This window comes from Lontra canadensis, unplaced genomic scaffold, assembly GCF_010015895.1.
Source record: "Lontra canadensis isolate GAN:19392208 unplaced genomic scaffold, GSC_riverotter_1.0 scaffold71, whole genome shotgun sequence".
Classification (NCBI taxonomy): Eukaryota; Metazoa; Chordata; class Mammalia; order Carnivora; family Mustelidae; genus Lontra; species Lontra canadensis.
In genome coordinates this window covers 10944718-11219317 of record NW_022631065.1, presented here as the reverse complement: position 1 = coordinate 11219317, position 274600 = coordinate 10944718, and the positions used below count along the sequence as shown (strand labels likewise).

The window sequence follows — 274600 nt, the reverse complement described above, 5'->3', positions numbered from 1 at the left end:
CTAAAAGTCTCTTTTCCCACTCATGGATTTGTTTCATCAGTAAAATCCCAGGAGGGGAGAATCCTCTTAAGAGATGAATAATTGATCACCTCTAGACAGAACGCGCCTTAAATACAGCCCGTGTGCTGAGCGGTGGTGGGGCCATCAGTTAGTTGGGGGAGGGGAGTAGGAAGGATTTGGCTGCTGCCCTCTAGGACTGGGGGAGAGGGCGGAATTGGGCGGTCCAGCTCCTTGAACAGCTGCTGGAGGGCAGAGGAGTGGAGCTGCTGGTGCAGGCTGTTGGGAAAGCGCTGGGTGGGGTCTGTTGGCCAGCTGGATGGGGAGCAGCCACTACTATCTTGGAATCCCAGAGGAATTTATTCTTGGAGATTCCGCCATAGAGGATGCAGCCAAGACCAGCCCTGCCCCCCAGCCACTGGCCTTTGGTGGAGGTGGACGGCAGACTTCTCCACCCTGGCTGGAAACACCTTCCCAGACACGCTTCTTCCAACATGGTGCGTAAGTGCTACCCACCCACGGAGCAGCCCCCCTGGACCCCGTGTCTCTTCTGGCTTCCCCTTCCCTAGAGGCCCTAGGATGTTGTGGCCGGCATGGACTCTGATCTCTCAAGATAGCAGTCTTTAACCTCCTTCCTTCTGTTTCCCTTTGATAGGGGATTGCTGATTTGGTTTCAGGAGGCTGATACTCTGAGAGCCAGGAAGGACTTGGAAAATCCAGTGTCTTTTCGGCCCCGCTCCCTGTGTTATAGGAAAAACGAGATATTTGGCATTTGGTGGCGGAGTTCCACACTTGTCTGGAGCCCCTCAGGTGGGGAGGGTGGGCTGCTGTTGTTGGATACCTGCAGATGTTGGCGGACCAGCTGTGGGGGATTGGGAGTGGAAGAACGGAGTTGGTTGTAGGAGAAGAGATGGGTGGGCCCTTGGGAGTCCTGAGCGGGCAGGGTGCAGGGACCAATCCCAGGAGAGGTTCGTGGACCCTCAGAGGAGGATCTGGAGTCCCCTCAGGGTGCAATCCTGGGATCGGTGTGATGTATGCACACGTCCACTCTTCATAGAGCAAGGTGTGGCATTAAGTCTCTGCTTGGATCTGAGAAGGGCATCTACTCTGCCTGTCTTCCGGGAACAAGCCCCTGTTGCCCCTCATTGAGGGGAGAGCACCCTCAGCTTGGACAAGGCACAGCCTGGGATGGGTGGCACTGTGAGGCAGGGAATGGACTGGGTAAGGTTGGGTATGTGCATCCCAGTGAGGCCAGGGTGTGGTTCTGTACCTGGAAAGTGGCCGTAAATAGGGACCCACTTTGGCTGGGCCTTCCCGTGGCGGGCGGGTTAGGGGCAGGCCGTTCCCTGGTCCGATGTCAGATTCCCCAGTCACTCGTGGTGAAGGTGTTCCCGGTGCCGGCTGCCTTGCAGACCTCTGCCGGCTGTGCTCTGTGGTGGGGCTGTAGTGGGGAAGCAGCCTCCAGGTCTGCGCAGGATTTCACGGGCCCTCCTCTCCAGGTATGGGGCTGAAGGGGCAGGTCCCAGCCTGGTGTTGGGAGGAAGAAGCAGCATGTCCTTTGGGACATATACTGAGTACTGTGAGGGGGTGGTGGAAGCTCCAGTGTGGGTGCTTACTGTTCAGTTGGTCAGATTCACAGGAAGAGAGAGAGATCCCCCACCAGATGGAGGCTGTGTGCGGGGACCGTAGGATCTGGCTCAGACCCCGAGGTCAGCAAGTCTGGGGAGGGAGGGCTCAATCGGGAGGTGATTGATTCTGTTTCCTGGCTCAGCCCCTGCACCAAGTCGTCTGCTCCCGTAAGCATGGCCCAGTCTCACCTCTTTGCTCTTGTAGGCCCTTATCACTGATGGGGACCTGAGTGTCCCAACTGGTCTTTAGGCCACCAGCCTTGCAGTCTGCAGTCTGAATTCTACAGGGTCACCTGATTGCCCCTCCTAAAAGGTACATCTGCTCTGTTTTGTTCACACTATGAGCCACACACCTGTCCTCCCCGTGCTCAGCAGTTATTTTTCCCTGCCCCCCACCCCCACCCCAGGATTATGTGTGCCTTTGCATCTGCTCCTCCCTCCATCTGGAATTCCTCCACCCCTCCACCCCTCCCAAATACCTGCCCAGCTTTCCAGCTTCATCCCCAAGGTTACTTTGAAGTGAGATCTTTTTTTTTTTTTTAAAGTAAACTATGACCAACGCTGGGCCCCCCAAATTGAGATCCTTCTTCTTTTTTTTTTAAATTTTTAAAAAAATTTTTAAAAGATTTTATTATATTTATTTAACAGAGAGAGAGATCACAAGTAGGCAGAGAGGCAGGCAGAGAGAGAGGGGGAGAAGCAGGCTCCTTGCTGAGCAGAGAGCCCGTGCGGGGCTCGATCCCAGGACCCTGAGATCATGACCTGAGCCAAAGGCAGAGGCTTAATCCACTGAGCCCCCCCCAGCAGCCCCAGGTGAGATCATTCTTGATACACATGTGCACTTGGCCTGTGCCCTCCGTGTAGACGGCTTTCACAGCACTGACAAGCTTTATGGTGTTTGTTTATAGTCTCTCTTTTCACTCATTAATGTCTTGGTGTTCCTGAAATTGTCTGCTCTTTATGCCATCCCAAAATTTAGTGGCATAAAGCAGTCATTTTATTATGCTCTTGGAGCCTTTGGATTCAGAAGTCAGGAAGGACATGCAGGGGAAGCTTGTCTCTGGTCCTTGACGTTTAGGGCCTTGGCTGGGGAGGTCAAAACCTGGAGGTAACTCGACCCCTGGGCTTGAATCCTTGAAGGGCCCCTTCACACACACGTTTAGCAGGTGATGCCAGCTGTTGGCTGGGACTTCTGCTGGGAATGTCCACTCAGACACCTGCATGTGCCTTTTGTATGTGGTCCGGGCTCCCTCACCCGATGGTGGCTGAGCCCCAAGAGTGTGTGTCCCCAGAGAATCAGGCAGAAGCTGTGTTCTCTTTCGCAGTCCAGCTGTGAAAGCCATGTAGGGTCACTTCCACCGCTGCCTCGAGCCCAGCCAAATTCATGAGGAGGGAGCATATAGATTCCCACCTCTCCATAGGAGAAGTACATTTGGGATGGAGGGATATAATGGCCATTTTGGGAAATATAATGGGCTACGCGCCCCAAGCACTTTGTGCATACAAATGACATTCTCAAATTCTGGAGGGTGAGCAAAGGTGGAGTGGGAGGAGGAGTTATGAAGTGGTGCTGGGAGCCTTGAGGGAAGGTGAGGCATCATCAACAGAGATGATCAGTGGGCTGGGGCTGAGGGGGGCACATGGAGTCGCTTAAAGGAGCCAGTGGCAGATTGATAGAAAGCATGCATACACAGCAAGGCTCAAATTAGGGAACAGACATGGAGGGGGAGGAGATAGAACAGAGAGGTGTTCTTGTTTAAGAATTGTTTGGGGTCTGGTGATGAGGCACATTGGAAGAACACAGGTGATGCTGGGGTCAGGAACATTGGCGAGTATAAGAACACTGTCCAGAATAGGAAATTGTTGCAGGTGGGGAGGGGAGTTACACTCTGTTTGAGACAAGCTGCCTCTCAGTGGGCTTGTAACATGTCCCCGGGGTTGGAGCTAGCTGGAGGTCAGCTGAGAGGTCCAGACAAAAAGCAAACATTGGGGAAGATCTTTGGAGTGGGAGGGAGACATCATGGAGGGTTTTAGAGCTGGGGCATTTCTGAACTGAGAATTTGAAAGGGCCTTTCTCAACTAGCCTCCATCGTCTGGCATTGCCACTAATCACCAGATAACCCACCTTGTTCCCTTCTCAGTCTCCATTGATAAGAACTTGCTGCCTCCTCCTTGTTAGGGGGATGCGGGCCAACGCGTCAGCGTCTCTAAGTGTTCACAGTCTTCCCTAAATTGAGCTTACGTTCAACTCTCTAAAGCTTTACTGATTTTCTAATTCCATCCCTCAAGAGTCACTCGAAACGAGTCTAATTCTGTGCCTGACTGACAGACTTCAGATGTGTAAAGACTTTTACGAGTTTTGTCTTCAGAACCTAAAGGGACCCGTACCTCTATACTTTTGCACTGTCTAGCTTGCTCTGTGTCCCCTCACGGACTGTCTGGGCAGAGTGGGGCCATCGCTGCCTGTGCTATGGGTCCTCTTCAATCAGGTCATGCCTGCGTGTGTGTCCAGCTATGGCTTGGGACTCCTTAGTGGGCTGTGAAATCGCCTTACAAGGTTGCAGCCTACAAGAAATGGAGGGAGGGATTTGTGTATCTAGTAAGGGGACATAGTATTTTGCAGCCTTGTCATACGTTTAAGCATGTAATGGATCATGTTACAGGATGTATTTGTTACCGCGGATTGTAGTAAAGAAATTGGGGGAAAACCCTGGGTTATAGGACCCTTTGAAGCTGCCACATCCTCCTGTTGCGTGTATCAGGAGAGAGGAAAGACTAGCTGAGGACAGAGCCCCGTGGCAGACCACTAGAGACCTCCCCGCTACCCTCCACCCAAGTTGCTACCCCATTTGAGTTTGAGCATGGTCATTCCGCCTGTGGCGAGCCCGCCCGTCCGGCCTGTCGTTCTCTACCGCTGGCCCTTGAGGGGATCACAGCAGGCCTTAGTAGACTTAAACGTCTATAGCCCAAGTCGCAAATGCAAATGTGTGCAAAGGCTTGGCAAGTAACACGAATGAAGTGATAACTAATACAGGCAATTCAAGTAATCTCTGACCCCTGGCCTTGGTGTCAAGAAAGAAGCATGGAACTGCAAGGCCAGGGATGGCCAGAGCAGAAGCCGTGGCTTGTCTGCTAGGTGGAAATGCAGACCTTCAAGACGATCTGGGTTTCATGTCAAATTTGACATTTTAATATTGACAAGATAAACAAGAATCTAACGCTGTGTAGGCCAAACAAACCAGGTCTGTGGCTGATTTGGCCAACAGCCCTTGAGTTTGTGATCTGTCAGATAGGATGTCTCCCTGTCTTCTGGTCCAGTGACCCTACGACACAAAACAGTAAGGTTCATTGGGTGTTGATGGGTTGATGATGTATGTTGAACCTGGCTCCTTGTGGTTCCTCCAGTTACCCTCTCAGGAACTTTCCTGGGGCTGGTCTTGCTCGAGTCTGGAATGATGCTTGCTCTCTTCTTGCCGGTGGCCCCTTCTCCTGACGGTGTCTTTCCTCCAGGATCCCCAGCCCGTGCCGAGGAATGTGTTAGTGGAATCCCCTGGCTGAGAAGCTGGAATGTAGCATTTCTTAAAAAATCCCTCCACCTGTCCTGGCTTCCCTTCCCTCATTTTTGTGTTCACTCTTCCCTTCCTTCTCTTTTTGGTCGAAAGAGCATTTTCTTTCCCAGGGAAGTCAGAGGCCCAAGCGCCAGCCTAGCCCTTCCTTGTTCTTGTTCACAAACCAAAAATAACTTTATAAATCCTTTTAGTTGTCTTGACCATTTTGGGGAAGCCTCAGTCCCTCAGCATCAGTCTTCCTGACACTGTTTTTGTAAGTCCATGCTACTCCCTCAAGTTTCTTTGGGGTTATGCGTGCTCCTGCTGTCTTTTACACATAAGCAGGTAAAATTTGGCCACTTCAGACTTCATTGCCCTTGTCATCATGGTAGTTTTAGGTTTCTGAGAAGGAAGGAAGGGACGACTAGGTGATCAGCCACATTCCTAGAGGGAAGGTCTCGTTCCTAGTTCCAGGTTGGGAGAGACGGTCAGGGAAAGGTGGCATTTGTGTCTGGGGGCATGGGAGCCCTTTTACCCCAGGAGAGAGTGTGAGTAGCAGCTGCGGGCAGCAGGCACAGAAGCGGCTAAGATGCGGACCTTGTTTTGAAGGAGCTCGAATCGGGTCGGGGAAGCAGCTGCTGGAATGATAGCAGGGGCCAGAGAAAAGTGCTGCTAAGGCCTGTACGGGGTGCCACAGGAGACCAGGGGGCGGGAGCCACAGGGCGGTCTGCTGGCCAGGTCAGGGAGGAGGTTCCTCTGAGCTGGTGCTTCAAGGATAAGCCAAGGTGGCCCCATAGAGGCTGCGAAGGGCATTCCAGGCAGTGAGCCCTGCATGTGCAAAACTTGGAAAAGCATAAGGGTCCTTTTGGGCCAGAGTTGGGCAGTGATGAGGATGAGGTGGGAACCCGAGGCTGGGGTCTCTGCTCCCCTCCCACGGGGCTGATCCCAAAGCCCACCTTCCCACTGCTGCTTTGGAGCCCATGTGTGATGGCCACCTTCCCCAGTCTGGGGACTAGTAGCAGCGTAAACATCTGTTTAATCCGCTTGATGTTAGACTTACAGAAAAGTTGCAAGAAGAGTACCTGGGACTCCCACATAGTAAAATTATTTACATTTTGCTTTATCATTTTCTCTATGTGTGTATATTTCTTATATGCATATCACATTTTTGTGAACCACTTGAGATTAAGTTAGAGATACTATGTTCCTTTGTCCTGAATACTTCAGTGTGTGTGTGTGTGTGTGTGTGTGTGTGTGTTTGTGTGTGTGTATGTCCCCTAAGGACAAAGACATTCTTTTACATAATCAGAGTAAAATGATTCGAGCCAAGAAGACTGAGACAGACGCAGTGTGATCTTATCCACGTCCATACTCCAGTTGCATCAGATGTCCTGCGGTGTGCCTTCTAGCTCTTTTCCCCAGTCTGTGATCTAACTCATGACCATGCCTTTCTCTGTCTTGTCTCTTCAGTAAGCTAAAGATGTTTGCGGAGATGTTTGTCTTTCTTGTCTTTGAAATTTTTGAAGACAACAATCCAGGTGCTTTCTCTCATGCCTTCCAGTTTGGGTTTATCTGATGTTTCCTCATAATGGGAGGGGGGTTATATGTTTTGGCTGGAGTTCTGTGTGAGTGACGTTGTGTCCTTCTCAGTGTATCACATCAAGACTCTCGGGATGTGGGTTTGTCGCAGTACTGGTGATGATGAGAACTCTGATCGTTTGGTTAAGGTGGCGTCTGCCAGATTTCTCTTTACAGTTGTAACTTGGTGGTTTTTGTGGAGCTATCTTGAGATCACGTCTATATCCTGAGCCCCATCAAGCTTTCACCTGCTAGTTACAGCACTCACTGATGACTTTCCCAATCTATTGGCCCTGCTTTCTACTGTGGGGAAGAGCTTTCCTTTCTAGAGGGACGAATTCTGCAGACTGAATTTCACATCTTTGTATTAGCTTTTAACTTGCTGGGCTGGACCCCTGGCTCCTCCTTTTTTATGCCCTCCCCCGTCTGTGTGTTTCATTGGACATCAAGTGCATAGTGGTGGTTCTTGGGCTTGGGAAGAGGCCTGGATCTTGGGCCGACCGGCAGCTCGCTTGTCACTGGCGTGACTGGCTCATCAGGGGGCTGAACGCACTTGGTGTCCAATCAGTGTTTCCCTCCGGCCGGCCTGGGGCTGGAAGTGGGAATGTCATCTTGTCACCAGCTCTCGGAGCTCAGCCAGGGCTTATGTGCAGACATGAACAGGCAAAGAAAAAAACTGTGGGTTCCTTCCCACTGAAAATCTCTGGCTGACCCCTGGTTCAGGCTGCATTTGTTCCTCAGGGCTGCTCGCCCCCTCCCTGTACACACATACACCACACATTTATGGCCTGTGGCTTCTTGGGGTGTTTGGTTAGCTTTCTCCTAACAAACACCGAAGTCGGCATGGCCCCGGGGTCATTTTGGCCCCTGAAAGTTAGAGGTCTTTTTGTGAGTCCTGAATAAATGCTTGGTGTCTGGGGAGCCTCGTCTATACCATCGATCTTAGGCTCTAAAAGGAGCAGAATTCTGGATTAGGACCTCTTAAAGGTCTGCCTTCCATTTCTGTTGGTGCGGCTGGCTGGGCAAGGAGACATGAAGACAAAGATGAGTTCAGGTTCAAGCTGTGTCAGGGGCAGAGTTTGCAAGAAACGTGGGGTTTAGGTATGCCTCTGAGTGGTGTGAAGCAGAACAGTGCTTTTCTAATATTATGGCTCATCTTTTTCCCTTTTTTCTCTCTTTCTTTCTTCAGACAGGCTCAGAGCTCAGCCCAGTTGATGGACCTGTTCCAGGTCAGATGGACTCAGGGCCAGTGTACCATGGGGACTCACGGCAGCTAAGCGCCTCAGGGGCGCCGGTCAATGGTGCTAGAGAACCCGCCGGACCCAGTCTGCTAGGGGCTGGGGGTCCTTGGCGAGTAGACCAGAAGCCCGACTGGGACGCTGCCCCGGGCCCAGCTCACACTGCTCGCCTGGAAGATGCCCACGATCTGGTGGCCTTTTCGGCTGTGGCCGAAGCAGTGTCCTCTTATGGGGCCCTTAGCACCCGGCTCTACGAAACCTTCAACCGTGAGATGAGTCGCGAGGCTGGGAACAACAGCAGGGGAGCCCGGCCGGGGCCCGAGGGCTGCTCTGCTGGCAGCGAAGACCTGGACACGCTGCAGGCGGCCCTGGCCCTCGCGCGGCACGGCATGAAGCCGCCCAGCTGCAACTGCGATGGCCCGGAGTGCCCGGACTACCTCGAGTGGCTGGAGGGCAAGATCAAATCTGTGGTCGTGGACGGCGCGGAGGGGCGGCCCGGGCTCCCAGGGACTCTGCCTTCTGCTGAGGCTGGCCTCCCAGTGCCAAGCCCCAGGCCAGTGCTCAGCTCCGAGGTCCCCCACATACCTCCCCCCGAGGGCCTTCCCCTGTCCCAGAGTGCCCTGAGCATCGCCAAGGAGAAGAACATCAGCCTGCAGACGGCCATCGCCATCGAGGCCCTCACCCAGCTCTCCTCTGCCCTCCCTCAGCCTTCCCACTCCACCTCCCAGGCTTCCTGCCCCCTCCCTGAGGCCTTGTCCCCTCCTGCCCCTTTCCGGTCCCCCCAGTCCTACCTCCGGGCCCCCTCGTGGCCTGTGGTCCCTGCTGAAGAGCATGCACCCTTTTCTCCTGACAGCCCCGCCTTCCCTCCAGCAACTCCTAGACCCGAGTTTCCGGAAGCCTGGGGCACCGACACCCCACCAGCAGCTCCGAGGAGCTCTTGGCCCCTGCCCCGCCCAAGCCCTGACCCCATGGCCGAACTGGAGCAGCTGCTGGGCAGCGCCAGTGATTACATCCAGTCAGTATTCAAGCGGCCCGAGGCCCTACCCTCCAAGCCCAAGGTCAAGGTGGAGGCGCCCTCTTCCTCCCCGGCCCCGTCCCCATCCCCCATGCTCCAGAGGGAGGCTCCTGCACCCTCCACAGAGCCTGACACCCACCAGAAGGCCCAGACCGCCCTGCAGCAGCACCTTCACCATAAGCGCAGTCTCTTCCTGGACCAGGCCCATGATGCCCCCTTCCCCCCGCCCGCCGAGCCTCCTGCTCCAGGCTGGTGGGCCCCAGCAAGCTCACCTGCCCCACGGCCTCTGGACAGGCCACCCAAGGAGAAGAAGAAGAAGCCGCTGGCACCGGCTGGAGGTCCCCCAGGAACCGAGAAGGCAGCCCCCGGGATCAAGCCCAGTGTCCGGAAGCCCATTCAGATCAAGAAGTCCAGGCCGCGGGAAGCGCAGCCTCTCTTCCTGCCACTGCGGCAAATCGTCCTGGAAGGGCTGAGGCCCCCGGCCTCTGAGGATGTGCAGGCACAGCCACCGGCCCCTGTCCCCACTTCCCAGGGCTCTGCTGCCCCCCCGCCCCCAGAACCTTCTCTTGCGCTATTTGCACCTAGTCCCTCTGGGGACAGCCTGCTGCCCCCTACTCAGGAAATGAGATCCCCTAGCCCCATGGCGACCCTGCAGCCGGGCTCCACCGGCCCTCTTCCCCCTGCTGATGACAAGCTGGAAGAGCTCATCCGGCAGTTTGAAGCTGAATTTGGGGATAGCTTTGGGCTTCCTGGCCCCCCATCTGTGCCCATTCAGGATGCCGAGAACCAGTCAACATGTCTCCCAGCCCCTGAGAGCCCTTTTTCTACCCGCTCCCCCAAGCAAATCAAGATTGAGTCTTCGGGGGCTGTGACTGTGCTCTCAACCACCTGCTTCCATTCGGAGGAGGGAGGCCAGGAGGCCACACCCACCAAGGCCGAGAACCCCCTCACACCCACCCTCAGTGGCTTCCTGGAGTCACCTCTTAAGTACCTGGACACGCCCACCAAGAGTCTGCTGGACACACCTGCAAAGAGAGCCCAGGCCGAGTTCCCCACCTGTGACTGTGTTGGTAAGTCCGTTGGGTGTCAGGGACAGGAGAGGCTTGGTGGGCTTGGGTGTCTAGGCTCCTTCTGTCACGTGCCAAACATTTGCTGTGTGCTGACCACCCCCCTGCCACTGGGGCCTGGGGACACTGAAAAGAGTGCACAGACTAGTGGAAGTGACCGCGAAGGAAGCGGCCGGCGATGCTGTGTGGTAGGTAGCATGTTAGCGGAGGCAAGTGTGGGTGCTTTGTGCACAGAGGGAGGCAAAGGCATCCTGGAGGCCTTCCTGTGCAAGATGGTACTTGTGTTGAGGCCTGAGCTGGGTGGCTGTGAGAGGGTGAGGCTTATTTGACTGCTCTGGGTCTGGCAGGAGCAAGAGGGGTGGAGCACATGTGGGTCTGAACCAGAGGTGGCCTGGGTGGCAGCGAGGGACCAAATCTGACAGGGGCCCAGCAAGCTAAGGTGAGGAGTTTGACCTGATCTCATAGGTATAAGCGAGCTTCTGAGGGTTGTAAAGCAAGGAATGATCTGTCACTTTGTGCTTCCAAAAGACTCTTCTGAAACCTGTAAGAATGCTGTCATGAACCAGGCAAGGAGGAAAGCGGGCCTGACAGAGAGAGTAGGCAGGCAGAGGGCCTCTCGTGGGGGAGGGCATGTGCAGTATGGATGGCCTGGGGGTTCTACCTGGGTGGTGCTGGTCCTTGAGAGCAGGCCAAGAGCCTGGACCTCTGAATCGTGGGTTTGGACGCAGTTGGCATCCAGGCTGTGGCTGAGGCTGTGGTCCGGGTAAAAGCGCTGAGGAGCCCTGCCCTCCCGTAAGTAATCAGGGCCAAGGCTGTGACGACTGCTCCCCGGGGGCTTCTGTCTTGGGCAGGCATGGATGCACTGGGAAGCCCCAGGTCTCTTCTAGGGCTATGGCTCTCTGCTGTGTATGGTGCGTTCCCTAGAAGATGTGTTTTCACGTGTTGCCGGAAAAGCACATCGATGCTAGTGAGGAGCGTGTTGAAATGCTTGCGATTTTAGGATATACAAACCAGGTCTGTATTCTCTGCTTGTCAAAATAAATTAATATCGGGCAATGGTGTGATTTGTTGGGGTGCTGTGTCCTTGTCAGTAAGGAGGAGCTGGGCTGTCCAGCCCACTCCAGCTACCCCAGACTCCTGTACTCCTGACAAGGACTCACTTGGGGGAAAAAGGAGACGTTGGCCCCAGGGTTTCTGTCTGGGGGTGAACAAAAGTGCAGGGTCCTGCCAGATGCTCCCAGATGTGTTCTGGGATTGTGGTTCCCTTAGAGGGCTAACCCTGTTCATTCCTGGATCTTCATAATGAGATGACTTTGAGGGCCTGCTTATTTCTCAGCGTTTTGGAGAAGCTTGTTCTGATCATAGGAATTGGGCCCTTCCCTTTGCCCTCTTCTCTCTCCGCATTGGTGTGTATCTGCCCGCTCTGCCTCGTGTTTAGTTCGTTGTTAGAAATTCCTCCCCCTGCTGTGTAAGACATAACCTTACATTGTGCGTAGGCCATAGCTGGTCCTTGCTAAATATTTCAGGTATTGAATTCAATTATTTGGATATGATGTTTGATCAAACTAGTTTTTAAAATTTGAATTCTAATTCCATCACTTCCTCGTGCCTAAAATGAAAATGATGATAACATCCCCTTGCCAGGGCTGTTGGAAGGATTAGATGAGCTAATATGTACACAGCACTTAGATGGTGTCTGGCGTGGAGCAGGCCCTCCGGGTGTTAGCCGTCACGGGGTGTATCAAGTGCAGTAAGGCAAGAGAAAGATGTGAAAACATATGTATTAAAAAGGAAGCCCGGTGTTGGCTATTACTTTATTCATCAGTCATTTTATTGATTACTAACTCTGTATTAACTACTGTAAAGGATCAAAGTTAGGAGACATGGTTCGTCTCTGAAGGATTCTGTCAGGTGCTCGAGGCAACCGCTGAAACCACAAGATACTCAGTCGCCCCTTCAGCAGGCGTCTGCCAGGTGCCCATGCGGTCTTACGGGTGTGGCTGGATGGTAGGAGTGCTCTGAACCCGCAGGCCTGGTTGTCATTACTGAGGGTGATGTTTTCTTGTTCTGAAATGGGATTTGAAACAGGCAGTGAACCCAGACGGGGAGAGACGAGAGGGCAGCCACTGCAGCCCCAGGAACGTGTGAGCCCCAGCTTCGGGGCAGCAGGAGCCGGCGGACGGCATGGAGGGCCAGCGGCACGGGGGTGCTCCCAGACCCTTGGCGGTCTGCGTCCTCCTACAGAGGACGGGTGTCTGCTCGAAGCTAGTGAGCAGAGGATTGGCAGGAGAAGGTCGGCGTCCCACAAACCTGGCAGCAGCGATGCTGGCCGCCGTAGACCCTCCGCTGGGGAAGGGCAGGTCAGTGGGCAGCACCTGCCATGGCCAGTCCTTTAGTGTTCCAGTTTGTGTTTCTCTGTATGCAATCCTGAGCAGAGAGCTCGAACCAAGCCTAGCTCGTGTTGTTAAATGTTAGCTTATGGGGACATGCTTGGTGGGACCCAGTAGACCCAAGCAGTACATAAATGATCATCCCACCTATGTTAAAAAAGGAAAGGAAGGAAGGAAAGGGAGAGGAAAGGAAAGAAAGAGGCGGGGAGAGGAAGGAGGGAAGGAGGGAGGGAGGGAAGGAAAGGCAGTAAGGAGGGAAAGAAGGGAGGGAAGGAAAACACTGGAAAGAAATACATCAAAAGTGGCTGTCTCTGTGGTCGGTGGGTGACTTTTATGTTTTCTGAGCTTTCTGTAATGAAATATGTATTTTACAATCAAGAATTGTTTTGAAAGTGTATCCTGGAAATAGCCTGGAAGACAGATCAGTGAAGGGTGTTGACCTTGCAGTAGAAGACTGGTTGGGGAGCTATTGAGAAGAAGAATTGTAATAGTAGTAATAATAATATTTATGAAACACCTGCTCTGTTCCAGGCACTGTGCCAAGGACTCTACAGTTACCTCGTTTAATCCTCATAACACCTGTATGAGGGGCGTACTGTCGGTAGTGCCATCGTAATGAGGAAGGAAGCGAACTTAGATTCAGTAGTTTACCCAGGTCCCATGACTAGCACATGGTAGAGGCGAGATTCAAATCTAGGCAGTGGGACTCTTAACCAGCACACCATACTGTGATTGAAATTTAGTTGAGGGGCACCTGGGTGGCTCAGTGGGTTAAAGCCTCTGCCTTTGGCTCGGGTCATGGTCCCAGGGTCCTGGGATCGAGCCCCGTATCGGGCTCTCTGCTCAGCAGGGAGCCTGCTTCCTCTTCTCTCTGCCTGCCTCTCTGCCTACTTGTGATTTCTGTCAAATAAATAAGTAAATAAAATCTTTAAAAAAAAATTTAGTTGAGAAAGGAGTCCTATTATGTAAAATGGTGGGATTAAGAATGAAGAGGGCGAGAAAGATGGGATTCACTTGGAGCCAGCTTCTTGAGGTGCTGGAGTTCGTGTTAGGGAGAGCCATCCTGTTTTCCAGAAGTATCTAGAGATCCCGCTTTTGGACAGTTGCTTCCATCAGTCAGTATGACAGAATTTGTCTCTGTGAACTCGGGCTCAGGACAAGGGTTAGGAGTAAAGGCTGCTCACTCTGGCATTAATGTCAGATGGGAACTGTCTCATGTTCCAGAAACTCATCCTCTCAACAGTGGTAGGTAGAGAGGTGCGGATTGCAGGTCAGTTTGAGGAAGAATTTTCCATAGAAGTGACAGTGAGATTCGGAGATGCCATCATGCATTAATAATGAACAACTTTATAAAGGCATAAAAAGATTTTATAGCACAGCAAAAGAAACTTAATATTCAATATGGTGACTTCTGCCAAATTGGTGATTTTGGCCAACATGGGCTTCACTGACGAACCAAAAACCCATACACGAAGAGCACTGTTTTCACCTTGTATAAAGACTATGAGTTTCTGAAGGAATGGGTAGCATTCATTTGGACTTATTCTCCAAATCTTGAAATACTAGAATTAGAGGCATCTCTTGAAGCTTCAAAGAAATAAATTTAGAAGATGTGAAAGGAAGTGTCCTTCTCCTAAAGGTAGAATGGTATCCAGGTTTGGAAAAACTTACAAGTTGAAGTTTTATTTTAGATTATTGGAGGAAGAGAGTATTGATGTATTTCTAATACTTTGCGGCACACAATAGAGATCCCCTTAACCATCCTGTAATACCATTGTCAGAGGCGGGACGGTGAGCAGCAATGACTAGGAAGAGATAAAATACTACTCCTAGATGGGGAGGTTCACAAGATGAGCCAGCTTAGGGCAGAGAATGAGTTCAGGTGGCTTTTTAGTGGGAAGGCATCCTTGGAAGTCATCTGCTCATCCTTTTTCAGTTGAGGAAATAAGTTTGATTTCTTGTCCCCCTGTCTCTGAGGAGCATCCCACAGACAGCTTTAGACATTAGACCATAGGAAAAGCAGATTGGGAGACAGATCTTAGGAGGCACCTTCATAGGAATGACATTTTCATTCAGTTGATCATCTACCTTTAAGAAATAGCCAGAGGCCAATACAAAAAAAGAAGTCCTTTTGCCTGGAGCATGGTGAAATTCTGGGTGAGAGGGAGCTGTTGTCCAGCAGATATGGCTGGTAACAGTGCCATGGGATCTGCAGTCAAATGCTCTACCACTGAGCTATACCCCAGTGCCATGGGATCTGAATGGGGGACACAGAGACTTACTTCTCTTTACAATCAGGGAAAGTCTATTTCATATAGTTTTTAGGAGAAGGTACCCCCCCCCCCCCCGCCTCTCATTCAGTTTGAGATGAAGAGGAACTTCATGTGTTCTAAATATTTTTTTGGACAATAGACTATTTGGATCCCAGCATAAAGATGGGGAATCTGACTCTGGGAGGGTATCAGAAAGAAGTTCCTGGAGGAGGTGATGTTTGAGGTGAGACGTTTAATGGATTAATACGAAGAAGGAAGAGTGTTCCAGGCAAAGGAACATGAAGATTGTGGAGATGAAAAACCTCACAAAGCCGGAGCTGTAGTGGTGAGAAAACATGGGGAAATGCAAGTAATTCTGGTATGACTGGTGTATTGGACGAAAGGTTGGGAGTGGCCGGACAGGAGAGCTCAGGGGATCCAGAGATGATACTGAAGGCAGAGAAACCAGTTTGCAAGCTGAGGTGTGGTTTAGGAGAGAAATAATGGGTGCCTGAACTCAGAGAATGACATTGAGTGGGAGGGAGGAGAGAAGTGGATGGATAAGAGAAAGATTAGGAAAAAGATTAACTGCTGGCTGTAGGAGTAAAGGAAGAAGCAGCATGTCAGATGGCTCCTGGGGCTCCAGGTTGGGTGACTGGGGTGGACAGCAGTGCCATTTACCTAGATTCAGAATCCTTGGAAGGAATCAGGTTTGGACATCCAGCCTTTGAGATATCTGTGGGACCTGAAGGTTATGCATCGAGGTGGGTCTGTGCGTTAGAGGTTCTAGAACAAAGTGATGGTAGTTGATGTTTCAATTATGATCATGCCACCAGGCTGAACATGTAGATCGAAAAGAGGCCCAGGAAGGGAGCACACTAGCATGTAGAGGGCCTCAAACAAGAGACTGTGAAGGAGGGTGTAGAAGAGACGTGGGAAGACATTGAGGTTGGGGAAGGCTAAAGAATCAGCAGACAGCTGGGAGGTTGGGAGGGCTGAGAGCCCAGTTCTGGAGAAGCGTCAGGATTCAATGCTGGGTTCTTCTTTGTCTCACACAATTTGTTATTACACATGCGGTTGTCTTGTCGATTGAATCCCAGGTTCCTTAGGAACGGGGACTGAATGTTGCATTTCTAGAATGTTTAGACTGGTGCTAAGCATTCTGGTAGGTGTGCTTCCTATTTTTTGGTTAACTGGTCAACCTTATTCTGCCTCCCCATTTAAACTCTGCAGAGATGTCAGATGAGTTTAGGCACGATCTCCTTCCCTTTAACCTTTGTCATCAGTGAGTGTGCCCCTGTTATAAAAGTATTTGTGTCCACTACCAGCAGGCCTGGCACTCTGCCCATGGACTCACAGGCAGCTGACCTGTGATTTTAGTTTTTAAAAAACTCATCTAGCACACCTAATCCTGGGTAGGGCCCAACCATCTACCTACCCACTGTGTGGCTTTATGCCTGCCAGGAGGCAATGAGCTAGCAGCTGGTGATTGACTGTCATGGAAATAGAGTCTAAATAGTTAATATAAGCCTGAGCTGTTCAGCTTGAAGTCCACTGAAATGGGACTAGGAAACTGAGCATTTTTATATAGGATTGTTTGGAAAAAGAAGACCGGTACATAAAACCCTAGTGTGATCTTGACTCCTATGCATTAATTATACCAGTTATCAGTTGTCTCTATCAATGTCATAAAGAGGAAAAGTGCCTCAGCCTGTGCTCCCATGTCTTTCCGTGGCTGTCATCTTTCCCACTGGGAAAGTTTGGGTGCCTTAGTCTCTGTGTAGACCGGGTGGAGGTGGGGGGAAGATGGGAGGTTCACTTAGAAATTAAGGATCCTTCTTGCTGTTAGGCAGTCATGAGTAGTTTCTTGTGTTTGGTATCTCTTGCTGATAGCAGAAAGGATACATTTCATTCTCTCCCTCGCCTAGTGCAGAAGTAGAGCAGAGCATATTTTTCTGTCTTAATGAGCATAAAATTAAGTGCACAGGGTGAGGAAAAACATCTAGAGCCACATAACCAGCACTTTTCTCAAAAATTGGATTTTTCTCTCCTGAGCTCTCCCCCAGAGCTTCCTACTATGTATTTTGGGGGGGTGAAAAATCACTTCTTTCTGCTCCAGCGGCTTGAAGTGAGACATAAACCAGATTTTTCTTCAAGGAGAGTTGAGCAATTCCCTTGCTCTTTCCCTCTGTAGAGGAGGAAGACACACCCCACTGGGAACTAGCAGGAGAATCGGTGACTTAACAGCAAGATAGCCAAAGAACCCTTTCTAGAAGCCTGGTGAAAGGAACAACAACCAAAACAGAAGTGAAAATTCATCCACTGAAGTTTGGAAGTAGCCCCAATCTTAAACCATGAATTCTAGAGGCTGTCTACTAGCTTAAGAGAAGTTGTATTAAAACAAAGGATGATGCAGGGTATACAGTTCGCAGTGTGGGGAGAAACAGTAGTGGACTCTTGGACACTGAAGCTTGGAGAGATGGGCTGGGGACCACTCTTCTGGAAAGCATGCTCTCTGGAAAGTGGGGAATGCAGACAGGCCCCCTTCCCCTCCCTATTCCAGCTTCTGGGGGTGAGGTATAGGGTGAGTTCAGTTGGGTGGAGGGCCTGGAAACCCTATCCTAGGAGCCTGCTTTGTAGCTGAGGGCCAACAGCACCGAACAAAGGCCATTGTGCACAGAGAAGTATTTGCTGAACCACCGAGCAAAAATCCTGCAATCTGTGGGGCTTTATTTTAACTTGATGTTAACTTATCACAGTAACCCACTCACTCCCAAATGAGGAAATAAACCAGTATCATAGCATTAGGACAAAGCATAACCCAACCCCCAACATACAAACATACATCTGTCCTTATTCAGAGGTGTTGGCCCCAACAGACAGAGTGCTCAAAGATGAAATTTCCTACTTGTAACAACACTCCACAGCCAGCCCCAGTTCCTCCCATCCCCCCTCAGGCTGCTGAGCTTTTGAACTAATAGTCGAAACCTCTCCCCCATCCAGTTCTTGAGCTTAATTTCTAAGGGAAGGATTTGAACATGGTGCAGGTAAATCGAGAGGAGTCAGGACCTTCCACCCATCCTCCATGGGGCAGGTGAATAGCCCAGTGGTTTTCAACGATGGACTCTTTTGCGCTTCTTCTCCCCAGGAGACTTTTGGCAATGTGTGAGGACAGTTTTGGTTGTAACAACCGGTATGGTACAACTGGCATCTAGTGGGTGGAGGGCAGAGATGCTGCTAAGTATTCCCCAGTGATTGATACACAGAACATGACGACACAGGGCTGTCCAGTCCAAAATGTAGTACCAAAGGGGAGAAACCCTGGAGATAAACTTTGCTGTGGAAAGATTAATTAATAAGCAAACAAACAGTCCCACATGCAATCCATTCAGATTCTGTGGGGGAAAGTAGAGGGATTGATATATAACATTTAGAATGAAAGTTTACGTTAGAGAAAACAAAAATTTGAAGAACTGATATATGCCATCAAGGAAGTTGAACCAAAAAAGTTCCCTTTGAAACAGGAAGTGAAAGATGAGGGGCTAGAATGAAATTACAGAGAAGCTGCACGAGGTACAGATTAAATTCCAGAAGCAGGCCATTGCACACAGCCCACACAGCTGCACCAGAAGCTGGAAAAAGCGGAATCAGAGTTACAGGAAGAGCCAGTCAGTGAGGAAGAGGGACTTGGAGGTCATGGCAAAACAGGAAAAGAAAACAGAAAGGGTCCTAGCCAGAGTGGGGAGATAAGGGGACCCAAAGGCCAGAGGAGGGGTCCTGTGTGCCGACTCCCTGTCAGGAATGCTGGCAACATTCACCGGGGAAGAGCCTGGAACAAACTGAGCAAAGGCAAGAGTCAAAGGATAGAAAACTTTTCTGAAGCGAAAGAAAATGACTAAAAATGGACAAATCATGATCCTGACCAACTTACTGAATTTCAAGGATGAACAATCACCTACAGATAAATTAACTGAAAAATTAAGTCACACATACTCTTTTTTTTTTAAGCTTAAAAAAATGCTTTTTAAAAAACACTGTTTTAATCGAAAGACATAAAGGAAGGTATAGAAACCTTAAGTGTATACACTCAGTAAGTTTTACAAAAGGCATGTACTTATGTAACCATAACTAGATCAAGAAACAGCTTTTCCAGCCCCTCAGGAGCCCCATGCCCAGTCCCCTACACCTGATTCACTAAAGCACACTGTAGCCTGCAGACCACTGCGGACCTGGCTCTCATCTCTGAGCCGAAGGCAATTTTTATGTTTTTAAATGGTGCCCCCCAAAAAATCAGAAGAAGAATAAGGTTTCATGACTCATGGAAATTAGATGAGGTCCAAATTCCAATGTCCATAAGCTTTAATGGAACATAGCCATGCTCGTTTGTTTATGTGTTATCTGTGGCTGCTTTTTCACTACATCAGCAAAGATGAGTACTCGCCACAGACAGCAATGCCCTGTGAAGCCTGACATGCCATCTGGCCCTTCACATAGGTTTGCCAACCCCTCTCTTGATGTAACTACTTTTCTAACTTGTAACCACACTGATCAGTTTGCCTGTTCCTGAATTGCATATGTATCCTATCATAAATCTATATGTATTCCTTCACATTCTGACTTTTTTCTGTTTGTGTTGTGTTTGTGTATTTGTGAGGTTCATCTATGTGTGTGTAGTGGTTCCTGTTGTTCCTTCATTCTCGTCGCTACATAGTGTTCTGTTTTGTGAATATACCACAGTGTATCCGTTTGACCGTTGATGATCATTTGGATCGTTTCCAATTTGAAGGTTATTATGAATCATGCTGATATAAGATATCTTCTATAGGTCTTTTGGAACATGGAGGTATACACTTACATATTTCCATTGGTTATATACCCAAGACTGAAATTGTCTGTGTTCAGCTTAGGTTGCTACTATTCGTTTTCCAAAGTGCTTGTGACCCTTTAAACTCCTGCCAGCCATGCTCCACATCCTCACCAGCAAATGGTATCAGCGGTCTTCCTGCCGTTGTGACAGGTGTATCCCATCATGGCTTTAATTTGCATTTCCCTCATGACTGATGAGGTTGAGCACCTTTTCATACCTGTTCATACTTTTCTACAGAGTGCCCATGCAAGCCATTTGCCCATTTCTCTGTTGTGTTTCTGTCTTTTTCTTATTGATTGGCACGGGTTCTTTATTTATGGTGGATCCGATTTTTGTTGTTGGAGATGTGTATTGCTGTTCTTGGAATATTAAAAGTTTGACCTAGGAATTCTATACCCACTTATGTTGCCCTTCACATGTAAAAATTTCATTAAAATACTTCCAAATATACAAGAACTCAAATTTTCTAGAGATGAATCAGATAAGTAATGGATCAGGGAATTTATATATATGATGAGACACTAAATATACTCAAATGTGAAGTCGGCATTTAAAGAACTGTGATCATTGTTTTTCTAAAACAGGGGTAATTTATTTACTTATATTTGGAATTGTTTTATATCAAATATCTCTTTGATAACAGAGAGGAAAAACTATGTTCATAAGGATACCCACAAAAAGCAGGAGACAAAGTGAAGGAGGAGGTGGGAGAAATTATAAGGATGCTAATAACTTCTTTCTCAGCAAAAGTACAATGAACATTACTAAAGACATACTACAGATTTTTCTCAATTACCAGGGTCAAGGGTAGGGAGTAAAAGAAAATATAAAACCTAGAACAAATACAGGAAAGAAAAAAACAAGGACACAGCATGGAAAACATAATATAAACTGACAGAAGAGCAAACATATATTATGACAGTAAATGTAAATAGGGTAAACTCGTGTGTTGAATTTAAGATGAATAGCATTAAACAGCACCAAAAAAGGTTAATAAACCTTATTTTCCTATGAAAAAAACAGAGGCATATATTGCTTACTGATTGAGAATGTGTACTGCATTCTTTAGAACATTATCCCAACCTTGCAAATTATTGTCACTTGTCTGGCACCATAATCAAGTACAAGCCCATTGCTATAGAAAAGATACACACACACACACACACACACGTGAATGTGTATATATGCATGTATATATGTATATAAATACGTATGTGTGTATATGTGTATATATAATGAGACTATATTCTCTTGCCTATATAAATATATATAATGAAATATACAGCCTTGTGGATGTATAAACATATACCTGTGAATAATTACATTTGCAAATATATACTAGTTTTATAACTAAGCATACTTGGTTTTAAGTTTAATTTTTTTCCACAGAATATCTTCTCCCTGATACATATAATCAACATATAATCAAGAAAGGAGATCTATCTTTACGTTTTGTTTTTTTTTTTTTAAAGATTTTATTTATTTATTTGACAGACAGTGATCACAAGTAGGCAGAGAGGCAGGCAAAGAGAGAGAAAGGAGGAAGCAGGCTCCCTGCTGAGCAGAGAGCTCGATGTGGGGCTTGATCCCAGGACCCTGGGATCATGACCTGAGCCGAAGGCAGAGGCTTTAACCCACTGAGCCATCCAGGCACCCCAATCTATCTTTATGTTTAAATATATCTATCTTACATGTTTTTATAGATGTAGGTCAGGAAAAGGGATACAGTTAAAGGGAACAGTGCTTCCGAAGGACTCCCTGGGCTGCCTTGTAAACTGACAGATGGGAAAGAATGACTTTGCTTTTGCTTGGCACTCGGAGCTGTGTCTGCCTTTGCATTTTCGAGGCCTTCCCCGAGAAACCTGACCATCCAGTGTGGAGGCTGGCTTGGTTTCGGATCTGTATCTTTTTTCCCAGCGGCTGGAGTGGCCAAGATTTGGTTTGCATCTTCTCCTTGAAAATCTCCTTTCTCTGCCTTTAAGCCAGTAAGTTTTGAGCTTTTCTGACTGGGGGGCAGAAGGTAGTCACTAAAAGCTACATTATGTTCTAGTTCCAGTGGAAGATTCTGCAGTCAATCCATTATTTTGACTTTTCTCCAGACAATAGGAGCTGGAATAGAGCCCAGAAGTTCTGGCATCTTCTTATATTCTGTTTTCTATATACCATGTAGTCTCCTAGCGCCTATAAAGAGCTTCAGGCCACTACTTCCAACACCCACATTCTTATATTTCCTTTCCCCAGCCTTCTCTGGTCTCCCCTCCCTCCTGCCCCCATTCCATATGCTTCCTTCTGCAATCCTCTCTGTGTTATGTTCAGAATAGTGTATATTTGGAGCAAGTCATTTTTAATCCTTTAGTTGAAAACATTCATTCATTCATGAAACATTTAGGCACCGATAGGTTGAGAACAGTGCTAGGTGACTAACTCTCATCTCATCATCGATTCTGTAATGCAGGAATGTTATTTTAACTGCTCTTAAGGCTCATAAGGGTTGTGTCACTTGGCCACAGTCACACAATTTGTTTGGCAGAGCCTGCACAGCTGGCTCTGAGTTTGTCTCATGCGCCAAAGACTGCACGGAGCCCTCTGTGCGGTGTGCACAGGAAGGCATGAGGATTACAGGTCGGGAGGGTAACCGGTCGCATCGCAGGTCCCCAGGTCTCTGCAGAATCCACGTTCTTTCTGCTGTGCCATACTAATGACAGACACGGGTGGTGATACGTGCCTTGATGTTTCTGTTGTCTGCAAGGTGCTCTGGGAATCCAGAGGTGAAGTGGACCCTGACAGGTGCCCTGGCGTTTCAGAGAAGAGGTGGCATTTGAACTAGACCTTAAAAGAGGAGCTTTTCCAAAGACAGAAATAAGGGAGGGCACTGTTGTCAGTGAGGAAACCCTCTTGAAGACACGGAGGGATCGCACAGTTGGGTGGCAGGAGCTGTGCTGGTCGCTGCCGAACGTGGGGTGGGACGTGTGCACAGATGGCTCCATGGGGCCCTTGTGGACTGTGCTCTGGAATTTGGGTTCTTTCTCTTGTCTAACATGGGGTCATTCGGGGGAAGCAGTGTGATCAGATTTTTTTGTTGGGGGGTGTATAAACTGGCGGAATTGGGAAGGATAACCTAGGAGGGCTGAGATCAGTTAGACCATACCCGTAATTCAGACAAAAGCCTGACCCAGGACATTAGTGGGGGATGAAGAGCTCCAGGAGCAGAAGCCATAAGAGGCAGACACGCCTGGCCAGTTCATCGGCTGGACACACCGTTGCCATCTTTTTTTTGGGATCAAACCATTTTATTGAGGGGCTTCAGGGAAATGTCAAAGGGCTGGGAGTTCAGTGAGATCAACATCCTCAGCCTGGCCGGGACCTGCCCAGCTTCACAGTGGCCTGAAAGTTCTGTAGACCTTTTCTTGTTTGTTTTTTTATTTTACTTTATTTTATTTTAAGAGAAAGGGGAGGGGTGCAGAGGGAGAGGGGGAGAGGGAATCTTAAGCAGGCTCTACACCCCACGTGGAGTCTGACACGGGGTTCAGTCTCACGACTCTGAGATCGTGACCTGAGCCAGAATCAAGTGCCAGATGCTTAACCAACTGAGCCACCCAGGTGCCCCTTCTTGTTTGTTTTTAAAGCCAGAAACACAACTAAACTCACTTTCACAAACTTGCTCTTACACTTATTTTTAGTGTGGGTGGCGACCCACACACCGTTTGGCTTGCACGTAGTGTGTATGTGTGATGTGTGAGTGTGCACACTGACTGTAGTGTGTTATACACGCAGTATTGAAATTTTCTTCTTTCCTCCCCGTTTAAAATATCTTGGAGGTCGTGTTTTGTCCGTAAATCTGGAGCTGCCTCATTCCTTTTGATATTGCTTAGCATTTCACTATACGGACATGCCCCAGTGTCTTTGGAATACATAATGCATCGTGATGGACATTGAGGTTTCTGTTATTTTGCCATTACAAATGAGGTAGTGAGTATTCGTGTATACAAGTACTATTGTGCACATATCTGAATTTCCAGAAATGAGTTCTTAGAAGATTTGAAATTCTTTGTGAAATTGCGGAGTCAGATGGACTTGTGTGCATTTGTGATTTTAACATATTGCTAAATTACTTTGCATACTGCCTGTTTTCCTGTACTCTCACCAACACAGGACCCTGATGGCAACTCCTCGGGAAGGTAAACCTGGTACCTTCTTGTGTTTTACAGATGTTTGAGCCATTTGCATTTCCCTTTTATCCTTTTTAAATTTTTCTCTTGAATTATTGACCTTATTTAGCTATAGAAGTTCTTGATATTTTAAGGAAGTTACCCTTTTGTCTGGTATGAATTCTAGATATTTGTCCCCAGTGTGTTATTTGTCTTTTAGCTAGTTATTTGACTTTTGGTAGTTATTACTATAAACTTTTTTTTAGTTAAATTTATCGGGATTTGTATATATGTGCCGGGGGGCTTTAGAATTTCGTGTTACACTTAGAGAAGATTTCCCTTTTCTATGAATATTTTTGAAACTCTCCCATTGTTTTTCTTTCAGAACTTGCATAGTTTCAATTTTTTTTTTTATTTAAATCTTCCAGCTCTTTGGAATATATTTGAGGGTAAGGTATTGAGTATGGATCAGACTTTTCCCCCATTGTCTCAACACTGTGCATTGAAAAATGAATCTCCCCATTGATTTGAAATGCCATTAGGTATCTTCTTATTCGTGGATATTATCTACCCAGACAGACCATAAACTTTTAAAAGGCAACAATTAGATATCATCCTATCTTGAATCCCCCATAAAGCTGAGCATAACGTCCTGCATAAAAGAGGTATGACAGTGTTTTTATATACAAAGAATTGTGACTTACATGTATAGGAAAGTACGCAAAACATTCACATACAACTCAGTGAGAATTTATAAAGTGAATGCCTGGGTAGCCACAACCTAGGTCAAAAATAGGCCATTTCCTCCTCCTCAGAAGTCCCCGGCACCCCTGTCCCATTCACATTCCTCTTCCATCCTCCAGAGGCAACCACTATCTTGACTTGTGACAAGGATTTTCTTGTTTTACTTTATAATAAGATTGGACCATATAAAATCACCATTGTTTGTAGGTAAAAAGCCGTTGAATGTCTGCCATTTCATATTTCAGCCTAGTAATTTTACCACCTCTGCATGTGTCTTTAAACAGTATAGTTTAGTGGAGCCTACTTTTGAATATTATTTAAGTGTAATCTTACTGTATTTGTTCTCTGCCATGCTTCTTTCCATTACTGTGACCTTGTGGTGCTCAACCATGTTGTCGAAGGTTGTCGGTTCTCACTGCTAGAGAGAGCCCATCGTACGATGTACCACACTCTATTTATCCATCCCACTGTGGCGGGATTATAGGTTTCCAGTTTTGACTATTGAAAACAAGGTTGCTATGAAAATCTTTGTACATGTGTTTTGATGCATGTAACTAAGATTTCTTCTAGGACAGAATCCACGAAGCAGGGCCCGCTCCCTAGTTTTGTTTTTTTTTTTTCAAGCCTTTAATGATTTTATATGTATAGAAGAGTTGCAGAGTTGGAACAGAGAGTTTGTGTATACCTTTTATCCATCTACCCCTAATGTAAGCATCTTACATAGTTATGGTGCACTTAAAGATCAGACATTAATGTTGTTACAATATTATGAACTACAGACTTTGGATTTTGTCATTGTTTCCACTAACATCCTTTTTCTGTTCTAGGACCAGTGTGGGATACCACATTGCACTTAGTTGTCCCATTTCTTTAGACATAAAACAAACTTACCAACTACAGTATAGTATTTGTGTAAAGTTCTTTCTGTTTTTAGCCACATATAGTAGCCAAAAGCTCCTTACTATGACATAGTCATTTGGGTCTCCTTTCTTTCATTGAAAAAAATCCATTTAAAATTCATCCAGGCTCCGTGCCTCAATAATTTGTTCCTTTTGTGAATGAATGAATGTAGCAAATGTCCTACAACATAAAATTTAACCGTTGGCAAGTAAGCACTTCCGTGGTGTTTAGTACATGTACAGGGCACAACCACCACGTCTGTCCAGTTCCAGAACATGTCCATCACCCCAGCACAAAGCCCCGTACTCGTCCCGCAGTTGCTGTGCGCTCTGTCCCTCCTCCCAGCCTCCAGCCGCCGTCAGTCTGCGTTCTGCTTCCGCAGCCTCACCATTCTGGCTATTTCCCGTGGGCAGGGCTGTGCAGCGTGCAATGGTTTGGGTCCAGCTTCTTTCACATGTCCTGTTTTTCAGGTTCATCTGCCTTGTAGCGCATGTCAGTACTTCCCTCTTTTTTTTTTTTTTTTTTTTGGTTTAAATTGTGATAAAATATATATAACAGAAGACTTGCCATTTTCACCATTTTCAAATGTACGGTTTAGTGGCATTAACTACTCTCACAACACCATACGGCCAGTCCCCGCGGTTCCCAAAACCTTTTCATCCCCCCACGCAGAAAGGCAGTGCTCAGTAAGTCCCCTTTCTCTGCCCCTGACGGGCCTGGTACCTTCTAGTCTAATCTCTCTCTCTAGGAATTTGCCTGTTCTGGGCATCTCTAAGTGGAGTCACATAGTAGCTGTCTTCTTGCGTCTGGCTTCTCTCACCCAGCATCAAGTTTTCCAGGTTTATCCATGTTGTAGCAGGTTTCGGAAGCTCGTTCCTTTTTAGGTTTGGATGATACTCCATTGGGTGGCGACCCCACATTTTGTCCAACTGTGGATGGACATTTGTATTGTTTTCACCTTTTGGCTCTCATAAATTAGCCTACAAGTATCCAAGTGAGTCGTTATTTTTTATTCCTGTGTGTGTAGCCCTAGGAGTAGAGTGGTTTGCCGTCCCTGGTGTAGAACGCGGACAGCACGGCAGACTGAATTCTGAAGTGGTTCTACCACAGTCTTGACAATCTTGACTTGATTTTACCAGATTCTTCAGCTTTTGCCAGTCTGCCCAGTGTGCCGTGGTGTTACACTGTGATCTTAATGTTGCATATCCTGATTCCTAAAGGAGTTAGTTGAACACATTTTCACATGTTTATAAACCATTTGAATTTCTTGTTTTGTAATGTGCCCGTTAACGTTCCTATTGGTGGTTTGCCTTTCTGAATTGATGTTATGAACCGATGCCTCCAAATAATGTTTACTCTGTGTCTCTGCAGAACAAATAGTGGAGAAAGATGAAGGTCCGTATTATACTCACCTGGGATCTGGCCCCACGGTAGCCTCTATCCGGGAGCTCATGGAGGAGCGGTGAGTGACGCCCAGGTGTCCAAGCAGAGGTGGGCAGTTAAGAGAGCGTGGCATTGAGGCGCCTCTCATTGTCATTGCCTCATACCGGACGACGAACAGGAAGGAGGTCACGATACCCAGACTGGAAGGTTGACTACGGGGCTCTCCCCATAGGTCTGCCCTCTCTCTTCCCCTCCCCGGCTCTTCTCTCTCTCTCTTGAACTACTTTTTATTGAAGAAATTTGGTGAAATGACCCTGTCCCGTAGTGTTTCTCGAGGTCTGAATTTTGCTGCTGGCTTTTTTGAAGTATCTTTCACTGTGTCCTTCTGCCCTCGCTATGGCCTGTAAATTCACAGCTGGAGCTAAAGATGTCATGGGAATCAGATCATTTTTTCTTTCTTTTTTTCAAAACAACTTCATATGTGGTTTTTTGTGCCTCCACTAGGAGAAATAGAATGCTTCCTCGTTGGCCAGTGGGTGTCTATTCAGGTTATACCCTGAGTTGTTGCGACGCTGTCCCGGGAGTTTGATAGCTTTCTCCATTCCTCATGTGGTATTATGCTCGGGGCTTGCATTCTGCACTTACCCAAGAAGTCCCGGTCCCTTTTACTGGGGGAAAAGTACTTAGAAAACAAACTCTGGTACTAGATGTGCCCATTGCTTCTAGGCCATTTCAGTAGAAAGAGCTAAGAGATACGTGTCGAGTTTTTATTTTTCATTATTGATTACTGACCAGATACATCGCAGTTTACATTAACATTTAGAATGCAAACTCAGGACTATAGGGTTTTTCCTTAACAACCTGTTTTGTTTTTTTTAAGCAATTTGTGTAGATAGAGACTTTAAAATCTAAGTACTTGCCCAAAGCAGATATGAAATGCCATGAGTTCCAGTGTACAGAAGGGTAAAATAGCTTGATGATTGAGAACATGTGGATACTGGAACTAGATGTCACAATCTAATCCTGGCCCTGCCCTTCTTGCTGAGTCCTTGCGTAAGTTGTTCCACTCTGTGACTCAGGTTTTGTATCTGCAAAATGGAGCTGATAGAAGTACACATACACTGTAGGAGAGTTACAAAGAGAAGCTGAATTCATGTCTGGAGAGCACTTCGTGCTTATAGGGAATGACCATGCACAAGGGGTTCTGTTTCATACATATATATACTGGTAGAAATTTTTTTTATTTAATTTTATTTATTTATTTGATAGAGCGAGAGGGAGAGATCACAAGTAGGCAGAGAGGCAGGCAGAGAGAGGAGGAAGCAGGCTCACTGCTGAGCAGAGAGCCCGATGCGGGGCTCGATCCTAGGACCCTGAGATCATGACCTGAGCCGAAGGCAGAGGCTTAACCCACTGAGCCACCCAGGCGCCCCTATACTGGTAGAAATTTTATAACAAGCATTAGCATTTTAATAGTAAAGGCAAAGATTATGTAGACAAACATGTTTGTGTGTACATATACAGACAGATGTGTGGAAGGCTGAGTGGCTCAGCGTTCCCACAGATTTGGGAACCATATTTCGTCTGATCGGGGAGCCAGATGAATCCTGTCATTAATGTAGCAGGGAACATGATTTTGACCTGGAAAGCTGTACTGGCATCCCTGAGTAAATAAGTGGTAAGATGGATGGAGGACTGTGATCTCTTGTAATGACTCCTAATCATCCTGCACCATCTGCAAACATTTAGATTCAAAGTAGCCCATCAGAAAAGCATTTGATCAAAGACCCAATCTGCACATTCGAGCCTGATTGCAAGGGTACCTCTGAGTCCATGAGAACAGAACATTTAAGACAGGGTATGCATTACATATGCACACCCACGTGTGCTGACACGCGTATGCGTCACAGTGCCAAGGCTGGGGCAGCCAGCAAGTTGGCCCGTGATGATTTTTTTTTTTTTTCCCAAGGAAATCTTGATACTGTGGTTTGCAGGTTGAGGGCTACAGGGGATTCCAATGTGCACATTGATCTGGGACAGTTTTTGTTTGTGTTTGTTTCTTGGTAACAATTTTACAAAATTTCTAGACAGCTCGCTAAATAACTTTTAGTTATGGAAGAGTATGTTTTGAAACGAGGAATAGGAGATAGTGATAAAGTTGAGATTTGTCCTTTTTTTTTTTTTCCCCTCTCATTGCTTTAAAAATAACAGCAAACTGTAGATTCTTCAGAAACTGATCCAAGGGAGGAATTCCTGTCAAGACCAGGAATACTTGTGTTTTTCCTCAGCAGCTGGTTTATTTTTATCTTAAGGACCTTGTAAATTATGTAACAGATTGCGTTTCCATCTTCGTTAGCTGCTGGTAAGCTTAGAGCCAGATTTGTGTACCCCTATTAGGAGGAATGTAATTTCTCATCTTTGGCCCATGGGAACCTAGTCAGGTTCACTCCTGAGTGACATGACCCAAAGGAGTCTTCATGATTTTGCTGGATTTCTCATACAATGAAATTTTCTAGGCCCATCTCTCAGAAATACACACAAGACCCTACTGCTTGCATTTTTGCACACCAACATTACATCCGTCTTTTCCCCCTTTATTCTGATTTCATCACCTGTTATCTTATAGACCTTTTTTAAAAAAAAGTTTTCTTGTGGAAGAAGGAGAGGAATGAATGATTAGTGAATATCACCAGGCTGGGGGTCTAGTCTGTGAATGGTCCAGGCTGTCTCTTTCCCTAGACCTCTCCCCGCCAACCCTCTCTCTGCAGGACCACTCTACTGCCAGAAGTTGGCCAAAGTCAGGAAGGGGAAGTGAACTGAAATCAAGGAGACGTTGGTGCTTTTAGCTTCTCTGTAAAGATTTGGAAAAAGGAGGGGGAGGTCAAAAGTAAATCCTAAAATGTTCTCCCAACTTATTTTTGGGTTCCACCTGTGGGAACCCAGGTCCCCACTGACATAGGTAATTGTAGTCAGTTGTTCAAACCCGTGTCCGAGAAGGTTGTGCTGCAGAGTCCCTTGTCCTCCAACTGGGAAGGGGATTCTGTGCAGCCTAGGAGTTCATTCAGTGTTTATTCGAAAAACAGAGAACCAGCACTGTGCTGGCAAAAAAGCCTCTGAGTTGAGGGGGAACTGTTCTCATTACTGGGTGATAAAGGGAACCTCAAAGAAGTCCAACTTTAGGTCAGTGGTTCTCAAACTTGAGCAGGCTTCAGAGTTTCCCAGAAGACTGGTGAAAGCACAGATCCCTGGCCCCACCCCAGAGTTCCTGACCCTGCAGGTCTGGGATGGGACCCGAGAGTCTGCATTCCTCCCTAGTTCCCAGGTGGTGCTGGTCTCGCCACCACACTTTGAGAATTACTTGCTAAGATGATCGAGTTATCCCTCAGAGTAAGGTTTCAACCTGTCCTTTCAGACTTTGCTTAGGGTCTAGGAGTTCGTCTGTCTATGGGGATGAACATCATCTAGATGTTCTAGAATATCATCTTAATGATAGGCCAGCGAGTGAGACATTTAAGAAAAAAAAAAAAAAAGACCCAAATCCAGAGTTGATTGGTTGTCTTTACGCACAGAGAGAGAAGGTCTAGCTGATCAGACAGTGCTTGGCTCTTTTATTTGCTCTTGAATATCCAGGTCAGTGCAGGAAGTGTTTCTCACATGGGTGGGATGGCGGGGAAGGTACTGGTCAGAAAGCTCACGTCAGTGTCCTCAGCTCACCCTTCTGTGGGGAACATGATATCCTGTCTGTTTTGGTGAGAGCAGTGTAGACACCTTGCGCTATTCTTTCCACAGGGACCCCAGGACACATCAAGTATCCAGGTTTTGCACTTGGGGACCACTTCCTGATAAATGTTTGTGAAAGTTTTCCAGGAACTGAACAAAAGTGGCACTATCTGGTCTTTTCTTCTGGAACCAGGCCACACCATGTCAACTCCCCAGGGTCCTGTCCCCAAACACATTCTATAAGGGACTCACATAGCCATAGAATTTTCATGTGCTAATTCTCAGAAATGCTTTTCACCTCTTCAGTATTCTCTGTTTCACTCAAGATCTCTGGGAACTCAAAGAAACTATATATCAGTATTTTAAAAAATAATTTTTCTTTCCCAATTACAAAAATAAAACCTGTCTGTAAAAGTCTTGCTTTAAAAAAGCTAAGAATGAATAAAGCTCTCCAGCAATTATCCAGAAGAAACTTTAAAAAGAAAGTTTCATGCTTACCCTTCAGTTTTTTCTAAGCGTTTATAGCTACACATATATAGATAAATTTTACACCAAAGGGGATCAGTCATAACATACCCACTGTTTGCAGCTGCCTCCCCCTTTGTTAATTTCCTTCATGTTAGTGCATACAATTATGTCGAATCCTTTTTGATGGCTGCATGGTTTTCCATTATATGGAAATGTATTATATTGATTATATTGTATTTAGCCAGTCCTATGCTGGATATTTAAGTTGTTTCTAATTTCTCAGTTGTCGATGAAACAATGAATATCTTGTTTCTAAGTCTTAGTGTGTCTGTGCAGTGAGCTCAGAGGCCTAGAGATTCCTGGAAGCAGAGCAGACATGAGAAAGAATGCAGGTCTCCTGCACTATCCAGAAGTGGAGCGTCCCTTTGAAAATTTTCCTAAACCGAAAATGGCAGTAAAGTGAAGCAGCAGTTACATTTAACTTACAGGGAGAAACGTTTGAGCATTCCTGGACCCTCCCCCCCTCCAATTACCTCTTTTAGGCTTCTCTCATACCTTAAGATATATCTGGCTAACGGATGCACAAAATAAATAAAGACAAAGCCCAGATGCTCACGGACACAGTTCAGAGCTCTGGCAGCTGGATGTGGAGATGCTGAGTGGAATTCCTGGGGAAGATGTTTAGTGGGGCCACTCTTGCCCCGTTATTCCGGGCGCGCACTGCCTCCACAATGGCTCATTGCGAAATAGACGCTGAACACGATGTTCGCTTTCTGCCTTTGTTCATAAAAGCAGAAATTCTCTTTGGATTAGTTTCAGTTACCAAAAAACAGGGGCTGAGGTCGGTGTTTCGTAAGAGCACCGTGGTATAACACGTTGAGAAGTGAGGGAGTGTGTATGAGAGCATAGGTAAATGGGGGCAGGTGTGAAATGTTATCATTTCTGTCAATTAAACTGTGTGTTAAAGATAATAGGCCGTGGCCGACTCGGATTCATTACAAAAATACAAGGATAGTTTGATTTAGACAGTCCGTTAAAGTAGCACACCGCGTTAATTGACCAAAGGAAAAAAAAGAACCATTCAGGCATCAATGTCCTTTGATGCAAAAAGTGCTTTTGATAAAAGTAATAATTCCTGATCAAAAATCCTTCGAACAGGAGACCCCTAGGAAGTGGCAGCCAAGTAAGGGAGTGTCTGTCTCTTCCCTGGGTCCACTGGCTTCACGCGCAGGGATGGAGTCAGCAGCATTTTAGTCGAGGGAGGGAACAAGCAAAGGTGCCCCCTAGCATCTGGGGAGCCCTGACTGGGGCAGAAAGGCAGGAGCCTGAAATGGGGTGTGAGGAGTGGACAGGAGGAAGGGACCACTGACCCTGCTTGCAGATGCTAGGACTTGGTTCCAGAAACTAAAAAGCTATTAAAAACAAGACAGTTCAGTCAGGTGGCTACTTGCGTTGTTAAGAATTAATAGTTCGTGAGCTCCTACCTCCTGCCAGGAACTTCGAAGCACTTGAAACCATGTAGCCCCTGGCAACAATGTCCTTTGTTCTCTTTCCAAGTCTAAGAAGTGGGAGCCCTTTTTATGTCCATTTTGCAGGTTAGGAGACTGAGGCCTCGAGAAATTCAGTCACATGGCTGCAGTCCTGTAGGTGGAAAGTGGGGGGGCCGGCACTGCAGCTCCCATTGCCCACAGCACTGTGGTCGTGTGGCCTTGGGCAGGGCAGCCAGCTCTGCGGCCATAGATTCCTCCCCTCTGCGTGAGATGGCCTTGGGCCCCCTTGCACGTGCATGTGCGTGTGCAGGCCAGGGCAAGTGCATGTGCGGAATGTGTGTGCTGTCCACAGCGGGGCATGGACCAGTTGGTGCTTGGTAGGGTGCCTTCCCCTGGCCTCAGCTGTCGGTCCTCCTCATGCTCAGGTGTCAGCTGGAGATTGTGGAAGGAAAACAAGAAGGCTTTCCCCATTTACCTCGTTCTGTCCGTTGAATTTATACATAACAAACTCTCAGGGTGACTCAGCTACCAAGGCTGGATACAAAGGGCCATGTTTAGCCACTGGCTTGAGCACCCTTCCCCAAGGCTTGGAGGTAATAACCAGGGATGTTGTGCTTGACGATCCCCTCGACCCTGGGCGAGATGGACCAGAGGCCCTGGAAGCCGTAAGTGGCCACTATGTCTCCAGAGGCTCTCGGCACAGAACAAACACTTAAACTCTTCTCCTTCTCTGTTGACCTCATGGTAACGAAACCCACGCCGAAGCACACTGAGGCTTGCCTTCTTACCATAAGCTGCTCTCCTCTGGGGCTCCACTGTACTGATGGCGGCTTCTGTCTCCGTCTCCAGGTACGGAGAGAAGGGGAAAGCCATCCGGATCGAGAAGGTCATCTACACTGGGAAGGAGGGGAAGAGCTCGCGAGGCTGTCCCATCGCCAAGTGGGTGAGTGTCAAGCCCCGCCCCCACGCCCCTAGCCAGGGCTGTGCCTAACTTCCCTCCCACAGGCCAGGCCAGGGGTGTGTAGAGCCTATAGATGCTTCCCGTCCAGCAGAGTCAGAGTCGGCAGCTGTGCTCGGTTAAGGTCACTTTCCCCCAGGCTGCGCTCTCTGCTCTTATTTCAACGCCAGCCCCTGGCATCCTGGGCTGGCCTCAGAAATGCTCTAGTCATTACGTTCAGTTCAAACTCTCCCCATGGTTCGGAGACGTGGTTGAAGGGAGGCACAGAGACGGCGCCTCCCTCAAGGCGGGCCCCCCTGTGGACCATGTGACCCCCGGGCCCCACGCGTGGCAGAAGAGCTTGGCCTCCGGGGGTGGGGGGTGGGGGGCGGCGCGTGCATCTGTGTGACTTCTGAGCCACTCTTGCCTTCAAGGCAGCCTAAGTGTCCGCAGGGGGCAATGGTGGTGACTGAGACCCCCGTGCCCACACACAGTTTTCTGACCTCGTCCTTCCAGTCCTGCAGGAGCCCTTTAGCGTCTCTACAGAGTCTGTGCTCCAGAGCAGCCATGGGGTTGTTAGGTAGCCGTGAACTTGGCTCTGTGCCGGGTGCTCGGTGGAGGGATGCGCCCGGAACAAGAGAGCTCTGGGCCTGTGCCCAAGCGGCTTCTGATGTAGAGACACGGGAAATAAAATCAGAGACCCGAAACATCAAGGTCTGACTTTGAGACAGTGCTATGAAGTCCAGAGTGCAGGGACGTGCATGGTGGGGGGAGCGTGAGGCTCAGTTTCTTGGAGGAGGGGGTGTGCATGGGGCCAAGACTGTGGGGCCGTGAGTGCAAGGCCATATAAATGGCCTGAGGGGAGAGCAAAAGCATTTCTGGCAAGGAGAGTCATGGGAGCAAAGGCAAAAGGCTGCATGAACGCACAGCTCCCTTGGAGTGAGGGAAGGCGGTCCATCTGTCCATCTGTGCACATGGTCTGTCCGCCATGCCTTCGTATGTTGGTCTGTTTTTAATGGACATGAAAGGTGTCTGAACCTGAACTACCACATATCTGTTTTTAGCAATTTTCAGCCAATGTTGCTGAATTATATACAATAAAAGAATCTGGGGGTGGGGTTGCCTGGGGGCCTCAGTAGGTGAAGTGTCTGCCTTCGGCTCAGGTCATGATCCCAGGGTCCCTTCTCAGCGGGGAGACTGCTTCTCCCTCTGACCCTCCCCCACTCGTGCACATGTGCGTGCTCGCTCTCTCGTTCTCTCTCTCAGATAAGTAAGAACTTCTAAAAGAAAAAAAAAAAAAAGAACCTGGAACTACATAGAGCTTTCACAAGTATGAAGCAGCACAGTGTCCGGTCCTCCAGAAAGTTGGGCGTTACAGTGGCGGGTAGATGGTGTGTGTCTGTGGCTGATCAGGGGGTGGTGTTATCCCCCTGAGAAGCCATCAGTGACCTGGCATCTGCCCCTTATTCCTGCTCATTCAGGTAGTCCTTGAGGAATTGCAGAGTCTTGGATGGGAAACTGAAGGTCCTCACCCAGGTAGAGACTTTTCCATCTTTGGAACAGTCGGGAAGGAAAGAGCTGGCTCTGTGGGTGGTGGTGGTGAAGAGAATATGCATTTCCAGTTCCCAGTACCCCCGAGGAGCAGCTCCTGTGGGTCTCTGCCAGGCCTGAGGAAGGAGGTGCCTGGGTGAAGAGTGAGCTCGGTCCCTGGGGCAGTGAGCGGGAAGCAGAATGAGAGCGTGGGAGGACCTTGATCCTCACACATTGATCCTGCAGGGTCTATGGACAGATGCCCAGAGCAGAGCACGCAGGACACCTGATGTTTTGTCCAAGGATGAAATAGCTCGGGGGTGTCTCCAAATCCCGGTGGGGGATGCTGGCTTTGAAAGAAAAGGCAAGATAGAAGGGAATGCATGGTGACAGTGGTCCCAGAGATGGGGAAATTCCAGTATCTGGTGAGGGAACATAAAATGAGAGAGGAAAGAATTTTTTTAATAGGAAGAGCAAATAGTGGCAGGTCAAAGATGATGACAGTGGTAAGAAAGGGGTGGTACTGAGTCGTGTGGTGGTCTTGTGTAGCCATCTCCCTCGGTGCGATGGGCTTCTCTGGTTTGCCTACACAGCCACCAAATACCCGACCTGTTTTGGTGGTAGAGCTCGTCTACAGAGTTCTACCTCCCTGGAAGTTGGAGAAGGGACAGGTGCCCCCTCACGGGGAGGGGACTCATCTGTGCCGAGAAGGGCAGATTGTCTTTGGCAGCAGCGTAGCTTCAGGAGCCCAGGCGGTGGTCTATGGCTACATACAGAGCAGTGCCTGGCTGCCCGTGGTGGACAACACCTCCCGTGGTTCTCCCTGCCCACAGCTTCCTCCGGTCTCCCATCTAGAGCCCGGGCTTCCCTTTCCAAACAGCTGCATGTCTTTGTTCACCGCCCAATCCCCCAGCCAGTACGTTCATCTAAAAGTAGTATGCCTGACACATTCGGGACTTGACTGGCCAGGATCTCAGGGACAGAGCTGAGGCTCGTCATGGGTACCCAGTAAATGTGTGTTGGGGGAAGGATCTAAGAAAGCAGTGGGATGGCCCAGGGAGCCCACTGGTAACCGCCAGTTGTAAGGTGACCCATACAGAATATGGAAGTCGCCAAGCGTGGGAGTAGGGGAGTGACCCAGGTCGCATTCCTAGGGCTCAGTATAAACAGAAACACACCGGAAGCAAATGCCACTGACAGCAGAAGTGGGCTTTCGGTAGAAGAACCGCGGAGCTGCTCCATGGGCCAGTCTGTACCAATGACCGGGGACAGAAGGCCGATATTTGAAGGCCCATAGAGGGCACGGTGGAACGGGCCTCCTGGGGAACCCTGGGGGTTGAAACTGAGTACCAGGAGTGGGAGCTGTGGGAAGACAGATTTAGGCTTCTGCTGGGTGCAGTGCTCAGGGAAATCCTGCCCAGAATCTGAGTGGGCTGTCTGTGGTTCTGTGGTGGCTTATGAGCCATTGGTGTTGCCGAGCTCAGGTGTTGGTATCCTCCTGCCCTTCTGTGGGCCTTTCAAGCGTGCGCTTCGTGCATTCAGTCCTGCTGGCTTCCTTCCTAGTGTGCGTAGGGAGCTCCACTCTACTCAGTTTTCTTATGGTTTTTTTGAGTGTAGCCATAGGCCTGTGAGGGTATGGCCACAGAGAGCTGTCTGCTTGTGCTAGTCATGTTTATGTGCTTGCCACTTGGGAAACCAAAAGGATATGGCCTCAATCTCAGCTCAGACAGGTAAGGTGTTTCCCTGTGCGCTCGGAACACACTGTCACACATGGGTGCCATGAGCCAGTGCCCTGCCCTGCGCACTGAGCAAGAGGTGGATGGTGGTGCCTTAGGAACCCTGGTGATAGGACTGCTGTCTTTTTTTTTTTTTTTAATAATATGCAATTTTTAAAAAAGATTTTTATTTATTTGTCAGAGAGAGAGTATGTGCGTGCACACACACACAAGCAGGGAGAATGGCATGCAGAAGGAGAGGCAGGCTGTCCGTTGAGCAGGGAGCCTGGTGCAGGACTTGATCCCAGGACCCCGGGATCATGACCCAAGCCAAGGCAGATCTTACCCGACTGAGCCACCCTGGCGGCCCAGGGACTGCTGTCTTATCAGTCCCTGGGATGTGCGCAGCTGCTCACAACACACCTGGACAGTCACACAGCGAGTTCTCTCACGGCAGACTTAGTGGCATGTTCATAGGTTCCTTTTCCCAGAAAAACAGTTTAAAAAATAATGATGTAACTGATGCTCCTCTGGGAGGGCTCAAAGCAGGAACTCATGGGCCAGGGATGTGTTTTGTTTAGCCTGCAAGGTGCCCCTTAAAATTTAGAAGGAAATTCTGATCCCTGCTGCAGCCGGCATGAGCCTTGAGGCTGTTACATGGAGTGGAATAAGCCAGTCACCAGAGGACAAGTCCCGGACGACTGCACGGGTATGAGTTTCTGCACATAGTCGCCCTCCTTGGAGGGTCAGCAGATCGAGTGCTTGTTGCCACGGGCTGGGGAAGGAGGCGAGGGGAGAGAGTGTTACGAGGCTACAGAGTTTCTGTTTGGGGTGAGGGAGTTCTGGCGACAGGTGCCCATCAACGGCAGCGTACGGAGGCCACCGAACCACACACGGAAGTGGTCAGTTTTATGTCCTGGGTGTCTTACTATGATTTAAAACATTGGAATAAATGCTCACATTGTTATTTATTTGTTTTTTAAGATTTTATTTATTTGACAGAGAGACAGAGATCACAAGGAGGCAGAGAGGCAGGCAGGGAGAGGGAGAAGCAGGCTCCCCGCTGAGCAGAGAGCCTGATGGGGGCTTGACCCGAGCCGAAGGCTTTAACCCACTGAGCCACCCAGGTGCCCCCAAATGCTCACATTTTTAAAGCAGAGATCTCGTATAAAAGTCTGGATCTCTGTTGTCTTATTAAAATTGGAAGAGTTGGGTGTCCTAGGCTGAGATTCTCCTCAGGCACTGGGCAATGGAGAGAAGGCCGGGCTTATTCCTTTTGAAGGGCACGTGCTGCTTTTTCAAGTAGCCGTGGTCTGTCTGCACTGCTCCCCCGTTGTCCGTCTGACTCACTCTCCTTATTTATCCTGTCTGGCTGCCTCTTCAGACGTCTCCTGCTCTGACACACTCATGACCAAGTGTATGTCCAGCACAGGGATCTCCTGACCGCAGACCCATCTCCTGGGGCCTCTGAGGACTGGCTGCTCTCAGCCCGGTCATGTTCCTAGTTAACTCGCCAAGAAGCAGCCCACAACCCACCCACTGTCCCCTGCCACAAAAGTGAAAATGCATTTAAAACTTTCTCCTGTCCGTCAGCCCCTTGAGTCAGAGGGGCCCAAAGTCCCCTTTCTCCTCAGCGTGTCTAAATGCGTTCCTTTTCCCATGTCATCCTCCATGGCCCTGCTTCAGCACATGATCCACTTCTGCTTGTGTTAGGTCTGTTAGTGGCCTCCCTGTACCTCTCCCCCGCCCCTATCACCTGCTCCCCTTCTAGAGCAGGAAGCTCCTCAGGAGAGCCCCCTGTGTTGACTTCTCTATGGAATGCCACCTCGAGTCCTTGTTCCCTCGAAGCCCTTCCCAGTCTACCCTCCTCACAGGCCCTCACTGGCTCCTGGAATTAGCTGGGGTTCTTAGGAGAGGTCAGCCACCTCATGCCTTGGCTCCCGGGCCCTTTGCCATGGGAGCCAGGTGGGAGTTCTGGCAGTTGGGGTGGGGGGGAGCCTGCCTGAGGAGCCATGGGGTGCAGAGCCCTAGGCCCTTGCTCATCATGTTAAGAGCCTTATTGAGACACAGTACACATAACATACAATTTGTCCATTCAGAGTATACAGGTCATTGGTTTGGGGGACATTACTAATCTTTAAAAATTATGTTAAATTATACATAACGTAAAATTGACCCTTTTAACCATTTTTAAGTGTACAGTGGTACCAGCTACATTCACTTTTTTTAAAAAAAGATTTTATTTATTTGACAGAGATCACAAGTAGGCAGAGAGGCTGGCAGAGGTGGGGGGGGGGGAAACAGGCTCCCTGCTGAGCAGAGAGCCTGATGTGGGGCTTGATCCCAGGACCCTGATATCATGACCTGAGCCAAAGGCAGAGGCTTAACCCACTGAGCCAACCAGGCACCCCTACATTCACATTCTCTCTCTCTTTTTTTTTTTTTAGATCTTATTTATTTGACAGACAGAGATTACAAGTAGGCAGAGAAGCAGGCAGAGAGAGGGGGAAGCAGGCTCCCCACCGAGCAGAGAGCCCGATGCGGGGCTCGATCCTAGGACCCTGAGATCTTGACCTGAGCCGAAGGCAGAGGCTTTAACCCACTGAGCCACCCAGGCGCCCCTACATTCACATTCTTATGCAACCATCACCACACTCTGTATTTCCAAAACTTAGAATATAGAAACCCTATACCTGTTAACTAAGTCCCCATTCTCTGCTCCCCGAGCCCCCAACAGCTGCCATTCTACTTGCTGTCCCTGTGAATCCGACTGTTCCAGGTACCCTTTGTAAGTGGAATCCTGTACGGTATTTGTTCTTCAGCATCTGGCTTATTTTACTTAACACAGTGCTCTTCAGGCCCATCCCTGTCACCGTGTGTGTCTGATGTTCTTTCCTTGTTGACGACTGTTTCACGTGCGCAGAGGCCGCATTTTGTTTATCCGTGTCTGTTGATGGACATCTGGGTTTCTTCCGCTATCTGGCTGCTGTGACTGGTGCTGCTCTGAACAGGAGCCTGGAAACGCTTGTCCCAGTCCCCTCTCTCGGTCCTCTTGGGTAAATTCCTAGGAGAGGCCCTGCCTGGTCATGTGGTAATGACATGTTACGCATTTCGAGAAACTGCCCCAAACTTTCCCATAGTGCCAAAGCCCTTGTTTTGTAACTAAAATCATACAGATAGGCAACATTTTCTCTGCAAATATTTTAGGACAACATAAAAAGAAATCTCTGAATATATCTTGGCTCACAATTTTATCTCCATATTTTTAGTTCTAAGCCTATGCAACTCATCAATAACTTATTGTAGAAATTATTTTTAATTTTGCTCTTAAGAAAATGTTTGTGTTTATTATTCCCTAATGGTAGCGGTCTCTCAGCCTGCGTGGTTGCTGTCAACACTGCCCTAAAGACCCACCGCCCTGGTCTGGTGGGCAGAGGTCAGGGGGTATCATGTCCCAGGCAGAGGAGCGAGGGGGCCAGTTTCTGACAGTGAACAGTGAGCACCTGCCCACAATCCCTGCAGGTGATCCGTAGGCACACGCTGGAGGAGAAGTTGCTGTGCCTGGTGCGGCACCGGGCAGGTCACCACTGCCAGAATGCTGTGATTGTCATCCTTATCCTGGCCTGGGAGGGCATCCCCCGCAGCCTCGGAGACACCCTCTACCAGGAGCTCACCGACACCCTCCGGAAGTATGGGAACCCCACCAGCCGGAGATGTGGCCTCAATGATGAGTACGTGGGGAGCAGGGCAGGGAGGTGGTCCCTACATGCAGGGGTAGGGGCGGCTGGGCCAGGTGGCCATTGGCAGGGTGCTGGACAGCAGATGCAGGGGACTCTGTCCGCCCGCCCCGGGCCCTGCCTGCCCTGCAGTCAGGGCTGTGATGAAAGCAGCTCCCACACGATCCCAGCCTGGGTTCTTCTGGTGCCAGTGGCAAAGGGTCTCTTCCCTGGGCTCAGCTTTGCTGCTGAACCTCACACGGACTTTGGGACTCTAATGCTGGAACAACCATGAAAAAGTGTGTGAGCGACCCCCCGCCAAGTGTAAGGCATCAGTAGTCATCACGAAACCTGCCCTCCTAGAGTCTTTTCCCATTTTTAAAATTAAGGTATTTTTGCTTTAAAAAAGTAGAGTAAAAATTCATCCTTTTAGTATACAGTTTGAAGAGGTTTTTTTTTTTTTTAAGTTTTTATTTAAATTGCAGTTAATTAACCGACAATGTAATAGGGACTAATGTTTACAGCACCGTAGCCAACAGTGCCACCATCCAGATAATGGAACAGTTCTGTCATTGCCCCCAATTCCCCTGTGCCCCTTTACAAGAAAGTCCTTTCTTCTGCCCTTGGCAACCAATGGCCTCTCGTGCTTCTTGTCCCCATAGGTTTGCCTTTGCAAGAATGTTCTATAAATGGAACCAGACCGAGCATAGCCTTTTGGGTGTGGCTTCTTGCCCCGAGCTTCATCTGTGCTCGTGTCAGCTCGTTGCCTTTTACTGCAGAGTAGTATGCCACTGCTGGCGATGGCACCTTCATTTATCTGTTCCCCAGTTGAGGGGCATCTGGGTTGTTTCCAAATTAGTTGTTGAGTGACCATGTCAGTGTTAATTTGTTTAAAGGCCTGTCAGCACCCAGGCCTGAAGGACGTGGGAGTGTTCAAACCCCATAGTTGTGTTACGACTCTGTTTGTGTTGAACGCGTCGAAAGCTGTCATGATATTAGAGTTAAGGCAAAGGATAAACCTTATTGGGGTTTTGACTGGATTCTTCCTACTTACCTCAAACAATCCACGAGCTTCTCCCAACAGCAGGAGGTTCAGGGGTAGGAGAAGAACGGGCTGCTCAGAGCGGACCGTCGACCCCAGGACACTTGGGAGAGGAGTCAGGTGGGGAAGGATGTGGTCCCAGTCACTGGGAGGCCACGAATGCTAGACCTCCCCCTGGGCAGGGAGGAAGGTTTCCGAACAAAGCCTGTGTCCGGGTGCCTAACGTGGGACGTCTCTTGCAGCCGGACCTGCGCTTGCCAAGGCAAAGACCCCAGCACCTGTGGCGCCTCCTTCTCCTTCGGCTGTTCCTGGAGCATGTACTTCAACGGCTGCAAATATGCTCGCAGCAAGACGCCGCGCAAGTTCCGCCTCGCAGGGGACAACCCCAAGGAGGTGAGGGAGGGGACCCTCCTGCCAGCCCCCCTCTACCTGCTGGCCTTCATGCCCTGGGGGGAAGGTGGGTCAGCAGGTGGGACTCAGACAGGGGCAGAATGCAACTTGCTTTGTTTTTTTGAACTGACCTTATCTTGCCCTGAGGTAAGGGATGTCGGGTGTGGTGTGAGGGCAGGGGGAGTGAGAGATTAGACTTAACCGACAACTGGGTACCCCAGACTCTTCCAGCTTTAAAACCATCTCTTTATGGCAGATGTTCAAATTCTACATCTGAATGGGACCCGCTTCCTGGGTCATTTCTTCTCTTCGTTCTTGCCAAGATGTCTTTCAGAGGGTAGGATGATTAGCAGGAAGGGAAGCCTCAAGGCCATGGGCCATTTTCTGGGGCCAGTGTTGGATTTCCCAGAGTGACCTTCATCCTGCTTGGCAGCCAGGGACCTCTCTGCGGTTGTTCACCTGTCTGGGCCTTTGCTGTCTCTTCCTGAGAGCCTGGCCTGGCCCTTAGGCACTGGCCTGGTGTCCACACGGTAGCTGGTGTCCACACAGTCCACCTGGTGTCCTCTCGGTAGCTGCCTTGTCAGGTCAGGCTGCCCTCTGCCCTACCCCTTCCCCTCTGTTGCCCTGCTTGTGAAGGCCATTCCAGGAGGTGGGCTCCCCTGAGTTCCAAGTGCAGAGAAGATGCAGACCTGTCTGGGCTCCCTGTCCTTTCCCTTTCAGCCTCCCCGCTCTCTCCTGCCTGAACACCTGTGAGGTAGGGTACTGGACCCTTCAGTGGGGGTCAAGGCAACATCTTGATCCCTGGATCTAACTTCCATATATCCCTAAGCTCCTTGTACCAGAGGGTTTCCCCCCTTTCCCATGGGGATTCCCCTTGGGTGTGTGTATTGTTTTTTTAGGATTTTATTTGTCAGGGAGAGAGCAAGCACAAGCAGGGAGAGAGGCAGGCAGAAGGAAAAGCAGGCTTCCTGTTGAGCAAGGAACCTAATGTGGGACTTGACCCCAGAACCCTGGGATCATGACCTGAGCCGCAGGCAGACGCGTAACCGACTGAGCCACCCAGGCTCCCCAGGCGTGTGTTTTTCTACTATACGTGTAATAAACTTCTATGCTCAGAGTTCTCAGCCCTGCTTTTCAGAAACAAAAGGAAGCATTTTCAAAGCGGAACTTTTTTCCCTCAAAGCCTGGCTTTTTTTTTTTTTTAAAGATTTCATTTATTCATTTGAGAGAGAGAGAGTGGGAGTGTAAGAAAGAACGAGAACAGGGGAGGAATAGAGGGAGAAGCAGACTCCCCACTGAGCTCGGAGCCGGATGCCACCAGGCTCAATCCTACAACCCCCGGATCATGACCCAAGAGTTGGACGCCCATCCGACTGAGCCACCCTGGCACCCCCGAAGCCCGGCTTTTAGACTGTTGCACAAGCTCGTCTACCAGTCTGGTATGACACTAGACTTTTATTTCTGGCGGCATCCGCCCTCCCCTGGAAGCAGTGAATGCAGTTGTTTCAATGAAGAGAGGAGCCTGGGGGGCCATGGGAAGTAAGAATTACCAGGAGAGGAAATGCACTGCCTTCATTTTTCTCTCTCACTCGCCCTGTTCTGTCAGCTAGCATTCCCCTGGGCTTCCGTCCTGCTGTGCTCAGGCTGGCGCCTCCCAGGTGTGCGTCTCAGCCAGGCTCATGGCACCCCAGGGTCTGGGCGCTACTGCTCCTCACTTCGTAGAGGAAGCACATGGCTTGCCCAAGGCCCTGTGGCAGTAATGGTGAAGTTGGGCATGGATTTTCCCGGAGCTCCTGAGCCTCACCCCTGCACTGTGCTGGCCCTGGGCCCACTGTGCGGGTGGCAGTGTCTGGACCGCAGCCAGAGGCTGGCGGTGGCTGGCTGCTCGGGCCACCCGGCTGGACAGACGTTGAGCCATGGGTCCCGCGCTCACATTTCCACTTCTCTAAACTTGGTTCTTTCTCTCTTCCATCGTCTTCCTCTGCATGCCTGTGCTCAAGGCCTTCTAGGAGGCCCCTGGCCCCACCCCCGCTGGCTCTGCTTGGCCCCCTTGGAGGGCCAGGCGGGGGACACCTGAAGCCTTGACCAAATGCAGCGGGGATGCTGCTGCCCTGTGTGGGGCGGCACTGGTCTGTGGAATGCCCGTGAGGAGGGAAACGTTCTCTGTAAAAACAGCTCGGGAGCTGCGTGGAACCGCTGAGCATTTGGAAATGTGACTAGTAAAACAGGGGGACTGGATTCTTCACTTTAATTAAAATTCACATTTATTTCGGTAGCCGCGCCTGGCTGGCGACAAAGGCACATGATGGCACAGGTCTGCAGGGCAGGGCTCTGAAGGGTGTGCCGCGGGCTCTAGGCCTGGCTGGCTGGGGGGCTCCCCCGCACAGACCTTGAGCACCCCTCTCGCCTTCACCTCCCTGCCTGTAACACCAGAAGAGAAAGCCACGTTTGTTGCTCCTGCTTTTACGTGCCTGCCCCACCACACCTCTGGCCCGGGATGCTCAGAACTCAAAACCAATAGCCTGTTTCATGGGTTGTGAGCTGCCCTGAGCAAGAGCCTGGAAGAGCAGTAGCTGGGCAGTCTGGAGGCTGGACCTTCAGGCCGAGACTTTTCCTGAGCTTCCATGTCTCCAGCTTTAAAACGGACATGGCACTGTGCCCCTTCCTGAGGGAACTCTGTCAAGACCCCTGATGGCACCTAACTTCTACCTTCCCAGCAGCCTAGTGGTGGTCCAGAATGGAGGTCAATTTCCAGCGTACAGAGCTTGTCAGGTGGGGCTGCTGTGGGTGTGTGTGACGGCTCTTCTTCCCACAGGAGGAAGTACTCCGGAAGAGCTTCCAGGACCTGGCCACTGAAGTCGCTCCCCTGTACAAGAGGCTGGCCCCCCAGGCCTATCAGAACCAGGTATGGGGTCCTGGGCCTTTCTCTGCCCACGTGTCATCCACATCTCTGTCCTCCTCCCATGGTGTGTTCCATATGGAAAAGCTCGGCTAGAGAGGACAGCGACCGTGGAGGTCTTGAATAAGATCCTTTCTTTACATGAGCTAACGGCATCCCAGACCATCTCTCCTCTATCCCTTGCTTTCATGCCTCTTCGTCTATTCATCTCTCACCTCCTCTGGTCTAGCTTCTCCCAGGGAGGCTCAAGTTTCTCTGTCCTCTTGCCCCTGCATCTCCCAGATGATGGGAGTGGGACTTGAGGTAACTCAGAAGGAAGTCATTTCTACAGGGTCTTCAGCCAGAAAGCCTACCTTCTGCAGCCCATGCGCAAGGCAGCTGCGGTGCTTAACCTCCCTCCCTCCAAGACCTAGCCTCCCTGGTGCAGAATCCAGGCCACTGACCTCAGGTCACACAAGCAGTTCTCCTTGGCTGTCCACATAGGTGACCAATGAGGAAATAGCGATTGACTGCCGTCTGGGGCTGAAGGAAGGGCGGCCCTTCTCGGGGGTCACAGCCTGCATGGACTTCTGTGCCCACGCCCACAAGGACCAGCATAACCTCTACAATGGGTGCACTGTGGTAAGGAACCCTGGGCCCCCTGCGGGATGATTCTGGGAGGGGGACTGGTTTGTGCAGACCTGTGAGCTCAGAGTAGGGAGGAACCTGGAGACAAGAGTCTCAGATCTGCAGGAGGTGTGCCCTGCCAGATTGCTCGTGCTCACTTCTCTGAGAAACGCATGGACCAGAATGCTTGGACCAGGCCGGCCTTGGCTCTGTGTCTCATGTGGGTGCTGCAGGGTGCAGGCTCTTGGACACCTGTAGGCCTTCCGTTATCTACAGATGGCTCCAGGTCTCCCTGAACACTTGGATTTAAGTCCAAACAATCTCTTGATGTACCCATTGAGCAAATGTTTATTGAGCTCCAGGTGCTGGTCTAGATGTTGGGGAATAAAATGGACTAAGCTCTGCCCAAGTATGTGATACAGTTCATGTCTGGTACTGATGAAGATGGAGTAGAGGAAGGGGAAAGAGCAGATGCTGTTTGAAATGCTGTGGGCAGAGAGGACTTTCTGAGAAGGGGCGGCTGAGCTGAGACGTGAATGAAGAGGGAGAGTGAGGGAATGAGTGTCTGGGGGTGGAGTGCTCCAGGCAGGAGGACCAGCACAGGCAAAGGCTCGGAGGCAGGATGGGATCAAGACACAGGGAGCCCGGAAGGCAGGCAGAGCTGCGGGCTATGCTCAAAGTGTGATGGGAAGCCCTGGAGGGCTCATCAGCCAAGAACGGTAGGATCTCATTTATGAAGTTAGAAGCTTCCTCCTGCAACTGGCAAATATAAGTATGTGGAGGTGGTGGATGGGGGGAGCCGGAGGAGGAGGCCAGTTAGAAGGCTGGGACAATGTCTAGGCTAGAGGTGACAGGGCTGGGGCAGGAGGTAGGGTGGGGAGGAGGGTAATGGGATGATTCTGGGTGATTTTGAAGGTCCAGTCAAGAGAGTGTTGCTGATGGACAGATGCAGGATAGGAGAGGGAAGGACAAGAGAACTACCCAAGACTTTTTGCTTGAGCACCAGGACATGTGTTGGGGTGACACACTGAGCTATAGACTAGCAGGAGAAGCCAGTTTGGAGGGAAACTCTCCTGAGAGGCCTGCTGTCTGCCCACATGGACGTGCTGAATATGCAGGGGAGGGGGCGTCTGGAGAGCACGTAGCTCACACTTACAGCCATAAGACCAGGTGCGGTCACCAGGGGAATGAGTACAGTTGGAGAAGAGGGGAGGTTTGGGCTTGAGTGGACAATTGGGCTTGAGTGGGAATGATTACAGTTAGAGAAGAGGGGAGGTTTGGGCTTGAGTGGACAATTTGGGCTTGAGTGGGATGATGCCAGCTTTCTGCTTTGCTTTTTACTGGGTCCTGGCAGGCAGGGCTCCCCGGGGAACTGTAGCAGAGGCAGAGGCCCTGGCAGGTCATCTGAAGGGGGGCTCCCAGAGTTTGGGTGTGACTTGGGTCTGACACCAGGATTGATGGCACAGCCCTGAGATCGTATTTCTTTGCCTTGTCCTTCCTTATGTCCAAGGTTCAAAGCAAGGTGGGGCAGGCATCTGTCTATACTGTACAGGGAGGGTTTCCACCTGAGACAGAGAGAAAGGGAGGGACCTGCAGGATTTAGGAGAGGGTCAGGGGAGGAGGAGGAGGAGACACTGGGAGATTGGAGCACGGTGAAGTTATTTCAATCACAGAGCTTGTAGAGTTTGGAGTAAAAAAAAAAAAAAAGCAAACTTTTTTTCAAAAAGAGCAGTATTTTTTCTGATTAAAAAACTATTCATTGTTTAAGAAGGTATAAAGTGAAAATTGCCTGAAATCTCATGGACATGACCAATGTGAGCATTCGGGTGACCATCCTTTCAGGCACCTGAACGTGTGTGCGCGTGCATGCGGACAGCTCTACACGTTTTATACAGACGTGATCACATGATACGTATGTGCTGCTCCATGACCTGCTCTTCTCAACTCAGGAGTACATGATGGACAACTTCTGTGTCACTGGGTGTAGATCTGCTTCAGCCTGTGCTCGGGCTGGATGGATGGCTTTGCCATCGTTTATTTGACCGTGCACCTCTGGATGGACAGTGAGTGCTTCCACATGCCCCCTCCAGAAAGCAGAGGGGGGCTCTAGGCTTACCGAATCTTGGTGCAGTGCTGGGATAACCTCGAGGTCCTGGGGCCAGGACATTTCTAGGCTGAGAGGGGTACTTACTGGCAACACAGACCTTTTTCAGCTTCTTTTTTTTTTTTTTTTTTTAAGATTTTATTTATTTATTTATTTGACAGATAGAGATCACAAGTAGGCAGAGAGGCAGGCAGAGAGAGAGGAGGAAGCAGGCTCCCTGCCAAGCAGAGAGCCCGATGTGGGGCTCGATCCCAGGACCCCGGGACCATGACCTGAGCCGAAGGCAGAGGCTTTAACCCACTGAGCCACCCAGACGCCCCCCTTTCTCAGTTTCTTGAGTTTTTGCCTGCCTGAGTGGCAAATGTATCTCATGGTACTTTGTGTTTGTTTTAGGACTAGAAAGGTTGAGCATCTTCTAGATTTCTCAACCATTTAAATTTTATCTTTGTGACTATCCTTTATGTCCTTTAAAAAAAAAAAAAAAAAAAGGATAGCCTTAGCTGTTGACGTGGATAAGGTGTGTATGTTAGGGAGAGAAATACTGCTCCTGTCATCACTTCTCCTTTGCCTTTACTTTTGCTCTTTTATTAAACTGGGTTTCAGGGAATGATTGGAAGCAGGGTGGTGGTCAGTCCAACCCAGAAGGTACGCGGGGGTCTGGTCAGAGCAGATTAAGTCACATGGGCCCCATGTATGCGGGGAAGAAACCTACATGGTAGAGCATGACAGCAGAGGAGAAGTTGTAGATGGGAGGAAGAACTACAGCTAATTTCGCAAAAATGCACTGTTTCTGTTCAGTAATAAAACCCTATGAGCAAAATTGATAGGCCAATCCAAACTGGAAAACAGTATAACAGTGACAAAGAGCAGGATAATCTTCATATGCAAAGATTACATAAATGATTAAAATGAATAGTCTAATATAAAAATGGGCAAAAGGCATAAAACTCATGAGAAAAAGAAGACAGTGGTATTAAAATACACCCAAGGTTTGTTTGACTCGAGTATGACCTGAAGACACAGATGTGAGCATCAGGAGGGCAGAAGTTCATCCTCAGCATTCAGAAGTACCTGCTGGGCTCTGGATTGGTTGGTTTGTGTATCAGCGTGCACCCAAAGGAGGTGATTTGCTATCTCTAGGCATTAGCTAGTCTTGGGGGAAGGAAAGCCCTTCCAGGATCAAGGCCCCAAATGGCAAAACATCAAGAACCCAGAAAATAAAATATAGTCAACACAACAGTAAAGTAAACTTGAGAGAGAAAAAAAAATCAAACCTTGTTAGTAATCAGAGAAATGCAGACCAGCAATGAGACACATTTCCATAATGAACAAAATGTTTTTCAGAAGTGAATGGCAAAATTATAAGCAAAAGTGTAGGAAGACGGAAACTCCCCTTCTTCCAGTATGAGGGGAGCACTGAGGAGACTCATTGCATAGGGCAGTTTGGCAACATGTGGCCCTTGACTTCACAGAGTTTATTCCAAGGAATTATGTATTTTAGGAGATTTAGCTAAAAGTGTAAAAGTATTGTTTATGGTAGGGAAAAGATGGAAACAAGTTTTAATAGTGATGAAGGTTCATATGAACACATTGATAACAGAATAATATGATGCAAGTTCTGAAATCACATTGGGGGAGAATAACGCATAAGGAAATCTTCATACTGGGTTTAAGAAGTTACTATAAGGTTGTATGCATAATGCGATTCAATTTCATTACCAAAGAGTGAGTGTGGATTTGTGTGTATGCAAATATGATCAACATGTTTATAGTGATTATTTCTGGATGGTGGGATTATGGAGATAATTATTTCCTTTTTGCTGGCCTAAATTTTCTACAAGCAGTACAGGTAGTTTTTATTACAAAGTATTTTAAAGAGCCAAAGGACGCTGCGTGTTCGGGGCACAGAGGAGAACGGGGTGAGGTCTGAGGCTCAGCGAGGTGACGAGGCGTCGGGACAAGTGTCTCACTGGAGGCAGAGCTCGGCTGCCCGTCCTGACTGGCCCTTTCCCAGCTGCGGGACCTTGGCCCAGTCGTCTCCTCCCCTCTCCCTCGCCCGAGGGTCACAGGAGACAAAGTGATTGGGTGCCCTTTGAAAGCTGTAGGGCAGATTCTAATGCTGGTGATACTGTTAATCTGAGAACCAGCAGAACGTGCTTTTAGACACTCTTTCTAGAGTGGATGGCCGGTGTCGGGACGGTGCGGGGAAGGGGGAGGTCTTGCATGCCAACGCTCAGCCCCTTCCTCCCTGCATGCGCTCGGCACCCCCAACCCCACACACCCTCACTTCCTCTCTCTGCTTGGCCAGGTCTGCACTCTGACCAAGGAAGACAATCGCTGCGTGGGCAAGATCCCCGAGGATGAGCAGCTGCACGTGCTCCCACTGTACAAGATGGCCAACACGGACGAGTTCGGCAGTGAGGAGAACCAGAACGCCAAGGTGGGCAGCGGGGCCATCCAGGTGCTCACCGCCTTCCCCCGCGAGGTCCGGCGCCTGCCTGAGCCTGCCAAGTCGTGCCGCCAGCGGCAGCTGGAAGCCAGGAAGGCGGCGGCCGAGAAGAAGAAAATGCAGAAGGAGAAGCTGAGTACTCCCGAGAAGATCAAACAGGAGGCCCTCGAGCTGGCCGGTGTCACCACTGACCCAGGTGTGTGGGGAGAGGGTGCCCGCCAGAGGTGGCACCGTTGGGGTGGGGGTAGATGGATGGGGGGTGGCCCTGGACAGCTCCCTCCCTGCCCCTCTTCCTGCCTGGCGAGGGAACTCCAAACCAGAGTCCCAGGGCCTCTCTCGGCCGTCTGGACCCCGCGGTGTCTTAACTTTCAGTCAGCGCAGTATCCGTGGCAGCCCCAGGACACCGGAGTGGGGCAGGGGTTCCCATCTTCCAGAGGAGCTGGGTTTCTCCAGCTTGCCGTAGTGTCTGCAGAGTGTGCCGGGGCCCCAGGGGCATGGTCCGCAGTGGGGTGTGGGGCCACCCTCACGTCCGCGGATCCTGGTCCTGCCAGAGGCCAGCACGGGGGTGGCTGGAGCTTCTGTGCAGACCAGCAGGGCTCACCAGGGAAGCAGGGAGGAGGAGTGCTGCAGGGCGCCTGTGGGCTCTGGCAGCCGGTTTCCCTGGGGCTCTCGTGGGGCTGGGAACCCCTCAGGGGAAGAGGGAGCTTCCATCCCCAGTCCTCAGGCCGCGGGCCCATTGTGGGCTGTGGTTCTCTCTGCTCCTTCTTTGTCTTGCCTCCTGTCTTCCCCAGGCCTGGGCCTGAAGGGCGGACTTCCCCAGCAAGGCCTGAAGCCCTCCCTCAAAGTGGAGCCCCAGACCCACTTCAGCTCCTTCAAGTACAGCAGCAATGCGGTGGTGGAGAGCTACTCGGTGCTGGGCAGCTGCCGGCCCTCCGACCCTTACAGCGTGAACAGCGTCTACTCCTACCACTCCTACTATGCACAGCCTGGCCTGACCTCCGTCAATGGCTTTCACTCCAAGTACGCTCTTCCGTCGTTCAGCTACTATGGCTTCCCATCCAGCAACCCCGTCTTCCCCTCACAGTTCCTGGGTCCTGGCACCTGGGGACACGGTGGCAGCAGCAGCAGCTTTGAGAAGAAGCCAGACCTCCACGCTCTGCACAACAGCCTGAGCCCGGCCTACGGTGGTGCTGAGTTTGCCGAGCTGCCTGGCCAGGCTGTTCCCACGGACGCCCACCACCCCACTCCTCACCACCAGCAGCCTGCTTACCCAGGCCCCAAGGAGTATCTGCTTCCCAAGGCTCCCCAGATCCACCCAGCATCCAGGGACCCCTCTCCCTTTGCACAGAGCTCCAACTGCTACAGCAGATCCATCAAGCAAGAGCCAGTGGACCCCCTGGTCCAGGCTGAGTCTATCCCCAGAGACCCTAGTAAGATGGGCAAAACACCTTTGCCCGAGGCTTCTCAGAATGGGGGGCCCAATCACCTCTGGGGACAGTACTCAGGAGGCCCAAGCATGTCCCCCAAGAGGACTAACAGTGTGGGCGGCAGTTGGGGTGTGTTCCATCCTGGGGAGAGCCCTGCCATCATCCCCGACAAGCTCAGTTCTTATGGGACCGGCTGCCTGACCCCTTCTCACTTCCCGGATGGCCAGTGGGGGCTGTTCCCTGGGGAGGGGCAGCAGCCAGCACCCCAACCCGGAGGACGGCTTCGAGGCAAACCGTGGAGCCCCTGCAAGTTTGGGAACAACACCTCGGCCTTGGCCGGTCCCAGCCTGACTGAGAAGCCTTGGGGCGTTGGGGCCGGGGATTTCAACTCTGCCCTGAAAAGTGGTCCTGGGTTCCAAGACAAGTTGTGGAGCCCCCTGAAAGGAGAGGAGGGAAGGATTCCAACCCCGGGGGCAAGCCAGCTAGACAAAGCCTGGCCGTCCTTCGGCGTGCCCCTGGGCTCCAGTGAGAAACTGTTCGGGGCCCTGAAGTCAGAGGAAAAGCTGTGGGATCCCTTCAGCCTGGAGGAGGGGACAGCCGAGGACCCCCCCAACAAGGCGGTGGTGAAGGAGGAGAAGAGTGGGGGCGCGGAGGAGGAAGAAGAGCTCTGGTCCGACAGTGAACACAATTTCCTAGACGAGAACATCGGCGGTGTGGCCGTGGCCCCCGCTCACGGCTCGATTCTCATCGAGTGTGCCCGGCGGGAGCTGCACGCCACCACGCCCCTCAAGAAACCCAACCGCTGCCACCCCACCCGCATCTCGCTGGTCTTCTACCAGCACAAGAACCTCAACCAGCCCAACCACGGGCTGGCCCTCTGGGAGGCCAAGATGAAGCAGCTGGCGGAGAGGGCCCGGGCGCGACAGGAGGAGGCCGCCCGGCTGGGTCTGGGCCAGCAGGAGGCCAAGCTCTACGGAAAGAAGCGCAAATGGGGGGGCGCCATGGTGGCCGAGCCCCAGCATAAGGAGAAAAAGGGGCTTGTCCCCACACGGCAGGCGCTGGCCGTGCCCACAGACTCTGCAGTCACCGTGTCCTCCTACGCCTACACGAAGGTCACTGGCCCCTACAGCCGCTGGATCTAGGTGCCCAGTGCCAGGGAGCCAGTGTACCTCAGCGTCGGGCCCGGCCCGAGCTGCCTCTGTGGTGCTTTTGCCCTCACACCTGGGGGCGGGTTGGGGGTGCAGAAGTCTTTTTATCTATATATACATATATAGATACGCATATATATGTATTTATGGTCCAAACCTCAGAACTGACCCGCCCCTCCCTTCCCCAACTTCCCCAGCACTTTGAAGAAGAAACTACGGCTGTCGGGTGATTTTTTTCGTGATCTTACTATTTATATCTCCATGTTGGTTTTTTTCTCCCCCCCCCCCCGTTGAGGGGGGGCTTTTATTTCCTCTTGTTTTTAAAACTCTATCCTTGTATATCACAATAATGGAAAGAAAGTTTATAGTGTCCTTTCACAAAGGAGTAGTTTTAAATTCCATTTAAAATGTGTATTTATTGGATTTTTTAAAAAGCGACAATAGTAATGGTAAAGGAGCGGCGGGAAAGGCCAAGAGCGCACATTCCTGCCCAGTCTTGCTGGGCCCTGCGAGCCTCTCCCTCTTGGGAGCTGGCAAGGTTCTCTCAGCCATCTGCCCCTCACGAGCCAAGTGCAGACTGTAGCCGCCCGGTCCATCCCTCCTGACCGCTACGCCTTCCCTTCAGGGGAGGGAGCCCTCAGGACAGCTTCCGTCCTCTCCAGCAGGATGGGAGAACCTGTAAAGAAATATCTGGGGTCCCTTTTCCAGTCACCGGCTTGGAGTCGGGGACCAGGAGGCAGGTGCACCCCCAGGCCAGGCACCGGAGATGCCGGCGTCGATTTCCCCCGGAAACCAGGTTGGAAGTAGACAGCTTTGAGCTTGCTAGTCTCCACACTGAATCCTCTGTCCATTGTCGATCAAGTCCCATGATGTCACCGTTCCCCAGGCAGCACCTCCTTGCAGGAGCTGGAGTTGAGAGGCTCTTTGGAGCCTTTTCCCCCGGGTTGACAAGCCAATGAATGCTGGGCTGAAGGAATTTGTCGTAGTGGCAGGTTTTTTTTTTGTTTAAAAAAAAAAAAATGCCCCAAAGCCTATGCTGATACTGAAAAAGGGCTACTGTATCTCTAAACGCAAGAAGCTGAACCCAAGCTGTGAAAAGCCGGCGTCGTCCCACGGCGCGGCGCTGTGCAGAGCCTGGTGCTGTAGGACCGAGCTGGGACTCCGGGGCGGGTGCCGTCCTGCGGGAGCCTGGCCCCGCTGCGTGACAGCAGTTAGCGCATCTCTCTGTTCCTGGATCTCCACATCAGACAATGGTGCAGGCCTCCCCACCCGGGCCCACCCTCTCCATGCTCTCCTGGGCGGGGTTGGGCTTACCCTCAGCAATTTTAAAATGCAGGAGTCCAACGTTTTCAGCAGGTAGCTATGATTTTCCTCCCTAATTGGTGCCATTTCTCGATTTGATCATCTTCTCCTTTCCTTCCTTCCCCACCCCCCTCCTCAACGGGCCCCTTCTCAAATTCTGGTGCATTCGTTTGGTTCTTTGAAATGAGAATGTGGTGCTTCATTTTTGCAACTTTGTCAGAGAGGTTGGGCGTGGCTGGTGGAAGCAACTTCCGTGGACAGCAAGTCAGACTCCCTGGCATGTGTGTTTTTCCTGTGGTGTGAGCGACGTTTCCATCAGGCTGCCCGTGTGGATGTGCGTGGTGAGTGGAAGGCTTCAGCAGGACACACGGAGGGGACCGTGGCCACACGGTGAATGACAACCAAGCCCTGAGATACAGGTCAGATATTTATTGAGCAGTTTTATTCAGACGTGGGTCTTTGTAAAACGAGTTTAACAATCAGATGACGATGCTGAAGGCAAGTTCCTGAGCTTCCAGGTGCCTTGTGTAAGAGCTGAGAACCGACCCGCTGGGTGTTTGCTGTAACTGGTCAGACGCACGGGCAGGGAGTCGCTGTCAGATGTCCTGAGCATTTATGTGGTCTGGTTTTAACTGTACATAGTGAAAGATTTTTTTAAGCACTTTTGCCTAGATTTAAACAGCAACTTGAAAAAAAAAAAAAGTATGTTTTAACATGTAATTGTGGGAGAAATTGTAAATAGTAGCTGAATATTTAATGTGCTTTGTCTATCCTTCACTTTTACCATATTCTGTAAAGTTGCATTTATTTTACAGGACAAAAATGAAATATTATTGCTTTTGAAATAAATACCCAAGAGCTTATCAGGATTTAGAATTATTCAGAACTCAGATTTATAGGAAAATCTCTGACCTTCAGTTTGACAAGCTAAAGGAAGCAGAGTCTTTAATAAGCATGCTAATTTTCTAGTTTTGAGGAAAAGTTGGGTCCTTTAAATGCTATTTTGCTTATCGCATCAGTACTTTTATGCAGGTCTCATTTGACTCCGTGCTTAGGTAGATGCGGGGGTGCCTTGAAAACTTCATTTTAAATGATCTTAAGCAAGAAATACAATATTTTACGAACCATTTGGAGAATGTGACCGTCTGTATGACCCGGGAAAACCCCAGGTTGGCTGTTGGTTTGGAAGGTCCCGAGTGTAACCCAGGTGATTCGGATACTTGGCATGTGTGAATCTTCCTGATGTCTGTTAAATATTCTCTTCCCCTTGTCACCCTTTGGTAGCAAAGCCATTAGATGAAAGGAGAAACCGATACAGGCTCAAAGCATGTGATGTCTGTCCCCGCAGCCCCAACAGCCTTTGGTCCGTAACTTTCTAGACTAGCACCAAGGCTGCTGAGAGCTGAGTCAAGAGGCGGTCTCCATTGGATGTTCCCGTTCCCCTGACAATGGTGTTTCACAGATTAGGTGGTGCTGTTGCCATGCTCGAGTCCATGCTGATTTTTACACACTACATGTATAACCTACCTCAAATCTCAGTCATTAAAATTAGCATGCTTTAGACGTATATTTAAAAAGTAACTATGCACAGCTCCTTATTCCCCCCCCTTGCTGCTGAAGGTTTCTTAAAGAGAAAAATCAAATTTTTATTTTTTACTGGCACTATCATTTTTTAAGTCCTAAAGATGATTAACAGACATTTTTATCATGAGAAGAAAAATAAAGCCATTGCAACTAAAGAACCTAACAGCATGACCAAGTTGTAGAGTAATATTATAGCAATGAGAAGTGATGGAGTCCTAGAGTCCTCTCCCCAGTGTGCCCTGTCCACAGACGCCAGCCACATGCAGTGCGGATATCTGGGTCCCCCTGTGTTTGGTTTCCCCTGCCTTCTGCATGCAAGGGAAGTGCTTGCAAAGTTCTGTGCTAAGAGATTTTTAAAATAATAAATCGCTTTGCGGCAGGTTCTCACAAAATAACTGGTGCTAGCTCAAGAACCCATTATCAGAAATCTAGACTAAAGTTGTTGCGTGGATTTTGAGGTTTCATTGTTTCTTTTGTCGTCGTTTGGGTTTTTGTTTTGTTTTGTTGGTTTTGGGGAGTTTTGTTTTGGAGGTTTTTTTGTTTTTGTTTTTTTTTGCTAGGGCCTAAGTTTCCCACACGCTGGCTTTGTGGGTACTGCTTGCCCTCTCGCCAGGGTGACCGCGGTGTGTATGGAAAGAGATCATACCCTGCCCCTCTTGGTCCTTCCACCGGCCTCTTGTGGAAACGGTAGTTTATAGAGCAAGGGGTTTTTTAAGTGCTAAAGCCAAGAAAGGAGCAGAGCTCAAGGGCTTTGTACCAAACAGCCCTAGATGTGTGAAGACGGTTGATGAGTAGATGGTAACCTGATTTCACGGAGAGAAATCCAGCTAGACTTTGTGAAGTTGAACCACCGCCAGATCTCAAAACCAAGGCGATGCTGGCGGAAAATTTAATATCCCTGACGTGCCTCAACCAATCTCTTTCCTTTTGTTACGGAAGTGTGTTTTATGGACTAGGAAGCATTTTTATGAATTGAAATAGTCTAAATAAAATGGTGCTATGGTGTTTTAATGTGACTGTCCCTGATCCTGTCCTGCTGAGGTGCTATCAAGGTTCTGAAACCACAACCAACCAAAAACAAGGTGGGCTCCAGTCTCTCTTGGCTTCCCCCCCCCCCTTTTGGTGCTGTCTCCTAGACCTCTGTTTACCGTGCTAAAACCTGCTCTGAGCAGTTTTTGTTTTGTTTTATTCTTCTTCCCTTGGTGGCCGAACACAGAAAGGCAAGTTCTGAAGGCAGCCGGCTCCCTAACAGTGACGGGAGTGGGCCTGCCTGGCTTGGCAGGGGCTCTGGTGACATGTGTGTCCCCTCATGCCTGATAAGAAAGGAAGGGTGAAGAGCTTCTTTTGAGGAAGGGGAGTCTGGTACTCCTGCCCCTTCTACCATGGCAGGCATTCTCGTAGCCAAGGACACACACTTTCCCCTGCAGCCCAGGGTGCCAAGTAGGCACCGCTGAGGGTCTCAAAGGCCCTCGCCTACCAAGGCATTCCACAGGGACCTCCTTCCTCCCCTGGCACTGGCCAGGGCCCCGGTGCGCGGCAGGCTCGTTCCTCTGCTCCCCGCAACCCTGGCCCCAGCGTTGCTCCTGCCTGTCCCTCGTGTTCCAACTAAAGGAAGGAGCTTTCTTTGCTCACTTGATGCCACTGAGGCTGCTTTTTAGTTGGTGCTACTCTCCATTTCCTCTTGGGTCCACAAAAGTTGATGTTGGAGAAACGTAACAGGAAGCTCCATTTTGTGTCATCCACTGTCACAGTAATTTTTTTAAATACCTCAAAAACAGGACATTGTGACAACTTCAGTAAAGTAGATTCCGCGAGGGTCTGACACCTGCAGGTTGTCCATCCGCTGACTGACTTGACCTTGAAGCATCTGGGGTCATTTTACTTTTCACTCTTCGGCAGTTAATCATGGCAGAACATCAAAAGGAATGAGTGTGGTTGACTTTCTTTCATTTTCTTGGTCAGTTTTGCTTTCGGATACAATGTGAATCCCCCGTGCCCATCTCACTGAGCTTTGGCAGGCGTTGTTGCTGTCATTTGACATGACTTCCTCGAAACCTACTTTATCAGCCAGCTGCATCTGCTGGAGTACGCAGCCACCTTGGACATACCCTGGACCAAAATTTTTTGAGGTGCGTATCCCAGCATAGGTTATATACGGCCCCACCCCATGTGTGCGTAGAGAGTCTCCGCGTGCGACCTTGTCTTGGCGCTCCCGGCCCTTCCTCCCACAGAGCAGAGCAATAGGCTTCTCCCCTGAGCAGAGGCTGCAGCACAGAAATGCAAAGTCTAAAGTTGCTTTTGGCCTAAGGATCAGTGCGTGATTTGGCCGACTTCGTTTGCTTCTCTTCTGATATCAGGGATGCTTTTTGTAGTGGTGTCATTTGCGCTCTTCTCATTTTGACTACCTGTCATTCAGGGAAAATTCATCACTATTCACATGGGGATTGAAAAAATACTATTTGGCTCATTTGAACATCCAAAATTTTCTTGATTCCAGTACCCTTTTTGTTTTTGTTTTTTTTCTTTTGAGGGGAAAAAGGAGGAGAAAAACAGGAGTGATGTCATTTCTTTTTCGCATATTCTAAAAAGAAATAAGAGCAGGTCATATTGTGGCATATTAATGCATTAGACTTAATCTAGAACCCCTATAGCTTTTTGATGTGTTTTATTTCTTCTCTCTTTGAATTCCCGTTTGGTTACTTGGCTTCCAATGGAGGTGAACTTAACAACCATACTTGAATATTCCGTCTTGACTTTGTAACTGTGGCTACTTGAAATGAAGTTTATCTGGGGTTGATGGATGAATGGTAGATTTTTGCAATGTCTCAAGGCAATAGGATGTGTATTAAACTGTAGATATTCTTAGTACAGTAAATTTATGCTGATAATTTTATTTTGTATAATTTTTACCTTTTTGTTAATATTTTTTCCTCCCACTTTATTGGTTTGCCTCCTGAGCTACCCCTCCTTACCCTCCCTTCTCCCCCAGTGTTTCAGTAAATTTAATTTAGGGTGCCTAGAAATTGCAAGTATGTATCCTTTTTTGATTTGTATTTTATTATAATTTACACAAACAACTGGGTTTGTGAACTGTATTACTCCTGGTATCTTTAAAATATTGTGGGTGTTTTAATAAATTTTATATTTATTTTTTGCACTCAAATTCAGAGTGGGTTCTTTTTTCCCCCCTGTCCATCCCCACTCCCTTGAGCCAGGCCCAGACTGGTATTTAAGACTCACTCTAACCCTGCCCTCCCACCGTGTGTTGTAAGTGCACCCCTGAAGCCCTCACTAATAGCAACAGTAGAGCCTGGCCTGGTCTCCTCCTGCCACCTGCATAATGTTCAAAGGCCATCAGCTTGTGATGTAATTGAGACATATGTGGGAACAAAACAGAGATGGCCTTTTTCTCATCTATGTTTCTGTTTTTGGGTTTTTTTTTTTTCCTTTTATCTTTTTATCCCCTTTTTTCATTCTAGTTGGAGACTCTCTCCCCCTCCCCCCAGTTAAGATTGTTTACCTCTGATGTAATATTTGCTAAAAAACAGCTGATTCCAGCTTCATTCTGATGACCTGAACACTGGTCTAGTAGGAAGGGCCAAATATGGAGCCCTAGATTTTGCTGTCCTTGGGGAAAGGAGCATTCCCATAAGGCCCCCTTTTAATTCAGATTGCCAGGCCTGCTGCAGCAAACATGGTTGTAAGAAGGAAGTTGAAAGCAATACAGACCTACTCAAGAAGCAAGAAAAATCTCAAACCTTACAACTAAAGAAGCTAGAAAAAGAACAAACAAAACCCAAAACCAGCAGGAGGAAGGAAATAATAAGATTAGAGCAGAAAGAAATTATGCAGAAACCAAAGGAACAGATCAATGAAACTAGGAGATGATTCTTTGAAATGACTGATAAAATTGATAAAGCTCTAGCCAGACTCATTTAAGAAAAGACTCAAAATTACTAATGAAAGAGGAGAAATAATAACCAACATCACCCAAGTACAATTGTAACAGAATATTATGAAAACTTACATGCCAAGAATTTGGACAACATAGAAGAAATGGGTAAATTCCTAGAATCATATAACCTACCAAAACTAAAGAAGAAATAGAAGATTTGAACAGAGCAATTACCAAAAATGAAACTGAATCAGTAGTCAAAAAACTCCCAACAAACAAAAGTCCACGACCTGATAGCTTCATAGAATTCTACCAAACATTTAAAGAAGAGTTAATACCTATTCCTTCTCAAACTATTCTCAGAAAACAAAAGACAGGGGCTCCTGGATGGCTCAGTGGGTTGGGGCCTCTGCCTTCGGCTTGGGTCATGGTCTCAGGATCCTGGGATCGAGCCCCGCATCGGGCGCTCTGCTCGGCGGGGAGCCTGCTTCCCTCTCTCTCTCTGCCTGCCTCTCTGCCTACTTGTGATCTCTGTCAAATAAATAAATGGAATCTTTAAAAAAGAAAGAAAGAAAGGAAGAAAACAAAAGACAAAAGAAAACTTCCAAATTCATTCCATGAGGCCAGCAATACCCTGATACCAACACCAGATAAAGATATTACCCAAAAAAAAAAAAAAAAGAAAGAAAAAAAAAAGCATACAAGCCAATATCTCATGAATACAGGTGTAAAAATCATCACCAAGTACTAGGCAATCAAATCCAAAAATACATTTGCAAAATCATACACCACAATCAGGTGGGATTTACCCCAGAATACAAGGTTTGTTCAGTATTTACAAAACTATCAACAGGATACATCATATCATTTAAAGATAGGACAAAGCGCCTGGGTGGCTCAGTGGGTTAAGCCTCTGCCTTCTGCTCAGGTCATGATCTCAGGGTCCTGGGATCGAGTCCTGCATTGGACTCTGCTCAGCAGGGAGTCTGCTTCTCCCTCCCACTCTCCCTTTGTGCTCTCTCTCAAACAAAATCTTTTTAAAAAAGGATAAAAACCATATAATCAGTTCAGTTGATCCTGAAAAAGCATTTAACAAAGTACAACACCCATTCATGATAAAAACCCTCTGCAAAGTAGGTCTAGAAGGAAAATGCCTCAACATAATAAAGGCCATATATGAAAACCCACAGCAGACATCATACACAATGGTGAAAAACTGAGAGCTTCTCCCCCTAAAGTCAGAAACGCCAAGGATGTCCACCCTCACCATTTTTATTCAGCATGGTACTGGAAGTCCCAGCCCCAAGCAATGAACATAAAGAAATAAAACAGACAACATAAAGAAATAAAAGACATCCAGACTGGTAAGAAAGAAAGAAAACTTTCACTGTTCACAGATGACATGATGCTTTATAGAGCAAACCCTAAAGACGCCACCAAAAAGCTATAGAACTGATAAATGAATTCAGTAAAGTCACAGGATACAAAATCCATGTACAGAAATCTGTTACATTCCTATATACTAATAATGAAGCAGCAAAGAGAAATTAAGAAAAACAATCCCACTTTTAATTGCACCAAAACCAATAGAATACCCAGGAATAAACTTAGCCAAAGAGATAAAAGATTCGTACTCTGAAAACTATAAAACTCTGATGAAAGAAATACAAGACAATGCAAAAAGTAGATATTCCACGCTCATGAATTGGGAGAACAAGTAATGTTAAAATGTCTGTATTATCCAAATCAATTTTCATATTTAATGCAAACCCTATCAAAATACTAACAGCATTTTTAAGAGATCTAGAACAAATGATCCTAAAATTTGTATGGAACCACAAAAAACACTGAATAGCCAGTCTTGAAAAATGGAACAGGAGGAATCACAATCCCAGATTTCAAGTTACACTACATTACAAAGTAGCAGTAATCAAAGCAGTACGGTACTGGCACATATGGATCTATGTGACAGGATAGAAAACCCGGAAATAAACCCACAATTATTGGTTAATTGATCTTTGACAAAGGAGAAATGAATATGTCATGGGAAGAACTCTCTCCAACAAACGGTGTTGTGAAAACTGGACCACTTTCTTACACCATATTCAAAAATAAACTGGATTAAGGACCTAAATGCAAGACCTGAAACAAAAACAAAAAATTCGTAGGAAGCACGGGTGCTAATTCCTGTGACATTGAGCATAGCAACATTTTTCTAGATAGGTTTCCTGAGACAAGGGAAATAAAAGCAAACATAGACTATTGAAACTACTTCAAAATAAAGAGCTTCTGGACAACGAAAGAGACAGTTGACAAAACAAAAAGACAAACTACTGAATAGGAGAATGTATCTGCTAACAACATATCCCATGAAGTAACGGTCAGTATCCAAAATATATAAAGAACTGACACAACTCAACACCAAGAAAACAAATACTCCAATTAAGAATGGGCAGAAATCATGAACAGACATTTCTCCAAAGAAGGCATCCAGATGGCCAACAGACACATGAAAGGATGCTCAACATCACTCGTCATCAGGGAAATGCAAATCAAAACCACAGTGAGCTATCACCTCACACCTGTCAGAATGGGTAAAATAAAAAACTTAAGAAACAACAAGTGTTAACAAAAATGTGGAGAAAAAGGAAACTTTGTGCAACACTGTTGGTGGGGATGCAAACAGGTACAGCCACTGTAGAAAACAGTATGGAGGTTCCTCAAAAAATTAAAAATAGAATTACCATATAATCCAGTAATCATACTACTAAATCCAGTATTTACCCAAAAAAGAGGAGAACACTAATCTGAAAGGATACATGCACCCCAGAGTTTATTGTATTTTTTTTTTTACAATACCCAAATTATGGAAGCAACTGAAATTTCCACTGAGAAATGAATTGGTAAAGAAGAAGTAATGTGTACACACACACACACACACACACACACACACAGTGGAATATTACTGGGCCTTAAAAATAATGAAATCTTGCCGTTTGCAACAATATAGGTGGATACAGAGGATATAATGTTAAGCGAAATAAATCAGTCAGGAAAGGCAAATACCATATGATTTCACTCATATGTGGAACTTGAGCAACACAACAAATGAATGAATTTTAAAAAGGAAACAACAACAAAACAGCCAGAGTCTTAACTATAGAGAACAAACTGGTGGTTGCCAGAGGGCAGGTGGGTAGGTGGATGGGTGAGATAAGTGAAGGGATAGAGAGTACACTTAGCATGAAGAGCACGGAGTAGGGTATAGAATTGTTGAATCACTGTACTGTACACTTGAAACTAATGTAACACTCTATGTTAATTATACTGGAAATAAAAAAGTAAGAAAATAAAGTGCTGTCTTCTGTGCACCAGTCATCTCTGGTAGTCATCTAAAAGTGGAGCCCTCTATCACCACCTTAGGGAAGATCAGAATAAGTCTTCCCACATTCCAGTCAGAGCATACGCTATCCTCCACAGGGCCTGCAACACACAGCCCAGAGGGAGGTCATTGTGCAGGAATAAACAAGATGGAGGGCCAAAGATGGAGTCAGTGTTGTCCACGTTCCCACAGTTGCCTAGTACTTCATTGTGTGGATGATTATTATTATCATTATTAAATTCTAAGATCCCAAGATTTTGCAATTATAAATGGACCAATCTAAGACTGCTTCCGTAAGTCCCACCTACTGAATTTCTTTCTGCTCTAAGCAGCAGCCACAGAACTACATCCTTAAGTCCTTGAACCTCCTTGTGACATAGCTCTAGATCCTATCCTGCCTGCCCCTACCATGCCCTGTCTGTATAGACAGTGCATTGTTCTTTATATGGGAATCCCTAGAAATAAACACTTTGTTCCAGATGTGGTCCAGCTGTCCTAAGCCAAGCTGAGACACCAAAGAGTCCCATGATCTGGACATGCCATCCTTATAAATGCACACCAAGGTTTATTTACTTTTCAAGCAGTTGAGTCATGCTGAGGGCTGTGTGGCTCAGTAAAAAGCACATGGATGGTCCTCTAATGTCCCAGTTGTGTGATGGGGAGATGAAATGGCTCATCACCTATGTCATTTTCTTTGTCTGTAAAGTAGGCTAATGATACCAGATAAGATTGATATGAGCACCAAAAAATACTATAGAAGTAAAGGTACCAGACATGCAAGACATGTCAAGTAATAGAATCTGTCATTATTACTCTTAGCATATTCAAAGCCTTAGGTCACTAAAGAGTCCAAGACATAGTGACCTCTTATGTGAACTCCTGACAAGTCAAGTCCACCAACCTCCAGCCTTCCTAATCCATCCTGTGTTTTTAATTCTACACACAGCCCCTGAAGTTTGGCTGTCTTAAACAGACTGCTTAACTCATTCTTCCTGTGGGTATTGAATCCTAGCTTTGTCGACACATGCTGCCCAGCTACACAAAGTTGCTCAACAACCTTATCACAGGCTCATCTGCTGATGCTCTTGTCGGCTTCTTAACCTCAGGGGGCTGTTAGTCATCTTTATGTCTCCCATTTTACTCAAAATAATTGGCACTCACCATCCTATCAGAGGGAATCAATCCTTCAATATCCCCAGGCATGGTGGTTCTGCCAAAAATACATTCAACCCATATAACCCTTGCACATTCCCTCCAGAGCCATGAGGTCCCCAAAGAAGATGTGATCAAAGCTTCTTCAGAATCTAGATTCTTCCAACCTCATCCCCAGTCACCCCTCCAGAAGCTTTGGCAGAAGCCTACTCTTCTTATCCCCTGAGAAGCCCAATCCCAGGCCGCACAAGCTTTCCCAGTTTCCCAGTCCTATACTCCGAACATTTTCTCTTATTCTTTCTTCACACACACTGATCCCTTCTTCTCAAGGCTGATCCCCCACCCCGGAGTTTTCTCTCCAGATCCACCCTTTGTTTCTCCTTTACCACCTGCCGCAGCAGTTATTCCGCTTTCTACTGCTCCTCTCCCTTATGTGCTCTCAAGTCTCTAGCTTGATCCTGCTCTGCCCATGTTCACCACCTTTCTCACTTCTTTCTATCGCCACCACATTTCTGCAGGTGTAGACAACATCTCAGCTTCAACTTCCACACCAACCACTCACTCCAGAAAGAGCAGTCTTTTAGGGCAACACTTTTGTCCTCACTCATTTCTTTCGACTCTGTGAATGCCCTCAAAATTCTCAGCTCCTTAGCTGTACCATCAGGGACATTCCCAAGACCTTGAAGCCCTCTGGTCCTCTCCTTAGGTGACTCTTTGTGCCCTCATGTCCTTTAAACACATACGACACACACCCCCCACTGCTGGGAAGGTGGCAGAGTAGGACCCTAAGTTCACCTCTCCCAGGAATACAACTAGGTAACACTTACATCAGTGTAACCCAGAAAATGATCTAGAAGAACAAATTCCACAACTAAATGTAGATAGGAGGCCACCTGGAAGAGGGTAGGAAGGGCAGAGACACACTGAGAAGTTAAAACAGATCATGGGACTGTCCGCAGGAGGGGGGACCCACAGGCACAGAGAGGGGGAGAAAAACAGATGGGTGTACTGGGGAGCACACATGGGGAAGACAAATCCCTGTAACATTTGGCTTTGAAAACCAGAAGGGCCAAATTTCATGACTTCTTACAAGAAGGACTTAAAACTTGAGATTTTAAAAATTAGCAGGCTCAGCTCTGGAAAAACCTAGAGCACAAGAGGGAACTGAGTCCCCACCCTTAAGGAGTCAACAAAACAAACAGCTCTTGGAGATGGCAGCACAGAAGTAGTAGCTGGAAAAATGCCTAGGGCATATGGGAGAGAGAGTTACTTTAATCTGGGAACATTAAAGGGGCAGGGATTGCAACGGAGACTCCTCCAGGAACGAAGGAGCTAGCAGACACCATTTCCTCCCTTTGCCGGCCAGCATAAGCACACAGACACCTGTGGGATCCAGCACAATGCCAGCACTACCTTTCTAACACCCTGATCTCTCCCTCCACACCCCCTCTCCTTGCGCTTCAGCAGATCTGCCCCCTTCAGCCAGGCCTGACTCAGTCTCAGCCCTGAAGGCTCCCTCTCCCTGGGGACAGTTATGCAAACCTTGCAAACACTGTGCCGTCTGCCTCCAGGTACGTTATGGATCCACTCCCTCCAATACACGCTTGGCCAGAGCCCAACCAAAGAGGTACCACAAGTCCGGCAGTGTGCTGCAGCCCCAACAAGAAACAGCACCCCTCCAAAGTGACTCCTGCCCCAAGGAGAGGAAAAGATAAACACACACACCAGTCAGACTGGGGGCCCAGGATTAGGCTGGGGGCCAACATCTGGTCTGACTACAGGTTCCACCCACCACAAAAGCTTCTCGGGGCACAACACAGGGGAAGCACACCGCAGTTCAGTGCGACTGCATCTCTGGCAAATGCCTGGCCTGACTCAGCTAAAGCCCAAGACAGCCCCAGACTCGCCCACAAACAACACGGGGACTAAACCCTGACCACAACAGACACAGAGAGCCATTGCAGATGACTGGACTGAAGGCAAAGGCAGCTCAGCCACACATCCAGGGCACGTGCAACACAGATAAGAGACACCCCTGAAGCGCCAGGTTCAGGTGAACAGGGGGCATTGACCTGCATGGCACTACAGGACCTCTTCTTTATAAGACCACTACTTTCAAAAGCAGGAGATGTAGCTGACTTCCCTAACTCAGAGAAACAGACATAAAAAGTTAGATGAAATGAGGAGACAGAAGAGTATGTCCCTAGTGAAAGACCAGGACAAATTCACAGCAAGGGACTTAAGCAAAATGGAGATAAGTAATATACCTGATAGAGAATTTAAAGTAATGGCCATAAAGATATTCCTTGGACTTGAGAAAAGAGTAGAAGACATTAGTGGGACCCTTAACAAAGAGATAAGAAAGAACCAATCAGAGATCAAGAACACAATAAATAGGATTAAAAATACTCTAGAAATAAAATAAATACTAGACTAAAGAAAGCAGAAGAACGAATTAAGGACCTGAAGGACAGAGTAATAGAAGGTGATCAAGCTGAACAGGTGAGAGAAAAAATTGTGCAAAATGAGAACACATTTAGGGAACTCAGTGTCACTATCAAGTGTAATAACCTTCGCATTATAGAGATTCTAGAAGGAGAAGCAAGAAAAGGGGGCAGAAAATATATTTGAAGAAATGGTTGAAAACTTCTCAAATCTGGGGAAGGAAACAGAGATCCAGATTCTGGAGGCACAGAGATCCCACAACAAAATCAACCCAAGGATGTCCACACCAAGGCACATAGCCATTAAAATGGCAAAAAATACTGGTGAAGAGAGACTTTTTAAAGCAGCAAGAGAAAAGAAAATATTTATGTAAAAGGGAAACTCCGTATGCTATTAGCTGATTTTTCAGCGGAAACTTCGAAGGCCAGAGAATAGCGGCACAAAGTGCTGAAAGGAAAAAATCTGCAGTCATGAACACTCTATCCAGAAAGACTATCACTGAGGATAGAAGGAGAGATAGAGGCTTTCCCAGACTTTCCCGAGACAAAAGTTAAAGGAATCCACAACCACTAAACTAGCCCTACAAGAAATGTTAAGGGTACACTTTGAATGGAAAGGAAGATCATAAGAGTAAGGAAAGTAGGAAGCACAAGAGTAGTAAAAATAAGTCTATCTGTAAAAATCAGTAAGGGACTCACATAATAAAAGGATATAAAATATGACACCATATAACTAAATTGTGGGGAAGGAGAGGAATAAAGAATGCTTGTGAATTTAAGTGATCATCAACTTACTACAGACTGCTATGTGTAGATGATGTTATGTACAAACCTAATGATAACCACAAACCAAAAACCAGTAATCAATATGCAAGAAATAAAGAGAAAGGAATCAAAGTATGTCATGAAGAAAAACCAGCTAATCATGAGAGAGGAGAAAAGGGAAGAAAGGAATAGAAGAACTACAAAAACAACCATAAAACAAGCAACAAAATGACAATAAATATCAATAATTGCTTTGAATGTAAATGGACTAAACACTCCAATTAAAAGACATAAAACCATGAGAGACTGTGGACTCTGAGAAACACACTGTTTTGGAAGGGAGAGGGGTGGTGGGATGGGCGAGCCTGGTGGTGGGTTTTAAGGAGGGCACGTATTGCATGGAGCACTGTGTGTGGTGCATAAAAAATGAATCTTGGAATACTGAAAAAATAAATAAAATTAAATACAAACAACAAAAGACATAGCATGACAGAATGGATAAAAAATAAGACCCATCTATATGCTGTCTATCAGAGACTCATTTCAGACCTAAAGACAACTGCAAATTGAAAGTGAAGGGATGAGGAGACATTTATCATGCAATGGGTATCAAAAGAAAGCCAGGGAGGCAATACTTATATCAGACAGACTTTATATTCTTTTATTTTTTAAAAGATTTTATGTTTTTATTTGTCAGAAAGAGAGTGCACACAAGCAGGGAGAGCATCAGGCAGAGGGAGAAGCAGGGTTCCCACAGAGCAAGGAGCCCAAAGTGGGACTCAGTCCCAGGACCGCAGGATCATGACCTGAGCTGAAGGCAGACACCTAACCAACTAAGCCACCCAGGCATCCCATCAGACAAACTTTAAAACAAAAATTACAATAAGAGACAAAGAAATACACTATATAATCATAAAGTAGACAATCTAATAAGCGGCTATAACAATTGTAAATATTTATGCACTCAACATGGGAACATTCAAATACAAAAAGCAGTTAATAATAAACATAAAGGAAGTAGGTGATAGTAATACAAAAATAGTAGGGAATTTTTTTTTTTAAGATTTTATTTATTTATTTATTTGTCATAGAGCACAAGCAGTCAGAGTGGCAGGCAGAGGCAGAGAGAGAAGCAGGTTCCCTGCTGGACAAGGAGCACAATGCGGGACTCGATCCCAGGACCCTGGGATCATGACCTGAGCCGAAGGCAGTGGCCCAACTGACTGAGCCACCCAGGAGTCCCAGTAGGGGAATTTAACTCCCCACTTACATCAATGGACAAATCATCCAAATAGAAAATCAGCAAGGAAACATTACCTTTAATGACACATTGGACCAGGTGGATTTAATAGACATATTCAGAATATTCCATCCTAAGACAGCAGAATACACATTCTTTTCAAATTTGAAAAGAATGTTCTGGAGAAGAACATTCTCCAGAATAGGTCACATATTTGGCCATAAACAAGTCTCAACAAACTGAAAAAGATCAAAGTCATATCATGAAACTTTTCTGACCACAACGCTATGAAACTAGAAGTCAACCACAAGAAAAAATCTGGAAAGAGCGCAACTACATGGAGGTTAAATATTGTGCTATTAAACAATGAATGAGTCAATCAAGAAAGCAAAGAAGAAATTTTAAAAATACATGGAGACAAATGGAAATGAAAAGAAAATGATTCAACAAAAGCTGTTCTAAGAGGGAAGTTTACTGTAATACAGGCCTACCTCAAGAAGCAAGAAAAATGGAGGGGGGTAGGGGGAGAAGGAGAAAAGTCTCAAATAAACAACCTAATCTTGCACCTAAAGGAGTTAGAAAAAGAACAAACAAAACCCAAACCCAGCAAAAAAAAGAGATAAGATTAGAACAGAAAAATTATATAAAACTTTAAAAAAAAACTCTTGATAGAGCAGAGGAAACCAGAAGCTGGTTCTTTGAAAGGATAAACAAAATTAATAAACCTCTAGCTAGACTCATATGAGAGAGAGAATGAGAGAGAGATTGGACCTAAATTAAAAAAAAAATCACTAGTGAAAGAGGAGAAATAACAGGCCAACCTCACAGAAATACAAAGAATTGTAACAGACTATTATGAAAAGCTATAGGACAACAATTTGGACAACTCAGAAGAAATGGACAAATTCCTAGAAACATATAACCTACCAAAAATGAATCAGGAAGAAATAGAAAATTTGAGCAGACTGGTTACCAGCAATGACATTGAATCAGTAATCCAAAGACTCCCAACAAACAAAAGCCCAGGGCCAGATGGCTTTATAGGTGAATTCTACCAAACATTTAAAGAAGAGTTAATACCTATCCTCCTGAAACTATTCTGAAAAATAGAAGGAAAACTTCCAAAATCATTCTGAGGCCAAGATCACCCTAAAACCAGATTACAAAACCAGATAAAGATACTACAAAACAAAAACAGAAACAAAACTACAGGCCAGTATCTCTCATGAATATAGATGCAAATATCCTCAAAATATTAGCAAACTGAATCCAACAATACATAAAAAAATCATTCACTGTGACCAAGTAGGATTTATTCCCAGGATCCAAGGGTGATTCAATATTTGCAAAACAATCATCATGATATATCAAAGAGAGAAGGGATAAAAACTATTTGATCACTTCAATTGATGCTAGAAAAACATGTGACAAAGTACAACACCCATTCATGATAAAAACCCTCTGCAAAGTAGGTCTAGAGGGAAAATGCCTCAACATAATAAAGGCCATATATGAAAAACCCACAGCAAACATCATACTCAATGGTGAAAAACTGAGAGCCTCTCCCCCTAAGGTCAGAAACAAGACAAGGATGTCCACCCTCACCATTTTTATTCAGCATGGTACTGGAAGTCCTAGCCCCAAGCAATGAACATAAAGAAATAAAACAGACAACATAAAGAAATAAAAGACATCCAGATTGGAAAGGAAGAAGTAAAACTTTCACTGTTTACAGAGGACATGATGCTTTATAGAGCAAACCCTAAAGACGCCACCAAAAAATACAGAACTCATAAATGAATTCAATAAAGTCACAGGATACAGAATCTGTGTACAGAAATCTGTTGCATTCCTATACACTAATAATGAAGCAGCAGAAAGAGAAATTAAGAGAACAATCCCACTTAAAACTACACCAAAACCAATAAAATATCCAGGAATAAACTTAACCAAAAAGATAAAATATTTGTACTCTGAAAACTATAAAATTCCGATGAAAGAAATTCAAGACAATACAAATAAATGGAAAGATATTCCATGCTCATGGACTGGGAGAATATTGTTAAAATGTCTATACTATCCAGAGCAATTTTCAGATTTAATGCAATCCTTATCAAAATACCAACAGCATTTTTAACAGATCTAGAACAAATGATCCTAAAATTCATATGGAACCACAATAGACTCTGAATAACCAAAGCAAGCTTGAAAAAGAAAAACAAAATGGGAGTAATCGCAATCCCAGATTTCAAGTTATATTACAAAGTGGCAGTAATCAAAACAGTATGGTACTAATAAAAAGAGAAACATAAATCAATGAAACAGAATAGAAAACCTTGAAATAAACTCATAGTTATATGGTCAATTAACTGTTGATAAAGAAGAGATGAATGTGTAATGGGAAAAAGACAGTCTCCAACAAATGGTGTTGTGAAAACTGGACAGCTACACCCAAAAGAATGAAACTGGACCACTTTCTTACACCATATTAAAAAATAAACTGGATTAAGGACCTAAATGCAAGACCTGAAACAAACAAAAAATTCCTAAAGGAGAACACAGGTGGTAATTTCTCTGACATTGGCCATAGCAATATTTTTCTAGATAGGTTTCCTGAGACAAGGAAAATAAAAGCAAAAACAGACTATGGGAACTACTTCAAAATAAAGAGCTTCTGGACAACAGAAGAAACGGTCGACAAAATAAAAAGACAAACTACTGAATAGGAGAATGTATTTGCAAACAACATACCCCATGAGGGGTTAGTATTCAAAATATATAAAGAACTGACACAACTCAAAACCAAGAAAACAAATACTCCAATTAAGAATGGGCAGAAGAGGGGTGCCTGGGTGGCTCAGTGGGTTAAAGCCTCTGCCTTCGGCTCAGGTCATGATCTCAGGGTCCTGGGATCAAGCCCCGCATTGGGCTCTCTGCTCAGCGGGGAGCCTGCTTCCTCCTCTCTCTGTGCCTGCCTCTCTGCCTACTTGTGATCTCTGTCTGTCAAATAAATAAATAAAATCTTAAAAAAAAAAAAAAGAATGGGCAGAAGACATGAACAGACATTTCTCCAAAGAAGACATCCAGTTGGCCAACAGACACATGAAAGGATGCTCAACATCACTCAGCATCAGGGAAATGCAAATCAAAACCACAGTGAGCTATCATCTCACACCTGTCAATGGATAAAATAAAAAACACAAGAAACAACAAGTGTTAACAAAAATGTGGAGAAAAAGGAACCCTTGTGCAACACTGTTGGTGGGGATGCAAACAGGTACAGCCACTGTAGAAAATAGTACGGAAGTTCCTCAAAAACTTAAAAATAGAATTACCTTATAATCCAGTAATCATAGGACTGGGTATTTACCCAAAAAGGAGGAGAACACTAATCTGAAAGGATACATACACCCCAACGTTTACTGCAGCATTTTTTACAATAGCCACATTACAGAAGTAGATTGTCTATCAGTATAAGAATGGATAAAGAAGATGTGAGCTTTATATCTGATATACAATATATGTGATGTAGATCTCAGATCTTTACACACACACACACACACACACACACACAGAATATTATTCAGCCATAAAAAAAATGAAATCTTGTCATTTGCAACAATAGGGATAGATCTATAGAGTATTAGACTACACAAATTAAGTCAGAAAAAGACAATATAATTTATCATTTCATTCATATGTGGAATTTAAGAAACAAACAAAGGAATAAAAAAGAGACACCCCCCCCCCCAAAAAAAGACTCTTAACCACAGAGAACAAAGAGATGTTTACGGGGGCGGGGGCGGGCAGGGTGGGGAGGAATGGCTAAAACAGGTGGAGGGGATTAAGAGTACACTTATCTTGATGAGCCCTGAGTGATGCATAGAATTGCTGCATCACTACACTGTACACTTGAAACTCATTTAACACTGTATGTTCATTGGAATTTAAAAAGCCAGGGGCATCTCGATGCCTCAGTTGGTTGCATGTCCCACTCTTGGTTTTGGCTCAGTGTATGGTCTTAGAGTCATGAGATGGAGCCCTGTGTTGGGATCTGTGAGCAGGGGGATGCCTGCCTGAGATTCTCTTTCTCTGCCCTTCCCCACTACTAATGCCCTCTCTCTAAAAATAAAGTAATCTTGGGGCCCCTGGGTGGCTCTGCCGGTTAAGCATCTGCCTTTGGCTCAGGTCATGATCTCAGGGTCCTGGGATAGAGCCCCGCATGGAGCTCCCTCCTCAGCTGGGGGTCTGCTTGTCCCTCAGCCTCTCCCCCACCTCGTGATCTCACTCACTCTTTCTCCCTCTCAAATAAATAGTATCTTATTAAAAAAATAAAAATAAATAAGTCCTTAAAAAAATAAAGCAAAATAAACTAAAAATGAGATAAATACAGATGTTCCCAAGAGGGGCAGTCTTAGTCTTCCCTATGGCCTATAGGTTTTCCTTCCAAGGCCTCATATAGCCACCTGGCCTCAGCCAATTACCCAATATGATGATTTCCAAAATCATGTCTAGGTCTGACCTCCCTCATGAGTTCAGGCTGCTGGATAGCTGTTTTGCAGGGCCAAAGCCTTAACACACCAGAAACTGACCTCTTAACTCCCTGCCATATTTTCCTTTGGCTGTTGATGGCCCCATCGTTCTCCTGGTCATATCCTGACCCTTACCAAGTCTGGATTTTACCTCTTCCGTATCCTCAATCCTGTTCCTCCTTGCCAATATTATTAGGAGCTCACACCTTGCAGTTGCACAGGGTGTGTACTGCACAAGTCTGGGCAGGGTGGGGAATGGGCACCCTTCATATGGACTGCCACGTGGGACTTGATCATTGGCATAGAGTCCTCCCACCATGGGCAGGGGGCTGCTGGAAGAGGACCACAGCAGGCACTTCTAAAGCTGGTGGCCCAGAGCAGCGGCCTCTCTCATAACTTGGTCTAAAACTGAGAACTTTCAGATGATTAAGTGACTCACGCAACACCATCCAGCTAGGAACCCAGACTCAAACCCAGGGTCTGACACAAAAGCCTGTGCCCATCCACCTATATACCCCCTGCTTCTTCTGCACCTTAGGAGCTGCATACTCAAAGGATACCCATTGTTCTCACTGGCAGGAACCTACTCCTAAGCAGAGCTTAAGGCATGGCGGGCAGCCCAGGGGTCTGGGAACACAAGAGGCACAGGCTGCAACAAGGGCGTTCTGCAGGAAGACATGCTCTGGCACTTTTTCAACAAGTGTCAGTGGTTGAAAGCCTGCTGTCCAGCCTCTATTTGATCTCTTTGCCCATCCCACCAAAATCAATCTTCCCCAGATAATCCTCATAAAAAGCAAATCTGATGACATGATTTCCCTGTAACATCTTCACTGCTCCCCATTTGGTATAGCTCTCAGCATGAGGTGCACGAGGTTCCTGGCTTTGTCACGGAGCCCTGCGGGACCCCGCCGAGCTTGCTCCTGCCGTACCGAGGGCCAGACGGGGTCTTCTTGTCATCGGATTATCGCCTCGGTGCCTCCCCTTCCCGGTGGCTTCTCAAATACCAAGGAGCTTTCAGGCTAACGGCACTGCAAGTAATACCACCGAGAATTCATTCCCTAATTTAGAACCTATTTAAAATATTTACAAACTGAGGGTTTTGGAGAGGAGGGGAGTGGGGGGTTGGGTGAGCTTGGTGGTGGGTATTAAGGAGGGCATGTATTGCATGGAGCACTGGGTGTGTTGCATAAACAATGAATTTTGGAATGCTGAAAAGAAATAAAATAAAATGAAAGAAAATTTTAAAAATAAAATATCAGAGCTCCTGGGTGGCTCAGTGGGTTGAGCCACTGCCTTCTGCTCAGGTCATGATCCCAGGGTCCTGGGATCGAGCCCCACATCAGGCTCTCCGCTCCGCAGGGAGCTTGCTTCCCTTTCTCTCTCTGCCTGCCTCTCTGCCTACTTGTGATCTCTGTCAAATAAATAAATAAATAAATCTTTAAAAAAAAATAAAAAATAACATATTTACATCAACTATAAAACTACTCCAAATAATTTGTCAATAAGAAAAGATCAACAAGATTTTACTCAGAGAAGTCTGAATCAATAGGAAGACAAGTTATGTGAAACCAAAAAACCAAAAATAAACAAAAAAACAAAAAAACCTTTTACGGCACAAAGAACAAACATTAGGAATTCGATGACAACACGGAGTCCCTTGCAAGCAAGACACAAGGTTAGACAGTGACTGAAATCTGTTTTCAAAAAGATTAAAAGGAATGTCTTACCTACTCAACAAAATTAACATTACTAGAGAACAGACCAACCAGTGTCTGAGCCGAAAGCATAACCGAGGCTCAGAGAACAGAATAAGCAAAGCAGACAAGCAAACAGCTACTGAATGAGAAGGAATATACCGGACGAGCCCCGAGGCCATAAGAGACCACGAGAACAGGGGTGCCTGGATGGCTCAGTGGTTTAAGCCTCTGCTTTCGGCTCAGGTCATGGTCCCAGGGTCCTGGGATCGAGCCCTGCATGGGGGGGGGGGTCTCTGCTCAGCAGGGAGCCTGCTTCCCTTCCTCTTTCTGCCTACCTCTCAGCCTGCTTGTGATCTCTGTCAAATAAATAAATAAAATCTTAAAAAAAAAAATGTCTCCATTAAAAAAAAAAAAAGAAAGACCATGAGAACAGAGTTGCTGAAGGGCCTCCTGAGAATACAGAGTACCCCTAAAGGACGCAGGCTAAATGGTCTGAATTAGTAATCCAAGGTCAGTGGGAACAGCAATATTCTGAATGAGGTCAGATGAGAACGGGCACCACCAAGGCCCCACAGGCTGCGGCTCATGCCACTGACAAGTGAGAGTCCTGGAAATTAGCTTCCTCCTGATCACCTGATGATGCATTTCTGCAAAGACGTTTTGACTCTTCAGCACGTTTGCATTGGGAACCCGGGGCAAAGCCGCTGCCCCACGTCCCAGATGCCCTCACTCCACGGCTGGCACGGAGCACCTTGCCCTTGCAGCTGCCAGGCTGGGTGCTGGGCACATGGGGCCAGGCCCACACGACCATGCAGTTTCATATATATTTTAATATTAATGTGTACTGTATTTTTAACATCTAGTTACCACTGGTTGACAGCTCGTGTACCCTCGCTGCTCTTCTCTTTCAGGAGTTTCCCAGCTGTCCTTCCATGTTTATCTTTCTATCTGAACTTTGGAATGAACGTGCCTACTGCCAGGAAAAAAAATACTTTTTGACATATATATATATATATATATACACACACATATATAATAATATCATTATTATAAATATATTATTTGACTCATATTAAATTTATAAGTTACTTAGAACTGACTTTTTATGTGGTTGGGTCCTTCTATTTAAGAACAAGGTTGGGGGACGCCTGGGTGGCTCAGTTGGTTGGACGACTGCCTTCCGCTCAGGTCATGATCCCGAAGTCCCGGGATCGAGTCCCACATCGGGCTCCCAGCTCCATGGGGAGTCTGCTTCTCCCTCTGACCTTCTCCTCGCTCATGCTCTCTCTCACTGTCTCTCTCTCTCAAGTAAATAAATAAAATCTTAAAAAAAAAAAAAAAGGAACAAGGTTGGGGTGCCTGGGTTGCTCAGTGGGTTAAAGCCTCTGCCTTCGGCTCAGGTCATGGTCCCAGGGTCCTGGGATCGAGCCCCACATCGGGCTCTCTGCTCTGCGGAGAGCCTGCTTCCATCTCTCTGTCTGCCTCTCTGCCTACTTGTGATCTCTCTCTCTCTCTGTGTCAAATAAATAAATAAAATCTTAAAAAAAACAAAAACAAAGAACAAGGTTGCATTTTCCACTTGTCCAAGTCCACTTCCTGGTTACTTACAAAGGAACGTACACAGGGTACAGGGCAGGTGTGTAGGTGAGGAGGGATGGGGGGCAGGAGGTTGGAGGAGATCCAGGAGGCAGCGGCTGCATGACATGTGACAAGGGGATGGGATGGTGGGTGGCCAGGGAGGGACCCTTAAAGGAACTATGCCCCCTGGGAAGCACCCCTTTGCACCCCTGCACCTGGCCTGGGGCACGGAAGGACCAGTTTGACTCAGAAAACCACACAGTGGGGAGTTGCTATTCTTGAGAAACACATTGACTCAGTTATGCAGAGCCACTCGGGACCTTTTGAAGAAATACCAACCTAAACAGAAGTTGAAGGAGGAAGAGTACAGACACACATCCTGGAAAGCTTTCCCTTCCAACCTGTGAGCTGAAGCAGTGATCACGGTGGGCAGCCTGCATTGACCCATGAGTACTTGACGTCACAGTGACTGTAGAGCTATGACCTCCTCCTGCGCAGGAGTGGAAATCATGCTTTCATGACGCATGGACGACAGATGCTCACCGGAAGCAACTTAAATCAAGTCAAAGATGATTTGGGCAAGATTGCAAAAAGACTGGCAGAGCTCAGCAGTGTTTTGAGAAAATGATGCTGACAGGAATGTTTTAAAAGTGAATGGTGAAAAGGCACACCACCAAGCTCAAAAGCATTGCCAGGGACAGAGGACAGCAAACAGAATCAATTCCCTCAAGAAATGCCACCATGAGCTGCGCGAATATTGTCCTCATTGTTCCAACATCTTGCAGAAAATACAAAGGGTGGAGGCCAGGAGGGGAGTGAGAACAAGAGAGTCAATGAAGATGTGCAGACATTAATCACCAGGAGATAGCAGTCAATGAGAAGTTCTCGGAGAGAACAGGAAAGGCAGCTGGATCGGTGATGGGGAAAATGCCACAGCTGGTCACAGAAAGCGTCAGGTCAGAGTTGGAGCCTCGCAGAGATGTCCAAGGAGGACACTCAGCCAAAGAGGTGTACTGGGTCTGAGAACAGTCTTTCTAATTCCGGAGAAGGCAAACCAGAGGTCAAATCCATGAGCAAACCCAGAAAGCAGTTATGGCTGTTCATAAGAATAAGTCTCCCGAACAGAAAAAGGAACTCACCGCTCTAGTGAATTCACGATCTTCAAACCCCAAATTCCCTGCTTCAGAAGCCTAAAGTGCAGGGGCTACGACGCTAGAGGATTTTAGTAATCTCCCACCTCAACAAAGAAGGAAGAAACCATACTAGAAAGTCAACGAATCAAATAAGGAAATCCAGATGGAGAGGGATCAAAGAGACGGCATCACAAAGACGAAGGAGGGCTCTCCAAAGAATTCTCAAATAGGAGACCCAGCCAGTTTGGGTCCCAGGTTAACAGAAGTTGCCCCAAAATATAGAAAAACTGTGACAAAGTCTGGTTGGCTGAGGTAGAAAGCAGGCTCCCAGCATCAAGCATGTGGACCTGACAACAGAGGAAAATGTACAAAACCCCAAGCCCCAAATAATGGTGCTCAAGCTGCAGTGAGGGGAGGAGGGAGGGCACAGAGGAGCCTAGTTGGGAGAGTGAGGTGCGGGCTCTGGGTAGAGATTTTAACAGTGAGTTTGATGACCAGGAACCCCTTCCCACCACAGGAACGGGTAAAGCTCTGTGCATCTGTGAAGGGCAGAAGGAAGGAGGCATTGCGGCCGCTGGAACAGGACCACCAATGGCACAGAGAAAATGGGAGGGGAGTTCGCCTGGGAGAAATGAAGTGAGCAGGGTTACTACGGTCCTGCTTTCTTTGTCAGAGTCTGTTTGGACAAAAATGCCAAAGGTGCCCAGATGTGGATTTCATCTCTCTTTTAAAACTTAAGAAAAAAAAAAAAGGGGGACTGGGAATGTTTCTTCCCACCCCTGTGATTGTCATAGGCAGTTCTCCAAAACACAGGATGGATGGACGGATAGCCCAACAGTGTGTTTTTACAGACTCCCATGTAGGCTTTTAGGCATCATACCCCTGAGTTTACCTCAGGCACTTTTTTTGCCTAGCTAGACAACGATCTTATTGCTGGAATACATAGACACATTGATGCCACCTGGGCAGAGGCTGTGGAGGACTTGAATTTGGGGGGAGGTGGGGCAGGGAGTAGGAGGGGGAACTTGTTCCGTCTCAATATTGGGTCATCCAGTGATGATGGCTCTTGATCAGAGTACAGTCCGAATTCAGCATCCTTATCCTTTCTGTTCCTCTCAACATGCTTGCAAATAGCAACAGCTTTCTTAGTCACATGGTAAGAGATCCTTAGGGGCACCAGGAGCAAGTTCTTTGGCCTTAAGAATTCTCAGGATCATACTACCCGTCACAAAAAGAACTTGTGCAATACCGTGAGATCCTCTCCAGATCACACTGATTTCCCGGCAGCGTGCGCGCGACCCCTGACAGCAGCGCTCACCCAGTGGGAAAGAGCCCAGCTACTCTGGACTCTAATCTAGTCTCTCCTGCTAAGAGGAAGCTTTACACTGAAAGCTGCCATTGCTGCTATCCAAAATCTGATAAATCCTTTTTTCTTTCGCCAGCATCCATATACAACAAAAAAGTTGGATTCTACCTTCTAACCGTCATTTTGTAACCACAAAGGAGAGCATCATGGGGGAGCAGAAGACTTCAGCTCTCCTATTTATATACAGTGCCTACTATAAATCAGACGACAGGAGAATGTTACATTTTGTAACTCAATAAATTGACCTAAGCTAGTGTGTTAAATTTCCCCATCATTTACTTAGGGGAAGTCATGAACAAAATAAAATCTCCCCCTTTTAGAGTCAAGAAGTAAATGAGAAAATACTTACACTGGTAATAAACCTTTGTATTTTTCCTTGGTTCATCATGACTATGCTAGCATGTCTCTATGCTAACACACAACCAGTTGAAATCCAGAAAAGTCTGGACAGCTAAACTGTTGATTTTTACATATGACATCAGTTGACCTCTCTCCACAGAACACAATCAGATGTTCTCATGCCATATAGACATGTTTATATGTCCACAGTGCTTATCTACTTCTCACCCCGCTCGGTTCTGTTTCATCAAGTTTTGTGGCAAAAGGAACTGTATCTGGCTCATGCTTCCCTAGGCTGACCTAAAACTAGAATACGGTATGGCAGTCACTATTGTCACACAGGGACGCTCAGCTTAGTGTTTCTCAAAGGGCAGATTTTAAAAATCATTGGCATCCTTAAAACTTCACTTTCAAATTGACTGGGATTTTTCTTTTTTTTTAGATTTTATTTATTTATTTGACAGAGATCACAAGTAAGCAGAGAGGCAGGCAGAGAGAGTGAGAGGGAATTAGGCTCCCTGCTGAGCAGAAAGCCTGATATGGGGCTTAATCCTAGGACCCTGAGATCATGACCTGAGCCGAAGGCAGAAGCTTTAACCCACTGAGCCACCCAGGTGCCCCTGGGATTTTCTTTTTTTAAAATTTTATGTATTTATTTGACACACAGGGAGAGATTGCACTAGCGAGGGGAGTGGCAGGCAGAGGGAGAAGGAGATGCAGACTCCCACTGAGCAGGGAGCCCAATGCAGGACTTGATCCCAGGACCCCGGGATCATGACCTGAGCTGAGGCAGATGCTTAACTGACTGAGCCACCCAGGTGCCCCTTGACTGGGATTTTTAAAAAGCAATAAATGTAAAGGCTCACTTTAGAAAATAATATGATTACTTTTAGCCAGAATAAAATAAAATTATCTCACGAACTTTAAAAACCTGCCCACGTAGGATTTGCATTCTTAAATTGGCACTGAAGCAGGAGGATGGAGAGTGAAACTAGTCACATGCAGAGATAGCTACTAAGCCCAGGGTTTCATCATGCTCAGTAATGAGATCTACCCAGAGATCACAGAGAACCAGCTATTAAGTTAAATGGGTCAGAAGAAAGGTGTCAGGTTGAGATGTTCTTCTTTTTATTTCTTTGAGAAATATTTATTCATGTCCTTCCTCCTTTTACACAAGAAAACTAGCTTCTTGTTTCTATATTATGGGCTCATTTCATAAGCTCGAATCAGAGGATCATAAAGTGGCAGGAAGGGAGCTATGCTTGCTGCTCTGACTGGCTCCTGTTTCAAGGTCCCAGCAGTGAGTTAGCTTACATTTTATAAGGGCCACCAAAGTGAAATGTTGTGGCCTTAACTTAATGGCAGCCTGACTTACAACTATATGATTTTCTAAATTTTGTAATTAACAGCTCTGTTGCATTAAGCCTTTACTGACATGATATTGATTAACACTGCTCATCTTGACCCAGACCTCCTCAGGCAGATCCAGGTCTCTTTTCAGGCATTGTAGCAAGAAAATCAGCTGATCTTCAAACCATGAGGATTTGGTTTAATAAGCTGGAAATGCTTCTCACTGCAGCACGACTAGATTCCTAGCTTCAGACATTTAGCCAAACAAAGGAGAGAACGAAGATGTAAAAAATTGGACCTTCCCATACGAGATGAGGAACTCATTTCCAAACTGTGAGCTACCAGAGAAGGCAAAATGAACACTGAAAAAGCCTAAAACAGGGCAAGTCAACATGAGCCTCTAAAAAGCCTGTCTTTTTGAAAAACATCCTGTTCTTTGAACTTTTTTTTCTTTAAAATTGTGCAAATTTGATTCAGAAAATAGCTCCATTGGTTTGAACAGGGAGGGGCAGGTGGCTGTGTGCATAAATGTGTGAGTGTTAGTTTACGCTGTAAGCCTCAGCTCCCAGGACAGAGGAAGATGTGGGGCAGGGCTGGAGCAGTTTAAGGTATTTTGTATTTTCAGTTCCACTAGTCGATGCCTGAGGTATTAGAAAAAGTACAATTTCCAAGGCATCAGAACTTTCTACGTCCACACAAAGTATTCTTTTTCTTCCAACAGTTCTCTGTTAAATAAAAGAAGGACAATCTCAGCTTGTTTAGAAAGTTTTTTTCCTTTGTCTCACAGGTTACTAATTACACGCTTACAGGTTAATGATGTGTGTGGAGAAGCCTGTCCTACCTAACCTTGTTTACAAATCTAGCAAAACTCACCCAAGACAATGCCCCCCTTTAAACCCATCCTGCCTGGGTGAAGCTGCTACTTTCGGATGCCTCTAACTCAGGGCACTCATTTTATTTTTAATAACGCCAGTGCACTTTTTTTGGTGTGGTGTCTAAGATGTGACTATTTTGTGTTCGCTGAAATGTCTAGGATAGAGTAACTGTCAATTGGCCAACTGGATGGGGACTTCTTTTGTAGTTTTGTCTGTGTTATAAACAGTGCTTTCTGTAGCAAAAACTGGTAATAGATATGCAAACAATTAAGAGAAAGGAATCCAAGTATCACTAAAGAAAGCCAGCAAACTGTAAGAGAGCAAGAGAAGAAAGGAACAGAGAAGAACTACAAAAACAACCATAAAGCAAGCAACAAAATGGCAATACATCCCTATCAATAATTAGTCTGAATGTAAATGGAATAAACAATCAAAAGACAAAAAGTGACAGAATGGATAAAAAAGCAAGACCCATCTGTAGGCTGCCTACCAGAGACTCATTTCAGACCTGAAGACACGTGTAAACTCAAAGTGAAGTGATGGAAAAGCATTTATCATGCAAATGGAAATGAAAAGAAAACCTGGATAGAAATACTTATTTGGACAAAATGGACTGTACAACAAAGACTGTAACAAGGAACAATGAAGGACATTACATAATCCTAACCCAACAAGAAGATATAGCAATCATAAATATTTATGTACCCAACATGGGATCACTCAATACATAAAGCAGTTAAAAACAAATATAAAGGAAGTATTGATATTGATATTAATACTTTAATAGTAGGGGATTTTAACACCCCACTACATCAATGGACAGATTGGTCCAAACAGAAAATCAACAAGGAAATATTGTCTTTGAATGACACAATGGACCAGATGGCTCTAATAGATATTCAAAACATTCTATCCTAAAACAGTGGATTATGCATTCTTTTCTTTTTTTTTTTTAAAGATTTATTTATTTATTTGAGAGAGAGACAGTGGGAGAGAGCATGAGCGAGGAGAAGGTCAGAGGGAGAAGCAGACTCCCCATGGAGCTGGGAGCCCAATGCGGGACTCGATCCCGGGACTCCGGGATCATGACCTGAGCTGAAGGCAGTCGTCCAACCAACTGAGCCACCCAGGCGTCCTTTACGCATTCTTTTCAAGTGCACATAGAACATTCTCCAGAACAGATCACATGTTAGGACACAAAACAAATCTCAACAAATTCAAAAAGACTGAAGTTACACTATCTTTTCTGACCACAATGCTATGAAACTAGAAGTCAACCACAAGAAAAAATATGTAAAGAGCACAAATACACAAAGGTTAAATAATGTACCACTAAATAATGAATGGGTTAACCAAGAGATCAGAGACGAAATTAAAAGAATACATGGAGGGGCGCCTGGGTGGCTCAGTGGTTAAGCTTCTGCCTTTGGCTTGGGTCATGATCTCAGGGTTCTGGGATCGAGTCCCGCATTGGGCTTTCTGCTCAGCGGGGATCCTGCTTCCCCCCCCTCTCTGCCTGCCTCTCTGCCTACTTGTGATGTCTCTTTGTGTGTCAGATAAATAAATAAAATCTTTAAAAAATAAAAAATAAATTAAAAAATTTAAAAAAGAATACATGGAGGTGATGATGAAAACACAATGGTCCAAAACCTTTGGAATGCAGCAAAAGCTGTTCTAAGAGGAAAATTAATAGCAATACATTCCTACCTCAAGAAGCAAGTAAAAGCTCAAATAAACAACCTAAACTTATACCTACAGGAGCTAGAAAAAGAAGAATAAACAAAACCCAAAACCAGTAGAAGGAAGGAAATAATAAAGATTGGGACAGAAATAAACAAAATTGAAACTAAAAAACAACAGAACAGATCAATGAAACCAGGAACTGGTTCTTTGAAAAGATCAACAAAATTGATAAACCTTTAACCAGTCTTGTTGAGAGAGAGAAAGAGAGAGGGAAAGAGAAAGAGAGAGAGAGAGGGGACTCAAACAAAATCAGAGGGAAAGAGGAGAAGTAACAATCAACACAATAGAAATACAAAGAATTATAAAGAATATCATGAAAAATTATATGACAACAAACTGGACAATCTAAAAGAAATGGATAAATTCCTAGAAACATAAATCTTCCAAAACTGAACCAGGAAGAAATAGAAAAACTTAACAGATCAATTACTCATACAAAATTGGATTGGTAATCAAAGAACCACCAAAAAATAAAAGTCAAGGACCAGATGGCTTGGCCATCTGGTAAATTCTACCAAACATTTTTAAAAGACTTTTATTTTTAAGTAATCTCTACACCCAATGTGTGGCTCAAACTTACACCTATGACATCAAGGGTTGCACTCTACCAACTGAGTCAGCCAGGCACCTCCTCTACTGAACATTTAAAGAAGAGTTAATACCTATATTTCTCAAACTATTTCAAAAAAACAAAGGGAAAGAAAGCTTCCAGATTCATACTCTGAGGCCAGAATTACCTTGATACCAAAACCAGAGAAGACACTACAAAAGAAAGATTGACAGGCCAATATCTCTGGTGAACAGACACAAAAATCCTTGACAAAATATTAGCAAATTGAATCTAACAATACATTTTTAAAAAATTGTTTACCACAATCAATGGGATTTACTCTTGGGATGCAAAGGTGGATCAATATATACAAATCGATCAACATGAGGGGCGCCTAGGTGGCTCAGTGGGTTAAGCCTCTGCCTTTGGCTCAGGTCATGGTCTCAGGGTCCTAGGATCAAGGCCCGCATCGTGCTCTCTGCTCAGCAGGTAGCCTGCTTCCCCCTCTCTCTGCCTGCCTCTCTGCCTACTTGTGATCTCTCTCTGTCAGAAAAGTAAATAAAATCTTTTTTAAAAAAATCAACATGATACATCACATCAACAAGAGAAAGGATAAAAGCCATATGATCCTTTCAATTGATGCAGAAAAAGCATTTGACAGTGTACAACACCCATTCATGATTAAAAAAAAAAAAAAAAAAAAAACCTCTACAGGGGCGCCTGGGTGGCTCAGTCAGTTAAGTGTCTGCCTTCAGCTCAGGTCATGATCCCAGGATCCTGGTATAGAGTTCCATGTTGAGCATGCCTGCTTCTCCCTCTCCCTCTGCCACTCCCCCTGCTTGTGCTCTTTCTTGATCTCTAACTCTCTCGCTTGCTCTCTCTCAAATAAATACAATATAAAACAAACAAACAAACAAACAAACAAAACCCCACCCTCTGCAGAGTAGGTTTAGAGGGAACATACCTCAACATAATAAAAGCCATATATGAAAACTCACAGCTAATATCATACTCAATGGTGAAAAACTGAGAGCTTTTCTCCTAAGACCAGGAATAAGACAAGGATGTCCCCTCCCACCACTTTCATTCAACATAGTACTGGAAGTCCTAGCCACAGCAATCAGACAAGAGAAAGGAATAAAAGCACCCAGTTTGGCAAGGAAGAAGTCAAACTTTCACTATTTGTAGATGACATGATTCCAAATACAGATAACCTGAAAGACTTCACCAAAAAACCACTAGAAATGAAAAATGAATTCAGTAAGGTTGCAGGATACAAAATAAATTTATAGAAATCTGATGCATCTCCAAACAGTACAATGAAGTAGGAGAAAGAGAATTTTTAAAAAAAAAATCCCATTTACAAACCAAATATAGTAAAATACCTAGGAATAAACTCAACCAAGGAGGAAAAAGACCTATACTTTGAAAACTGTAAAACATTAATGAAAGAAATTGAAGAGGATGCAAAGAAATGGAAAGACATTCCATGTTCATCAATTGGGAGAATAAATATTGTTAAAATGAAAATACTAGCCAAAGCAATCTATAGATTTAATGCAATCCCTATCAAAATACCTACAGCATCTTCCACAGAACTAGAATTTGTATGGAAGCACAAAAGACCCCAAGTAGCCAAAGCAATTCTGAAAAAGAGCACAACTGGAGGACTCGCAATCCAGATTTTAAGATATGCTACAAAAGTATAAAGATCAAAACAATACGGTACTGGTACAAAAACAAGACACACTAAATTAAAAAACAGAATTATCATATGATGCAATAATTCCACTTACTGGGTATTTACCCAAAGAAGAGGTAAATACTAATTTGAAAAGATATAAGCACCCCTATGTTTATTGCAACATTATTTACAGTAGCCAAATTATGGAAGCAATCCAGGTGTTCATGGATAGATGAATGGCTAAAGAAGGTGTGTATACATGCACACATGCATACACACACACACACACACACACACACAGGAATATTACTCAACCACGAAAAAGAATGAAATCTTGCCATTTGCAACAATGTTGATGACGCTAGGGAATATATTCCTAAGTGAAATAAGTTAGAGAAAGACAAATACTATATTATTTCATTCCTATGTGAAATTTAAGAAATAAAACTCATTAACAAAGCAGGAAAAAGACAAATCAAAAAACAGACCCTTAACTATAGAGAACTAATGGTTACAAGGGGTGGGATGGGGAGGGAGGATCACAAAATGGGTGACAGGTATTAAAGAGTACACTTATGATGAGCACTGAGTAATGTAGAGAATTACTGAATCACTACATTATACACCTGAACCAATATAATGCTAAGTTATTTATACTGGAATTTTTTTTAAATGATCAAATGAAATCAGGGATGTGAGAATATTATGCAAAAAGTGCTTTAAGCTTAAAAAACTAGGCTCAACTCCAAACATTTTCCCTAGAAGAGGAAGCACACTGCAAATCTGAAATCCCTAACACCCAGGTGTTTACTAATATGGCTGTAGTTCCAGGGTGCCCTCAAAGAAAATGTTTCCTGTGACCGTATGTGGTTGAGGAATATGTTGTTGGCATCTAAGGCACAGTTCTTTTTTTTTTTTTTTTTTACGATTTTATTTATTTATTTGACAGAGAGAGAGAGAGAGATATCACAAGCAGGCAGAGAGGCAGGCAGAGAGAAAGGGGGGGCAGGCCCCCTGCCGAGCAGAGAGCCCGATGTGCGTCTGGATCCCAGGACCCCGAGATTATGACCTGAGCCGAAGGCAGAGGCTTAACCCACTGAGGCACCCAGGCGCCCCTAAGGCACAGTTCTTGAATATAAAATAAGCTCAGACTTTTTTTTTTTTTAATTTTATTTAAGTAACTCTACACCCAACATGGGGCTTGAACTCACGACCCAGGGACCAAGAGTCATATGTTCCTCCAACTGAACCAGCCAGGTTCCCCAAGCAGGAGCTTGTCTTTAATGACAAAAAAATAAAAATAATAATAAATAAATTGCTTTCTGTTCAAACACAGCCATTGTTTCCCCCACAGAATATATTGGTATGCACTGCTATTTAAAAACTTAAAGGTCGTTGAATGCAAGGAAATTCTGAGAAACTGTCCGGGCCAAGAAGAGACAAAGGCGACGCGACAACGACATGTAATGTGGAGTTGCGGAGGGGACACAGGGTCCAAGATATTAAGGAAAAGCTACGGAAATCCGAATAAACTATTAATTTGTAATACTGTATCAGTATCGGTTCATTAATGGTAACGAATGTGCCGCACTAACCTGGGCTGTTAGGAGGAGGGGAAACGCTACGGGATGCACAGGCTCTCTGTACTGTCTTCCCCATTTTTCTGTAAATCTAAAATAGTTCTAAACGCGGTTATGTAACTGTCCTAAAAACCGTTTACTTAAAAAAAGCTAACATTATTACTTGAACTTGAGTTGTTCTCACTTTTTATTCTTTCATCCAATTGTTCAGCCGGCTGCTCCGCTCTCGGAGGACCTCTGTGTTTTCTCCACCGCCGGGGAGGCGGCCGCTGGCCGCGGCCGGGGACCCGCACCGACGCCGGGGTTCTGAACCAACGTGTTTGAATGAAGGTCAACGTGACTGAAGAAACTGGCATCTTTTATCTGCCTCCTTAATCAGCATTGTATTTTTCTCAAACAAAACAAAATTCAAGTGTTCTTTGACATGCACAGTGTCAAGGTATCTTAACCACGACCTAAGAAAGGAGCAGTTTCCGGAGAGGCGGCGTCTAACCACGGCCTCCCCCGTCCCCGGCGCTGGCGGAGCAAACGCGAGGAGCGATGTCAGGAGTCGGGCTCGCTCGCCAAGGGGAGAACTGTAAGACGCCGAGCGCGCGACCCAAGGCTCTCTAGGTGGCAAGTAAGAAACAACTCTGCTGACTCAAGCCTAGGGTTTCTGACACGCACGGGGCCGCATGTGGGGACGTCCTACCTTGTGGCCTGGAGGGAGCGCAGGGTAGCGACACCCGCGCGCGGTGCTGCTCCGGAAAACTCGGGAAATTCCCAGCTGGCAGCCGCTCCTTTAAACTCCACCGGCCGGATTCCGCCCGGGGCAGGTGGGGGCCCAGGGCCCGCCCCCAGCTCAGGTGGTATGGGTGCTCTCCCACAGTTAACCCCGTGGAGATACTGGGTGGGGGCCTTCTTCCCGCCCCCGCCCCCGCCAGGTGAGTAGGGGTGGAGGGGACCTGGCGCACTGACGCAGGCGCAGCAGCTTCCTGGGAGCAAAGCCGGGACAGAGGTAGGGGTCCGTCCTGACTCGGCGTGCGGGGCGGTTCGCGTCTGCCTTTCACTGCCTGGTCTCTGCCTGGTGGACCTCGGAACGCCCCAGGTGTATTTTTAGACACCCCAGGTGGTTCTCATTTGCAGCAGGATTGAGAATCACTGCCTTTATTCCCCAGAGTGGGCTTCCGCTCAGCTCAGATTTGCCAGTGTCCCGCCTGGCCTCTCCCAGGCCATCTTTCTAACTTCGATTTCTCCTGGATGGATTCTCTCCGTATTTCCCGATTTGAGTGCCCTTGTTTTCCTCCAGCTTTCCACCAGCCATGCGCTGTCCTTGGTCCTTGGGTCATTCACTCTTTACAGTTTGAATTCCCAAGAAAGAGAATTTTTTTCGCTCTTTGCCACTGCCAGGATATGCATGGGGGTTCGTGGCCGTAGGGTTTTGTGGCCACAGGTCCCCTTGCAGGCTGGTTCCCTGGCTGCTCGTTGGGTGGTCTACTCAGGGGAGAGAGGGTCACTACATGAACCCCTGGGACCAAACGGGCCTGGGGGGTGGGGGATGCACAGGCCAGTGTCCCTTAGATTGATTTCTCTAGGCAGTAAGCGCTTACCTCAAGGTGCTTTGGATTTTCCACTGGAAAACTGTTTTCAAAAAGACACTTGACTCAGAAGTTGCACTATCTCCACTCCGCAATTTTCACGAGTAGCACTTAATCAGAAAGCTAAGAGTTGGCTGTGTCAGATGCAGTGTTATACTCTGGCCACACAGATTAAACAATTTCTTCTTATTTAATCAACTAAAAAGAAACTCTGATTCCTCCAACTTTCCTTTTAATCTTGGAGGGAGATCAGCTGCAGAGGGGGGAGGGGAGTCACTTGAAAAAGTTCATGTTGCCAGATTTGGGAACAGACATGTGGTCATGGTAGGGCTGACATATTTCTCCGGGCCTGAAGGGTCGCCTGGGGCGGGGAGTTGGGGTCAAGCCAAGGAGGAGTCAGAGTGTCCCTGGTGTCCCTGGACCCCCAGCAGGCCTGCAAGGCCTCATCACCTTTCCCTCTGGTCAAGAATACCTGTTGTTTGTCCCCAGCCTTTTTGGGGAACAGAACCGCCCACTTTTTGAGGCAATTGCTCTTCCCTCTTCTCTGACGCTGAGTCAGAAGAGAGGCTGCCGGGTCACGTGACTACTGTGTGACTCCTGATTCCAGGTGGGCCCGTCCAAGGCCTTCCCTGGCATTCTTTGGACTGAAACTTGGAAGGAAAGTCTGCCCTTCTCGTGGCTTGGACATTAAGTATAAAAATAAAGAGCTCTGGGCAGGACAGTGAGTCCTACCCTGGGAGTAGATGGTGAAGGCCAATCCACGACAAATAGATCTATAATAAAGCTGATCTGCAGAGAGAAGCAGACAGGAGCTGCAGAGACCCAGGGGTGTCGTGGGCTCCTGATGGTTAGCCGTCCCCCGTCTTTTCTGCAGTTTGGCCCTTCCACCTCCCCTCAGTATGTTAGATGTCCCAGTGTCCTGCCCTTACTACACATGTGGACCAGTGTACACAGCTATCTACTGCTCTGGAACATACCGTGAAACTCAGTGACTTTAAACAACAAATATTTATTACCTCCCCGTCTCTGTTGGGCAAGAATTGGGAGTAGCTTAGCAGACTGGTTCTGGCAAGCTGCAGTCAAGATGTCAGCTGGGGCAATAGTTGTCTGAAGGCTTCACAGTGACTGTGACTTGGGAGGACCCACTTCCAAGATGGCTTACCCAAATTGCTCTTGTTTGGGCAGGTTTGGTTCCCCGCTGGCTATTGGCAGGCCCGTGCTGTTGGCTGTTGGTACGAGGCCTCGGTTCCCCACATGGACCTCTCCACGGGCTGCTTGAGTGCCCTCACAACATGGCAGCTACCATCCCCCCAGAGTGAGCAACCTGAGACAGAGCAAGGAGGAGGCCTCAGTGCCTTTTATGATGTGGTCTCTGACGCGGACCTTTGTCCTTTCTACTGGATTCTGTTCTTTAGAAGCAGATGACTATGTCCAGCCCACTCTCGGGACAAGTAGGCTCTACAAGAATAACCAACATGTGTCTAATTCTGTGATCTCTCTGTCCTTGCTGACTGCTACCTTCTTCTGGCCCCTGGGACTCCATTCTTCAGTGTTTCCTCACTACACCACCTAAAAGCTGTCCTTTGGGGCACTCTCTCGGTGGTGTCTCTAATCCTCTGTTCTGTTTTATCCTGGCTTCTCTGCTCTTACACAACTCGGTGAATCTGTTCCATGTGAAAGGCAGCTCCGCCTTGGCAGGCCACCAAACCCACCCCCATGCTATGGAGATGGAGAGTATTTTTAAACCCCAAAATGGGGGCATGGTGTATGAACAGCACATTTAAAATTTGTGCTGCTCTGAAACTCAGGCCCAAGGTTGTTTTAACCGCATACTTTCATGACTTAGGGAGGTACTAGGGATCTCCAGAAATGATGGTGACCACTGGTTTCCTTGGAGAGCAGCTCCATGAAAGACAAAGGAGACATCTAAGGAAGGAGCAGATGGTCAACCTGTCATCACCACGATGACTGGGGTACTGAGGACTGAGAGTGGCTGTGGACACGGACTCAGAAAGCAGTCCAAGAGGGAAGTGGATGTTGGGGGGCAAGAGCCCCACTGTGAGGGGCAGGTGAACCCCTCAGGGCTCCTCGGTTGCAAGCAACAGACACTGACCAGACTGACGTGAACAATAAAGAATTTAGTGAAAGCACATGGAACAATCACAAAATTTCTGGGAAGATTGGTGAACCAGCTTCTGAAATTGGGCAGCAACAGGAAGGCTCTGTCACCAGAGCCCCCAGATCATGCCGCAGACCCACACACCGCGACCGCCACCATGGACTGCAGAGACAGCAGCCTGTGACACTGACTCCATCATTGTCAGTAGCCAGAACGCTGGACCCGCAAGCCATGGAGGCTCCCTCGTGTCTCGCTTGCTCCACATTCAAAGTCCAGATCCGTCTGATGGGCGAGTCTAGACCACCAACCTGCGCCCATAGGCAAGGGAGCTGGGAAAGCAGACCTTTCTTGCTTCTGCTGTGGGAGATAGGGTGCACCTCCCTCCAAGATGCGGAGGGTGGGGGATCTTCAAACAGGAGAAAGACCTTGATCCTGACATCCCAGACTCCTCAGGGTCCACTTCAGGGAGTGGAAATTGAAGGTCTAAGATCATTCTTGTAAGAAGTTTGGGGAGGAAAAGACAGGCATTCAACCAAGGGAATAGCAAAACCCAAGGATATTTTTTTTGTTCTTCTTTTTTTCTTTTCTTTTGGGCAAGATTAAGGGACCTTAATAGCAGTTTCCTAGAGGAGAAGAACGAAGAAAATGCCTTGACACGACAAAAGGAGCTGGCACTCCTGTCCATGGGTATGGCAGCAGGACACGACTGTCCGAGGACGAGAGACCTCTGGACAAAGGATAATGCCTCTGAAATAGACGAGCAAGACGCATCACCAATGACTCTTCAGAGGTTTCAGTTGTCTGTTGCCTTTAATTAAACTCTAAATAGAGAACATATTCTTCTATGATTATAAAACAGAAATGTCTATGAACAAAATAGATAACTTTTTGGCAAATGCCTAGGAAAGGATGGTGTCAGCCAAGTTCATCCAAGGCATTGAGCAGCAGCATCTATGCGGCCAGGGCACGGTCAGTGTTTGGGGACGGAGGTAAATATCCGCAATCCGTGCATCCCTTTGATTTCTTCTTTCAGCGCCTAAGCAAGGAGGAGAGCATCACTGTTTTGCACTTGACACTGAGCAGTCTTTATGAGTATCTGTATACAGCTGTCTCCATGGGAGGCCCTGCCCGTGCTTTGTCTAGGCAGTTTTGCCTTTTTTTTTTTTTTTTAGAAAATAGTTTATTTTTTTAAATTAATGTCTAAGGAGGCTCAAAAATATAAAGTTATAGAAAGGCATGCAGTAAGGGAGCGCCTGGGTGGCTCAGTGGATTAAGCCGCTGCCTTCGGCTCAGGTCATGATCTCAGGGTCCTGGGATGGAGCCCTGCATCGGTCTCTCTGCTCAGCGGGGAGCCTGCTTCCCCCTTTCTCTCTGCCTGCCTCTCTGCCTGCTTGTGATCTCTCTGTCAAATAAATAAATAAAATCTTAAAAAAAAAAAAAAAAAGGCATGCAGTGAGGTTTCCCCTGACACCTGCCCTCCACCACCCTCCATTCCCACTTCTGTCCCCAAATGAGAGAAGTGGTGTCAGTTTCTTGTGTGTCTTTGCAACAATTGCAAAATGCATGTTTAAGCTAATATGAATACATATCCACCCCACTACCTTTTAATAACACACATGGTAGCATGTCAGACACGTTGGTCTACACTTCCCCTTCTCCACTAGCCACTGGAGGTCTTAACTGTGTACTGCTGGTGGGCCTACCAATTTGCCAGGGATACAGGTAGCCATGTGCCTCTGGCCCAACCTGATTGGTCCAGGGGTGACACATGACCCAAACTGGGCCAATCAGAACCTCTGCTGGGATTTTTCCGTGTGGAGCCTTGTCTGTTGGGTCACTATCCTTGAACAACTCTGGGGGCCGTGTTCTCCAGCAAACAGAGAAAGCCCATCTCCAGTAGGAGAAAATGAGGCCAACACTCAGAAGCCAAAAGCTCAGAGACGGGGAGAGAGAGAACATGAAAAAGAACAAGCAAAAGAACTTGCTTAAGACCCTGAATCTAGATATGCCACAGAATTAGGTAATTTAATTACATGGGCCAGCTAATTCCCTTTGTTTGCTTTTGCTACCTTACAACAACAACAAAAATTCCTAACACATGTAAATAGGTTTATAGGGCAAAGGATCCTTAGAGACAGACACTCCAGTCCTATCCCTTTCTTTGATTAAAAAAAAGAAACAGAATCTACCCCCCATTTATACTCAGCAAGAGAGGAACAGAATTAGGATGAGAAGCTGATGTTCTGGCCACTCCTCATTCCTCTGGGGCTCCTGTCCAGCCCTGATGCCAGGAACTGCCATGTGCTGGGCACCAGAGAACTGCTCGACCCTCTCCCTATTCACCTGCAACCCCCTCAACTCTGCAGACAACAGAAATGCCCTGGGAAAGAAGCCTCATGTCATGGGGCAGGGGGGGGAGAAGGCAGGGAAAGGAACACATCTCCCTGGGCCACAAGCTCTCTGCTTTCTGCAGGCACAGAATGCCCCCTAAAGGCCGTCCCCATGCCTGTGTTTGGGTTGTCGCCAGGGCCACAATCCTTAAAGCCTCCTTGGCTAGGTGTGGGCCAGCCACCCTTTACAAGGAAGGCCTTGATCCCCTCATGCCCTGTGTACTTAGCCCTCCCAGTGCCTTCTTCCAGCTCTCCTGCAGGCTTCCAAGGTCACCCAGGTCACAGTATCTCCCAGCTACAGAGGGCCTTAAAGGTCACGTGGGTCACTTCACAGTTGAGGTCCTGGTAGGGAAGTGACTTAGCCACAGGCCCACAATTTATAAGATGCCGTTTGGGTAAACATTTCTCAGCGCCTGCTATTGTGCTGGGGTCACAGGTGCAAAAGGCATGGGAAAAGGATGAAAAAGATAAAGGGAAATAATACAAGGGCACAGAAAATGGACATGGCGGACAGTGACAGGTGCTGCCGGACCCTGAGGCCACGAGCGCTGCTGTGGATGTTCATGGGAGGGGGTCAGCCTGCCTTGGCTGTTCGTCGAGCGGGGCAGCTGGGAGTGGGATAGGCAGAGAGGCCACGCACCAAGCCCAGGAGGGAAGGCTGGGAACCTGTCACAATTCATGGGGAGGAGGCCTGGCTGTGAGTCAGGAGCAGGCAGCGAGAGATGGAGGCAGGCCACAGAGAGGAGAGTGAGTCTGGACTCCCTGGGCTATCAGGGCACTGCTGCAGGGCGCTGGGACGGGCGGGAGGCACGGGCGGAGGCACCCTCCGGTAGCAGGTGAAGAGGCAACATACAGCAAAGAGGCCAGAGCAGGGAAGAGGACTGGTACTGCCTGAATGCCTTCCATATACATCACGAGGCTGGGCCCGTGTGGCCAACACCTCCTGTGATCTTTGCACACTGAGGCTCGGGTCCTGCTGTGAAGCAGACAGCCAGGAAGGAGCCAGCTTCCTCCAACACAAAAGGGAACTCAGTGCTCACTTCTCTCCCTGTGGCTGTTTCCCAGCATGGGAATAGGATGGATGGCAACCCTGGGGCCTGGCCCAAAGTCAAAACCAGTGACTATTCCAGAAGAGAAGGCTGATGAACCCCAGGAGCTGAAAGAGGCCAGGCTATGCGTCGGCAGGGTCCCCGAGGAGCGGCACGTTCCTGCTGAGGGTGGAGCAGGTGTGATTCGTGACAGCGGGGATGCCCTCTCCCTGGGGAATCAGGCAGCGACTGTCTGACAGTAGTGAATTCCAGTAACAGATGGACCAGGTGGCCTTTTCAGGGCCTTTGGGGCCTGAAAGTCTCGTTCTATTAGGGTGACTAAGCAAGATCAATAAGGAAAGCTTCACCCCAGCCCAGGGCCACCAGGACCCCACCCGACAGCCTGGGCATCCAGAGGGACCAACCATCATCCTCCCAAAGCTGCTGACTTGGCACCCACGGAGCAGAAGCCAGGCTGTGGAATCTGCTCCCCTCTCCTTCACTCCATTGCTAGGCTGGCCTCCTCCTCCATGACAGCCCTTGGGAACCGTGATTCCCAACACCTCAAAGAGGCGGGCAGCGAACTCCGGGTCCAGCTCAGGCCCGCTGCAGGCCAAATGACTTGCTCTTAAAGACGTTGCCTTCTGTTGCTCCCACGGACTCCCCCATGGCCAACACCTGCAAATGCAAACCTTGGAAAAGGCCCGGGAGTGCGCAAATCCCTTGAGGCATGTGTACCAGAGCCCTAGCAGCTTGCTGTGGCTAATGAGGGCCCCCGCCCAGGGTCAGGCTCCGGCTCAGTGGGCACATGGCTGTGGATCCACATGGCCTGCCCGCGGGGCTTGCAATGGCGGCCGGCAGTGCTTGGGGGTGCCAAGGGTGGCTGCTGGGGTGCCCGGGGTGATGAGCGCACTAGGGCCAGCAGGGGCGTTCTCTGAAACGGGAGCGCGTGCAGCCACCAAACATTTCCGTTGTCTATAAGCCAATAACCACACCAGGCCAGCTCTCCTTACTGTCTGCAAACGCTCCACAAAGACCGGTTGAGCTCCTTTAGGGGCCAGCGGCCAGGTGAGGGGACACAGAGTGGACAGAACAGACCTAGGGCTGGCGCATGTGAGCTCGGCTTCCTAGGGCCCTGCCAGTCAGCACGCAGGGCTCTTCCGCTCCGAGGGTGCCAGGGGAAGTCTGAGTGCTGCAGGCGTCCAGAGGAAGCCCTGAGCCCACAATGATGAGGGGACATTGCCCCCAACCCAGAGAATGGCTGCCTTCCGCCCAGACATGGCGCAGGCTCCACGCAATGCTGTGGACAAGGATGACAATGGTGACGGCCGCTGACGTTTACCAAGGGCTACGAGCTGTCAGCGTTTGCAGTGCCACACGTGTGCTCTACCACTAATCTGCAAAACAGCCTTTTGAGGAAAGTACTGTTTCTCTCCTTGGTGACAGATTAGGAAACCAAGGCACAGGGAGGTTTAGTAAGTTGCTCAAGGTCACAAAGCTAGAAAGCAGCACAGCCCACATGTGTAGTGCAGGCAGACAGAGTCCAGAACCAGCATCTGTAACCTCTTGCAACGGCAGCCCCAGCCCAGGGGATGGGCTCAAATTCACAGCGCCCCTAGCGGCCCAGGCTCGCCAGGCAGCCAGGGGAGTTCTGGGGACAAAACCCAAAGTCCTACTGGTTGGTGATGATTTGGGCCCGTCAGGGCCTCCCTGTCTTGCCTCCGCTCCCACACCTGAGAGCACATGGGACTAGAAGCACTTGAGGGGAGCAGAGTAGCCCTCCCACCCCAGATGCCCCAGCAGGTCCGCAGCACACCATATGGCCGTAGGTGCCCATGTGCACGTGAAAGACTGGGCTCCATGAGGAAGTCAAAGATGGATCCAAAAGTGAACAGCCCACAGAGGGATGATGGGGCCAAGGGACAGTCAGCAGGGACATAAGTGTCTAGGATGAGAGGCAGAGAACGCTGGAGGAGGGTGCGGGGACGTCCATTCCCTGCCAGGCAGGCGGCGGGGGCAGCATTTTGAGCTGGGTGCCGGAGAGCAAGGGTGCCCAGGCAGGAGGGCTGATCTGGGCAAAGGTCCAGAGCCAGAGACAGAACAACGGGTAGGGGCCAAGGGAGGCTTCATTCGGAGAAGGGTGGGGAAAGGCCTGGAATAGCAGTCTGGGACATCTGAACTAGAGACACAAGGGGCCACGGAGGGATTCTCATGACCAGAGCTATGCTGGGCAAAAATGAAACTAGCTAGCTCCCAATGTGCAACACCTTCCAGAATAATGTCAGACACACCTGCTGCGGGGGGTGACTTTGCAGATACAGGCCAGGGGCCCAGCCTGGCATAAATTCCAAGTAAAATAAGCACAGATCATTGAATAAATTGGACCTTAGTCTGGTTAAATCTGATGTTCCAGACCCCCAATATCCTGTCCCTGGGTATGGGGCAGGTGGAGCAATTCTCAATCATGCCATGCCTCAATTTACACATCTGTAAAGGAGTCCAAAGGGATGCTAAAAAAAAAATCTTCAAATCTACAAAAACATCTGTTTTTTAGTACCTGTATGTTTACAAATATATACGGTAAACATTGGTAGCATTATACAAAGAAATAAAGAAGGAAATGCAAAATAACTATTGGGTGGCTTGTTTTCAATTCTGAATAAAATTCCTATTTGCCCACAGTCTGATTCCAGATAAGTTCCATATTATATTTTTCTCAGGTCTTGAATGCTGCCTGCATGAGCCTTATTCTTTCCTTGGGCTGACAGTTAAAATATCATCCCCGCTCGTCAGGCTCTTTCAGGACACTGGGGACCAATGGCAACAGAGCCGTGTTGCTTCTACTGACCTGATTTACCATCTGGTGCTGCTGGACAGTTCTCTTCTCCTTAAATTCTTCTGACTCGATCCGGATTTCATACATCGCCCCACAGCCTCCTGAAATAAACATGACTCAAAGTGTTTCAATTATTAGCTTACAGCAGCCACTGTCCCATATGTCCTCAAAGTACCGTACGATCCAAAGAAGGTCTGAATATTCTTATTCAGCACAAAGTTGCTAACATGGTGAGAAAAACCTCACGGCTGACGACTGGACCACATGCTCCCCGCGGGGCCGCCTCGGTCCAAAATGTGCTCTTCCTTTTGCAAGCCAGATGCACTCACCCAGGATTATGCCTGTGGGGCACGGAAGGGACAGCACAGAGCATGGAAGGCCTAGGAAATGTCAGTTTGCCTTGTGTTTTTGTTGACAGGCCAAGAAACCCCATGGAAGAGGGATGGGAGAGGCCGAATTTCCTTGTTCAGCCTTCCAAAGGAGCGGCAATCAGTTGTTTTTTGTTTTTTTTTTTTTAAGATTTTTAAGTTTATTTATTTGACAGACAGAGATCACAAGTAGGCAGAGAGGCAGGCAGAGAGGAGGAGGAAGCAGGCTCCCTGCCGAGCAGAGAGCCCGATTCGGGGCTCGATCCCAGGACCACCAGGATCATGACTCAAGCCGAAGGCAGAGGCTTTAACCCACTGAGCCACCTAGGCGCCCCGGCAATCGGTCTTTTTTAAAAATGCAAAAACACACTAAAGTTTGTTTTGAAAAAACCTATATAATACTAATGCAAAGAAAAGACAAGAATGGAAGCAGGAGAAAGGGACACAGCAGGACAGTGGAGGTCACAGACATGGTGGCCATGGAGCTGCGTGGGTCTCTCTCTCTTTTTAAAGATTTACTTATTTGACAGAGAGAGAGAGCACAAGCAGGGGGAGCAGCAGAGGGAGAGGGAGAAGCAGGCTCCCTGCTGAGCTGGGAGCCCGACGTGGGGCTCGATCCCAGGATCCTGAGGTCAGGACCTGAGCCAAAGGCAGATGCTTCACCAACTGCACCACCCAGGTGCCCCTGCACGGGGCTCTCTTTAGGCCCTCCTGGTCTGTGATCAGCCTCAAGGGTCTAATTCTGGGCTTCCATAGGGCAGGAGTAGCTTTCTGATAGAGCTGTCAAGGCAGACCCTGTGGTGGACACATCCACCTGCACCCACATGGCTGGGGAGCTCATGCCGATGACCGATGAAGTGTGCTGTTCTAGCATGAACCAATGTGGGCAAGAGACAACACGTCCCCGGTGCTCGGAGCACCCAGCCAGTTTGTGAGAAGTGCAAGTTACTCAGCAGGCTTTATGCATACCAGGAATACGAGCTTTGCTTAACCAAGCTTCCTGGCCTTGATTCCCTTTCCACACTCCATCCAGGGTGAGGCAGACCCAGACCAAAGGTCAAGTTCCAGCTCTGCCTGACCCAGGCCTGGGGCAGGTATAGGACTAGGAAGGTCAAGGCCTCAGAGCTGGGACATCACATTGGGGGCCCTCTTGACCTCCCCTAACAACGGTTCTTTGGATTGATGAATTTGTCTGTAGTTTCCCATAAAAACTACTTTCTAAACTTTCTCCCAATGCTTGCAGAGGTTAGGTTCTCAGAGAAGCAGTGAGCCCTCATGGCAATGCGCGATGCCAAAGATATATGTGGGCATGCACCTGCACGCCCAGCTAACTGTCCCTGCTGAGCTGTTCCACATGTGTGACTGGGCAAAGGTCCTGTCCTCCTGGCCTCTGGGTGCAGAACTCACCTCCCCAGCCTGTGCCTAACATGCAGCCAGTCTGAATTTCTGAGGCGCGTGGGGCTGGCAACTGGACTGAGGACAGAGTCTGCCTGTGTCCCCTGTGTCCTGGTGCTGGTTCCAGTTCTGCCACCTCCTCCCTGGGAGGGCCTGGGCAGGTTCTCTGGCCTTTCTGGGCTCGGCTCCTCATGAGGAAAGTAAGGAAGTTATTTTCAAAAGGATAAAATCCTTCTGAGGTCTGCTCCAGCTCACCTTCCAGAAAAATGTGGAGAAAGTAAAGTAATGTTCATCTTCAAATCAAATTAAAGACTGTGGACCTGAGCCCCAGAGTCACTGAGAGGGACCTCATCCGACCCAGGCCAGGCTAACAGCCACAAGTCCTCCCAGCCGGGCCTTATCCCCACACACAGTTTCCCTCTGACGCTTTCACGTCCCCACCTCCACACCATCAGCTGGGAGAGGCTGAATTCCATCTGTCCAAAAGTCACACGTATTGAGAAGCCGCTGATGGTGAATGTGCTCTGCCCAGCCCCCTTCCCCCTACAGAGGGCAAAATCCCCGTGGAAAAGAAGACAGAAAAACCTCACCTGAAATGTCAGTGACTTTGATAGCTGTAGCTCCAGGAAACTTTTCTTTGAGTATTTGGGTCACTTTGAGCTCCCCCTCAGTTTGCGAGGCAAACATCCGCTGGGCACAGTGAAGAGGAAGCTGCCAGAGAACAGAGAAGAGTCATCGCCCAGCAAGACGATGGCACCCCCCAGGCCAGGCCAGACCATGGTGCAGGCCTCCCACCACTGCCCTGCCAGCCAGGCCCCCCAGCAGCGTGGCCATGGGCTCCATCCCAGGCACTGTGTGGCATCACATGCCCACTGACGCTCCCTAAGACCCAAAATAAGCTTTTTGGGGAGTTAGTGGAGGTAGGGAGTGGAACTGTAAATTATACTTTGACTCCAGGCACAAGGCAACTCAACAGATCTTTGAATCCCTCATAACACTGTGAGAGAGACACCATCATGATGTCAGTTTTGGAGGCGAAGAAACGGGGGGACTAAAGCAAGGGCTAAGGTTAGGTTCACTGGTGAGATGGGGAGCCAGAGCCTGGGCAACCCGCCTCAGATGTGCCTCCCAGGCCAGCATGCCACCGACCACACACTGCTGAAACCAGACGCCACCTGTGCCTTAGGCCTGATTCACATTTCACACCCTCCAGCGGGATGTGGCCTTGTGACCTACTGCTCAGTAAGCCAGCTACACGCTCTGTGACATGCACCAATTCTTACTGGGGAGAAGTAGCAGAATTCTACTAAATTACCTGAAGGAGAAATATTAGATTATTTACCATTGGTAACAACACTCCCCTTGCTCCCAGTGGGTACCATAAGGAGCCAGTGCTTCTGAGGGGGACGTCTCCAACCTTATGGGATGAAGAACAAAAAACCAGATCTGCAGCCCTTTGGGCTAAGCACATGCTGAAAGGGAGACTGACAAGAGAGCTTGGCAGGCCTTGAATGTCCAGCTAATTTTGGAGTTTATTAGGCCTCTTGGTGCCAAAGTCACCTGCACAAAACAGTGCCTTTTGAAGCTAGCCCAGATGAGAGGTATTATTACAAACGGAGCAGACTGGGCTGGGGACTGGAGGGGGATGGCGGGTGGGACACAGGAGTGCTGTTCATCTGTGCTGGTGCTGAACGTACCATCCCTTCAGCCTTTAGTCCTACCTGTCCTCAGGCCATTCCTGAAGGCCTAGAGCAGGGTCCTGTGGTAGAGACTCTCAAAGCACCTCCTTCTTCTTTTTTAAGTAGGCTCCACACCCACTGTGGAGCCCAACGCAGGGCTTGAACTCACCACCCTGAGTTCAAGAAATGAGCTGATACCAAGAGTTGGACCCCTGGCCAAGCCACCTGTGCCCCCGAAGCACCTTCTTTAAAATGATCTGTGCACTGGCTCTTTCACCAGCTGGTTTCAAAGGCCAAGACTGAGTCTACCCTGTTACTGCAGCCTTCCAAAGCTGGGCCGGGACAGGCCCTCCAGGAGACTTGGGTGATGGATGGCTGAACGAATGAACAAATGAACAAGCAGAATGAGCACAGCACGCAGGGCATGACTGCTCGCACCTGCAAAGAAGCTGCCGCTCCAGCAGGCAGCTGCAATGCAGGTCAGAAAAATGGTCTGGAGTGAGGTCGAGGGACAGAAACTTGATGTTGTGGGCCTAAGACTGGGCTGGAGGAGGGGGTAAGATGGAGCCTCTTCTGAGGACAGAGCACTGGACGGGCAAGGGCAGAGGGTAACCCGGTGGCAGGCGGAAGCAGTAATCGCTAAGGGCTGAGGGTACTTAACATTGCTGATTCCTTGGGAGGTCTTTCCTCCATTTTAGCTGATCTGCAGGCAGCGGCCTTTACACGAGCAATCTACTGACAAAATCCCTAGAACCCCGACTGTCCGCGCGGAGAGTCACCAGCTCTTCATACTTGGCGGAGGCAGGTTCAAGAGCGGCAGGAGAGAAGGAAGAACGGGAGAGCAAAGTGGATGAAGCGAGGAAAGTATAATCAGGGAGGAGAGAAAATTCGGAGAGCGTGTGACGAATGCCCTCTGCTGGGCTTTTACTCAGAGCGTGTGTTGGAGAGGGTTAAGGTCCCAGAGGCTGGAAGGACTTGCCCAAAGCCCAGACCGTCGCACTCTCCGGCAGGCACGCGGGTCTCCGGCTCGGTACGTCCACACCGCTCTCTCCGCGCCCAGATCACAACTGTTTCCGTGTCTGTTCCCCTCGTCCCCGCCTCCACCGGCTCGGCAGCTCCACCAGCGCGCGCCGGGGCCTGACACTTCTCGGAGCCCCGCCGCCCGGGCCCACGGAAGGACCCAACCCACGAGGAATGAATGAGAGAAGGGAAGGGAAGGGCCCCAGGCCCGGCGCCGCGCTCTCGGCGAGCCCGTCCTCCAGCCTCGACCGGCGCTGCGGGCCCTCCGCAGCTCCCGCCCGGGAACCACAGCCCGGCCCCGCCCGCGCTCACCCCGCGTATCCCGCGGAGCAGCGGCGCCACCACAGCCGGGCTCCACGCCGCCATGCCCGGCCGACGCGGCCCGGCGCCCGAGGTCGCCGCGTCCCCTGAGAGGCGCAGAGCCCGGGGCCAGAAGCCGCCGCCGCCGCGGGCAAGGCCGCCCCCTGCCGCCCGGAGGTCGCGAGCCGCCCGGCTCCAGCTCCCGCCCGGTCCTCGCCCCGGGGGCGCCTCCTCGGAACTTGCGGCTCCGCCAGCTCGCGAGTCTGCCCGACCCGGTCCGCACCGAGCTCCGCCAGCCTCCAGGGGTCGTTCCACCATCGGGCTCTTCTTGCCCAGCCAGGGGACGCCCGGGGTTCTCGGCCCTCGGATCTGAGTTGCCCACATGCCAATGCCCCTCTCGCCCTAGGAAGGACATCTCCCTTCCCATCCCCACCGCCGGCAACCTGGCTTCCAAACTGGGGAGTGTGGGTTTCTCCCTCCAGAACAGGGGGGCCGTGGAGGGACTTAAAGCAGGGGAGTCGTTTTCAGATTTGCGTTTTAGAAAGATCGTTCGGGCTCCCGCGAAGAGGAGGGACTGTAGGAGGCCTGACACGAGATGAGGACAGAAGTTCTGGGGCTGCCGCGATGGTCCGGGTGAGATGTGAGGTCTCAGCGACAGCTGGGACAGCAGGGATGGAGGAGTGGATCTGGATACTTGGGAGGGGAAGGGAACGGAGTGACTGGACTGGGCGGCGAGGCTGAGGAAGGTGTCTGGTGTGGACAGTGCGATGGGTGGAGGAGGGCGAGGTGTGTCGTGAAAGGGGCCAACAAGCTCGGTTTGGGTTTTGCCTGAGTTTAAGGTGCCTGCAGAGAAGTAGACTGGAGCCGCAGACCGTGGAGTCCTGAGAGTGTAGTGGAAGCTGCTGGCTCGAGGACAGGTACGATTATCCAGCCAGGCTGCCCCACCTCTGGACTGATTCACACAGACCTCAAGGCCTCATGCCCTTTCTCTCTCAGGCAGTATATTTTGGCAGTCTGGTAAACCCTGCAGACTTCCCCAGTTCTTGCTATTGCATTCCGGCCTGTGCAGTCACCATGTTCAGTACGTGGGACAGGCCTACAGTTGCCCTTATAGTGATCACCTAGGTATATGCTTATTCGTTCCAGTACTGAGTGACTTCTCCTTTGGGTCTCATAATTTCTCCTTTGGATTACTCTAGTAACCTCTCTCACTTTTTTTTGCTTCATTCCTTAAACATCATGGCCGGTGGGATTAGGGATAATTTGCTAACTTTTTATTTTTCTTCTCAGGAGTAATTAAAACTACCAAAAATATTTTACCCATTGTGTAGTAGTGAACCACCGTTCGCTCCTCACACCACCAAGGTTCAGAGGAGGTTGACCTCTCCTACCCTGAGAGTGGTCATATGACCCAGGTCATGGCCCGTCAGGCACCGATTGGTTTGGGTTGGTCAATGATCTGAGCCGGCCCAGTGAGAGTTGCTCTAGAGACTCGTCTGGCACTAAGGAAGAGAAATGGTCCTTTGCCACCAGCTGCCATCTTTGTAATCATGTGCTCAGCACCCGTTTAGAAATGAAGTAGATCCAGAAGTTGTTGGGAGACAGATGCTGGACACTGTAGGGTGCCAGAAATAAGCACTAAAGTCATTTTAGTTGGTTAGTGGGTTTGTTACTTGTAAGACACCCACGTTAAACTCACTGATTTGTGTTGGACGAATTCCTCTTTTGGTGAAAATCGGTACTTTTGCTTATTTTCAACCTTTCTCTTCTTCCTAATTTCATGATGGCTTACATTATTATTGTTATTTTGGACGAACACTCTGCCCTAGTATCCTCCCCCTCCCATCTTCACACTGCTGTCAGAGCCATCTGAAGTGAAAACCTGTCCATTATTTGCTTATTGAAAATCCTTCTAACCCTTCATCACCTACTGGCAAAAACCCAAGTTCTTTCATATGATTTAACCCCTACCTACCTGTCCAGCTGACATCCATCCTTCAGTAATACTGGACGGCTGATGCCTCCTTGTGCCATCTATGTTACAAGCTTGCTTATGTGGTTACCCATCTTCTAAGCCAACTCAAGCCTTGTCTTCTCCAGGCAGCCACCTCTGATTGCCCCACAGTAAACTTAGGGGCCCACAACTTGTGCAGAACTTTGATTGCACAAATGGCAATCAGAGAACTCTACCAATTTACGTGGGTGTGTTTTTCCCAGAGATCCCTGACCTCCACCCAGGCTCTAGATTTAGTTGTCAGCTGCCCAGCCTGGAATAGAACAAAAAGTGCACACACTAGGATTACTGCATAGAGCTGAAAAGTGGTTTAGCCATTCTAGCTCCAGAGTGTGAATTTGAACCTTTTTAGGAAAGGATTTACAGAACAATCTCAGCAATTCTGGGCTTCCAAATTAGTTTCAACTTAATATTTCAAATGTAACTTTTTATGATAGAAGCAAATAAAAGGCCAGTTTTGTTATGATTGAAAAGAATAGTAGCTTTAGTCCCAGGAAATGGATCTATCCCTTATGCATTTTCCTTTTTTTGCTCTGAACTTGAGATTCTCTTATCTTCGCTTATATTGGTCCGTGGTCACTCATATTTACATCTGAGCTAACTGCAAAAAAACTCCATCAGGAGAATCTCTTTGGATACTTTTTTTTTTTTTAACACCTCATAGGTATAAATTGCAGTCATTTTGTTTTATAGAACCTCCTGGCACTCGTCAGCACACAGAATTTTCCACATGCATCCCAGAGGAAAACACTGGTCTCACTATGAACTAGCTATTTGAAGTCAGAGCATCTGTGCCACCTTCTGAAAAACATTGGAAAATTCTTAACATATCTGTTACTGCCCCCTTCACAGGTGGCCGTTAAGGATTAAATATGACAACCCGCTGAAGGACTCCCCTGAACAGGCAGGTCCCCTAAAGAAGTGGTATTCAAAGCACTCATCAAAGAACCTGACCAGAATCTGAATCAATAACTGACTTCCTTCACTTAGCAAATACGCTACAAAGAAATGTCAGTTGAACTGAACAGTGTGCCCAGAAACTGACATTCTAGTGCCAACTCCCTTATCTTTTCACAGGGCGAGAACAAAAAGTTCAGGGAAGGAGCCAGTCCAAGTTTTTCAAATATCCAGCATGAATCTTGCTATGAACCCTAAACCTCCATGTAAAATCCAGCAAGTTGCCCAGCCTCTGTAGCAGCCAGGACAGAGGTATGTGACCTAGGATCTACCAAATCTGAGGCGCCCATGTTTTTGTTGTATTTTTCGTTATTTTTGTCACCCGTGTGTGTGTGTGTGTGTGTGTGTGTGTATGTATTTTTTTATTAGGAAGACACAGGAAAGGAAGAGTTTCAGGTAAAATTCTTTATTTCGGTCTGGGCTGATGCATCTGGCTTTTGGGAGGTGCTGACCCAGAGACTGACATCTAGTGGCCAACAATAATGGTGCAGGCCGTAGTGTCCATTCCAAGCCCTTCAGCAATGAGTTATTGGCTAGAGGGCCGGAGACAGGGTTCAGACTGTTCTGGCTGTGTAGATTTGAAGCCTGACTCTGGCCCTCCCAAAGATTATTTGGGTTATCCTACTACTCATTTATAAAGTTTAAAAGAGCTTTCAAACTTAGACATTAGACATCGTTACATTTTTGTGAGCGATTTTAATCCTATTATTGAAATGTAACAACAACAAAAAAATCCAAAACTGAGAGTGTATTTATATCTTATTCAAAATAGGAGTATTAACTCATATTATTTAGCTATATTAACTTCTAAATTTTAACTCTAATCAAAAGCTCAAAACAATTCTATCATTGTTATTTTGCTTTAAAATAAGGTACCTATAATTCAGACCTCCAAAAATAACTTTCTCCTACAGGAACAAAAACTGGCTGTTTGGGGTGGGCGGTGTTTTATAGATATGATGAGCACTCAGTTCAAGGTCAGAAAATCATGAGTCCATTCTCTCCTCTTCCCTTTTCTCAGTCCACAACCAGGAATATGCAAAAAGAGATCAGGTTGGTTAATGTAGGAGACTACGAATTTTTTTGTTTGGGGTGGGTTTTAGCCACTATAATCATAGGCCTAGTTTCTTTCTTGGGGGTGGGGCCCTGGAATATTTATTTCAGGACTTCCCTTTCCTCTAAAAGTTAAGGAGACATTTTAGCTACTAAATGATAACCAAAGACAACCTTCTACAGAAGCAAAAACTTTAAGTTTCACATTTAAATAAAAGTAAGTGTGAGGGGCACCTAGGTGGCTCAGCCGGTTTTGTGTGTGATTTGATTTGGGCTCTGGTCGTGGTCTCAGGGTCATGAGATCCAGCCAGTGTGGAGTCCACTTGCCTCTCTCCCTCCCCCGCTGTCCGTCCCCCCTCACTCAGGGGAATATGCATGTACACTCTCCCTCTCAAATAAATAAAATCTTTAAAAAAGATCTTAATAAATAAAATAAATAAATCTTTAAATAAAATCTTTAAATAAAAATAAATCTTTAAAAGAAAGTGTTGAGGCACATACTTTAATCAGTCATTTCTTTTAATATATTTTATTCTGACGAAGTTACAAAAGTAGATACAAAATACTTTCTTTAAAAGTACAATTAACTGACTTAGAAAAATAGATAAAGCCCCTAAAGGTTTAAAAATACAACATAAATTTTCATGTAAAGAACATTTAAAAATATTTTAGATGGTAACCAAGACTAACTTATGCAAACTACTGTTGATGTAGATCAAACATAGAATGTTCTATTAAAAAACCTATAGCACACTGGTAATCCATTTGGATTTACAGAATACTTATCTGGAACAGAATTTGAGAATGAGAGAAACCCAAGTGAATTTCAACGCAGTTGCTTCAGTAAAGTCACCGCTATCACATGCAGTGTCATCCCCCCAAGCCTTGTATAGTCGGAAATATCAAAATCTAATGCAGAACACACAGGAAGACTGAGGGACCACTACTTTCCCTCTTTGCCAGAATTCTACAATAGTAAAAATCAAATCCACTTACTGAACTGACCTCAGGAAGAAAGTCCATCCCTATCGAAGGGGCTGTGTCTGGGGTCTCGGCCAGCATCTGTCAGGCCGGAGTTCTCAGACAGGAGGCAGCCTCCCGTACCAGGCAGGCACCACCAGCACCGGGACTGCTGCTGCTCAGAAACACATTTCTAAGAGTGGGACTTTCTGGGGCTGATCTGTTTATTGCTGGTGAGGTAATGATGTTATGTCTAGAAGCTCCACTTCCAGCATAACCTCACTTCTCCGAGAGAAAGCCAACGGTATCATCAGAAAACTTCAGAAGTGTTTGGAGAAGTTAAAATCACCACTGGTTGGCTCCTCTTGGCTCTGCGCTACTAGGGAAGCCTGCCTTTTGTTACCAAAGTCACAATGACTGCAGGTTTGCACTTCGCAAGCAGGCAGCAGCTTACAGAAGCCAGGGCTCTACAAGTCCAAGAGGAGAGGAAACTGGCTAGCAGGTAGCCCTTGACAAATCATTTTATTCACAGTCTGGAGAATAATGGAGACATTTGGCTATCACAACAAAAAACCCGCACATCACTGTCTACAAGTATTTTTTAAAGGCCTGGAAATTAAGCACCATAGGACTACCCACATAAGTTAGCGAGCACTCTCTACCCCATGACTGTACTCAGGGGTGAGGAGCAGCAGTCGGACCCTGGGCACAGGAAGGTAATTCACAAGGGAGAAGAGTCCAGGACAGACTGATTTGTTCTGACTTTTCTCAAAGGCTGGCCCGCTAGCCCAGTCAGGAGGGCCTCACCCTCCTGGCTTCCTCCAGTTCTCCTGCTCTCTACCCCCTGGCTTTAGATGTGAACAAGTAGTGGTAACTTAATGGGTAGGTGCACTGTTGGTAAAGCCCGGTTAGCCTGGGAACCTGGTAATATGTTTATTATTTTAAAAAAAGGACATTCTGAGTCTCCAATTACCAACAAATTTTTTATTTATGTCTAGCATGTGACCATCTTTGGTTTGTTTTGGGATGGAGTCATGAAGAGAGAGAGGATTTCTATCACTGAAAATAAATGGAGAAAAGTGAGAACTGCTTTAGGAATCATGTGAAATATGAGAAATGATGGAAACTACAAACCTAGTTGAGAAACAGAATTTCATTCCACGAAAACGTAATTAAAGCCAAAGTCGAGAGGCAGTTAACATTCTGGGTGGCATCTAGAAACCTGCTTTCTTGTTTATAAATGATCAACACAAACACACAGAACTCCACACAGGGAACTTTGGATAAGCTTAAAACATGAATTGTGGAATGTTTCAGAGGGCTTCTCTCTCTCTCTTTTTTTAAAATAAGGGATTATCCCACTTTTTAATTCCTGAAGTGATGTATGGTTTCAGCCTAAATAAAATAGGTGAAAGGTTTTGTTTCCTTTAAAATTCTGTATATCTGGATATGAAATTCAGTTATGATAAAAATGGAGTTCCTAAGCTATTTTTTTCCTTATACTTCAGTGGAATAATAAAAATAAATAACAAAAAAAACCTAACCAAACTAACCTTTTATCAAAGCCATCAAGGGAGTTAGTGAGCACTCTGCAAAAATCCGAGCTTTGAACTCACACCGAATGCTGACCAACTTCAAGCTATGCCAGGCGGGCAAGTCCTCAATAGACTTGTGCCCAGTACATTCTTGACAGGCGGATGGAGTTTACTAAATCCTAGAAACCTAATGAAAATTAGACCTTTATTTCACTAAAAGGGAAGATTTTTTTCATCCCAATAGAAATAGAAGAATTTCAAGTTTGATCCAAAAACAATTAAAACAGGATTAAACCCCTGTTGGGGCTCAAGCCATCCTTTGCTAACAGAATGAAGTAAAGATCTTTTACTTATTCCTCCCATTTTGTTTACACACACACACACACACACACACACTAGGTAGCACACCAAACTTTAAGCTGTGTTATAAAATGTGTACACCACCAAGGTTTTTTATTATGGGCTTCCTTAAGTTTTATCCTTGTTGGGGGAAAGGCTGGACATTTCTACACTACTCTTAACGAAGTCTCAAGTCACAACAAAAACACATAGCAGTAATTCTTGTTTTTGTTTTAAAGGACATTCAAAAGAAAATAACCAAGTACTCTGAGTACTTCCACTCTCCTCTCCAGGATCTCAGGGGCTCTGAAAAAAACAACATGAATGAAAATAGTGGTTCTGAGACCTGAACTGGTCATAATTTTTTGGAGTTTTCTTTCTTAGCCTAAAGCTACCTATTAAAATTAATCTGAATGAAGCATTTCAAAATAAAAATGTACAAGACTATCCTTACATGCCTTAAGAAAATTATTTCTGATATACAAACTCCTAAAACTTTAGATAGGTTTATGTGAATAAAATCCCAAATAGAGTAAAAAATAACATCATTTTAGAAATAACTCTGGTTACTCCCATACTACATAAGTCATATGAGGATTTAAACTGCAATCATGGATTCTGAAAAAATAAACGTATAATATATAGTCTTACCTATAAAAACACCAGCATACGGACTTCAAACTAAAAGGTTACCCAAAGTAACACACAAATGTTCTAAATTTTAAGGAAACTTAAAAATACCTCTTCTATTTGTAAATAAAAACAGGATAAAATGGATCTGATTGCGTTATTAGGTAATTTGTTCTGGAAACTTGTTAATAAAGTACTGGTGGAAATTCCCAATTGCTATTATGCTATAACCTGAAGCACTCATTTTCTTCAGTAAAAGAAAAGAAAATGAACAGACTACATGTTATCATCACATATTACAAGCAAGTCCAACTCTGACAGTAATAGGAGTGTTCAAACAGTGCCTCAGAGTCTGCTGCCTCTTGAATTTCTCACTGAAGGACTGGGCCAATCTACCTGAGGGGCAATTTTGTCAGTAGACATGAACACATGTGTCTTTTTATCCTGTTTTCTTAAAAGTCTGTATCACTAGTCTATAACAGATAGCAATGAGATAGCTCTAGCAAATGAAGCAAGAGGGTAACTGTGTTCTAGAAGAAACATTTTATCTGTCTTTCGATCCAAGCTTCTCAATTAATTCCTGAAGAGGTGCCAACTCACGCCTATCAATCAGATTAAACTCCTAAAAAGAGAAGAAAAGTAAAATTAAAAAATAAGCCTAAAATTAAAACTCCATAAATGTCATTCCCAGCCCTGGTTTTCTGAAATACAAAAAAATGATGAAATGTTCTCTGTGAACATTTTAAAGATTTTATTTATTTACCCGACAGACAGAGATCACAAGTAGGCAGAGAGGCAGACAGAGGGAGAGGAAGCAGGCTCCCCGCTGAGCAGAGAGCCCAACACGGGGCTCGATCCCAGAACCCTGGGATCACGACCCGAGCCGAAGGCAGAGGCCGTAGCCCAATGAGCCACCCAGGCGCCCCTCTGTGAACATTTTAAAATGGGATCATTTTACTCATTTTTTTAAAATATAGGGGATTTACCAAAGAAACAACTGTAGGTATTAGCATGATCCTCACTGTGTAAAACATTAAAATCAAAACTGTCTATGTTTGCCTTTCCATGGAAATGATCTTAAAGCTATACAGTGAACTTCTGATCATGGCCACCTACTGGGCCATGGCCCTTTGTCTTTCATAGATCTATACTAACCCTCCATCTACGTATCAAGTATTTATATCAAAAATACTATACTATAGCTACACTACCTCTCTACACTGTATCTGTATGTACCCCGTATCTGTATCTATACACCTATTTTAGCACCTACACTCTATCGAGATCCACGCCACGCAACAATCTCAGAAGGAAGACCGAGAAGAGCACAGTACATTCTCCTTTGTGCGGCACATGTAACTGAAATACACAATATATACTATAAGACTGTTGGCTTTTCTACCAAAAAACAGTTATCTAGACAGACCTATGTACATTTTGCATAGAGAATTATCTATCTCTAAAGTTGCCAAAGGAGTCCCAATTCTTTAATATCTTTTTCAAACAATGTGAATTATTTTGATTTTTAAAAAGTTCCAGTTCTGGGGTGCCTGGGTGGCTCAGTGGGTTAAGCCTCTGCCTTTGGCTCAGGTTATGGTCTCAGGGTCCTGGGATTGAGCCCTGAATTGGGTTCTCTGCTCAGCGAAGCCTGCTTCCCCCTCCCCCTCCACCTGCCTCTCTGCCTACTGGTGATTGCTCGTGCGTGCTCTTTGTTAAATAAATAAATAAAATCTTGGGGGGGGGGTTCCAGTTCCAAGTTAGGGCCCATTAGGTAATAGGCTACATCTTTGAAGGGGGTGGTCCTTTTTGAAGTTTCTAGTTGCTGTCTTCATAAGATTTGGCCTGAAATGGGACTTCTGGGAGCTTAAACCAAGAGAACAACTAATAAGTTTTTCTCAAAGTTTCTCTCCCAGGCACAGACATCTCATGAAACAATCCAACTGCAGATGTTTTTCCAGAGCATCCCTTCTACTCAGCAGTGGTGATGGAACAGGAGGGTGTGGACAAGCTGTCCTGGAGTTTCAGTGCTCCCTGTCCTATCCTAACCAGAGACCCGGCTGCGGCAGTCAGAGGCAGAAAGCCCAAAACAGGGGTGATGCTTTCTATATTGCCACTATGCTCACCAACGAAATAAATAGCATGGAAAAGAGAAAAGAGAGGAATCGGCTTATACTTCACTCTCTGTCTGTAAAATAGCTCTCTCAATTATTCTTTATTAAAATTAACAAATGAGTCCAAGTCAAAGGACAAAGAAGTCAACATGGTTCAACTTACCTGAACAAAGAAGATAAAGTGCTTAAAGGAGGTGTTGAGGTGGGCCTCTTCCTGCAGCTGCATCACAGAGTCAAAGTGCTGGTGATAAATGTGGGCATAAACCCGGAACAGACGCTTCAGAATGGTCTTTGCCACAGACATAAAGTTTTTGGGAAATGGGACACCTGTAATCAAATACACACATATATCCATTGTCTTTTATCCAACTGAACAGTTTAGAAGCTGCCATAAGCAACTCCAACACACAAACACACACATTCACAAATATAAGCCCGTTTTCCACATACATACTTTTTAAAAAAAAAGACAAAGGAAAAAAAAACCCAAACATAAATATATGAGGTATCCTCACACAGCATTTTCTGACTGCCTTAGAAGAACAGGCACAGGCACCAAGTTTGTAAGGAGCTAACATGAATATAACTTCAGCTGTTTAATACTGGAGACTTTCTTCCTAAGATTAAATGCAACAAGTATTTTGATATAAATAAAACACTTTCTATTTTTGTAATTCGTAACTCTAAATAATTTTTTTACAACACGCACTCAACCAGGAATGAAAACTAAGATTATAATCTACTGTCTATAAATAAAAAGTATTTTATCTGCATTACTCTGAAAAACCAGTTTTCTGGTTTTAGGAGTCCCCAACTTGTTATCTTTTCTCTAAAGTGCTATTTTCATTTTCCTGTAATACAAGATAGGGACAAACTTCCTGGAAAAGGGAGGCAGAGCACCTCACTATTTTGCAAAGAAAATAAACACTTCCTTAGAAAAGAATGGGGAGAGGGTTTGGTAACCTCTGGTCACGTTCCTGAGAATTTCGGTTGACAAGATCAAAGTCTTAGGAAATAGAGACAGTAGCAAGACAATACAAGTGGCACCGAATATAGTATATAAACACATTAAGAAGGCATCAGCTTCCAAAATAACCTAGATTAGACAGCCTTAAAGGTTATTCCACAATACTACTCAAGAAACATTTCCTTTTCTTCAATCTTTCAGAAAAAAAAAAAAATGATTAAAACACTTTCTCCTTGCCTGCATTTTAATTTATTTCTTAACCAGTCCTTAAAAGCCTAAAATTTAGTCTATTTTGCTCTTGCAAGCAAATTTTTTCTGACCCCCCATCCCTCTTGGCTAACAACTGGCATGTGTTTTTAAAACTTTAAGTTAAATTCTACACCCAACGTGTGGCTCGAACGCAAGACTTCCAGAGATCAAGAGTTGCATGCCCTACTGAATGAGTCAGCCAGGTGTCCCTAACAACCTGCATTTTCTAACTTTATTCTGGAGCTTGCGGGCATGTTTTTCTGGACTGGTGTCTTGTACTCATATACTGAAAAGCTGGATTTTTAAATCAAATTCCTTCTTTTAGAATTTACAAATATAAGCCTCTAGCTAATGAAAGTGAGTTAACAGTTCTATCTAGTAAGAATAAATAACTGGCAGAAGTAAGATGTAAATAATAGCCTAGTTGAGGGGGAAAAGGCTTCTGAAACATTAGGATGGATTAGTAATGAATGGAAAGCTGAGAAAAGGGAACAAAGTTTTAAGTATTCTTTATTTTCCATAATTGGAAGACTTTAATCATTAAAGAAATAGAAGTAATTTGTCTTAAACCAAGCACTTTCCAAGCTGAGCTGAACAGAAACATCCAAGCACAGTCAATACACAATAAAGAATCTGTGAGAAAGGAAACGGTTTAGTAATAAAAAACCTGACCAATAGCAAACAGACAGGGTGTTAGCATGATACAAGCTTTTCTTCCAAAAGAGCCACTGATTAGACCACAAAAAGGAATCTGCTATGGTCTGAATACTTGTTACCCCTCAAAATTCCTATGTTGAAATCCTAACGTGGGGACGTGGGGCTCTGGGAGGTGATTTGGTCACAAGGGCAGAGCCCTCCTGCATGGGATCAATGCCCTTAAAAAAGAGGCCCCAGAGAACTTCTGCTGGCTCCTTCCACCATGTGAAGACTGAGAAGTCGGAAGTCTGCAACCCAAAAGTGGGCTCTCACAGGGACCCAACTACGCTGGCACCTTGATCTTGGACTTCCAGCCCTAAAAGCTTAGAAATAAATTTCTGTTGTCATAAACCATCCAATCTCTGGTAGTTTTGTAATTAGCAGCCCGAACAGACAAGACAGAATCCAACATGATGTTCGTAAGACACTCTTAAACTGAAAATGAGAAGACTGATCTCATCTCATCCATAAATACCAATGCCAAAATCTTGATCAAAATATTAGCAAATAAAAAATACTCTTCCAGTAAAACATTAAATAAAAAAGATACTGGAGAAAACCTTGTGGTAACCAACAACAGACACTGGGAAAATATCGTAAAACTCAACAATCATACCTGATTTTTAAAAATTTACACACCTCTAACCAAAAGCAAGATTCCTGCTTAATGCTGAGGTACTAGAAGCACTTGCATAAAAGTAAGGCAACAAGAAAAGAGGTCTGCCACATCATCACCATTACTCAGCACTACTCTGGGGCAATGAGATAAGAGTTACACAAGAAGCGTCTGTATCAGAAAGGAAGAGGAAAAATTAATATTATCTTAATATGATGTGATTCTGTACCTGAAAAACTCAAGAAAACCAATCCAGAACAACTGAAACAATCAGAATCTGACAGTCAACTTATAGGAATTTTATATAAAAATCAATAAACAACAACCATTTATAAGCCAGACATCAATTTAAAAACACCATAAAATGTCTAGGAATAAACTTAAACTTGAAGGATTAACATAAAGTACACTACAGAATTTTACAAGAGGAAATAAGAAAGAAAAGATGAAGAAATGAAGAAATGTACCTAATTCTTGGGCAGACCCAGTATCATCAAGAGAACAAGACTGTCTATGTTAATCTACAACTTGAATGAAATAATCAAAATCTCACAAATACTTTTATTTTACCTTGCCAAAATGATTCTAAGTTCTTTGGAAGAACAAGTATCCCAGAAGAGCTAGGAATATTCTGAAAGAGAAGAGCAAGAAAGAGAGACTAGCCCTACAAGATGCTCAAAGATATATGGCCATGGTAATTAAAACAGTGTGGAATTCCTACAGGAACAGATAAAGAGACTGAAAGACTCCAAATTACACGGCAATCTGGTGTACACATACAATAACCCAGGGAGAAGAGACACGTGCATTCGATAAATGGTACTGTACAAAACTGATTGACATTTATAACTAGAAAAAAAATGAAGGGAGCCTTAAGAAAAAAATTTCTGGCAAGAACAAAGATTTAAATGTAAAAACAAAACCACAAAAGTACTAAATGAAAACAAGGACAAATATTTTTATAATCTTGAAGTAGGGAAAACCTTTCTAATCATTATATTAAAATCCACACAACAAAGGAAAAAATTAATAGAAAGTTACATATGGCAAGAATACCTCATGAACAAAATAAGACAAGAGGCAAACTAGGGAAAGATACATATGACATATATGTCAAAGAGCTAGTATCCTTACCAAAGAAATAGAAAAAGGATAGCAACAGAAAACACAATGATCAATAAATCAAAAAAATCTCAATGCCATCAGCATTTTTTTAATGTACATTCAAACAAACTTATTTACCCAAATTGAAAAGATTAAAAAATAAGTAGCCAACCAGTATTATCAGTGAAGAAATACAGGCAGACACAAACATGGCCGGAGGGAATATGCATTTACAAAACTTTTTTGAGAGGAATTTGTCAGCCATCATTACTTTTTTTTTAAGTAACAAAGTATTAAAAATAATACAACATATTTATCAGTTAAAAAGGAAAATATTCAACATTAACTCACCAATCTTAGAAGGAAAAAGAGTTTCATCATCAAGCTGATCCTGAACCCAAGTCATCAAATAGTCAATGTATTTTGGTGCAGAACATTTGATGGGCTTTTTAATATTAGTACCATCTGCCCAGTGATATTCATATCTGGAGAGAAAAAGGTTTTACTGATAGAGTTTTCAAAAGCAGTAACAAATGTACAATTTGTAATCAAAGTAGGTCTACATTTTATCAATAGAAGTTAAACATAACTTAGTAAATGACTTCAAGTTCTACTGGAGGTTACTCAGAGTTCCCTATAGAATTATCCTGAAATAGGATAGTTATAATTGGAAGAGAAAAGGAGGATAATGTGGCAGCTGACAGTGCCAGAATGGATGTTTAAAGATAAAGGAACTGTATCTTCACGGCAGAGGGAGCTAAGGACTAGGTCAGAGACAGATGGATCCCCCACATCCTGCAACAGCTGACCATCAAGGTATCAACAACGGAGTCTACATAATAAGACTCTTTCCTGGGCGCACCGGGTTGGCTCAGTTGGTTAAGCATCTGTCTTCGGCTCAGGTCATGATCCCAGGGTCCAGGATCCAGCCCTGCACTGGGCTCCGTGCATCAGGCTCCCTGCTCAGTGGGGTGTCTGCTTCTCCCTCTCCCTCTGCCCCTCCACCTCCTTCTGCTTGTGCGCTCACTCTCTCTCTCTCAAATAAATGAAATCTTTAAAAAGTAAATAATAAAAAAATAAATTCAACTGGAAAAAAATAAAATCTTAACAAAGAAAAAAAAAAAAAGAGAGAGAGAGAGAGGAAGAGAGACTATTTCCTGCAGAGAATACTAAAGAAATACTCTTAGGCATAAATTTCTTCTCCCTCCCTTTGCTGAGCTAGAATGTATATTAAGACTTCTACAAAACTTCACTGTGTGAAGCATTTAAGTCACAGAAAAGTTTTCTTACTTATTTTAAAGAAGTTTGAGGAATAAAACACAAAATAAAAACATCCCTCCAAAATACTGTGATTAAAAATAGAACTACAAACTCATTGGAGACCTTTTTTTTCCTTTATACCTGTAGCAAACCCAGGAAAGACAATTTTTTCCCAAGGCGTAAACATTTTGATACCATTATCATCACATAAAATTAGTCATTTATTATTAGAAAAAAAGACTGGAAAGAAACACTAAAACATTAATCCCATCACACCTTGACTTAACATTATAGGTGATAAAAGAGTTCCATGATTCTTAATATTTCTTAAAATTTTTTATACTCAAAATTTCTTCTTATTTATTTGAGAGAAAGAGAGGGCAAACGTGCATGTGCAAGCAGGGGGATGGAGAGAGGGAGAGAGATTCTCAGGCAGACTCCCTGCCAATTGCAGAGCCTGATGTAGGGCTCGATCCCATGACACTTGAGTTCAAGACCTGAGCAGAAATCAAGAGTCGGCCAAACCAGCTGAGCCACCCAGGTGCCCTTATAGTCAAATTTTTTCAGTCTAACATCTTTAAGCCAGAAAATTAAAGTGGCACAATTTGGACATAACACTAAGCACAAGAAAAAAAACTGAACATTCATTATTCAGCATAATACAATTAAATACTAAGTACCACAGACCAAAGTATTTAATAATAACTAAAAGCTTATAAGGAAGCATTCAAGAACTCATAAGATTGAACTGCTTTTATATAAACAGATTAAAAACAAAAAGGCGTTATTGTTTCATTTCTATCAATGAGTGATCAGCTTTCTTTAGTACTTCGAATACCTATCTAATAGTCAGTATATGTACCTGGGACCTGCAGACATGACTGGACAGCTTGCTTCAGTGCAGAATTCTGTAATAGTTCCATACAGCATGTTGATCTGGTTGAAGAAATCCACAGCTGGAAACATAATAGCAGAATTATATTAAAATGTTTGTGCAAACACAATAAAATGCAGACCTCTCAGCTAAAGGAAAAATGGACAATGCCTTCAAGTTTTTGAATAAATCTGTAAGAGATTCAATGATCCAGGGATACTGCAAATTCCCTTCTCTTATTAAGCTGTCACACCTAAATTAACTTTTAATCTATATTCGCTTTAATATAGTAAGTTTTTAGCCAATACAGAACAGTAAGAAAATAAAATCTTAGCAATACTTCTAACTTAATGGTGATTATTATATCAGTAGAATATATAATTTGATTATATCCAAGGGAATGAAAAAATCCATTGCTTCCTATCAATCTGGACCAGACAATACCATTTGTGTTGGGAAAAAGCAAAATGCATCGGAGAACATCCTGTAAGGCGGAAGGTCTATCAGCTGTATCAACAGGCATTTAAAACATCTTATCATAAAAATCATAAAAAACCTGAGGCCTAATGCATACTGAGGACACAGAAAGGACATGGTGGCATAATGTCCCTTGTCCTGGAGACTCCAGCTATCCAAAGGGACAAAATTGAGAGGAATATAAGAGTTAAGAGAAAAGGCAGAGTCTCGAGGGGCTGAGCTAGTCAGTGAGCACTTCCAAGAGGAGCTTCTGCTAAATATGGAAGAAATGGAAGAGGAAGGGAGTAAATAGTGAATCTATCAGAGTCAAATGTTCCTCTGCAGAGACATCCACATAAGCCTTGGAAAGTTGTTTTTTTTTTTTTTTAAGATTTTATTTACTTATTTGACAGGCAGAGATCACAAGTAGGCAGAGAGGCAGGCAGAGAGAAAGGAAGGGAAGCAGGCTCCCTGCTGTGCAGAGAGCCCGATGCGGGGCTTGATCCCAGGACCCTGGGATCATGACCTGAGCCGAAGGCAGAGGCTTAACCCACTGAGCCACCCAGGCGCCCCAGCCTTGGAAAGTTTTAAAAGATGTTTTAGTTCCCTGTCTAAAGGAGTCCCTAAAAACCACCTGGGGCTTTTCCGCATTTCTTAAAAAACAGATTTAAAAAAAGCTCCGTCTTGTCAAAAGGAATTTTATATAAAACTCCCTCACTTATAAACCTTCCTCTTCCTGAGTCACGTTGGAGAACAGCCTATCTAAAGCAAAAAGTCTCCAAGAAAAATTGAAGGCTGAAGAAGGCCAACAGATGCCTTCAGAGTAACAGATGACAGACATATTGGTAACTGTGCTATAAGACAAAGTAATCATTAGGTCCTTATTTAAATATTTAAAAGTATTTAAAATTTCTCAGGTTTAATTTCTAACACAGTAAGTATTACTAGATAAAACCTACATAACTGACAGCTCTTTGGGTCTCTTGATAACTTTTTAGAGCATACAGGGATCCTGAGGCTAAAAAGTTGGAGAACAGTCCAAGACAGAAAGTCTCAAAGGAAAACTGATGGCTCAGGAAGGCCAACAGATGCTTTCAGAATAACAGTTAAGGTTAAAAAAAAAACAGGGGAAGGTCTTTTCTGAATATATAATGCTTCACATGGTTCACAAAGATCTATAAAAACATACAGTGATAAATCTTAATCCCAAACACCCCAGCTTCCCCCTATGGATAACCACTACATTATTTTTTTGGTCTCCTGCCCCCAAGCACCTGTATCCTGTCTTACACAAAAGATTTAACATATCCCGTAGTTATGCACCTTGTTTCTCTTAGTAATACAAATAATGGCTTTTTAACATGCTGAAAAAAAAAAACCCCAATTTTTCTTATTATGGCTACTAGAAATTTTTAAATAACATTTGTACCTCACATTATATTTCTATCGGACAGTGCTGATCAAAGAAATGATTATCAACAGCTGAATAATACCACATAAACAGACAGCTGGATAGTATGGAGGACATTCTGGACACTTTTGGAAGTATATGTCACCACATATAAAGGAGCCTTCCAAACAAACAAAATTAAACCCGAATTTGAGCAAAGTTCCGAATCTGTGCTAACGTGGGAGCCACTAGCCACAAATGGTTACTTAGTTAAAAATAAATTTAAAATTCAGTTCCAGCCACACAAGCCACATTTCAAGAGCTAAATGGCCACAGTACAGATACAGAACATTTGCCTCATGGCAGGAAGTTCTACTGGACAGTGCTGCTCTAGATCTAAAATTCACAGGAAGTAAAAGGAAGAACAGAACGTGGTAATGCATGCTTTGGGGATACAATCAACACGATTCACACTGTGGGAAATAAATGAACTGGTTTCTTCAACAACAAAAATAGCAAGGAACAAAGATTGCAACAAGGGGGAGCCTGCGCATTAAGAGATTCAAGAAACATTACACAGAAGCCTTATTAGTCTGATTTAAACAAGATATAATTTTTTTTAAAAAAAGGAACAATTAGGGGCGCCTGGGTGGCTCAGTTGCTAAGCATCTGCCTTCAGCTTGGGTCATGATCCCAGGGTCCTGGGATCGAGCCCCCCCCATCGGGCTCCCTGCTCCGTGGGAAGCCTGCTTCTCCCTCCCACTCCCCCTGCTTGTGTTCCCTCTCTGTGTCTCTATCAAATAAATAAAATCTTTTAAAAAAGAACATTTAGAAGACAATCAGGGGTATTGCTAACATAAAGTAATGGAAGTATTGTCATTATCTTTAAAAGGAGGAGTGCCAGGGCACCTGGGTGGCTCAGTGGGTTAAAGCCTCTGCCTTTGGCTCTGGTCATGATCCCAGCATCCTGGGATCGAGCCCTGCATCGGGCTCTCTGCTCAGCAGGGAGCCTGCTTCCTCCTATCTCTTTGCCTGCCTCTCTGCCTACTTGTGATCTCTGTCAAATAAATAAATAAATTCTTTAAAAAAAAAAGGGGGGGGGAGTGCCTGTCTTTTAGAGATATGGAATATTTATAGATGAAATAATATGTTTGGGGCACCTGGATGGCTCAGTCATTTGAGCATCTGCCTTCAGCTCAGATGGTGGTCTTGGGGTTCCAGGATTGAGTCCCGCATTGGCCTCCCTGCTCAGTGGGGGGTCTGCTGCTCCCCCTCCCTCAGTCCATCCTGCTTGTGCCCTCTCTCTCTCAAATAAACAAAATCTTAAAAAAAAAAAAAAAAGAAAGAAAGAAAGAATGTATTTGGGATTCACCTCAAAACAATCAGGGTGAGGTGGGCTGGCCGTGTCTCACTGCCAGCATGGAAGAAACTAGGGGAGAGACAGGAAGAGTGGGGAAGAGGTGGAGAGGGGAGGGAGGAATCAAAACATGAAAAGAAAAAAAAATAATCAGAGCGAGATATAGAAGCATGAATTGGCCATGAACTGACTGTTAAAACTGGACAATGGATGCCTGGGAATTCACTGTATTAGTTTCTCTATTTTTCTATGTTTGAAATTTTTCATTAAGAAGTTTAAAAATTCCTGGAACATCTGAAGTCCCTAACAGATTTAAATCTTGTCAGCTGGTACTGATCTCACCTCAGAAATGACAGGCTCAAGTATTCAAATCTCTAGCCTCAGAATATATAACTTTCCATGTCATGCCCTCATTTTCTTGAACTCGAGCGGCTTTCAGCTCATGGGTCCCTCCCATTTTCTCCCAATCTCTCAATTTCCTCCAATTACTCCTAAGTCATAACAATCACGTGACTGCCCATACGAACTGCAACTGATGTCTATGTATACGCAGGCAGGTGAGAGCTGCTGGGAGTGGGGGGTGTGACCGGGGAGGCAGGCTCCCTACAAAGTCATGGTCCACCACAGGTAGAATTTTGCATTCCAATGTTTTATCTCACCTTACCCAATAATTCCTACTATTCTATTCTCAGAAATCACCCCAAAGCACTCAACATTTCCCCCCCAGGTGTCTCTACCCAGCCACATAAGCTACGTAACCAAGTACTCCGAAGAGAACAAAACAGTTCCGGATATATTTGTACCTATGAGTTTCTTTCTCTCTTTCTTTCTTTCTTTCTTTCTTTCTTTCTTTTTTTTTTTTTTTAAGATTTTATTTATTTGTCAGAAAGAGAGAGAAAGTACAGGCAGGCAGAGTGGCAGGAAGAGGCAGAGGGAGAAGCAGCCTCCCTGTGGAGCAAGGAGCCCGATGTGGGACTCGATCCCAGAACGCTGAGATCATGACCTGAGCCGAAGGCAGAGGCTTAACCCACTGAGCCACCCAGACATCCCTATGAGTTTCTTTATAGGTAATTCATTATACTACAACGGTTATACCTGAAAAAGAAACTTAACAAAAAGATTTTAGCAAAACGTTCCTATAAATCAATAAAGCTGAATGTTCTTAAAAACTTACTGTTGACAGCAATCCATTCATTGAGGTCTTCTCCCTCTGGCAACATAACAGCTTGTCTCAGATTCCCGCTTCCTAGAGTTGCTTCTGCATGTTTTAAGAGTTCATACTGATGAGAGCCCTCGGGAATATTCTTCTTTGGTTTGAATGTTTTAGAAGAGCGGCTGCTGCTGTTAGGTTGAAAGTAAAAGTATATCAATCTTTACTTTAGGAATGAAAGCAGAATGGCATAATTTTAGGTATACAAATTGTTCTGAAAATTAAAAAATACTCCCCGAAAAGTTCCAGGACAGGGAGAGGGTGACAATCACAAATAAAGAATGCTTTAAATGTTTTTCCTCACAAAGATTCAGGATTAGCAACACAATTTCATACAGAACCCAATTTTACTATGCCTCATGAAGTAGTATGGTGCACCAGGATTCTAGTCCTTGATCTGCCACTAATTCTGTGACTGTCTGAGAAAACAAACTTCCTTTTGGCTTCAATTTCTACCTACAGACAATGATGGGGAAGAGAGATAGCCCTAAGTTTTGAAGAGCTAAAAAAAAATCCAGTTTTCTTTATCAAAAGATTTGTAATGCCGTCAAAGCAAACCACAGTAGAAGTGACATTAACATTCTGAAGTTATTAGCATGGAAAATAAATGAGACAACTGGTTACTGAGAAAAATGATTTTTCTCTAAGGAAGCTAACAGGATATGAAACCCAGAAAAAAATGGAGGGATTTCTAACCATAAAAGTTAAATTTCCATAAAAGAACAAAGAGGAACCTGGAAACAATCCCAAAACTTATTAGAAGAGAAATAAATAAATTTGATATATCCATAACGTGGAATAGTACATAGTTAAGAAGAACAAGTTAGAGCTACATGTATTCACATGCCAAGATATCAAGTCATAAACATAATGAAGGACCAAATGTCCAGCAGAAGACCATCTTCTAAGTGCAGAAAAAGTTTCAGAAAGGGGGCACATGGCTGGCTCAGTCAGTAGAACATGCAACTCTTCATCTTGGGGTTGAGTTCAAGCCCCACACTGGGTGTACAAATTACTTAAAAATAAAACCTTAAAATAAAGAAAAAGAAACTAACTTGAAATGATGTCTCAAGAGTCAATATGATCTTCATCTACAGTAATACTTCCAGGGCGCCTGGGTGGCTCAGTTGGTAAAGCATCTGCCTTAGGCTCAGTCAGGATCTCAAGATCCTGGGATCAAGTCTGGCTCCAGGCTCAGCGGGAAGCCTGTTTCGCCCTCTTCCTCTCTCCCCAACTTGTGCTTTCTCTCTCATTCTCTCTCTCTTTAACTAAAATCTTTAAAAATATATATATTTTTGAATTCTTACAACTCAAAAAAAAAAAAAAAAAGCTACCCAATTTAAAGATGATCACAGGATCTGAACAGGCATTACTCCAGAGAAGATATACAAATGGCCAACGGCATACAAAAAGATGCTGACCATCATTAGTCAGAAAAATGCTAAGTAAAATCACAATAACACTTCACATCCATTCAGGATGTCTATAATCAAAAAGACAATTAACAAGTGCTACCTATGGTGTGGGTAGATTGAAGCTCTCAAAGAGTGCTGGTGGGAATGCAAAATGTTGTCATACTTTGAAAAAGTTTGGCAGTTCCTTAAAAGATTAAACATAGTTAGCATATAACTCAGTGATTCCACTTCTTGGTATTTACCCAAAAGAAATGAACCTATGCATCCAATACAAAAATCTGAACACAAAAGTTCACAGCTGCATCATTCGTAACAGCCAAGAAGTGAAAATGCAAATGCCTGTCAACAAAAAGTTTAGAAGAAAAAAAACAGCCTCACATTTCGATCCAAAAAGTAACTAAGCAACTGGGCATCCACAAACAAACCACTAACTAAACATTAACTCATAGGAAAAAGGCTTTGGGAGTGGAGGGAAAGATTGTTCCAGGAATACAGAGATTTACAATTACAATCTAAACAGAAAAACTTTCAGACATGGTAATCATTCTGTGTAGCCCATACTTCTAAAAAATAACTGAAAGACAGGAAAAAACAACTTGAACAAGGATATTCTCAGTAGTGCTGTAACAGCAAAATACTACATAGAATCCAAATTTCTCTGCTATGTATTGGTTTGGTAAGATTTCAAATCCACTTGTTTAAGACGAGTGAAATTTGTTTTAATCCACTTGTTTATGACAAAGACAAAAAGAAAAGTTGTTTTCATGTAAGAATGAAGTAAACTGTGTCAGGATGTCATCAGCTCATCTGTTTGCACCGGTAAGAACTCAGTAGTTCAGCCGCTGAGGGGCCCCCCTGGGGCTTATCAGTGAAAACTTATGAAGAAGCAACTATGGCAAGGAGATATTTTGACTATAAATACCAAGAATTTGTGCGGAATACTTTAGAGTGTTCGGTCTGGGCAAGATGACACTGCTATCTAAACAGCTCTCTGGAGGGGCGCCTGGGTGGCTCAGTGGGTTAAGGCCTCTGCCTTCAGCTTGGGTCATGATCTCGGGGTCCTGAGATGGAGCCCTGCATCGGGCTCTCTGCTCAGCAGGGAACCTGCTCCCCTCTCCCCCTCTCTGCCTGCCTCTCTGCCTACTTGTGATCTCTGTTAAGTAAATAAATAAGAATCTTAAAAAAAATAATAAATAAATAAACAGCTCTCTGAAAACCTTGGGGCAACTGGCCCTTCCAGTCAAATGCCCAGCCCAAAAGGGAAATTCACTTGCAGGTCAACACCAGCACCATTGCTCCCTGGCAACAAGGACCTTCACTCGCTGGATCTCAGCTCTGGGTTGGCTAAGCCCAACCCCTCTCCTCAGCACCAAGACCTATAAAGGTACATCTCAACTAAATCTGGGCCTTCTTTCTTTCATCTCTCCTTGTTCGGAACAATAGTGTATTTAATCCATCACTGGCTACGAGTATTTCATTAGTTTAATAAGAAACACTAGCTGCTACGCTACTGGCCTATGAAATTCCCACAGCAAACCTGTGTTAAATATGTTGCCAGCAAAGAAAAACCCAGTCTCTGAGCATAATGTGCCTCCCAAAGCAAAACATTCTCACAATAAGGAAACGGATAAATTCTGGTTAAGGAACACTACGAACTTGAATAAAACTTAATGAAAATGTCAAATATGTGGGTGATGTCCTCAATCACACAACACAAAAATTTAAGTGATGTACCAGGTAGAGAGAGCCACCTGAAAATAATAAGGTGCTGGAGCAACGCTTCCCAAACCTTAACGCGCTTAAGAATCATCAGAGAATTTACAAAAGTTTCCACTTAAGCCTCATTTGGGCCCCAGGCCTTATCTCTAAAACAGGATTCTACCCAGGAAAAGTTAATTACACAAAGTCACAGTGGTGCCCGGCTAGGCTCAGTCAGTATAGCATGCTAGTCCTGATCTCGGGGTTATAAGTTTGAGCCCCATGATGGGTGTAGAGGGTACAAACTAACTAAAATCTACACAAAGTCACAAAGCGGGCTGAATCCGAACTGGAGAGAGGTCTGCATGCAAGGCCGCAGCTTAACTTCAAGCTTCTCAAACCACGTCTTCCTGGGGTAGCCTTTTTCCTCGGGGGTAGTTTTAATACAGAAGATAGTAAAATTTGGCATACGGTGGAGTAAAAAGCTAAGTCAGCACGGATCGGTACAAGAAGGCTCCAGACTTGAGAGGACTCGGGAGCCCCAGCGGCGGGGCTCGGGGCTCCGCCCCCGGGTCGTCCCTCCACCCTCAGGGGCGCTGAGGCGGAAAAGTTTGCAGGCACTGCCGGCCTCGGGGCCTCTTTACTCCGCAACCCTCTCTCTCTCTCTCTCTCTCTGCTTCCTTTGCCTCGACTTTCATCTCCGTCTGCCCCGGCCCACCTCCGGGCCTCTCCTATAGCCCTCGGGAGAAGGGGGCGGGAGGCGGGCAAAGCAAACGTCGGCCATTCCGACCCCGACCCCGGGACCCCGTTCTGGCCTCAGACGCCTGCTCGCCCCCTTCCCCGCCCTCGCCCTCGGCCTTCAGCCCTCCGGGCCCTCCGCCCCGCCACACTCACAAGAGGAAGCTCATCTTCTATCCTCGGAGGGGAGGGGCCACTGGCCCCCGCCGCGCCCTGGATTCGGAGCCCGCGCGGGAACCACGAGGAAGCGGACAATCCTCAGATCGCGGCCAGCGAAAGCACCGCGCGCCGCTGCTTTGAACCGAGGGTCGAGCCGGTGCCAGTTGCTGCGCTCGCCTCCCCCACCTTGCCGACCCGAAATGCGGAACCACCAAAATCTCGCGAGCGAAGGCTTCGGCCCGCCCTGCTCCTGCGAGAGAGACTAGACGCACCCCTCTTAGCCCCGCCCCCTCCTAAAGCTCAGCCAGTCAGCGGTCTCTAAGCAGGGACTTCCTCCTCCTGGAGGCGTGGTCAGTTCATGGTCCCTGGCCTGGGGGAGTGGCTCACCTTGTGCTTGGTCTGGGGTGTTGCTGGGTTTGCCGGCATCCTTTTATAAGCGCTGCAATTTTGAAGAACTTATTTTGATTTTTAAGTTGAGATATAATTCACATAGCATGAAATTTACCCTTTAAAAATTTGCACTCCAGCGGTATTTTTCCTCTATTCAGAGTTATGCAACCAACACCTCTAATTCTAGAACATTTTCATCACCCGGAAAAGAAACCTCTTAGCAGTCATTCCCCTTCCTCCCTCCTGGCAACCCCTGGCAACAACTAGTCTACCTTTTTTATATGCACTTGCCTCACCTGGACATTTCACATAAATGGGGTTACACAATATATGGTCTTTTGACTGGCTTCTTTCACTTAGTATATAATGTTTTCAAGTTTCATCAACATTGTAGCATGTATCAGTACTTCATTCTTTTTTATGGCTGAAGAATATTCCATTGTATTAGTATACCTATTTTGTCTGCCCATTCATCAGGTTGACGGGCATTGAGTTGTTTCTACTCTTTGGCTATTATAATTAATGCTGCCTCAAACATTCCTGTAGTAGTTTTTCTATGGACAAATGTGTTCGTTTCTCTAAGGTATTATGCCTAGGACTGTCTGGGTCATGTGGTAACTATCCATTAAACTTTTCGAGGAACTCCCAAACTTTTCTGAATTGGCAGCACCACTTTACACTCACACTGGCACATGTCTGGAGGTTCTAATATTTCCATATTCTTGATGACATTTGCTATAGTCTTTTTTTTTTTAAGTGTTTCCAGGTGCATTTACCTTTTTTTTTTTTTAAGATTCACTTATTTAGGGGCGCCTGGGTGGCTCAGTTGGTTGGGCAACTGCCTTCAGCTCAGGTCATGATTCTGGAGTCCTGGGATCGAGTCCCACATCGGGCTCCCTGCTCAGCAGGGAGTCTGCTTCTCCCACTGATCTCTCTCCTCTCATGCTCTCTATCAAATAAATAAATAAAATCTTAAAAAAAAAAAAAAAAGATTCACTTATTTATTTTACACAGAGAGAGAGTGAGTATGCAAGCAGTTGGAGGGGGAGACAGAGAAAATCTCAAGCAGACTCCCCATGGAGGATGGAGCCCAATGAGGGGCTCTAGATGGGGCTTGGTGTGGGATTTGATCCCATGACCCCAAAATCATGACCTGAGCTGAAATCAAGAGTCCCCGCTCAACTGACTGAACCACCCAGCTGTTGTCTGTTTTTATTGTAGCTATATTAGTGGATGTGAAGTGATAATCTCATTGTGACTTTGATTTGAATGTCCCTGTTGGCAGCTGTTGAGAATCTTTTCATCTGCTTATTGACCATGTGAAAGGAATTTACTTTTATTTTCCTTTAAAGTTATCTCAAACCCTCAAAGGATGATACAACAACCTAAAAGGGGTTCCAGTTCAATAACATAGTTCACTGTCTCCATGACGTCACCATCTCTTTGTTCCTCAACACTCATCAGTCCAGAGTCTGCACTCCACTTGACTTCCTGAAAAAATTTGTCTCATCAAGCTCTCCAGTGTCTTAGCTTCTGAATTCCATGGGTATTTTTCAGTCCTTATCTTACTTGCCACTTGGTTCTATCTGACCCATCCTACCAGACATCTCATTTGATCACGGTGATTTCATTTTTCAAAAACCTCTTTTGGGCGCCTGGGTGGCTCAGTGGGTGAAGCCTCTGCCTTCGGCTCAGGTCATGATCTCAGGGTCATGGGATCGAGTCCTGCATGGGGCTCTCTGCTCAGCAGGGAGCCTGCTTCCTCCTCTCTGCCTGCCTCTCTGCCTACTTGTGATTTCTGTCTGTCAAATAAATAAATAATTAAAAAAAAACCTCTTTCTTAAAAAACAAAAAACCTCTTTCTTATTCCCTGTGATCTGGTTTCTATAAGGCAAGAGTGGGGGCACAGAAAGGTGAAGACCATGGCCAGAATGTTGTAACAGTTTATTTTAGTCACACTTTTTTTGGTAGCAAGTGACAGAAATCCACACTGTTTGTGCTTCCATCTGACCTGTCTTATATTTTCTTTTCCACTAGACTGTGAGATTGCTTAAAAAGAAAATCTTTTTAAAAATAATAAAGTAAAGCAAAATAGAAAAGAGTGACTAAAAAGCTCATATGACTATTTGTGTTTGAAACGTGCCAGTGCTGCTTAATAGTATAACATTTTAAGTATTTTATAACCCTTTGCCTCGGTTTTTTCATCTGTAAAATGGGGAACAACCTCATAGGGTTGTGTTCAGCTATATGAGTTCAGGTACAGAACTCATTTTAGACTATTCTTGGAACATATACTACATTAACTTTTGCTATTTAAAACAGAAGAAATTTTGACACGTCTTATTGAGACAAAGAAACTGAAGGGACCCCATGGGGGGAAGTGAAGGGTTTTGTTTTTTTTCCCCCCTCTTTGCTTCTCTTCTGGCTTCTGCCTTGCTAGGACCTGCACCCCTACCTCAGTCTATATACACCTTGTAATGCGATAGCATATGTCCTCCTTGTAAGGGACAAAAAGATAATGATGTTTCTGGAGTCTTCCAGTACCATAGATAACATCTAAGGAGTGACTGCATGAGGTCATTGTAAAGGTTCTCTAACACCACTGACTCCAAATACCTTGATGCCTACACCCCTGGCTTCAGGGAATGAGGGACTTATGGACACCTGGATCCTGTCCTTGTTCTGATCAGTTCCTGGATGCCTGAGAGGACCCGTTCTCTATACCAGACCATAATCGCTAATAAAACCCCAGGCCCTAAGTAAAGATAAGACTTATACTCCTCTCCCTTCCAAATCTCTTGGATGCTCCGCCTATATCTCTCTCACTCTCTCTGCATATATATCTTCAATAAACTCTGCTCTCACCTACTGCTGGCTCAGGTTTGATTTCCATCCTGAAGCCCAGGACCCTCTTTGCTAGTCCTGCAGGAACCCCTCTGGGTCCCTGGACCAGGCCTACCACGTCATTATCCCCTCTATTGGATCGCCAGCTTCCTGACAGCAAATCCCTGATTTATTTACCTTTGTGTTTTACCCATGTCTACTGTGGGGCCTTGTGTCAGTGTAGATACTCAGAAAATACATGCTACGTGAGTGCAATTGGATAGCTGGCTATATATTATCTTACTTTATTATTTTTAAAAGATTTATTTATTTATTTTAGAGAATTGAGGCAAGGAGGAAGGACAGAGGAAGAGGGAAAGAGACTCTCAAGCGGATTCCATGCTAAGCACAGAACCGGACTTGGAGCCCAATCCCACGACCCGGAGACCATGACCTGAACAAATATCAAGCCGGATACCCAACCAACTGAGCCACCCAGGCACCGCTATATATCATTTTAGACTAGTTCCTTAACTGATGTGGCCCCTGAATTTCAGCAGTTTTGTATAGCTTGGGAAGTGGTTATATCTGTTTGCCCAGAAAGTACATGCTCACCTTTTTTGTTTGTTTGTTTGTTTTGTTTTGTCTTTTATCCACCATGGGTTTCCCTAGTGGAGAACAATTTTTGATCAAATGACTGCAAAATGACCATATATGACAGTTCATATGTTCTGGAAGGGATGGAAGTGCCTTCCCCAGACACTTTTACAAGGAAGTCATGTGGGAAAACCACAGAAATATATCACTAGGATACTGGAGGGAAAGCCAAGGGAAGTCTTATGCTGGTTCTGTACCCTTGGCTTCTGAGAAAGAATACAGCCAGTAAATGCTAGAGCAGTGGTAAACTGGAAACTAGCTCTATGTGTTTTGGATACCCACGTGTTTTCCATGAGAATTTTTTGTATTTTCAGCTTGTTGTACACATGTTCTCTCCCACACACACACAATTATTCTAGACCATGTAGTCTCATAGAATTACAAGTCTCAAAGAATTACATGTATAATTTGAAACCTTCTAGGGATATATATAATTTTTTTAAGACTTTATTTATTTGAGAGAGAAAGAGCATGAGCTGGGACCATGGACAAAGGGAGAGGGAGAAGCACACTCCCCACTGCCCCTGTGATGCTGGGGCTCGAGCCCATGACCCTGGGATCATGACCTGAGCCGAAGGTAGATGCTTAACACACTGAGCCACCCAGGTGCTCCTCTAATATATATATTTTAAAAAGCAAAAATAAACATAAGCCAAAAACCCAGGTGGAATTAATTTTATTTAACCCAATATACTCCAAATAATGTGATTTTAACATGAAATCGATTTTTAAAATATTGAATGAGCCACTTATTCGTTCTAAGTCATCAAAATATGATATGAGTGTGTTTTCCATACACGCAACTTCATTCAGACTATCCATATTTCAAGTGCTCCATAGCCACATATGGCTAGCGGCTGCCCTACAGGACGGTGTAGTTCTAGACCAGCTGTATGACCCTCCGATGACACCACTTCAGTACTGTGGGTCCATTTGTGCTTGCTCTATTCAGCACCAAAGTGCCAAGTTGTGATGATCTAATGAAACATTAACAGAAGCAAATGATACGAAAACAATGCATTAGTCCCAAGTGACAGCTACATGATGCCATGTTGGGATGAAGAAACTAAGGAAAAGGAAATTGATGGGAGAACAGAGTCATGGCTTAGTAGATGGTGGTGCAGAAGAACTTGTCCCGTACCTGTCACTACCATATTCGTGTCGCAGGTGACTTCATTTCACCCAAGTATAACCCGTCACATTAAGTGATGTTGGTAATTTGATTTTATTAACTTCAGTAGTAATTTGATTTTATTAACTTCAGTAGTTTTGTTGGTGTTTAATTCATAACATTGTTTTCTGATAGCTGTAAAAAGCTATAAACACAAAAACACATATGGATTTATAGTTTTATAATAACTTATATTATTTAAACAATGTAATTACCACGAAAATATTTCCCAACAGCATGGGGAGAAAGGAATTCATGAAAATTCTTCCCTCTTTTAATAGGATTGTTCAAGTTGGGCATCTCCCCTGAGGGTATGAAAGACCACCCAGTTATCTAAAAAAAAAAAAAAACTTTCAGGATAGCTAGATTTGGGGGTGGGGGAAGTGAGGAATCACAGGGATTTGGGGGAAAACCTAGGTCAATATTTGATCAGGATATCAACATAGTTCACTTAGGAATCAAAGATTAGATTTCTGAGTTGGGAGAGGGAGATCTAGAGCATTGCCAATTGCTACAGGACAATCGCTCCCTTCCTGGGCTGGCACACAGCCTACAGTTTACAAAGACTGGGGAGGTGTGCTCCCTCCTTGGCTCAGTTGTCTAAAGAGATCATTACCCCACCATCTGTTCACAGCAGATGCTGAAAGCAGAAGCTAAGAAGTAAATTATAAAGTAGCCAGTACTGCCTTTTCTGAACTTCTCCCAGCGCCCCCCCCCCCCCCCCCCAGTCATCACGCAGTTCCCCTTTCCAGCTCTCTCGGACAGAATTTGCAACCTTGCATTTTCATTCTGTGTCAGAGTCCTAGACGGGACACTGACATCATTCGCTGAACTCCCGCTTTGCCACACCAACCTCACCCACAGGCAGGGCCTCTTCCCACGTGGCTCACGGCAAGATGCCGCCCCTCCCGGGCTAGCAGGGTCTCTCAGCAGCAGCTCCCGTTTCAGCTCCTGCCACAAGTGAGTGAAAAAAGACAAGCAGTAAAGTTGCTAAGCCGTCTTTGCCCATTCTCGTAGGGCTCAGGTGTTAGACTGTGAAAGAGAAATCCCAATGTATCAGACACCGAAAACACTCAGCCAAGAAGCCCAATGAAAGTTTCCGTTCTAAACATATCTGAAGTGGCTCAATGGGTTAAGCGTCTGCCTTCGGCTCAGGTCATAATCCCCAAGGTCTTGGGTTCCAGCCCCACATGGGGCTCCTTACTGGGCGAGGAGTCTGCTTCTCCCTCTCTGTCTGCCACTCACCCTGCTTGCGCACCCCCCAAATAAATAAATAAAATTTTGAAAAGGAAAATATCTTGAGTCTAAGGTCAGCCCTCTGCCAGTCACCTGGACAACACATAGGCCTTGCCCTCCTGGAGCTTATATTCAGTTGGAGAAGATAGATATTAATCAAATAATCGCACGGCTTCTCTTAGGAGGAAAAGCACAGAATGCATGAAGAGCATTCCGAGAGCATCATGAGAGACATAAGAGAGAGCAGGGAGTCTTAGAAGAGGCCACTGAAGCCGAGCCCCCAGAAGATGAGTGAGCCAAGTGAACAGAGAGGGGAGAGTGTCCACTCAGAGTCAATAGCATTCGTAAAGGCTTTGAAGCAGGTAAGTGTTGCCCTGATCCGGGCACCAAAAGAAGTCATCGAATGTGGGAGGCAAGGGGAAAAGTGAAGAGAGCTGAAGGCAGTCAGTAAGAATCTTGGATCTGATGTGAGGCAAGGTGGCCAGTCAGCGAGGGGTTTCCGGAGAAAACGTCCGTTTTCTGTTTTCTGTTTCTGTTACAGTGTAGCTGACGATGCCAGCTACACTGTAAAGCCCGGAGGCAGTTAAGGCGCTATTGCCTTTGTCCTGGCGGGAGGTGGAGTTGACCTGGACTGGAGCAGTGGAGATGGGTAGATGGAGCCGAAAGCTATTCTGGAGAAAGAATACGCCCGTCTCAGTGCAGAGCTGGATGGGGTCAAGGCTCGGCCTGTGTTTCTGGCACAAACAACTAACTGGTAGCTGGTTTGTCCCAGTTACTAAGATAGAAAGACTGGAGGAGGCACCTGGGTGTCTCAGTCGGTTAAGCGTCTGCCTTCGGCTCAGGTCATGATCTCAGGGGCCTGGGATGGAGCCCCACATCGCGCTTCTTGCTCAGCAGGGAGCCTGCTTCTTCCTCTCCATCTGCCTGCTACTCTCCCTGCTTATGCTCGTACACTCTCTCTCTCTCAAAGAAATAAAATCTTTTTAAAAATGCAAGGAAAAGCAGCTTTGGGCATAGATCAGGAGTTCTGTTCTGAATGAACTAACTCTGAAATGTTGACAATACAGATACACTCAGAGGTGGAGCTCAGGAAAGAGAACAGGTTAGAGCTGAACTGGGGAGTTAGCAGCCACACCTGGCTGGCTCAGTGGGTTAAGCGTCTGCCTTTGGCTCAGGTCATGATTTCAGGGTCCTGGGTTGAGCCCCACGTCCAGCTCCCTGCTCATCGGGGAGCCTGCTTCTCCCTCTCTCTCTTCTCCTTCCCCTGCTGGTGCCCTCAATTGCTTGCTCTCTCTCTCTCTCTCTCTCTCAAATAAATAAAACCTTCCAAAACAAAACAAAAAAACTTGGGAGTTAGCAGCACATAGATATTTACAGCGATGGTGGGCTAAAATAGCCAAGCGGAGGGCAGAGAGCGCCAGGATAGAAGCTGGTACTTAAAGGCCGCATAGAGGAGAACTTTGAGAGAAGCAGCCAGAGAAGTAGAAAGGAAAGTAGGAGGGAATCTTAATGAAAGCAAGAGAAGAGTCTTGAAGGATAAGAGAGAGCGTCAACCCTGTTGAATGATCTCGAAGTTTCGGTAAGATGAGGACTAAAGGAAAGTCTGTGAAAGCAGTGACCGTGCGGAAACCTGACAGCTTTCTCATCTTCAGGTTCCACCTCAGTGATTCAGGACAGAAGCCTTGTAACCGCCATCCCTGTGGGGGAGGGACCTGGGCAGGAACCAGATGTACTGATGAAAACCTCTGTCACCCAGGCATGGCTGCTCTACTCACTCAAGAGTAGCTTTCTCTGAAAGCTGCTCTTTCTTTTTTTTTTTCTTTTTTCTTTTTTTTTTTTTTTAAAGATTTTATTTATTTATTTGAGAGAGAGGCAGTGAGAGAGAGCATGAGCGAGGAGAAGGTCAGAGGGAGAAGCGGACTCCCCATGGAGCTGGGAGCCCGATGCGGGACTCGATCCCGGGACTCCGGGATCATGACCTGAGCCGAAGGCAGTCGTCCAACCAACTGAGCCACCCAGGCGTCCCGAAAGCTGCTCTTTCTTGAGTGAGAGATGGTGAAGAAAATTCGGGTCAAGTTGCCTTCTGCCATGGACATCCTATTGACCCCAAAGTTGTAAATGTCTTTTCTCTCATATTTTTCCACCATTTTACTTTGCTCTATTAACTCTGCCGCTTACCAGCTGGGCACCATGGGCAAGTTATTTCACCTCTTTGTGTCTTCCTTTCCCCATCGGTAAAATAAGGATAATACCACAACAGGTATGAAGATTAGATAATACACGGAAAACACTTAAAACTCTCCCTCTTATATGTTGGCCATTATTAGTCTCAAAAACAGAGTTTGCGGTGATGACTTCTTTTCTTTTCTCTTAATGTTCAAAAGCAAATTTTCTTGTGTCTTGAAAAAGGAAAGGGGGGGTGCCTGGGTGACTCAGTTGGTTGAGCAGCCTACTCTTGGTTTCGGCCCAGGTCATCATCTCAGGGTCCTGGGATCAAGCCCCCCACAGTGTGCTCTCTGCTCAGTGGGAGGTCTGCTTGTGGATTCTCTCTCTCCTTCTCCTTTTGGCCCAGCTCTCTCTAATAATTAAATAAATAAATCTTTAAAAAAAGGAAAGGAAATGAATTTGAAAATTAGATCTGCTATTTATTAACCATGTGATTTGGGGGGAAGTTACTAACCTCTCTGTGCCTTGGTTTCTTGATCTATAAAATAGGAATATTGTAGTATACTACTTTATAGGGTTATTGTGAAGACTAAATGAGTTACTAAGCATAAAGCATTTAGAACATAAGGCCTGGCCCACAGTAAGTGCTACTTGTTCCTTATGCTGTTCTCTGAACAGCAGATCATTCCCCTCAATATTACTACCACCTTTAATCTTAAATGGAATAAAGTCAGGACAAATAGAAAGTGTGTAGGATTATTTTCATGATCAAATACACGTTGTAATTGATTTATCATTAATTATAAGGAGATAATAAGCAAGAACATCCCGGGTGGCATCCAAGTACTGATGTTTGGGGGACAAGCAGTATTTTCCATAACAATTCCTGGTGCTGCTCTCAGAACTATGTATTTTTAACCACTCCGATAAAGCATCATCTCTCTCTCTCTCTCTCTCTCTTTTTAAAAAAAATTTTATTTATTTATTTGACAGAGAGATGCAGAAAGAACACAAGGAGACAAAGCAGCAAGCAGAGGGAGAGGGAGAAGCAGGCTCTCCGCTGAGCTGGGAGCCTGATATGGGACTCAATCCCAGGACCCTGGGATCATGACCTGAACTGAAGGCAGCTACTTAACTGACTGAGCCTCCAAGGCGCCCCATATCTCTATTGTTTTTTTAAATATTTTACTTATTTATTTGGGAGAGAGAGAGCAAGTGCACAAGCAGGCAGGGGGCAAAGGGAGAAACATACTCACTGCTGAGCAGGGACCCCGAAGTGGGGCTCAATCATGACCTGAGCCAAAGGCAGACAGACGCTCAACCCACTGTTACCCAGGAGACCCTATCATCTCTATTTAAAAACAAAAAAAAAATCATACAATATTTTTGCAAATGGTAAAAGTTTAATCAGTTCTTTTTAGATGGCCAAACCAAAAACAAAACAAAACAAAACAAAACAAAAAAAAAAAAGAAAGAAAGAAAAGAAAAGGAGAAGGAAGAAGAAGAAGACAAAGAAGAGGGACGCCTGGGTGGCTCAGTTGGTTAAACGGCTGCCTTCGGCTCAGGTCATGATCCCAGCATCCTGGGATCGAGTCCCGCATCAGGCTCCTTGCTCGGCAGGGAGCCTGCTTCTCCCTCTGCCTCTGCCTGCCATTCTGTCTGCCTGTGCTTGCTCTCTCTCCCTCTCTCTCTCTCTGACAAATAAATGAAATCTTTAAAAAAAAAAAGACAAAGAAGAAAGGGAAACAGCGGAAGGATTGTTAGAGTATAAGCTTCTGGGAGAATCATGTCCTTAAATGTTCTGTTGCCTTGTCAGGATTCCCTGTTCTACATTCCGGCCACTACACTCTGCCAGATGCCCTGTCTTCCGTGTGACTTAACACAACAGCGAAAGACATTGGAAGAGCATTGATCCTAGATGAAGATATACCTATATTTAATCCTGGCACTGCCATTACAAGCTGGTGATCTTGGGCAAATTACTTTAAATTTGTGAATTTGTCTCTTCCGTAAGAGAATAACAGAATGAGGTCACAGGAATGATTTATGTGAGCAAATGTAGGGGAAGGATCTAGCACAGTTACTGGCATGTGGCTAATAGTCTACGAACATAGTACCCTTCCCAACCTCTCACTTCCTGTCCCCTTTCCTTTCCTGCCAAATACGTCAGGTTTACTTACTTCTTAAAATTCTAGGGGCGCCTACGTGACTCAGATGGTTAAGCATCTGCCTTTGGCTCAGGTCACCCATGGTCTCTGGTTCCTGGGGTTGGAGCCCTCTCCCTCTGCCTCTCCCCTCGGCTCATGCTCTCTCTCAAATGAATAAATAAAATCTTTGAAAAAAATAAGGAAATTAGAAAAAAACTGAATTGTATCACTTCTGGGTACCACACTGACTCCCCCAGATACAGAGGAACCCCTTACACTGAAGGACCCCCAGTTCAAAAGACAAGAAAGAACCTAAATCTTGGAAATTCTGAGGCCAGTATTCTCCAAACACAAGATTCTTTTTTTTTTATTTTTAAATTTTTATTTATTTATTAATTATTTTTTTAAAGAGTTCATTTATTTATTTGACAGACAGAGATCACAAGTAGGCAGAGGCAGGAAGAGAGAGAGGGGGAAGCAGGCTCCCCGCCAAGCAGAAAGCCCGATCCCAGGACCCCGGGGACCATGACCCGAGCCGAAGGCAGAGGCCCAAACCCACTGAGCCACCCAGGCGCCCTTTTTAAAAATTTTTGATTTATTTATTTTTGAGAAAGAGAGAGAGAGCAAGCATGAGTAGGGGGAGGGGCAGAGGGAGAGAACCTCTCACACAGACTCCCTGCTGAGTGTCGAGCCCCACTCTGGGCTTGATCCCACTACTCATGAGATCACGACCTGAGCTGAAACCGAGTCAGATGCTTAACCGACTGAGCCACCCAGGTGCCCCCCTCCCAGCTTTCTATGAGCAAGAATATACTGCCCATGAACCTCCAGGGCTCCTTTTCCCTGTCAAAGGCCCTTCCAGAAAGGCTGGACATATTCTTTGGCTTCTTTCTCCCCACCTACTTTCACTGCAGCCATAGAGGCAATTCTGGTAGGAATTTTCCATGAGTTAGGGACCTACGCTAAGCTCCCCGGGCTCTCTCGGTGTACCTCTATCACGTATCCATTCAACTAACTAGATTTGTCTTCCATCCCACTGGGCTAGAAAGCCTGTCAGTCTGAGTTTGCATTTTACTTGATGTTTTTATATCCTTCCACAATACCATTCATTCACATCTGATATCTTGAAGGTTCTCAGTAACACATTTTTTTTTTCTTACTTTCTTGTTCACCGTATGCCGCCTAATCCCCAAGCACCATGAGGGTAGAACTCTTACTGGTCTTTTTCTTTTTTCACTTGTTCTTTTTTTTTTTTTTTAAGAATTATTTATTTATTGGGAGGCGGGGAGTGTGAGCAAGTGGGAGGAGGGGCAGAGGGAGAATCCTGAAGCAGACTCCCCACTGAGCACAGAGCCAGATCCTGAGATCATGACCTGAGCCAAAACTGAGTCGGCTGCTTCACTGACTAAGCCACCCAGGTGCCTCACTGGTCTTTTTCTTTCTTAATTTTGAAATAATTTCAGACCCATAGGAAGGCTGCAGGATAAATTCACAGAAAGCTGGAATGCTCTTCACCCAGTTCCTAGTTGTTGATATGTTGCATTTGCATATGGTCTATCAGTTTCTCTTTATGTAAATCCATTGTTATGGACTGCATTGTGCCTTTCCCCAAATTAATTTGTTGAATCCCAGCACCTTAGAATGTGACTGTATTTGGAAATAGAGCCTTTAAAAACATAATGAAGTTAAAATGAGGTGGTTAGGGCAGCTCCATATCCAGTCTGACTGGTGTCCTCATAAGAAGAGGCAATTAAGTTATCCAGAGAGAGACAACAGAGGTGTACTGCCATAGCGAAAAGGCCATGTGAGGCCAGCAAGAAGGCAGGCAATGCAAGGCAAGGAGAGAGGCCTCAAAAGAGGAAAAGCCCTGACAACACTTTGATCATGGACTTCCCGCTTCTAGAACTGGGACAAAATAAATTTCTGTTGTTTAAGCTACCCCGTCTGTGATATTCTGTTATGACACCCTTAACAAACTGATATTTATACAGGTGACCCTTGATCCACATGGATTTGAATTGCTTGGGTACACCATGTAGAATTTTTTCGATAAAAATACAGTACAGTACTAGAACTGTATTTTTCTCTTCCTTGATTTTCTTGATAACATTTTATTTTCTCAAGCTTACCTTTTTTTTTTTAAGATTTTATTCATTTATTTGTCAGAGAGAGAGAAAGAGCACAAGCAGGCAGAGTGGCAGGCAGAGGCAGAGGGAGAAGCAGGCTCCCCATGAGCAAGGAGCCTGATGTAGGGCTCAATCCCAGGACCCTGGGATCATGACCTGAGCCAAAGGCAGATGCTAACCAACTGAGTCACCCAGGTGTCCCTTACTTTTTTTCTTTCTTTCTTCTTCTTCTTCTTTTTTTTTTTTTTAAGATTTTATCCACTTATTTGAGAGAGAGCACATGAGTCAGGTGAGGAGTAGAGGGAGGAGCAGACTTCCTGCTGAGCAGGGAGCCCAGTTTAGGCTCGATCCCAGGATCTGGGATCCTGACCTGAGCCGAAGCCAGATGCTTAACTGACTGTGCCACCCAGGCATCCCTCTGTAGCTTACTTTATTGTAAAAAAACTATATGGATATAATACATATAGCATAAAATATATGTTAATTGAGTGTTTATATTATCAGTAAGGCTTTTGGTCAACAGTAGGGTATTACTACTGAAGTTTCTGGGGAGTCAAAAGTGATATGAGGATTTTTGACTATGTGGAGGTGTGCACTCGTAACTGTAATATAATACAGTTATTCAAAGGTCAACTGTATTATATTATGCTATGTTTTAATATATATAGATATTTTTTCTGAAGCATTTGAAGACATGATGTTTCTTTATTTCTAAAGGCAAGTACATTCTTTTATGTAACCACAATATGGCTAGGTAAAGCAAGAAATTAACACTGATACCATGCTATTAGCTGATCTAAAGACTTTATTAATATTTTGCCAATTGCCCTGTAATATCCTTTACAGCAAAGAGAAAGGAAAAAGAAAAATGAAATAAAGAGAAAGAAAGATAAATTTTTTGGTTCCAAATCACACATTTCATTTGTCATGTCGAGACTTCTCTAAATCTAGAACAGTTCCTCATGCTTTGTTTTTCATGACTTTGACATTTTTCAGAGTACAGGCTGCTTGTCTTGTAAAATAACTCTGTTTGGGCTTATCTGATATTTCCTTGTGATTAGATTAAGATCCACTAGTATCTTCCAAAATTTCAGGACTACGTTTTTTTCCTAGGCCGTTTTAATATTCCAGGTCTGTGTTCTCTCTTCTCAGTGTGTAAGTGAAAAATCTTTAATAGTTTTTAGGGGGCTTAATGGTTTAGGAAAAAATCACTTCATTCAATTTTCAGACTTGTTAAGAGTTATGAAGTGATGTGTCCTCTTCATGATAACGCGTGTTTGTTCCATTACTGGTGGTATTAACTTTGATCACTCATTTAAGGTCATGACTTTCAGGCTCCCCTGTTGTAAATGTACAATTTCCCCCCTTTACTATTAATAAGTATTTTGTGGGTGAGATACTTTGACACTATGCAAAAAGAGTAGCCAGATAAAATACAGTTTAATTTTAATCGCAGATGACCATCGAATACTACCCTAATACAAGTATGACGCCTCCTCCTAAATTATTTCTCTAAAATTCAAATTTAATCGAGTGTTTCGTATTTTTACTTGCAAGATCTGGCAACCCGGTAAGTACATACCCTGTTCCTCATCCAGTTGTTTTGACATCCACGGTGATCCGTTTTTCCTATGATTTTGCCAAACAGTTTCTTTCTAACTCCATCATTCTTCTGTCTGCTTGTCTTTTTATCCACTTTTTACGCTGCCTGGCACACAGTAGGCGCGTTCAAGCAATGAATGAACCAACTCTCACTCGGGCCCGCCAGGCTTCCGTGACACCCGCGGCGTCCCGCAGGGGCTTGCCTTCTTCCACCAATCTCTGCAGGCTACGGCGGCTTCTGAGCCTTCCAGGGCCTCGCCGCCGGCTCTTCTTGCTCCAATCACAAGCAGGGCTTTCCTAGGAAGGGGCCAATGGGTGCGGGTGGGAGGCGGGGCCTGCCACGCGGCCGCAGTATAACTGCGCGACCCGCGCGCGCGCTTCTCTCCTGGCGCGGACCTCGGCGCGGGTCATGGCTGCTGTTTCCGTCGTGTCCACGTTGGCCACCCGGCTGCTCCGGCCCGCGCAGAGCTGCCGCCTCCGGCATCGCCCCTTCCACCTCTCGGTAGTTCGGTAAGGGGGTCCGGGAGCTGGGTCAGCGCCGAAAGCCGAGGGGAACAGAGGGTGGGGTGCCGCCCGGGCTCCGGAGGGGCGCCGAGGGACGTTCTAATGAGCATCTCTGTCCCGGGCGGTGACGGGGCGACGTGGCAGCCGAGCGCGGCCGCAGTCTGCGACCTGAGCGCTCGCTCTATGGGGCGGCTGATGCCCGGAGCCCGCCTTTCGGAGGGAGCCGGTCCCCGCAGCCCCGGGGCGTCGCCCTCTCTCCGGGCCAGTCCGTGGGCAGGACGGGGCCCACCGTGCGGAGCGAAGGCGCAGGCGGGCTCTGGCGCTCCCGGATTTACTACGTGGGACAGTGCGGCGGTTACCGGCCAGAACCTGCGGGCCGCCCTTGGCGGTGTTGCCGAGCCGCTTGGCCAAGCAGAGGATACGCTTTGGGGCGCGTGGGGAAGGGCTCTGAATGAGCAGCGTTCCGTGCGCTTCGGGATCCTAGCGGCGGACCGGGTTGGTGCAGTCTGATGAAATCCCAGAGCCGGCTTGCTCGCCGGGTACCCGCTCTTCCCTCCTCCTTCGGGAGGTGGATGTGGCTCCTGCAGCTCTTCAAGCTGCCCCTTACCCTCCCAGGATAATAAATGTGCTGCGGTCACCAGGGCTTTGATGCGGTCCACCCGGAACTACTCATTGCCAGGCTGAGGAAGGGAAAATTCCGGAGAGGAGGAGAGAAAGAGCTCTCTGCTTGCATTTTCTTAGGGAGATGATAGGTTTTTCTTCATCTTTTTAGACCTCGAACTTCGATTCTTAAACCTAGGTTGAAGAGTCCTCTGGGGGCCCGTGATTTGTCTCCCTAAATCTGCGCACTCTCTCGCCCATCTTTGGAGCTTTTGCACTGCCAGCGAGCTAAGCCTTTTAACAGCGGCCCCTTTCATCCAGACACTGCCCTAGGCTGTGTGAATTCAGAAATGATCGTAAGTCTTCTTTCCTAGTGGAACTCACCTGTCAAGGGGCAGAACCCGTGTGTACTTTCTACTCAGTGAAAAAAAAAATGTTAGAAACATTGCCGAGGTGCTGTCATAGCACAGAATGCGGATTAATGCGTTCTTGAAGACTCGGGACCGTCAGGGCTTTCCTTGTTCTGACCCTGACCTGCCTTTCCAGCTCCATCCCTCATTACTACTGTCTGTTCTCCCCGTTGCTCCCTTCCTGAGTTCTGGCCTCGTGTGCCTGTGGCTTTCATGATTGAAGACATTTGTAAAGATCTTCTAACTCATCTAGAAAACTGGACCAGTTACTCTCCAGTAGCAGATGCCCTCCTTTCACTAACGTTTCTGAATGAACAAGTAGACTTCCACATCTCTGAAGGCAATACTGTAATATTTATGGTTCCCTTGTATTGCTTTGATCACTGCTGCCTAGTAATTGTAAAACAGTAATATCTTTTATGAGTATGCATGTATTTCTTTTGAGGGAGGAGGGTTTCAGGAACATAAACTCATGGTTGGAGAGAGAGTACTATAGTAGACTAGGGTATAGGGAAAAATGGACTTTGGAGGCTGGAGGCAGAGGTTTGTGTTTGAATCTTGTTTCTACTGTCCTTTCTCCTCTGTATACGAGTTATTATAATAATCCCAAGGTAAATGAGAGTAATGCATGTAAAACTCTTAGCAAAATACCTAATGTTTCTAACAGATGTTAGTTCCATCCTTCTTTGTGTGTAATTAATTAGTAGATAACCGAACTCTTTTCCAGAATAACTTGATCATGAATTGTAAAATGGACCTGATAATTGTTTTTATGGAAAATTACAGTGCTCTAAGCTATTGAATTAGGAAGGCAAAGATGCTACTGAGTTGGATTTTAATTCTGATTTTTACTTGAACAGTCCTTGTGACTTTTTTCTAGTCTGTTCACTCATTTTATTCTCATTTGTCATCTTAATGAATTATTAAACACATCTGTGAAAAGCATCTAATTCCTACATAAGTGTTAGCTAATATAGTTAATACATTTTGGATTCCCTGTGGGACTGAGCTGAGCCTCTGTTTCTTTTGGGGTAGCAGTTACTTTATCTGCCCTTTGGCAGAAGATATGATGGGAAATTAGGTAATGACTCTCTGGCAGGACTGTGTTTCAAATTTTGCAGAGTTGTATGTGAAGAGGAGGGCTAAAACAGCTGATATTACAGAAGATACTCATTGTGTTGTTGCTTTATTTTTGGTTCTTGTTGCTCTTTGACGGTTTTTTTTTAAACCTAATTGGCATAACATCCAGAACCTGCCTTTGGGAGTTGGAACACTGGGTTCTTCCAGAACCCTGTGTTCTTAACTGTAGTAGATCATTCTTAACCCAAATATGCTTCTACCATTTTGTCTAAGTTAATTGCTTTCGTTTAAAAAAAAAAAAATATTTATTTGAGAGAGGGGAGGAGAAGTGGGGGAGGAAGAGAGGGAGACAGACAAGGGTGGAGCCTGACAGGGCCCTAGCACACAATCCTGAGATCACGACCTGAGCTGAAGGCTGACGCTTAACTGACTGAGGCACCCAGGCGCCCCCTCAAAAGGAACTTTTTAAGGAAATGCAATTTAAGACTTTATTGAATATTTATGTATGTGTATATGTTTACACACATATCCTTATGAGTAAGTAAATATATATATATTATATATTAAGAATATGGGTTGTGTGTGTAAATCTAACCAAAGGAAGAGAGTAAGAAATTAATTTTTATTGAATATATATGCCTTGCACTTTATATATGTTATTTTATTGAATATAAATCACTGTCGTAAGCTCTTTTAAAGTAATCTTTCATTTGGCAGCGTTCCAGGTTGGGAATATGTTTCTGGACTGGGACTACTCCCCAGGAGTGTTGCCAGAGGTGTGTGTGTCCAAAGCCCTTTGAATGAAGTCTTCAACTCTAGTTCTAAATGTTAACATGTTTTCAGTTCCTTAATATACCATGGGTGTATGTGAAATGCTAGTATATATTTTATGCTATGCTGCTTTCATTATACAAAATTTGGGTAAATGTATTGTTTGCTATAAAATTTTATCTTTTTAATATCCCCAAGAAACAAATACAAATTAATATAAAGTTTAGATAAAAAATTACTGCTTTATATCCAAGACATTTCAATCTGGTTCAAAGTAGGTATTTAATCTTAATGGAAAGGAAGCATGGAAGGTTTAAATGCTGTTGAAGCTTTAAAATTCCATTTTAATTAACAGTGGTCTTAAGAATGAATCATACCTGGGGCACCTGGCTGGCTCAGTAGGAGGAGTGTCCAGCTGCTGATCACGGGGTTGTAAGTTCAAGCCCCATGTTGAGCGTAGAGATTACTTAAAAATAAAATCTTAAAAAAAAAAATGAATCATATCTGACCATACAAGATAACCAGTATCTTGGTGTTATCCCTGAGAATTAAATATGTTCTAGAAGGGGAAATTTTTTCAATATTTCATATAATTGTGTGTCTCCTTGGTCTTGAGGTTGAAGCATGCTTCATGATAGTGGGGACAGAAAGAAAACGAAAGGGAAAGACATTTCCACTGAGACCTTTATGCTTAAAGAGCAGATTCTCATCCTACATTAAGTATTGGGAACTTAAAAAAATAAATAAATAAAAATAAAAAAGTATTGGGAACTTTATTATAAGGACATATATGGAAATAAGAAAACCAGGAATGTTCCACATTAGAACCCAGGAAGAGCTGCATAAACAGTCCTTATGGGGAAGAAGTGGTCTTTCAGGGATCAGAACACGGTTTTGGGAACTGGAGGTTCTTCTACGCCCTGAGTTTTCTCGTTGCCCCATCAGTAACAGTTTCTTCATCTCTTGCTCTGTCCTACTTTGGGTGTCACTGCTCTGTCTCTACTTTTTTCTGAGAAAGACTCTTGCCTGAGTCTTTCTTCTCCTCCTCCCACCAGCAGGTCCTCTATGGTTCTAGTGTGTGGAAATGTTTCAGGGAGAAGCTCTTCCCGGTCTGGTTAACTACCACTGCCCTGTGGCACTGAGTTTCTACGTCAGCTGGACCGCTGGCCAGCCTAGAAATCGTCCTAGCGGCAGATGCTCACTCCTGGTCTGTCAGATGTGGGCGGGTCATTGGGGTCCTGGGGTAGAGCACACGGCCACCCATGGGATGGAAACTCCTTCTTCTTACTGGGAATGTCTTCTCCAGGAGGGCTATGAGGAGCAATGGTAATTTTGAGGTCTGACCTGTCCAGAACATAGTCTGTTGGTTTAATTGCATAACATAACTTATATATTTAGAAGCACATAGAAATTAAAAGCCAATCGATTTAACTGGGAAATGGTTTGAAATATATGGCTGGATGCTAATAACACAGGAAAACACAAACTACAAAATTGTATATAAGCACATAGGAAACACTAACCTCATAGTGGTGACAGGTCAAATAAAACAATGCAAATTAAAACAATGGAAAACTTTTTTGGGGGTGTCTATCAATGTGTCAATGATCAGGGGGCAGGATGGTGTAGCGGTGAGAGCCTGGATTCTGGAGTCAGACAGCTGGATAGGAGAGCCCGCTTTGCCAAGTACTAGCTGGCACTCACCCTCTCCATGCTTCAGAGTAATGATAGTAACTGTTTCTTTATCTTTATCTTTATCAGTCAACTTTATCTTCCTAAACATGTGGCTGGACACAGATTAACCACTTTGAAACTGCCCTTCAGATATCCGTTGACCCTCAATTTAGGCACCATGAATTTTAATCTACTCTTTAAGTTTGGGGTATTTAATAACTTTTTTTTTTTTTTTGGTAGTCCAATTTTTACTTTTCACAAAAATGTAAGCTTCTTGGTGTTGTGACTGTGGTTGCCTTCTGCAGAAATGAAGCTGTCGTCATCTCTGGAAGGAAACTTGCCCAGCAGATCAAGCAGGAAGTGCGGCAGGAGGTGGAAGAATGGGTGGCGTCGGGCAACAAGCGGCCGCACCTGAGCGTGGTGCTGGTGGGCGAGAATCCTGCAAGTCACTCCTATGTCCTCAACAAGACCCGGGCAGCTGCGGAAGTGGGTATGTCTCACTCGCAGACCCTACTGCTGTCAGATTGCAGCTTATCTGAGACAAACTCCGTTGGCAGTCGTGATTCTTTTCTTCTAATTAGAAGGCTCAAGCACAGGAGGCTAATGGGATTGAACTGTATGCAGAATGTGGTCATAAAGAAATCAGGCCTATCTGTTGGAGAGGCTTATAGACTAGAATGGGAGTGATTGGTACACGCCGTGTCTTCTGGAATATAAGCTAAATTCTGTCTTTAGTCTTAACATTGGATAAGTGACCTTGAACATTGTTTACATTTGCTTTCCTTGAGTAGTAATGAGAGTCTGGCTGAGATGTTTGAGATTTGGTGAGGAGGGCTCAGTGATATGGCCTAGAACACCTAGGTTTGAGGGAAATGACTCTGACTTCTGGGAAATAGTTTTTGGCTTCTTTACCAACTGGGTCCAAAGCCAATTAAATTGTGCAGAGGGGGGCAACTAAGTGGCTCAGTTGGTAAAGCGGCTAACTCTTGATTTCATCTCAGGTCATGGTCTCAGGGTCCTGGGATTGAGCCCCACATCAGGCTCTACACTCAGCAGGGAGTCGACTTGAGGATTTTCTCTCTCTCTCTCTCCCTCTGCCCCTCCCCCTGCTTGCATGCTCTGTCTTTAAAATAAATAAAAATACATCTTTAAAAAAATCATGCAGTGTGGTTAGAGTTTGGGATGCAGAAACTGAGGTTCTAGGTGATGGGAGGTTCGTGTTCAAGGTCTTGCTATACCACAGACTCTATGATGGTAGACCTGGGGTAGGTGGGCTTGGCTCTGCCTCTTCCTGCTCCTCTGTGGGTCAGTGGTATGAGTCCTAGATGCCCTTCCCTTCAGAAAGGCTGTGAAACCACTGGGGTGTGTGGGCCATTGACCAGACCATGAGTCCTTGGTATCACTGAGGATTGAGGCCTCCTGCCCTTTTCTTTGAAATAGCTTTAGAACCTTTGAAAATGGCAAGCTGTGGCTTTTTAAGACACTGGGAGAAGCACAGTGCAGTGGAAAGGACATGGACTCCAGAACTGGAAGGACCGCCTTCATCACTATGTGGCTTGTGTTTCAATTTTGCTGAGCCTCAGTCTTCTTGTCTAAATTGAGGTTCAGGAGGATAGTGTAGAAAAATGTAGCTAATTGCCAAGCCAACGTTCTCTAGTGTGTATATTTGTGAAGTTACTTTTCTGGGTGCTTTGAGAACTGATCCAAGCTCTTTAGCTACCAGCGTTGGGCGTGATACAGAACCTCTGTGTTACAGTACCATGGCAGGCAGCATAGCATTACTCATCAAATGCTCAAGATTTCTTTTTTCTTTTCTTTACTTTTTAGATTTTTGTTTATTTATTTATTTGACAGACAGAGATCACAAGCAGGCAGAGAGAGCTGGGGCGGCGGGGGGAGCAGGCTCCCTGCTGAGCCCAGAGCCCGATGCTGGGCCCGATCCCAAGACCCTGGGATCATGACCTGAGCCGAAGGCAGAGGCTTAACCCACTGAGCCACCCAGGCGCCCTGAGATTTCTTTTTTAACCTTGGAATTTTCTCATAGGAATCAACAGTGAGACAATTGTGAAACCAGCTTCAGTTTCAGAGGAAGAGCTGTTGAATTTAATCAATAAACTAAATAACGATGACGATGTAGATGGCCTCCTTGTTCAGCTGCCTCTTCCAGGTGAGTTTTGGACTCTATCACTTAGAATGATTTCTGAGGAGTAGAGGATGCTTAGCTACTTTATACACCCGGCCCCTTAGGGGTTTGTCTTAAAGGAGAGGTAAATTCAGGAGAGTGAATATTTTATTAGGTATGCACAGACCTACACAGAATCCCAATTCCTCCTTGACTTGGGGTTGAGATCTTGATACAAAATGGCAGCAGAGGGAAGCAGCTGTAGAAGAGGATGCTGCCTTTGATATTGGCATTTGGCTTTGCTGGGTGTGTGTTCCTTCTGTGCAGATGAAGAAGTCAATCACCGAGGCAAGTCATGGAAGAGGAATAGGTTTGTGTGATAAACCAGCTAAGATGGTGTCAGGCGGTGCAAACTATGTGACAGTGACTTCAGGCTGCTGCTCTGCTCTCTGTTTCAGAGCACATCGACGAGCGGAAAATCTGCAACGCTGTTTCCCCAGACAAGGATGTGGATGGCTTTCACGTAATTAATGTAGGGCGAATGTGTCTGGACCAGTACTCCATGTTACCGGCTACGCCATGGGGTGTCTGGGAAATAATTAAGCGAACTGGTAGGTATATCCCATAGTTGTATGTCTGTGTTAGTATCATGAAACCAGTACTCGCCACTGGTAACCGTGCCTACAGTCGCGGAGTGGACACTTGGGCCACACGTCCTCCAGTCCTGCCCCTGAAGCCTGCCTCTCCCTGCGGTTGCCTGTTTTGACTATTTGCCTGTGTTGACTTTGTTGCTATTTAATCCAGAAGCCTCTGTAAAGGAAACATAAGGTTTCTTTGCATTGATAGTGCACACTCATGTAGTATTTTTTAGCTTCCAGGGTCCTTTTCCTCATGTTCTTTTAGCCTTTAGGATGTGTAGCAAGTGATGGGACCTCCTTGACTGATAAGCCTTAGTAACTCCCTTGCTTATCATGGTCAGATTCATGTCCTAGGCCCTCTGTCTGCCTTCTCTGGTGCTCCTTCTAACATAGTCTAGCGCTCTTTTCATGTAAATATATATATTTCTTCATAGGCATTCCAACCCTAGGGAAGAATGTGGTTGTGGCTGGGAGGTCAAAAAATGTTGGAATGCCCATTGCAATGCTGCTGCACACAGATGGGGCACACGAACGCCCTGGAGGTAAGGAAATGGCCTTCAGAAGAGTGTTCCCTGCTCGCTTATATGGGAACCTTCAGAAGGTGTCCTGTGTTTGTTAAACTTTGTATTTGTATTTGCTATAATTTTGTTAGCAATTATTTGGGGAGTAATCTTTGTAGGAGAAGCTGAACTCTTGTCACCTGAAACTTTATTTATATTCATTTATTAGGAACTAGTACAGAAATGGACATGCCTCAAATATATTTGAGTTTTGAGTGTAAGCATGGTTGTAGGCAATTAGACATTTTCAGTTATGGCTTTGATAGTTGGAACTAAGAAACAGTTCCTAGTAACCCATCCTGTATAATTTGATAGAAAAATATCTTAGACCATTGCAAAGGATTGACTTGATAAGACTATAAAATGTTATTATCTCAGGTTCTGATAATTTGTCTGAGAAAAAAGCTCAGAAATCAGTTATCACATGTGATTATCATGACCTTACATGATTATATCAGAAATAATGGCAAAACTATGTATTTTTAGATACCTTTCAGTACACTTATTTTTTTAAAACTTGAATAATTCTAGTGACATTTTGCTTAGGAAAGGTAAAATTCATGAAAGACTGTTGAGTAGGATAAGGATTAAATAAATTTAATTTTAAATGATCCCAAAGGGTAGAGTTAGGATGAGGGGATAAAAGTTATAAGAAACTGGGTATTTACCCAAAGGTTACAAACATAGTGATCTGAAGGGGCACTTGCACCCCACTGTCCACAATAGCCAAACTAGGGAATGAGCCCAGATGTCCATTGACAGATGAATGGGTAAAGAAGAAGTGACATATATATATGAACTATTATTCAGCCATCAAAAAAAAGAGATCTTACTGTTTGCAACCATGTGGATGGAACTAGAAGGTATTATGCTAAGTGAAATAAGTCAGTCAGATGAAAGACATTTATCATAAGATTTCAGTCATGTGGAATTTAAGAGACAAAACAGGATCCTAGGGGACGGGAGGGAAAAATAAAATAAGATGAAATCAGAGAGGGACACAAACCATAAAAGACTTCTTGACTGTAGAGAACAAACAGAAGGTTGTTGGAAAGGAGGTGGGCAGGGGGGATGGGGTAATTGGGTGATGGGCATTAAGGTGGGCACTTGTAATGAGCACTGGGTGTTATATATAAGTGATAAATCACTGAACTCTACTTCTGAAACAAATAATACACTCTATGTTAATTGATTGAATTTAAATTAAAAAAAAAAAAAAAAGAAGTGGTGTTAATTGCTGAAAAGTAACTGGTACTTAGCTGTCCAGAAAATATGGTACATGAATTAAGTCAGTTACTTTTTTCAGGGATGGTGAATTTCTAAAATGGGTTGCCTGGTTCTAATCCAATCTCCGTTTTGATTCAGAAATCAAGACATGTATTTTTTAATCCCTAGGTGATGCCACTGTTACAATATCTCATCGACACACTCCCAAAGAGCAACTGAAGAAACATACAGTTCTTGCCGACATCGTGGTGTCCGCTGCAGGTAAGAACCCCAGGGAGGCGGGGGAAGGGTGAAGAGTGACTGCTTGGAATTTGCCTGCCTCCCTGCCACCCCATTCACCATTCTTCTAGCCGTGATACTGTATGCGGCCCATAAAGACGAGGCGAGAACCGTGTGTGCGGCGTTGGTTTCTGGCTTTCCAATCTTGACTTGATGGGTGAATGTTACTTCAGAAACCTCTGAATATGTCTGTTTACTGTATGAAGTTTCAGTGGTTCCTTGGCTAATGGTTTTTACAGGTTTTCATCAAACAAGCTAATTAGTTCTTCCAGGTCTTTTAAAACTGAAATCAGATAAGCCTCTGATAAGTAGAATCTTCCTTTCAGGACTAGTGATCATTCCTCTCATTCCTCTCTGGTTTGTAGGCATTCCAAATCTGATCACGGCAGATATGATCAAAGAGGGAGCTGCAGTCATCGATGTGGGAATAAATAGAGTTCAGGATCCCATCACTGCTAAACCCAAGTTAGTTGGAGATGTGGATTTTGAAGGTAAATGATATAATTTTCTTAAAATATAAAATCAGTAAATCGTACCTTTAATGGACATTTAGGACAGATCATTTACTTTTAACTTATGTTACTCTTGGGGCACCTGGGTGGCTCAGTTGGTGGAGCATGTGTCTCTTGATCTCAGGGTTGTGAGTTCGAGCCCCACGTTGGGGGTAGCAATTAAAAGAAAAAAAAAAAAACAATTACTGTGGTAATTCAAAATGTAATCCTCGTGAATTAAGAGAAACTTAAATTACAGTCATTCTAGGACCATTTTAGTTGTTTATATCATAAAATTATGGGGACCAGGTATAAACTTTTCAGGGAGGTGTTTGCTCTTTCCTTAAGGTTACTTCATAATTCAAATGATTTCATCACTTTCAACAAGTCTGAAAATTTAATGAATTGACTTTCTAAAACCACTGAATCTCCTAGAAGGTGTTACAGATTTATCATGTTCACATTGAGGGGAGAGATCACAGACCTGGCATGTTAAAAATGATCCAGGAAAGAGCCACGTTCCTGGATTTTGAAATATACTAGTAGGTTTCTCCTTTCAGTTCTTAAGCTATCATGTTTATCTCAATTTTAGGTGGGTAAACCCATTTCTAGTTTTCTATTTCTAATAAAGCAACCAGACACAAGCCTAAGTATCTAAGTATTTTTCCTTTAAGATTAGGTTAGAAAAAATCTTACTTATCACTTTCCAGAAAATTACTTTGCTTTGGTGCTTGGGCAAACAGTATAGTTAAATAAATATAGTCAAATAATAGCAAATAAGAGAGTAAAAGTAAGAAAATATTGTAGGTAGGTATTAATTGGTAATATGTTAATATTAATAATATAATAATTATAGTTATATCTCACATATAGTTAACTCCTTGAGGTTTTTCTTTCTAAACTGATTTAATTTATTTGACAGAGATCACAAGTAGGCAGAGAGGCAGGCAGAGAGAGAGGGAGGAAGCAGGATCCCTGCTGAGCAGAGAGCCCAATGCGGGGCTCCATCCCAGGACCTGAGATCATGACCTGAGCCGAAGGCAGAGGCTTTAACCCACTGAGCCACCCAGGCGCCCCCTAAACTGATTTAATATGAAGGAAAAGTTTGGATGGTAAATTATAGGTCATATAGATGTATAAATATTCATTGAACAACTCTTATTACATGAATGTTCTTTTTTTAGTATATTCGAAAGCCTTTACTCCTAAGTGATATAGATATGACTTATTTTTTAATGAGTTTGAGGCTTATGAAGGTGCTTATGTATATTCTTGGTTTTTCTTTGGATGCTTCTTCCATGGTACGTTAAGATGCATACATTTCATTTCCTTTGCCAGAATTAAGGCAGAGCATACCCGTCTTGTTTCTATGTAGGAGTCAGAAAGAAAGCTGGTTACATCACTCCAGTCCCGGGGGGTGTTGGTCCCATGACTGTGGCAATGCTGATGAAGAATACCATTATTGCTGCAAAGAAGGTGCTGAGGCTTGAAGATCAGGAAGTGTTGAAGCCTAAGGAGCGTGGAGTAGCAACTAGTTAACTGTTGCGTCTTCTGTCACAAACATCACTCCAAGCCAGTCCAAGAGGCAAAACAGGCCAATAGAAATGCAATATTTTTTATTTATTTTACTGAAATGGTTTAAAATGATGCTTTGTATTTATTGAAAGCTGAACTGGGTGGGCGTCTGTGTGTGTGGCTCTGCTGTACCTCACCACGGAGCAAGCCGGCCTCCAGCTAGGTCGTCTGAGCCGGCCAAGAGAAGCACTTCACCTGGTGACAAACGGGAGGACATCGCCCCAGTAAGATCGGGTGCTTAACTTTGTCAGGCCACTTCAGTTAAAATTTGCCTTTTCTAGGATTGCATTTCCCAAGTGCTATTCCAATAAGAGTTGATACTCATTTTAGGTTCCAAACCTTTTGAGTTCAACTAGTCAAACCAAAGGAAAAATGTTGCTAGAGAAAATTAGGGAAAAAGTCAAAAGGAAGAAATGATAATTGAGTAGAAAAAAACATTACTGTAATTTACATACCTATAGTATGTAAAACTACATGTGAATGGTGTCCTGAGCTGTCATTCCGTGGCTTAGTCATTGGGAAAATATTTAGGGTAGTTCCACGTGCTGTCAGTCCTCATCCCATGTGTGTTATATTCATGAGGCTTTCCCATGTTCCTCTAAGGTTGAAAGACTTATTTTATAGATTATTTGTGTGTTGTCGCATTTGGCTTTTCCTCTATCCTTAAAATTCACTGTTACACCTTTGTACTCTTGGGGGTGTCTGTATTGGTTTCCTCGGGATATCTTGAAACCTATTTTTGAAAAACAAAACTTGGGCTTGATAATCATTAGGATTAGGGCAGCCTGTTTAAGTATGCAACTTATTTTTCCACCAAAGACTTATTAGCAGCTGCCTGCTTTTTCGCTGATGTACCTGTTGGCTTTCCCCAATGGGTTTTTGAGAACTTGAGTTCATATTGAATTTAATCAGACTTTCTGATTAAAAAGGTTTTTTGTTTGTTTTGCGCCTTTTTTTTTCTTTTTTTTTTTTTTAAATAAAACACTTCTGACTGGTGTGGAATGAGTTCTGCAAAATACTGTATCTTCCCGCCTCTGTTCTAGTTTTGACCTAATCATAGTTCATCTTTCTGGTTGGATGTAACAGATGTCCGTATTCCTATATTTGGTAACCCCTAATGCTATGCCTTAAACAAAGTGCTGTGGAGAAGCCAGTCTAGTCCTTTCAGTCTGTGCCAAGCTGGGAGCTTAATCTGCAAGATTCATTTAAGTGGTTAGGCTTATTCCGGGTGTTTTCTAAACCATGAAGTTGAATTTACACATTGTTGGATTTACAGAGGACTTCTTGACGTGTCTGCTGACAATCCCCCTTCAGACGCCCTGCTCCCTGCTTTCTATACATTTTTTTTTTTCTTTTTCAATGTGTGTGTTTGATTTGACAGATTGGAAGGTATTCGCTGGGCACAGTTTGAGGCTGGGATAGGTCCCTGTGTATTCTCTCTTCTCTACCAGGGCTGAGTATTTTGGGGAGGTGGGATGAGAAGGCAGGCAGGGATGTAATTTGGATAGACAGATCCCCCTGCTCCAGGCAGCTTGAGGTGGAAAGAAAAGAACAATGGGGAGCTGACTTTACTCTTTTGATAGTTTCCTGGGTATGAAAGAGGATAGTTTGCTGGAGATGTTTTTGTAAGCGAGATTCAGCTCATGTCCATATCCCATGTTTGCTGACTAAATTATTAAACATGGAGCAAGATGAGCAGACAAGATTAAGTTTTATTGAATTATAATTACAAGTGGAAAGAAGTTCTGACCTACGACATGGAGAAGTAACAATATGTCAACCTGTTAAGAGCTGTCAAAATTAAAATGTTCATATATATACAAAATATAAATGACATATAAGATGAAAATTACAGTGATCAATTTACAACAACAAAATTAACATTGTAGTTTCCAGCTTGTTTGATTAATCAAGCACATTTATTCTGAATCCATAACATTTCTACAGTTTAATTTGGACAAAGTACTATTGGAAATCTACCAACTTTTAAAACTGAAATGTTAAGGGTCGATTGTTAGATCTTCCAGGATTGGTGCAGCTGATGATACAGAATTTATCCTTAAATTCAAGTGATGGTTCTGGGTTAGAGAGCAGCTAAGTCATTTTGTGCGATGAGTACAAGCAGGAGAGGTGTAGGGCTTTATCTCTTGACAGTATCCCTTAGAAGGGAGCTCTGAGATTTAACTTAACACAGTTTTCTAGGGACCAGGCACTGTATGAAGCTCTGAGGATTGCAGGCGCAATTGGCTGTCCTCATACCCAAAGTGTTAATCATCTAGTATCGTTTGTCTTTAAAAAACAGAAAAGAGTGAAGAAGAAAAGCACCTGCTTTGGTCACCATGAGTAAATGTAGTAACTAACCAAAGTGATTTCCTCAAGATTGAAATCCATAGTAGTTTTGGAGAAAGTAAATGTCAGCTGCACTGTGGCTGTCAGGCACATAATGGGTGTTAAATAAACAAGGTTGGTGTTAAGTGGGGATTAAAGATAGACTGATAAGTTTCGTGAGGACAAGGTTTGCTTCCTTATCAATGACTTATTAATCTATCCAACTTCCAATCATTCCTTTAAAGTACTAATCTTTTTTTTTTTTTTTAAGATTTTATTTATTTATTTGACTGACAGACTCTGCAAGACAGAGATTACAAGTAGGCAGAGAGAGGAGGAAGCAGGCTCTCCGCGGAGCAGAGAGCCTAATGTGGGGTTTGATCCCAGGACCCTGGGATCATGACCTGAGCTGAAGGCAGAGGCTTTAACCCACTGAGCCACCCAGGCGCCCTTAAAGTACTAATCTAATACTGCAAAGTTATAATCTAATATTTTACATTAGCACTGCCTAACATGCAGTGGTCCTGTGGATGGGAGTTTGACTTTGGGAGCAAGGTCATTGGAAACTTGGAGGAAGGACCAACCCGAGAGTAGAAAGAAGTCTTATTCTGGTTGTGAAAAACCAGTGATACTAATTTAAAGGATCATTTTGTGGACGTAATGTGGTTGGGAGTTTCATTTTAACTAGAACAATTTTATTTTGAAAACATTTGCCCGCTCTCATGCGTTGGTTTTCCATTGGTAGACTTTGGGCACTGGCTTTTCAATCTGGGGAAGCTCTAGTCACACTTCCGTCCTGGCCCTGGGCCTAGAGCCCATGCAGATGGCGCAGACTTGTCGTAGGAGCTTTAGAAAGCTGCATGAGATGGGAAGACGAGATAGGGCATTTTATGTGTTTCTTAGTGTGTCAAGTTGCAGAACAAATTTTCCAACTTTGGTCTGTTGAAGTATGAGCATTTTAATGGTTTTTTTCGAGACCTTCTAGATACTTTAAAATCTAAGCTTAAAAAAAATCTAACTGGTATTTGTTTCAATAAAAATTTACTATTGCTCCCTTTATCTTAGCTATATTTTGGGAGGCAAGCATCGTTTTCATTTCAAGAAACATTATAATTCCTATCCTGGACTGCATTTTAAAATAAGGTATTATGTTTCTATTGGTTGTTTTTTTATAACTACAGAAAGAAGGAGACCGCTTTGCACGTAAGTAGTACTTTTCACCCATAGATCAGTTTCCTAGCAAGTGGAATGACTCCATCTGCTCGGCAAATAGGGAAACCGGCTCAGAGAAGAAGTTCAGGGGCCTGACCCAGGCCTCACGGTGAAGATGCAACCGTGTCCTCCCACAGTGAAGATGAAGCCCTGTCCAGGGGCAGCTGCATCCTAGAGGGTGGTCTCGCCGTCAGTCTCTCTTCCGTATTTGTCCACGTCTGTGAGGTCACAGTCGGACTCCATCTCTATCTTCACCTGTGGCACCATGAACACTGGGCTCTGTGAATAGTTGAAAGCAGGCGAAGCTGGACAGGAAATTCTGAAGTGCAATGTGATGCTGAATGAGAAAAAGAGGGAAGGGAGAGTGACTGATCCAGTACTAGGTGTTTTCCACGCTATCCCCCAGAGCAGGGCTCTAAAGCAAGTCGTTTTATCCTTGCTTATGAACTCTTAACGTCAGGGCAACAAGCCACAGCCTCTGCTTGGCCTTCATTGTGCTTTGCTGAGGTAATCTCGCCGGGAGTCTCTGCCCGGTCTTCACATGACCACCAAGGTGAACTTTTGGGATCAACTGTGTAAGAGAATCCAAGCTCCTTAGTTTGGCCAGTCGGGGCCTTTTATGTTTGCACTCCTGGTTACTTCTAGTCTGACTGCCCGTCCAGCCCAGCAGTCCTCGCCGTGTGTCTATTTTCAAATGGTATTTCAGGCATGTGCCCACTGCCTGCAATGCCCTTCTTTTGTCACTTTTCTTCTTTATTCTGTGTACCTGGCAGTCTCCTATTTATCGTTCTTGGTCTTTCCAGATAAGGCAGATCCCTCCCTTAGACGCTACTTTCTCTTACGTCTACTCCCTTGTTCTCGGCACACGGAGCTGTAGGTCTTTGTTCGTAGGCCTGTCTCTAGGCTCCCAGGGATTAAGCATCATGCCTGGTAGACCTCAGATGCTTAATCTTCGTTCAACTAGATCATGTTGCTGAGCCTTTCCCTTCCTGAAATGGAATCCTGTTCAGGGCTCTCTGGTCCCACCTACTTACATAGAGCTGGTAAAACACCAGTGTAGCTGTACCAAGTTTGTATTGGAAATGCCCCACCATGGTCCACGTTTTCTCTCCACGGACTGAAATTGGGGCAGTTAGAGGTTCAATTTGGTGTAGGCTACTTAAAACTAAAAAATTGGGGTAGACTGCTTTTCTCCCAACACTTTTATATATAAAAATCGGTGGCATTTGTGTAATGGTGTAGGGACCCTGACTGGGGAGGTGGGATGAGAAGGCAGGCAGGGATGTAACTTAGCCCTATGACATTCCTGGGCTAGAGTGGCCTTGGGTTCACTACTTAGGGGGGTTCGTTACGGGGTTTCTCTTCTCATCTTGGCAATGTGGTAACAGCTTTGACTTCTAACTCAGATGATCTCGTGCATGTTTTCTAAAATCTCTTGGATGAGTGCATCTAAATCTGGAGGTTTATCTCCCTATAGACTTGGGATAGACTATGCCTTGCTCACGTGTGATGTAGTACAGTGATGCCCATCCATGTTAGGGCACCATGTAGGAGCACCCTACTGTCTTCCCCAGTAACAGCTGAGGCTGACTTTCTTGCCCCTGGATTTCTCTTCCGTTTTTGAGCCCTCCTTGTTTTCAGTCATCAAGTTGTCCACTTTTTTCCTGGCTTCTCATTAAGAACACTAAGGTATCACAGTTGGCACAGGGAGCCCTGGAAACAGCCGGGAATCTTTTTTGACTGTTCTCTCCATTTACTTTTTCTTTTCTTTTTTTTTTTTTTTTTTAAAGGAATCTCTACACCCAACCTGGGGGTTGAACTCACAGATCAGGAGTCGCACACTCCACTTAATCTTTGATATTTAATTAGGTTTCTGACCTTTGCTAATTAACCATGCTGTTACTTTATTCCACATAGTCCTGGAGAAACTGGTGGTGTGATCTTTGGGCTCATTTATCCTGGCATTCAATAATACATGCTTAAGTCATGTGTAGTTTTTCTCTGTTGTTTTTTCCCCAGTGTTTTTAATCGTACATAGTATTCCGTGATTCCTTTTCTAAAGTAGAACACCTTTGTGTACTGTAATCATGTTATGTCAGTAAGAGGACAGATTTGTTACTTGGCGCCAATAATCAGGTTCAGACCCCTCTATCTCCCAAGGTGGACAAGCAAAGGCCTTTTCCGGAGACACTGGCTAACCTGGGAAATTAGCCCCTCTGCCTTCCTGGCCACTGTTTAGTCTCTTCTCTAATACCCAAGGAGTCTACTTCATGGCCATTACCTTCGGTCGAATTCTGAGTCACTGAAGGAAGAATCAGAATGAGTAACTCCAACTGGAAGATCTTTTTCCTGGCAGGAAAATTAAAACATCAGTTGTGGAGCCAGTTTGAGGATGATACTGGAGAAGACCTTTCTCCAGTGCTTCCCTCTTGTCTTCCTCTTCTCCAGTTCCCACAGCCAACACTACACAAGAGGAAATCAGGGGCCTCATGGGTGGCTTCTGGCTCAGTTACTCCTTCCCCAGAGGGCTCTCAGCCAGGATAGGTGGGTGTGGGGCAGGGCCAGGGCAGAGTGAGAAAGGGTGATGGAAGTATACAAATGGGAAGGAGAGTTAGCAATTAAAAAAGAAGAGGTACCAATGATGGAGAGAGTGATGGGAAGCTCCTCAAGGAATCCCCTGGTAGAATCTTAATCTGGGCCTTTTAGGAAAGTGGCAAACCCTATGTTAGGAACACCAAGGTCGGGACTCAAGTGGGAGCTTCCTGATTACTCTGGGGATAGGCTATGGTCTTGATAACAGGACTGTCCTCTGGTAGGGGACCAAAGCTGGGAGGGCGTAAAGGCAGCTACAGAACCCCACAGGATCGTTGTAAGCAATGCTTACAGGCAGCCTCCCTTTCAGCAGGAGGAAGGTGCTCGTTCATACTGAATCACAGCCCAACCACTACGCTCTTCCCTGCTAATTTATAATCCAAATGCTATGCTACTTGTTTCTCTAAAGGGAACAACTCAGCTTGGATTTGAACCCTCAGTCATTTTCAACAACCACTGGAAAGCATGGGAGGCTCAATGGGTCATGTGTGGATTGATGTGGTCTGAAACAATTCAGGGGAGGGCCAGGTGGCGTCACAGGCCTCTGGAGGCACCAGGGGAAAGGAAGGAATGAGGGGCTTTGCCTAAATGGAAGTGAAGCTTGATCTCGGGCACCTGCAGGGTTTGATTTGGGGATTCCATTGGTTGAAGTCCGAATCCTTGGGGCCCAGTTCTCACTGAACTCTGCCTACCACAGGAGTCCTCTAGCATCTAAGACCATTAGGTCCCCCTGAGTTAAAGATGGAAATTCCTTGGAGGAAGAGGTGGAGAATTAGTAGTAAGTAGGAAAGGAGAGACACCATGTGTTTACTTACTGGCAATGCAGTGGATACCATTTTGGGGATCTGATTGGACACTTTCCATGGGAATCTTTATAACTGAGGGAGAAGGGAACTGGGGCTGGAGAGAAATAGTGGGAAAAGCTGATAAACACCACTAATACAACAGCTTTCACTTTCTTGCCAAGATGGAAAATACATGCATCCACAATGTGCCAACCACCATCCTCTCTACATCCAGTCTAAATTGGGTACTGCAAACACTGGGGCTGAGGGGGTGATCATAGCCTTTTGTCCTAAACAGGACAGAACTGTTCCAGGAACATTGATCAGAAGAGTGTCAACTATTATAGTAAGCGATCTCTCAGGAGTGAATCTCACACAATAGCTGGTGTTGCTGTAAAGATGTGTAAAATGAATTTGTGCAAATTGAGTCCCATTTTTCCATTGAATGTATCATGCTTTTCCCCAACCCTGGCACGTGGTAGCCACTCAAATATTTATTGAATGAATCAATGAAAGAGTAAGTATTTGTCTTTAAAAGGCACTTTCTTTGTTCTCAAGGCCTGTCCTTGCAAACCATCTAAATCATCAATGAAAAACGTGAATGAATGATGGGCCTCTTCCTACCTGGAAGAGGAAAGCAGTTAAGGACCAGGGGAGTTTGGGTCTATCACTACCATCAGAAGATGGTCTGACTGCCACCAGTCAGCAAGGATTTGCATATGAACTTGGATCTACAAAAAGCAAAAATCACTAGAAGAGTTCCAGGTGGATGCAGGGATGTGGGTTCCGGTTAGACCCAGAAGAACGGGAGCCAGGTGTGTTGCTAGATGGCATGGGCAGCTTAGCATGTTGGAAGCGATCAAAGTAAGGACAAAGGGCACCTAGGGAGCTCACTTGGTTAAGCATCTGTCTTGATCTCAGGGTCCTGGGATCAAGCCCCACATGGGGATCCCTGCTCAGTGGGGAGTCTGCTTCTCCCTCTCATTCTGCCCCTCTCCCTGCTCTTGCTCTCTTTCTCAAGTGAAAACAAATTTTTAGAAATAATAAATTTTTTTTTTTAAGTCAGGAACAGTTTTCTTAATTCCCTTTTAGACATTTAGCCATATGTCCATCTCGGGTGAACCACTTCTGTTTTGGAGGATTGTTTTATCGTCTCTAATGAGCACTTGAACTAGGTGATCTTTCTGCTTCACATTTTGTGTTCTGGACTGGCTTCCTGTCTGTTGACTCCGAGTGTTTTAGGGGTGGGATGGGGAGGAAGCATGAGAGGAAAAGATGGGGCAACCAGGTGGTCCCCAGAATCTGGGGAATGTAGCCATTCTTTCAGTGAGGACATCTGCCTCTCTCCCCACCTTCTTCCCTGATACCCCAGAGGCAGGCCAAGCAAACCTTGTTCCTAGTCCTTCCACCTGTCTAGGAGTCCAGTCTACTAACTGGTGTCCATCAGACTCTTCCCCTGAGACCTATTCCATTCTTTGGAGGTTAGTCCTCATAACCTTCCCCATGATGGAGCCAGGTCTTCTGCCCTGTCCCATCAAGGACCTGAACTGCTGTTGGTAACAGCACTGGGAGCTCACAGAATTGGGAGTAAATGGATGTGACAACCAGCCTTTCCCTGGGTTGGGGGAGGGGTTCGTTCTGAGGCTATTCCCACAAGCAGACAAGCTCTTAGCACCCCACACCAACACAGGCAGAAGACTCAGCTCATCCCGGACTAGGACCAGGTGATCACAGCTGGCCATCTGCGAGCCCACCCTCTTCCTGGCCTGGGCAGAAGTGGAGGGAGGGTCTCTTCATTGCTTCCCTCAGCCCTGGGCTCACATCCTCCCCACCTCCTCATCACTGTCCTCATGGGCCCCTTTCCTTCTCTTCTTTTTATCTGTCTCCTTCTTCTCCTTTTCTGGAAGGATGTTGTCAATCCAGGCCAGATCATGTTGGGAGAAGATGAGGTCCAGAAGTCTTCGAACGATGATTAGGCCCAGGATCTGTGGTGAGAGTTAAGAGAAAACCCTGAGATCAAGGCCCCAAACTCAGACATTGTTTCTTCTCCCTCAGACAGCTATGTTTAGGGACTTCCCTGGTATCTTTGGAGCCATCTCAGAGCTCTGACAAACCATCATTTACCACCTGCCCATCTTGGTTCCTCTCAACTGGCCTTTCCTCAGTTGAGTGGCAAAGCCTACCATTGAGCCGAGGGACAGAGCCTGTGACAGTTGAAGTGGGAAGCCAGGCAGAGACCGAGGGCTACAGAACTACTACAGTTATTCTTTAAATCAGTGGTCCTCAAATGACCTTCCATCAAAACACCCGAAGGGCTTGTTAATCCATACACTGCTGGGGGACCCCCGCCCAGAGGTCCTGAGTCAGCGGGTCTGGGGCCTGAGAATCTGCATCTCTAACAAGTATCCCAGGAGATGTTGGTACTTCTGGGTCAGAGATCATGATTTGAGGCCCACTGTCCCTCTGTCCCTATTTCTGAGGGCTGCCAATCTCTGTTAACAAGTATAAAGTATGGGGCGCCTGGGTAGCTCAGTGGGTTAGGGCCTCTGCCTTCAGCTCAGGTCATGATCCCAGGGTCCTGGAATCGAGCCCCGCATTGGGTTCTCTGCTCGGCAGGGAGCCTGCTTCCTCCTCTCTCTCTGCCTGCTTCTCTGTGATCTCTGTCCGTCAAATAAATAAAATCTTAAAAAAAAAAACAAGTATAAAGTACACTGAATAACATGTTCTGCAATATTGAGAATTTTTACAGTAAAGTCTAGAAAGTTTGGCTCTGCTCAGCATATACAAAAAGGGGGAAAATGTGTGCTTTGGGGAAGGATTAAATATTGGCCTTTTAATAATTAATTTCATTAATGGCCCAGGGTAACTAGTTATAAATAATTGTCCCTTCACTACCAAGAACAGGCCACTAAATGAAGTCAGGAAGAAAACGAGCCAGCTGGATTTCTGGCTCCTCACTGACCTGCTTCTTGGGAGCAAGCAGAGCTCGAGAGCTGGACAGACCTGAGTCTTAAAAATCCTGGCTGTGAAAACAAATTAGTGGTTGCTAGGGAGGGGCAGGGGTAGGAAGAGGCACGGTCTGCAGAGAAATGGCCTGGCGGGGGTGCCTGGGTGGCTCTGTGGGTTAAGTGTCTGACTCTTGATTTCAGCCCAGGTCGTGAGACTGAGCCCCCGGTCAGGCTCCATGCCAGGCATGGAGCCTGCTTAAGATTCTCTCTGCCCCTCTCCCACTTGCTCCTGCAGTCACGCACGCGCTCTTTCTCTCTCTCTCTCTTAAAAAAAAATGGCATGAAGGAATTTTAGGTATGATGGAACTGTTCCGTATCATGACTGTGGTTGTGGAACCACTAATCTGTGCATTTGTCAAAACTCAGAACCACAGAGTGAATTTGGGTCACACACACATGTTCTCTGAGCCTCAGTTTTCTTTTTTTTAAAGATTTTATTTATATATTTGACACAGAGAGAGCACAAGCAGGGGGAAAGGGAGAAGCAGGCTCTCTGCTGAGCAGGGAGCCCGATGTGGGGCTCGATTCCAGAACCCTGGAATCATGACCCGAGCCGAAGGCAGTGGCTTAACTGACTGAACCACGCAGGTGCCCTAGAGCCTCAGTTTTCTCACCTATAAAATGGGATTAGGAGTAGTATTTTAAGGCTGCTCTGGACTAAATGAAACAACGCTCCACACATGCTAATCCTGACTGTAATTTCCTTTCCTTTCCCCTTGTTACTGCTAACTCCCATGGGGACCCTACTGGTGAGGATCCATTTCCCACGCCCTGGAGTAGTGGTTCTCAAGCTTGACCGCACATTTGTGCTCACCTGCAGACTAACTACAGACACCAATGCCTGGGTTTCCCCAAGAGGTACCGATTTAATTGATCTGGGGTGAGGCCTGGGCACACAGTTTTAAAAAGCTCCCAAGTGAGTCTGATGGTCACCCAGGGTTGAGAATCCCATGTGGGCACATTTCAGATCCCACCTCTGTGTTCTCACTCTGGCTGCCAGTCCAGCCCTGCAGGCTTTCCCCATGATTAGCCCCCAGGCTCCCACACGGTCCCCCTGTGCCTCCCTCTCTATCTGGCCTGGACTCACGACCCAAATTTCTTGTTCTGCGCTTGCCTCTGTGACCCGGAGAGCGTCAAGCCATCTGCACCAGCAGACGGCCCCGCTGGGGACGCTTGCCCAGGCCCAGTGATCGCAGTGGGCTGGGGAGCCCGTGCCACCTTACCATGACCGGGAAGATGATGGCGGCCACCGTGGACTTGAGGATCCAGAGCACCGCCAGGCAGAGGATCTGCACCAGCGTGAAGAGGTGGATCCGGCGCAGGGGCACGTGCCGCAGGAAGGCGTGGTCTGGCTGGTGCTTGGCTGGCATGAGGAAGAGCTTGCAGCGTTCCCAGAACTGGCGGAGAGTGTGAGGCTCAGCCAGCAGTGGGGACCCTGGGAGGGAGGTGGCCCTGCTGGGGGGTTGGGACCGGGGAAGGTGGGAGGTGGTGGGGTCTCATAGGAGGTAGCCCCTTATCTGGACTAAGAATGCCCAGGATGGGGGCTGCAGGTCTAGGAGGACACTTAGGGAGCCCTTCGGGGAGGAGGTCTGGCCCTGCCTGGGCTTATGGCCCTGCTGCTGGCCACACAGCCACACGTGAACCCTGCCCCCAAAATGCAACTAACTGCGACACGAAGATATCCAAGACATCTGGTACATCCTGCTAAGTAAAGAACAACAAAACGTTTTCTTCTGCTTAGAGAAGAAGAGAGATGTAGTGAAATGCTCATTGGACTCCGCCCCATCAGGGTGGGAATCCTGAGCCTGTTTCCTCGTCTGTAAATAGGTTTCACAGCACCTACTTACACAGAGTTTATTACAGAACACCTATGAAGGGCCTGCTGTAGTGAGTTGACTTGGCACAAAGTACTTGGTAGTATCTTTATCACCGTTATTTCTCCACTGAACTGGGAAAGCGAGCACTTGGGGTTTCGGGAATATGGCAGCTGACATGGAGAGCTGACTCGGGGTCAGAGTAGCCTGGGGCTAGGTGGGGTGGTGAGAACCTTACCTGGATGCCGTTGAGGGAGGCCACGCCCATGTAGAGGAAGACTCCATACAGCACCGGCAAGGGAATGTACTGAAACGGGAGGGAAGCAGAGCTTTGGATTGGGCCTCTGCTCCTGGACAGGCGCCCTGTTCTGTATGACAGCATCTGCCAGGTCACAGAGGGGGCCTGGCCTGCCTTGGCTTTCCCCAACCCTGGTAGGAGCTAGTGTTTAGGGGAACTGAGCCTCTGACAGCAGATCTGGAGCCAGTGTGGGTGGGGAGCACTGCCCTGCCCTCTTTTCCCTGTGCAGTGGCTCCCCCGGCCCGACCACCCTGTTGCCCTGCTCCTGTCCCTGCCGAGGCCCTGGGGTTTGAAGACACACCTTCTGGAACACAGGAAAGCTCCACAGAAAGCCCTCTGCTGATTCTTGTCAGCTTCTCTCCCCTTCCAGCCCCAGCTGAGGACCCCCCACAAAGCAGCACTGCTCTGGGGACCTTTATTGACCTGACTGACCTCCATCAGCAGAGAGTACGTGCAGATTAACAAAAATTATACACCCTACATAATTGGATTAGAAAGCAAAACAGATGTGTATAGGTAAACCAACTACCACTAATTGCCAACTAACTGCTAATGGCTTGGTGGGCATCCTTCTTTTCTGATCATGCCCACAGGTAGTTTGTTAGCTTTTTAAAAAATAGAACTATATCACTCATACTGTTCTATGATCATCACTGTGACTCTTTAGGAGCCTTTTGAGGCATTTCTCTCTAAGCTATGTTTCTGCTTCTTTCAACGCCCCCCCCCAACTTTTTTTTTTCTTTTTTTGGAGAGAGAGAGTGTGTGTGTGTGTGTATGTGTGTGTGTGTGAGAGAGAGAGCTGCAGGGGGAGGGGCGGGGAGGGCAGAGAAGGAGAGAGAGAATCTTTTTTTTTTTTTAAGATTTTATTTATTTATTTGACAGACAGAGATCACAAGTAGGCAGAGCAACAGGCAGAGAGAGAGGGGGAAGCAGGCTCCCTGCTGAGCAGAGAGCCCGATGTGGGGCTCGATCCCAGGACCCTGGGATCATGACCTGAGCCGAAGGCAGAGGCTTAACCCACTGAGCCACCCAGGCGCCCCGAGAGAGAGAATCTTAATCAGACTCCATACTATGCCCAGCATGGAGCCCAGTGTGGGGCTTGATCTCACAACCCTGAGATCATGACCTGTGCTGAAATCAAGAATTGGACGCTCAGCCAACTGATCCACCCAGCGCCTCCTCCTCCTTCCCTTTTTCTGCCTCTTTGACATGTGCCACTGTGAACAGGGTCTGCTTTGATTCCAGGGTGGTCATATTGGAACATGTAGGCAAATACAGTCTTGTGCTCAACTTTTATTTATTTATTTTTTATATTTTATTCATTATTTGACAGAGAGAGACATAGAGAGATAAGGAAGACAAGCTGGGGGAGTGGGAGAGAGAGAACCAGGCTCTCCACTGAGCAGAGAACCCAATGTGGGGCTCAAACCCAGGACCTTGGGATCGTGACCTGAGCTGAAGGCAGATGCTTAATGACTGAGCCACCCAGGTATCCCTGTGCTCAACTTTTAGATGCCACTTAGGATGTTCATAAATCCTACCAAATAAGTAACCTCTTTTATCATAAGTTAGACTGGCCTCATTTTTTTTTTTTTAACAGAAACCATGATTTGGACCCATGTGCTGTAAACCTCAATCCAAGACATCTGATCTTAAAGAAGGGAAATATGGCCACTGCATCATTCCATTTATACATGACTTACATGGCTTAGGAGATTTTTTTGCCTAATTATGAAACAAAGTAAAAATTACCATGAACAACACTGTCCTAATCATTCTCAAAGTGTGGGAGCAATTGAGAGAGAAATAAAATCTTACAAATTTCAGATGGCTTAAAACTTCCCTTTGGGTGGGAATGCAAGCTGGTGCAACCACTCTGGAAAACAGCATGGAGGTTCCTCAAAAAGTTGAAAATAGAGCTACCCTACAACACAGCAATTGTACTACTGGGTATTTACCCTAAAGATACAAACGTAGTGATCCGAAGGGACACGTGCACCCAAATGTTTATAGCAGCAATGTCCACAAATAGCCAACCTATGAAAAGAACCTAGATGTCCATCAACAGATGAATGGATAAAGAAGATGTGGTATATATATACAATGGAATACTATGCAGCCATCAAAAGAAATGAAATCTTGCCATTTGCGATGATGTGGATGGAACTAGAGGGTATTATGCTTAGCGAAATTAGTCAATCATATGATCTCCCCGATATGAGAAAGTGGAGATGCAACGTGGGGGTTTTGGGGTATAGGAGAAGAATAAATGAAACAAGATGGGATGGGAAGGGAGACAAATCATAAGAGACTCCTAATGTCACAAAACAAACTGAGGGTTGCTGTGGGGAGGTGGGTAGGGAGAGGGTGGTGGAGTTATGGACATTGGGGAGGGTATGTGCTATGGTGAGTATGTGAAGTGTGTAAACCTGGCGATTCACAGACCTGTACCCCTGGGGCTAATAATACATAAAATGTTTATAAATTTTTTTTAATTATTAAAAAAAAAAACAAACTTCCCTTTGGACCTGATGAGGGGAACTGCACTAAGTCATAGAGAATTTGTAGTTACCAGTACCTGATCAAAAAGTCATGCATTAACCCTAGGAAATTATCTCCAGTCTTGTCATTTGCAGGTTCAAGCAGTGTTCTCAGCAAACCCCAAAGGTCCATGACGTCACACTGACAAGTGATGGGGCTGTGATCTAGAATTGGAGATTAACCCATCCAAACTCCCTTGGATCCCCCAGAAAGCCCTTTTCAAACAGTAATGAAAGAGAAAATAGAAAAAAGGTGCCTCGAATGTTAGATTTCTACTCTCTGTTGGAGGAGTCGACAATGATCACAGTCCCACAAATGTAAGGACACTGCAGCCTTCCCATATGACTTGAAGCTGAGACCATGAGAACAACTCATAGGGCTCAAAGAGGGGGCTTTTCATATGGCCAGGGGTTCCCTGGAGGCAGAATGCAGAAATCCACAGTCCTGAAGAACAGTGGCAAGGTGGGAGCAAAACATGAAACAAAACAGGACAACCCTTCAGGGCTTGAGAAGGACCAGGGGTTTGCAGAACTGAGTGGATAAGATGTTCATGCTGCCCATCGGATACTCGACCACTTCATCCTCCAACGTCCTCATTTGGCGAGATAACCAAAGATTTGCAAATTGGTGATGACAGGGCTGAAGATTATCACTGATCCTCTAGCAGTAAAAATCACAGTGTCTAAATCAGGACAACCATCCACTGAGAGAGACTTCATCCCTTACTGCTCCAAGTGTGGCCTTTGGGCCAGCATCATTGGCATTGACCGTGAACTTGTTAAAAATGCAGAATTTGGGGGGTGCCTGGGTGGCTCAGTGGGTTAAGCCGCTGCCTTTGGCTCAGGTCATGATCTCAGGGTCCTGGAATCAAGCCCCGCATCGGGCTTTCTGCTCAGCAGGGAGCCTGCTTCCTCCTCTCTCTGCCTGCCTCTCTGCCTGCTTGTGATCTCTCTCTGTCAAATAAATAAATAAAATCTTTTAAAAAAATGCAGAATTTTGGTTCTACCCATAGTTACTGAATCAGTATCTTTTTTTAAGTTTTAATTCTAATTTCAGAATAGTTAATATACAGTGTTATATTAGTATCTTTCTTTAACAAGATTCCCAGGTAATTTTATATATATATATATATATATATATATATATATATATATATACACACACATATATATATACACACACACACACACACACAAACACATACACATACACACACATATATATTCACATATATACAGATAAATTTTTCATATATTTTTTCATATATATGAAATACAGATGTATATATATGTATTTCATTTTTTTTTTGACCACCCAATATTGGGCTTGAACTTGTGACCCTGAGATCAAGACCCGAGCTGAGATCAAGGGTCAGATACTTAATTGATTGAACCAACCAGGCGTCCCTCCAAGGTGATTTTTATACACATTAAAATTTGAGAAGTGCTAGAGCAGAATTCTACTGGAGGAACTGGTACAAAGGTATAGTTAAGAATTGATTTAGAAACCTTGATAAAAATAGAAACACTAATAACTAGGATCCAATTTGTACCCTCTAAAATTTGTGGCACCAAAGAGCTCTCTCCCTTGTTGGCTATATAAAGAAGAATTAAAGGTCCAAGGGTGCCTGAGTGGCTCAGTTGGCTAAGTGCCCAATTCTTGATTTGGCTCCGGTCATGATGTTAAGGTCCTGGGATTGAGCCCCACGATGGGCTTCATGCTCAGCAGGGAGTCTGCTTGAGGATTCTCTCCCTCTGTCTCTCCCCCACCCTGCTCTCTCTCTCTCAAATAAATAAGTAAATAAAGCTTAAAAAAATTAAAAGTTCTTCAATTAATGTCTTAGGTAGACAGCTCTCTAATGTATGTTCTCTGAATCTGGTATGTACTCAGCTATGCCTAATTTGACAGACATGGGCAAATGATACAGTTGCAAAAAGGTAAATAAGCTTTATGGATAATTTTTTTTAAAGATTTTTTTATTTATTTGAGAGAGAGCACAAGTGAAGGGGGAGGCAAAGGGAGAAGGAGAAGCAGATTCCCACTGAGCAGGGGAGGGGCTTTGATCCAAGAATCCTGGGATCATGACCTGAGCCAGAGGTAGATGCTTAACCAACTGAACCACCCAGGCACCCTGGAAGATTTTTCTTATTGGAAATAAATGCTGGGATTAAATCTAGGACCTCAGATCTGGGTTAAGTTATATTTTTCTTGAACTGGCTATACAAAATATCTTTCCTTTAGCCTAAAATTAGCCTTACTACTTTGAACAGTAAGGGATGAAATTTCTCTCTCAATGGATGGTTGTCCTGACTTAGACACACTGATTTTTACTGCTAGGAGATCAGTGACAATCTTCAGCCTTGTCATCACTAATTTGCAGATCTTTGGTTATCTCACCAAATTAGTACAAGTGTCAAAATTAGTACTAGCGTCAGCTAGTGATAATTCCTTAATCACTTAACAATTTTGAAACCCAATCTTTTTTCTGTTGCTGTTGTTAGAAATGGTTTTATTTTGCTTAGTTGAGATGGAAGACATTTGGATAGTTGTCAGGTTGTGATGGGAAAGGTCTGCCTCAAGGACACTTGAGCTCTCATTTCCAGAAGCAGTTTTGGGTGGAATCAGTCTCTGAAGAAGTGTGTGCAAAGTTGCTGACTTACTCTGAAAGACTATCTTTATAAAAAGATATAAAAATATAAATAAACAAAAAAATGAAAATATATACACTATATACTTTAATATAATCAATGAGAAATCCTAAATCAACAAAAATCTAGATAGGTCTTCTCTGTTATAAAATTTATCAAATAGATTAATTAGTGGTGAGTAAAATGATGTTATATTTTTTCTACTCTTATTATAAAAGAACATGGGTAGAATTTTTTTGAGGGGGGATAGGATTTTTCAAATCGTTTTGTCATTGAATACAAAGACAATATCAGAGTCTCTGGAGTCTTGCAGACTCATGGAAAGTTTTCCATGATGGCCAGAGTAATAATTAACATTTCCCCATATCTGGCTTCAGAAGAGACCAAAGCTAGCGACTCTTTGATCAGAAACCTCTAGCCTCCAGACCTGTAAGAAAATAAGTGTTGTTTAGGCGCCCTGGTCTGCGGTATTGTGTTATGGCAGCAAACAAACCCAGCAGGTGAGTGGCTGAACTGGAGAGACAGAGAAACCTAAGCAGAGTGCTCGCGGATGCCCACTCTGGGTGTACTCTTGTCTGACTTCATCTCTTCCAGTTGGACTGGGGGATGTGACCAAAAGGAGTTTCAAACTGTGGGGGGTGGGGGTGGGGAACCAGTTATGTTGCCAGGACATGCAGGACAGAGGAGCAGAGAACAGAGCACAGGAAAACCTACAGAAGCCTTCCCCTTGTAAGTCTGACACTTCAGAAAAAGGGTGAGCAAGGAGGGGTCTAGTGAGCCATAAATCCCAATGTGGAGACACAACCAGGGCAGGAGGCTCCTGATCTAAGCAAGGATGGAACTTGGCCAAGGACACCTTGGGGGGCTCAGTCGGTTAAGCGTCTGCCTTCTGCTCAGGTCATGATCCCAGGGTTGTGGGATCGAGTCCTGCATGGGGCTCCTTGCTCAGCGGGGAGCCTGCTTCTCCCTCTGCCGGCAGCTCTCTCTGCTTGTGTGTGCACATACTTTCTCTCTCTCTCTGACAAATAAATAAATAAAATCTTAAAACAAAACCAAACAAAACCAGGATGGGACTCGGCCAAACTTTCTGAAGGAGGAGCATCTCCAGAAAAGGGAGGATAGACCCTGGGAGGAGTGGAAAAGAGCAGTGAGGACTGTCTAGTGCTGATAAGTGATGTAATGTTCCAGAAAACAAGGATGGTGATGAAACATCTCCTTGGGTCCTGCCTCTTGAAGGTGCATGTGGAGACCCTCTCCCCACTTCTGAGGCATCGGCCAGTGTTTCTTAGGGGGACAGGGCCCTAGTGGAGGGTGCAAAGCCTCACCTTCAGGATGGGAGCCAGGAAGACAGAGATGCCCGTCAGGATGAAGACGATGGTGCCAGTCACTCTTTGCTCCCTGGCAGACAAGGGCACACGGTCAGGGGGTACTGGGAGAGGCTCCCTGCCCATTCTAGCCCTCTGGCCCTGTGTGTGCACCTAATGGCTGTGTCCACGTCCTGGCCTCTGCCCTGTTCCCCATTTCAGGGAGTACATCTGCTGCCTGAGGCCCAGCTGACTGGCACACGGGAGGAGAAGGAATCCTGACCGAGGCAGCTGGAGGGGCATTTGGGAGGGTGTCCAGGGCAGTGACTAACAGCAGAGGCGCTGGAGCCAGACTGACCTCAAGCTCGGTTGCGTGGCATCAGGAGAGGCCCTAAATGTCTTCAGCCTTGGTAGAAGCAAGAGAGTGAGTGGTAGCTGCCTAGGGAATTGTGAGGCTGAAATGGGAATGTGCACTGCTTATGAGCCCTGCCCTTCTAGGCAGGAAGATCCTTGTCTGTGGGGAGTGACTAACAGGACTCGGAGGGAGGGGGCCCAGCTGCTGGCAGAGCAGGCGTGAGGGGTGGGAGTGCCCAGGCCCAGGCAACAATCCAGGTGGGAGCTGGGGGCTTGGGGGCAGACTGCTCAGGCCCAGTCCTCTGGGCTCAGGAGTCCAGGAGGGGACCCTGCCCTGGCCAGAGAAGGCACCCCCAGGGCTGGCTGGGTAGCCCAAGTATCCTGAGGCAGTGAGGAGAAGCTCTCTGGACAGCCAGAGTCTGGTGTGGGCTCACCCTGGAGGCCCTAAGAGATGGAAGATATGCGTGGCCACTGGGAACAGGCAAGGGAGTGGAATGGGCATGAGAGGAGAATGAGGAGGGCGTGGAGGTGATGGGTCATGGGCCACCGTCTAGGGAGTGGGGGTGTCCTGGGAAGACTGCCTGGAAGCATGGAGACTGGGGAGGACCTGCACCCACAGGAGGGGTTGGGGGACGTTGGGGGTGGGGAGTCTTGAGGAAGAGGAGACAAAAGGATGGGTCAGAGGGGACTGTGGAGACACTGAGTAGCCCCTGCAGGCGGCTAGGTCATGTGCACGCAGGCCATGGTGGTGCACTGCTTGCATTCCATCACTGAAAAAGCACCACTTAGAACTGAATTTTTGTCTCCCTCCCTCTCCCTTAGGAATATCACTCCTATCCTCACTGTTCCTGGGCTGCAGAACAGGGGACCTTTTTGCCCAGATAACTTGATGGTAAGAAAAACCTGCTTCCCTTCTCCCAACCTAAACAGACCCCAGCTCAGGCGGTCCCCAGTCACGGCTCCCCACCTACCTGACTCCCAGGAACTGGGGCTGCTCCCCAGGGGCACTGGTTTCTGTCTCCATCTTGAGGCTGTCGATGTGGGCGATGGAGATGACAGTTGCCGCCACATACCAGGGAAGCCCCATGAAGGAGCACAGGGCCATAAGGACACCCACCCAGAACAGGTCCAGATGGTAGCCGGCAGCCTTCTGTATGGGGCAGGGGGAGAGGAGAAGCTATCCAGAGAGTCTGCACCAGACCACCTGTTGGTCTGAGGGGGAGGGAGATCCAAATCTCCACCAGAGCAGCCAATTTGTGGAACCAGGTTCAAAGGCTCCCCTTGGCCTTCATTAGGGACTCTTGGGCTGTCACTAGCCTGAGGTGCTCAGGCATCACCAACCCCATGGTTTGCTGAGCTAGGGAAGGGACACAGGAAAGGGAGGAGAGGGTTGTTCAGGCTTGTTGAGGCCCTGGGCTTGAGTCCTTGGGAAGCAGGGCTCCTACCAGTGGCCACAATCTCTCTGCAATTCTTGAACAAGGGGTCTTGGCTGGGCAGGCTCTAGACCAAGCTCAGAGTAGTCTAGATTGGGATGGGGACAGGGTAGTTCAAATCTCCTCAAACCCAGAGGAAGGGACCAGAAGGGTTAAGGACTTTCCTTAGCCTCATGGTTCTGGGTCAAAATCCCAGATCTACTTGGACTCCCAAGTGCTTGGTCAGGAGGCACAGAGCTGGAAGGTCATTTTGGAAGAAGCAAGGAGCCTGTGCCTGGGGGCCCACCCTGGGTTTCGTCCTGGTCCTTGGATAATCACTCTGGTCCTGGCAGCCTTACCCGCATCTGGAGGTCACATCTCCCCTTCCCCCGCCCCCACACACACCAGAACCCCAGACTTCTGACGTCACATCTTGCTTTATAAATGGCCCACATTTTGACAGAAGCACCATCTCCCTTCTTTGTTCCTTCTGACTTTGCGGGAAGAAAGAGGTTGTGCTCCTCCTCCCAGCAGCCGCCTTACCCTCAGCTTATTCTCTTTCCGGTTGACTATGACGGCGGTGATCTGCTGGTCCATGAAGATCAGGATGGTCACCAGCAGGGCGGGCAGGATGCTCGCCAGGTACACCCACCATGGGTTCTTCCCAAAGGGGGCCACGAACCAGCCTCGGTCAGGCCGCGTGGGCTGAGCGGAGCAAATGGAAACAGCTCTTTCCTCTCTCCCTTGTCCCAGTGCACTTGCTGCCTGGGGCCCCACTCCCCCACGTGGAGTGCTTCTTGAGTACAATCTTTTCCCTTCAAGATGTTGGGTACCTGCAACTGTAAACGGACCACAGACGCAGACAGACTTGGGAAGGGATGGCGTTTGCTGCACTAGGAGCATTGGGGGCAGCTCCCTGGGCTGGTGGGGAATGGGGAGGTGAGAGCCTGGGCTGCAGGCAGGGAGCGTGCAGTCACTAACTGCAAGGTAACAAGAAACAGGAATGAGGCCCAACAGGCAAGAATCAGGAATTTGATGGGTGCAGTGCCAGACCCTTCTGCCTCTCCTCTGAGTCACCTGTCTGGGGAGCATTATAGGATGCTCTGTAAAACATTAATTCAGACTTGCACATTAGGACAAGGGATTATCTGTGCAGGAGCTGGGCTGAAATCCATCTTTGGTTTCATTTAAAAGCAAGAGGTACTTTTTGTGTTTAAGTTCCTTAGGAGAACCCTGAAGGAATCATGAGGGGGTCAAGCCCTCAAAGGCAGGGAGAGTGAATTCTAGAACCTGCACCTCTACACCCAGGGTAGGTGGCTGGTGCTCCTAGGGAGGGAGCCGAGCCTGAGCTTCCCTCTGAGCAAACAGCACCAGCACCAATGGGGTGATTCTCCAACTTGGTGGGCCCTTTCCAGGAGGGGGGTGGAGTTTATTAAAATGCAGAACTCCGGGCTCCATCCCTGGACCTTCTGATTCCACAGTTCTGGGGTGGGGCTGAGCAGCTGGCCTTCCTAGCAAGTTCTCAGGTGATGGTGTGATGTTAGTCTGGGGACCACATTTTTGAGAATCAGTGTTCTAAGGGATCATTTTCAACAGACCCCCGGTGACCCCACTTAAAGAGAGCTGGAGCCCAGGGATCAGAGCCCCAAAAGTGGAAATCAGGGGACTGCTGCTGGGCTGGAGCAGGGGTTTCAGCACCTCCCCAAGCCATGACTCCACAGCAGGATTTCACTGTGAATGTGCCCACAACCCCCCACGGCAAGGGACCTCCCGCTGGGAGGCTTTGTGGAGGAAGGGCGGAGCATACCCAGAGAAACTCCCAGGTTGCTTGGCTGAGAGTCTATGGAAGTTTGATCAGTCTAGAGAGGAAAGGAACTGCAGCTGGTGGGCAGGCCGGGCTAACGCCCAGAGCAGGGGCCAGGGGCAAACCTTGATGACGCTGGGCACGTGCAGCTTGGGGGTCGCCAGGCCGAAGCAGGCATCGATTCCACAGAACAGCAGGATGGAGAAGATAATGGAAAAGTCGGCTACCAGGGCCCGGACCTGCAGGAGGGAGATGTGTAGGTAAGGGAAGCCCCTGCCCTCCTCCCCAAGGGCTCAGTCCTTCCCTGCCAGCATGAGGAGCACGGGTAAGAACTTGGGCTTTGGTGTCAGCAGACTGAGGCTCGAATCCTGGCTCTGCCCTTGCCAGCTGTGTGACGTTGGGGAAGCACGATATCTCTTGGTGCCTCAGTTTCATCTGTGAAATGGACATAATGATAGCACCTCTTCCATAGACATAAGTGAACAACTATAACACACTCAGAGGGCTTGGCATAGGTGAGCGAATGTGGGAACTGTTATTAGTCACGTGGCATGGCGCCACTGCTGAAAACATTTTCTGGTGTGACAGACTGAGCTCAGTCCCCCATAAAGGGCGGTGACGGCAAGGCTGAACTTAGATCTATCTCCTGAAAATGTATGGCAGAGGGCTGCACTGCCATACCCTCGACCCACCTCGAGGGAGGTCCCTGATTCTGCTGGGGACCCCTGTTTGCTCTCGGACCTTCTGTCCACTAGAAGTCCTTCACCTCTTGCTCCTGTGTCTCAGGATGCCCATCCTAGGCCAGGTTCGTGACCTCACCCCCCCTGCCCTCTGACCAACGTCCACACTGTTGCCTTTTCTATGATCTCTTCAAAGAGAGTAGTTTCCAGAGAACAGCAGGGAAAGAAGTTAGGAAGGGCAGGGGCAGGTGATGGCACACTGAATGCATTCCCTGTACCTCCCTACTCCCCTTTAAAATTGTTATTAAAAGAACATATATAATTAATGAAAAACCCACATGGTGTAGAAAGCCAAGTCCCCCACCTCACCTTTCCTCACTCCAGATGTACCCATATGTCTGCTTGATTTTAGTTGTTCTGGTGATTTCTTCCATGTCATTATCTAATACACTATACTTCTAAATTTTGATTTACTAATTTAAAGCATGCTCTACTAATAAAGATTTGGCTTACTTGCACTGGCCCTCCTGCCCCTTCCTCAGTCCCAGTCTTTGAGAGTTATTTTCAAACCCTTTCTAGGGGTTTTTCCTTTGTTCTTTCACTATGTAGTGAAGACTCTCTTTCTGCTGACTTTGCCATCCACTCGCATGCTCTGTGGCGTGGCTAGCTGCCTCCTTTCCCACCACCAACCCCACCCATCCTGTTCCCTCTGTGACCCTTCCCTGTGAATCTTTACATTGTTAAAGCTGAGAACACTCACATTCTGCTCCATGACCACATGTCTTTTGTGGTTTATCTATGAGGTGATTCTAAAAGTTGAAAATCAGTAACAGCTTTATACTACTGTGATCATGTAAGCCAAGCAGCGTGCAGGTTTCCAGTGGTTTTCCAGCAATATCCCCAGGACTCAGCTCAAAAGTTAAGTTAAACCATATGAATTTTCCATTTTTTGTAGGGCAAAACAGTCTAATACACTCCATTTTGCGTGGTCCACCTAGCATAAAGATGGATATGATAAACAGCTGTGTACTCCCCATACTGTAAGAAATGAATGTACACCCATTTAGTTGATGCCTCTCTGTGATCCAGTTATGGCATCCCTGTCTCTGCTCTCTAGAGAGATCCACTGCTCTGAATTTGGACTTCATTATTTCAATGATGTCTTAAAACTTTTAGTAAATATGTACATAGCCCTAAACAAAATATGGCATTTTTTTGCATGTTTTAAAAATTTTACATAAATGGTTTCATATTATTTGTAATCTTCTGCAATTTGCTTTATTTGCTCAACATTATGTTGGTGCTATGTTTCCTTGTGGATCAATACAGCTGTAGTCTATGTGCATATGTGCTGTAGCTTAATGTATGATTATTTTGGGTGCCTGGGTGGCTCAGTGGGTTAAGCCTCTGCCTTTGGCTCAGGTATCATCTCAGGGTCCTGGGATCAAGCCCCACATTGGGCTCTCTGCTCAGCAGGGAGCCTGCTTCTCCCTCTCTCTCTGCCTGTCTCTGTGCCTGCTTGTGATCTCGCTCTGTCAAATAAATAATAATCTTTTAAAAAATGTATGATTATTTCCCATTTATTTCTTCATTCTTCTATTGATAGATCAACTTAGATTATTTTCTTTGTTTTCCCCTTAGAATCAATTCTTCTTTGAACATTCTTACACACGTGCGGATCTCTCTGGGGTATATTTCTGGGAGTGGAAATGCTCACTAGAAAATCACAGCCATCTTTAGCTCTACCAGACAGTGCCAACAGCTCTCTGCATTGCTCGTGCCTATTTACACTCTCAACTCGCTTTTCACCTCCTACACTTGGTGTCCCAAGACCTTCATATCTTTACCAGATGGGTGTAAAATGGTATTGTCTCATTCTTCTCTGAAACACTAAATTTCAGGAGGCAACAGAGCAATTTGTAAGAATTTAAGGGGGAAAATGCTGGTGATAAAAGAATTTCCTGCTATGTGAATTATATTTCATCCTCCAGGAAATAGACATTCTCAGATGCAATCAATGCTCTAGATCTTTTACGTAAGAGGTGACTTGGATACGATCTGGTTGGAAGTAGTGAGGAAGGGAGGGAATTTGTCTTGACGATGCATTTGTGTGGCAAGCACAGGATTTTTTCCACAGCTCATACACTACAAAACTTCCTAAAGAGTCTTTTATTTAGTCTTTATGAAATATTGAGAAAAATTCAGTTATTATCAATTTTATCATCATTAACAGGTGTAATAGTAGTAGTAGTAGTAGTAGTAGCAGGAGCAGTAATATTTATTTAAGAAGGCTATTAGGAAAGGGGTGCCTGGTGACTCAGTAGAGCATGAGACTCTCAACCTTGGGGTCATGACTTTGAGCCCACTTTGGGTGTAGAGATCACTAAGAGTAAATAAACTTTCAAAAGATGACTTTAGGAGAGTGCTCATAGGATTTATGGTAGGAGAGTGTTGCTAAAATTCTTCCGAGCACCCCACTCTATGGCACAGTTATTGCTTATATATGCAAGTGCTGTTTTGATTAATTAACGTTTTATTCTCACCACAGAAAAGAAAATGCAATTCATATTAGTATTTAGCATTTTAATAGCATAAAAGAATAAAGTATTTAGGAATATATCTAATAAAAAGTGTGCAAGAGCTTAAGGCCAAAACCTGAAAAAAATTATGGAGAGAAAAAAAGACCCAAATAAGTTGTGAAGCATGCAGTATTCATGGATCAGAGGACTTCAAATGTAAAAGGTGGCAATCCTCTCCAAATTGACATTTTGGGTCAAATAATCCTATCAAAATTCCAACAAATTCTTATTTAATAAAATTTAAGATGATTCTTGGGAAAGAAGGATAAAGAGGGAGAGTTTGGTCCATAAGACATATAGACTTAAGAGCCATACAAATGAAGACTGTGACACTGGCAGACAAATAAACCAGTGAAGCAGAATAAAGAACCTAGAAACACACCCCATCATATGTGAATATTTGACATCTGGCAAAGGAAGTATTGCAGAGCGGTGGAAAAGATGGTCTTTTTCAAAAAGTGCTATTTATATACATATAAAAAGAAACACTATCTCACTCTGTATGTCAAAATTGATTTTGATAGAACACAAAAGGAGAAAAATGATGCTTTTAGAAGATAACAGGAGAATATTTTCTGTCCAATATTTTCCTTGAAGAAAATTCTGATATATTTAATTATAATAAACTTTTAAACTAATATAAGAATTTATATTAGTCAAAAGCTACCAGAAAGAAATAAAAAGTTCAGTCATATAAGAGAAGATATTTGTGACACATATGATCACAAAAGGGTTTCTACCCAGAATATGTATAGAACTCTTGCAAATCAGAAAGAAAAAGATAGATTGCCCAGTAGAAAATGTGTGAGAGGGGCACCTGGGTGGCTCAGTGGGTTAAAGCCTCTGCCTTCGGCTCAGGTCATGATCCCAGGGTCCTGGGATCGAGCCCCACATTGGACTCTCTGCTCGGCAGGGAGCTTGCTTCCTCCTCTCTCTCTCTCTGCCTGCCTCTCTGCCTGCTTGTGATCTTTATCTGTCAAATAAAATAAATAAAATCTTTAAAAAAAAAAAGAAAGAAAAGAAAAGAAAATGTGTGAGAGATTTGAATAGGCACTTCCTTTAAGAAATTCAAAAGGCTATGTGGCCAATAAACACACAAGACTTTCAAAGTCATTAGTCATTGGGGAAATGAAAATTTCAACAACACAATGAGATACTACTACACAGAAAGATCAAAGATAAAAGGCTTACAATACCAAGTGTTGCCAAGGGGGCTTGACAACAAGGGAACTCAGTTCTGATTCCGAGTCTGCGCTCTTAACTTGAAAAATCCCAGTATGTGGGCCAGTGCTAATGTGGTGGTGTCCATCCTATCGGGGCCAGAACCCTCACGGGGAGACTCAATGGGGCTTCCTTGTGAACTGCCTAACTGTAGGCCCCTTCCTCACTGCACAGTGAGCTTACCTTGGTAGGGAAATAGCGGCTGAATTTGAACTTCTTCAAGGTCAGGGTCATGGAGTACGTCCCAAAGAAAAGGATGAAGGACATGAGTGCCAGGTCTGGGATGAACTGGCAGGAATTCCCAAGCAGCTGCCCACCGTAGTTCAGACATTCCTTCTTGCTCAGCAGAGACCAGTCCAGTGCTGTGAGGTTAAGGGGGTTGAACTTGGAGACAAAGCACAGGAGAGAAAGGGTCAGGGCCTTCCTGGGAAGTCAGCTGTATCCTTGCCCCTAGAGTCCCGCAGGCAGCCCACATACCCCTCCCATCCTCCATGGGGCCCAGCAACAGAATTATGTTCCCGGAGAAAGGCTATGTCAAGGAACAATAAACAGCAGGGCCCCTGGGAAGATTAGGAGCTGACATGTGTTTCTTCAGTGTGTTCTAGGATGCACTGCTGAGTTAGCCAGGAGAAGTAGCTCAGAGGCTGGGACGCCCTCTCCTGCAGCAGGTTTGGCTACCACCTCAGTCAGCTATGGATCTCTTCCCTGGAGCAGGTCACATTTATTCTTCCTTTTCCTTCCCCTGTGCACACCTTTTCATGTATTTCACCCTTGTCAGATCTCTCTTAGGTCAGTCACTTCCCCTTTTCATGTCTAGATGCCTAAAATCCAGGGTACACAAAACAAGTACATATACAGAAACACACGCATATATACACATACATATATCTGTATATATATGAATGATTATGTAGACATACATGTGTGTACACACATACCTGTTCATACACATATGTTTCTAAGTATAATAAAAGCAGGGTAATTTATAATAAAATTTAATATATATTTAAAAAAATTACTGTGTAGGGGCACCTGGGTGGCTCAGTGGGTTAAAGCCTCTACCTTCTGCTCAGGTCATGATCCCAGGGTCCTGGGATCGAGCCCCGCATCAGGCTCTCTGCTCAGTGGGGAACCTGCTTCCCCCACACCCCTCTGCCTGCCTCTCTGCCTACTTGTGATCTCTGCCTGTCAGATAAATGAAATCTTAAAAAAAATTACTGTGTAAATATTCAGGAACCTGCAAAATGAAGTAAACAGGTATCTGTAACCAGCTGTAATGAATCTTTGCATTAAGAGGAATGTGGTACTTTGAAATAATCGTAGTTTCCAATGAATCAGGCCTCCCTGTGTCCATACTCCTTTGCCATGTGACACCAACAGTTCTCCCATCAAAAAGTGAAGTCTATCTCTCCACCCTTTTGAATCTGACCTGGCCCTGGGTCCGCTCAGACCAATGGAATGGGGAGGAAGTGGCTTTGAGCAGGTTCTGGAGCTGAGGCCTTAAGGGGCCTTGCCAGATCAGCTCTCACCCTCTTGGCAGTGTGAGACTGCCATAGAGTGGGAAAGCCCAGGATCAGAAAATACCACATGAAGAGAGAAGTCCAGATTTGCAAGACATCTGCTAAATGCTAAGACCTCTCTCAGTCACTGAAGCTATCCAATCTGCCCCTGGCCAGGCAGTGTGCTTCCACTGCCCCACTGGGCCCGCCCCATATCTCTCTCCCAGCTCATCTCTTGTGCTTCCCCTGGGCGCTGCCACACGCTCCTGCTGTCTTGGCCGGGCGGGCCCACTCACTGTCCTCAGGACAGCTTTTGTGTTTTCCTTGTCTGCCCTTTTGTCTGGGCTGGTCCCTGGCCTGGAATGTGGCTCTCTCTAGGGAACCAACTTTCCGGACCTTCCAGACCAGATCACATTCCACTTTCTGAGGCTTTCCTCCCAGTTTGCAGGGTGCCTCCTGTCTCCATGGCTGGAAGGACACGTTTGGCCTATACTTGACAAATGACATGTTCTGCTTCTGCTGTCCCATTAGCCTTCATGTTCATCCCCACACATACATCACACACAAGTTGGAGGGCAGGCAGGAGTCACATCTGTTTTTTTGTCTTTTTGGCCCTCAGAGTGCACACAGCACCTCACACATAGCAAGTATCCAGGCTCAGGCCCCGGCTGAATCCATTCTTCCTCCCTCAAAATCAGATATTTGAAAGACCTTAGGTAAAGTTGCCAACCGAGCGGTCGGCCACCTCTGCAGGAGTGACGGAGGGAGCAAGCTCAGTGACACAGAAAGTCCCAAGATCTCCCCCAAAGCCTACCAGGAGCTGCTCGTCTCCCGCTGTTGGACTTCCCACCCTTGGAGCCACTCAGGCTGGGCCCCTCTCCTGAGGTCCACTGCCCATCATTGTGGGGAGAGGCAGACCAGACCGGATGGGGACTTGTGAGCACACAGGACAGAGCAGATCCAGCGAAGCAGGTTGGGGGGGTAGAATTCATAACCTTTCTGGGACTCTGGAGTGGCACTGTTAGGTGGGGGTTGGAGATGCTAGGTGGAAAGGCAAGGAAGAAGTAGAAAGCCGGCTGGGAAACTGTTTATACTGTTGTGTGGCCCTACTTACCATTCCTCCCCTCTCCCTTCCCTTCATGTGTGTGGTATTTATGCACATGGATTTAATAGGATGAGGCATGTTTTAAAGGGGAGGTTTTGACTGTATACATTTACAATAAAAGTCTGCATTTACACAGCTCACAGGTGACCCTGATGTGCAGCTGGGACTTGAGTGCGGCAAAGTCTGGCTGGCCATAAAAGGGCCTCTGTTTCCCAACCTCTCCCACTCTCCCCAAAAGCAAAAGCCCTCGAACGTCTGAGTAAGAGGAGAGGACTTACCAGAGAAGTGTTGGTGTTTGGTGTCAGCAGGGCTGAAGCATTGAACACGGTTGTATTCACTGTGGATGAGCACAGGACACGGGACTGGTCAGCACCTGCAGGGTTGGGAGCCCATGGCCAACACCAGGCCCCCTCCTCTTCCATCTCCCACCCTTGCTCGGAGCCCAGGAGTGGCTTCCCTTGTGAGGGCAGCTCATTGCGCCCTGACCCAGTGAGGACAGGGGTACTTGGACAGAACCACTGGGCTAGTCTGGGACAGCTCCTGCCTGACCTGGAAGGGCTGGCTTTGAAAACCAAAGTAGGGAATCTGCCGCCACGACATAGTGCGGACACAAGCTGGTGGATAATGGGCCTTGTGAATCCCTACCAGCACCTCAATCCATGTCTGTGCTCTCAGACATTTTCAAAGGACTTACTCTACGTCACACGCTACGCCAAAACGTACACACATCATCTGGCCAAGTTCCTAAATTCCCAAGTCATCTCCCCCTTTTTAAAGATGAGGTCATGGAAGCCCAAAGAGGTTAAGTCACCTGCCCACGGCCCACAGTCAAACAGCTGTGGCTTGCAGGAGTCCTGATCCATCCCAGGGAGCTGGCCCAGCCTGGATGTCTCCAAGCTCTACACAGTGAGCGTCCCTTCATACATGCTGCCCTTCTCTCCCCATTCCTGTCCACATGTGCTTTTTGTAGGTCAACTGTAAGAGTGCATTGGCTTTGCTATTAAATTTTCTAACCTGCCCCTGAATGCATGCTGTGGAACATTAAACCGAAGTCTGGGACCTGAAGGAGAATCAGAACCCAGAGGTGCTACTCTGAGCTGTTGACACATCCCTTGTCTGGGCACTCCCCTAACCCAGCCTCGTGTCCTGAACTGTAAGTGGAGCATATAAGGGTTCCCATCATAGGCCACGGGAAGAATTGAGAGCTGTTAATTCCCTTCCTGCGGCATTGTAGCCATTCATTAAAAAGGCAGGCCTTGGAGGCTGCCGTTTGCCTTCTCTCTTGCTCCTGCACTGCATGGGTGGAGAAGTGCCAGGTCCTCCTTGCCTTTCTTCTCCAAGTGAAGGCTCATTAAGTAATTCCAATGCAGCAGGTTTGGGGAGGGAGGGAGGAGGCCTGCTAGCCAGTTGGCCGGCAGTAAATCTGAAATGCAGTGCAAGCCATGTGGCTCCTGCTGGCCGCCCACCATTGGTTAGGAACTCAGAGCGAAGCAGAGAATATTCCTGAAGGTTCCTTCAACTTCCAACAAGCTGTCATGGAATGGAGGTGATCCAGGGCCCCTCTGTGTTGCCCACTTCTGGGGCGGTTGGGGCTGGGAGCCACTAAGGAATTCTGTCTTGACAAAGGGCAGAATATCCCTGAAAGTTCTACAAAGAAGAGGTTTGTTATGATTATTCTGAAGAGAGCTTCACTAACAGAAATCAGGACACCCGCTGTCTTCCCTCACAACGCTGACCAAGAGAACATGATGCACAGTTAACAACAGAGCAGAGAAAGTGGGAGAGAAGGCTAACTCAGGGCCACACAAACACTAGAGTTGGACTGGGGGCTAATGTCTGAGCCTAAGTGTTCAGGCGCCTTTCCATTGCCCAAGCTTATCAGACTAGACACTCCTTTGATGTCTTGTGCTTCGGCTTAGCCATTTCTTATATTGGGTAGGGTTTATCTGAAAGTCACTTTGAGATGAAGAAGGATAAAATAGAACATGGAAAATTCCAGAAAGGGTCCAAGTATCAAATATTTTTAAATGCTAGTGTTTACAAAGTGGTACTCACTTGGGATTGAAAGCAGCCAAGTCAGTGTGTGCAGCATCCATAAATAGAATACAAACCAGTTACAATGGAAACAAGATTAATTTTAAAAAGAGCACCCCCACACAACGAGCTCTTAGGATGAAGAGTGGGGAAGACTGAGAGGGTGCCTTGCCCAGACGGGGCTTTGCAGAAAAGCTAGGAACGTGGAACATTTTGTAAGCAAGTGGCCCGCAGACTGGGAAAGAAACACTCCACACTTAGTTCCCCCCTTGCCCAACTCCTGTTGTTGAGAACTTTCCTTTCATATTCTAATCAAAACTAAATTGTCCTGATTTCAGTTCCTTTACTCTTGGTGAAGAAACTGAAAATCTAATCTTACCAGGGTTAGTGGCTAATAATGGCTATGTATCACTAATTAATAGTTCAATGGAGCAATGGTTCTCAAACTTAGGCATGCATCAGAATCACCTGGAAGGTTTCTTACTGTACAGCTGGCCCTACTCCAGAGTTTCTGATTAGCAGGTTCGGGGTGAGGCCCAAGAATCTGTATTTCTAACGAGCTCCCAGAGGTGTTAAGGCTGCTTCTGGGGACCACACTTTGAGAACCATGGCGATAGACTGACCCAGAATCATGAGGTGACATCAGGCAACTGGGCAAGGCCAGAGGAGGTGCTGTTTGGAGGCAAGTAGATTTTCTTATGGCCATCAATTCCAACCTTTTATGCTCCTACATCCCCTGTTCTTAGGACATGTCTATGTTTGGTTTCTCCTGCAGACAGATGATTCTCAGAATGACCAAAGTGCTACATATGACCCCAGAATTAGGACTGTTTCTAAAAGAGATCAAGGCCATGTACTTCCAAAAGCCATGTTTGTGGGAACATTTGTGTTCAGTCAGTGCAACGAAACCACCATCCAATGGGCACAAGCAGCAAATGGGAGTGCCCTGATGGGGCCCAAGCCACAGAGGAGAGATTCACTCCAGGACAGAATGAAAAGGGCCTGCAGGTAGGATCTCCTCCACCCCTGGGCAAGCAACACATTCTGGCTCGAGAGAAACGTTAGCTTCACATATTTTTAGATTTTAATGAAATAACTCTAAGTTAATGATAGAAAAAATTTAAGTCTAGACTTCTTTACAAAACTAGTGCAGTGAAAGAGGGAGAGAGGATATAACTAAAACTATATTCTCGGAGGTCAGAATATCTTCCTCCCCATGAGGCCTAGTCTAAAGCTGGGTGCACAGTGATGACACAGTAAATATTTTTGATTGACTTATGATCAATCTTTTATCAATAATATGCGTTAGAGTGCTAAACAACACGAAGTCTACTGTGTCAAACTCTGTTCTGATCTGGGCATAGATTTGAAAGCCTCACAAGAGTTCATGAGACCAGTAGGGCCAGCATTGTTAATCCCTCCTTCATAGCTAGGGAAACTGAGGTTCAATGTGACCTTAGGTGGTCTCTGGACCTCAGTTTGCTTTCTGTGAGTCCAGCTTGGTGGTGCTCAGAGATATATGGATCTCTCTCTCTCTTGATCTACGTATCTATTGGCGTCCTGGCTCTGCGGCATCCTGGCTACCCCAGGCACAGTCCACTGAAGGCTCCGAGGGCATGACTGGGACTGTGAAGGGAAGCCAGTGATTGAGACTATAGGAAGCCCTCACTAAACAGATGACACTTCTTTGGTCAGTAAGGAATTCCACAGGAATGGCACTATTACCAGGTTGACCAGTTGGTTGATTCAACCTCCCACCCAGTGCAGATTTTTTTTTTTTTTTTTTTTTTTTTTTTTTAGAGAGCAAGCTAGTGGGGATGCTGGGGGAGCAGAGGGAGAGGGGGAAAGAGAATCTTAAGCAGGTTCCATGCTCAGCATAGAGCCTGACCTGTAGCTTGATCTTATGACCCTGAGATACGACCTCAGCCAAAATCAAGAGTCAGCGCTTAACTCACTGAACCACCTGGGCACCCCAGGAATTCTTTTTGCATCACCCTTGGCAGATGGACATCCAGGTAGTGTTCAGGTCACTTGCTACCACCCAAAGGGGCTGATATCTCTCAGGGTGGTATCTCCTACATTTGAGTAGAGAGCTGTGGTGGGGGAAGAGTGAGTGGGTTGGGGGCCCAGGGCACATCTGGGATTACCCGTCACCTGTGTCAGGGGCGACACACTCGCATTTGTAGGTGGTAATGGAGTCAGGCTTAAAGTCCATATTGATGGGGTAGTACTTGAAGGCACCAATCATTTTCTTGATGGCATCATAGATGAAGATGAAGCTGATGAGGGTGGAGAAGCCCTCTTCAGTGAAGCGGGTGATATACTTGATGATAAAGCTGGCGTCTGTGGCCACCAGGATAAGGCACTGGATGGCTGAGTGGAGGCCAATCCAGAGGCGGAACTCCATGTAGTCCAGACCATTGCCTCTGGAAGACAGAGGGAAGGAAGGGGCCTCGAGCCCAGGGTTCTTGGACGTGCTTGGTTCCCCAGACTCACTCTTAGTGGCTCATCTGTCCCTCCTATGGCACAGATGCCCTCCTGGGAACTGTGAGAGGACTAGGGACAGGGACAATTCCTGGGTAGGGTTGTCTCATCTTTGCAAATTCTGGGAAAGAATCTCATGGGGGTTGCAGGAAGGTGCTAAGACATCTTAATTCTTACACATTTGGTAACAAACACCCAGGATGAAAGAAAAACAGGGAATATCAGAGTGACAGAATCGGGGGAGGCCTCTGAATGGCCTCATGTTGTATATGAAGCATCTGAGCCCAGAGTGGTGACAGGAGCTGCCTGGTTCAGGGCATAGCCTTTGGACCTCCAGCTCAAGACCACACTGACTTCCAGTTATAATTGTTTACAAACAGTGAGAATGGTCTCCTCTTGTCTTGCCTTGATGTCTCCCTATCAGCTACGCTAAAATGCACTAAGACGGCTAAAGGCAGGTAGCTGGAGGGAGTCAGGAGGGACCACCTGGCAGTCCCTCCCACGGGGTAATAAAGGCAGATTTGGACCTCCTCACCTTTGCCTCCCTTTTGGGCCTATTCCCCTGTCCTGGCTTTGGTATAGTGCCCCAGGTGTGACTGCAGGCACTGGGGGCTACCAAGGGCACCTACTTGCTGAAGTCGAAGAGGAGCTTCTCAAAGATGAGGATGGGCCCTGTGCTGCTGAGGATGATGAGAGGCTGTCCCGAGAAGAGGCAGAACAAGGAGCCGGCCATGGCAGTGCCCAGGAAGCTTTCCATCACTCCCTGGGGGGCATGAGGAGTATGAGGCTCAATGGAGACAGGAGAAGGGACCTCTAAGCATAGCCTAGAACCCAGCCAAGGGCTCAGGCCACAGTGCTCATCTTTCATTTTGCCCTTTCCTCCCAAAATTCACTATGTGGTATACCTGAAAACTAATACAACATTGCATGTCCACTATACTTCAACAATAAAAATTAAAAAAGAATAGAGTGCAATTAACACTACTTAATTAACAGATAATAAACATTGAAAAAGTTTGATCTGTTTATGTCATCCTTACATTTGGACTTTAGTAACATGATTTAGCTTTAGGTCTTTTAATACTACTGGCTTTTTTTTTTTTTTTTTTTAAGGGTAAAGAATTACTAAAAATGATGGTCCAACCCCAGGGTGGATGAAACCCAAGCCTTGGTTTTGGTATTATGGGATGAAGCTCCTTACCGCCACCTGGTGGCAGCAGTTTTATGAAGGTGTGCACTAGGGTCCCAGGCTCACACACACCTGATAATTGTCAGTGGCATCCCCCAGAAGCCCACCAAAGGTGATTGCATTGGTGATGCAGCCGAGGTAGATGAATAGGATGGCAGAGATGGACTGGATGTGGAAGCCGTCATAGAAGTCACTTGGGAACCAGGGCAGCTTCCTCTTGATATCCAGACACAGGCCACCGAAGAACCTGGTCAAGACAGGCCCAGGGGCTGCTTTCTCCCCACAACACCAGGCAGGGGCAGGGCTATTTACAGGAGCCTGCAGAGCCTGGGGCAAGGAAGGGAACTTGACTAGAGGTGGATGGGGACAGAGACCTTCCTGCCAGAACATTTAATGGCAGGGAAGATTTTTGCAGGACAGAAAAGATTGTGGTCAGCATCATCCCCACTGGAAAGGTGGTCATGAACAGCCTGGATGGGAGAGAGGGGAGGCCTGCTGGGGACATGTTCTGGAGTAGACCTAACACTCCATGGGGAATGGAAATAGTGGGGTCCACAGAAGTCCTGGCTTCCTCCTCAGGGATGTCCCTGCTCATCTGCAGGGCCCCTGCCTGTGCTTGGTAAACATAGGTGTGTCCAACTTTAGGAGAAAACAACATCCCAGATTCATCAAGGGCAAGTTCCTGAACTTATAACTGGTTTCTTACTCTCCAGAACAATCGAGTGGGGAATTTGAGTTTAACAACAGTGTTTATTGGGCCTACTATTCCCCCACAGCTCCTAATACAATGCTTGGCATGGAGACAGGTTTCTCAGCCTTGGTACTATTGGCATGTCGGGCTGGGTAATCCTTGGTCATGGGGCTGTCCTGTGCCTCATAGCAGGCTAAGCAGCATCTCCGGCCTCTGCCCACTAGATGCCAGCAGCAAGCCCCCTCTCGTTGTGGCAAACAAAAATGTCTCTAGACATTGCCAAATGTCTCCTGGGGGATGATGGGGGTACAGGCAAAGTTATCCCCAATTTGGAATCACTGGCTGGGATAGAGCCAAAGGCATATAAAACATGACTCCATTCTCAAAGTCATAATTCACACATTGCTTTGCAGGGCCACGTCCTTTCCTAAATTCAGAGCAACCTGAATTATTCTAAGAGTCAGCAAGGAAACCCAACCCAATTCCTCTCTCTCTCTTTTGAAGAAAGAAAAAAGAGAAAAATTCAAATGGTACTGTTATGGATTAAATTGTGTCACCTCCCAAAGACACATTGAAATCCTAACCCCAGTACCTGTGGATGTGACCTCCTAGGGAAATTGGGTCTTTGCTGATGTAATCAGGTTAAGATGAGGTCACGGCAGTGGGCCCTAATCCATTATGACTGGTGTACTCAAAAGAAGAGGAAAATGCCCCAGGAAAAACAGGGAGAAGACCAAGTGAGGACAGACGCAGAGACCGGAACCACACCGCCACAAGTCAAGGACACTGAGGATCGCAGGCCACCACCAGAAGCTGGGGAGAGGGAAGGAAGTTGTCTCCCAGAGTCTCAGAGGGAGCCGGCCTTGCCGATGCCTCAATTTGGAACTTCTACCCTGCAGAACCGAGACCGAAAACTTCTGTTGCTTAAGCCACCTAGAATGTGACACTCTGTTAGGGCAGCCCTAGAAGACTCATACAGGAACAGAGTCAAGAGAAAAGTTCGGGTGCCTCCACTCCTGTGCTGGGCCCCACTTCCCTTCTCCTGCCGAAACCCTGTCGCAGATCCAGAGGGGTTTTGAGGGCTTGGGGAGGAAAAGAGTGCAGTGGCCAAACCCCGTGGCCGGGAGGGGGCGCTGCACGCAGCGGTAGGGAAGGTTCCTGTAGCTGGGTGAGGAGACAAGCCTAGAGGTTGGCCAGTGTCACTGTCAGGCCTGGGGTGGGCACCTTCCCGTCCAGATAAGCTCTTCTCCGATTTCGTGCATGGCTGGCATCTCTCCGTCGTCCCCGCTGCTCCCTCCGACGGCCCCGCCACCGCTGCCACCGCCTCCGCCGCTGCCTCCCGCAGCCGCCCCGCCGCCTCCCCCTGCAGAGCCGTTCATCTGGCCTAGCTCCATAAGCGAGAACACAGATTTCCTGTAAGGAGCAAAGGGGTTAGGGGACGGTGGGGCTCCCAATCCTGGCACGAGCTTAGGCCCTCTAGAGCTGTTCTGAGAACACGTCTTATCTCTCCAACAAAAATTATGATCTTAAAAGACAGAAACAAATTCAGAAAATGATCTCACAGTACCCACACACGGGTCACCCAGATGTTACAGATGTTCACATGCAACATATTGCTTGCTTTTTTTTTTTTTTTTAAGAAATAAAATGACACCAGGAGAAGAAATAGCATAAACCTGTCTATGCGGACCACAAAAGCCCTGGACAAACTCAGAACTCCCTTCGAACCCCAACCTCCCTCACTACCCCTCCATCCACATACACACCTCTTATCAGCAGAGGGCACCTTCTTGGGGGGCTCAATTCGGATATTTGGGTCCCATTCTCCAGGGGGAAGGACGATGACCTCATCCAGAAACTCATCAATCCCTGCTATCAGATCGTCCCGATTCCGGGCTTTATAGGCCACGTCACTGAAGAGCTGGCAAGGGAAGAGGAAGGGGCCGTCTTGCTGAGGGCTGCCTCTTAGCCACCTCCTGGGAGCACATAACGTACAGCATTGGAGAAAACCCCTCTGAACGTTTGTTCCCTCCAGCTCACTCTCTGTCTTTAGGGAAGGACAGAGTCCTGCAGGTGAAATTCTGCACAATAGGGAGCAGCGGGCCCTGAGGGAAGGCCTGAAGGCCAAGTCTCCGTGTCCTAGCTTTAGGGCTTTGGCTGAATGACTTAACCTTTCTGCTTTCAGTTCTGCATGGAACAAGCTCATTCAAAAACCTGTTAGAGCCCAGTCCCAGAAGCTCCGCTATTTTAGATCTTATTACAACTTCCTAGCCCCTCATGCTTAAAGGGTCAGGCTGCATCTTTCCAGGCTGTCTCCAGAGTGTTCTTTCTGAGGTAGAGCTCACGCCTATGTTGAATGTCTTCTAGGTTCCCCATCACTCCTGGGACAGAGAGAGCTCTAAGCTGTGCCTCCAGGCTCCATGTCATCTCCGGATCATCTCCTGCTCTTGAAGACCTTACACTGAGCCTAAGTTGAACCACTTTTAACCAGCTTCTCCATTTCCAAGCTTTGGCTCCTGTTCCCTTTATCTGGAATGCCTGCCTCTGAGGCTTGTGCAGGGTCAACCTAACTCCTGCTCATCCTTTGCATAAAGTCCTCTCCTGCAGGAAGCCTCACCTGGCTACCGAGACAGTTAGCATGTGGTTCCCTTCAGAATTACAGGTCTGTCTCTCCCACTTGACTGGTGCTCCTAAAGGGCAGTGACTGCCCCCTGACTCTCATAGCCCTCAGCGTCCCACACAACCTGGCACACAGGAGTGCTCCAATGTGCCTGTGGGGTAAGCAAGAATGGAGGCCCTGTGCCTGACGCAGGAGCCGTGACAGTCAGCAGCATGCGCTTCTCGTTACCACTTACATCGTCTACCATAAGGGTTGCAATGGCACGGCCAATTTCATTGTAGGATTTTGCTCTCCCAGAAGGTCCGAGCAGTATGAACAGAAATCTGCAAAGATGAAGCGGGAGGAGGTGGAAGAAAGCGAGAAGGAAAAATAGAAACAGGTGAAGAGAGGGATTCTCTGGCCCTGGACATTATTCATTCCCTGCTCATGAACTGACCACACACTTGTCCCTTCCCTCCTTTAAATCCCATATTTGCTCTGCAAAGACATCTTTTCTTCACTTCTACCAGCTCCCCCTTGCACATCCTCCCCATGGTCTTGCTGCCCAAGCCCAGCCAAAGGTGTCTGTCTCAGCTCCTTCTTTTTATGATTATTTTAAATAAAGTCTAAAACTCTTCCCTAGTCAGAAGATTTCCCTCCCCAGCAATTGCCTGATTTTCCTTCTGTGTTCTAGGGGTGCCTCCAACAGTACTTTGTGCCAACTGCATGGACAGCTGGCTTCCCTCTGGTGGATGTGGGGGTCAGATTTCAGTGACCCTCACCTGGTGGGGACAGGCACCTCGGTCACTCCTCCCAGCATGGCTGACTGGATAAGGCGCACGAAGGCAATGAACGGCTGGTCCAGGAAGTCCACCTCGCCCACAAGCACGTTGGAGGCTTCTGAGTCCTTGGGGATCTTCTTCATGAATTTGTTTTTCCGCTGGTCAGGGAGGGGGAAACAAGATGCCCATGGATACTCTCATCAGTGGTTTCAGCTCTCGGTCCCTCAACCCCCTTCAGATTGCTGTGAAGGTCTGACTTTAACAAATTCTCCAAGCATTTCTACGAGAGTGAAATAACCAAATATTTTGCCCTATTCTGCAAATGAGGAGATTCACAATTGGTTAACCCCAGGACCAAACAAGCCTTAGGAGGCGGGAAGGAACAGGCAATGACTTGACCCCTAAGACATTCCTTGATGGGTGGGAACTTTGTTCAACTAAAGTGTGAGCCGAGGGGTCAGACAAGAGACTCAGGGTTGCTGGACATCAGGCCTCATCCCCAAGCCCTCTGAGGCCCAAGTAGATGGCAGCTGGCTCTTCCATGCTGGGCACACAGCCCTCCCTGTCTGCCTTCATCTTGGGTGGCTGTGGGAAGGATGAGGCCCATTCTGATGAACAGGGCAGACATGCTTTGCCATCAGCTTCCTGGCTGACAGGAGCCCCTGGACCCCACCTCCAAGTCTGAGGGAGACCTCCATGGCCCTAAGACTCCCCCAGGGGAACTCCCAAGAAAACTTATAGCTCCTGAAACTTTCCAGCTAAGACCATTGACATGCTAGGGACTAGTGTCTGTTCATGGGAGGAAGGTCAAATAGGCAGAAGGAGTGGGATCCAATATAAGAGGTACTGGAGACAGGTCCTCGTCCCAAACTCATTTCCACTCTCTACATGTCTGGCTTCATTCCTAGGGTTAAAACATGGACTCCTCCTGAGTCCTATGTACAATGAAAATGTCCCAGGGACAGTCTTTAAGTCGTCTCTGAAAGACTTTGACCAGGCAATGTTTTCTCATCATGGCTTCACCATCTGCATGCATGACTGTGGTAAAGTAGTTTTCCCCTCTAAATAATATTCCAGAATATTCCTTCTTAAGCTGCTCCCAAAGTAAGGGCTCTAGAATCAGATTGCCTGGGTCAAATCACGGTTCTGTTAACTTTTCAGGGCATGGACTTGGGCACATTATTTAACTGTTTTAAGCCTCAGGGTCCTCACCAGTAGAGTGGAGATGATAAGAGCAGCTTCACAACGCACACAACATCTCGGCACGGGCTAGTGCGTGCAGTGTGTGGACCTTAAATGTTAACTTATGCTGCTCTTCCTATTACTTTAGCCACCAAAGGGCCCTCGGGACTCTGACACAAGGGACTTTGTTTTGCCTTCCACCAAACTTGGGGTGCCTTGAAGGTCTGCAGGCCACTCAAGCTCCTGAGGGATTCTCACCAAATTTCACGTTTCCTTCAACACCTTTCTTCCTCTTCCTGGGGCACAGGCAAGGGGACCCTGATCCTGCTGCCTTCAAGATGTGTGGGGGTTGCAGTGGAAGGGGGCTCCCACCAGGCTTCCCCAGGGGCATAGTCACAGGGTACCTGGGCTGTGGGGCTTAGAACTTGGACTCAACATGTTTGTAGGATTCTGATCTGCTCATGGGGGTTTTAGGCAAGCTGGTGGGAGACAAGAATGGAAGTTATCTTCCCCCAGCCTAGGAGAAGACCCACCAGTGGGCACTGGCCCTGTTGTCTCCACGGGGAGGCCTCACTGCTTTTCTCTGCCAGCCCAAATTTCCACTCCATCCTTAAAGGTGCTCAGGGGCTTGAAGGAGGTAAGACTGTGTGTGCTGGCCTCTGTCCAACAAATCCCCAGCTCAGGGATGGCTGGGCCCTCACCTGATCATGCTTCTCTGTCCTCCACTCCCCCTAGTGCCTGGTATATAGGGTTTGGTCGGTACCTGACTGATGGGCTGGCCAGTCACCAAGGCAGCCCAGAGCCCCCACCCAGGTGCTTCCTGGGGACTCCTACTCCTTCATGGGAGTGGAGTTCTGCCCATAGGGCTTCCCTGCCCAGCACTTTCACAGCAGCCAAGAGCAGGGTCTTTACTACCTGGTCTGTGTTTGGGGTATGAGAAATATCATTCATGCTTCTGCTCTGGGTGTGACCTAGGAGAGAAGGAAAAGGGGGAAGTCAGGCTCTTGCAGGTCCTTTTCTCTTGGTCCCTATACATGCTTCCCCCAGCTTCACAACCAAAGCAAGACCCACTCTTCCCTCACCCCTCAGTCCCCTGGAGCTAGCCTCTGCTCCTTTTTCTTCTCTTTCTTCCCTTCTACTGCAGGTTCTCCTTTTTCCTCCTCACTCCTCAGTCTGCTGCACTCTGCTCCCTGCCCCTCCACCCCCTCTCTTGGAGCAGAGATGGAGATGTCTGCTCTGTGCCAGGCCCCGAAGGAGGGGAGGGGACACAGACACACTATCAGGTGAAACTCCAGGTGCCACCAAACTTAGACTTGTTGGAGAGAAGACCACTTTCACCTCTGTCCTCCATGACCCATGTGAGTGTGGAGAGGTGCTCGGGGATTTGGCTGGCAGGGGGAAAGAGGGTGGGGCTCTCTGTAGGAAGAACAGTGATGGCAAATTATCTGAACTGCCCAGTGGTTCCTTCCCCCATCCAGGCAGGAGAAAGTCAGCTCTCATCTTTCAGCAGCAGCCACATCCAAGGGGCACTCTCAGGCCTGTTATTTCTTGGCTTTCTGTGGCCTGTGGCATCCCGGGGCTTCCAGAACTCTGTCCGCTCTTGGGTCCCTTCTTATTTGTATCCAGGATCCTCTCCTGCTGGGCTTGGGGCCTTGCTTTGCCTTCACTCCCTGCAGAGGCTATACCCCGGCATCCTTGTTCCATCGTGTCCACTCCCGTTGCTCCACGCCCACCCTGGGCTGAGGATGCCCAGACTGGGTCTCCTCCCACACCTCTCTCCTGAGCCCCACAATCCCCTGGGTAGCCCCAGCTGGCCCTTAAGCTCAACACCCCGGGAAACGGAACTCACGGACTTCCACCAGATGACGCCCATTCCACACCTTCTTCTGTTCAGTGTCCCTCCCTCCCTCCCATCCACCAGCCTAGGGGCCTGCCTTGCCTCCCCCACTTCCTCACCTCCTGCTTCTTCTGGTCCTCGCATCCCACCTTGAGCCTCTCCTCTCCACTCTTCTTCTGACAGTCTCTCACTTCCAATCTGGTCCCTTTCTAGTCTATTCTTTCTCAAATAAGAATCTGGTCATGGGGCGCCTGGGTGGCTCAGTGGGTTAAGCCTCTGCCTTCGGCTCAGGTCATGGTCTCGGGGTCCTGGGATCGAGCCCCGCATCGGGCTCTCTGCTCAGCAAAGAGCCTGCTTCTCCCTCCTCTCTCTGCCTGCCTCTCTGCCTACTTGTGATCTCTCTCTCTCTCTCTCTGTCAAATAAATAAATAAAATCTTTAAAAAAAAAAAGAATCTGGTCATGGGGGGCACCTGGGTGGCTCAGTGGATTAAGCCTTTGCCTTCAGCTTCGGTCATGATCCCAGGGTCCTGGGATTGAGCCCCACATTGGGCTCTTTGCTCAACAGGGAGCCTGTTTTCTCCTCTCTCTCTGCCTGCTTCTCCCCCTACTTGTGATCTCTGCCTGTCAAATAAATAAATAAAATCTTAAAAAAAAAAAAAAAGAATCTGGTCATGGGGTGTGCCTCCATTTAAAGCTTCTAAGAGGTCCCCATTACCTTCACAAGAGAGGCTCCTTTTGTAGGGTCCTTTTGTAGGGCATGTGGTCCCTCTTCGGTTTGACCTTCTTGCCCTCAGGCCCTGCCCTCCTCACGAAGTGAACCGCCTCCTACACAGCACCTTCCTTCTGCTGTTTGTTTCCTTTGTTTGGAACACCCTTCTCCCCTCTCGCCCCCACCACATCGCAATGCGTGCTCCTGGAAAACCCCATTTATTCTCCAATACTCAGGCGTGTCTCCTCTTTGAGCCTTCAAGGGGCCAGCCCAGGGAGGGATGGTGTGCACACAGAACTTCCCTCCAGGCCTCCTTCACCACAGTGTTGGGCACAAGGGGGTCCTCAGACACAGGGAACAACTGGGAGGAAGACTCGCCCAAAGCCATTCACTGCTGGCTGCCTCCTGGCGTCCCTCTGTGTAATAACCAAGGCCCAGAAGGATGGGGACCTGGGGTCACCAAGAGCAGAGAGAAAAGACTATAGCTGAGCCCTTGGCCAGCGCCCACACTGCCCTCCAAATCACTCCTTGGGCCTGGTCATGGCACAGCTGACATAACTTGTTCATATCTTGGCCTTTTAGTAAAAGTACTTAAAGGAACATACTCTTCCCACTCCTTTTTCTTTCTGTTTTGCAGGTTCTCTTTTCTTTGCTTCACAGCTCAGCTGTGTGCCCCCTGATGAGCTGCCTGAAGGGCCCTGTGAGCTCACAGCTCACAAGCATCCTTACTCAGCCCAGGCTACGGGGTGCCATGACTGCCCGTGGCCCATGGTCACGGTGCAGAAGGCTGTCATCCAGTGGGGGCAGGGAAAAGTCCCTGGCCTGTTTCTAATTCCATGTCAAGGACCTTTTCTTATCAAAAACAGGGCTGATGGTGGGAACAAAGTTACAGACTAAGACAAAAGCGCCTAGAACCATAGGACTAGGTGCTGATCATGTCAGCACATGATTTAGAGCTGTACCTGTCAGAGCAATTACCTAGACACTTAGGGTAGCAAGTTAGGCCCCAAGGACAGCCCAGGTTTGGGGGTGAAGGTTAAATTTCTCCCGATGCCTGTCCTGAGAATTCTGGACAGGTCCTCCCCACTGAAAGCCTATGGAAGCTGGCTCTGCTCGCACGGCAGCCGAGCACACACTCACACAGCCGGCCGTAACTGCCACTTTGTCGTATCCTCAGGTCCTCGGTGGAGCGGTGGAGGCTTGGGCCAGCCGCTGGGCTCCGGGCTGGGCTGCGACCTGAGAGGAGGCACAAGAGGGGTCTGGCGTCAACAGCCTGGCTGTCAGTATGGCTGACATTTCCAGTCATTCCTCCTAAGCAAAACTGGGCCTTAAGACACATCTCTTCCCCTTTCAGGACGAAGGCCTATGTTGGTTGTTTCTCTTTTGAAGTTAATAGTCCGAACAAGATTACAGAGAAAATACTCATACTCTTGAGAGTGAGATTGATACACAATTGTTAAATAGGCAGCAGGTGTTGTAGACTGTTGGGTTCAGCCCCAACTTCACCACTTACTAGCTGTGTGACCTTAGGTAAGTAACTTAACCTCTCAGTGTCTCAGGCTCCTCCTCTGTAAAATGGGGATGATAGGAACAGTAGCTAGCCACGGGGTTACTGTGGAGAAGACGTGAGTTAACACATGTGGAACACTCAGAACTGTGCCTGGGACACGCTAAATGCTGACTCCACACCTGCTGTTATTAGCATAGGCTAAACACTTCCTGTTTTAAAACCATTCATCTAAAGAGGTTCCTCAAGGTCCCTTCTTCAGCAACCTCATCGACTTTGTTCCAGCAGGTTCGGCAAGGCTGCTGTCTGGGCATCTCGAGTATAGTATCAAGAGTGGAGGGTTGCAGGCTGGAGACATGTGCAGGAGGCATGTTGCAGGCTGGAGACATGTGGGCCCTAACGGCCCCAGGCTTGGCCAATCACAGTGACACCGCTGCCAGATTTACAAGCCCTGGTCCACTTGAGATGAACCCAGAAAGTTCTACTGCCTTGATGTGCTTCATTTTCTGCCAAGGCTCTTGGCTCTTACTGGGGGTTCAGTGGGAGGCTTTCAAGCTCTTTCTACACACAGGCCATCTCTACCAGCATTTTGCAATCCCAACCATACAAGAGAATCTCCTGGGGAGCTCTGTGAACTCCCTATTCCCAGGCCATACCCCAGACCACCTGAATCCAGCTCTCAGGGTGAGGCTGAGGCACCGGGACGGATTTCACACCCCCAGGTGATTGCCATGTGCAGCCCAGGCTGAGAACCAGCTCTCTTCCTAGGACTAGCTCTGTTCTGCCGGTGGGGACAACCTTGGGGTAGGGATGGGCCTGCCAGAGAAGGAGGCTGAGGGATCCCCAGGACCGCAGAATTTCTCCGGGATCATGAAGTCCAGAAGCCTCCACGTTGCCAAGACTCTCCAGTCACCAAGGTGGGCTCACTCCTCCCCTGGGACTTGACACCAGCCCCTACATGCCCATCGCCCACGAGCATATGGCCCGACTCACTGGTGGTGGAGGAGACAGACTTTCCAATATCGACCAAGGAGCGGTGGATGGGCTTCTTGGTTTGGTGACGGTGTTTCCTCAGGAGGACATAGCTGACCCTCTCCCGGAGCTCGGGCCGCAGGAGGCCATCCTCGATTTGCTTCTCAATGACGTCATCTAAGTGGGGAACAGACACACCTCATCCATGTAGGACAGAAGGACCAGGTGTGTGGGGGTCTTAAGTTTCATCTGTTATCAGTGGGTTAAAAGTGACTAAAGGAGACTGGAGCTGTGGAAATAGTCCCAGCTTTGCCACAAACCATGGAAACGTGGGCAAGTCACAGGACTTTGGGTACATGCACGTGTGTGCATCTGTGTGTGTGTACAATTCTATGCTCTATCAATGCTATGGTGAAAAGTCAATGAAGTACTCTAAGAAGCACAGAAGTTCTGCGTTCAATGGTTTAGTGCTAACATGAAGTCCTTTTAGAAAAGCATTTGGGGCAAAACACTTGTGGCAAATTTGGGTGGAACAAAATTCGCAAAACATTTTAGGGACAATAAGGCCAGCCTTATTGTCTCCCTTCACTGCTCCACTAAATGAGAGTTAATTCCCTGAAGATGAATGATGATCCATTTACTCTGACAAGAGACAGGTTGCCATGGCCATAGGTATCTCTGATAATGCTAGGAAGCCCCTCTCTCTTTTGCTCCCTTGCAGGATGGCATTTCAGAGGATGGCATTTTCCCTGCTGGAGCTGTACACGGGACCCAGACCTGGAGCCACTGCGCTGCTGTGCTGGGAGCGTCAGACCCGGAGCCTGGTCTCTGCAGAACTGGGCAGGTGTCACACAGACCTGGCATGGGCACGAGGCTGCCATGGCTTTCTGGGGCCCCAGCCTGTCCCTGCCTCACCTATGATCTGTGGTAAGGAGCCGCTGTCCAGATCCAGCAGGACCGTCCCCGTCTGCAAGCAGGTCCGCAGCTCGAAGAGGCTGTGCAGCGACAGTGTGGACACGTGCGGCTTGCTCCAGCGTTCGCCTCCTTCCTCTACCTTTTCTTCAAACTTTATCCACCTGGAAGGGGTTAGGATGGGGCTCAGCATGGCCACTGTCCTCAGAAGCAACCCCCAGCGGGTCTCCTGGGGGTAAAAGGGTGTGGGCTGGCAAGTCACATGCATATCCTGCCTGTTGTTGGGACACTGCTGCTAGACTCCCAGGCAGAGGACCTTGGGAACCTTCTCACTACCCCCTCTCTACCCCACCCCGCCACTTCTCCTGATGCTGTCACACTCAGGGTAAAGTGACATTCCAGAGCAGGACCATAAATGGGCATGAAGGGTCTTTTTTGGGGGTGGCAGAAATGTTCCCAAACTGGACTTGGTAATGGTTGCACAACTCTGTACATTCACTAAGAATCATTTAATTGTACATTTAAAATGAGGGAAGTTGACGATAACCTATAATAATAAAGCTGTTTTTAAAAAAAAGTATCAGTGGGAACCTGGCTACCCAGCCAGGGTGGGTGACACATGTGTTCAGCATCTGCCTTATGGGGTGTGGTTTGCAGGGAGCAGAGAAAGCATTCCTGACAAAAACGTTTTTCCCCACGGCTTCTACTGCAGGGCCTGGATATTCTACACACCCACTCCGGGTTTTGGTTCTCAAAGTTCTTATTAAAATCTATAGATCATCTGGGGAAGGAAAGAAATTAAACCAAGGATGCACAGGAATTTGTTCTTTCTAGAGGACAGAATCAGAGGCTGGGTAGGGTTGCTGAGTGGAGGCCTGGACAGCCCGGCAGAGGACAGAAGCAGAAGGCCTGGAGAGGTGCCAGGAGCTCACGGCTGGCAGGCTCCTTTGCAAGACGCCAACCCCAAGTTAGTGGGTAGCTTCAAGCTATTCCAATCAAAACCCCAAAAGAGTATTTTTGGACCATGTGACTAATTCTGAAGTTCTTCTGAAAAAGTACATGCCTGAAAATGGTTAGGGAAAGTCTTAAAAAAAGAATCGGCATGGCCATGCTGTTAGGAGACAGAGAAACTCGCCTAAAAGCTGGAGTGTGATTCCTGTCTAGATATAGACAAAGCGATCAATGAACAACAGCCTACAGGCAGACCTGGGCCCTCATGGGAATTTTTTTTTTTTTTTAAAGATTTTATTTATTCATTTGACAGACAGAGATCACAAGTAGGCAGAGAGAGGCAGGCAGAGAGAGAGAGGAGGAAGCAGGCTCCCCACGGAGCAGAGAGCCCGATGTGGGGCTCGATCCCAGGACACTGGGATCATGACCTGAGCCGAAGGCAGAGGCTTTAACCCACTGAGCCACCCAGGCGCCCCGGGAATTTGGGTTTTGATAGAGGAGTTGTTTAAAAGATGACCAACTTAAAAATTAAAAAAAACCTTACCTGTCACTTACTTCTAACCAAACACAATATTAAATTTTCTTATGGATTAAAGTCTGAACATAAAGTTAAATCTACGATGGACTATTCCTGGTTCTTAAAAAGAGAAGAAACTCTAGCACATGCTATAACATGGATGAATCTTGAAGACTTCATACTACATGGAAGCCAGGCGCAGAAGACGAACACGGCATGAGTCCACTTACGTGGAGACCCCGAGCAACAAAATTCACAGAGACAGGAAGTAGAATGGTGGCTTCTAGGGGCTGCGGGGAATGGGGAGTGGGGCTTACTGTCTGAAGGATAGAGAGTTTCAGTTTTGCAAGATGAAAAACTTCTGGAGATGAATGGTGGAGACAGTCACTCCATCATCACCTTAGGTGAATATATCTAAGGTCACTGAACCATACACTTAACAGTGGTTGAAATGTTAAAATCCATTTTATATATATTTTCCCACAATTAAATAATTTAAAATGTATAAACAACAATGAAAATATACTAGAAGAGGATATAGGAGAGTCTTCTCATAGTCTTGGTTCTATAGAAAGAATTCCTAAACAAGATGTAAAACCACAAGGGAGAAAAAAACAGGCAGCTTTTGTTACATGAAAATAAACTAAACTAAAACTTCTGTATGACAAAATAAGACAAAGTTCCAAGAAATGCAACACCATGGGAAAATATTTACAATACACAGGGCATCAAAAATTGATATTTATAATATCACACAACTCCTTCACATCAATAAGAAAAATTCAAATTACCCAACTGACAAGTGAACAATTCTGGAAAGAAAGGAAAATGGCCAAAAGACCTTTAACTTTACTAGGAATCAAGGACATTTAAATTATTGCAAATGGAATGACATTCTTCATTTCTCATATTGGTGAAAATGAAAAAGACTGGTCGCTTCCGCTGTAGGTGAAAACATGGGGGATGTGGGCGTGAGATTAGTGGGTGTACATACACAGTGCATGCGTGTATGCATATGCTGTGTGAGTATATGTACAGTGGAATGGCATAGTCTTGGTGTGGGGAACCGGGCAGTTGCTGTCAACATTTAGCGGGCATGTCTTTTGTGGCAGTGATTCCATTTCTAGGAAATTATCACAGAAATATCATGACACATCTGCATACAGTAAAATGTATACAAGGATATTCACTGCAGCTTTGTTCATAAAGGTGAAGAACTAGAAACATGGTCACAGTGATTCCCCACATGCGTGCTGCACAACATCTCTCAGAGGTAAAGAGTATGAGAGTGAACGATGCATACTGACAGGACAGACACTACCATCCCATTTTATAAAAAAAGAAACACACACATCCTTGTGTTTGGCCACATGTGTCTAAAAGTGCCTGGTAGAAGCTTTAGAAGGCTGTCAAATGGTCAACAATGAGTCTGGGGAGAGGAGTGGGTTTGCTGGTGGGAGAGGGGTTAAGAGACTCTCACTCTGTTTGGGTTTAATTACGGTAGCAACAGGGCAGCCTGACAACCAGGTTGTGTGAGTCCCAGCTCCATCATTTATTAGCTGTGGGCTTTATCATTTTGTTTTCTTCAGGAATAATAATAGTATGCAACAGAGCAGAGTCCAGGACAAAAAGCACATTCTGTTAGTGTTAGTTATTAAGGTAAAAATAAAGAACATTGCTTTTGTAATTTTAGAAACAATGAAATATAAGAAAGCAGAGGCTTGCAAAGATCTTGCAACCAGAGGACACCATGGTTGATATTTCGAGGATTATCATTATTATTATATTTATTTTTTGAGAGAGAGAGAGAGAGAGAGAGTGCATGCAAGGTGAGTAGGGGTAGAGGGGGGAGGGGAGAGGGACAGAGACCCTTAAGCAGGCTCTATGCCCAGCGTGGAGGCTGAAATGGGGCCCCATCCCAGGACCCTGAAATCATGACCTGACCCGAAATCAAGAGCCTGACACTTCACTGACTGAGCCACCCAGGTGCACCTCCACAACTATCATTATAGGTCTGTGGGCATCAGTACACATGTGTACATATGCACACACACAATTTTACATTAATGGCACCATAAGGACATAATACCTATTGGACATTCTTTCATGTCTACAAGTGTCTATAAGTATTTATATCTTTTTAAAGGCTCTTTAGCATTTATTTTGTTGCATAAATGGACCACAATTGATATGAATAACCCTCACTTGGTGGACATTTAGGTTATTTCTAATTTTTTTCTTACAGATTTGATTTATTCATTTGAAAGAGAAAGAGAGAAAGAGAGAGAGGGCAAGTCTGAACAGGGGGAGGGGCAGAAAAGAGGGAGAAGCAGTCTCCCCGCTGAGAGGGAGCCCGATGCAGGGCTCAATCCCATGATCCTGAGATCATGACCTCAGCAGAAGGCAGATGCTTGATTTACTGAGCCACCCAGGTGCCCCCTAATTATTCTTTATTATAAATAGGGCTGGCTTGAATATCCCTGGCCCTGTTCAATAATTTCCTTAGGATAAGCTCTCAGAGGTGGATTGCTGTGTCTGTACACTTTTAAGTGAATGATATACATTGCCAAACTGTCCTCCAGAAAGCTTCTGCGAATTTACACTTCCACCAATGCACAATCTCACATTACCCTGAAGTCTCTCAAACCCTGGTATTGTCATTCTTTTTCACTTTTGTTCATTCAGTTAATTGAAAAATTTACATCACGTTTGCATTCTTCTGATTACTAGTGAGGTTGGACATTTTTTCCTTTGTCAGAATTCCTCTTTACACGACTGTGTGAGTACTCTGCCGTGTAAATGCCTAACTTACATTTATTTGTGACAGTTAACCAGGGGCCTGGCACAGCCTTAGGGGCTTGAATGGACACAGAATGGGAAGTGGGATTAAAAGAGGCTTGGGAGGTGAAGACCTATAACATGCGGGCTGGAGCGGAGACCATGCCTACACTTGTCTCAAGACTTACCAGAGCAGGGGCACCTGGATGGCTCAGTGGGTTAAGCCGCTGCCTTCGGCTCGGGTCATGATCCCAGGGTCCGGGACTGAGTCCCGCATCGGGCTCTCTGCTCAGCAGGGAGCCTGCTTCACCCCCTCTCTCTGCCTACTATGTGATCTCTGTCTGTCAATTAAATAAATAAAATATTTAAAAAAAAAAGATTTACCAAAGCGTAGCTGACTTTTTTAAATGGGAAAAATCTGTTTGGGGAAACATCAGCTAAATTATGGTAAATCCAAGACTGTGTGATGTCAATACAATGTTTTTCTGAAAGTGGTATTAATATAAGAGTTGGTAAGGAAGAGATCAAAGGACACATCCAAATGTTTTGATTGAGAAAATGCCTGCCCTCTCCCTGAGTCTTTCTCCCATGCAAGCAATCACATTGCCCTGTTTTTTCTCTAAAATATGCAAGATAAATTATACTGTCACCTTGTCACTGAAGACCCTTTGCTACTCTATAGTCTTGCCCTATCCACCAAAAGGTGTGATGTATCCCAGTACACCGGGCCGCTTGCATTGACGGTTCTCTACCCTGTCTCACAAAATTTCTCGGTGAACTTTCTCTGGCAGCTCTCGGCCATGACATCCGTTCTTCAGTTTTCTGCCTATACAAATCCAACTCCACCCAGAAAGAGTGGGTGAGAGCATACCTTCTCTTTGAAATATCCTCTATTATCTCCAGACAGCAAGGACAATCAGTTCTCTCTTCCTCTCAGAACTTCAAATATTTGTACTGTATTGGGTCCCCACAACACAGTCGGAACACAGTTTGCAGAAAAGCAAAGTTATCTATTTCCAAGTTCAGGGCAATATCAGATCTAGTCTCCTACTACCAGCATCCCTGAAGAACTTGATTTCGAAGAATCCCAGGACACTCAACAACTTTACTAGGAACAGCTCTCCAGGTCCTTTTTGCAACTATTTTGGGAATCCAGATGTTGTAACAGTGAGCCAGTGCCCTGAAACTTAACTTTGTGTTTTTAATGGAGACTACTAGACATTGAGCTCACTTTTACCTTGAGTGGAACATGGGAACATGGAGGACCCAAGATGTGTAGCAATGGTTTTCAACTTTGGCTGCTAATTAGAATTGCCCGGGGAGATTTTGTAAAATACAGATGCCTGGATGGTCACCCCTTCTGGAGGGTGGCCTGACCCTGAAAGCTCCCAGTTTATGTGACTGTGCCCTGAGGGTTGAGGAGCCCTTGCTCTTGAATCATACAGATCTGTGTCACTCAGGGATGGCTGGACTTGTCTGGGGTCCCGATGCAGATAAGCAGCTCTGTGCGCGTGGGTCTCACTCTCCTATACAAGAGGAAACATGGCTTTGAGAACACCAGCTGAAAGAGCAGACCATATCTTCAGAGTCTCCTCCCTAGCATGGCCATTTTTTCTCCCTGTATCTTTGATTTATACGATTGGAATATACACACTATACCATGGTGCCTCCCTCAAATTTTAATGTACAAAAAAAAAATCACATAGAGATATTGTTAAAATACAGATTCTGATTCACCAGGTCTTGGGTGGGGTCCCAGATTCTGCATTTCTAACAAGCTCCTAGCTTTTGAGAGTCACGGATCTATATGGTGAGATGTCCTCTTTCCTCTCTGTTTTCCAGATTGGTACCCTTCATTTTCTTTCTTTTTTTTTTTTTTTGTAAGATTTTATTTATTACTTGACAGAAAGAGAGATCACAAGTAGGCAGAGAGGCCGGCGGAAAGAGAGGGGGAGGCCGGCGGAAAGAGAGGGGGAAGCAGGCTCCCCGCTGAGCAGAGAGCCCGTTGTGGGGCTTGATCCCAGGACCCTGAGATCATGACCTGAGTTGAAAGCAGAGGCTCAATCCACTGAGCCTAGGTGCCCCTGACTCCTTCATTTTCTACTGCCCAGCAAGAAGGCCACTTCCTCTCAAATCTCTCCCAGTCATCCTGTTTATTTCTCCAACAGTACACTGAGGACAGGGTTCTCAAACTGAAGTACACATCAGTATCCCTGGAAGGCTTGGGAAAATAGAGTTTCTGATTTCATAGGTCTCAGGCAGAGGAGAAGGAGCACCAAGAATATAGACATTTCTAACAAGTTCCTAGATGATGCTGATGCTATGATCTAGGGACCACACTTTAAGAACCCCTATCCTAGGATAATGATTCTTAAACTGAGTTGCACAGAAAAATATCTCAGATTTTAAAACCTTGATGTCTAGGTCTATCCTAGACCAATTTACACCAGAATACCTGAGTGGGTGGGCGGGGGCATCTAGGCGGCTCAGTCGGTTAAGTGTCTGCCTTCAGCTCAGGTCAAGATCTCAGGGGCTCAGGTCAAGATCCCAGGGTTCTGGGATCAAGCCCTCATCAGGGTCCCTGCTAAGCAGGGAGCCTATTTCTCCCTCTCCTTCTGCCTGCCACTCCCCCTTCTTCTGCTATCTCTCTGTCAAATAAATAGAATACCTGAGTGGGATCTAGGCAACTCTGCTATAGACTGTTATGGGTAAAGTTCCTGACTTCTGGGGCTCAGATGCTAAAATAAACAATTAATTGTAGTCAATCATGTTTCCTGGTTATTTGGATATACACCTGCTTCCCCAAATAGACATCAAGCTTCTTGAGGACAGAGATCACTGCTTTCTCACCAGTGTCCCCTTACTGTCATTAAATGCTCACTCCCTCCTGCTTGAGGGTAGTGAGTCCTGACCAATCATGTTGGGTGAAGTCTAGGAGGAGGAAACGACTGGAGAAAAGAGACAGTGGTGGGGCTTAATACTGGGAACAACCGAAGTGATAACCATCAGAGTCTAGGACCATCACAGATACACACAAAGATCAGTGGGTGGGAGCGGCCTCCTGATAGAAACAGACACCTGTGAAACAGTCTTCTGAAAAAGGCAGACTAGAATTAGACAAGCCTGGACCCCACCATCACTTTAAAATAAATATAGATGTTAAACCCCATCACAGAGACATATGCAATCCAGAAGGTGCAAAACCTATAGGACAAATGATGCCGTTTCTTTAGCAATAACAACTGTGAGGGAAAAATAGAGAAGGAAGAACCCGGAGAGTAGAAATGGCTTCAGAGACCTATCTCCCAAATGCAGTATGTGAAACAACTTTATATATATATAAGCCATGTGAGCTTCCCAGGCACCTCTGGACCAACTATAATTTTTAAAAAATAGGAGATGATCTGAGAAATATAGACACTGCCTAGATAATTCCATGAAAATAAAGAATTAGGAGTGTCTGGGTAGCTCAGTTGGTTAAGTGTCCAACTGTTGATTTCAGCTCAGGTCATGATCCCGGGGTCCTGGGATCAAGCCCCGCATCGGGCTCTCTGTTCAGCGGGGAGGCTGCTTCCTCCTCTCTCTCTCTCTCTCTCTCTGCCTGCTTATGATCTCTATCTGTCAAATAAATAAATAAAATCTTTTAAAAAATAAAGTAAAATAAAATCACTGCACTGGATGCTTAAAAAATAGCTAAGATGGTAAGCGTTATGTTAAGTATATTTTACCACAATAAAAAAAAATGGGAAAGAAAGAAGAAAAGAGACCTTATCTTTTAGAAGCACACACTGAAACATTTGCAGATGGAATGGTGTGTGTCTGGGATTCGTGTCACTGTGATCCAGTGTGTGTGTGTTAGGGTGGGGGGAGTGGCAAGCAAGGAATAGAGTGGCCATGACTTAGCTGGTAACCATTGAACCTGGGTGATGGGTGTGCAGGGGCTCATTCTACTACATACTACTTTCAAATTTAAATTTTCCATAATAAAATGTGTAACCGCTTGTCAGAAGGAATAAAGGAATGGGCTCTTTAAAAAGCGTCTGATCAGAGCCTGGCTTAAAAACTCTTAGACGCCTAATAAAATGGCTAATGTGTAATCCCAAGCAACTCATTGCAAAGTGACCTTTATACCATGGTTGGCTTCAAAAAATTGGGAATTAGAGTTGGAGAAGCAGGTCAAGTGGAAAGAAAATCTCTGGGCTGGAAAGGAACTCACAGGGATTTTGTCCAGGCGGGAGGTGGGGCACCAGGTGCCCCTCTTGTAGCTGGGGAGGAGCTGAACAGAACCGTGAAGAGTCACATGTCCCAGAAAGCAGTTCCCTGTCATGCAGACAGGGTCTGGAACAGAGGCCTTTTCTGTGACTCAGAACTCGGCCACAGTTACAATTAGAGAAGCCGCTGTTTGGTTAATACCTAGAGTGGCAGAGAGTGTCATGGGGGCAAGCTACCAGGTACAGCCAAGGCTCTCCAACACTTAAACCAGGTTGTTAGAAGAGGAGGGGGTTCTCCTGGAAAGAGCTGGAAACCAGAAGACCTGAATTCTAGCTCTCTCCTCGGACGGAGACTTAAATGATAACCCCACTCACCCTGCCCTGGCTAGTGTATCAGTCACTCTTAACCTCAGCAGCATTGGTGTCATTTGGGAGCTTGTGACAAATTCCAACACCTAGGGCTGAACCCCAGACTAATGACATCAGAATCTTAGGGGCCTGAGAACTGGACATCAATACTTTTAAAAAGGAAGACATAAGTCTTTAAAAGGATAATGAGCAGGCCATCGGGTGTAGTTAGCAAAGAAAAAAGTCTGGAAAATATAGACAAACATTTTGATTGGAGTGGAGGTCCTTTCTTTCTGCACTTATTTTGCATATCATTATTATTAGATTATGTCCTGGTTAATTTGTTGGCAAAAATTCCTCTAAGAATATCCTAAATTTAAAGACTAAAAAAATGTAGGGGTGCCTGGCTGGCTCAGTCAGAAAAGCCTGTGACTCTTGATCTCAGGGTCGTGAGTTCAAGCCCCATGTGGAGTGTAGAGACACTAAAACTAAAAACTTCAATAAAAAAAATAAAGATTTAAAAAAGTAATCTCCTATAGAAAGCAGTCTTTAATGTTAAGGTTATGTTGCCTCTAAACATCTGTTGTAAAACTTACATTTGTGTGAATTTATTGCTTAGATGAAGTTATGTACACTCACCTAAGAGTTAAGAAGAACACACTACACTGTGGTAATTCTCCACTTCCATGGCCTCACTGACTATATTCTGCACCTCTCCCATCCCTGCCCTATCACCCATTGTCCAAAGACTTGACTTCCATGTCTCAGTTACAAAGCATCAAGGCATGGTGTTTTTGCTTGCTGCTTGGGGCCAGCTGGTAATAGATTTTGTGAGTTTAACAGATTTGTTCTTAAGAGTAACAGATTCTTAAAAGTAACATGAATATGAGTTTTCCCCCAGCATCTGGCAAAGCTATTTAACTTTGCTTTGAGTCATATTAACACCCTGAATTTTCCAGCAGAAACCAAAGGCCAGTGTTAATTCTCTCAGGGGCAAATCAAGAATTTTCCTGGAAATGTCTGAGATATCTTTAGATATTCCCTAGTTTCAGTCTTTGAAAGAGGCACCCCTTTTTCAAAAGAGGAACTCCTAAGCAAATTTTTGCCCATTCCTACAATTTATTTGGCAAATTCTTACTACATAATGATAATCACGTGTATTTATATATATATATATATACATATATATTATATATATATAAAGTAACACAAAAAAGTTACTTCTACGACTGATTAAAATTGCACATATGGTATATATGTTCACAAACCAAACCTGACAGTGAATTTGAAAGACTAAAGCATGGAAGACTGAGTGGGCAGGCATGGGTCAAGGGTCAACATGGTAATGCAGAGGTTTAGAAGGTACCAGAAGGAGAAAAGCTTCACAGGTCTCTTGGGGTATCCACCCCAGAGCAGACTCAGAAATTTGTCTTTTTATTGTCCCAGAGATGATTAGTTTCAAGGATACTGACTAATGGTAACCAAGTTCACAAGGATCGATGAATAAACCCAAATTTACAATGAGCTTTCCAACAGTTACGGAGTTAGTTACCATCATCTTGCAACCCTTGCTTTCTTTCCTAGGCAGATACACGGGGAAAGCCAAATTATCATCAGAGAGATACAGAATCAGAACAGAGGCTAAGTAACTCAAATGTTTAACAGGAAAATTGAATCTTCCATCTCTGCAAATGAGATTTGTCTGGGACTGGGACCAGACAAGTGGGCACCTCTGTTGTAGACTGTTCTGGAGTGAACCCCGCATGCTTTCACGGCTGACTAACTCCCTGTGTTTGAAAGGCTCACATTTTGCTAGCATAGAGGTCTCTTATAAGGGCCTTTGGTTATGCAGTGCAGTTTGGGATTACTGGAGAATCAGTTCTCAGAAAGCACACTCAGTGGTTAGCTGGGAGCAACGAGGCAGAGGTGTGTCATTCCAGGAGCTGTGGGCATGGAACGGGGGTGGGCACTCTGTTCCTAAGGTCATGCATTTGGTGAGGGGTCTGTCCTGCTGCATATCATGTCTTCATTCAGCAGTAAGGTGGAGCCCACAGCTAAGTGAATGCCATTAGGCACAGCAACTGGCAAATTCCTACCTGGTTCCTTCAGGGAAAGGCTTCTGGAGCCAAAACTCTCTGAAGACCACTTGTCTGTGTGTCCCAGAGGTTTTTGTAATGACCTCCAAAGGAATGTCATTTACCAGCTTGTCAGTTCCCCTCAGGGTCTCCTCCTCCCCACCTCTCAGGAAAGTCACCCTTCTCTCCCTGGGTACTATCTCTTCCACCTCTGTTCTTCAGGCCCTTGTCCAAAGGTCACTTCATCCACACAAAGCCTCCCCAGGGACCCAGCTTGAAGAGACTGCTCCTTCCTCTCACTACCACCCCATCCCGTGCCATTTATCACATTGCACTTATTATAACCACAGTGGCTAAAGCTTACTGGGCACATACTATGCACCAGGTATTACACTAAGAACTTCACATGTATTATCTCACTTAATCCTCAAATCAGTGCCTTGAGGAAGGTCTGCTACTGTTCTCATTGTCCAGTTTAGTGCTGCGCAGGGAGCCCAATGCGGGGCTTGATCCCAGGACCCTGGGATCATGACCTGAGAGGAAGGCAGATGCTTAACGACTGAGCCTCCCAGGCGCCCCTGGTGTTTAAAATTTTAAAGGGTAGTAAGAAAGGAGGAAGAAAACTAGAAGAAAAAGAGGAAGAAGAGATCCTATATGAAGAGAAAGCCTAAAATATTATCTGTCCCTTAAAGAATTTTGTTGACACCTGCACTAGATCATAAGCATCTCGAGATCAGATTCATACCTGTCTCATTTCAATTCTCCTGTAGAACCTGACACAACATCCCCTAAAATACTTTTAGAATGAAAGGAGAGCGGTATGGATAAGATAAATTTTCCAAAGGTCCAAACTTTCCACTTTTCCACTACCCTGGATTTGGTAGGATCAACAGGAACTGATCCCGGGGAGTGGTGACAGTAGTTATCCAAGTACGGAGCCCGGATGTGACCGGTGAAGTGCTTGTCCAAGAGGGGGCAGGTTGGCAAAACTCCCACCTATATTCTCATGGTGGTCTGGAGACTTCTGGAAGTTCTGCTTGGCATTAGAAACACAACTGCAGCCACAGAATAGGTTACATAAAGTGTATATCTTTGCTACTACAGATGTGCAAAAGACATATTTGGGGTGTCTACTCTGCTGCCATTCATGGGGACAGGTTCCCTAGGCCATGCCCAGCCCTCCCTCTAGCTCCCCATAACTCTGATTTGGGTCACAGTATTGGGACAACCAAAGCTGGGCAAATCAGATGCTCTTTGAAGAATTAGGAATTGGGACTAAGAAATAGATGCACTTTGTGGGACGGTCCCTTGAGTAGAATAGATGTAAACTTAGAAGCTAAGGGATAGCCAAGGACAGGGACAAAAGGAAGGGACAGGGACAGCGGCAGAAGAGGGAATACACTGCTCAGAGACAGGCAGAGACCAGAAACAGAGAAAGAGAACAGCCTGGCTTCCTGGGTCCAGACCTTGACATGCCTGACCGAGCATTCCCAGGTACCGTGAGGCCACCCCATATTCGGCTGATGCTCCCTCTTTTTGTGTAAGTTAGCTTGAGTGTGCTTCTGTTATTTGCAGCCTACAATACCCCTAAATTTACAGGGACATTTCTCTGTCCCTTGGCCATCCTACAGAGAGCCTGCCAGCTCCCTTGAGCTTAGGCTGTGCTCATGAGGCTGGGTGTATCACATGGGGAGGCTCCTGCCTTTTGCACAAACACCTGACAAAGGCTTTTCAGGGTGGTCTATTCCTTCAGCATCTCTGGAATTGGACAGTTCTGATCCTAACAAGATAGGAGACATAACCACCAAAATCAGTTTGTGGACCTTATTTTGATTTGAAGTTGCAAAAACCAACAGTAATGTTTTTGAGAAAATTAGGGACATTTGAAGGTAGACTAAATACAGTATTAAGGAATGGCTCTCAGTTTTGTTAGGAGCTATAATGGCATCGTCGTTGTCTTTACAGAAGAAGTCTAATTTCATCAGGTTGTGTACTAAAATGTTTACAACATGCAGGATCTTCTTTAAAACATCACAGCAAAAGAGAAACAACAAAACAAAATTCCTAAAAGCAAACTAAAAAAAGGGGTGAAGATAGATCCAATATTAATCATTGATGAAGCTGGGTAATAGATAGGCGAGGGCTCATTATACTGTTCCCTCTACTTTTCGTGTTTGAAACTTTCCATAATAAAAAATTATAGACAGACAGCTATTTAGATATTTAAAAGTTAAAAAAATATATATTTGGATTTAGACAAATACGTATTTACATTTATGTATATGTGGGTGAATCAACTAGTGTCTTGGCAGGCAAGGTGGTCTGATGGTAGGCTTTCTCCCCCCTACTTTTTTTTTTTTTAAGATTTTATCTATTCATTTGTCAGAGAGAGAAGGGCAGGCAGAGGGAGAAGCAGGCTCCCTGCTGAGCAAGGAGCCAGACACAGGGCTTGAACCCAGGACTCTGGGATAATGACCTGAGACCAAGGCAAGACACTTAACTGACTGAGCCACCCAGGCTCCCCTTCTCCTCTCTTGACAACTGCAACTGAGGGAGTTACCCAAGGATGTCCTTGGTTGTGGAGAGGTTATCCTTCCTGTTGACCAGCCTCTTGGGGCTCTGTGGAACTGCCAGCCAGTCAAGCCACCTCCAGGAATCCTCCAGCCCTCTCTCCTCACATAGGGAGCCTTCCTGGCCCACTGGCCAGCTAACCCTAGCGTACTGTCCTGAGTCTACCAGGTGATGGCGTTGTGTCATTGCCTGGCCCTCCCCAAGGGCGGGCTGGTGCTTCCCCAACCTGTCGGCAAGCACTCTGAAGCTGGCCCCTCCTGGGGTGTTAGGCCTCAGGGAGCCCCCACCCTGAGCTGTGCTGACTAGACGAGATCAGGAAATCCCTGGGGGACACACACCCTGGCTCAGGCCCCAGGTCTGTGTTTACACTGCTCATAGGTGAGAGCACTGGAGGCAACCAGGGCCTCGGAGGCCTGGGGGAACATTGCCTACTTCTACCTGGGCTGCCTTCCAAGTTCTGATTCGTACAAAATCACTTTTTCCCGCTTACCCAGCATAAGTGTCAGGTATCAGTGTTTGACTAGTGGAGGGAGAGGAAAGCACCATGTCAGCTACTGGATATGAAAGCGGCTTGATAAAGACTGTGTGACTATTCAGACCAGCAACTAGTCAAGGTCAAATAACCTTGAAAACGTTCATGGGAACACAAATCTCCATGCATGGCTCAACGGCAGCCAAAGGAGGGCCCAGACCCGCAGCTGCTCACCTTCCCCAGGACCACCTGGCCACCAGCAGCTCCCTCAGTCTGTTCTTCCGCTCCCCGCCTTGTCCAACAAGAGATGGCTCTGGCAATCACCAGCCCTCTCTAATTCCCTGATAGGAGCCCCCAGGCCTCTGCTGCAGGTGCCCTGCCCTCTGCTCCTTCCTTCTGGCCTGTCACACAGAAGGGGTGGGGCCTTCCAGCTGGGGGCTCAGGGCCCTGTCCCCTCCACCCAGCAGCAACTCTCCCACTCACGCATCTTTACACCACTCTCCTTCATCTGGCCCCTTTCCATCAGCCTTCGGTATGCTCAGGTCACTCCTGCTCACAAAGAACAAAAGCCTCCCTTGGGAGACCAAGCTCACTGCCACCTTTCACAGACAAGCATCTTGGAAGAACCAATCCACTGAAGCCACCCTCGTCATCCTGACTCTCTCCTCCACCCTCTGCCCCATGTCACCCCTGAGGACTGCTTTTGTCTCTCCATCCTATGGATACTCTTCTGTTCCTCTCCCCCTGGTGGCTGCTCCTTCCATCTCGAATGTCTCCCTGCCCCTGGTTTCCAGGGCACAGCACTCCTCTTGTTCCCCTCCTACCTCTCTAGTGGCTCCTTCTCAGTCTCCGCGGTGGGTTCTACTCCCTCTGCCCACCCCACAAACGTTAGTGACCTGGGGGTTCTGCCCTGGGAACTCTCTCACTTCACGATCTCAGGGCCAACCTTACCGTTTTCTATGGGTTTGAGTCCCATCTAGATGTTGAGCACGCACAAATCTAGGCTTCTCCACTCAGCTCCAGACCTCCGTAGCTACCTGGTGACCTGCTGGACACCTCTACCTGCAGCTTCCCCAAACACAACATGTGCCAGGGGCACTCATCATCAGCGTCCAGCAGAAAAAACAAAATGCCCAACGCAATGAGAATTTGCTCTTCCTCCTGGGTTTCCTATATTGCTACCACAAGTTACCCACTTGCTCAAGCAGGAAAGTTGGGCATCTCCCTGGCTATCCTGGTCCCCCGTATGCCACCTGTTACTAAGTCCTGTAAATCCCCCCTGTTAAGACAGGTCTCAAATCCTGTAAAAAGAGTAGTGGCAGCCAGGGATTAGGAAGAGAGGGATATGAATAAACAGAGCACAGAAGATGTTTAGGGCAGTGAAACCATAAGATACAAGATACAAACCAGAAGATACAATAATAATGGATACACGTTCTTACATATTTGTCCAAACCCACAGTAGGTGCAACACCAAGAGGGAACCTTCATGTCAACTCTGGGCTCTGGGTGATGGTGTGGCAATGCAGACTCACCAACGGTGACAAATGGACCACTCTCATGGAGTGTGTTCGTCACAGGGAGGGCTCTGCCCATTCAGGGGCTGGGGGAAAATGGGAACTCTGCACCTTCCACCCACATTTCTTGTGAATCTAAAACTGCTCTAAAAAATAAAGTATATTTAAAAGGAATATACATATTAACACATACATATATGATATATATATTAAATTACATGCTCAAATATATTAAATTATCTGATAAAAAAAAATCGGTCTCAAATCCACCCCCACTCTCTGTTCCCACTGCCAACATCTAGGTTCGGGGTCCCATCTTTCACTGGGACCAGCCTCCTGACAGGCCCAGTCTTGCCTCCTTTTATACAGAGCCAGAGTGGCCTCTCCCAGACCATCCTGCTCCGCTTCCCCTCAGTGCGAGCTCCCACTGAGCTCAAGTTCAAGCTGCACAACACGGCCTGCGTCGGCCCTCCATGACTGACCCCACACTGTGCAGCCTAGCCACGGGCATTTCTGCCCCTTCATCTGTGGGTCTGTTCTCCTAGTTCCCGCCCCTCTCCTTTCCCCCTCCATACCCTCCCCTGGCTCACTCTGACCTATCTTTCAGGTCTTAGGGTGAACACCTCTTGCTCCTGTTTGTCTTCCTTGAGCCCTACTGTCTGGGCTGGGTGCCCCCACACTGTGCTTTCACAGCACCCCATCTTCAAATGCCTGTTTATCCACTTTCGTGCCCCATTCGACGGAAAGCCCAAGTAAGTCAGGATGGCATCTGCTGTGCTCATTTTTGGATCTCCAGCAGCTGGCTCAGGTTTACAGACAGTAAACACTTTGTAAATCATACTTAAACGAATGAATGAGGTTTGCGGACTTCTGTGCTAAGAGCTCTCAACTTCCTACTCTGCTTTTAATCCATAGAGTGGTCCTGGGGGAGTAGTGAGGCCAGAGGCTGAGGGTGGATTCTGCCCTAGACTAAGCAGGGAGATGATACTAGGAAGGCATTCTACAGGATTGTAAGTGGGAGCAGTTTAAAGCTGAGACAAAGTTCAGACTCTCCCCTCTAGCACACACGGAGTGTACAAGCATCCCCGCACAGAAGATGCTTTTGAAAATATGCTGATTTGGCTTGACCCAACTAAGCTGACCCACTTTTCCTGCCCCTTCCTTCCACCCTTTCCTGGTCATCACAGGAATGTCCTTAAAGCACAGGTGTCTCGTAAGAACCTCTGCAAAATGGGGGTGCCTGGGTGGCTCAGTGGGTTAAAGCCTCTGCCTTCGGCTCGGGTCATGATCCCAGGGTCCTGGGATCAAGCCCCTCATTGGGATCTCTGCTCAGTGGGGTGCATGCTTCCCTTCCTCTCTCTCTCTCTGCCTGCCTCTCTGACTACTTGTGATCTCTGTCAAATAAATAAATAAAATCTTAAAAAAAAAAAAAAAAGAACCTCTGCAAAATGGCCACAGTCACCAAACTGTGGAAAGAATCAAGATGCCCTTCAATGGACAAATGGATAAAGAAGATATGGTCCATATATACAATGGAATATTATGCCTCAATCAGAAAGGATGAATACCTAACGTTTGTATCAACGTGGACAGGACTGGAGGAGATTATGCTGAGTGAAATAAGTCAAGCAGAGAGAGTGAAGTATCATATGGTTTCGCTTATTTGTGGAACATAAGGAAAACACGGAGGACATGGGGAGATGGAGAGGAGAAGTAAGTTGGGGGAAATTGGAGGGGGAGACAAACCAGAAGTCCTCAGAGACCGTGGACTCTGAGAAACAAATTGAGGGTTTTGGAGGGGAGGGGATGGGGGGTTGGGTGAGCCTGGTGGTGGGTATTAAGGAGGGCACGTATTGCAGGGAGCACTGGGTGTGGTGCATAAACAATGAATTTTGGAACACTGAAAAAAAATTAAATTTAAATAAAAAAGAACCTCTGCAAAGTTCACTTTTTGGTCTGCTCTAAGCTGAGATCAGAGACAGCTTGGATTTGGAATTTTCTCTCAGAACTCTTAGAAGGCTTTATTTTATTTTATTTTATTTATTTGACAGAGATCACAAGTAGGCAGAGAGGCAGGCAGTGGCGGGGCGGGGGTGGGGGGGTGGGGGGGTGGAGCAGGCTCCCTGCTGAGCAGAGAGCCTGACAGGGGGCTGGACCCCAGGGTCCTGGGATCATGACCTGAACCACCCAGGCACCCCTAGAAGGCTTTAAACTCTGGCTATCTCTGGGTAACCCCAAAGGTCCCTCCATACTTGGGTGGGTTATAGCCCAGGTCACTCTTCTCTTGCTGTCCTTGCAGCCAGGCCGACTTGGGCCTGAGAGAGGACAGCATTCTGGATAAGTTGTTTGCTGGAAGTGAGGGCCTGTGTGCCCCCACCCACCTGACCCAGCCCTCCCTTCAGGCAAGGTCAGGATCAGCCAACAGCCAGCTTCATTTTCCTCCCGGGAATGCTGAAGAGACAGAGTTAGTAAAAATCTATCTTATTAACAGCCTGACCTACCAGCATTGATCACATCAGAAGTGACGCCTGCACACACAGTCCCCATTATGCTCACAGGGGTAAGGATTCAGTGGAGCTCAAAAAGCCATTTAAATCCATCCAGGGGTGACTCCTTCTCCAAGGGCTCAAAACATCACCCAAACTAATAACCCCCAACAAAGCACCACCAGGGAAAATTCCTTGCGGATTTGAGATTTTCACTCTGTGTTAATCTCCTAACTCAATAAAGCAAACACTCCTGCAGCAAATTAAGTGCTTTTATTAAAGGGTCCCCTCCTCCATTCCTTTGATGTGGGTATAGGCCTACAACCCTCCTAGGGCTTGAGTGTCTGTGTGAGGGGTTATCCAGCCCCCACACCACCATCATTTTCTCCCATTACCCCAAGGAGGCCAGGACCCCCTAGGATTTGCAGATTCTTGGATTCTGGAAACTTAGACCTCTGGCTTCCCAGAGTAGATCTCATAGCCTGTCAGCTGAGGGAAATGCTTCCCATTCTTTTGTGGGGGTGTGGCCTGGCCCCAAGCACCTCCACTGTTGCAGTTGGCTCAGAGGAGTCTCCAGCACAAGTGTCCAGGCCAAGGTGGACTTGTTGGCCAATAGTCAAGCCCTTCCTCTGACCTCTCTACAGCCTTGTTGGTCAAACCTCCAACAGTGAGGTAAAAACCTGATATGGCTGGCTGGACAAAAGATTAAAGAAGGCTAGGTAGAGAAAGGGGGCTCCAGGTAGGGAGGTCTGAGCCCCTCTCCTCCCACTGTTTCCAGCCCCCAAGTTGGTCCCCAAGCTGCTTCCCCCTCACATCTGCCTGGAATTGGGTTCAGCCATTTTAACTTCTAGTCATCACTTTTTTTTTTTTTTTTAAGATTTTAATTATTTACTTGTCAGAGAGAGAGAGAGAGAACACAAGCAGGGGGAGCAGCAGGCAGAGGGAGAAGCAGGTTCCCCACTGAGCAAGGAGTTCGATGATGCAGGATTCGATTCCTGACCTGAGCTGAAGGCAAACGCTTAACCGACTGAGACCCCAGGCGCCCCTAGTCATCATTTTCCTCTCACTGTTGGTTTGAGGTCCACTGAGGACCCTTCCAGGATCACCACAGATGCTGTCCTCAGAAAGCCTACCTCACAGGGAAACCCAACAGCTTGTAGATGGTTAAGGATCAGACTCCTTTCTATTTCAGGAGGAGCTTGCTTCTACAAACATCATCTCCTACAGTTTACCAGTTTCATTACAGGGTCTACAGTGCAGAAGGCACTATGGATCTGTGCTCAGACCAGAAACAGTATTTTGTCTATGGTGACAGACAATCGGGTCTCTGAGGGCCCAGAGGCATTCCTAGCAAGGGTTCTGTGGGCCTGCATGATAGGCCCTCATGGAAGGTCTGGCCCTGGCATTTGTTGCCAGGGGTGGTCCTGGATGCAGATCTTGCCTAGCGGAGAGAAAATGCTCTTCTTAGGGGTCTCTGAGAAGGCCCCTCTCAATGTTCTGTCTATCGGCCCACCTTGGACAAGAAAGGGAGGAGCAGCACTAGCTTCTCAGAAGCCGCCATAGCCCAGACTGGGCTCTGGTCATGTAAAATGTTCTCCCCTCTCTTCTCAGCCCTGAATAGATGCCCTGGTCTCTGTGGCTATCTCCATTTATCTCCCATCCCAGTGAAATTGCCTCTAGACTCATGTATTCCCATGGAAACCCAAACAGAACCCGTGGAAGTTGGGGGAAGGGGAGAAGTTAGCTGAGAAAATGGGGAAACATGGCAAAGTGCATAAGCCCTCAAGCTGGGGTCAGACAGACCCAGTCTAGAACTCAGACTCAGCAGCCTGCACACTCTGAGCCTTGCAAGCTATTTCCCCCTCTAAACCTCAGTATCCTCATCTATAAAATGGGGATAATCTAGCTCCCACGTCCTCATGGTCATTGTGCAGCTTGCATAAGATGAGCCTGTAAACTCTTGAGCATATAGTAAGGGCTTGCTGAATGGCTCATAAATAAAGGTTCCAGGGCTTCCAGACAGGGATTGAGGCAACCCGTGAGGCTAGAATTCATTTGCTCCTGGAGGCCTGCAGGGATCTGGTAATCCACCCAGTGGCCTTTCTTCTAGGAGAGATTTGAAGGAGGCAGCTTGGGGATGTCCAAACCTGCTCTTCCTCACTCTACAGAGCAACTGACCAGGTGAGTGAGGTTGGTGGGTGATGGAAGAGCCCAGGCCATGGATGGAGCAGCTGCCAGGATCTGGGCATCCTGGTGGCCTCCAGGCCCAGCCAGTCCTGGACACAGGCATTCTCAACTGGGGCAATAGCAGCCCCAAAGGGGTCTTGGGGAACGAAAAGTTTTAGGTATTACCATGGTTTATGGCATTCCAAAGTTCAAGCCAACCTGACTTAAAACATATTTCTTAGTATTTAATTCCTCTGAGAAATACATACTAATTTAATAAAGTTAAATTTAAATTAAAAATTTCTTGGGGGTGGGGGCACACTAATAAAAAAAAAAAAAAGAAAGAAAGAAACATAGGTATGGCCCACGTTTTGGCCTTTCTCAAGCTCCTACCCAGGAGCAGCCCTTCCTGCTGCCTCCTACTGTAGCCTACCTTTTCCTTAGACTCTTAGCAGCATTTGGTGTTGCTGGCCAGTCCAGTTAGAAAGCATCCCTATCCCAGGCACTGGGTATGGTCAGCACTACTCCTTACTCCAATCCGCCCCTGGCTGCATGTCTTCACCACGTTGTTCCCCAACAGCCTTCTGCCTCTTCTCCTTCTACTACCCCTGTATACACAGTCACTTCCTCTGTCCCAACCCCTCCACAGAGTGGAGCCTCCAGAGCTCCACTCTGCTTGTCCCACCCCAAACTCTACTGAGTCTCTTTTCTTCAGAGGTCCACCAGACCTCCCCACCTGGATTTTTCATGACAAACATTTTTCTTCCTCTAGGAAGTCCTACCTGCCTACCCCAACCCCCTTGGGGCTTTCCCTTTTCCTTTCCCTCAAACTATAGCATTTAGTTTGAACCATTTGATATGAAAGTACATATGTCCTTTTATTATTCTCTCATGGCCTCATGGGTATCTGTTCTACTTTCCCACTTGGGTTTTAATTTGAGAATAAAGACAAAGTGATAAGTATCTGTTTGCTTATTAGTGGACAGCCCAGTTCTGGACACCAAGGAAGGCCGACATGGAGGTCTTTAGGCCTCAGGGAGTGCCCCAGCAGGATACAAGGTGCAAGACGACAGTGGTCAGTGGTCCTTCCCACCAGGAGTTCAGCTCAGCCTGGGCCCCAGGCAGACTGCAGTGGGAAGACACCTTCTCCCTTCCCCTGGGGCTCTGCCTCACCTGGCTGACTCCTTCCACTCCATCTGGTCTCCGTCGTGCTGTAGGGTGTCCATCTCTGTGAAGAGGGTGGGGTTTGGAGCCTCATCTTCCTCCCCCAGGATGTCCTGGAGCTGCTCAGCAGCTGGAGACCCTGCAAAGGAGGACAGCAGGGTCTTCTGAAGGGCCCAGAGGAGGCTAAGTGCTGCAAGGCCAACTGAAATGGAGCAGGAGCCAGGCTCAAGGGAGAAGTATTTCCTAATTTAGTAAAACTAAGTCCTCATACCTCTGTGGGTTGGATGTGGGTGAGATTCTTTGAGATAAAGGGGATGACCGGATTTAATCTACATTCAGACTCCAGGGTCTGGGAGTCAGATGACAAGAAAGAAGAATAGAAAATGGCCAAAGCTGGGCAGCAGCAAGGGTGGAAAATAGAAAAGTGAGAAGTGAGAAAAACTCTGACCCAACTTCAGCATAAAAAACCCAGAAGGACCCCTCTTCCCACTGGATCCCAAACCAGTCAACTCCCAGTGTTGGCCTTAAAGGGCCAGTCAGCCTGTGACAGGACGTACTTGTACCAGTGTGCAACAGGAGCCCATCTCCTTCTCGGGCACAGTAACAACCTATTCCTGAGCTCCCACTCTGCTTCCCAACTCCCCACTGCATGTCCCCTCCTGGCTGTTTCTCAGGTACCTTCCAACACTGAACATGTACCCTTCCCCAAATATGCTCCCCATCCTGCCTCCCTTCCTTCTTTCCTCCCCCTTCCCTTTAAAAAAAAAAAAAAAAAAAAGATTTTATTTATTTAACAGAGAGAGAGCACAAGCAGGAAGAACAGCACACAGAGGGAGAAGCAGGCTCCCTGCTGAGCAGGGAGTCAGAGGAGGGCCTCAATTCCAGGACCCTGGGGTCATGACCTGAGCTGAAGGCTGACGCCTACCAACTGAGCCACCTGGGCATCCCTTTTCTTTCCTTTCTCTTACTCAGTATTTCTGAAAGTTAACTATGTGCCAGGCATTGTTCCAGGTGTTGGAAAACAAAGCTCGGATAAAGGCCCATATATCCCATATATCCCTCTTGAATGTCTGTTCTAGTGGTAGAAACAGACAAAAACAGGTAAAAGCATAAATAATCATTTCAGGTACTGATAAGTGTCCTGAAAAAAAAAAAGAGAGAAAATAAAGCAACAGAGAACTACATTAGAAAGATTGGCTAAGAAAGATCCCTCTGAGGAGTATGTTTACATTATGACTTGGAAGAAGAGAATGTACCACTTCTGCATCTCTGTAAAAAGAGTGCTCTGAGTGTTTCAAAGACTTTGAAGTGAGAATGTGCTGGCCCTTGTGTCTAGAGCAAGACAAGAGAGGCAGTACTTGATGTGGAAAGCCTCGGTTAAAGGCATGGCTGTCCACCCAACTGTACAGGCTAGATACCCTGGAGTCATCTTTACCTCAACCACTTTTTCTCACCTCCACCCCCTTTTGAAAGTTTTCAAGAATATTTCCCTCTTCACCAATCCCTTTGCTTCTGCCCCAGTTCAGTCTCTAATTGATTGTCTCCTGGGCTTCATCAACTCTTCCCCTTCCCCTAAGACCCTCTGTCTCCTCAATTCATCATCCCCACTGGCCCTCACTTATTTCTCCATGGGTTCCCAGTGGTCAATTTTCAACTACTTTGTCATCATACTCCCAACTCTTGACTTCCCAGTAAAACATGGCAGCTGATGCCCAAACAAGAATTCATTGGCCCAGTCTTCACCTCCACAGGAACATCCTGGGACACAGGGAGAGGCAGCGTGATACTGTGGTATGGTGGAGACAAGGCACACAATGGGTTTGCAATCCAGCTACACATGGGTATGAATCCAAGAGCTGCCACTTGCTTATAGGTGTTCAGTCTGAATGAGCAGGGTTGTTGAGAGGAGCAAAGAGATAGGTCAGTTAAGGAGAATAAGACACACGACAAGGTCCTGCAGTGTAACAGGTGCTAATCCCCCTTCACCACTAATCCCAGCACCCAGGCTCACGTGCCCTGCTGGAGAAAACCATCCAGCTGTGCAAATGGAGGGTTTCCACCCTCAGCAGGTCCCAGAAGTGCAGCCACCTCCCACTCATCCTTGTCAGCGGCGTGTCCCATGTCCCCCGATGCCATTCATAACCCTTGCTCCTCTCGGTCCCTCTCTTACCCACCTTGCCAAGGAAATAAAGGCCTCAAGATGTGAAATCCATTGCTATCTCCCTTCTAGTTCATCTGTACCCTTACCACTTTTGTAGTCACTTTGAACAATGGAGTCCTTCCTCCAGCTTAATCTCTGGCCACATTTATTCTCTTCTGCTGGACCGTTATTTTATCAACTATCCTTTTTTTCACCTTGGTTTTCAACTTCGTTTCTCCACTCTTTTCCTCCCAGCCTATAAACAGTTCTTCTTACCCTAGAACACTCTCCCCTGACTCTACCTACCTTCCATGCTCTCCTGCTCTCCTTTCTCTCCAACTTCTTGAAGGAGAGGTCTCCACTTCCTCCTTACCCAATCACTTTCCAACCTGCTGCAACTGGTTCAGCACCACCTCTCTAAGTGACAGAGATTTCACACTGGCCACTCAAAGATATGTTTAATTTAGCCCTCACAGAGTAGGAAAGTTTTTGAAATAGTTGCTAACATATAGAATTGTGAGATTTCATTTAAGAATCCAGATTTCTGGACATTGGGTAGGGTATGTGCTATGGTGAATGCTGTGAAGTTTGTAAACGTGGAGATTCACAGACCTGTACCCCTGGGGGAAAAAATATATATATATATATGTTTATAAAAAATAAAATTATAAAAAAAAAAAAAAGAATCCAGATTTCTGACTTCTCTTGAAAATTCAGATGCTCTGAGGACTGTGCCTATATTCCTGCTTGGCACCGATCAACTAAGGCTGAGTGACAGCTGCTTTCTTCAGGTGGGTATATGCATTTTTTAAAAGTCCTTTTATTTGAATACAGTTCACACAAAGTGTCATGGGCAAATGCATTTTAATTTGCTAAAATGCTCCCTCCTCTACCCTGCTAATCTCATTTATGTTACACACCTGCGTTTACAACCATGCCCTGAGATCGCTCTTGCTATCTTATTCTCAAACCAATTAGTTAATAAAACCAAGCAAACCAACAGGTCTGGTTTATCTCATCGGGTCATCAGTGGTGGTGACTGCTCCCTCTGGACAGACATGCTACACTCTTGGTTCTCATAACAAAGAACTTTCTTGATATTTTTGTCCTATCTCTTTGAGGACTCCTCAGTATTTTTCCCTGGCCCCTCTTGCCGGTCTTACTTAAATCTTCATCTTTCCCAAGATCTCTTCTTGGCCTTCGTCTCTTCTCTCTTTCTAAACTCTATACCATCTTGTGTTCTTTATGGTGTCACCCTATAGATGAGGCACCCCAGGTCTCCAGACTCTGCTTGCATTGAGCATTTCCAGCAGTCAACTGGATTATTCCATCTGGGAGTTCTGCAGCCTTCGAAAGCCAACCTCAATAAACTCAAACCACTTTCCTTATTCCAACACCCCAACCCTGCCCTTCTCTGTTTTGAATGATAGCCATGCTAGCTATCCAGTCATCCAGGTAAGAAATATTGGACTCACTCCTGAAGCCTTTTGCTCTCTCACTATTCATGTCCAGACACTAACTTCTTTCCCTTGCTTCCTAAATACTTTCAGGTTCTCATTGTTTCCTGTTCCTATCACCACGAGAGCCTCCTTCTGCTTCTGCCTTTGGTTGCATAATCCACCCCTACTCCCTATGTGGCAGCAAAGTTTGCTTTTAAAACATTTCAGACATGTTCACATGACACACTCCTGGGAGTCATGGTGCTACTTGGGCAGCACCATAAAATATTTTGCATATATGGGTTAGAAATAATTTACTATCAGAAAATACTATTACTTTGTCTCTATATGGCTCAATCTACCTCATTTACTTAAAGGAATTTTACTTCTGAATTTTTCTATTACTTTAAACATAGTCTTTTCATTGGGTTATTGACTGCTGATGCTTGCTAGCAAACCTCAAGAGTTAAGGAAATTTTATAGAAGAAAAACTAGCAATTGAACAAATAACCTTATTTTTTCTTTAGATCGGGAGAAGACGAAGACTCTGATTCTGAGAGGACACACCAATTCTCCATAGAATCAGAATTCAAAAACTACCCTCTTAAAATGTAGACTTGATTATGTTACTTTCTAGGTTAAAAACCCTTAACAGGCTCTGTATTACCTACAGCCTAGGGTCTAGGACATGGCTGAAAACATCCCTTGTGATCTGGCTCTTTCCTGTCTTTTTAGGTTCTACCATATTCCTCAGCCAGATGTCCTAGAGACCAGTCACCCTTAACCCCAGATATCCTTGGCCCCAGCCATCCCTGACCCCAGACACCCCAGACCCCAGCCACCCCCCAATCCCAGATAGCCCGGACCCCAGCCACATCAGACCACAGACAGCTCTCTGGAGAGGAGGGCACCTCACTCCTCATGCCTGCTGCTCCCTAGGTCTGAAATTCCCCTTCCCCTTCAAGGCCAGGTAAGAAGACAAACAGATGCAACAGTCATAGGGAGTTGAGACGGGGCGGAGAGCAGGATGCCTGAATCAGCCCTGAGTGGGGCATTACCTGCTCCCTGGGACAGCTGAGCGCTGGGGTCTCCGGCTGTTGGCACTGCCTCTGGCCCCAGCCTGCTTCTGCTGCTGGCACCCTGGCCACTGCCTCCAAACGTCCTCTTCCCCAGCGGCTCACAACAAACTCAGTTTTGTTTCCAGTTAAGCACCAGGGGAGGTGTCCAGAGAGAAGAGGGAGAGAGAGAGAGAGAAAGAGAGAGAGAAAGACAGGGAAGGAAGGGGGAAAGACTGGGGAGGTGTATGCGGGAGAGGAAAGAGCTGCAATAAGTGTGACAGAGATCAGAGATCGCGTGTAAGAGAGAAAGACTGTACTGAGGGCGAATTCAAGCTACGGCGGGTGTGAGAGAGAGAGAATGTGAGAGGGAGCAGTGTGAGGGGCGGGGGTCCTCAAGCGCTCTGGAGAGAGGAGGGCTCAGCGGCGCCACAGCGGCTCACGCAGGCGGCGGGGGCTCCCCAGCGGCAGGGGCGGTGGCGGTGGCAGCGGCGGCCTGTGAGAGTGCGCTCGGAACTGCCCGGGCCCCCTCCCCCGTGAGGGCTCCAGGAGAGCCCAGGCGCTTCTGCTCAGGCCCCTTTATAAAGGCAAGGCTGGGGTTTGCCGGGGGACTCCACGGGGCCTCCTTAAGAGCCTTGACCACAGGTGAGCTGGCCCCAGAGCGGCTGCCAAGGCGGCTGTTCTCTCACCAGCCACGCAGCCCCCCGGAGGGTTGCTGTGGGGTCTCGAGTTTCAAAGCAATCACACTTGGTCAATAAAGTTCCATGCACCTGCTTTCTCTTTGCCCCAACTCCAAACCCAGATTCTCCGTCCTCCACCTCTTCAGCCACTTCCAGTCGAAGTGCCAAATGCCATCACTGGGAGCGGGATGGTTCCCGGGTGCCCGCGGACAGTGGGAACTGGTCACTCGAGGGTGTGTGGCGAACCCCACTGCGGAATTATTTTGCTCTGCTGAGAAACTCCTAATCTCCTGGGTTCGGTTCAACAAGTGCTTACTGAGTACTTAGAATGTGCCAAGGTTGATTAGAGGTCACTGGGCGGCTGCTGCTCCAAGGGGCGCTGAGCCCTGAATTCTCTAAGTCTCAGGGCCAGGAGGGAGCTTAGCCGCTGTTGAATCCAAGCCCTTTACTTCACAGATGAGAAACTGGAAACCCAGGTTATGCCACAAAAGGCCCCACCAGGCCCCAAATTAGGAGAGCCCAGAGGAGAGCAAAGTCAGCTGATGTCCTCCACGCCACACTGCCCACCTTGGCTGGCCCCACTCATCACATCTTCATACCTGAGGCTCAAGAATCAAGGATGCCGGCTTTCAGGTTGAGGAAACAGTAGCAGAAGATCAGGGGTGTAGGTTTAGGTGCTGGGCTCCCAGCAACAACACCATCCAGGAGTTTCTGCCATGGTGGACTCTCCAGCAGGACAGGACATGGAGGAGACAGGCACTTCCCCAGGGGCTCAGGCTCTACAGGTCACACTACAGTGTGGCTGAAGTCGGCCTGTCTCCTCCTGAGTGCCGTTAGATAGCTACTATACACCACACCAGATCAGGGGCTGGCAGTGACCCCGAAACACCACAGAAACACCAAAAAAGATCACCAAGGAGGCCAGAGAATTCTCTTTATTCCTGTGGTGCTTTAAGAGCCCAGACCTGGGTTTAACACCTGACTCTGCTAATTATTAGCAGTAGGATGTTGGCAAAGCATGAGTCTCTCGGAGTCTTAATTTCCCCCCTCTATAAAGTGGGGCTAATCACACCACGCTAGACTCCAGTGGGCATTAAGTGAGATAATATATGTGATTTGGATGGCACAGTGCTTGGTATACACCAGTCACCCAATAAATGCTCTGGCTACTGCTGTTGTTGCCAACGGGTCTGATGCCTTTCTCCCTTGTTACCAGTCATAAGCCTGGCCTTTTTAAACATTGCAAGGGCTCAGTCCTTTTCAGCCTCTAAATGCCCACTCTGCTCCCATGCTACCTCCCTACCTTCCAGCCCATGGCCCTTCCACTCTCTCTGCCCCTCCCCCCTGCTCACAGAAGGTTTAGCACACCACATGCTGCGCTCCCAGATCAGGGTGACTAATGCCCTGTGGGCCCCACCTGCAGGCAGCACATCAGAAGTTAATCCCCATAATGAGAAATGCCACAGGTAATAGCCCCTGTGGTTGATAGCACACAGCTGAGAGTCACATAGTGACGGCTGGAGGACTGGACTCCACCAGCAGTTGCTGGGAGAAACCTAACAGTGCAGGAGCCAGCTTCAGGAAACACAATAAAAGAAACAAGCAGAATTGTGCTTTTACTGAGTGGGGACTGTCTAGTCATTGGATGAACAAAGCACAAAATGATCTAGTGGACTACAAACCAGCAAGACTTCACCCCCTAGGAAAGACCTGGAAGGCATTTAGGACAGTCAGGAGGTTGGTCCTGGGGCCCTGCGCTCTGGACGAGCCCTTTCACAGGTTCCTGCCCTCTCTCCCTTGGACTCCACATGCATCTCTAGATAGCCAGCTTTGCGAGGGTGGCATCTGCCTTGCTCAAATCATGCTGCTGGCCCCCAGCACAGAGTTCACACAGCATGGGCACTCAATAAATATTTGCTGGGTGAATGAATTTCAGTGATTAACACTCATGAGCGTATCAGCTGGGATTAGCCTTGGCAAGAAAGGAGCCCAGGACAAGGAAATGCTGCTGGGGGGTGGAGCTGGGTGGGGACTTTGGGTAGCTCAAGGCCATTGAATACTGGGGAGTTGGAGACTGACTTAGAGTTCTGAGGTCATTGTGTGAAGTGGGTCTCGAGAGGTGATGTGAAGGCCCCAAGTCCCAATTTCATGGACAGGAGTTCTTTTTCTAGGAAGCTGTCCCCGAACTCCAAATGTGCTGAAAGAAGAGCAAGAGAATCTTCCCCCATTTGTGTTTACAGGAATTCCTCCTGTCGTGGGGAATTTTAGGGATGTCAGCCCAGCCCATAGCCCTACCCAAAAGGATGAACCTCTGGCAGCTGTGTGTGTCGGTGTAATGTATGACCCTGCCCCTTGGCTACAGGTAATCAGACCACAAAGAGTTCATTGGACATCTGATCCAAGCCTGGAAACTTTGAATTGGGTCTCTAAGACAGCTGGGGCCTTTCCTGCTGGTCTCTGGGAGAGACAGCATGTAAACTGGAAGACAAGGGCACAGAAGATGCAGAAAAGGCTACAGAAGGAGGCAAATGGAGCAGACCCACCGGAAAGGCAGAGGAAGAGGCCACCCATCCCGGAGAGGGGATCCATTCACTGAGCCTGGCTGTTTATTCTGCTTTGGGATCATGAGAGGCTTCTTTGGTCTTATAACATCAACTCACACCCACCCACATGTGCGCTTGCATGCGCGTGTGCGCGTGCGCGCGCGCACACACACACACACACACACACACATTCCCTCCTTGCCCAAGCCAGCTCAGATAGGTTTCTAATACTTGTGATCAAATTACCTTCTTAATCATGAGTGCCCCTTTTATGAAATTCTAGGGTATGGAAATTTTCTTCTGTGTACCCTCTTAAGAACCGCAAGTGTGAGAGTTATAAAGAATGTTGAGTCATGGCAGTAAGAATAGTTAGCATAAGGAAGAATGGGGCATCAGTAAAAGAGGGGGAGTAAAGCAATGGTGGAGCAGGCCAAAAGCAAGACAAGAAGGAAGGACAAGGAAAAGAAACCTTGGCCGTGGCCCTGACCGAGGACAGAGCTGCATCAGAGGACAGAGGACCAGCAGAGCCTGGCAAGTGCACTGCTGGCTTCGCTACAGGCTCAGGGATGGAACGAAGCCTGGAAGATCTTTGTGTGTCAGGCAAGTGGGACACTCACCCAAATTCAAATAAGAAATCCCTCTGCCTTCCCTGGAAAGAGCATCAACCTCAATAGGAAATCAGACTTTGAGCATTTGCAGGAGACCCCACAGAGAAAAAAGAACAATGACACTCCTCTGCCTGGAGCCCTTTACAAGGAGGTTCTGATATTTCTGGGGAGCCAAAATAGTAAGAAGCAATTGATTGTATCATATCCATTATTCACCATTTAAGGTGTGTGAGATGTTACCCATTGTCTTCAACTAGCATGTGGGTTTTATTGTTTTGTTTTAGTGACTATAAAGGCAGTTAAGTGAAGAAATTGTTATTTAAAATCAAAGCAGACAATTGCCGCTTCTCCTGATTATGCCATCAGGGATGGGGGGCCCAAGTCACACAGGGAATCCTGACCTGGCCTGCAGAGGCCAGAGGGGAGAAAGAAAGGGAGAAGGAAGCGTCAAGCCTCTTTCAGGTCTTTGAGGCTGCTGAAGATGGTCTTTGTGTTTAGGTTAACCCACTATGTGGTCTCAGCTGTGCAAAAATGGGCCCTAAGCCAAGGAGGGGCGGGAAGAGAAATTGCTGTGACTGAAAAGTGAGGGGACTGGGTGTGTGTGTGTGTGTGTGTGTGTGTGAGTGAGGAGGGGACTTAGCTCAAAGCAAGGAGATGTGAGGGAACTTGGGAGGGGACAGGGGCTGGGCAGATATGGTACCAAAATATAGTAGGAGGCTGGAACTGCAGAGAAAAATGCCCAGTGGGAAATTTCCCATGGCCAGAGGATTTTTAAGAACGGGATATCTAATATCTCGTTTTAAAAATTATGTATCTCTACGACATTAAACTTAGTTCTGAACCTCTGGCAAAGCCTGCCACTCAATGTATGCTATATGCGACCGATTCTGGGGAAACCAAAGAAGGTCTGAACTCCGTGCCTGAGCTGGCCAGGAGGTGAAGGCAGAGGACGGGTATAGGACATAAAACACAGGGAGTTGGGGACCCTGGATGGCTCAGTCAGTTAAGCGTCTGCCTTCACCTCAGTCATGATCCCAGGGTCCTGGGATTGAGCCCTGCATCGGTCTCCCTGCTCAGCAGGAAGTGTGCTTCTCCCTCTCCCTCTGCCTCTCATCCCTGCTTGTGCTCTCTCTGTGTCAAACAAATTAAATCTTTTTAAAATTATATATATATATATATATATATATACACACACACACACACACACACACACACACAACACACACATATATAAAACACAGGGAAAAGACTTGAAGCCAGGGTGAGGCTGAGATTAACAGCTCCTGGGAATGCACAGCAATTTCAGCAAAGACATGGACGTCCCCTAGGATGAGGCCAGAGAGACTGGAGTCCACTCTACTTAATTCTCCAGGAATAAGGTAAACTTGGCTGGTGCATGGTTTATGAAAACTTTCCACTTATTAGGACTTTCACTGGTTCACTTGCAAACTTGGACTCTCAACCCCAATTACCCCTCAAGGTCTTAAGGTCACTAACTCAGGATTCTCTTCTAATGGGATTTTTTGTTTGTTTTTAGAATAGCCCTCATGGCTGGCGAGGGAATGTTGTATATGTTGATAATTCCAGGAGATCCAGGTTTTAAAGTGTCAAAGGACAAGAAGAGAGAGAAAATACATGATTCTTTTGGGAAATACATTTTAATTTGCTTTCCTGCCTGCCCCTCACCCCAAAGGGGGCATATAAGGTCTAGAATGATCCTCATTCTTTCTCCTTTTCTGTCTTCCTTTCCCCCTTCTCTCTCCAAGTTGTATCCTTCCAAGACACAAATTTATAGGTACACAAAGGCAAGGAAGCTACCCCGTTTCAAAGCTTCAAAGTCTAAAAGAACCCCAACTGTCGTTGCACCTATGCTGGAAATTGCCTGTTTCAGGAACCCTTCATGGAGGAGATGCTTTAGAGACAAATATGTGTTCTGTCCTAACCCTTGCTCCTTCCTCATCAGAAATGAGAATGGAAGGCCACAGGAAATATATCCTTGATCCTAAGGCCTTGGAATGAGGCTCAATATGAGGCTTAAATGCCTGGCTGGAAAACAGCCTTTCTCTCCTTTATTGCTCATCTTGAGGCAGTTTTGATCTTTTAGTGACCCCAGAGTTTAGTGACCAGGCGAGTAGAAGATCTTAATGATTTTTCACACCCCTCCCACCAGAAGGATCTCATAAGCCCTTGATGCCAATGAACATAGCCAAACCAAACCAATATCCTCTTGCAGAAGAAAAAGATCTGGGATCCTCACTCTCATATTGGGTTAATGTGTATTAGTTGAGCCAACATCTATTAAGTGTCTACCACACACCTACCATGTTATTTGTTTCTTCTCTGCCTCAGGAGTGTCCCAGCATACTCAATTTTACAAGGGGACCTCATCCCTAAATGTGGGGGAGGTGGTGGGGTTATAGGAGAATGCCTCAGAAGGGGAGGATGAAGCATTCAGATCTAACATGGAGAGCAGGAACTCTTCCCAACAGGCTGGCTCTCCTTTGGGTCTCTGATGTTCCCAGCCCTGAGCTGGTCCATGCGCACATGCATGGTTTCATCAGCGCTCATCCCTTACGTTAGACAGCGCCAAAGGATTTCCATCAACCCATCTCCCACTTAGACACGTTTACTCTAGAAAAGCCACAGGACTTGGTAGACTTGGTGCCAAGGAGAGCAGTTGTTCAGGACAGCTGCAAGATTGTGGGTGACTAAGGTGGCCTTTGGGAGCCTGTGAGTCAGATCTCTTCCTACAGGGATGCTGAGACACTGTCACTGCCTCTGACATTCCTTTGAAGGTTTAGACAGTAAAATAACTAATTTTGCCTTGCTTAAGACAGGGGAAATATATAATAGAGACCAATCAAATACAATTTATTGGGCAGATTTAGGATATGCTGAGTTGAAGTCATGTCCCTAGAAATAGCAAATTCTCAAAAGAATAAAATGTCATAGTTGGGCTCTCAGGATTCAGGTCTTTTCACTTCTCTTAAGATTGATACTTTTCTTTCCACAGGAAGGAACAAAAGACTGATTTTTAATTAACCCAAAACTGATTTCTGCAGCAGCAGCAGAAGGCCTCAAGGGATTTGCTGGCCTGGGAGAGAGCTTTCCAGGGGTCTGCAAGCCACCATGCCAGTGCCTAGACAATTCTGTACTATTCCTTCAAGCTCAGGTGAGGAAAGAGGGTGGAGGTAATGTGATGTGGAATTCAGTTTATGGAGCACAGTGGCTCCTGCCAAGTCATGTTTGTGGTTAGGGCAAGAGCTGTATGGCCCCTAAGAATTTGGAAATGAGGAAAATAATTAAGCCATGAAAACAGCTTGGGGTAGCTCAGAGCAGAGGTCTCCAAGTCACCAGAGAGAGACAGGGCTCAGCCTGGCTAAATGTATCCCTGGGCAGGGAGGTTGGTCTGCAGGGGTGACATAGCACAGGTGGTGAGAGCCCTGACCCCAGTGGGACATCACTGAGTCTCCAGAGAATCTCCCCAATCTGTCACCCTGTCTGGGCTCCCCAGCAGATGACTCCCCTGAAATGTGCCCTTCAAGAACTCACGAGTCCTGCTGACATGATGCACATTGCCGTCCCGGCTGCTTCCCCTACTGCCCACGCCAGTCAGTTCCTGTTGTGGCTTGTCTGGCTGCAGGCCCCAGCAGACCTTCTGTAGGCCTGGAAGACGTCCCTGTGGGTCTCTTTTCCTTTGAGGGTAACTGGGAACTGAAAGCCCAATGTGGATGGAGCGGCAGTCTGTGGGCAGAGCACAAAAGAGGGGGGAGGCAAGGATTACTGAAAATGGGGATTTCTCCTTACTATCCTCCAGTTACAAAGAGCTAGGGCCACCAAAGCAGAATGGAAGACATGGAATTCCTGGCCAGGGCCACTGCCCCAAGTCTTGGGTTTGACAGAACTCCATTTCTGAACAACTCAGCAGTTGTTGGAAATGATACCCTTGGTGCTGTAGTTAGAACTCAATTAGAATGAGCAGAACTCCCATCACTCTGTTCTTGCTTGTCCAGGATGGCAATAACTGCATAAGTCTTATGACACATGGCCTGAGAGAGTCCCTCAGTGACTCACAGATTTAGTCCAAAACGCCAACCTCCCTCTTTGGGAGGTCTCTGTGCATTTCCATCAAGGGCCATTTTTACTTGTAATGAAAGACTACATAAACTACTTAACAGAAAAGGGAGTTACTCGGACTTCTCAAAGCTGGTTTTGTATACTAGAATTTTCAAGAACTAGACTCATGAAGAACCTTAATTTCTAATTCCACTAAGAAGCCTGGTTGGTCTGTAAAGCCCCACTGGGTCTTTGCACACAAAAAGTAGCTGTAATTCTCTCAGCTCTCAGGATGGACATTCTGCTATCAGTGTTTCATCAGTGTTGGCTTCAACTGGTCAACAGTTTTTTAAATAATCAATAGATTTAGTTTTATATATACAGAATAACTGAGCAGATAGTACACAGGAAATTAGACTTCCATCCTACCCCCACCAGACCCCTGCTCCACGAACAGATCTCCTATTATTTTTTATTGAGGTATAATTATACCTCAATTATACAATATAATATATATTACTGAGGTATAACATTGTATTAGTACAAGATGTACAACATACTAATTTGATAGATGTATATATTGCAAAATGATTGCCACAAGAAGCCTAGTTAACATCTATCACTCCACATAGCTGTACTTTTTTTCTTGTGTTGAGAACTTTTAGAATCTATTCTCTTGGCAACTTTCAAATATACAATACAGATTGCTAACTATACTTACCTTGCCGTACATTCCATCCCCAGAATTTATTTATTTTATAATTGGAAGTTTTTTCCTTTGACTTCTTTCACCCTTTTGCCCACCCCCAAACCCCTGCCTCTGGCAACCACTAATCTGTTCTCTGTTTCTTTGAATTTGGTTCTTTAGATTCCACATAAAATATGATCATACAGTATTTGTCTTCTCTGTCATTGCCAAGACTGTCAAGGAGCTAACCCTTTGTGTTTTCTTCTTGAAATTTTGTTGTTTCAGGTCGTATATCAGACTGTCATCCATTTTGAATTGTGTGTGTGTGTGTGTGTGTGTGTGCACGCGCGTGTGTGTGTGGTGTAAGATAGTGGTCCAATTTTATTCTTATGCATGTGGCTGTCCAGTTTTCTCATCAGAGAGATCATCCTTTCCCCACTGTACATTTTTGATTCCTTCATCATAAATTACCTGAACTTAAAAATGTGGGTATATTTCTGGGCTCTCTCTTTTTCTCCATTGATCTATGTGTCTGTTTTTATACCAATACTATACTGTCTTGATTTATATAGCTTTGTAGTATCTTTTGAATCAGAAAACATGATGCCTCCAGCTTTGTTCTTTTGCAAGATCACTGGGGCTATTGAAGGTCCTTCATGGTTCCATAAAAATTTTAGAATTATTTATTCTATTTCTGTGAAAAACATCATTGAAATTTTGATAGGGATTACATTGAATCTGTAGATTGCTTAGGGTAGCCTGGTCACTTTAAAAATATTAATTCATCCAATCCATGAGCATGGAATACCTTTCCATTCCTTTGTGTCTTCTTCAATTTCTTTCATCAATGTCTTAAAATTTTCAGTGTGCAAGTCTTTCACCTCCCTTGTTAAGTTTATTTATTCCTGTTTATTTTATTCTTTTTTGTGGCAATTATAAATAGAATTGTTTTCTTAATTTCTCCTTCTGACAGTTCATTATTAGTATATAGAAATGTACCCTTTTGTATTAATTTTTGTATATTGATTTTGTATCCTGTAACTTTACTGAATTTATTAGTTCTAACAGTTTTTTGGTGGACTCTTTAGGGTTTGCCATATATAATATCACATCATCTGTGAATAGAAAGTTTTACTTCTTCCTTTCTGATTTGAATGTCTTTTATTTCTTTTTCTTGACTAATTGCTCTGGATAGGACTTCCAGTACAATGTTTATTCAACAGTGCTGAATAAAAGTGGTGAGGGTGGGCATCCTGATCTTTTTCCTGATCTTAGAGGAAAAACTTTCAGCTTTTCATTGTTGAGTAGGATGTTAGCTGTGGGTTTGTCATATATGGGCTTTGTTATGTTGAGGTACATTCCCTCTAGACTCAGTTTGTTGAGATTTTCGATAAGGAATAGATATTGAATTTTGTCAAATACACTTTCTGCATCTATTGAGATGATCATATGATCTTTATCCTTCATTTTATTAATGGGGGTATATCACATTGATTGATTTACAGGTGTTGAACCATCCTTGCACTCCTGAAATAAATCCTACTTGATCATGGGGCAAGACCCTTTTAATGTATTGTTGAATTTAGTTTCCTAATATTTTGTTGAGTATTTTTACACCTTTGGTCATCAGAGATATTGGTATGTAATTTTTTTTTCTTGTAGTGTCCTAGTCTGTTTTTGATATCCAGGTAATACTAGTGTCATAAAATGAAATTGGAAGTGTTCTCTTCTTTTCTATTTTTTGGAAGAGTTTGAGAAGGATTAGTATTAATTCTTACTTAAATGTTGGTTAGAATTTGCCAGTTAAGCCATCTGTTCCTGAACTTTTGTTTGTTGGGAGGTTTTTCATTACTGATTCAATCTCCTTACGAGTAATTGGTCTGTTCAGTTTTTCTGTTTCTTCATTATTTAGTTTTGGTAAGTTGTACCTTTAGGAATTCATCCATTTCTTCTAAGTTGTCCAAATTGTTCACATATAATTGTTCACAGTAGTCTCTTTTGATCTTTTATATTTCTGTGCTTTCAATTTTAATGTCTTTTCTTTCATTTCTAATTTTATTTGAGTATTCTCTTTTTTTCCCCTTGATAAGCCTAGCTCAAGATTTGTCTGTTTTGTCTTTTCAAAAACCAGTTCTTAGTTTCATTGATCTTTTCTATTGTCTTTTTAGTCTCTATTTTACTTATTTCCTCTCAGATCTTTGTTATTTCCTCCCTCTACTAACTCTGGGCTTAGTTTGTTCTTTTTCTAGTTCCTTGAGGTGTAAAGTTTTGTTATTTACTTGAGCTCTTTCTTTTTTCTTAATGTAGGCATTTATTGCTACGAATAGATTGCCCTATTATTAACAACTTGCATTAGGGTGGAACATTTGTTACAATTAATAAACCAATATTGATGTATTATGATTAACTCTAGTCTATTGATTACATGAAGTTTCACTTTTAGTGTTGTATAGTTCTATGGGTTTTGAAAAATGCCTGCATCTACCATTACAGTATCATACAGAATAGTTTCACCAGCCTAAAAATTCCCTGTGCTTTACCTACTCATCCATCCCCTTCCTGAATACTCAAGTTACTTTCCTCTTTTGGCCTTTATACTTTGTTCTCCTTCCTTTTTTTCTTCTTTTTGAGGTGAAATGAGAATGGGTGGGGTATATGAGTGGGAAGATCTTTTTCTCTGCTTATGTGAACTGCAGCAAAAATGTTTGAGAACCACTCTTTTAGGATAACTTGGAGTCTGGAATTCCATGGTGATGATTTTCCAAAGAGCAGGATGGCCAAAAAATATTATTGTAGTTCCTCCTTTCCACAGAGGATATGTTTCAGGTTCCCTAGAGGATGCCTGAAAGCGCACATAGCACTGAACCCTACATATACCATGCTTTTTCCTGCACATATGTACCTGTGATCAAGTTTAATTTATAAACTAGGCACAGTAAGAGATTAACAGTAATAAGTAATAATAAAATAGAATAATTATAATAATATTTTATAATAAAAGTTATGTGAATGAGGTCTCTCTCTCTCTCTCTCAAGATATCCTATTGTACTGTATTCACCTTTTTACTTGTGATGATATGAGATGATAAAATGCCTACGTGATGAGATGAGGTAAGATAAATGACATAGGCACTGTGACATAGTGTTGGGCTACTACTGACCTTCAGATGATATGTCAGAAAAAGAATCTGCTTCCAGACCATGATTGAATATAGGTAACTGAAACTGAAGAGAGTGAAATCACAGATAAGAGGGGGACTACTGTATTTTTGAAGCCCATGGATGGCAACTGAGATTTGAAAGCTGCTGTAGAACAGGAAATTAAACTCTGTGTTCTTATATCAAGATCTACCTTAACTTGATTTTATTTTCTTTGGAGGGGAGGTCTGCCTCTTGGCTCAAACTCCTGAAATGTAGATGCTAATGTCTGGGCATTCATTGATTACAGATGTCACACAGAAACCACATCAAGCTGAACCTTGGAGAAGCATATCTAACTAAGCCCTTTTTAAGAGAGGTTGAGTGTCTACTCTGGTGAAAAGACTCTGAATCATTCATAGGTACGGGAAAGTGAGTTTGCCAGGATGTCAGTGTCCAAATCTCTTTAGAGTCCAGCTCACCCCAGCTTACCTCACTGCTCACTCTTCTGAACCTCCAGTCTTTCTTGGCTGTAACCAAGAATGTGAGGTGGAGATTTTTATGAAGTACAGCCTTACTTTCTAGTGGACCAATATCAGAATGATTGTTGCTCCTCCTTCCTTCTCTCCTCTCCCTCCAGTATGGCATGACTTCCCTTGCTCAATTCTACCATTTCTTAAGCAAGCTGTAATTTGAGTAATCCATGGACACCAGTAAGAGGTAAGTAGTTTTAATCTAAGGGCTTAGCATATGAATTCCTAGTTTCCACTGTTGAGGTCAGAAACAGAAATGAGAAACAGCTGGTATATCAGAAAGGCCTCTGCCAAGAGTCACCTGCCTTGGATGCTCCCTGGCTTGTTCATCACTTGCTCCATGGCCATGGACATCTGCCTCTCAAGAACTCAGTGTCCTTACCTGTAAGGTGGAAATGAAATCCCTTCTCTACTATCTGAGCAAGGTTTTTGAGAAGACAGAATGGGATGGTATTTGGGAACTTGATTAGAAAATTGTAAGGGCTACACACATGAAGAATATACTTATTGGAGAAATCAGGGAAGATAGCTATCAGGAAAGTATTATACGTTTTTCCCTGGATCTAACTTGTCCTTTTTTTTCCCCTGGCTTCCACCATAATCATCAGAGTGTGGCTGTGTAGCTGGTGAACTGTGGAGAATGGCTAGCCCTCTCCCAAGCTTCCTCCTTCACTCTGCAGGACCTCTCCACTCACTGTGAACATCTTGCAGTTTGGCTCAGGACAGTGCCAAGTTCTCCTAGGAACTCCTCAGCTGCATTCTTCTCCATTGACAGCTCCAGAATGGGTCTACACATTCTACAGCTCAGCAAGCATCCAGCTGGGCAGCGAGATTGGTGTTTCCCTCCAACTGGGGCTGGTGCAGTGGCAGGGCGGTAGCCTGTCTGGTTGCCTCTTCATAAGTCCTGTGGTTGCTTCTTTGTAGAGTGTAGGAACTTAACACCTCTGCATCAGCAATTTTTGAGCAATAGATACCCCCATTCAATATCTTCTTGCAGTAGTTTGAGCTGCCATTTTTAGAATCTGTGTAATGGTGGCATCTGGTATAGTTTGTAGATATTGTAAAATTAGGTAAGTTTAATTTTGTGTTGGGGATGCTATGCCCTAATTCACAGAAACAAAGTGCCAGTTTCCTGTCTTCGGCCCCATGATGTGGTCTCTTTAAGACGTAGCCTGGTGCCATTGGGTCCAGAGAAGACACCATGGGTGGGTCAGGGAAAGGGACCAGCTCTCTAGATCCTCCCAATGGAGGGGTGTTATAAGGATATTTAAGAAATTGGCAGACCGTCCTAGGATTTGCATCAAGTTCTCAAGATGACCTTACCTTCCTGATCCTGACATCTCCTCCTGTAGTTAGCAGGGTCCAGCTTCCCTACCCCAGCCTTCTCTTCTTCCACCTTCATAACTATAAAAGATGAACACAGTCTCAAAATATATACAACACAGAAAGGTAGGATTTTGAGGAGAAATGGCCAAATCCACACCCATAGTAGAAGACCCTAAAGCAGATGAAAAAATAAAGGCAAAAGAACAAATTGTAAACAAATTGAAGAAGCTCAAATACTATCTCTAACAAATAAAGAACAGATCTCTTTTTCAAGTATAAATGGAACACTTATAGAAAGCACATATCTAGGTCACAGGTAAGACTTAGTAAATTTCAAAGAAACTGTATCATACTCCCACAGTAAGAATGTGTATATACATATATATGTGTGTGTGGGTATGTAAGATGTAAGATATTCATATATATATATATATAATAAATGTATATAAATATATGTATATACACATATAACTTTAGAAACTAAAAGTAATTTCTACTCATGGGTTTAACAGGAAACCACACAGAAATTATTAAATATTTAGAACTCAACAATTACAACTACAAAATATTGAAACTTATGGGTTGCAATATATTTTGAGGAAACAGAGAAGGAAGGAGTGGAGGGAGGGAGGAAAGAAGGAAAATAAATGTGATAGGCATTCAACTAAAGAACCTGGGGGGGTGGAAACAAGAGAAAAGCTAAAGAAAGTAGAAAATGTAACTATAAAATAAAAAAACAAACAAAAAAATAATGAAATAGAAACAAGAATAGATGGTTAACAAACCCAAAGGCAATTATTTGAAAAGATTCTTAAAATAGACAAACTGTGCAAAGCTAATCAAGCAGAAAAGAATGTTCATAAATAAACAATATTGGGAGTAAAAAAGCAACATAACTAAAAATATAGTAGAGAATTTAAAAATTAAAAGTGAATGCCATGAAAAACTTCATGTCAATACATTTTAGTTTGGGTAATAATAATAATTACCATTTCTATGTGCCAGGAACTATTTTAAATGCCCTGCATGTGTGACTTTTTTTTTTTTAATTGTATTTATTTATTTGACAGAGAGAGACACAGCAAGAGAGGGAACACAGCAGGGGGAGTGGGAGAGGGAGAAGCAGGCTTCCTGTGGAGCGGGGAGCCCAAACCGGGGCTTGATCCTAGGACCCTGGGATCATGACCAGAGCTGAAGGCAGACACTTAATAACTGAGCCACCCAGGTGCCCATTACTCATTTTACAGGTGAGTAAACTGAGGCACAAGAACTTAACTGACTGCCCAAATGGAGGAACAGAGATTCAGACCCAGACAATCTGTTTCTGGAATTTAAGTTCTTAGCCATGAGGCTGATAAATGGGTATTTTATTAGGAAAATAATAGAAGTGACCAAAATTGACTTTAAAAGAATTAGAACATAGGAGATAACATGGAGGACATTAGGAGAAGGAAAAGAAAAGTGAATTGGGGCAAAGCACGAGAGACTGTGGACTCTGAGAAACAAACTGAGGGTTTTAGAGGGAAGGGGTGGGGGGATGGGTGAGCCTTGTGGTGGGTATTAATGAGGGCACGTATTATATGGAGCACTGAGTGTTGTACATAAACAATGAATCCTGGAACACTGCATCAAAAACTGATGATATATTTTATGGCGATTAATATAACATAATAAAAATAAATAAATAGATATTAAAAATAAAGGGAAAAAAAGAATTAGAAAACCTCAACTAACCAATAACCATTAACTGAAATATTTATGGGTAAGTCATTACAAGCAGCCTTTCCCATGTCCCATGGATAATTTCTGAAGCTGGATTATAGGTACAAAAGGATTATCATTTTTTTCTATTTTTTTTATGTCTGAATTTTTTTTTCCTATCATGAAAGGAAAGATAAAGACCAGGAGAAGACAGTTTTTAAAAAAATGTTTTATCTGAATCTTCAAGGATTAGATAGTCTCTAACTGATACAAAATGGTTTTCAAAAGTAGAAAAAAAGGAAATTGGAGGCAGTAGATATATCTAAAGACCAGAATACAGGGTAGGACTAAAAGCAGAAGAGTTTGTTGAAAATCTTCCTAAGGAGTCAATTTAACCCTCAGATCCTCTTTCCTAGGCTCCAGTCTCCTAGAATGCGCCTCCTTCTAGGATATGGAGGGGTTAAACCCGAAGACCTCTGGATAACTAAGGACAAGGAGTCATTTCATTGAGGGGTGGGGAGAGGAATTAAGAAAGGGCAGTTAGCCACTCAGCCCTCTGCCTGCTTGACTACTAGAACACTAATGAGGTTTACACACTCCAGGTGGGAGACTGGAGGATTTACAGATCCTGACATTTTGGGGACCTCTAACAAATGGTCAAGGCTCCACCCAACTGCCCACCATGAGTCTATCATTCAATAAGTCCAGCCTATCAAACTGTTATTGGGCAGCTCCACTCCAAAGTAATGGCCAGGCAAGAATCGCCAGAATGACAGAGACCAAAACAAGCAGGAGGAGAGGAAGTCCAAGGAAACAGGAGCAATGTCAGCAGTCAAAGAACCATTTAAAAAGCATATAATTCACATATCCGAGTAGACTAGAAAAGACCTTGTATCCATGACAAAAAGAAAAGTAGAATGCTACAAACCTGGGACTTTTAAAGAATAAGAAATAACTCTTGGGGGCGCCTGGGTGGCTCAGTGGGTTAAGCCTCTGCCTTCAGCTCAGATCACGATCCCAGCGTCCTGGGATCGAGCCCTATATTGGGCTCCCTGCTCAGGGGGGAAGCCTGCTTCTCCCTCTCCCATTCCCCCTGCTTGTATTCCTTCTCTCACTGTGTCTCTCTGTGTCAAATAAATAAATAAAATCTTAAAAAAAAAAAAGAAGAAAGAACTCTTGAAATTAAAGATAGGTTAGAAGAAAAATTTCAGTAAAAGAATTAGAAATATGAAGTTGGAAAAAATATGTGAGATAATAGAGCACAAATATGAGTAATTTTTTAAACAGTCGGGAAAAGGCAAGGAAATCAGAGGACCAATCCAGGGGTCTAACATCAAAGCAATAGAAGTCCCCAAAGAGAAGCCAGAAAAAAATAATGGAGGGGAAATTATCAAGGACTTAAGAATATTTCCCAAAACTGATGGATTTGAATTTCCTGGTGGAAAGAACTTCCTGAGAGCCCAGGAAAATAAATTTAAAACAAAATCCACTCCAAGTGACATCATTACAAAGTGTTAGACTATTGCATATAAAGAGAAGACCTTAGAAACCTTCCAGCAGGGACTCCTGGGTGGCTCAGTGGGTTAACCCTCTGCCTTCAGCTCAGGTCATGATCCCGAGGTCCTGGGATAGAGCCCCACATCAGGCTCTCTGCTCAGCAGGGAGTCTGCTTCCTCCTCTCTCTCTGCCTGCCTCTCTGCCTACTTGTGATCTGTCAAATAAATAAATAAACTCTATTTAAAAAAAAAAAAACCCTTCCAGAAGAAGGAAATAAATCACCTACAAAGAATCAGATGTGAGAACTGGCATCAGACACAACGGAAGCTGTAAGACAATGGAGTTATGCCTCCAAAAGTGAGAAAAAGTTATTTCCAACCTTGATTTCTAGTCCTAACTAAAATATCAAATGTGAGGGTAGAAAAAGTATTTTTAGACAAGTCTTAAAATTTTACTGCTTATGCACTTTTTTCAGGAAGTGGTTGAAGGAAGAACTCCAGCAAGATGAAAGAGCATCTAAGGAAAGAATAGAGCATCTAGAAAATGGGATTCACCACAAAAGACTAGCACAGGAGGCCCTGGAAAGAAGCTGTATAGCAATCCAGAGAGCAGTGGGTTCATCTTAGATCAGGCTCTGCACGGGTTCTCAGAGAAAAACCTGAAACTGATCAATTATCTGGATGTGTTTCACTGTTTTGAGAGGATACTAAGATTCTTCCAAGAATAAAGAGTCATGGAAAGGAAAAGTGACCATTGAACACTATGTAACTCAAATGTGAGTGACATATGCAGCGACATTTATGCAGTCATAATAAATAAAAATGAATATATAACCCAAAACTGGGATATAAGCAGGCTTGGTATCCCACCACTGTGCATTATTATGCATATGTTGCTGTTTGTGGCTGGTGTTCAGGTATTCATTCCGACTGCTCCGTGTCAATGCCTTATGGGAAATCAAATACTTTGAATTTCTACATTGGATGTAACTATTTGGAGAGATGAGGATTTGTCAGGGAGACGGGGGTTGTAAGACACCTGTAGAGGACACTGTTAGATGTCCATCCCCCTTTCTGCTCTGATTTTATTCAGGGCAGCAATGTGGCTGACTAAAAATAATCACTTCCTCCAAATGTCCCTCAGCAATCTCTTAAGAGATATCTCTAAAGAGATATAGCAATCTCTAAAGAGAAAGAACCTAGGAGAAGATTCCCTTCCTGGATAAAGCCTCTGCAGAAGAGGCTTTTTTTTTTCCTTCCTCTGCCTTCCTGGATAAAGTTGCCAGATTTAGCAAATAAAAATAGAGTTTTGACAGTTAAATCTGAGTTTTATATGTACAATTAATGGTTTTTAGTATAAGTCCCATGCAATATTTGGAATATACTTATACTAAAAAGATGACTCATTGTTTATACAAAATTCAAATTTAACTGGGCAAACTATTTTATCTGGCTAACTATCTCACCTCTGTATCTCGAGCATAGACTCGATGCCTGGAAGTGCAGCAGCCCTCTTGTCATCGTGGAAATGGAGGCTACATGCTAACTGTGAATACAAGGGGAGGAAGAATCCTGGATGTTTAATGTCTTCACTGAGTCATTCTACAGCACTGGACAGCCCACACTTGGGTCTCTTGTTATGGAGAACAGTTAAAACACTACTTGTTTAAACACTATAGTTAACTTTTCTGTTACTCAAAACCACACCTGTGTCATAGGACAAAAGACTCTGGGACTGTATTTACTGGGCAAATAAGATTGGGTTCTGGGGGTGCCTGGGTGGCTCAGTCAGTTAAGCATCTACCTTCAGCTCAGGTCACGATCTCAGGGATCGAGCCCCGTGTTGGGGCTGAGCAGGGAGTCTGCTTCTCCCTCTCCCTCTGCCCCTCCCCCGCTTGTGCGCTTTATCTTGCACGCACACGTGCACGCAAATAAATAAAATACTAAACTGCCCCCCTCCAAAAAAAAAAAAATTAGAAAAAAAAGATTGGGTTCTGTTAGTAAGGAAAACGGGGAATGGGCACTGAGTGGTCATGTAACAGTGTTTGCTACACTTCACAACACCAATTCCCTCCTTGTCTAGCCTGTTCTGTTCAAGTAGAGACACATGGCCCTTCATTGCTGTAGACACCTTCCCCAACTCCAGGCATGAATTAGATCTGTCTAAATTATTCATGGTAATCATATGGCCTTTGACCAGTAACTGATCTTAGAAGTGGTCATGTACCCCATCAAGCCAGTGAGATTTAAGTGGAAGTCCATTCAGTAGGACTTCCAGAAAAGCTTTTATTTCCCTAATAAAAAGTGACAGACCCTTCTGGAATGCACGTTTGGCCAATTACCCTCCCTACTTTCCTGCACAGATCTTGGACGTGAGACTTCTACATGAAGCAGTCCTCTTGCAACAATAAGGTGACAAGTATGAAGAGCTAAGGCTCAGGCTGAGGACAAAGCAGAAGGCTAGAACAAATCTTGGTTCCTGATAATGTCACTGAGCTCCAGACTGCTTATCTCTGGGCTTCCTATTACATGAAAAGAAATCTACTTTGTATATTTAAATTGCTAGCCAAGTTTTATGTTGCTTTTAGCTAAAGACCTTTCCAGGGATGCCTGAGTGGCTCAGTCAGTTAAGCATCTAACTCTTGATCTCACCTCAGATCTTGATCTTGGGGTTCTGAATTCAGGCCCTGTGTTGGGCTCCATACAGGGTGTGAAGCCCACTTAAAAAATAATAATAATAAGAAGAAATAAAGACCTATAAATAAAATAAAGATTATATAAAAATAAAGACCTTCCTAACTGATACGTAATGAATACTACGGGGAGCTGAAATGAATGAACTAGATTTCTGCATATTAACATGTATAAATCTCAAAAACATAAGAAATAGAAAAAAGCAAGGGCGCCTGGGTAGCTCAGTCAGTTAAGCATCTGCCTTCGGCTCAGGTCAGGATCCCAGGGTCCTGGGATCGAGCCCCGAGTCAGGCTTCCCTCTCAGCGGGAGGGCCTGCTTCTCCTTCTCCCAACCCCCTGTTTGTGTTCCCTCTCTCGCTGTCTCTCTGTCAAATAAATACATAAAATCTTTAAAAAAAAAAAAAAAGAAGTAAAAAAAGCAAGTTACAGGGCGCCTGGGTGGCTCAGTGGGTTAAGCCGCTGCCTTCGGCTCAGGTCATGATCTCAGGGTCCTGGGATCGAGTCCCGCATCGGGCTCTCTGCTCAACAGGGAGCCTGCTTCCCTTCCTCTCTCTCTGCCTGCCTCTCTGCCTACTTGTGATCTCTGTCTGTCAAATAAATAAATAAAATCTTTAAAAAAAAAAAAAAAGCAAGTTACAAAGATACAGAGACGAAGTGACATTATTTATATAAAATTTCAAAACATTGTCTTAAATTTTATTGTTTATTGCTACATTTATAAGCAACAGCAGAAAATTGCCCAGAGGAATGAGACACACTAACTCCAGGTTACTTCTGAGGAAAAGTAAGATTTAATCTTGATGTGTTAGCTGTATCTTTGATATTTTGGATAGATATAGATGGAAATGAAGCAAATATGATAAAATGTTAACATCTGTTAATTCAGGACAGTGATATACAAGTTTGAAGTATTTTATTATTAAAAATTTTTAAGTGAGTTTTTTTTTAAAGAAATAAGAGAACTCCCCACCACTATGATGTAACAGTCTCAAAATGGCCAAGTGAGTACCCTGCACAAAGAATGACTGGTGGGAAAAATCCTCACCCTTTGATATGTCATTGTGAAATTTTAGAACACTAAATAAATGTCAAGAAAAAAGGAAATCTTTAAAACTTATAGAATGAAATAAACAGAAACAGCTCACCTACAAATGAATAAAAGACTATCTGATTTCTCATCAGCAACTTGGATAACAGAAGAAGACAGAGCAATGCATCCAAAATTCTGAGGGAGAATGATTTCTAACCTAGCATTCTCTACTCAGGCAAACTACCAGGCAAGAGAGGGTAGAAGACATCTTCACATATGCAAGAAATCATTTTACTTCTCTCTTGTAACTTCTTATGAAGTTATTTAAGTATGTTACCACAATGAATCAAGAAGGGGAAGACAATGGGATCCAAGAGAGGGCTCCAAGCTGAAGAAAAATGAAGGGAGGTCCCTAGATGGCAGCTGTGCCACAGCCCTAGTCTCTCCTCGGCAGAACTAAAAATGACATTTCAGAAGGAACCACCCAAGGAAAAGATGAAATGTCGGAGATCTGATACACTTCTTGAGAATTTGGAACAATTTAAGACAGAGACAAAGATAGAAAATGCAAAGGAAGGCAACTAGAAATACCAGGAAAAAAAATTAATATTCCAAGAAATAAAATGTGGTTATGGTACACGGTCATAAGGGTATAAACATTGATTTTTGAATTAACAAAAAACAATATATATCTACATTGGGACAAGGGAGAAGAGATGGGTGTGGTATAAGATAATTATTTACCTGTAGGTGGCTAATATCCAGCTCTGACAAATAGCAGGAGGTACATATATATAAATAATATGTATATATTATTAGAGGGGTGTAGGTAGCCAACAGAAAAAGCTAAAAGAATTCCAGGCGACCATCTTTGGGAGATGGAACAGTGGAGTATTTAGAAAGCTAGAATGGAGTTTTGTTGTTTTTTTGTTATAAGCTCTTACATGTGTTACTTTATTTTTAATTATGGTTACATATTATTTTATTTTAAACATTTTAAGACAAATAATTTAATACGACACATATACTCCCACTTAGTGGATAATTTTATCCCCCTGATAACCCAGGGTTAAATCCGTTTGTTCGAAGTGTATCATGTTTAAATATTCAGGAGAAGTGGTTTCTTCAAGAAGTGGTTTGCAAGAGTACTCAAAGGTATGCATGTGTCAGAGGGCGCGTTAAAACCTGGATTTCTGAGCTCCATTCAAGAGTTACTGATTCTGTGGATTTGAGCTGTAGACTGAAAGTTTGTGCTCTCTACAAGTTTCCACTTGATGCTGAAGCTGCTGATCCAGGGACCACACATTGAGAACCGCTGTTTTAAGGAAATAATTCCTATTTATATTTTCTATTAAACTGAATCACCATGCATGGATCTTAGTTCTCATGAGCTTCACATGCATAACAAGATCACATCTTTGCTTTCAAACTGGGCACTGTGAATTGGTAAGCTTAGCAATGACGCACTGGTAGCTCCAATTGATTGGTGATTTTCTGAGAGTCGGTATCTTCCTCGGCCCTCACAGCATGAGTAGAGACAAGCCGAGTAACAGATCGTCTTTTCCCATATGGAACCACCTCCAAATCTTTTAGATGGGGCTCACCCCATCTCTCCCCAGCCACAACTGGAAAGGCCATGTGGTCCAGCCTAGCCAATCAAACACTCCCCATTCCCCCATCACAGAGACTGGTTCCACGGGAAGACAGTAAGCTTGGGTGCTACAATGTTGTTTGCCATAGGGAGGGAAATATCCAAGAAAAGTAGAAAAGCAGAGTACTGATAACACTGTAACTCCTGAGTCAGTTAATTCTGAACTGACTTGACTAATAGAAATGAAATGGAATTTTCCAGCATGTTTTAAAAACGTATTCTTTCATATCTGAAGTACTATGGATTTTCAGATTGGAAATCAAACAAAAGTAAATGCAAAAATGACAAACAGATGAAAACTTCGTGGAACTACAGAAGCACGGAGATGTAATGTAGTTCATATTTGGGTAGATGCATACCTCCCAGTTCTGCACTAGTTCAGACCATTCCTTCCTCACCTCCTCCGCAGGTCCTACCTCCTCACAACTTGAGAGAAGGTCCCTTCGAGGAGGATGCAGAAGTAGGAGAAGAACCCAGGCTGCCCCAGAACATCTTCAATGGAAATCATTCATTTGAACCAACTCAAACAGAGTGCTAACCATTTGCAAAGTGTTTGGATGAACTATTCTAATCAGCAGCTACACGGCTCCTTGCAAAAATTTACAAAACTGACCTACCTCTTGAAACAGAATTTCTATCTCTACCATTTTGTATAACGTATATTAATTGAATGTCAGATATCTTGCTTTCATACTCTCATTTACTCCTGATTAAAATTCAGTGAGGTGCATAATTTTCACCCCCACTTTACGGATGAGGAAATGGAGATTCAAAGAATTAAGAAAGTTACCCTGTGTCACAGGCAGAGCTAAGATTGAAATGGGATTCTCTCTGATTCCCCAACCCCAAGAAGAAAGGCAGGCAGAGAAAGAGAAAGGGAGAAAACGAAGGGAGGTAGGGGGTTGGAAGAGGAAAGAAAGACATGAAGACACAAGAGACAGAGAGGTCTGGAAGAAGCCATTGACTTCTGAGTTCTAGGCCCTTCCTGAGGTCTAGCTGAATTCCCATCTCCAAGACCTCCCGATGGCATTATAATAAACTCGTCTTTTCTCTTCGGCTAGCTTCAGGTGATTCCCAAGAATATTAACCAGTACAACCATCCACTACAGTATGTTGCCAGAGAAATTTATTAGCAACAAACCAGCTCTGGGCATATAGCAAAGGAACAAACTTGTAACAACAGTTTTTCCTACACCAGCCCTTCCACTGCTGCACTCACTCCTCATTATTCTCCCATCCATCTTTAGACCCTGGGGGTGAGTATGGCTTTACAGTGAGGGATCAGACCAAATTCTTTTCTGTCCTGAGTCACGAGGGACCCATTCCACTTTATTGTCCCTGCCACCAGCCTGGACTCCCACTGTGGATCCCGGAGAGCACAAACCCTACTGACAGAATCAACGCCCTAACACCGTGAGGCTAAGCACCAGAGTGCCACACCAGGGAACAGACACACAGGGTCCCTGCCCAAGCAGCCTTCATGTCTGCTGCAGCAAGGAGGTGGTGATACAGCCAACCTGATGGGCATACAATGCATTTTGACTAGCAAAACCCTGTTGATTGAATCATGGGCCATTTAACACTGCTCCCTCCCCAAGCCCCTGGCCACAGAGGCACATCAGTTCAGTCCAATGAATCCACTTTGTTCCAGATATTTGCTCTAGACACTGGAAACAAATAGAACAAAATAGATTATTAGGGAAGAAGGGCAAAATATGGTAATAAATCCTTAAGATTAGACATCCATATATCTGGGGGGAAAACTAAGTAGAAAAAAGGTTGTGCCACAAGCATCAGTCAGCCTTTTAGGAGCTTTCCCTCCCATCCCATCTTTTAAGCCATTTGACATTATACTTAAAAACAGGACCAGCCCAATGTGGTATCCAGTGAACTCCACAGACAGCTCAAAGTATTTCAAAAAAGGACCTCCTGGAGAGCTCATCTGGGATGATTTTGTGAGCTGAATTGACAAAAATGATGTGGGGTCATGAGGGCTTTAAAGACTAAGCTTAGAAATTAGAGAAAGGCCACCTTCCCAACCGATAGTTTATTCATTGCCTCTGGGCCCTGCAGACCTCACCCGTGCGTGCCCCAGAAGAGGAAGAGAAAACAAGTAAACAAAATATCCCGTAGCAAACCACCAGTAGCAAAAACAGGTGCAATATCCAAATCTAACAACAGAAATGTGTAATGAAAGGAGGCTAGCCATTATTTAGTTTCTATCCTGAGATGTTATATCAACAGATGTAATCTATTTTCCCATAGTTTTCTGGGGAAGAAGCAAGTCTCAGTGCTCTTGCTTACTCCCCATAAAATTTGCAGCCAGTCTTGTAAATTTCACAAAGGCAAAAGAAATGTGCATTGCCTAGAAGAAAAAGATTCTCAGTTGCATCAGATGAGAAGAAAAATGAACTAACTTGCCAAGGTGTCAGAGAGAGTGCATTTCATATCATTTCAGTTAATCTGGTGTGAGGTTCTATGCCCCAAACCAGTGAACTCAAGACAACAGGGTCACTGACACAGGATAATTTTTTTTAAAGAAAAGGCAAATATCCAATGCTCGTTTGGAGGATTTATTCAACTTTCGTGGTATTCTCCTTCTCTGTGTGTGTGAAGCTCACTCTCAAATACCTGTTCACATTGTCAAGCACATTTTTCTTTATCTGTCTAGTTTTCTCTACTATCTCTGAAACTCCAAGCTGCAAACTTACCTTCACAGTCTTAGCACTGGAAACCAGGATCCAAATCTCAGGAAGGCTGGTGTCACTTGCTCTGGTGCTGTTAGGTGGCAAGAAGGACACTCTGTGATTTCCAGACTGAACTGTATTTGGGGCATTGGAGATTGACTTATGGGGCTCAGTGGCGGCCAGCCATGTGACCAGGGTGGGGGAAGGGACACTCCTGCAGGGCAAGGAACCAATGCCTGTTCGGCTGACAGACCCGGGTAGAGCAGGGTCTGAGCAGAGCCGGCCATAATTGTAGGTGGACAACTTTGCTCTAAATTTCTTCTTGGATTTTAACTTAGCCTTGGTTTTTAGATGCTTGTTTATCTCCCTGCATGATTTCTACCCTAAGTCCTTTTTGGATTCTGTCTTGGAGGGATGTTAGAGAGGGAAGAGACCTTAGGGATGATCCAGCACCACCCCTCACCCCAAGGTCACCCATTTTACAGATCGGTGGCAGCACTTCCAGGAGCTTGCAGAGGCCTGGGTTTGGTATGGTGTACTGGGGGACCCCAGCTGGCTGGAACCCCAAATTACAGCTCACTTGAATAACTTTAACCCTTGGATCATTAGAGCTTTGAGAACTGCTGAGATGCCAGTAATGAATCTCATCACATTGCAGATGCCTAAATCTGCAGCTGTCAGATTAGGCCATGGCTTAGAAATTGTACTTGTAGTCAAAGAGTTTATACGGGGGCTCCTGGGTAGCTCAGCCCAGCATCCGACTCCTGCTTTCGGCTCAGGGTGTGATCTCAGGGTCCTGGGATTGAGCCCCAAGTGGGGCTCTGTGCTCAGCATGGAGTCTGCTTGTCCCTCTCCCTCCCCCTGTACCCTACCCCCCTTCTCACTCATGCATACTCTCTCTCTAAAGTAAATAAATGAATCTGTTAAAAAAAAAAGGCGTTTATATAAACATGTGCACTTATGTTTCTGTATCTCTGTCACAGTCTCCTTAAAACACTCTGAGATGATCTTTCTGGAGGGATTAGGGGACACCAGGAGCTGGAGAGATATTTGACCTCAAAGACCCTGAAGACTTCTCAAGACCAGAGCCATCTGAGCAGCCTTCTAGTTCACATCTACTTCTGTACCCAAATGGTCTGTGCTGGCTGCCTGCTAACCAAAAGGGGGATAGTAGTAATGACGGTGGAAATGGTCAAGGGAGAAGTGGCAGGGGGAACAGTAGCAGTGGTGATCCGGTAGCTGGGCATAGAGGGACATCGTAGAGGCATCAGTGGAGGTGGTGGAGGTGAGGATGGATGTAATGAGGGACAGATGGAGGTGGTGATGGGGGAGGGGCAAGAAGGCACCCTGAATGACAGAGTAGGAGATTCTTGATACTGACTCAGGCTGATGACCCCTGGGATGACAGTATGAAATGGTAAAGCCATGGCGTTAGAAGTCTGAAGAACCTCATTCTATCCCCAGAGCTGTGCAGTCTTAAGGTAATCACTTCACCTCTCTGGATTCTAGGTTCCTTGAAGTAGAGTTGGCACTTAAATGGTCTTGTTAGGAGAAACTCATCCCTCTCCCTCTAAACCCTTTACCATTCCCTATAACGTAGTAGCTTCTGTCCTTTCTAGAGTCTCAAAAAGAGTACTCACTTACCTCTCTACCCCCTCACTCAATTTCACCCAGAGGAGGAAGAGTGACTCAGGCAATCGGCACATTTGGGAGAATACAGTGGGCATGTGCCATGGCTCAGATCCGACTGAGAACTGCCTGCTTCAGAGAAAATCCAAGTTGGACTCCTCTCCTCTCTTCACACAAACTTTTGGGGCAGTTTCTCACCCTGCAGGTAGGGAGTCCTCCAGTGTTGGGTAAACGAGCTTAATTCTGGTGGAAAAAATTAGGAAGCCTGATTGTGGGTGTGCATTCTGAGACAAATTCTCCAATCAGCTTTACCTGTTACAAAGCTATTTTGACTTCTACCTATGGGACTTCTGTGTCTTATTATTTCTCATTTGATTCCAAGCATAGAGGGAAAGATTGTAAACAAGTATCCTCCTCAAATCCCAGTGCTGATGAATTAATGAAAGAGCCTGCATAGAGTTGGTTGGATGAAACGGTCTCTAAATTTCCTTCAAGCTTTAACATCCTGTGATTCTACAAGTCTATGTCTCTGGAGTAGAACAAATGTTTGTGAAGCTGGGCAGAAGGTTGACACTTTTAGTGGACAACTTCCTGATTTCTGCCTCTCTTCTTTCCTGCTTTTCAACCTGATGAAGACCTCTACTCTCTAGACATTTTCCTCTTCCCCCCTCCAACAGCCCTACATGGCTTCATTTACCCCTATTCTGGTCTGGACCCCATGAAGAGTTACTTCACTCTCCCTTCACTGATATGCACAATGTCTTGCTCCTGCCCTGCCAATCTTTTGGACTAAATCAGCCCCACTGCTACCCTTCTCCTCCTGTACTGAGCTCTCTTTTGTCTCTGGAGAAAGCCTGTATTCAGGGGGAGAGAAAAGAGCCAAGACCGAGAGTGGTAGAAGTGTGTGTGTGTGTGTGACTAAGAGACAGAACGGAGAGAGACAGACCTAGTCCAGTGGTACCTATGGCCAGCTCTACCCCTGGCCTTCCCCATGGTTTAGTTTTGTGAGTAAAAAATGTTGAAGGAAGATCTGGCTGTCCCATTTCTCTCCTCTCCCTTACCTATGGCCTCGCTCACTAAGCTCACTTAGCTTACTGCTAAGGGGACTGGTTTGCCCAGCCGGCATTAAGTATGGGGACAAACACTTGAGGGCTTTCAGTCCTTCTTCACCACCAGAGTCGTAAGGGCTGAGACTCATGCATTGACTTAGGAGCAAGGGAAAAGATTGGACCAATGGGTTCTTAGTCAGAAGTGTTTCCCCACCAAGGGGACATTTGGCAATGACTGGACACATTTCTGGCTGTTAACACTGGGATGAGAGTCCTACTGGCCTCTAATGGGTAGAGGCCAGAGATGCTGCTAACATCCTACAATGTACAAGAAGCCCCACAGACTATCAAAAGTGCCATGGTCAAGAATCCTGGATTTGACTGCTCAGACCCCTCTGGTTCTAGAAACCAAAATGCCTCTAATCCAGGCCAAAAGAGTACTCCATAAGGGCCCACCCCAATCACCAGGATGCTACAAGGAGGAAGGAAGGACAAAGATTCTTAGTAATTTGCAGCTTTGGACCTCTGGGCCTCTATTTCCTTTGGAGACCTGGCACACAGAGGTGGTTACTTCACAGGGACAGGTTCCCTTCCATCTTCTGGTTCAATGCCACCTGAACCCAACCTGGGTTTAAAAGATGGCAGGTCTTAGGCAGGTCTGACATTGCGGGTGAAGTCCCATGAAAGAAAAATGAACTTCCTACCCCTGTGTTGCTGGGAATAAGGATTATTTGGGTGCCCAGCAGGCTTCCCTAGAACTTTTGCCCACAAAAGGTTTTCCACAAGCTGGCAAGCCTCATGCCAGTATGCGTGATTTTTGTCTCTCAGATTGTTTGTGCCAAGCTTTGGCGGGTGGTACAAGACTGGCTGCCCCAGATTCTTTTCCACTTTAGCTGCTTTTGAACTGTATCCAGGGTTGAGGAGGGAACATACTGTGGCATGTCAAGACTGTATAAGAAGGCAAGAAAAGCTGAGAGATATCTTAAAGGGAAGCTGAGAACCCTGAGGAGGCCAGGCTCGGGTTATGTGGTGGGTGGGTTCTCTCCTTCGGCCAGCTCCATCTACCCCCAGGCACTGCTGTGGCCTGTGGCCTGCAATAGCACAGACCTCGGCTCACTCTACACAAACCACACTGCACGTCCTGCTATTCTTCCAACATCCCAGGCTCATTCCCACCTCAGCACCTTTGCACTTACTGCCTCCCCCACCTTCAGGTTTCTCATGTACCCAGCTTTCTGATGCCAAATACCTAAGAAAGTCCTCCCTGACCAGCCTCTCCAAAATGCCCCTCTCTAGTCTTTAACTCTGCCTTATTGGACTATATGGCATTTCTATCCAAAACCACATTATATATTTGTTTGTTCATTCATTACTTTCTCTTCCTCTGATCTGGGAGAGACTTAGTCTTGTTCACTGAGGTATCCCTGACACCTGTAATAGAGGCTTATGAACGGTTGGTTCGAATCCTCACTCCACAAACTTTGGGATGTTGAGCAAGTCACCTATCTATTTTTTTCTTCAATTTCCTCAGCTAAAAAATGGAAATCACACCTACCTCAGTGGTTATTATGAGAACTGACTGAATCCATGTATATAAAATCTTAGGTCAATGTCTGGCGCACAAAATAATTAGTAGCAGCTAGTAATATTATCATTAGCATACTCCCAGGAAGTTTACACCATGCCTGTTCTGTGGAGGCGGGGAGACAAAATCCCTCTGCAGGCCTGGAACAGGACCTTTTCTCTCCTCTGCATCTGCTCTCTGCTGCCCTCTCAAGGCCCTGGATGGAGGTTGGCAAAAGAGAATATTAAGGACTCCATGGATGACATATTTCCCAAAGGAAAATGAGCCATCCCTTTTTTTAAGCAAGCCACACTCCCAATGTGGCAAGCTTGGCCCTTGACAGAGCTGCCACTGGAGTCATCATTTGACAAGTTCAATTACGAATCACTGAGGCCACAGAGGAACTGCGGGTGCTTGGGAATCCATCCCTTGGGCTCCAGGAGGGTCTTGGAGCAAACCCTTCTCCCTTCCCCCAGGTTGTACTTCCTGAGCCTGGGGACAGTGATCTGTCAGCCAACCTAAGACACCCTGGAAAGCCATTCCTCACCCTGTCCCTCATTCCCTATTGGACTGTGTTTCACCATGTGGGTCAAGTGATCTTCATGCTGTCAGCCTAAAATGAGAGGGAAAGCCACTCCTCTGGGGGCTTCTGGATGGTGATTCATTAACAAGAATCTGGAGACACATATACACTGTCTGATGAAAAGATATAATAGGGAGAAAGATTTCATTTTCAATAGTGACAAAATTCCTCAAACATCTAGAAATAAACTTGCCTAGAAATGCATATTTTATATGAGAATGTAAGAAAAAATTCTGCTAAGAAGCATAAAATAAGGTAACATATTCCTGAATGGGAAAATTGAATAGAGATATATGTTAAATATTTATAAATGTATATACATTTTAAATATGACAAATAGTCATGGTTAAGGTATTAGCTTAGAATTTACAGAGCTTTTACTATGTGTTAGGATCTGGGCAAAGAGCTTTATAAAAGCAGTGGTTAAGAGCAGGAGGTCACATGACTCTGGGCGGGATACTTATAACCCTGAGACTTGGTTTCCTTGTCTGTAAAATGGGAATAATAGTATGTTTCTCATGAGTCTGCTTAGGATTAAATGAGATAATTTGGAATAGTGCCTGGTAAGTGCCAAGCACTTAATTAATATGAACTACTGTTATCTGCAGTTATAGATAAGGAAACTAAAGCTGTGAGAGGATAAAATAACTTGCCCAAGTTCACCCACAGCTGGTAAATGTCTGAACTAGCCTGGGGGATGTGGTTAGGGAGGCTTTCCTAAAAGATACAGAAAATTACATCATAAGGTTAAAACAAAGCACATCTTATATAAGGCATTCATATATGCCTTGCAAAATAATATTCTGAATGATTAGCCAGTGTCTGCTACTGATGAATGAATGAATGAATGAATGAATAACAGCCTGGTATTTTCTTTACTTCCTTTCCTGCCTCCCATTTAAACAGCCAGACCATTCCACGCTTTGCCTCAGGGAAGGCATATGAAAGCAGAAAAAAGAGATAAAAGGAGCCTCTTCCCTCAGCGCAATTGAAAAGACTCCTGAGCAAACCTAGACTGAGGTATGGGGGAAGATGGTTATGATGATCAAGGCTGTCCCCTCCCCCTCACCCGAGGTGGCACAAAGACATGGAGGGAGACTCGGTGCTCCACTGGGACCTATAGGTACCAACAAACAAGAGCAGATGAGACAAGGACAGATGATGTCAAGGGTAGGGGCCTTTGTAGGTCCCTAATAGTCCAGTACCCCACCCCACTCTGACCCCCAATATGGAAACTGGAACTGACAGGGATTTAAAAAGACAGTACCTTTTTAAAATGGGGACTCAAAATACAGATGGAGATTGTTAGAAAATAAGTGAATGCTTCTTATACACTTCAGTTTAGAGGCTGAAACTGGATTCCAAAGGATAGATTTTTAAAGAAAATAGCGTTGGAGAAATGTGCTATTAAAAAATTTTCCATTTAGAGGAGAGGCTTGGGCAGTGGACAAAGGCAGCAATGTATTTATTTATTGGACTCAGCACATTCATCTCTGCCCTGAAATTAAATGTGATTGTCCTTAAGACTGGGGTTGAACTTGCATCTCAATTTGCCTTGGACAGTCACCATCTGCCCACTTGTCTTGGCTTCATTGTTAGTACTGCCCCCTTTCATTCTCAAAAGGCTTCCAGTTTGGGCAATAAGTTACGTGGTTACTCTGTCAAGATTTTAAAATTCAAGCAATCCTGTGGGTGAGCAACTTTTAGCTAGATGCCATGAAACAGAAAGTTTCATACCCTCCAGGCAGGGGCGGCTGGAGGTCAGTGGAGCAATGAAGTGACGCCTCCGGAGGGGCTGAGAATCTTACCTGGACGGGAAAGGAAGAGTCAGGCACTGTCTCATGAGAGGAGTCTGGGTAAGGTTGAAGGTCAGGTGCTGTGTGGAGTTAAGAGAACACTGGTGGGGTTAGAGAGGGAGGTTTGAACTTAATCTTTCACACATGAAACAGCTCAGAGTGTTTCAATATCAGCATGGCCCAGGTTATGCTCATGGGAGCAGGCAAGAAATGGAACCCAAATTGTGTTTGGGGTTAGGGTCTAGGCAGCTAAACACTTGGAAAGAGGGGATTTCTACTCTATACCCTTTTACTTCTATTACATTTTGAATCTTGTGACTGTATTACCTATTCAGAAAAATACAGATGCAAAATGGAAATTTTAAGGAATGGAGTCTACCTTGCCCATAATCTCTAGATAAACTGTAGAACCATTTTGTCAGGTTTCTAAAATGCCATCAGGAAAACAAGTGGCCTTTAAACATTTGAAAAGATATTCAACCTCATTTTTTAAAAATAGGGTTGGAGGCCTGGCTAGCTCAATCGGTTAAGTGGTTAAGCATCTGCCTTTGGCTCACGTCCTGATCTCAGGGGTCCTAGAATCTGAGAGTCATGCTCCCTGCTCAGTGGGAGTATGCTTGTCCCCCTGCCCATTCTCCGACTCATGCCTGCATACTGCCTCTCTCTCTCTCTCTCTCTCTCTCACTCAAATAAGTAAATGAAATCTTAAAAAAAGAAGAAGCAGCAAATTAGAGCCACAATGAAATGCCACTTTTTAACTTTCAAATCACCAAATATCAAAAGGTTTCATAACAGTAACAGGGGAAGGAAGTGGGCCCTCTTCCACACAATGGCTGGTGACCCTGCATTGGGCATATGCAAATGCAGGGTTGATGGGGCCACTTTGGCAATATTTATAAAACTTTAAAATGCACATACCTTAGGGTGGCAGTGACTTTTTGTCTAGAAATTTATCTTGGGCATATACTCCCACCTGTGGATAAAGACGTATGTGTGGTTTGGGGCAGTTACCCACCTCCCTGCAATTTTATGTCAGAGTATTATCATGGAAATTAAATGATACAATACATGGAAAGAACTGTAAAGGATTTGAAGATGACACATAACAAATGCCCAGTAAATTCTCGCTGTTATTATTACAGCATTGTTTGTGGCAGCAAAGCACTGGAAACAACCTGAATGTCCATCTATTGGGGACTGATTAAAAAAAAAGTTTTGTCTGTACACTGGAAAACCATGAGCTTTTAAATAGAGTGAATACTCTTTAAACAATGCTATGAAATGATTTTTAGAAATATTAAGTTGGGGGGAAAAGCAAAGTGTAGAATAGTGCTTATGGTTTGCCACCATTTGTTGGTGCAGGGAGTAGCAGGTACACCTATGGGGGCATAGTCTCTCCAGGGAAGAAGTTACAAGAACCTGGTTTCACTGAAGATTCCTGGGAGCAGAACCAGGAGGCAGGTGCCCATAGGCCACTGGTATAACCTCTTATCCCTTTTATATTGTCCACATAGGGATGTGTTTGCTATTCAAAAACAAATTCTACTTCTGGATATATATATCCCAAAGGGTTAAAAAGCAGGGGTTCAAAGAGGTACTCATACTGTACACCAGTGTTCGTTACTCACAATAGGCAAAAGGTGGAAACAATCTAAATGTTTATCTATAGATGAAAGGTCAAACAAAATGTGGCATATCCATGCAATTCAATATTACTCAGCCTTTAGAAGGGAAGAGAGGCTGGCTCAGCTGGTAGAGCGCATGCCTCTTTAGCTTGGGGTTGTAAGCTTGAGCCCCACACTTGGTGGAGACATCACATAAAAATAAAGTCTTAAAAAATGTTTCTAAATGAAAGGAAGGAAATTCTAACACAAGCTACAACATGCATGAACCTTGAGGACATTGTGCTAAGTGAAATAAGCCCGACCCAAAAAGACAAATGCTGTATGATTCCACTTATACGAAGTACCTAGAATAGCCAAATTCATAGAGACAGAAGGTAGAATAGTGGATCTGAGGCTGGGGAAGGGGGCATTGGGGAGTCACTGTTTAATAGGTACAGAGTTTCAGTTGGGGAAGATGAAAAAGTTCTGGATATAGATGGTAGTGATGGTTGTACAGTAATATGAATGTACTTAATGCTATTAAATTTGTATCCTCAAAAATAGTTAAAATGGTAAATTTTGTTATGTATATTTTACCACAAAAAAGTAAATAATTTTGATTTAATATTAAATAAGGTAATATATAATTTTAAACACTTCTTTAAAATAGTGGGGGTTTTTTTGTTTTTTGTTTTTGTTTTTGTTTTTTTTTTTTTGCTTTGACTGGAGTTATGTTAGAGGTAGAGTCTGATTACAAGGAGCTATAATGTATGAGACACAACAAGGAAAAAGCCCTAAAAAAGGACCCTTAGTCTCTGAACCCTGGTGTTCTCCATGCCAGGCGAACCTACTATGCTGACTGGCTTCTGGGGGATTCCTGATACAGAGCAGATGTGAAAGGCTGAACCAGGACCAAGGAAGGAGGGCAAGCAATTTCATCTAAGACAGGGAAGAAAAAGGAAGGGAAGAGATGGTGGGTAGGGGCAGAAGCAGAGGAAATTCCCACCTGACCACATAGACTTTCTCCATGAGAAGTGGTGAGGGTTGGGAGTGTGTGCCTTTGGGATGGGTTTTGAGGGTAATGGAAATGTTGACCTTCAAGGGGTCAGACCAGGGATGTGTAAAAGAATTGCCATGTCTCCACTGAGGACCCCGGTCAGGCTGGAGATCAGACACTTGTAGAGAGAATTTTCCTACACCTCCCACCTCTTCTCCCTCCCCAGGCAACCCTGAAGCCTTTGCAGAACCCTGGGAGCTGAATAAGTGAGGAGGAGTAGAAACCAGGACTTTCCATCCATACCGCCAACCACCACGGGCCTCTCTTCTTCAGCAACACCAGATTGGTATGGGAAGAGGCCCCAATTTTTAATTGAGATTGAGGTTTGGATTATTAATGGGATCAACATTATAATTTCTGAAATGAGCCTGAGACCAAGGGTGACCAGAACAATCATATGACTTGTCTAAATTTTATCCAGGGGCAAAGCAAGATTCAGCCACACCGAATAAATCTAAAAGAGCAATCAGAGGTAAAACTCGGGCTGCTTTCTGATTTTACCCCATGAGTCATGCTGTTTAATGGAACACTTACACTACCTTCAACTGTTACTCAACATGCATGTATCTTGCACCTCCCGCTAGACTGTAAGCTTTCTGAGGGCAGGGCCCATGGGCTATTGATCTGCATATTGCCACCACAGCCCAGCAAAGTGCCTTGCATGTACACAGTAAGCCACGGGGTTATATGATTCGGTGCATGGGGACAGGGTCGCTGGCGACATGACTAGTGCACCATGGTAAAAATTGGCTAGGCAGCTAGAAGCAACAAGGCAGTACTTTGGAAACTCATCCCAGAAAACTCCTTAGCTAGATCACTAAGTTCATGAAATACACTTTATAAAGGGGCTAAGTGGTTTGGTTGGTTAAGCATCTGACTCTTAGTTTTGGCTCAGGTCATGATCTCAGGGTCCTGGGATCAAGCCCTGTGTTGGGCTCCCCACTCAGTGGTGAGTCTGCTTCCCCTCTCCCTCTGCTCCTCCCTCTGCTCATGAGCTCTCTCTCTCTCTCTCAAATAAATCTTAAAAAATTTTAAAAGAACCTGTGTTCAAGGAATACTGATATAAAATGACCTGTGTGCCCAGGTTTGGGGTAAAAGGCATAGAAATGAAGTAGGTGTGGATGATCATGTTCTGTTTCTCTGTTAGAGCCGCTCCTGTTCTGAATTAAGGGGAAGCAGGCTAACACACAAGAGGAGGATGCAGTCAGACCCAGCTCATGACCTATGAGAGCAGGCATGAATGCTGCAGTGCCCCATTAGGCTTTAAACCAAGCTGAATCCATTTTTGCGTAAGGAAACTTATAGGGCTCCTGCCTTCAAAATTATATAAAATAATGCAAATTATGTACTTCTGAGAGAATAAATTAGCTGAAGAAGTACAGACCCCAACTCTTCAGACAGGGAAGTAGATCGCGAGTAGCTGAGTAGCTCGAGAAGCAAAGTTTTCTCCAGATGAAGGTTATGAAAGGGAAACCCAAGACCGGTTGGTTCTGGTTTGCGGATGGTAACATCAGAGAACACACACTGCCTTCTATTTTATGTGACAGCATCACTTCTGCTGAAGTATCTCCTTTGCTGGCCCGGCCTCCATCAATGGTCACACAGCAGGGAGGTAAAAGAGAAGCTATTTGAGTATCTCCATCAATAACTCTGAGTATTGATTACTGCCTCTCTGATAAGATGAACTTAACCAAAGGGAGAGTGGGCAGGCATTCAGTCAAGCGACAAGCCACTCACTGAGCACCTTCAATGGGTGGGGAGAGACGGCTCTCCTCAGACTGGGCAACCCAAAATAAGCTGGGGGTGGGGGGCAAAGGGGAGAAGAGCATAGTTGGTGGGGTTTTAGGATACTCCTGAGAACATGCTTCAGCTTGTGAGCTCATAGCTCAGTCCCAAATTCCAGGAAAGTAAAAAACTCTTTCTTGGGGACAGAAGCTCACAGAGCTAAGGGCTCTGGATTTCTAAGTTAGAATTTCATCAAGGGCTGGGTGACACTTTCTTGGATAGACAACTAATCCCCAGAAGTCCTGATTTGCAAGAACTACAGTCTGTTACATATAGAAAGAGAGATGAGGACTAGCTCCCCTGCTTCTCATGCATAATCTGCTTCCCATTCCCAGAGCCCAAGAAGCAGATCCTTGGGAAAGGTCACCTCTTTCGGGTGGGAAAGCTTAGGTGAAGTAGGGATTTTTATATAAGTCTCATGTTTCCCTGAGTCATAGAAGCCTCCAAGAAGATGCTGGACATAACCCTTATTGAATTGAAAGAAGCTCGAAGAAAGAACAGGACCAAGCCTCATGACTACCATGGCTGAAGAACCTGGATTAAGAAGGGCAGTTAGACCAACATGCAGAGAATACAACTAGATCTAGATCTCAGCCCCTCAGTGCACATCTAACATTGCACAGATGCACGTGCCCCTAGACACTCCCCTCTCCAAAGATGGGGGTAGGGGAACGCAGAATAGCAACACCACCACACGACAACCTGGTCGTTATCTTGTCCTTCACTATGTTGAAATAGGTAAAAATTAAACAAGAGACTGTCCCTTATCTTTGCTCTCTAAATCCCGCACCCGCCCTTAGCAAAAAGCAACAAAATTCTCACCTGACCCTCTGTGGGCTGGAGACACCTGCCTATACCATTGGGTTCATTCATTCACATCCCCAAAACTGAACCTACAACCAAGCTGTTAACTCCATGTATTTAAAATCCACTCTACTCACCCGCGTGCAGTAGTGCAGTAACTGGTTGCTCCACTGCCACTGCCACTGTTGAATCCAATCCTTTAGGGTGGGCCTTGCCTTTGGAACCCACCCACCTCTCCTTTTTTTCCTACCTCTGCTATTAACATAGCCCCTCCTCTATTACCTCACCAACCAACTATTTTAGAACCAAAAAGTCTTTGTCTATTCACAGACACCGTAAAAGTAACATTTGATTTAAGTTTTTAAATCTAATGTCTTTGTCTTCCTCAATTCTTATTGTTTTATCTAATCAGCATGTCCTAGGGAGGGTTATTACTTGTGGGTTTAGTTTGCTCAAGCACAATGGGGCCAACTGAGCCGTTTCCCCAGAGAGAATCAGCTTCTTTAAGAGACAATCCTCAGGAAAGATGTCCTTTTTGCCTCATCTCCTCAGAGGCCTAAGATTAAGGAACACATTCCACATCCCACAGCCCCTCCAGCTCTGCAACCCCCAATTCCTGACTCTTTGGAGAAGGAAATGGCCAAGAGAAATGAACAAGACATTTGAACAAATCAAACCCTACAAGAAAAGCCTTGTGTACTTTGTGATTATTTACTTTATGATTGTTCTAAGTCTTGTGCTGAATTTTAACCTCATTTTAACTGCTTTGTAAGTAGGAAAGATAGACCGATCAGCAGGGAGAAGGCCTAGACAGTGAGTAGAAGTGAGGGGAAAAGAAGTGCTCACAGTGGGGGAGGGACACACAGTGTTGGGGTGTGGGCACACAGTGCTGGGGGGTGGACACAGTGCTGAGGGTGTGGGTAGAGTGTTGGCGGACAGACACAGAGTGTTGGGGGGTGAGCACCCAGTGTGGGGGATGTGGGCACACTGTAGGGTGTGCAGGCACATAATATTGGGGGGCAGATACACAGTGTTGGGTGTGGGCAAACATGGTTGGGGTGTGAGCATACAGCGCTGGGTGTGTGCACATGGTGTTGGGGTGTGTGAGCATACAGGGTTGGGTGTGAACACACAGGGCTGGGATATGGGTACGCAGAGTTGCGGTGTGAGCACAGTGTTGGGGGTGGGCACAGTGTTGGGGGAAGGGCACATAGTTTGGGTTGTGCGCACACAGAGTAGGCGGGATGAGGAAAGGGAGCCTCTGGACACCAAGTACTGGGCTCAGTGATAAACACAGCTTCTCTTATTTAACTCTCAACAGTCCTGCCAGGCAAGGATTTTACATATGGAAACTGAGACTCAAGAGAGTGTAATACTAGCCCATGGACACATAGAGGGAGGAAGAACAGGGGGCTGGGAGCTCCTTGAAAAAAATGAACTCCACCTCTTTTCTTACACAGGCCCTATTGTAGATCTACTGAGTGTCTTCAGACCCATATTTCAGGGTTTACCTTTTCTTTCAGATAAGAAACTTATGTTCTGTATAAAGTCCTCACTGTGTTCCTAGCTCCCTGGGGCTTCCCCCAGTGGAAAAGCCACACATACAGCAGACTTATAGGAAGGTGTGGTTTAGACACCATGGCTGAACCATAACTTTAACCTTACGTCCTACTTTCTTTCCATAATCCATGGACTCAAAGACTAGCAAGACTAGGATGACCGACTCACCTTGGTTTGCCTGACACTTTCCCACTTTTAGCTCTGAAAGCACGTCAGCCTACGAAACACCTTGTCTGGGGCAGATCGGGATAGGCTGGCCCAGAAGACGTGGTCTCCAGCCTCAGGGCATTTCCACCAAATCAGGGATTAGATGAATACACAAGCAGAAGAGTGCAAGGCCTCATAAAACAGCACAAAGGGAGGGAGAGGTTTAGTAAAAGAAAAACCATATGTGTTTAGAGGACTTACTCATTTCACAAATGGTCACGGATTACCTTGGAAGTCCCCAGCCATAGTTTAGGCCCTATGTGTTACAAAAACACTTCATAGAGGGGCGGCTGGGTGGCAGAACCAGTTGAACGTTCAACTCTTGATTGCTGCTCCAGTCATGATTTCAGGGTCATGAGACTCAGCCTGTGGAGGCCCTGCATGGGTCCCTCATGAAGCTCCATGTCAGGCTCTGCACTGCGCATGGAGCCTGCTTAAGATGCTCTCCCTCTCCCTCTGCACTGCCCCTGTCACACGTGCATGTCCTCACGCTCTGGGAAGAAAGGAAGGAAGGAAGGAAGGAAAAGTAAAAGAGAAAGAAAAAGAAACACTTCATGGAGAAAATGGCCTTCAGTAGGACGTAAAGGGAAAGGGTATTATGGTTATAATGGTGGGATTTGGAATAGCAGACAGGAGGGAAGGAACCATAAAAACAAAGACCTAAGTGACAGAATAATGCAGTGTACCCCAGGAACTAGGGAGCAGTTTCCCTGGTACAGTGTGGATTTGGGGAGGAAAAGGACTGGGCCATTCTAGGGAGAGACATAATTATCAGCAAATGTTCTGAGCCCCAAGGAATATGGAATGGGACTTTGTACAAAAATGGAAGGATTGTGGGCACCTGGGTGGCTCAGTGGGTTAAAGCCTCTGCCTTCGGCTCGGGTCATGATCCCAGGGTCCTAGGATTGAGCTCCCCATCGGGATCTCTGCTCGGCGGGGAGCCTGCTTCCTCCTCTCTCCGCCTGTCTCTCTGCCTACTTGTGATCTCTGTCAAATAAATAAAAATCTTAAAAAAAAAAAAAGAATGGAAGGATTGGCTTCAGGGTGGGACAGGTTGGCACAGGTGGGAAGACACGTTGGGCCGTCACTGCCAAGCATTCCAGGGAGACCCTTTGGCTTCTACTCACCCAGGTTTTGTTTAAATCATGTGGATTTAAATTTAGTTCAGATATTTTAGCTTTTTATTCTTGTTTTTTTTTTCACTTCGTGTAGGAATTAGAGGATGAGGTTCACTCTGGGTTAGTGAGGGACAGGATGCACAAAGGGAACAGGTTTGCAGGCTGAGGATCCTTCCTGATAAAGGAAGTAGGGAGGGGGCGCCTGGGTGGTTCAGTGGGTTAAAGCCTCTGCCTTCGGCTTGGGTCATGATCCCAGGGTCCTGGGATCGAGTCCCACATCGGGCTCTCTGCTCAGCAGGGAACCTGCTTCCTCCTCTCTCTCTCCGCCTGCCTCTCCACCTACTTGTGATCTCTGTCAAATAAATAAATAAAATCTTTAAAAAAAAAAAAAAAGGAAGTAGGGAGAGGACTGCTCTGGCAGCAAAGTGCTTTCCAGTGTCCATTGGGAGTTCACTGAAAGCTTGTTTGTTCCTCTCTCCAGCTCTAATGACACCTTTGCTGTCAACCAATGCACATTCTTAATTACTTTTTTTTTTTTTGGCTTAAGACAAAAACATAATTCCAAGAGTTCTTATTTACTTTGAGAGCCTTTCTGTCTTGCTGTAGAAGTCATTCATTTGCTGTGTGTGAGCAAAGGGCCAGGCAGGGTGGAGGCTTGGGGCAGACGGCCTGACATGCCCCCACTGCCACCAACCGCCACAATGCCTGCTGTCTCGGGGCCGCAGGGCTTTCCCACTCTACCTAATTCTTAGGTGACCCCTCTTCTCTCCTTATGAGGAGTCAGGTTCCTCAGCAAGTGTGATGCAAGTTCAGTTTATATCCAGAAGTCTAGCAGGAAGGGACACTGAGAAGTAAGGTTTGGGGCTTTCCCATCTCTCTCACTAGGAGGGTGAAACGGAGCTTAAGAGAGCCTATCCAAGAATGTACCACAAGGTTTCTAAGCCTTGACCAATGGTAAAGCTATATTTGGTCTTAATCGACGATGATGTGTCTGTTCCAGAAACTAGAACCCAAGGTGAGGGCGGGAGGGGCAGCTGAGAGGCATCCCTTCCCCTCACTGTGCCCCAGCCTGAGCCTTTCAGCCAGGACTCAGAAGCGGGCTCTGCAGGAACGTGGCCATCCAACCTGAACCACCTGAGTGGAGTGAGGCTGGAGGACTTTCCTGCCAAATGGACAAGAGCTCAGTGTCTGATCCCAAAGAATCTACTGTACAGCAGTCCCCTCCTTCCCCACAGGTTCACCTTCTATGGTTTCAGTTACCTGCAGTCCACTGTGGTCCAGAAGCAGGTGCTCCTCCTTCATTAACAGGTCAGCAGGAGCCTAAGGCTATGTAGGTCACAGCACCTACATTATTCCCTTCACTGCATCTCATCCTGGGCATTTTATCATCTCACAGCATCACCAGAAGGGTGAGTACCATACAATAAGCTATTCTGAGAGAAAGAGAGAGAGCACATTCACATGACTTTTATTACAGTATATCATTATAGTCGTTCTCTCTTATTATTGTTGTTAATTACACTGTGCCTAATTTATAAATTAACATAGGTATGTATGTTAGGAAAAAAACATAGTATATAGGGAGTTCAGTGTGTCTGTGGTTCCAGGCACTTACTGGGGGTCTAGGAACATATCTAGATAAGGGAGAGCTACCATACTTGTTTTCCAGCACTGCTTTGGAATTTTCCTTTTCTTTCCTTTCTTTTCTTAAAAAAAATGTAGTTTCAGTTGAACTTAGGGATGAAAGAGAAGTAAATGTAAGAATTCGGTTCATCTTGAACTAGAGTTTTTTGTTTTTTTTTTTTAAGATTTTATTTATTTATTTGACAGAAAGAGATCACAAGTAGGCAGAGAGACAGCCAGAGAGAGAGGAGGAAGCAGGCTCCCCGCTGAGCAGAGAGCCCGATTCGGGGCTGGATCCCAGGACCCTGGGATCATGATCTGAGCCGAAGGCAGAGGCTTTAACCCACTGAGCCACCCAGACGCCCCTCTGGTATATTTTCTTGATAGACCTCTCTGGCACATTGTTGACAATTGTTTCCTTCTTGAAATCCCCTCTTTTGGGGGTGGTTTTGTTTGCCTGTTGTTTTGTTTTGGTATATTTTGGGACATCTGGATCTTTAGGCATGTGCATCTTCTTCTTTGCTGAATACTGCCACAATGTGCTCTAGAAGGACGATAGTACTACACACCCCCACACGCAGTATGAAACACTCTAACGGGATTATTTAAGGACAAGTGTTGGTAGAGTTGGGATGCTCCAGATCTCTGCCCCACAGCATTTGCTCAGCTCCCCCTTTGCACCTTCTCCCCACAACTCTCTCTTGTGAACCTGAATCCTGTTGCTGGCTTAAGTCAACCCCATGACCATCCCCACTGTCCCCACAACACAAACCAACTGAGAGCATTAAAGGCTCACATTCCTAAAAGCTTGTTTTTGAATTTTGTTCCTTGTCCCCAAATCACCGGAGGCCTTCCAGGGCAGTCAAATAAAGTCTGAGCTCCTTGGATTGGCACCCAAGGCCTTCCCCTGCCCAGCTTCCTCATTCTTTCCATGACTTATTTCCCCCCACTCTCTATGGGAGAGCACTTGAATCCAGGCAAGGGGACCCATCCTGGTGCTGGGGGATAAACCAGTACAGCCATTCTGCAAAAACATGTGGTAATACTTGATAAGGTTGAAAATACACATACTAAACAACAAAGCAATTCCACTTTCGCATATATTTACCAGAACCACACGAACAAGGATATTTGTGCAGCATGGTTTGTAGTGCTTAAACTTGGAAACAATCTGAATGTCCATCAAGAGCAGAATGGAGGGGCACCTGGGTGGCTCAGTGGGTTAAGCTTCTGCCTTCAGCTCAGGTCAGGATCTCAGGGTCCTGGGATTGAGCCACACAACAGGCTCTCTGCTCAGTGGAGAGCCTGCTTCCCACCCCGCACCCACCCCCCCCTACATGACTCTCTTCCTACTTGTGATCTCTGTCAAATAAATAAATAAAATCTTAAAAAAAAAAAAAAAGAGCAGAATGGGTAAGTTCCAGTCTCTGTACCTTTCCCCACTCTGACCCCCACTGACCTAGCATCAGTGGGGATATTTCTTTTTCAGACCATCTATCTTCATTTAAAACAGGAGCCTGACTACCTACTTTATAAAATAGTTAGAATTTCCACCCCCCACTGAAAAATGAATTTCCTGTATCATGTAAATATGTAAGAAAACTCTAACAAGTTGTGGTCAACTACTTGTTTATCATTTTTTGAAATCTTTTTAATCTAATCTACTCTTTTTTAATCCACTTTTAAAAGTTTATTTACAGTAAAATCCATTTTACCATTCAGTTCTAAGAGTGTTGACAAATGCATACAGCCAATCTTTTGCCTTCTTTTTTTTTTTTTTCCAAAGGAGTATCAACATGAGTCTCACTTAATTTATCTTAGATTTTGTCCACTGAAATATGAGACTTTGGAAAACAAAGCTTGATTTCACAATTCAGTAGGCAAGTTGTGTTTTCTCCATGAGTTCACAAAAGTTCAGTTTCACCCATTGGTCCTTGCTCAATTGTTTGCATAGGTTCTGATTGTCTTTTAGAATAGCCAGTCATGGGCTGACCCTTTCCACCAAGATCAGAAGGGAAAACAAGCCTTGCTTTCAACTCTTTACAGACACTTGACAAGCCATTGCTGCAGGTGAAGGGTCCAACCAAGGAGTGTCTAAACCAGGTGCCCTCGGCTGCCAAGTCCAGAAGTGACCTAAAACTAAATGGCAGGAGAGGGTTTGCCATTTCTGAGCTACTTTGTCATCTAGAAAGTGTCAAGATTTGATAGCCTAAGCATTGAGGGAGAGTGAACACTTGTCCCTATACTTCTCCAAGAAAGGCAGGGGAACTTGGACTCTCAGTAGGCAAGTACATGAAATCAACTAAGTTAACTTTTTAACCATAAGTCCACCATTCTGTTTGTTCTGACATGATGCAAAAAAATTTAATTATTCATTGATTAAAACCTGGAAATACTTTATGCCATCCCATCAAGAGACCAACTACTACCTTACCCAATATTATATTCCTCCCTACCCCAGTGGTATTGACCTTTATTCTTCAATGGATGACTTCAAAAATGGGATGCTAAGCCTCACCAAGATGGTGACTTTGATGGCCAGACCCTCTGAGATGGCCAGACCCTCTGAGGTGGCCAGCCCCTCTTGTGGTGTAAGAATTAACATATCTTACAAATTTCCAGGTGGTGCAGATGCTGGTGGTGAGCAGACCACACTTTGAGAATCACAGCTATAAATCTAAAAATTTATAGGAAATGTGGAAGGCAGAGGAACCTATTAACACTATAAGGATATATTTTAAATCCAGACTCTGAGAAATAGTTCCTTCAACAAATAAATCATAAGGAAAAAGAAAGCAAGAAAGAACCTAGAGATTAAAAGAGACTTAGTAGGCATGGAAATTAGGGCCAAGAGAGCATAGGCGAAATACAAACCTTGATCTCTGTATGAAGCTGGATGTCAACATCTACCACACTCTGCCCAGTGCCTCCAAAAACAGCTACAGGCCAGCCTACTTAGACTGGTCACCTCCAAATCACTTCAAAAGGGAAGCTTGCCTATCAACTCGAGTATAAAATATCACGGGAGCTCTTTGTTTGAGCACCAGTAGAAACAATATCCTATCATTGCTGAGGAGATAGTGACAGATTCTAGCTTCTACTGTGTAATCTGGTCCCAGGACGACACTGGGCATAAGGCTTTCATTGATATTTACTTCACAGATCAGGTGATGTCTTTGACTTTAATATCCTCCCACAAAATTACTTGAAGTGGGTAAAACAAGTATCTAAGTTGTCCAGTGAATCTTAAGAACTGGACATTCATCCCAAGTTGGATCTGGGCCTCAAGGAAGGACAGATCATCAAGTTGAGTAACATTAATATTGCAACCAAGAGATGATGGGTTTCTAAGCCCAGGACTACAGTGGACTGGGGGCCTAAGTTTACTCCCAAGACCCACTTGGAGGCAAAGTCATTATTCCCCCTCTATCCTCAGAGGATGTCATGAGCGGTCATGTCATGAGCATGCCCCCACCACCCATTCCAAATCTAACCATGGAAGCAATGACACAGATAACCTTTTAGGATGGGCTTCTCCTACTCCTCTCATGACACTAGCTCCAGTCTCTGAGCAATGACTTGGGGAGACTTTGGCCCTGCATCCAGCTCTGTTTCAAACCTGGCACCACAGCCATCCAACGAAGTCCAGGACTGAATAGCCTCAGCAGAACATCAAGAATGGACTCGAAGAATAAAAATGACCTTGAGAAGATGGGGAAGAAAACCCCATCTTTGATGAAGAAGATGGACAAGGTGCAGAAAAGACTTCTTCTAAACACTTTCGATATATAATATATCTGTTTGGGGGATGGTCAGAATACTCACACAGAGCCAGGGGGTATTCTTGAAGACTTTGTCATAGAGTTCATCCCTGAAATGATGCACAAGGCAATGTCAACTGAAAGACAAGGTCAAGGGGCGCCTGGGGTGGTTCAGTTGGTTAAGCCTCTGCCTTTGGCTCAGGTCATGATCTCAGGGTCCTGGGATAGAGCCCCTCATCGGGCTCTCTGCCCAGTGGGGAGCCTGCTTCCCCCCTCTCCCTGCCTGCCTCTCTGCCTACTTGTGATCTCTCTCTCTCTGTGTCAAATAAATAAATAAAATCTTTTAAAAAAAAAGAAAAGAAAAGAAAGACAAGGTCAAGTATAAGCTGAAGATTTTATCTTCTTGATTTGAAAGGATCCAGGGAAGTTTGCTGAAGTTACTTGTGATTACTGTGATTACTGTGAAACAGTCTGGAAAAGAATTTGATGAAATCTACTATGGATCTTGACACTTTTTCTAATTTCTGAAGCTTCATTATCTTGTGGGGCAACCATTGATAGTAACTGATATTTTCTGCAGTAAGTTTCATGTAATTAAAAGATGAACAAAATTTTCATGTCTTCAATTTTAGAGTGAGATTTGAGATCTTAACTGCCTGCTTTGATATCACCATACTTGAATTACTTATTGAGTTTCAATGACCACACAAAAGTTAAATTATTTTGCAAAACACAGTTCCTTCTGACTTTTGACTCTAAATGATGAAGAAGTACTTGTATTAGGTGTCTTTGTGCCATTGTAAGCTTCTACTACAGTTGTTTAAAATGTGAAACCTAAATGTCACTTTTGACACTGTGATACCTGAAATATGTGTTTCATGTATTTTGAAGTTTCTAGACAACAGTAATCTAGCAGATTATTAAAGATAATGAACTGTTCAATCATTATATTGTATACCTGCAACTAATATCACACTGTATGTTAACTGGAATTTAAATAAAAACTGAAAAATAAAGATCGTGAACTGGTTTGTGTTTTTGTTAAGTAGAAGTTGATATTGGAATGTAGTCTTTTGTAAGAATGTTTATGTCTTAGAAGATAATTTGCATGGAGGACATGGGGAGATGGAGAGGAGAAGAGAGTTGGGGGAAATCGGAGGGGGAGATGAACCATGAGAGACTGTGGACTCTGAGAAACAAACTGAGGGTTTTAGAGGAAAGGGGGGTGGGGGGTTGGGTGAGTCTGGTGGTGGGTATTATGGAGGGCACGTATTGCATGGAGCACTGGGTGTGGTGCATAAACAGTGAATTCTGGAACACGGAGAAGAAACTTTAAAAATAAATAATTCTTTAAAAGATAATTTGCTCTATTCTTTTCTTTAGATAATGAGTGATTTTTCAGAGAAACTAAATTTCACATGAATACTTGTATTGAGAGATTTTTGACTTAAAAATTTTGGGGCTTATATATACTAGATGTCAAGTCGTAGAACTCATTCTCCTGGATCAGATTAAAGCATCTAAAATACATGCTTTTAGTAGTAGTTGGAATGGAATTGCTTAAAGAGCTGATGGCAGAATAAGCATTTGGGGTAGTGTTTTGTTAACATATTTGTTAGTTCTTGTTCATTGTGGAAATGCGTACTTAAAATCAAATATGGCTATAGAAACCAGTTCCTCACCTTCCTGTAGATCAGGATATACATATTTTATTTATTTTTTTAAAACATAGCTATGATGATTTTTTTTTAAGATTTTATTTATTTATTTGACAGAGAGAGATCACAAGTAAGCAGAGAGGCAGGCACAGAGAGAGAGGAGGAAGCAGGCTCCCCATTGAGCAGAGAACCCGATATGGGGCTCGATCCCAGGACCCTGAGATCATGACCCGAGCCGAAGGCAGAGGCTTTAACCCACTGAGCCACCCAGGCGCCCCAGGATATACATATTTTGTGTATTTTTAGCTATACTTTATTATGATTGCACTTATTATAAAATAAGGATTTAAATTGCATTTAAAGAGATCAGGGAATGTTACTATTTATGAAATGGAGCGTTTTGTGGGCTATTTATAAACACTATAAATCAGTCATTGTGAAAACTCTTCTTTCTCAAGCTACTAATACCAGGAATTAAAATATGAAAAATTAAAATGAAATGACCCATGACCCTGGGGATACAAATCTTTAAGTTGGAAACCCCTTCTCTGTCCCAGAACTAAAACTACTGGACAGTCTTTTCCTTAACTTTCCCAGGGCACGCAAGCTGGTTTATGTCATTCTCTTCGATGTTACTTGCTGTGTATCTGCCGTCTCTTGCTCATTAACAAGGCGGGAGTAGTGGGGCTTATTGTACCTGTGGCTTACTGTGAAGGGTTCAGCAGGCCAGGGAGAAATGATCTCTAACGTCTGTAAAATTCTTCTCCCCCTTTTAAGTTCAATTTATTTCAGTCATCTCATGATCCTTGGGCACCTCTTTGTGAAGTCTTGTTTAGCAATTTCAGGGGACAAGAAATCCTTGTACTTCTTCTCTCCTGAGCTAATTCTCTGAAAGTGGATGGACTAGCCTGGGTGTCTATAATTCAGAATCTGGGCAGGGATAGGGATGGAGAAAGTTGTCTTCCTTGGGCACTGTTCTATGCCTCACTTCCCTGCATCCATGCTGACTGCAGCTCCATCCCCTCTCCTGCATTCACGTGGGAAAGTGTTGTGTAGATGGCATCTCCACTATTCTTTTCTGTTGGCTGAGAAGCACACCTTTGGCCTGTAGCTATGGCTTGGATGAAGGAAGTTCAAGGGGCTGCTCTCCGTTATATTCTAGGGCAGTATTAGTTTCCTTGTAGCTCCACCCTGTTGCTCCACGTGAAGCAAAGTTCTACTTGGTATTCGCCCCAGTGTTTAATCATTGGCAGGTTTAGAACTTCTAACCTGATCTGTGGAGCAGAGAGATTGAAACCACTTAGCTCATGATGAATATCCATGTTGCCATGCTGCCAGGGTATCTGGCCCCTTTCTGTCAGTCTTCAAATTCTTCAGTAGAAATGTGTTATATCATCATTTATTAAGGGTCATAACTCCAGCTGAGTCTTCCCAAAGTGAAGGCTCTAGTACCCAGCACCTAGAGAACCTCAAAAACAGGTTGCTTTCCCACCACTTTCCCTTCTCCCTAGCCCATCTTTCCGTGTACAGTGCTATGAGGAGACTGTTCCTTCACAGATGAAGGGGCCCTATCAATTTGTTTAATTAATGGATAACTTTGAGGCAGAAGAGCATATAATTTCTTAGCACTTACTTGGATGCTGTTATGGACTGAAATTATGTGTACCTCAAAATTCATGTTGCAATCTAATCCTTAATGTGATGGTATCTGGAGATAGGGCCTGTGGGGGGTGATTAGGTCATGAGTGTGGAGCCTCATGAATGGGACTAGTCCACTTCCAAGAGGCCTGAGAGCTTGCTTACTCTCTGCCATGTGAGGATCCAAGATATCAGCTGCCTGCGACCAGAAGAGCACCCTCTCCAGAATACGACCATGCTGGCACCCTGATCTCAGACTTCCAGCTTCCAGAACTGTAAGAAATCAATTTTTGTTGTTGATAAGCCACCCAGTTTATGGTATCTTGCTATCACAACCCAGGCAAAGACTGATGCTTGCAATCTGAATGAAGGAAATTCTTACATTTAGTTTCAAAATATATTCTCTCTTGATTTCCCTCCTTTATCTCTTCCTAACTTTGGGTCCTTTTTTTTTTTTTTTTCGTTGTACTCCCCCTCCAATAGGTCTATGGTGACAGAGCCATGACAGGACATCTTTAAAGTTTTAAATGCAAAACACTGAAAGGAAAATCACTACAACCATTGGTGACTAAGAACTGGGAGCCTATGTTCTCAATCTTCCTCCACATTGTATTTATTGTATTCTCAAGATGATCTTGTATGTGTGTGTGTACATATATGTAATATATATGTACATATTGACTGACACATTAAAAATGAAGTTTAAGGGGGCGCTTGGGTGGCTCAGTGGGTTAAACCTCTGCCTTTGGCTCAGGTCATGATCTCACGGTCCTGGGATCGAGCCCCCATGTCGAGCTCTCTGCTCAGCGGGGAGCCTGCTTCCCCCCGACTCTGCCTGCCTCTCTGACTACTTGTGATCTCTCTGTCAAATAAATAAATAAAATCTTTTATTAAAAAAATGAAGTTTAAGACATACGGATATAAAGCATATGTTGTATTGGTGCAATAGTGGTAACTTAGAAAACGGGACTCAAGAGGCAACTATTTGTGGTGTATTGTCTTTCCCTTGAAACTTACCCAAATACACATACTATAAAACAAAACATTTATGAGACAATCAGGGAAATTTGAACACTGGATCTTTGATGGATTAAATTTTTTAGGTGGGATAATGGTATTATAGTTTTCTATAAGAGCACTATCTTTTAGGGATCCTAAAATACTTTGAAATGAAATGAGAAGACGATGGCTGGGATCTGCTTCAAAATAATCTGGAAGGAAAGGAGAGCAAAAGGGTGTGGGGAAACACGATCAGTCACGAAATGGTAGATTTAGGCAAATCGAGATTCTTTACATCCTACTCTCATTTGAATGTTGAAATTTCCCATGATAAAAAGTAAGAGAACGAAACATAGGGTGACAGACATATATTTACTCTGACACATTATTTGAGCAAGATGAGTCCAGGTCTCACTCCCCAACTCCCCAGGCTTCCAGAGAGGAATGGAGGTCAAACATGCCAGGCTGGCCCTTTGCACACGTCAGCAGTAGCCACCCTGTGTTCCCGGGAGCAGCAGTGCCCGTTCCAGCTGGCATACATGGTAAAGATGAAAGCAGCCTGGATGAGTGACAGGTTTCTCAATATACCTCAAGGAGAGGGCTACATGGAGCGTACACCCACAGGGAGGCAGGAGGAGCCCTTACCCTCAGAGCCCATGTTCTCTAGGTGCCCCTAGGCCTCTCTGCCAGGGGTCAAGGTATTTCTTCCTAAGAAGTTTTGTTTGCTTTCAGCCCCAGGGCTGGGTAGGGCACGATGGGCTCTGGGGCCTGGCACGTTTCCCAGGGTGAGCCAACAGAGATTCAAGTCTCCATACTGCCTCCACTCCTGTTCCCCACCATCAGGTAGCACAAAAAATGGGAACTAAGCAAGCAAATTCAAGTGGGGTGACTTTGACTCTCCCTCAGGCTTGGCCCACTAAGAAGAGGAAATAGTGCCTGGACAGTAGCGAGTAAGATGGTAACTGCCCAAAAAAAACAAGCCGAAAGTTGGGCACCAAGGACTGCCTCTCCTTTGGGACCCAAAATTTATTATTTGCATCATAAATCTATGTCTTCGGAACATGACTGCTTGTATGTCATTCCATTTGTTCAGTATCAGCCTCTCCCAAGTATCCTTTTTTATTGAGTGCCTGGGTGAAGCATGCTATTTCACTTGATCTTGCCCTGAAGATTACCTCCGGAAGGGATCCACCTGAGAAAGGTGCGATTAGCCCCAGTACAGACACAGAAATTGAGGACAAGATTAGGAACTTGCCCAAATTCCCATAGCTTATAAGTGGAAGAGCTGGAATATGAGCCTTATTCTTACTTCACAAAGCTGCCACCATATTGGGGAAAGTGCCATTGACCTTGAGAATCTGCCCAAGAACACCAAAAAGAGAGGGATTCCTAGTTGACAAGATTGAGGCTGCTCATGCCCTGCCCCTGCCAATGGCTAGCCAGTCTGCTTGGTTCTCACGTCACAGCTGTCAGCTGGGTGGATGGACCAAAGGAGGCCATTCCCATGCTCTCCCCCATCCTTGTACCAAGTGCCTCACTAGGCCTCTCTCCCCTCATCATCACATCCCAGTTTCTCGAACCCTCGTGGGCCCCATAAGCAGCTCCCATCACTAGTCACAGGCAATGATGCTTGTGTCAGCGGTCTGCCATCTGCTGGCCAGCTTCCACAATTGAACATTGACTGAACACTGGGACACAGTACACACATGCTGCTCTCTCCCCCTTCTTGCCACCATGACCCAGTTCCTGCTCCCTCTAACCCACTGAGACTGCTCAGCTCGCCAGGCATCTGAGAATCAGATGCAACTTTCTAGAACGCAGCCACATTGCCTCTGAGCTGTATTAGAGGCTATTGACTACCTCTCCTGAATCTCTCCTCCTTGGCCCTGACATTTCCTCTGGGGGCCTCTGCTCCAGTGAATGCTGCCCTGGGCTCTACAGCAGGCTCTTCAATACTCAGAACTGCCCAGGGCTCTGCCCTCCCTCTGCTTAGACACTCTCCTCAGGTGACTTGTGGCCTCACCT

General features: G+C 45.8%; 5 protein-coding genes and 1 pseudogene across 11 annotated transcripts; 3 read left to right on the top strand and 3 right to left on the bottom strand.

The window, feature by feature from the left end:
- The first annotated feature begins 7940 nt into the window (after positions 1-7940).
- TET3 (tet methylcytosine dioxygenase 3) lies at positions 7941-55784 on the top strand. Its single transcript, XM_032880788.1, has 9 exons — positions 7941-10074; positions 26744-26834; positions 33283-33376; positions 40138-40346; positions 41616-41766; positions 44579-44668; positions 45146-45283; positions 49681-50017; positions 50613-55784. The coding sequence occupies exons 1-9, from the start codon at positions 7986-7988 to the stop codon at positions 52388-52390; spliced, it is 4977 nt and encodes a 1658-aa protein (XP_032736679.1). The 5' UTR covers positions 7941-7985; the 3' UTR covers positions 52391-55784.
- A 35290-nt stretch (positions 55785-91074) lies between these two features.
- BOLA3 (bolA family member 3) lies at positions 91075-101422 on the bottom strand. Of its 2 annotated transcripts, XM_032880786.1 has the most exons (4): positions 101312-101422; positions 98891-99011; positions 96550-96638; positions 91075-91319 (listed from the first exon to the last, which is right to left on the bottom strand). In XM_032880786.1, exons 1-4 carry the CDS (start codon positions 101363-101365, stop codon positions 91254-91256), a joined length of 330 nt encoding a protein of 109 aa, XP_032736677.1. In that variant the 5' UTR covers positions 101366-101422; the 3' UTR covers positions 91075-91253. The 2 variants fall into 2 exon arrangements, with proteins under 2 accessions (XP_032736677.1, XP_032736678.1); XM_032880787.1 differs by lacking the exon at positions 96550-96638.
- Positions 101423-105833: 4411 nt separating this feature from the next.
- Positions 105834-125307, bottom strand: MOB1A (MOB kinase activator 1A). Of its 2 annotated transcripts, none has more exons than XM_032880785.1 (6): positions 125085-125307; positions 121042-121205; positions 116653-116746; positions 114882-115015; positions 111062-111225; positions 105834-109409 (listed from the first exon to the last, which is right to left on the bottom strand). In XM_032880785.1, exons 1-6 carry the CDS (start codon positions 125096-125098, stop codon positions 109332-109334), a joined length of 648 nt encoding a protein of 215 aa, XP_032736676.1. In that variant the 5' UTR covers positions 125099-125307; the 3' UTR covers positions 105834-109331. The 2 variants fall into 2 exon arrangements, with proteins under 2 accessions (XP_032736676.1, XP_032736675.1); XM_032880784.1 differs by having other exon boundaries at positions 121042-121208; positions 125085-125306.
- A 14474-nt stretch (positions 125308-139781) lies between these two features.
- On the top strand, positions 139782-151665 carry MTHFD2 (methylenetetrahydrofolate dehydrogenase (NADP+ dependent) 2, methenyltetrahydrofolate cyclohydrolase). The gene is made up of 8 exons (XM_032880783.1): positions 139782-139915; positions 144750-144934; positions 146489-146611; positions 147025-147177; positions 147639-147746; positions 149160-149252; positions 149636-149761; positions 151137-151665. The coding sequence occupies exons 1-8, from the start codon at positions 139815-139817 to the stop codon at positions 151298-151300; spliced, it is 1053 nt and encodes a 350-aa protein (XP_032736674.1). The 5' UTR covers positions 139782-139814; the 3' UTR covers positions 151301-151665.
- Positions 151666-154523: 2858 nt separating this feature from the next.
- SLC4A5 (solute carrier family 4 member 5) lies at positions 154524-260531 on the bottom strand. 5 transcript variants are annotated; one of them, XM_032880779.1, is made up of 27 exons: positions 249785-249799; positions 248165-248231; positions 236879-236959; positions 230693-230884; positions 218685-218814; positions 197423-197583; positions 196529-196684; positions 195169-195264; positions 192397-192452; positions 190300-190457; positions 189774-189861; positions 188685-188839; positions 188143-188331; positions 186300-186474; positions 185668-185801; positions 184709-184980; positions 180799-180857; positions 178100-178300; positions 173562-173675; positions 172176-172337; positions 171192-171370; positions 169888-169960; positions 163314-163382; positions 162485-162658; positions 160086-160238; positions 157158-157225; positions 154524-155213 (listed from the first exon to the last, which is right to left on the bottom strand). In XM_032880779.1, the coding sequence occupies exons 3-27, from the start codon at positions 236955-236957 to the stop codon at positions 155048-155050; spliced, it is 3459 nt and encodes a 1152-aa protein (XP_032736670.1). In that variant the 5' UTR covers positions 236958-236959; positions 248165-248231; positions 249785-249799; the 3' UTR covers positions 154524-155047. The 5 variants fall into 5 exon arrangements, with proteins under 5 accessions (XP_032736670.1, XP_032736669.1, XP_032736671.1 ...); XM_032880782.1 differs by lacking the exons at positions 248165-248231; positions 249785-249799 and adding exons at positions 158284-158368; positions 260149-260531 and having other exon boundaries at positions 155064-155213; XM_032880778.1 differs by lacking the exons at positions 248165-248231; positions 249785-249799 and adding an exon at positions 260149-260531.
- A 3347-nt stretch (positions 260532-263878) lies between these two features.
- Positions 263879-268174, top strand: LOC116881080 (annotated as a pseudogene).
- Positions 268175-274600: the final 6426 nt, after the last annotated feature.

Excerpts from the sequence above, each read along its gene's own strand:
- SLC4A5 (XM_032880778.1), bottom strand. The coding sequence starts at position 236,957 with ATGAAGGTGGAAGAAGAGAAGGCTGGGGTAGGGAAGCTGGACCCTGCT. Across the intron at positions 192,453-195,168 it reads TGGCAGTTACGGCCGGCTGT|GTCACACCCAGAGCAGAAGC; the intron begins GTGAGTGTGTGC and ends CTTCTCTCCTAG. Across the intron at positions 173,676-178,099 it reads GCCGCTATTTCCCTACCAAG|GTCCGGGCCCTGGTAGCCGA; the intron begins GTAAGCTCACTG and ends TCCCTCCTGCAG.
- BOLA3 (XM_032880786.1), bottom strand. The coding sequence starts at position 101,365 with ATGGCGGCGTGGAGCCCGGCTGTGGTGGCGCCGCTGCTCCGCGGGATA. Across the intron at positions 99,012-101,311 it reads TGCTCCGCGGGATACGCGGG|CTTCCTCTTCACTGTGCCCA; the intron begins GTGAGCGCGGGC and ends GTTCTCTGGCAG. Across the intron at positions 91,320-96,549 it reads AGCACCAGATGGTAAATCAG|GCGCTGAAAGAAGAAATCAA; the intron begins GTCAGTAGAAGC and ends CTCCTTGCTTAG.
- MOB1A (XM_032880784.1), bottom strand. Across the intron at positions 116,747-121,041 it reads TGAATGGATTGCTGTCAACA|CTGTGGATTTCTTCAACCAG; the intron begins GTAAGTTTTTAA and ends TTATGTTTCCAG. Across the intron at positions 115,016-116,652 it reads GTCATGTCTGCAGGTCCCAG|ATATGAATATCACTGGGCAG; the intron begins GTACATATACTG and ends TTTTCTCTCCAG.
- MTHFD2 (XM_032880783.1), top strand. The coding sequence starts at position 139,815 with ATGGCTGCTGTTTCCGTCGTGTCCACGTTGGCCACCCGGCTGCTCCGG. Across the intron at positions 144,935-146,488 it reads CCGGGCAGCTGCGGAAGTGG|GAATCAACAGTGAGACAATT; the intron begins GTATGTCTCACT and ends ATTTTCTCATAG. Across the intron at positions 149,253-149,635 it reads CATCGTGGTGTCCGCTGCAG|GCATTCCAAATCTGATCACG; the intron begins GTAAGAACCCCA and ends TCTGGTTTGTAG.
- TET3 (XM_032880788.1), top strand. The coding sequence starts at position 7,986 with ATGGACTCAGGGCCAGTGTACCATGGGGACTCACGGCAGCTAAGCGCC. Across the intron at positions 26,835-33,282 it reads CGGGAGCTCATGGAGGAGCG|GTACGGAGAGAAGGGGAAAG; the intron begins GTGAGTGACGCC and ends CTCCGTCTCCAG. Across the intron at positions 45,284-49,680 it reads TCTACAATGGGTGCACTGTG|GTCTGCACTCTGACCAAGGA; the intron begins GTAAGGAACCCT and ends CTGCTTGGCCAG.